We start from the raw sequence: 257849 nt of genomic DNA, 5'->3' as shown, positions 1-257849 counted from the left end.
GGGAGGTAGAGAGATGGATGAGGGGAGGAAAATAACAGGGGGAGTGAGAGAGAGCGAGGGGGGAGTAAGAGAGGGCCAAATAGAGACATATGTAGGGAGGGTAACATGATAAAAGGAGAATGTCAAACATTTTTGTTAGATTTGTTCTACCATTTCAAGGCTTTCTCAACCCTCTACTCCCTCTCATACCTCTAAAGTTCACTCCCAATACACTCTGATACAATCTACACCCACTCACTTCTCTCAACTTTCTTTCAACCCTGTGAATTATATGTTCTCATATCTCGTACCATCCACCATTTTGCACCACCCTATCCTCACGTCGCCCACTCATAGTAGAAGTCGCCTGCAGGCACAGATCTAGGATCAATTTACCTTTCCCTAATCCCATTTGGTGCAATAACACAAAACTGACCATAGTTCAGTGTCTAAGGCAATCATACTCCTCTAGCACTTCAATCTTCCATCTTAGCGCCCGGTGCCATCAGTCTATTGGGGGATTTGTGCAAAAAAGACAAGTTACGTGAGTGTGGATCTCAAGTTACGACAGCCCACGTAGTTTAACCCAGGATATCCTAGGCCATTACAGGCAAATCCAGTCCTGCCCTGGTCTGAAATGCTATCTGGGCTGAGCTGAGTGGTTCTGGGATTTGAGCGGCTCCAGGTCCAATTAGGAGGGTCTGCAGCATCTGGACCCATAGAGCTGGAGTCACAATTTACACTGTCTACACCCCAGGCCCATACTACTATAGTCTAGAGCTGGAGTCACAATTTACACTGTCTACACCCCAGGCCCATACTACTATAGTCTAGAGCTGGAGTCACAATTTACACTGTCTACACCCCAGGCCCATACTACTATAGTCTAGAGCTGGAGTCACAACTAGGGTTGCAAAATTCTGGGAACTTTCAATACATTTGCTGGCTTTCCAGAAATCCTGGTTGGAGGGTTCCGAATTTCTTGCTTATTCCCTGATTTCGGGATTCCTCCAACCGGGACTTCAGGAAAACCAGGGAATTTATTGAAAGTTCCCAGAATTTTGCAACCCCTAGTCACAACTTACAGTACACCCCAGGCCCACACTACTATAGTCTAGAGCAGGGTTTCCGTTAGGAACATTTGGTGCCGGACAACGTGACCTGCAAGATTTTTATGTACCAGACATTTTAGATATTTACCGGACATCCATATGCATTGGGTACGTAACGCATTAGGACGTCCACCCACGGTGCTCAATATCACATTTAGATTATTGTAATTCTGTGACACTCTGGCTCTATGGACTTTTATTTTAGAGCCAGGGTTGTATTTCTTTTGGTGGTGTTGGGTATGGGTGAGTTTCATTTGTTTGTGTTTTGGTAATTGGTCAATGACTCCCAATCGGAGGTAACGAGTGTCAGCTGTCGGCTCGTTATCTCTGATTGGGAGCCATATATATACTGTTGTGTTTCACTGTTGGTTTGTGGGTTTTTGTTCTATGTTCAGTCGATGTACTGAGGACGTTACGGATCGTGTTTTGTTTTGTCGTTATTTCAACATTAAAGTCATCATGTTCACTCCCAACGCTGCGCTTTGGTCCTACTTTATTGGCGATCGTGACAGAAAAACCCACCACAACGAGACCAAGCAGCAGTTGGAATACGAGTGGTGCAGCCAGAAGAGCGAAGGTTGGGGAGAGGACTATGGAGGCCTGGTCCACCGAGAGGAGAGACCCCCAGAAAATTTTTAGGGGGGCTCACGGCGTCGGGGCAGAAGGTGTACGGCCTGGAGGAGTGCAAGAGGTTGGCAGAGATGGCCGCCAGTTTAAGGGGGCCACTGGTTACGAAGGGGATGGAAAGTGTGGAGGCACGGCGAGAGGTACTGGGGGTGTTTCCAGTCCGGTCCGGCCCGTTCCTGATCCCGTGTAGGGCCAGGGGTGTGTGTCCCCAGTGCGGTTCTGTCTGTTCCTGCGCCCCGCACCAAGTCTGTGGTGCGTTTCGCCAGCCCAGCCCGGCCTGTCCCTGCTCAACGCACCGAGCCTACGGGGTGCGTCGTCAGCCCTGTCCAGCCAGAGCCGTCCGCCAGACAGGATCAGCCAGAGCCTTCCGCCAGCCATGAGCAGCCAGATCCTTCCGCCAGCCATGAGCAGCCAGATCCTTCCGCCAGCCATGAGCAGCCAGATCCTTCCGCCAGCCATGAGCAGCCAGATCCGTCAGCCAGCCATGAGCAGCCAGATCCGTCAGCCATCCATGAGCAGCCAGATCCGTCAGCCAGCCATGAGCCGTCCAGCCAGGATCCGCCAGAGCCGTCCAGCCAGGATCCGCCAGAGCCGTCCAGCCAGGATCCGCCAGAGCCGTCCAGCCCGGATCCGCCAGCCAGCCAGGATCCGCCAGAGCCAGCCAGCCAGGATCCGCCATTCAGTCCGGTGCTGCCCCTTAGCCCGGTGCTGCCCCTTAGCCCGGTGCTGCCCCTTAGCCCGGTGCTGCCCCTTAGCCCGGTGCTGCCCCTTAGCCCGGTGCTGCCCCTTAGCCCGGTGCTGCCCCTTAGTCCGGTGCTGCCCCTGAGTCCGGTGATGCCACTTAGTCCAGTGCCGCCCATTAACCCAGTGGGGTGTAGTTGGGGGTGGTAATGTGGAGGAGGCTAGGGGAAGCGGGTGGTGACTAAGGTGGGATGGGGGAGCACGACCAGGGGCAGAACCGCCACCGTGGACAGACGCCCACCCAGACCCTCCCCTAGACTGTATGCTGGTACGCACGGAGTTCGCACCTTTAGGGGGTACTGTGACACTCTGGCTCTATGGACTTTTATTTTAGAGCCAGGGTTGTATTTCTTTTGGTGGTGTTGGGTATGGGTGAGTTTCATTTGTTTGTGTTTTGGTAATTGGTCAATGACTCCCAATCGGAGGTAACGAGTGTCAGCTGTCGGCTCGTTATCTCTGATTGGGAGCCAATATATACTGTTGTGTTTCACTGTTGGTTTGTGGGTTTTTGTTCTATGTTCAGTCGATGTACTGAGGACGTTACGGATCGTGTTTTGTTTTGTCGTTATTTCAACATTAAAGTCATCATGTTCACTCCCAACGCTGCGCTTTGGTCCTACTTTATTGGCGATCGTGACAAATTCATCTTAACAGAATAGAAATTAGCGTTTTATTGAAAAGCAAAACATTGCCTGTTGCATCTTCATCCCTGCTATAAATCATAAATGAATATCATAAAAAAAAGAAAAAAACATTTAGCCTAGAAGAACAAGTCGCCTACACAACTTCAAAATATAATATTTGTATAATACAATTTGCGAACGACCTATCCTATAGGCTATTTGTATGAACATTTTAATTAATAAATAACAAAACACAGCTGTTTTCAAATACTATCGAGGCCTCTCTAATTTAATTTAGCTTAGGCATGAACATTTTAATTAGGCCTAATAAATAGCAAAACATGGCTGTCTACGAACACCAGGGCCGGCCGGTCATGGCTAGAAGGGATCCAGTTTTTGTCAAATTAACGTCAGATTTGACTTTTCGTAGCAGGTTAGGAAAACTTATGCAGCAGATTAGGAGAATTAACGTAGCAGGTAAGGAGAATTAGGTTAAGGTTATGAAAAGGGTTAGAGTTAGCTAAAATGCAAAAAAATCTACTTTTGATGTTAATTTAACAAATTTGCTTTAAAATGTCAACATTTTCTCTACGCCCCTTGGCAAAATGTGCAGAATTGCAGGAAATTAACTTAAAAACATTTTTTTTATTTTTGCTGTCACAAGGGGGGCCGCTAAAATGTTTTGCATGCAAAGTTGTTCTTGCCTAGGGCGGCAGCAGAACTACTAGGACCGGACCTGACAAACACAATAATTTGCCTTTAATTTGCTTGCGTTTGCGGCGGACCTTGGCCTGCTTAAAGTGAGCCGCTGCTGTTGGGAAGTCAAAACTGTCCAACTCCTTGGAGCAGCTTGATGCACATCAGCCTCGTTACTTTGTCCTCAAGAAGGTACGATCTTGAGGACGTCTTCACTCTGTTTTGGAGAAAGAATCCCCTCCCTGCGGGCACACTGGAAACGGGGATGATCAACACAATCTTCGCCAATTTTGGGGTACACTTAGCTGAAGTCCCTTATGAGGACCTCGCGTCTTTTGCGTGAGTAAAAATAGAAACACAAATACACTGACAGTAATGTCCTGTCACACCAGCCTTCGCTTTGGCTCCCCCTCCTGTCCAGCTCAGGTGTTCGGCATCGCCGGCCTTCTAGCTGCTGCCGAACCTGCTGCTGGCAAACGCCCTTCACTCATCAACCCCGGACTTGTCTCGTCATCATTACGCACACCTGGTTCCAATCCCCACTCTATCACTGTATACAGTGGGGGGGAAAAGTATTTAGTCAGCCACCAATTGTGCAAGTTCTCCCACTTAAAAAGATGAGAGAGGCCTGTAATTTTCAACATAGGTACACGTCAACTATGACAGACAAATTGAGGAAAAAAAATCCAGAAAATCACATTGTAGGATTTTTAATGAATTTATTTGCAAATTATGGTGGAAAATAAGTATTTGGTCACCTACAAACAAGCAAGATTTCTGGCTCTCACAGACCTGTAACTTCTTCTTTAAGAGGCTCCTCTGTCCTCCACCCGTTACCTGTATTAATGGCACCTGTTTGAACTTGTTATTAGTATAAAAGACACCTGTCCACAACCTCAAATAGTCACACTCCAAACTCCACTATGGCCAAGACCAAAGAGCTGTCAAAGGACACCAGAAACAAAATTGTAGACCTGCACCAGGCTGGGAAGACTGAATCTGCAATAGGTAAGCAGCTTGGTTTGAAGAAATCAACTGTGGGAGCAATTATTAGGAAATGGAAGACATACAAGACCACTGATAATCTCCCTCGATCTGGGGCTCCACGCAAGATCTCACCCCGTGGGGTCAAAATGATCACAAGAACGGTGAGCAAAAATCCCAGAACTACACGGGGGGACCTAGTGAATGACCTGCAGAGAGCTGGGACCAAAGTAACAAAGTCTACCATCAGTAACACACTACGCCGCCAGGGACTCAAATCCTGCAGTGCCAGACGTGTCCCCCTGCTTAAGCCAGTACATGTCCAGGCCCGTCTGAAGTTTGCTAGAGTGCATTTGGATGATCCAGAAGAGGATTGGGAGAATGTCATATGGTCAGATGAAACCAAAATAGAACTTTTTGGTAAAAACTCAACTCGTCGTGTTTGGAGGACAAAGAATGCTGAGTTGCATCCAAAGAACACCATACCTACTGTGAAGCATGGGGGTGGAAACATCATGCTTTGGGGCTGTTTTTCTGCAAAGGGACCAGGTCGACTGATCCGTGTAAAGGAAAGAATGAATGGGGCCATGTATCGTGAGATTTTGAGTGAAAACCTCCTTCCATCAGCAAGGGCATTGAAGATGAAACGTGGCTGGGTCTTTCAGCATGACAATGATCCCAAACACACCGCCCGAGCAACAAAGGAGTGGCTTCGTAAGAAGCATTTCAAGGTCCTGGAGAGGCCTAGCCAGTCTCCAGATCTCAACCCCCATAGAAAATCTTTGGAGGGGGAGTTGAAAGTCCGTGTTGTAGCGACAGCCCCAAAACATCACTGCTCTAGAGGAGATCTGCATGGAGGAATGGGCCAAAATACCAGCAACAGTGTGTGAAAACCTTGTGAAGACTTACAGAAAACATTTGACCTGTGTCATTGCCAACAAAGGGTATATAACAAAGTATTGAGAAACTTTTGTTATTGACCAAATACTTATTTTCCACCATAATTTGCAAATAAATTCATTAAAAATCCTACAATGTGATTTTCTGGAGAAAAAAATGCTCATTTTGTCTGTCATAGTTGACGTGTACCTATGATGAAAATTACAGGCCTCTCTCTTTTTAAGTGGGAGAACTTGCACAATTGGTGGCTGACTAAATACTTTTTTCCCCCACTGTATATACTCCCTCTGTCATTTGTCTTTGTTGGTCATTGTATAGGTTGCTTGTTTTCCTGAGAGGACTCGCGCCTACTATTTCCTGAGTACTTTATATTTTGCACTGTGGGTTTCGTCCTGCTTTAAGCTATGGCGCTTTAATAAATTCAGTAGTTCTAAACCTGCGACTGCCTCCTGCCTACTCCTCTCTACACTTGTGACATGTCCAAGCAGCTTGAGGATTTATCAGTCTATGAAGGATATTTGCCTTTGAAGTTGGAGCACATCGACTGTTATTTCCATCAATTAATAAAAAGCATTTTTTTGCAATGGATTTATTTTTATTTTTATGTTTAGACAATTCGGCCGTCAACAATTTTATTTATCGGCTTTTCATTTTTTTGGCGGTCAAAAGCCGGCATTTACCGGCTAACGGAAAACCTTGCCTAGTGCTAGAGTCACAATTTATCATTCACCCCATTAGAGCTGGAGCAGAGTTGCAAAACTACCGGTAATTTACAAAAGTTACCAGAATGTTCTGTAATTTTGGTTAGTAGCAGATCTATGGCAATCTATGGTAACTTTGGTAATTTATACTTAAATAACTTTTAAGAAGTGTTCATATATCGTATTCATTTTTTATATCTGTGTCCATATTATCCATGTGTTTCTAGTAGATAGACCAGATGGTTCACGAGAAAATAGCCTAATTAATGAAAAAAGCATGTAATCAACAATGGCAGTAGTTTCAATTAACTGCAACTTTTCCAACTATTGACTTTTTTCCCCCACAACAGCCACAAGGTTGGCACAAAAACATTTACAACAAAGACATATTGACATATTAAAGATAAATAAAAGTGTGTCAAAAATATTGAGGATATTTCATGCTGAAAGCCTCATATTAAACACCAATGGTATTCACTACATTGATGGGAAATATTTAGAATTATGTTTTACAGCTTTGTCATTAAAATGTATTTATTTTTATCATCTGATTTTATTATTTTATATATTTTAAATGTGTTAAGGGCAGAGATAGTTACAGACACCTGTGATAATCCGAAGTGATGAAAATTCGATTAAATTCTTGAAAGTTACTAAAATGCTGGTAGTTCACTGGTAGACGTTCAAAGTTATCAGTAATATCCCCTCCTTTTGTAACACTAAGCTGGGGTCAAAACATACACTACACCCCAGGCCCACACTACTACAACTAGCCACAATTTATCATTCAACCCACTAAAGTTGGAGTCAAAAATTAGGCTACAGTGCACCCCACACTACACTGCTCCACACTACACTACTCCACACTACACTGCCCCACACTACACTGCCCCACACTACACCCCACCACACTGCCCCACAATACATCCCACTACACCACCCCACACTAAACCCCACTACACCGCCCCACACTAAACCCCACTACACTGCCCCACACTACACTGCCCCACACTACACCCCACTACACTGCCCCACACTACACCCCACTACACCGCCCCACACTACACCCCACTACACCGCCCCACACTACACCACACTAAACTGCCCCACACTACACCACACTACACCCCACTACACTGCCCCACACTACACCCCACTACACTACACCCCACTAGACCGGCCCACACTACACCCCACTACACTGCACCACACTACACCCCACTACACTACCCCACACTACACCCCACTACACCGCCCCACACTACACTGCCCCACACTACACTGCCCCACACTACACTGCCCCACACTACACTGCCCCACACTACACCCCACCACACTGCCCCACAATACATCCCACTACACCACCCCACACTAAACCCCACTACACCGCCCCACACTACACCGCGCCACACTACACCCCACTACACTGCCCCACACTACACCCCACTACACTACACCCCACTAGACCAGCCCACACTACACCCCACTACACTGCACCACACTACACCCCACTACACTGCCCCACACTACACCACATTACACCGCCCCACACTACACCCCACTACACCGCCCCACACTACACCACACTACACTGCCCCACACTACACCCCACTACACCACCCCACACTACACCCCGCTACACTGCCCCACACTACACCCCACTACACCACACTACACCCCGCTACACTGCCCCACACTACACCCCACTACACCGCTCCACACTACACTGCCCCACACTACACCCCACTACACTGCCCCACACTACACCACACTACACCACACTACACCACCCCACACTACACCCCACTACACTGCCCCACACTACACCCTACTACACCGCCCCACACTACACTGCCCCACACTACACTGCCCCACACTACACCCCACACTACACCACACTACACCGCCCCACACTACACCCCACTACACCGCCCCACACTACACCCTACTACACCGCCCCACACTACACTGCCCCACACTACACCCCACACTACACCCCACACTACACCACACAACACCGCCCCACACTACACCCCACTACACTGCCCCACACTACACCCCACTACAACGCCCCACACTACACCCCACTACACCGCCCCACACTACACCCTACTACACCGCCCCACACTACACTGCCCCACACTACACTGCCCCACACTACACCACACAACACCGCCCCACACTACACCCCACTACACTGCCCCACACTACACCCCACTACACCGCCCCACACTACACCCCACTACACTTCCCCACACTACACCCCACTACACCACACTACACCACCCCACACTACACCACACTACACTGCCCCACACTACACCACACAACACCGCCCCACACTACACCCCACTACACTTCCCCACACTACACCCCACTACACCACACTACACCACCCCACACTACACCACACTACACTGCCCCACACTACACCACACAACACCGCCCCACACTACACCACACTACACTGCCCCACACTACACCACACTACACTGCCCCACACTACACCCCACTACAACGCCCCACACTACACCACACAACACCGCCCCACACTACACCACACTACACCGCCCCACACTACACCCCACTACACCGCCCCACACTACACCCCGCTACACTGCCCCACACTACACCCCACTACACCACACTACACCCCGCTACACTGCCCCACACTACACCCCACTACACCGCTCCACACTACACTGCCCCACACTACACCCCACTACACTGCCCCACACTACACCACACTACACTGCCCCACACTACACCCCACTACACCACCCCACACTACACCCCACTACACTGCCCCTCACTACACCCTACTACACCGCCCCACACTACACTGCCCCACACTACACTGCCCCACACTACACCCCACACTACACCACACTACACCGCCCCACACTACACCCCACTACACCGCCCCACACTACACCCCACTACAACGCCCCACACTACACCCCACTACACCGCCCCACACTACACCCCGCTACACTGCCCCACACTACACCCCACTACACCGCTCCACACTACACTGCCCCACACTACACCCCACTACACTGCCCCACACTACACCACACTACACTGCCCCACACTACACCCCACTACACCACCCCACACTACACCCCACTACACTGCCCCTCACTACACCCTACTACACCACCCCACACTACACTGCCCCACACTACACTGCCCCACACTACACCCCACACTACACCACACTACACCGCCCCACACTACACCCCACTACACCGCCCCACACTACACCCCACTACACTGCCCCACACTACACCACACTACACTGCCCCACACTACACCCCACCACCCCACACTACACCCCACTACACTGCCCCACACTACACCCCACCACCCCACACTACACCACACTACACTGCCCCACACTACACCCCACTACACCGCCCCACACTACACCACACAACACCGCCCCACACTACACCACACTACACTGCCCCACACTACACCACACTACACTGCCCCACACTACACCCCACTACAACGCCCCACACTACACCACACAACACCGCCCCACACTACACCCCACTACACTGCCCCACACTACACCCCACCACCCCACACTACACCCCACTACACTGCCCCACACTACACCCCACCACCCCACACTACACCACACTACACTGCCCCACACTACACCCCACTACACCGCCCCACACTACACCACACTACACCGCCCCACACTACACCACACTACACTGCCCCACACTACACCCCACTACACTGCCCCACACTACACCCCACTACACTGCCCCACACTACACCCCAATACACTGCCCCACACTACACCCCACTAAACCTCCCCACACTACACCCCACTACACCGCCCCACACTACACCCCACTAGGAATAGTAGTCACTACAACTACAGCCCACTTGAGTTAAAGCTGCTGTAAAAACGTACATTACACCCCTCTAGGAATAGAGTTACAACTCATTACACCCCTCTAGGAATAGAGTTACAACACATTACACCCCTCTAGGAATAGAGTTACAACTCATTACACCCCTCTAGGAATAAAGTTACAACTCATTACACCCCTCTAGGAATAGAGTTACAACTCATTACACCCCTCTAGGAATAGAGTTACAACTCATTACACCCCTCTAGGAATAGAGTTACAACTCATTACACCCCTCTAGGAATAGAGTTACAACTCATTACACCCCTCTAGGAATAGAGTTACAACTCATTACACCCCTCTAGGAATAGAGTTACAACACATTACACCCCTCTAGGAATAGAGTCACAACTCATTACACCCCTCTAGGAATAGAGTTACAACTCATTACACCCCTCTAGGAATAGAGTTACAACTCATTACACCCCTCTAGGAATAGAGTTACAACTCATTACACCCCTCTAGGAATAGAGTTACAACTCATTACACCCCTCTAGGAATAGAGTTACAACTACACTAGAGTCACAACTCACCCTTCTACACTCCACTAGAAATGGAGTTGTAACTCAAACTACACCCAATAGGAATAGAGTTAACGTCAGTCGCAACTTTTTCCATTAGCGTTGGACATCTTACACAGCCCAGACCACAGCCTTATTGTTAGCGGTAGAGGGTCCAACTATATCAATCCCTCCTGGATACAGTTATTCTGACAGATGAGTCCTTACCAAAACAATGATGATGATAATGATCAATACACATGGTACAATCCACCCAAAGATCACAATAGAACACATTGATACTCATCACACTGACAGTAATATACAGTAGAGAAACACACATCTCCCAACAGGAAAACAAGGCCAGATCGTAACAAAGAGATATTCCAGTGTATGACCCACTGTAACTCACCACGACCCCACCTGAGCATGGCTCCATAGACTATGGGCTTGATCTCACAGGAATGAGAACCAATAACAGCACATCACACACTATATCCCTGGCTCAGACCCACACAGACACACAAAATAACAAATACACACACATACATGCAAATGGATGCATACACATACATACACACTAACGAAATCACACACACAGAAGCACGCAAATACAGTGGGGAAAAAAAGTATTTAGTCAGCCACCAATTGTGCAAGTTCTCCCACTTAAAAAGATGAGAGATGCCTGTAATTTTCATCATAGGTACACGTCAACTATGACAGACAAATTGAGGGAAAAAAATCCAGAAAATCACATTGTAGGATTTTTTATGAATTTATTTGCAAATTATGGTGGAAAATAAATATTTGGTCACCTACAAACAAGCAAGATTTCTGGCTCTCACAGACCTGTAACTTCTTCTTTAAGAGGCTCCTCTGTCCTCCACTCGTTACCTGTATTAATGGCACCTGTTTGAACTTGTTATCAGTATAAAAGACACCTGTCCACAACCTCAAACAGTCACACTCCAAACTCCACTATGGCCAAGACCAAAGAGCTGTCAAAGGACACCAGAAACAAAATTGTAGACCTGCACCAGGCTGGGAAGACTGAATCTGCAATAGGTAAGCAGCTTGGTTTGAAGAAATCAACTGTGGGAGCAATTATTAGGAAATGGAAGACATACAAGACCACTGATAATCTCCCTCGATCTGGGGCTCCACGCAAGATCTCACCCCGTGGGGTCAAAATGATCACAAGAACGGTGAGCAAAAATCCCAGAACCACACGGGGGGACCTAGTGAATGACCTGCAGAGAGCTGGGACCAAAGTAACAAAGCCTACCATCAGTAACACACTACGCCGCCAGGGACTCAAATCCTGCAGTGCAAGACGTGTCCCCCTGCTTAAGCCAGTACATGTCCAGGCCCGTCTGAAGTGCATTTGGATGATCCAGAAGAGGATTGGGAGAATGTCATATGGTCAGATGAAACCAAAATATAACTTTTGGGTAAAAACTCAACTCGTCATGTTTGGAGGACAAAGAATGCTGAGTTGCATCCAAAGAACACCATACCTACTGTGAAGCATGGGGGTGGAAACATCATGCTTTGGGGCTGTTTTTCTGCAAAGGGACCAGGACGACTGATCCGTGTAAAGGAAAGAATGAATGGGGCCATGTATCGTGAAATTTTGAGTGAAAACCTCCTTCCATCAGCAAGGGCATTGAAGATGAAATGTGGCTGAGTCTTTCAGCATGACAATGATCCCAAACACACCGCCCGGGCAACGAAGGAGTGGCTTCGTAAGAAGCATTTCAAGGTCCTGGAGTGGCCTAGCCAGTCTCCAGATCTCAACCCCATAGAAAATCTTTGGAGGGAGTTGAAAGTCCGTGTTGCCCAGCGACAGCCTCAAAACATCACTGCTCTAGAGGAGATCTGCATGGAGGAATGGGCCAAAATACCAGAAACAGTGTGTGAAAACCTTGTGAAGACTTACAGAAAACGTTTGACCTGTGTCATTGCCAACAAAGGGTATATAACAAAGTATTGAGAAACTTTTGTTATTGACCAAATACTTATTTTCCACCATCATTTGCAAATAAATTCATTAAAAATCCTACAATGTGATTTTCTGGATTATTTTTTCTCATTTTGCCTGTCATAGTTGACGTGTACCTATGATGAAAATTACAGGCCTCTCTCATCTTTTTAAGTGGGAGAACTTGCACAATTGGTGGCTGACTAAATACTTTTTTCCCCCACTGTACATGCACACACACACACACCCACCCACACACACACACACACACACACACACACACACATACACACACACACACACACACACACACACACACACACACACACACACACACACACACACACACACACACACACACACACACACAGTGAGCCCCAGCACAGTGAGAGAGAGAAAGACCAATAAAAGCTCAGGAAATGAACAGTCCCTGAGGCAGAGAGGGGCACAGTAGTCCTGACATTCTGTGTATGTGTGTGTATGTGTGTGTGTGTGTGTGTGTGTGTGTGTGTGTGTGTGTGTGGGAGGTAGGTGAAAGCGTATATTACATTTTTTGCAATTTGAGACTTTAGTATTTTGAGTCCGGCAGGGTGCTGAACTTTATTTTCAGATAGTTTGTTAATGCTCCGTCGTTCCAAACATGTGTAATATGTTCTCAGTTCTAAAGAGTTTAAGAGTTTACTTCAGGGCACTTGTGTCATAGTGTATGAGCGTACATTAGCAAATGTGTGATTCGTTCAGGGTTTTGTCACAGTGAGGAAGTGACACAGCTGCTAAGGTCATTAGGAGACACCGAGTGAGGGGGTCGTTGTCATGACGCCCACAAGAATAATAGAGTAGGGTGCTCAACAATGTTCCTTCTAAACTGTGTGTGGGCTCGTCGGAGCCCCGAGCCTACCGCGCAGCTCTCCCAGGACTGCAGCTCAGAAGAAATATCAGCCCACAGAGAGAAGCACGAGATTGAACTTCACTCAACTTTCTAGAGCAGTGGTCACCAACCGGTCGATCGCAATCGACTGGTCGATCTCCAAGGCATTTCTAGTCGATCGCCAAACATTTCTGTAAAAAAATTAATGATAAAGCCTTGTGTTCCTTTTCTTTTCTTTTTTTTCGTCTCAGGCTGTTGGTGGTAGGTGCAGCCAATTCAGCTGCCCTGCGTGCTGGGTAGGCCAACTTTTGAACCATTTCATGTGTCTGAAGGTACAAACTATGCCTTCCTGGCGGGCCCGGAGAGCAAATCAAGTGCACTATAGGCCTACCGCTGGCCAATTGGATGGCTCAGATTACCGTGTCTGCAGTAACGTAGCAGGCATAAAAGAAAGCTACAGCAAAGTTGATACTGTGTGATTTTAAAATGTTTAAAACCATGACTAGAGAGAGACTGTCAACGAATACAGCATAGAGCTGCTGTTTTTATGAGTGAGTTCATGTTTAAGTTCTAACTCAGCACTGTCAACACTTTGTATTCAACACTTTTATAAGACATAAAATGCACGTTCTTCCTATTTCCACTCAGCGCTACAACAAGCACTGCAGCAGTAATGAATGAGTAGGAAAGTGTATCTATATGTCACGACTTCCTCCGAGGCTGCCTCCCCTCCTTGTTCGGGCAGGCTTCGGCGTTCGTTGTCACCGGCCTACTAGCCACTGCCGCTCCATATACCATCATTCCATGTGTCTTGTCTTGTCAATTACACACACCTGGTTCATTTCCCCTCATTAGTCTGTGTATAAGTGTTCCCTCTGCCCCCTTGTCCTTGTGGGTGATTGTTTTATGTGAGTTGAGTGTAGCTCGTACCTTGTCTTGCCAGGGTAGATTGTTCCCATGTGCCTGTATTTTGTTGTCGCTATCCAGCGCAACTGTGTACGACGGAATAAACTCTGTATTCAGTGATTTACCCTCCTGCGCTTGACTCCTTCTAATCACACTCATCACAGAATCACCCACCTGCTATGGAGTCAGCAGGAGAGGAGCGCATGCCTGGAGTCGTGGCACGGGTCCAGGAGCATTCCACGATGCTGGCCAGCTTGGGGGAAGCGATGGATCTCGAGACCAGCTGGCCAACCAGATCCAGCCGAAGGAGAGTTACAACTCAACGAAGGAGGAGCTGCGTTGGAGCACTACGGGGAGTTCGCTTGCCTCTTTCAGGCTGTCTTCGATCACCTGCCCGAAGGTCGAGAGGCGGGCGAGCGGCTGGTCCACCTGAGGCAGGGGACGAGGACCGCGCAGGACTTCGCTTTGGAGTTTCGGACTCTTGCAGCGGGGTCCGGGTGGAATGAGCGGGCCCTGATCAACCATTTCCGGTGCCATCTGCGGGAGGACGCCCGACGGGAGCTAGCCTGCCGGGCTACCATGTTGTCCTTCCCGCATCTGGTGGACATGGCCATCCGTTTGGACAACCTGCTGGCAGCCAGAGGACGTCCTGGATGGGGTCTGCCCGTTCCCACCCCGGGCCGACTCGGATCCCGAGCTGATGGAGCTGGGTGGAGCCGCCGTCCGAGAGAGCGGAGGACGACAGCGACAGTGTCACTCGGGTGGCACGAAGGGACAGTACACCACACGTGGTCGTCAACGCTCTTTTAGGTCTGGAGGCGGCAGGCAGGGCACTCTCGCATCACCTCAGGTATCGAACACCCACACTCGTTCAGAGCCCTCTGCTGCACACTGTACCCTACCCATCTACTTTCCCGATCACATGGTAGTTCCCCAGTGTAAGGCGCTAGTTGATTCAGGCGCAGCTAGGAACTTTATGGACAGGGCATTCTCACGCCGTCTAGGCATTTCATTGGTTCCCCTATCCATTCCACTCCCCATCAGAGCACTTGATAGTCGAGGGTCCGGGTTTGTTCAGGAAGTTACTGCACAAGTCACCATGATTACCCAGGAGACTCATTGTGAGCAGATCACTTTTTTTTATTGAGTCCCCTGCTTTCCCTGTGGTCGCAGATGGTTCTCACGGGGTGGTCGTGAGAGTGTCAGGGTAGGTGTCTAGGTGTTTCCGTTGGTGCAACCACGGTGGAAAGTCCAGACAGTACCTCCACCGTGCACATTCCCCCTTAATACCTCGATTTGGCGCACACGTTCTCAAAAACGCAGGCTACCAAGTTACCACCTCATTGGGCGGGGGATTGCGCAAAAAACCTCCGGGTAGACGCTGTACCTCCCAGGAGTCATGTGTACCCCCTGTCGCAGGCTGAAACGGAGGCTATGGAAACATACATCACCGAGTCCCTGCGCCAGGGTATATACGTCCCTCCACTTCACCCGCCTCCTCGAGTTTCTTCTTTGTGAAGAAGAAAGACGGCGGTCTGTGCCCTTGCATTGATTATCGACCACTGAACAAGGAGATGATAAGATTTAGTTATCTTCTCCCCCTCATTCCTTCAGTGATTGAGTCAATGTATGGGGCGCGCTTCTTCACCAAATTAGATCTCAGGAGTGCGTACAACCTTGTGCGTATCCGAGAGGGGGATGAGTGGAAGACAGCATTCAGCACAACCACGGGGCATTATGAATACCTGGTGATGCCCTACGGTTTGATGAATGCTCCATCCGTCTTCCAGTCCTTTGTGAACGAGGTGTTTCGGGACATGCTTGGTCGCGGTGTAGTGGTCTACATCGATGACATCCTGGTGTATTCCGCTACACTTGCCGAGCATATGTCCCTGGTTCACAAAGTGCTGGCCTGACTGTTGGAAAATGACCTTTATGCCAAGGCAGAGAAGTGTATGTTTTTCCAGCAGTCCGTCTCCTTCCTCGGATACCGCATTACCACCGCAGGTGTGGAGATGGAGGGAGATCGCATTTCAGCCGTGCGTAATTGGCCGACTCCAACCACGGTTAAGGAGGTGAAGCGCTTCCTTGGCTTCGCCAACTACTATCGGAGGTTTATCCGGGGCTTTGGCAAGGTTACATCCCTGTTGAAGGGTGGGCCATCCCAGCTCCGCTGGTCTGCTGAGGCTGACCTGGCCTTCAGCAAACTGCGGGGTCTGTTCAACTCAGCCCCGGTACTGGCCCACCCCGATCCATCACTACCGTTCGTAGTGGAGGTGGATGCATCCGAGGTAGGGATAGGCGCTGTCCTGTCGCAACGGTCGGGCACACCACCCAAGCTCCGCCCCTGTGCCTTCTTCTCTAAGAAGCTCAGCCCGGCAGAGCAGAAGTACGACGTTGGCTGTTGGCTGTTGTCCGAGCCTTGACCATGTGGAGACATTGGCTCGAAGGGGCGAAACACCCTTTTCTCGTCTGGACGGACCACCGTAACCTGGAGTACATCCGGGCAGTGAGGAGGCTGAATCCTCGCCAGGCCAGGTGGGCCCTATTCTTCACCCGGTTCGATTTTACACTGTCATACATCCCGGGTACGAAGAACGTGAAGGCAGACGCATTGTCACAGCTGTATGACACTGAGGAGAGGCCCAGAGACAACACCCCCATACTCCCGGCTTCCTGCATTGTGGCGCCGGTAGTATGGCCGATGGATGCGGATATAGAGCAGGCATTACGCACAGATCCATCTCCACCTCAGTGTCCAGCTGGGCTGCGGTACGTGCCTGCTCTTATCCGTGATCGTCTGATCGGGCGGCAGGGCGGCAGGTAGCTTAGTGGTTAAGAGCGTAGTGCCAGTAACCGAAAGGTCGCTGGTTCTAATCCCCGAGCCGACTAGGTGAAAAATCTGTCAATGTGCCCTTGAGCAAGGCACTTAACCCTAATTGCTCCTGTAGGTCACTCTGGATAAGAGCGTTTGCTAAAGGACTAAAAATGTAAATGTAAAAATGTCAAATCTACTGGGCACACTCGTCACCCTCCTCTGGTCACCCAGGTATCGGTTGTACAGTGCGCTGCCTGACCGGAAAGTTCTGGTGGCCTACCTTGGCTAAGGATATGAGGGTGTATTTCTCCTCCTGCTCGGTGTGCGCCTAGAGTAAGGCACCTAGGCACCTCCCAGCGGGTAAGTTACAACCTTTACCAGTTCCACAACGACCATGGTCTCACCTAATTGTTGATTTCCTGACTGATCTTCCCCTCTACCAAGGTAACACCACCATCCTGGTCGTTGTGGACCGCTTTTCCAAGGCCTGCTGCCTCCTTCCTCTGCCCGGTCTCCCCACGGCTCTGCAAACTGCGGAGGCCCTGTTTACACACGTCTACCGGCACTACGGGGTACCAGAGGATATAGTGTCTGACCGAGGTCCCCAGTTCACATCCAAGGTCTGGAAGGCGTTCATGGAACGTCTGGGGGTCTCTGTCAGCCTGACCTCTGGGTTCCACCCCGAGTCTAATGGGCAGGTGGAACGGGTAAATCAGGATGTGGGTGGGTTCCTGCGATCCTACTGCCAGGACCGGCCGGGGGAGTGGTCAGTGTTCTTGCCATGGGCAGAGTATGCCCAGAACTCTCTCCGCCACTCCTCTACTAACCTAACGCCATTCCAATGTGTTTTAGGTTACCAACCGGTTCTGGCACCGTGGCACCAGAGCCAGACCGAGGCTCCTGGGGTGGATGACTGGTTTCGGTGCGCGGAGGAGACGTGGGACGCTGCCCACGTTCACCTCCAATGCGCCGTGCGTCGTCAGAAGGCCAACGCTGACCGCAACCGCAGTGAGGCCCCGGTCTTCGTCCCGGGGGATCGGGTCTGGCTCTCAACCCGGAATCTGCCCCTCCGCCTGCCCTGCCGGAAGCTGAGCCCGCAGTTTGTGGGGCCGTTCAAAGTCCTGAGGAGAATCAATGAGGTCACCTAAAGGTTATTACTTCCCCCTGATTACCGTATTAACCCCTCGTTTCATGTGTCTCTCCTCAGGCCAGTGGTGGCTGGTCCGCTCCAGGAGTCTGAGGTGCGGGAGGTCCCTCCACCTCCTCTGGACATCGAGGGGGCCCCGGCGTACTCTGTCTATTCCATCCTGGATTCGAGGTGTCGGGTGGCGGGCCTTCAGTACCTCGTGGAGTGGGAGGGGTACGGTCCAGAGGAACGGTGCTGGGTCCCTGTGAGGGATATCCTCGATCCCTCCCTGTTGCGGTATTTCCACCGTCGCCATCCGGCTCGCCCTGCTCCGCGTCCTCCTGGCCGTCCCCGAGGCCGGGGTCGGCGTGCTGCTGGAGCTGCGTGTCAAGGGGGGGTACTGTCACGACTTCCGCCGAGGCTGCCTCCCCTCCTTGTTCGGGCAGGCTTCGGCGTTCGTCGTCACCGGCTTACTAGCCACTGCCGCTCCATATATCATCATTCCATTTGTCTTGTCTTGTCAATTACACACACCTGGTTCATATCCCCTCATTAGTCCATGTATAAGTGTTCCCTCTGCCCCTTTGTCCTTGTGGGTGATTGTTTTATGTGAGTTGAGTGTAGCTCGGTGGAGCTACTTGTACCTTGTATTGCCGGGGTAGATTATTCCCCTGTGCCTGTATTTTGTTGGAGCTACCCGTACCTTGTATTGCCGGGGTAGATTGTTCCCTGTGCCTGTATTTTGTTGTCGCTATCCAGCGCAACTGTGTACGACGGAATAAACTCTGTATTCAGTGATTTACCCTCCTGCGCCTGACTCCATCAGATGCAGGCACCATCAGCCCAGTAAAATAAAAATAAAAAGCAAATTATTTAAATGTATGCTCACTCAGCTGTGCCTCACAAGTAATACAACAACAGATCTATTACCGGTGTGATCAAATAGTCTACCTCAAATTTGGTAGGCCTACATTATGATCAAATAGCCACAGTAGCCTACTTGGCCACTGTTAAAACTGTAACTTAAAGCGGGTACAGCTAAGTGTTCACAGTAAACGTGTGCTGGAAGTTGCACAGAATTTTCACAACGTTCAAATTTGCGCTCAGCAGACCTGAAATTTAGCTCAGTGCCTAATTTTTTTTGAGGGAACATTAGGAGCACCTCACACTCACCCAAAACACAGCTGCAGACACAGGACATTTACATTTACATTTTAGTCATTTTGTCACGATCGTCTGGGGAAGCGGACCAATACGCAGCGCGTTGAGTGAACATGATGACTTTATTTAATCAAGCAACCACGAAAACAAATAAACGAATGACGATAGTGAAGTCCACAGTGACAAATGACTGTACATGGAACAAAAACCCACAATTCCCACAGGAAAACAATCAGAATAAATATGGCTCCCAATCAGAGATAACGAGCCGACAGCTGACACTCGTTACCTCCGATTGGGAGTCATTGACCAAACCTAGAAAAGAACCCCACAGAACTGCAAACAAGAAATACACCCAAAACCCAACATAACCAAACCAAACCCCAACAAAACAAATACACCCTGGCTCAAATATAAAAGTCCCGGAGCCAGAGTGTCACAGTACCCCCCCCCTAAAGGTGCGAACTCCGGGCGCACCAGCATACACTCTATGGGAGGGTCTGGGTGGGCGTCTGTCCACGGTGGCGGCTCTGGCCCTGGTCGTGGTCCCCACCCCACCTTAGTCACTATCCGCTTCCGTAGCCTCCTCCATATGACCCCCCCCAACTAAACCCCACTGGATTAAGGGGCGGCACCGGATTAACGGGCAGCACCGGACTAAGGGGCAGCACCGGACTAAGGGGCACTACCGGACTAAGGGGCAGCACCAGGATAAGGGGCAGCACCGGGCTAAGGGACAGCACCGGACTCAATGGCGGATCCTGGCTGGCTGGCTCTGGCGGATCCTGGCTGGGCGGCTCTGGCGGATCCTGGCTGGACGGCTCATGGCAGGCTGAAGGATCTGGCTGCTCATGGCTGGCTGACGGATCTGGCTGCTCATGGCTGGCTGACGGATCTGGCTGCTCATGGCTGGCCGACGGATCTGGCTGCTCATGGCTGGCCGACGGATCTGGCTGCTCATGGCTGGCCGACGGATCTGGCTGCTCATGGCTGGCCGACGGATCTGGCTGCTCATGGCTGGCCGACGGATCTGGCTGCTCATGGCTGGCCGACAAATCTGGCTGCTCATGGCTGGCCGACGGATCTGGCTGCTCATGGCTGGCCGACGGATCTGGCTGCTCATGGCTGGCCGACGGATCTGGCTGCTCATGGCTGGCTGAAGGATCTGGCTGCTCATGGCTGGCTGAAGGCTCTGGCTGATCCTGTCTGGCAGAAGGCTCTGGCTGATCCTGTCTGGCGGAAGGCTCTGGCTGATCCTGTCTGGCGAAAGGCTCTGGCTGATCCTGTCTGGCGGAAGGCTCTGGCTGATCCTGTCTGGCGGAAGGCTCTGGCTGATCCTGTCTGGCGGAAGGCTCTAGCGGCTCCTGTCTGGCGGAAGGCTCTGGCTGATCCTGTCTGGCGGAAGGCTCTGGCTGATCCTGTCTGGCGGAAGGCTCTAGCGGCTCGGTCTGGCGGACGGCTCTGAAGGCTCATGGCAGACGGGCGGCTTATGCAGCGCTTGGCAGACGGACAGTTCAGACGGCGTTGGGCAGACAGGCAGTTCAGGCGCCGTTGGGCAGACGGGCAGTTCAAGCGCCGTTGGGCAGACGGGCAGTTCAGGCGCCGTTGGGCAGACGGGCAGTTCAGGCGCCGTTGGGCAGACGGGCAGTTCAGGCCCCGTTGGGCAGACGGCAGACTCTGGCCGTCGGAGGCGCACCGTAGGCCTGGTGCGTGGTGCCGGAACTGGAGGTACCGGGCTGAGGACACGCATCTCAGGGCTAGTGCGGGGAGAAGCAACAGGGCATGCTGGACCCTGGGAACGCACATAAGGCCTAGTGCGTGGTGCCGGAACTGGTGGTCCCGGGCTGAGGACACGCATCTCAGGGCTAGTGCGGGGAGCAGCAACAGGACGCACAGGACTCTGGGGACACACAGGAGGCTTGTTGCGTGGTGTAGGCACTGGTGGTACTGGACTGGAGCGGGGAGGTGGCGCCGGAAATACCGGACCGTGCAGGCGTACTGGCTCCCTTGAGCACTGAGCCTGCCCAACCTTACCTGGTTGTATACTCCCCGTCGCCCGACCAGTACGGGTAGGAGGAATAACCCGCACCGGGCTATGTAGGCGAACCGGGGACACCATGCGTAAGGCTGGTGCCATGTAAGCCGGCCCGAGGAGACGCACTGGTGGCCTGATGCGTTGGGCCGGCTTCATGACATCCGGCTCAATGCTCAATCTAGCCCGGCCGATACGTGGAGCTGGGATGTACCGAACCGGGCTATGCCTGCGTACAGGAGACACCATGCGCTCTACTGCGTAACACGGTGTCTGCCCGTACTCTCGCTCTCCACGGTCAGTCCAGGGAGTAGGCGCAGGTCTCCTACCTGACTTCGCCACACTCCTTTTAGCCCCCCAAGAAATGTTTGGGTAGTACCCACGGGCTTCCAGCCTCGACTCCGTGCTGCCTCCTCATACCACCTCCTCTCGGCTTTAGCTGCCTCCAGCTCTTCACGAGGGCGGCGATATTCTCCCGGTTGTGCCCAAGGACCCTTTCCATCCAGTATCTCCTCCCATGTCCATGAATCCTTGATAGGCGTCCATAAATCCTGTTGCCGCTTGACACGCTGCTTGGTCCTTTTATGGTGGGTTTTTCTGTCACGATCGTCTGGGGAAGCGGACCAATACGCAGCGCGTTGAGTGAACATGATGACTTTATTTAATCAAGCAACCACGAAAACAAATAAACGAATGACGATAGTGAAGTCCACAGTGACAAATGACTGTACATGGAACAAAAACCCACAATTCCCACAGGAAAACAATCAGAATAAATATGGCTCCCAATCAGAGATAACGAGCCGACAGCTGACACTCGTTACCTCCGATTGGGAGTCATTGACCAAACCTAGAAAAGAACCCCACAGAACTGCAAACAAGAAATACACCCAAAACCCAACATAACCAAACCAAACCCCAACAAAACAAATACACCCTGGCTCAAATATAAAAGTCCCGGAGCCAGAGTGTCACACATTTAGCAGACGCTCTTATCCAGAGCGACTTACAGTTAGTGAATACATATTTTTTTTATACTGGCCCCCTGTGGGAATCGAACCCACAACCCTGGCGTTGCAAACGCAATGCTCTATCAACTGAGCTACATCCCTGCCGGCCATTCCCTCCCCTACCCTGGACGACGCTGGGCCAATTGTGCGCCGCCCATGAGTCTCCCGGTCGCGGCCGGCTGCGACAGAGCCTGGATTCGAACCAGGATCTAGTGGCACAGTTAGCACTACTCACATTCAACGCTCACGCAAACCCGTTTTATTCTGTATTTCATTCATTTATAGTGTTTATTTGATAGGATCCATACACAATGATTAACATTGATATAATGAGATGTAGTAGTGCTGTAGTTAGCTAATATATTTCATTCATAATTAATGGGTACCTACTACCTATACACCTTAGGGCAGGGTTGCCCAACCCTGTTCCTGGAGAGCTACCCTCCTGTTACTAACCTGATTCATCTTATCAACCTGCTAATTATTAGAATCAGGTGTGCTAGATTAGGGTTGGAGCAAAAACCTACAGGACGGTAGCTCTCCAGGAACAGGGTTGGGCAGTCCTGCCTTAGTGTCACGGATTCAGCCGAGGCTGCTGCTCCTCCTTGCTCGGGCAGGCTTCGGCGTTCGTCGTCCCCGGAGTACTAGCTGCTGCCGATCGATGTTTCGGTGTTTGTCTTGTTTGGTCTTTATTGTTTACACCTGTTTCCCATTATGTTGGATTGTATTCCCTATATTACCCCCTGTCTCTCATTGGTTATTTTGTGTGTGATTGTTCTTTGTCATTTCGGCAGTTGCTTTGTGTTACGGATCTTTGTGTTTTCCTCCCTGTTTGGAGGTTTGTTGTTTTTGTACGGTTTTACTGTGTTCAGTAAAGTACGTTGCCAGCCGCTCTGTGTCCTGCGTTTGACTTCGCTGACCGCATACACGTCGCGTGACACTTAGGTTATACACTCTGAATGCATACCCATCCAAAACACAGACTAAACACAATACAAACAGTCCACTTTCCCACTATTTTCCCTATCTTCTCCCTCCCTCTCTATCACACAGACTAAACACAATACAAACAGTCCACTTTCCCACTATTTTCCCGAACTTCTCCCTACCTCTCTATCACTCTAATAACAGCATTCATAACAATCTACATGACAATCTGTGTCTTGGTCTGTAATAAGGCTCGGTGGTTAGGGCGGCTGTGGTTGGGGGGTGGGGCTAGTAGGGATCCTTGAGACGTGCATACCCCCCATTGAAGTTGACATTTAAAGTGGTTAAGGTAAGGGTTAAGGTTAGGGTTAGGTAAGGTTTATGGTTAAGGTTAGGGTAAGGGTAGGGGTTCGGTTTAGGGTTTAGAGTAGGGACCTCCCAAGGACACTGGATAGCAACAGCCTAGCTGAAGGGAAGCGTTGCATGCTGGGACAGCAGGCTGCTGAGAGAGGGGCATTCTGGGAGGTGGTCTCCTGCAGGCAGGGCCTCTGGGGGCTGCAGTATGGTTAATGGGCCTTTCATGGCCGGGCTACAAAGCCTTTTGTCCAGGTCTAATTCAGCCTGCCTAGCACAGAGAGAAGAGCACAGGAGAGGAGAGGGGAGGGGGAGGGGGAAGGAGGGGTTGGATGAGAGTTTGTTTGGGACCCTCTCCCTCTATTTCTCTGCTCCTGGTGGTCACTGAGGAGTCAAGAGCAGAAACAGCAGTAGTAGCAACAACAACAAGACTCAAACACTGGCCAAGCACACCGAATTCTGGCCAACCACGCTGCAGCATTGGAAAACACCATCAAATACTGTTTATGACTCTCAAAAACATGTAAAACTGTGTTTTTTTGTGTGTATGCGTGTGCATGCATGTGTACAGTACATCCATGCGTGCTGGGGGAGTATCCTTACTTTATGAGTGAGCATGTCTGATTATGGGCACTGTTTAGTGTATTAGTCGAACGAACAATGTGTGATCATTTCGCCTATAATATCATCAGTTATGCATACCAATAGCATTTGGATATTAACTAGTAGGAGAGGGGGGGTGCATAAAGGATATGCTGGACCAACCGCACACTGGCACTAACACACACACACACACACACACACACACACACACACACACCACCCAAACACACCACACACACACTTCACACACTTTCACCTGAACAAGAGCAACAGGTGTCACAAACCAGCACGGCTTTGTATGCCAATGACACCCCTGCTGTGTTGCAATAACCGCTCAGGTACATGGTGGGAGTTCCACCATTCAGCCAGGGGACAAGGTTACCAGATTCCCACCAACCCCCCCACCAACTGGCCCATATCAAACCCTTGTGATCTTAGTCAGAATATTCAGTTACTAATGAACTGGACAGGAATGGATCCGTTTGGCCCCCTCATTTCAAAGTGTGCTGATTGAAGTGAAGTAGAGAATTCCAGAGGCGAGGGAGCGGGGTTCTTTGCTGTGATCACTGTGGTATGAGACAGAGAGAGTGAGAGAGTAGTGCGATGCCTCTGACTGGTCTGCCTCCCGCACACAACACTCCACAGCTGCGCTAGAGAGAGAGGCCTGCGGGCTTCAATGGACTGGGGTCAATAAAAACTCTTTGGGGACAACGCATACCAAATCAGGGGAACACACCAGTCTAGGGGAGGAGGGGGAGGGGGCGTTATTTTCTCCCCACACCATATTTAACTTTTGGGAACTTGTTTTTTTTAGCTCATGTACTTCTCTTATTAAACTCATTTACGCACAGGTACATACATGAGTTGTAACAACACTTTATCATCACGCACGGCGGTGAGATCCACGGTGCGGTGAAACTAGAGTGTTTCTTGGGGGAAACTAAACGGCTTTACCAAACATTGGGATTTTGGAGCGAGTCCCTATTGTTCAAATCCCACCCCCTTCTTGGGAAGTGGGAGGACCCGAAAAGGCGTCGCAAAAGAGAGAATTGTTTGCAAGCTCAGTCATCCAAAAACGGCCTTTCAATGTGAGGACTTGGGGAGCCGAAGAAAATGTCGGTGGCATCGCAGTAAATTACTAAAGCAGAAGCACTTTAGAGGGAAAAGAAAAAGTGTTTTTTCCTCGGAAATTTACTGAAGTAAAAAGCAGCGAAGGAGATCAAGTGGTGTCCGAGGAGTGAATTCCAAATAAAGCACGTTTTGGTAAGTTTTTATCTCTACTAATGATCCATGGTTTGCACTACTACGCGAAGTATTAACACAGGCGTTACAAGTTAACAATATACTTGTATTCATGGTATAACGGGTGCCCTCGAGGAATCATATTTTACGTACGTATGTGTGATAACATAATTGGTGTAAGTTTAGTGTTTTCCATGTTATGTTGATGCGGGTATCTTACTAACTTTGTGTACAACAATTGTTTTGTTTACACGTCCTTTTTTGGGGTTATTTAACTACCTTTCAGGTCAAATCAATAGAAACAAAGACTGCGCGTAATATTTGGGATATGGAACTAAACGGTCATGAAAAATACGCATTTTGAAATGTTATTTTAGAAAGGTTGTAAAATATAGTTTTGGGACTCATTGAGGATGGTGGTAACTTTTGGCTGGGCTATCATTTCTGCATTCATTTTTGGGAATTGCGTCCTTTTTTGCATAAGTCGTTTCTCTAACTTTTCAACTTTGTGTTTGAATACGTTTTTTATTATGTTCGTGATAGAAATATATATGATTTGTGATTCAAGTTCTCATTTTAAGACCAATAGTTTGTCGATTTTTGCAGGCCTCAGCCTGTAGTCGTTCCCATAGAGGAGAGTAACAGAAAACAGACACGGCAAGCACTGCCAAATTCCCTCCCCATATTATTGGTTCCATGCCTACATATTATTTATTTGCCAGATTCACCATAAAATGGCCTGAACAGATTTTGTTTCTCATGACGCAAGCTTTAACACCACTAATTGCGTGCTTTTAAAAATAACCCACTCCCCTCATCATTAAACCAAACGTCCACTGTGCAAGAATCACCTTATTACAATAAATTGACAGCTGGTCAACTCTTCTGAACCATCAATGTGGTGGAATGCCTGAATGTATTTTAGCTGCAAGCTGTCAGGGGCGTCTCATCCCACTGGGCACATATGTCAGTTCAACATCAATTCTTTTATTTACATTTGGTTGAGTTTTCAACTAATGTGAAATAAACAAAAAATTTCACCATGACATTGGATTTAGGTTAAATTTGAGTGTAAAGTTCTTAAGTAAAAATACTTTAAAGTACTACTTAAGTAGTGTTTTGGGTTATCTGTACTTTACTATTTATATTTTGGAAAACTTTTACTTCACTACATTCCTAAAGAAAATGATGTACTTTTTACTCCATACATTTTCCCTGACACCCAAAAGTACTTGCTACATTTTGAATGCTTAGCAGGACAGGAAAATGGTCCAGTTCACGCGCTTATCAAGAGAACGTCCCTGGTCATCCCTACTGCATCTGATCTGGCGGACTCACTAAACACAAATGCATCTTTTATAAATGATATCTGAGTGTTGGAGTGTGCCCCTGGCTATCCGTACATTTTTTAAAACAAGAAAATGGTGCCGTCTGCTTTGCTTAATATAAGGAATTCGAAATGATTTATACTTTTGATACTTAAGTATATTTAGAACCAAATACTTTTAGACTTTTACTCAAGTAGTATTTTACTGGGTGACTTCCACTTTTACTTGAGTAATTTTCTATTAAGGTTATCTATACATTTACTCAAGTATGACAATTGGGTACTTTTCCACCACTGTAAATAAATACAGAATTCCCTTATGGTGATGACGTTTTGCAAATCAATCAGTTTTCCACGTTGATTCAACGTCATCACATTGAATTATTTTGTTGAAATGACATGGAAACAACGTTGATTCAACCAGTTTTTGCCAAGTGGGATATCATCCCTTTGCTGAGGAATGATTTAATGAGAAAAAAATATATAATCCAGTAGCGCTAATGAGCTCGTGGCGAGTCCTCGCATGGGTGTCATTCTCACTGGGGGGCACGGAAGGGCCGTAGGGGCTCTGGTTTCATACCTCCAGGTGTCGTTTTGTTGTTTGGATTACATTTAGCCTGACTCACTCGCATAGAAAGAACACCACAATTAAACTGACAAGACACCATGTCAGTTGGAGAGAAGAGATTCTTTCAGCTCAATCCATGATGTTAGTTAGATTAAAGGTCTATCGCTTCAATTAAACTGAATAATTGAATTGGTTTACCAAGAGGCTATGTATGTTTGGCGTTGGTTCCTGTGCCTCTGTCTGAATATAAGGAACATCTTGTTTGGTAGCTATGGTGTGGTATAGTTTGTTGTTGATCATCGGCGGTCGGGTGGATCAAAGCTATTCTCTAATTGATTCCAGTCTGCCTGGGATTCTTTCCTTTCCAAGTCTTCTGGCCTTATTTGGTGGCAGTTAATGTGCAGCCATTAGCTATGCGCTGATGAACGCACACATTTTACCGTTCCATTTCCATGCCAGCCCAACATTAACCACTCGTTGGTAACAACAGGGTTAAAGACAAGGGTTGGTCCATATGCCTATTTTGGAAAGATAACATCAGGCCTTGAAGTACTGTGAGTTGTTAAAAACAAATGACCGGTCCTTTATTGTTGTTGCCTTAGTAGGGTTATTACGTTTGACATTGTTTTGCTCCACTCTCAGTAGGTACAGTGTCTTGCAAAAGTATTCATCCCCCTTGGCGTTTTTCCTATTTTGTTGCATTACAACCTGTAATTTAAATTGATTTTTATTTGGATTTCATGTACTGGACATACACGAAATAGTCCAAATTGGTAAAGTGAAATGAAAAAAATAACTTTTCAAAAAAATCAATAACGGAAAAGTGGTGCGTGCATATGTATTCACATCTCTTTGCTATGAAGCCCCTAATTAAGATCTGGTGCAACCAATTACCTTCAGAAGTCACATAATTAGTTAAATAAAGTCCACCTGTGTGCAATCTACGGTGAGGGAAAAAGTATTTGATCCCCTGCTGATTTTGTACGTTTGCCCACTGACAAAGAAATTATCAGTCTATAATTGTAATGGTAGGTTTATTTGAACAGTGAGCGACAGAATAACAACAACAAAATCCAGAAAAACGCATGTCAAAAATGTTATAAATTGATTTGCATTTTAATGAGGGAAATAAGTATTTGACCCCCTCTCAATCAGAAAGATGTCTGGCTCCCAGGTGTCTTTTATACAGGTAACGAGCTGAGATTAGGAGCACACTCTTAAAGGGAGTGCTCCTAATCTCAGTTTGTTACCTGTATAAAAGACACCTGTCCACAGAAGCAATCAATCAATCAGATTCCAAACTCTCCACCATGGCCAAGACCAAAGAGCTCTCCAAGGATGTCATGGACAAGATTGTAGACCTACACAAGGCTGTAATGGGCTACAAGACCATAGCCAAGCAGCTTGGTGAGAAGGTGACAACAGTTGGTGCGATTATTCGCAAATGGAAGAAACACAAAATAACTGTCAATCTCCCTCGGCCTGGGGCTCCATGCAAGATCTCACCTTGTGGAGTTGCAATGATCATGAGAACGGTGAGGAATCAGCCCAGAACTACACAGGAGGATCATGTCAATGATCTCAAGGCAGCTGGGACCATAGTCACCAAGAAAACAATTGGTAACACACTACGCCGTGAAGGACTGAAATCTTGCAGCGCCCGTAAGGTCCCCCTGCTCAAGAAAGCACAAATACATGCCCGTCTGAAGTTTGCCAATGAACATCTGAATGATTCAGAGGAGAACTGGGTGAAAGTGTTGTGGTCAGATGAGACCAAAATCGAGCTCTTTGGCATCAACTCAACTCGCTGTGTTTGGAGGAGGAATGCTGCCTATGACCCCAAGAACACCATCCCCACCGTCAAACATGGAGTTGGAAACATTATGCTTTGGGGGTGTTTTTCTGCTAAGGGGATAGGACAACTTCACCGCATCAAAGGCACGATGGACGGGGCCATGTACCGTCAAATCTTGGGTGAGAACCTCCTTCCCTCAGCCAGGGCATTGAAAATGGGTCGTGGATGGGTATTCCAGCATGACAATTAACCAAAACACATGGCCAAGGCAACAAAGGAGTGGCTCAAAAAGAAGCACATTAAGGTCCTGGAGTGGCCTAGCCAGTCACCAGACCTTAATCCCATAGAAAATCTGTGGAAGGAGCTGAAGGTTCGAGTTGCCAAACGTCAGCCTCGAAACCTTAATGACTTGGAGAAGATCTGCAAAGAGGAGTGGGACAGAATCCCTCCTGAGATGTGTGCAAACCTGGTGGCCAACTACAAGAAACATCTGACCTCTGTGATTGACAACAAGGGTTTTTACATTTACATTTTTGTCATTTAGCAGACGCTCTTCTCCAGAGCGACTTACAGTTAGCGCATACATTATTTTATCGAACCCACAACCCTGGCGTTGCAAACGCCATGCTCTACCAACTGAGCTACATCCCCTGCCGGCCATTCCCTCCCCTACCCTGGACGACGCTGGGCCAATTGTGCGCCGCCCCATGGGTCTCCCGGTCACGGCCGGCTACGACAGAGCCTGGATGTTTTGCCACCAAGTACTAAGTCATGTTTTGCAGAGGGGTCAAATACTTATTACCCTCATTAAAAATGCAAATCAATTTATAACAGTTTTGACATGCGTTTTTCTGGATTTTTTTGTTGTTATTTTGTCTCTCACTGTTCAAATAAACCTACCATTAAAATTATAGACTGATAATTTCTTTGTCAGTGGGCAAACGTTCAAAATCAGCAGGGGATCAAATACTTTTTTTCCTCACTGTAAGTGTGACATGATCTGTCACATGATCTCAGGATATATACACTTGTTCTGAAAGGCCCCAGAGCCTGCGGCACCATGGAGTGCAGATCAGGGTTGGGTTATAAAAAAATATCCATAACTTTGAACATCCCACGGAGCACCATTAAATCCATTATTAAAAAATTGAAAGAATATGGCACCACAACAAACTTGCCAAGAGAGGGCCGCCCACCAAAACTCACGGACCAGGCAAGGAGGGCATTAATCAGTGAGGCAACAAAGAGACCAAAGATAACCCTGAAGGAGCTGCAAAGCTCCACAGTGGAGATGGGAGTATCTGTCCATAGGACCACTTTAAGCTGTACACTCCACAGAGCTGGGCTTTACGGAAGAGTGGCCAGAAAAAGGCCATTGCTTAAAGAAAAACAAGCAAACACGTTTGGTGTTCGCCAAAATTAATGTGGGAGACTCCCCAAACATATGGAAGAAGGTACTCTGGTCAGATTAGACTAACATTGAGCTTTTTGGCCATGAAGGAAAACGCTAGGTCTGGCGCAACCCCAACACCTCTCATCACCCTGAGAACACCATCCCCACAGTGAAGCATAGTGGTGGCAGCATCATGCTGTGGGGATGTTTTTCATCGACAGGGACTGGGGAAACTGGTCAGAATTGATGGTGCTAAATACAGGGAAATACTTGAGGGAAACCTGTTCGTCTTCCAGAGATTTGAGACTGGGACGGAGGTTCACCTTCCAGCAGTACAATGACCCTAAGCATACTGCTAAAGCAAGACTCGAGTGGTTTAAGGGGAAACATTTAAATGTCTTGGAATGGCCTAGTCAAAGCCCAGACCTCAATCCAATTGAGAATCTGTGGTATGACTTAAAGATTGCTGTACACCAGCGGAACCCATCCAACTTGAAGGAGCTGGAGCAGTTTTGCCTTGAAGAATGGGCAAAAATCCCAGTGGCTAGATGTGCCAAGCTTATAGAGAGACTTGCAGCTGTAATTGCTGCAAAAGTTGGCTCTACAAAGTATTGACTTTGGGGGGGGTGAATAGTTATGCACGCTCAAGTTTTCTGTTTTTTTGTCTTGTTTGTTTCACACACACAAATAATTTGCATCTTCAAAGTGGTAGGCATGTTGTGTAAATCAAATGATACAAGCCCCCCCAAAATCCATTTTAATTCCAGGTTGAAGGCAACAAAATAGGAAAAATGCCAAGGGGGTGAATACTTTCGCAAGCCAATGTATGGCTTCACCTGTCCATGGGAAGCTTTGCTAGGATAGATCTCGCCCTGCCTGGATATGTCTTCTTAGATAGGTCTGGTTCTGGCTATAATAACTTTGGGTAAGGTAGCTCTTGGACTGGCTATGAGTCCATGGTTAGTGCTTACTCTGAGTAGGTTCTGGTTGCTTTGTCTTGAGTAGGTTCTGGTTGCTGTGTCTTGTTCTGCTTCTGATGCCATAGATATAGATTGGATAGTTTTTGTTCTGGCTATGACTCTGGGTGGGTAGTTCTTCAGTTCTTATTCTGAATGTGGGACTTTTTAAGTTCTGACTGTGCAAAGGTTTATTGTTTTCTTAGAGGGTGTAACATTTCTGTTAATTGGCAAGAAGAGACAACCTCCTGAGTGTTTGCTTTCATCTGTGCTACAGCGGGTACACTCATGCAGTCATAGCAGCCTGCAGGCAGCTATCTGCGGGCCTGACTCTGTGTGTGTGTGTGTGTGTGTGTGTGTGTGTGTAGAGAGGTTCTCCAATCAGGATGATGTCTTTACACAGGAATGTGCAGCTTGTCACTCTCGTCTTGAAAATCTCCCTCTCAGGATGACCTGCATGTTCCACTGAAGTCGGATCACAGTGTAGGACAGGATGTGTATAACTTATAGCGTGGACTGTGTGTGTGAAAGAGAGAGACTTTAGGCCAGGGATGGGCAACTTTGATGGGGGTGGGGGCCACAAAAAAATCATAACTCATCAATGAGGGGCCGCAGTGGCTTGTGGGTCTGCGTACTCACATCCATACCCACAAATGCAGTCAGAGCCGGCCCCACCTAAGTTAAACATTTTAGGTTTAGAGTTCATTTCATGCAATTCTACACGTTGCCATAGGGTGGAGAGCAATTTTAGCAATTTTTTATATGGTATCTGAGTGAGACTGACAAACAAAATCAATGGGGGGCCCCCGGTCGGTAATTCGACCATGATTACTACAAGTTTAGATATCTGTCCGCTAGACTCATTTACCAATCTAAATTTTTTGGACTGTCAGTGACTGACATAACAACATAAAAACTGCTAATGCACAACTGAGTTTTCGAAATTGCACCTTGTGTTTTCTACTATTCTATCTCTCAACAGTAAGTTGAGACCCCGACTGAGTTCCAGAAAGAAAATTGACCAGTTGCACATCCCTGCTGTGCTAGAGTGTGTGTACCTGTCATTACATGGAGTCTTTCCATATTAGGTGGTTATACTAGTGTTGTAGTGTAATAGAGTGCTTTATACACAAACACATAGCCAACTATGAAGGTTTGGTTGCTGTAGCTTAGTTGAACATTCTCCCAGAGCTCATACCTGTTGCTCTGTAGTTTTCCATACAGGGCGTTCTGGCTGTGTAGTTGACATATTGTGCTTTAGGGTTGTAGGGTCAGGTTGCTCATGTCCTGAAGGTTTTAGGTGTCCAGTCTGGAGCAGCAGGTGGCCAGGGTGCAGTACCCTCCCCTGGGGCTCCGAGCTGCCCTGCCTCCCCAGCCAGACCTTGCATACCTCACTAGCCTTCCACAGCCTCTCCCACACAGGACAAAAGGGGAGAGGGGATGTGGGAGAGGGGGAGGGTGGGTTGGAGAAAGGAGGTGGAGGAGAGAGGAATGGAGGTGGGAGGGATGGAGAAAATAGTTGTGGAGGAGGGACGGGTGGAAGCGTTAAAGAGAAAGGGAAGGGAGGACAGATATAAAGGAGAGCGGTAGCCACGGAGGAGTGAAAAGTCAGCATAGTTTGAAAGGTGTAGATGGTGTATAGGTATTTTTCCATAGCATGTATTGTGGAATATAAGACAGCAAACATAATCATTATATACAATTATGGGTTTAAAGGAGTTTGCTATATACAGTGGCTAGCCAAAGTATTCACCACTTGGCATTTTTCCTATTTTGTTGCCTTACAACAATTTTTTGGGGGTTTGTATCATTTGATTTACACATCATGCTAAACAAACAAGAAATAAGACAAAAACACCAAACTTGAGCATGCATAACTATTCACCCCCCCCCCCCTCAAAGTCAATACTTTGTAGAGCCACCTTTTGCAGCAATTACAGCTGCAAGTCTCTTGGGGTATGTCTCTATAAGCTTGGCACATCTAGCCACTGGGATTTTTGCCCATCATTCAATTCTGACCAGTTTCCCAGTCCCTGCCGATGAAAAACATCCCCACAGCATGATGCTGCCACCACCATGCTTCACTGTGGGGATGGTGTTCTCGGGGTGATGAGAGGTGTTGGGTTTGCGCCAGACATAGCGTTTTCCTTGATGGCCAAAAAGCTCAATTTTAGTCTCATCTGACCAGAGTACCTTCTTCTATATGTTTGGGGAGTCTCCCACATGGCTTTTGGCGAACACCAAACGTGTTTGCTTATTTATTTATTTAAGCAAGGGCTTTTTTCTGGCCACTCTTCTGTAAAGCCCAGCTCTGTGGAGTGTACAGCTTAAAGTGGTCCTATGGACAGATACTCCCATCTCCACTGTGGAGCTTTGCAGCTCCTTCAGGGTTATCTTTGGTCTCTTTGTTGCCTCTGATTAATGCCCTCCTTGCCTGGTCTGTGAGTTTTGGTGGGCGGCCCTCTCTTGGCAGGTTTGTTGTGGTGCCATATTCTTAAAAAAAAAAAAAAAATGGATTTAATGGTGCTCTGTGGGATGTTCAAAGTTTCGGATATTTTTTTATAACCCAACCCTGATCTGTACTTCTCCACAACTTTGTCCCTGACCTGTTTGGAGAGCTCCTTGGTCTTCATGGTGCCGCTTGCTTGGTGGTGCTGCTTGCTTAGTGGTGTTGCAGACTCTGGGGCCTTTTAGAACAGGTGTGTGTATATATACTGAGATCATATGACACTTAGACTGCACACAGGTGGACTTTATTTAACTAATTATGTGACTTCTGAAGGTAATTGGTTGCACCAGATCTTATTTAGGGGCTTCATAGCAAAGGGGGTGATACATATGCACGCACCACTTTTCCGTTATTATTTTTTTTAATTTCACTTCACCAATTTGGGCTATTTTGTGTATGTCCATTACATGAAATCCAAATAAAAATCAATTTTAAATTACAGGTTGTAATGCAACAGAGTAGGAAAAACGCCAAGGGGGATGAATACTTTTGCAAGAAGGCACTGTAATCCTATAATAATCCTCAAATATGTACTTATGTTATTGTTTAAGAAACTGTTGAAATCATGCCACCAATATAGTTCACGCCTCGAGATTAGTGTCAGAAAGGAGGGGAAACCAAAGCAGAATTGGGCGTGAACGAGAGTAAACGGGATAAAGAGATAATATTGGCGAACTGCTAGAGGATGTTGGTCATTAACATAAAGAGAAGGGACTATGAATGTTATGCAATCATGTAACTGTATAAAAAGAGATCTCCGAGTCTGGGACCGGCAGTTGCTCAGCGGACCAGCTCGGCTTGTTACTTTGTAATAAAGTCTCTTCTGAACTCACAAGCTCCAGTGTCTGAGAGATATCTTTGAGAAGTAGTTCCACGACAGGTGTAGATTTTGGCTCTGTATCTCTACTATCTGCCTAACACTTGATGACATTATATCATCATCCCATGGATGTTCTGGATCGATGTGATTTTGGCCTTTTTTAGAGGTGTTGAATGAATCTCACTGCTATTTTAAAGTCTCTTACTTGAAACCTGTCACAGTGATAATACAGTACATACTACATACTGCTGTTTTGTATTGCCGACTGCATAGTATCCACCAGTAGCTTGCCACCCTGAGTCAGTTGACTAGTTTCACACAGTAGGTAGAAGTCACCTGTATGTTTGAGTTGACACACACTCTGCTGTTTGTGAGAGACTGGCATAGTGTTGTTAGATCATTGATGAACTCCAGATACTAGTAAGGAAGCAGTGTGTGCTAAGTAGCTATTTGTACACCCTCTCAAAGACCATTCACACAGGAACACCACCTAGCACAGCAGCACACTGACAACAACCTCTCACATACAGTACTACCCTCTCTCTGTTTCTGTCTGTTTGTCTCTCTCTCTCTTCCCCCCTTCGCTCTTTCTCTCTCGCTTTCTTTCTCTCTCTCTCTCCCCCTCGCTCTTTCTCTTACTCTCTCTCTCTCTCTCACTCACTCACACACACTGTTGAACAGTTTGTGAGAACAGAACCCCACAGAGCCATCAATTTATTTTGGTTCCCAATTATTTATTCTCCCTCCATTCTTGCACGTCATCTTGTGCCAATGTGTTATGACTAAGTTATAACTGAATGATCCATCACTCTCTGGGACAGTTCTTGGAATGTTACTGTTGTTTACGACATACAGTGGAATGTCTGCTCTAGGGAGGGATCAACCAATGTCTTACTCTTCAGTACGCGCAAAGTTGTTTTTCATTGGTTATTATTGGCATTTCTGGTTGTTTCTGTGGCTAGGAGTCACTTTTCTCTGTCCAGTAATCGAAAAGGGAGTAACTGATTATAAAAAAAAACTGTACCTGTAATCAGTTACGTTACCAGCAAAAATATTGTAATCTGATTACAGATGCTTTTGAAAAACTAGATTACTTTTTGGATTACATTTAAATTCAGAAAGGATGTTTGTGAAAAAATACATTATGACACCTTTCTGTTTTCTCAATGACATTCAATTCAGCATTGAAAAAAGGAGCAAGTTTAAGTTTGTTCCACCTGAGCGAGTCTGACCACAAGTCAGAGACCACTATGATGACACCAAATGATGACCACCAATCAGAGACCACTATGATGACACACCAAATGATGACCACCAATCAGAGACTACTATGATGACACCAAATGCTTTTGATGGATCCTTTTTGTCTTCTTCTAATGCCTTTTTAAGGGGAAAGTAATCAGATTGCATTCATGAGTTTGGGTAATCCAAAAGTTACGTTACTGATTACAATTTTGGACAGGTAACTGTAACGAATTATATTTAGAAAGTAACCTACCCAACCCTGCCAGTAGAATTTCAGGGTCCGGGGTTGTTGAGTTTGTTCTCTGATTCAAAAGACATGCACTTTGTCACGCAACGATTTTTCAGTTAGGATCAGGTAGAAAGGTGATGATGATTAGATTTTTCAGTTAGGATCAGGAAGAGAGGTGATGTTTATGGGTCCTACTACCATCATAGGCTAAGGTGGTCAAACAAATCTATTTCTCTTGACTACATGTCATCATTATTCCCAGAGATGTGGAAACCTATCTATTAACTGGATGGATGGAGCCTGGCGACTTTCCCTGGTCTGGGATAATACCACTAGTCTATTTCTGTTGCTTCATGCATAAATCAGAAGAACTGGTCTGAGAACAGCAGCACAGTAGTTTAGTGGTGTTATCTTGTCCTGCTGTGACAGCGAGCTGTACAGTTATTGCAGTGCAGATTACCCCACCTTCTGCCTGTGTTAGTTTGTATATTGCTATTGGCACAGGTCTGTGTATTGTCTGTCTGCACATGTGCAGTCCTGCGTTTTGGCCTGCTTCTCTTTTATTCCAGAATGACATCAATATGGTTTGAGTGACGGGACACATGGAACTCCTCTGGCCGTGCTATAACGTCTGTCAGAGTGTCTCGCACACACAGCTGTAATCCAGCTTGTGACACTCAAAGATCCCTTTGAAATGAGCCCCCTTCAGATGTTCCTGTGGCAGTTAGGGCCCAAGGCAACACATATATTATATACACACACACACAAACACACACACGGTAACACAAACCTGAACTTTATTATTACGTAATAAGCATTTGACTAGTTCTCTATTGCATATGACCCCGATCTCTCTCTTTTCTCTATGCCATAGCCCTATATTTTCTCCCTCCCTCATTCCTCTCTGATTTTCAATTTTCTCCCATTTTTCCCAAGGCTGTTTCTTATATCTCCATTCTATCTCCTCTGTACTAAATGTCCCCTTGTTGTCCCCCACGTTGAAATCAGGGAAGGGACTGTGGATCTGTCTCCGTCCGTTAATACGTTAGTTCTTACATTAGTCACACGCGATATCTCAGATAGCACTGGCCCGATTTTGACAAAACTTGGTTGAATGATGCTGCTAAATTTGGTACGCATGTTGCAAACACTGTCAAGATTTAACATATGCAGGAACATTCATATCGACTTCACGGTAGTGCTATAACGGGCACATGTTTATATCTCTTGATCTATTTGACTCAGTGATGACATTTGCACAGATGCTCAGGGATATGAGTCTAGCTAACCTAGGCTATACAGTGGGGAGAACAAGTATTTGATACACTGCCGATTTTGCAGGTTTTCCTACTTACAAAGCATGTAGAGGTCTGTAATTTTTATCATAGGTACACGTCAACTGTGAGTGACGGAATCTAAAACAAAAATCCAGAAAATCACATTATGATTTTTAAGTAATTAATTTGCATTTTATTGCATGACATAAGTATTTGATCACCTACCAACCAGTAAGAATTCCGGCTCTCACAGACCTGTTAGTTTTTCTTTAAGAAGCTCTCCTGTTCTCTACTCATTACCTGTATTAACTGCACCTGTTTGAACTCGTTACCTGTATAAAAGACACCTGTCCACACACTCAATCAAACAGACTCCAACCTCTCCACAATGGCCAAGACCAGAGAGCTGTGTAAGGACATCAGGGATAAAATTGTAGACCTGCACAAGGCTGGGATGGGCTACAGGACAATAGGCAAGCAGCTTGGTGAGAAGGCAACAACTCTTGGCGCAATTATTAGAAAATGGAAGAAGTTCAAGATGACGGTCAATCACCCTCGGTCTGGGGCTCCATGCAAGATCTCACCTCGTGGGGCATCAATGAACATGAGGAAGGTGAGGGATCAGCTCAGAACTACACGGCAGGACCTGGTCAATGACCTGAAGAGAGCTGGGACCACAGTCTCAAAGAAAACCATAAGTAACACACTACGCCGTCATGGATTAAAATCCTGCAGCACACACAAGGTCCCCCTGCTCAAGCCAGCGCATGTCCAGGCCCGTCTGAAGTTTGCCAATGACCATCTGGATGATCCAGAGGAGGAATGGGAGAAGGTCATGTGGTCTGATGAGACAAAAATATAGCTTTTTGGTCTAAACTCCACTCGCCGTGTTTGGAGGAAGAAGAAGGATGAGTACAACCCCAAGAACACCATCCCAACCGTGAAGCATGGAGGTGGAAACATCATTCTTTGGGGATGCTTTTCTGCAAAGGGGACAGGACGACTGCACCGTATTGAGGGGAGGATGTATCGCGAGATCTTGGCCAACAACCTCCTTCCCTCAGTAAGAGCATTGAAGATGGGTCGTTGCTGGGTCTTCCAGCATGACAACGACCCGAAACACACAGCCAGGGCAACTAAGGAGTGGCTCCGTAAGAAGCATCTCAAGGTCCTGGCGTGGCCTAGCCAGTCTCCAGACCTGAACCCAATAGAAAATCTTTGGAGGGAGCTGAAAGTCTGTATTGCCCAGCGACAGCCCCGAAACCTGAAGGATCTGGAGAAGGTCTGTATGGAGGAGTGGGCCAAAATCCCTGCTGCAGTGTGTGCAAACCTGGTCAAGACCTACAGGAAACGTATGATCTCTGTAATTGCAAACAAAGGTTTCTGTACCAAATATTATGTTCTGCTTTTCTGATGTATCAAATACTTATGTCATGCAATAAAATGCAAATTAATTACATAAAAATCATACAATGTGATTTTCTGGATTTTTGTTTTAGATTCCGTCTCTCACAGTTGAAGTGTACCTATGATAAAAATTACAGACCTCTACATGCTTTGTAAGTAGGAAAACCTGCAAAATCGGCAGTGTATCAAATACTTGTTCTCCCCACTGTATCTCAGACACCACTGGCCCGATGTTGACGAAACTTTGGTGACTGATGAGTCTTGCCATAGAAATTACACTGATTGACCCAAGAGGGGCACTGGATCGTTCAAGGGGGACGCAATGTTTAATGTTGCCTTGTTCTATATGTATCTCTCAATGTCTGTCTTTCTCTGTCCTCCCTCCCTCCTTTCCTCCCCTAGAGACAGCAGCATAGGAGGAGGCAGGATGGGCTGGGCTGAGCTCTCCTGGTTCCTGCTGAGTAATAGGGAGACATTTCTCTTGATTTATAATTGGTTCTATTCACTCTGATGTATGAGCTGCCAAAGGAGCTAGGGGCCCCTTCCACTCCCCTCCTCCCTTTCTCTTTCCCCTCCCTCATCTCTCTTTCCCCTCCCTCCCTCCCTCCCTCCCTCCAATGCAGCCCTGGAAGAACTCACAGGGAGTAGGTTGTATGTGCAAATGTACATGGGTGTATGCACATGTGTGTTTTATCACTCTTTTGTTGCTGCGAATTTTCCTGCACAGCAGGAAATACAAACTTGTAGTGTATTTAAGTTTTATAAAGGTTTCTAAAGTTTGTCATTTCCACTTTGACATTTCAGACTTGACTTGCCCTAATGAAAAATGTATCAACCCCTACAAAAATGTATATTAATTATAATCCACATAATAATTCAAATGTTCTGTGGATGCAGGATTATTTTCCTGCTGTAGCAAACTGGCTCAAATTTAAGATCCTACATCTGTATGTATAATCCATTAGTGATGGGGGAAAAAATCGATACAGTTACATGTCGGGATATTTCTTTTAATGATATTGTATCATTTTGACTATTGCAATATTATGGTGAGCAATTTGTTATGGTGAGCAATATGTTTGAAACAACATCAAATCACAATAAAATCACAGTATCGAATCGCAATACATATAGAATCGTGAGAATCGCAATACACATTGTATTGGCACCTAAGTATGTTGATAACATCGTATCGTGAGGTCCCTGGCAATTCCCAGCCCTATAATCCATATACCGTGCATTCAGAAAGTATTCAGACCCCTTCCCCTTTTCCACATTTTGTTACGTTACAGCCTTATTCTAAAATTTAGTAAATGAACATTTCCCCTCATCAATCTACACACAATAACTCATAATGAGAAATCAAAAGCATGTTTTTAGAAATGTTTGCAAGTGTATTAAAAATAAGTATTCAGACCCTTTGCTATGAGACTCGAAATTGAGCTCAGGTGCATCCTGTTTCCGTTGATCATCCTTGAGATGTTTCTACAACTTGATTGGAGTCCTCCTGTGGTAAATGCAATTGATTGGACATGATTTGAAAAGGCACACACCTGTCTATATAAGGTCCAACAGATGACAGTGCATGTCAGAGCAAAAACTAATCCATGAGGTCGAAAGAATTGTCCGTAGAGCTCCGAGACAGGATTGTGAAGGGCACAGATCTGGGGAAGGGTACCAAAAAATGTCTGCAGCATTGAAGGTTCCCAAGAACACAGTGGCCTCCATCGTTATGAAATGGAAGAAGTTTGGAACCACCAAGACTCTTCCTAGAGCTGGCCGCCCGGCCAATCTGAGCAATCGGGGGAGAAGGGCCTTGGTCAGGGAGGTGACCAAGAACCCGATGGTCACTCTGACAGAGCTCCAGAGTTCTTCTGTGGAGATGGGAGAACCTTTCAGAAGGACAACCATCTGTGCAGCACTCCACCAATCAGGCCTTTATGGTAGAGTGGCCAGACGGAAGCCACTCCTCAGTAAAAAGCACGACAGCGCCATCCCTACGGTGAAGCATGGTGGTGGCAGCATCATGCTGTGTGGTTGTTTTTCAGCGGCAGGGACTGGGAGACTAGTCAGGATTGAGGGAAAGATGAACGGAGCAAGGTACAGAGAGATCCTTGATGAAAACCTGCTCCAGAGCGCTCAGGACCTCAGACTGGGGCGAAGGTTCACCTTCCAACAGGACAACTGCCCTAAGCACACAGCCAAGACAACACAGGAGTGGCTTCGGGACAAGTCTCTGAATGTCAGTACACAGCCCGGACTTGAACCCGATCTAACATCTCTGGAGAGACCTGAAAATAGCTGTGCAGCGACGCTCCCAACCCAACAGGACAGAGCTTGAGATGATCTGCAAAGAAGAATGGGAGAAACTCCCCAAATACAGGTGTGCCAAGCTTGTAGCGTCATACCCAAGACTCGAGGTTGTAATCGCTGCCAAATGTGCTTCAACAAATTACTGAGTAAAGGGTCTGAATACTTATGTAAATGTGATATTTCCGTTTTTAATTTAGTATAAATTTGAAACAGATTATAACCTGTTTTTGCTTTGTCATTAAGGTTGTAACGTAACAAAATGTGGAAAAAGTGAAGGGGTCTGTATACTTTTCCGAATGCACTGTACATGGTTGTACATATGTAGGATCTTTATTTGATCCAATTTCCTACAGCAGGAAAATAATTATGCAGGAACAGGAAATGTGAATTGTTGTTGTTATTATTTATTATTATTATGTGGATTGTAAATAATGGACATTTTTTGTAGGGGTTGATAGATTTTTCTTTAGGGTGAATAAAGTCTGACATTTTAAAGTGGAAATTACAAACTTTAGAAGCCTTTTTAAACCTTGAAAACACTAAGTTTGCATTTCCTGCTGTGCAGGAAAATTCTCAGCAACAAAAGAGTGACCAAATTAAGATCCAACATTTGTATGTTTGTTAGGTTAATTTTTTGAGTATTGGATTGGTCTTGTTTTTTACAGTCTATAAGGAAACATTTCATTTTTGGAGTTAGCTTGCTTCAGGGGTTTTCATTTTTGGATGCCTCTGTGAGAATACTTTTACTATGTGACGACGCCAGTCTGGGGGTATGTGTGTGCACTGTAAAAAAAAAAAAAAAAAGATATGTTTATTCAACATACATTTGTAAGGCTGCCATAGCATTGTGAGTTTGCTTAACAAACATTTTGTTGAGCAAACTCACAACAAAAAGTTTGTGAATCAACATGCAATGCAGATGTAGAAGCACATATTAAAGGCTCTTCATGCTTATGAAGTTAACTACAGTGTTCTATTTGGACGCTGTTTAAGTTGTTTTTGTCCTTTTGCATGTGGTATGACAAAAGCACTAACATCTAGTTTATAGCTCATTATTATCATAGATACACACACCTGTAAACACACAAGCTGCAACACACACACTTTGATTCCTTCACTACTTAAATCTGTGATAGCAAAATACTTTGAATATTTTATTTTTTTGAATGATTCTTAAAGAATATAACTTATAAATACCTAATGAGCTTAGTTCGACTGTCATACCCCATCAGGACTAAAATATAAACTTGGTTTACTCGATTGTTTGTAAAATAAATATGTAATTGTAAACAAACACTGTATAACCTCAAAACATGGTAAAATGTATAATTTTGATAAAATGGAAGGTCAGTCCTTACATCCATAGCTGTGTCTATGATTTGAGTGGTTACATTTCTCCACCTCCATCTTTTTACCAAAACAGTGGCAGGGTATTACTTCATTGTTGTTTGAACAGCAGATTGCCCCTTTAACATATCGGCCTAGTAAAGTCTTTATGAAGACATTCATCCTCTCATCCCAACCTGTTGCATGCTTATTAACTATGTGTGTCTGTAGAGGAAGTCATGCCCAGGGGGGTAGTGGGTAGGGCTCAGTCAGGTGGTGCTAGTTCCCATGGCCCGGGAGGACACACAGGCAGACATCCATCCAGCGTCCGTCAGGGGCAGGAAGGAATGTGGGCGTGGCGGTATGTGTTAGTTAGCCATGGCATTATGAATGCTGCCGGAGCACCATAATTAGCGTTGGCTAGTTAATTCTGCCTCGTTATATAAAATATGCAAATGCAGTGGTGCCTAATTGATTAGAGCCCCCTCCGGGCCTGGCTTGATCTCACTCGTTAATCCCCGAGATGGCCTGGTGCTCGTTAGCGTGGATGGGGTGGATGGGCTGTGTGGTGGGGGTAGCTCACTAATACTTTGAAGGGTGTGGGGGGGTCCCTACCTCGTTGGATTATGCTTTTGATGTGTAATTTCTGCGGCATTGGCGCGGTTGATGTCTGGAGATGTTGAGATGGGATTTGTGGGTGCTCAGCTCAGAGAGAGTGGTATGAATGGTGCGTGGCAGGCTGGGTTCCACCTGCTGGAGCGGGATCATCTGCCAACCTCAGACCTCACCAGGGGCATGTTCAGGAGGGCACAACGTTCTGATGGAAATGCCTTGTAAAGAGCAGCTAACATATTAATTCCCTAATCTACATGACATAGACTTGTGTGTGTCCTATGTACCTAATACCTATCTGAACGTTTTATAACATTGTACCACATGGAACACGACCCAGAACTCTCCAGAATGTTGGGGCAACAACCCTGAGAGAACTCTCCAGAACATTCTGTTAATGTTTGAAGTCAGAGAACCCATGTACTGGACTAGCCAATGAGAGGGCCAGGACTGTGCGTGTGTTCAGAACTGCATGCACTAGGTATAGCCCTAGCCATAGCACGGGGACCTGGGAGTAACTGTTTCCTGTTGAATGTAGCTATGGTTGTTTAGGTACAGTGTATGCTGTTAAAGCTACAGTCTGGGATGAAAACCAAAAGCAAAATGGCAGGCCCGCCACTTGTTTTGGTAAACAGCTGAGGGAATGGGCTAAGTAATTCATCTCAAATTCTTTACTACTATGGATCCATTTTCCACTTGAGAGCAGAGCTGTAGCGGGTGATGTAGTCTCGTCTTGTCTTCTCCACCCAGCCTGACCAAAGGGCCAGCAACCAGATTGACTGAGAGAGGGGAAAATATGTTGGACACATTCAAACAACGCTGTCACACGCGCTCACACACTCGCACACCCTCTCATTGACAAGACCCTCTATCCTCCTGCTCGCCTGCCAGTTGACATCCCCTCTATTAATTTGGACCCTGTTCTGCTTTCTCAGTCAACCCCTCTCCAGCCCCTTCACCCCCCCCAACCCTCACCCATCTAAGAGATTGAACCACACCACCACCCCACTCACCTCTCCACACTACTATCAAACCTCTTGGTCATTGATCCCCCTCACAGACACACACACACACACTTCTCCTCTCCTCCATTGAGCGGCCCCCATCATCAGCTCTTCCTGGGGCCCTTCAGAGTAGCATCTCCCCTTTCTCTCTGGGGGTCTGCGGGGTCTTTGTCCACACACCGGCCCACTGCTTCACAATGACTCTCCACTCTATTAAGGTGCGTTCTGCCTGTTAGTGTCGCCAGGGGCAACCGGCCTCCCGCATGGCAGCTATGCAGCACGGCATTGTGGGCCGGCAGGCCCGAGCGGAGCAGTTGAACCCAGTACTCCTCACACTTGACACCGCATGTGTTTATCTAAAGGGGGGCCATTGTGATGTTTGGATGGGGGGGTAGTAAAGGACGAAAAATGGTGGGTAGAAAGAGCGGGATAGAGGAGGAGGGGGGTGATACATATTCAACAGTTCAGCTCCTCAGAAGGAGTTGCCTACCCTACCCCCCTCTCCTCTCCCTCTCTCCCCCACCCCTCCTATGTCCTCTCTCCCACCCCTCCTATGTCCTCTCTCTCCATGCCAGAAAGCAGATGGAATGTGAGTGCTCAGGGAGGAGGTTCCAGCCTTGTTTCATCCAATTAGCAGGCTTGTCAAATGAATTTATCCTGGGAGGCAGGGGGACAATAGGGGGGAACTAAGGAACCCTGCCTGCACCAGCGTCACAATGAGGCTTTATCAACTTACTCCTAATACCTCTCACCATGTCATACTACTAAACCACATACATCAACATCCAAGACTCATACATACTGTTTGCCATCTCCCCATCTCATACAAGAGCAAACAACATACTCATACGCCCATACTCAGTCGTACACATACACACGCATACCGATACACACACATTATAGACCAGCCCAACCACACACACATACTCACAACTCATGGGTATAGACACACACACAAACTACTGCAGCATAGCCACAGGAAGTAGTGGTGCTGAGGGTGCTGCAGCACCTCCTGATAAAGCATTTTATTTTATTACATTTTTTTAAATAAATAAAATAGTAATTCTACAACATTTTTGATCTAGGCCTTTATTACTCCTGTATGAGTGGAGAAAAATACTCTGTGTGTCTCTGTCCTTAATCAGAGGAGCTGTCTCTCTGTGTGTCTCTGGTCTTCATCAACCTCCCTCTGCTCTGTGTGTGTGAGACTTTCTCTCTCGCTGTCTCTGCTGGAATGGATGGATGGAAAAAGTTGTGTTGAGGCCAGCTTGTCATCACGAGGCAGGGTATCTGCTAAGCAAATCCAGTCTGATTAATGGATCTAGAAGAGACAGAGCCAGAGAGGAGGCTGCGTTTAGGGAGGCTTGATGTGGGAGAGGTTCTCATGAAATAAGAAGAGTGTTTGTAAAGCCATGATAAAGCATGTGAAACAGTAGTGTGTGTGTGTGTGTGTGTGTGTGTGTTAGTTTTGTTAGTCTGTAGTGGACATGTTGTTGCTGTGTGTGTCTTTCTACTTCCTATTTTGTCTGTGTGTTTTTGAGGATTCGTAGCTCTCCCCCGTTGGGACCCACAGGTGGTTGGTTCACTAGATGAGACGGGTGTGTCTCTTTCCGTCCTGTGTGTGTGTGTGTGTGTGTGTGTGTGTGTGTGTGCGCGCGCGCATGGCAGCTGCTCTTCTCTCCTGAAGTCAACAGTCTTAGCCGTGTGCTGGCTCTTCTAGGTTAGTAGTAACAGTGGTTGGTGGTACCTAGAACCACTACTATTTTAGTCCCACTTTGCTATTTATCCCACTTCACTATTTATCCCATAGCTAGTATACACTGTATTTGTTTCCAGTTACTGTGTAGCCTAGCTATGTCCATCAGTTACTGTGTAGCCTAGCTATGTCCATCAGTTACTGTGTAGCCTAGCTATGTCCATCAGTTACTGTGTAGCCTAGCTATGTCCATCAGTTACTGTGTAGCCTAGCTATGTCCATCAGTTACTGTGTAGCCTAGCTATATCCATCAGTTACTGTGTAGCCTAGCTATATCCATCAGTTACTGTGTAGCCTAGCTATGTCCATCAGTTACTGTGTAGCCTAGCTACAGTGAGGGAAAAAAGAATTTGATCCCCTGCTGATTTTGTATGTTTGCCCACTGACAAAGACATGATCAGTCTATAATTTTAATGGTAGGTTTATTTGAACAGTGAGAGACAGAATAACAACAAAAAAATCCATCTGACCACAACACTTTCACCCAGTTCTCCTCTGAATCATTCAGATGTTCATTGGCAAACTTCAGACGGCCCTGTATATGTGTGTTCTTGAGCAGGGGGACCTTGCGGGCGCTGCAGGATTTCAGTCCTTCACGGCGTAGTGTGTTACCAATTGTTTTCTTGGTGACTATGGTCCCAGCTGCCTTGAGATCATTGACAACATCCTCCCGTGTAGTTCTGGGCTGATTCCTCACTGTTCTCATGATCATTGCAACTCCACGAGGTGAGATCTTGCATGGAGCCCCAGGCCGAGGGGGATTGACAGTTATTTTGTGTTTCTTCCATTTGCGAATAATTGCACCAACTGTTGTCACCTTCTCACCAAGCTGCTTGGTGATGGTCTTGTAGCCCATTCCAGCCTTGTGTAGGTCTACAATCTTGTCCCTGACATCCTTGGAGAGCTCTTTGGTCTTGGCCATGGTGGAGAGTTTGGAATCTGATTGATTGATTGCTTCTGTGGACATTTATACAGGTAACAAACTGAGATTAGGAGCACTCCCTTTAAGAGTGTGCTCCTAATCTCAGCTCGTTACCTGTATAAAATACACCTGGGAGCCAGAAATCTTTCTGAGAGGGGGTGAAATACTTATTTCCCTCATTAAAATGCAAATCAATTTATAACATTTTTGACATGCGTTTTTCTGTTTTTTTGTTGTTGTTATTCTGTCTCTCACTGTTCAAATAAACCTACCATTAAAATTATAGACTAATCATTTATTTGTCAGTGGGCAAACGTACAAAATCAGCAGGGGATCAAATACTTTTTTCCCTCACTGTATGTCCATCAGTTACTGTGTAGCCTAGCTATGTCCATCAGTTACTGTGTAGCCTAGCTATGTCCATCAGTTACTGTGTAGCCTAGCTATGTCCATCAGTTACTGTGTAGCCTAGCTATGTCCATCAGTTACTGTGTAGCCTAGCTATGTCCATCAGTTACTGTGTAGCCTAGCTATATCCATCAGTTACTGTGTAGCCTAGCTATATCCATCAGTTACTGTGTAGCCTAGCTATGTCCATCAGTTACTGTGTAGCCTAGCTATGTCCATCAGTTACTGTGTAGCCTAGCTATATCCATCAGTTACTGTGTAGCCTAGCTATGTCCATCAGTTACTGTGTAGCCTAGCTATGTCCATCAGTTACTGTGTAGCCTAGCTATATCCATCAGTTACTGTGTAGCCTAGCTATGTCCATCTGGTTATGATCTTAGTCTTAGTTAGCCAGAGCCAGTTTTAGTTGTCTTGACCCGGCGTGTGCGTGTGTGTGTTTGGTAGGAAGCTCTTGATGTGTCCAGACTTGGTGTTAAAGTACATGTTCCAGTATGTTCCAGACAGAGCTTGTGATCCATCCAGCCCATTTAGATGGAAGAGAGGAGGGAAAGAAGGCCAGGGGCTTCTGGGTAGAGAGAGAAGGGTAAGAGATGTATCGAGAATGGAAGAGTTGGTTTGTATATGAGAAAGGTTCCAACATTTAGTAATAGTGAAGAACTATAGCTGATTTTTTGCTTAGAACCCTGTGCCCACCAACCACTCTCTCTCCTCTGTTCAGCTCTGCCCCTGCGTGTGAGTGCGCTACTCTTGGAGGGAGAGAGAGTTCTCCCCATACCCCCCAATTCTGGGAGCTGTGTGGACCACCCTCCTCATCCTGACGGGAAGTTGTTAGTTTAACCTGACAGGGAAGAATTTGGGAAACTTGGCAGAGAGCCACGAGGGAGAGAGAAAAGCTACCCGCTCTGCATTAACTGTTAATAACCTGACCATTACCGGACCCCCTCGCTCTTTTTTCTCTCTTGCCTTATTTCTCCCTTACACACAATCTACACTCTCATATCCATATGCGCTCATACACAGACAGACACACACACTTCTGCGCTACTAGTATTTCCCCCTTCCTCTCCTCCCTGTAGTCAGTTGTTCTTTGTGCTGGGTGGTGAATACAGGCCCTGTGTCCTGGACCTCTCCCTGGACCTCTACCTGTATCAGTTACACCTGAATTGGGGGAGAGTCACAGAATGATGAAGGGAGAGGCTGATGGGTGCGGGAGGACAGGGATGGGGGCTGATGGAAAATAAAGGGTTTGTTTGTGTCTGGGCTGGAGTTGTGTTTCTGAGGGCTGGGCCTCTGCTGTGAGCAGGACCCTCACCTGGTCTCTACCTTTCAGTGGGGTGTTTGTATGTGTCTGAGTGTTTTTCCAATGTGTGTGTGTGTACATTTCCGCTGTGTGTGTGGTGCATGTATATGTAACTGTATGTGGAGGTTTGTTTATGACGTTGCCATGGGATTTGTCAGTGGTATCATAGTTAGTGGTTGTTGGTTTAGTGACAAAGTGTGTGCGTGTGTGTGTGTGGGGGAATGAGTGGATTCACATTGTTTGTTATGAGTGTCATGAATCTGTATGACATCTGACCCTCTCTCTCTCTCTCTCTCTCTATCAGGGAGTAGTGTATGGAAGATGTCTGGAACATTAGACTGGACTCCGTGGATGAAAAAGCGACGGGCACGAGTGCTGTGTGCTCTGGGTGCAGTGCTACTGTGCTGCCTACAGGGCGGCGCCACTGGAAATGGTGCCACTGGTGAGTAGAGCACTGGTCATGTCACAGCATCCCAACAGTGAACCAGGAATTGTCATAGAGATACTAACATGTATGAGACAACAGGGATCTATCCCAATTAATGTCTTATTAATGATGGGAGGTTTACGCCAAGTTGTTTTGCACAAATCAGAAGTAAGAATTCAATCCAATGTAGGTAGAAGGAGAATAAGCTATCTTCACAGTTTGTTTGTGTCTTAAATATGTGTATGGCAGTGTGACTTAACACTCCCTCTCTCTCCATCTCTCTCCTATCCCTCCCTCTCTCTCCTATCCCTCCCTCTCTCCCATCCATCCCTTCCTCTCTCCTATCCCTCCCTCTCTCTCCCATCCCTCCCTCTCTCTCCCATCCCTCCCTCTCTCCCATCCCTCCCTCTCTCTCCCATCCCTCCCTCTCTCTCCCATCCCTCCCTCTCTCTCCCATCCCTCCCTCTCTCTCCCCATCCCTCCCTCTCTCTCCCATCCTCCCTCTCTCTCCCATCCTCCCTCTCTCTCCCATCCCTCCCTCTCTCTCCCATCCCTCCCTCTCTCCTATCCCTCCCTCTCTCCCATATCCCTCCCTCTCTCCTATGCCTCCCTCTCTCCCATCCCTCCCTCTCTCTCCCATCCCTCCCTCTCTCTCCCATCCCTCCCTCTCTCTCCCATCCCTCCCTCTCTCTCCCATCCCTCCCTCTCTCTCATCCCTCCCTCTCTCTCCCATCCCTCCCTCTCTCCCATCCCTCCCTCTCTCTCCCATCCCTCCCTCTCTCTCCCATCCCTCCCTCTCTCTCCCATCCCTCCCTCTCTCTCTCCTATCCCTCCCTCTCTCTCTCCTATCCCTCCCTCTCTCTCTCCTATCCCTCCCTCTCTCTCTCCTATCCCTCCCTCTCTCCCATCCATCCCTTCCTCTCTCCCATCCCTCTCCTCTCCCAGATGAAGTGCCAGTGTTCACAGAGGAGCCTCTGTCGGTGGTGCAGAAGTTAGGTGGTAGCGTGACCCTGAGGTGCAGTGCCCGACCCCCCTCGGCCAACATCAGCTGGCGGTTGAACGGGCGCGAGCTGGTTCCTGGGGCTGATGGGGACCTGGGGGTGGTACTGGAACCTGGCACGCTGCTCATCCCAGCCCTCACCAACCTCACTCTGGGCAGGTACCAGTGTGTGGCCAGCACCAAAGCAGGGGGCCTGGCCAGTGTGCCCGCCAACGTCACCGCTGCCAGTGAGTAGCTGTTTATGCATTTCTGGTTTATTTGAATAGCGACATAAACAATAACACATTGAATAAACAATAATCTGATCCCTAGGTTGCGCCACTGTGTGAATAATTGTACACATTTTCAACACCCGTTCATGGATGGGTACACACACATTACACTTGAGTCTGGTAGTGTTCTGTAAATGTTTCTTTCTTCTTCATTTTAGGCCTTTTGGAAAAACACAGCATCAATTTCAATTATCACACTGAGCATATAATGTATCATACAAACTATCAGTCATAATAAAACAGACTGTTTAGGAAAGAACATTGTGTTGCAAAGTGTGTAACTGTAGGTTAGCCAGCAGGCCCTTTGTAAGGGCAGAGAAGGGGGATGTAGTGTCATCTGACTCCATAGTATGGAGAAGTGATTCATAATGGTGTGTAGCTGTGTAGTGTAGTGCTTGGTCATCTAGTGGTGTGTGTAGTGTAGTGCTTGGTCATCTAGTGGTGTGTGTAGTGTAGTGCTTGGTCATCTAGTGGTGTGTGTAGTGTAGTGCTTGGTCATCTAGTGGTGTGTAGTGTAGTGTAGTGCTTGGTCATCTAGTGGTGTGTAGTGTAGTGCTTGGTCATCTAGTGGTGTGTAGTGTAGTGCTTGGTCATCTAGTGGTGTGTAGTGTAGTGCTTGGTCATCTAGTGGTGTGTAGTGTAGTGCTTGGTCATCTAGTGTAGTGTAGTGTAGTGCTTGGTCATCTAGTGGTGTGTAGTGTAGTACTTGGTCATCTAGTGGTGTGTGTAGTGTAGTGCTTGGTCATCTAGTGGTGTGTAGTGTAGTGCTTGGTCATCTAGTGTAGTGTAGTGTAGTGTAGTGCTTGGTCATCTAGTGGTGTGTAGTGTAGTACTTGGTCATCTAGTGGTGTGTGTAGTGTAGTGCTTGGTCATCTAGTGGTGTGTGTAGTGTAGTGCTTGGTCATCTAGTGGAGTGTAGTGTAGTGCTTGGTCATCTAGTGGTGTGTGTAGTGTAGTGCTTGGTCATCTAGTGGTGTGTGTAGTGTAGTGCTTGGTCATCTAGTGGTGTGTGTAGTGTAGTGCTTGGTCATCTAGTGGTGTGTGTAGTGTAGTGCTTGGTCATCTAGTGGTGTGTGTAGTGTAGTGCTTGGTCATCTAGTGGTGTGTGTAGTGTAGTGCTTGGTCATCTAGTGGTGTGTGTAGTGTAGTGCTTGGTCATCTAGTGGTGTGTGTAGTGTAGTGCTTGGTCATCTAGTGGTGTGTGTAGTGTAGTGCTTGGTCATCTAGTGGTGTGTGTAGTGTAGTGTAGTGCTTGGTCATCTAGTGGTGTGTGTAGTGTAGTGTAGTGCTTGGTCATCTAGTGGTGTGTGTAGTGTAGTGTAGTGCTTGGTCATCTAGTGGTGTGTGTAGTGTAGTGTAGTGCTTGGTCATCTAGTGGTGTGTGTAGTGTAGTGTAGTGCTTGGTCATCTAGTGGTGTGTGTAGTGTAGTGTAGTGCTTGGTCATCTAGTGGTGTGTGTAGTGTAGTGTAGTGCTTGGTCATCTAGTGGTGTGTGTAGTGTAGTGTAGTGCTTGGTCATCTAGTGGTGTGTGTAGTGTAGTGCTTGGTCATCTAGTGGTGTGTGTAGTGTAGTGCTTGGTCATCTAGTGGTGTGTAGTGTAGTGCTTGGTCATCTAGTGGTGTGTAGTGTAGTGCTTGGTCATCTAGTGGTGTGTAGTGTAGTGCTTGGTCATCTAGTGGTGTGTGTAGTGTAGTGCTTGGTCATCTAGTGGTGTGTAGTGTAGTGCTTGGTCATCTAGTGGTGTGTAGTGTAGTGCTTGGTCATCTAGTGGTGTGTAGCGGCGCACAATTGGCCCAGCGTTGTCCAGGGTAGGGGAGGGAATGGCCGGCAGGGATGTAGCTCAGTTGATAGAGCATGGCGTTTGCAACGCCAGGGTTGTGGGTTTGATTCCCACGGGGGGCCAGTATAAAAAAAAAAAAATGTATTCACTAACTGTAAGTCGCTCTGGATAAGATCGTCTGCTAAATGACTAAAATGTAAATGTAGTGTAGTGCTTGGTCATCTAGTGGTGTGTAGTGTAGTGCTTGGTCATCTAGTGTAGTGTAGTGTAGTGTAGTGCTTGGTCATCTAGTGTAGTGTAGTGTAGTGTAGTGCTTGGTCATCTAGTGGTGTGTAGTGTAGTGCTTGGTCATCTAGTGGTGTGTAGTGTAGTGCTTGGTCATCTAGTGGTGTGTAGTGTAGTGCTTGGTCATCTAGTGGTGTGTAGTGTAGTGCTTGGTCATCTAGTGGTGTGTAGTGCTTGGTCATCTAGTGGTGTGTAGTGTAGTGCTTGGTCATCTAGTGGTGTGTAGTGTAGTGCTTGGTCATCTAGTGGTGTGTAGTGTAGTGCTTGGTCATCTAGTGGTGTGTGTGTAGTGTAGTGCTTGGTCATCTAGTGGTGTGTAGTGTAGTGCTTGGTCATCTAGTGGTGTGTAGTGTAGTGCTTGGTCATCTAGTGGTGTGTAGTGTAGTGCTTGGTCATCTAGTGGTGTGTAGTGTAGTGCTTGGTCATCTAGTGGTGTGTGTAGTGTAGTGCTTGGTCATCTAGTGGTGTGTGTAGTGTAGTGCTTGGTCATCTAGTGGTGTGTGTAGTGTAGTGCTTGGTCATCTAGTGTAGTGTAGTGCTTGGTCATCTAGTGTAGTGTAGTGCTTGGTCATCTAGTGGTGTGTAGTGTAGTGCTTGATCATCTAGTGGTGTGTATTGTAGTGCTTGGTCATCTAGTGTAGTGTAGTGTAGTGTAGTGCTTGGTCATCTAGTGGTGTGTAGTGTAGTGCTTGGTCATCTAGTGGTGTGTAGTGTAGTGCTTGGTCATCTAGTGGTGTGTAGTAGTGTAATGTTGTGGTACTATAATGGTAGAAAAGTGGTAGTGTCTGTGAGGGGACTGAGAGGGGGTCTGCATGGAGGAGTGTAATGCGACCCTGAAGCCAGGTGGTGGGGCCAGGCCAGGGGAGGGAAGGGGACCCTGGGGTCGCTGTGAATGGGGCCTCCTCCCTGTCTCTCAACTCTTCTCCCCAGCTCCCCACGACTCCACGACTCCACCACCCCACCAAGGGGCCAGGGTTCCGGTCTAGAGGCACGGTTTCGACTGCTCCTACAGTCTTGCTTTGGTACTGCAGTTTAACTGATGCCCGGCCCAGAAAGACCATTTCCATAGACGGCCACATAGAGAAGTCCGATTTTTAAATTCTTAACAAGACACTTTAGTCATCACCTTTGTGCACAAAACATCCATTGAATTATTCAAATAATTGTTGCTGACACCGCCGAAGATATGAACATTTTATATTAATCCAATGTCTGCCATGTTTTTGGATGACGTGATGACGTCGTCGCTGCACATGTGAAGTTGGGCCGTGTAAACCGGAAGCAACCCAGATATAGACGGTCCATGAATCGCCGTATGCGAACGTGTGTAGATTACGTTGAAAACAAAGGTCGGACATCTTGGACACAGTCTCTAGGTCTTTTATTCCTCAGTGCTCCCCACCTCCCCTCTCCCCACCACACCACATTCCTCTGACTGGTGAGTTATGGCTCTGTAATTTGGAGAGGGGGCTGCTTTTTTGTGAGGGGGAAAATAATGGTGTGTGTGAGAGAGAGATTGAGAGACTGACAAGAATATAGAAAGGGTAACAATAAGAGAGAGAGAGGGAGATGCTTTGTTGTGTGAGGGTGTGTGTTAGGCCTGTGTTTGTAACTTTGTGTGATGTTTTGTGAGGATGTGAGGTTGTCTCTGGTGTTTTGTAAGTGGGTGTCGTGTTTTGTGAGTGTGACTGTGTGTGTAGTGTTTTTAGAGTGTGTGTGTGTAGTGTTTTTAGAGTGTGTGTAGTGTTTTTAGTGTGTGTAGTGTTTTTAGAGTGTGTGTGAGCTGTGTTGAGAAACAGGAGGTGTTTTTAGGCCAGTTGAGACAGGATCCCCTCACAAGATGAGACATGATGTCACAGTCTCCAGTCTCCCCCTCTCGACCTCACTCACCCCTACTCACATTCTCTCTCTCTTCATCCTCTCATTCTCTTTCCCCCCTCTTTCTGTCACTCACTTCTCACTTTCCCTCGTTCCCTCTGTTATTTTCTCTTTTGTCTTTCTCATTCCTGCTGTCTCAGTGTGTGTCTCAGTGTGTGTCTCAGTGTGTGTCTCAGTGTGTGTCTCAGTGTGTGTCTCAGTGTGTGTCTCAGTGTGTGTGTCTCAGTGTGTGTGTCTCAGTGTGTGTGTCTCAGTGTGTGTGTCTCAGTGTGTGTGTCTCAGTGTGTGTGTCTCAGTGTGTGTGTCTCAGTGTGTGTGTCTCAGTGTGTGTGTCTCAGTGTGTGTGTCTCAGTGTGTGTGTGTGTGTGTGTGTGTGTGTGTGAATGTGCTAAGTTGTGTGTTTGACTATGTATTTGTGTGTGTGGGACTTCATGCTTAAACTTCCTCCGTGCAACATTGATGAATGTGTATAGTGTGAGTCACAACGAAATATGTTAATGTGGAGCCAGACAGACAGACGCTGTCTTTTTTTGTGTATGTGCACACTGTGTGTGTATGCACTGTTCGAGTGTGTGTGTGTATGCACTGTTCGAGTGTGTATATTACCGCATATGTGTAGGAAGGAAAACTCATGGCTCCATCCTTGCGGTCCATAGCTCTTATCCTCCTGATGTTTGCCCCGTCTGATTCTGAAGAATCTTTCTGAGCTCTCTCCCACTGGGACCAAGCTGTTTTCACATTATTTAAAACTCCCTGCTTGAATTCCTTTGTAGACAACCAACCGCCCGCTTACAGACAGACAGACGGAGAGGCCCCCAGAACACACAGCCATGCTGTGTTGTCTTAGGTCTCTCTTTATGTAGTGTTGTGGTGTCTCTCTATATGTAGTGTTGTGGTCTCTCTCTTTATGTAGTGTCTCTTTATGTAGTGTTGTAGTGTCTCTATGTAGTGTTGTAGTGTCTCTTTATGTAGTGTTGTGGTGTCTCTCTATATGTAGTGTTGTGGTGTCTCTCTATATGTATTGTTGTGGTGTCTCTCTATATGTAGTGTTGTGGTGTCTCTCTATGTGTAGTGTTGTGGTGTCTCTATGTGTAGTGTTGTGGTGTCTCTTTATGTAGTGTTGTAGTGTCTCTTTATGTAGTGTTGTAGTGTCTCTTTATGTAGTGTTGTGGTGTCTCTCTCTATGTAGTGTTGTGGTGTCTCTATATGTATTGTTGTGGTGTCTCTATATGTATTGTTGTGGTGTCTCTCTGTAGTGTTGCGGTGTCTCTCTATATGCAGTGTTGCGGTGTCTCTCTATATGTAGTGTTGCGGTGTCTCTCTATATGTAGTGTTGCGGTGTCTCTCTTTATGTAGCGTTGTGGTGTCTCTTTATGTAGTGTTGTAGTGTCTCTTTATGTAGTGTTGTAGTGTCTCTTTATGTAGTGTTGTGGTGTCTCTCTATGTAGTGTTGTGGTGTCTCTATATGTAGTGTTGTGGTGTCTCTATATGTATTGTTGTGGTGTCTCTCTGTAGTGTTGTGGTGTCTCTATATGCAGTGTTGCGGTGTCTCTCTATATGTAGTGTTGTGGTCTCTCTCTATGTAGTGTTGTGGTCTCTCTCTATATGTAGTGTTGTGGTCTCTCTTTATGTAGTGTTGTGGTGTTTTGTCCTACTTTTATTTATTTTTCAGTTAAATCAAGGTTAAATAAAATAAAACATCTACACACACACACACACACACACACACACACACACACGGTAAAGTACTTGCTCACAAATACACACATTGGTAAAAACATGCATACATAAACTGTCTGTAACAGTAACACAGTGTTCCTACTGCCCCCCTACCTCTGTACATAAAGATGAAGTATGCAGAGTCTGTCTTAAAGTATTTAAACCGGCATTGCCAAGCGGTCCTGGAGCAGTCCAGCGCCGCTTTATAAATACCATCAATCCTGCTAGACCAGCATCCCACTCACACAGGGACAGCAGTACACATGCACGCGCAAGCGGGAACACACACAATCTTGCATACATATACAGGAGGAGTACAGACACATGAACACACCCAAACAGGATCCCATACAAACAGACACACATGCATGTGAACACACTTAACCCAAACAAACATACATACATGTGAACACACTTAACCCAAACACACATGCATGTGAACACACTTAACCCAAACAAACACACATACATGTGAACACACTTAACCCAAACAAACACACTTAACCCAAACAAATGACTGTGCTGTCACTGCACTCACACACATTCTCTCTGACACTGAGCACCAACACACCTTAGGGTCACGCAACAACACACGTTATTCCTATATAGTAGTTCTACTGGTATTCCTATATAGTTGTTCTACAGTTATTCCTATATAGTATTTCTACTGGTATTCCTATATAGTATTTCTACTGGTATTCCTATATAGTATTTCTACTGGTATTCCTATATAGTATTTCTACTGGTATTCCTATATAGTATTTCTACTGGTATTCCTATATAGTATTTCTACTGGTATTCCTATATAGTTGTTCTACAGTTATTCCTATATAGTTGTTCTACTGGTATTCCTATATAGTATTTCTACTGGTATTCCTATACTCTGTCACTTACACATTCTGTCTGTTTCTCTTTCTTTGTCTTTTTTTTCTTTCAGCCACTCACCTGAGGCACATAGGGGGCTTTTCAGTGGAAGAATGCAAGGGTAGAGGTGTGGGGAGGAGGGGGTTTAAGGTGTAGTTGGAGGAATTTGGGAGAGGTGGGGGGAGTAGCTGTAAAAACAGGGCCTGATTGATTTAGCAAATGGAGCATCACACAGTGTCTCTTCCAGACACACACGCACACACACACACACACACACACACACACTACCCAGCATGACATGTCTTGTGTTTCTCATCTCTCTTGGAATAGGGGTTGGAAGGGGGTCGGATGGAGGTGGGGGGGGGGGCACCTGTCAAGGCCAACCCCTGTAGCTCCCCTCTCCCATTAACACTTCCCCAGACAGCCCACACTGCCTGCACGGGGAATAGATCAGATATGAAAAAACATCCCACACTGTCTGTCACCCACAGTAAAGGTGTATGCTCAGCATCTATAGTGAATCACTATTGCGTTAGTACATGCCTTAACTGTGGCCTTAACTAAACTCTGTTCATATACTTAGAAGTGTATATAACAGTATCTGGTTGTCTAGTCAGTTAACTGTGTGTGAGTGCCTTGGTTATGTCTGTTTTGCCAAAGAGTCGAGCAGTCCTAGAATAACAACCAGCCGTGCACCTCTGAAAATAATGGAGTGCCGCCATCTTTGTGAAACAGAATAAATCAACAGAGAGTGGTAGACATTTAATTAGGTTAGGGAGTTGTATTTTTGTTTAATTTCACTGCTGGACTCCCTGCCTCTAGCATACACTACAGCTCTGATCATTTGTTATGTTGAATGTTCCCCCTTTCCCCCCTCCTTCTTTCGGGTTCTCTCTTTATCTCTCTCACTCCCTTTTAAACGTTCTTTCTCTACCTCATTTGTCTGTCTCTCTCTCTCTACCCCTCTCGCTCTCTCTACTCCCCCTCGCTCTCTGCTACACCCTCACTCTCTCTGCTCCCCGCTCGCTCTCTCTACTCCCCCTCTCTCTCTCTGCTCTCTCCCCCTCTCTCTCTCTGCTCCCTTCCCCTCTCTCTCTCTGCTCCTTCCCCTCTCTCTCTCTGCTCCTTCCCCCTCTCTCTCTGCTCTCCCCCTCTCTCTCTCTGCTCCCTCCCCTCTCTCTCTCTGCTCCCTCCCCCTCTCTCTCTGCTCCCTCCCTCTCTCTCTGCTCCCCTCTCTCTCCGCTCCCCTCTCTCTCTCTCTGCTCCCCCCTCTCTCTCTCTCCCCCTCTCTCTCTCTGCTCCTCCCCCTCTCTCTCTCTGCTCCCTCCCCCTCTCTCTCTGCTCCCTCCCCCTCTCTCTCTCTGCTCCCTCCCCCTCTCTCTCTGCTCCCTCCCCCTCTCTCTCTGCTCCCTCCCCCTCTCTCTCTCTCCCCCTCTCTCTCTCTGCTCCCCCCTCTCTCTCTACTCCCCCTCTCTCTCTCTACTCCCCCTCTCTCTCTCTCCCCTCTCTCTCTCTCCCCTCTCTCTCTACTCCCCTCTCTCTTCTCCCCCCTCTCTTCTCCCCTCTCTCTCACTACTCCCCCTCTCTCTCTACTCCCTCTCTCTCTCTCTGCTCCCTCCCCCTCTCTCTCCTCCCCCTCTCTCTTACTCCCCCTCTCTCTACTCCCTCTCTCACTACTCCCCCCTCTCTCTCTCTACTCCCCCCCTCTATCTACTCCCTCTCGCTCTCTCTACTCCCCCTCTCTCTCTACTCCCCCCCTCTATCTCTACTCCCCCTCTCTCTCTCTACTCCCTCTCGCTCTCTCTCACCCCCCTCCTCTCTCCCCAAAACTTCAATGCCCTTCACTCTACTCCCCCACTCAGTGTTCTAAAGTCTAGCAATGCTATTTCCTCCCAATCCAAGCTGGTTGTTCTTTCCCTGAAACTCTAGAAGCAGGCCACCTCTCACCTCTAAACCCTGGTCCAGCCCCTGCGGCCCCCTCGGAGGGGGGTCAGGGGTCAGCCCAGTGTCTGTTCTGTGCAGACTGTGTGTCTGCATGACAGAGTGGGAGCACATGGCCCTCCAGTAATCCCTCTCCAGTTTCCCACAGTAACCAACCACTAACCAGGCAGGCCCTCAGTCTCTGTCCCACAGTAACCAACCACTAACCAGGCAGGCCCTCAGTCTCTGTCCCACAGTAACCAACCACTAACCAGGCAGGCCCTCAGTCTCTGTCCCACAGTCGGCCCTCTGCTCTGCTCTGACACACTGCTCTATTCATTGAAAGAGAATTAATCAAACGGTCTAGAATGGTAAAGCCCAATTTGACCGCCGGACTGGTCATTCTGTTTTGGAATATTGCCTTGAATTGGAATGCCAATTTTTACTAGTTCCCAACTTTCCATTCTGTAGTTCTTGTGTTGTCATACTGTTCCATATTTATGGACTACAGACTGAAGAGCTTACACAGGCTGGTTGGGTTGAGGAAGCAAATGTGTGTGTATATTGCGCAATTTGTGTTTATAGGAGAGCTTCTGTTGGTCTGTGGTGCTCTGACATGGCTAGAGCTGCTCAATGGCGGGAGTGTTTTGGTCCATGTTTATGTGTATCTGTGTGTGTTAATGTCTTTCCTGACCTCCTCCTTCCTCTCTCTCTGTGTACCTCAGAGCTGCGAGACTTTGAGCAAGACAACCAGCAGGACATTGAGGTGGATGAGGGGAACACGGCTGTGATCCAGTGTCACCTCCCTGAGAGCCAGCCCAAGGCCCAGGTCCGCTACAGTGTCAAACAGGAGTGGCTCGAGACCTCCAAAGGTATGGATCTATCATTCTGTTACAGGCCTATTCTCTCTACCTCTCTATTTTGCATTCTATCCCTCTCTCTTTCTCTCTCTGTCCTTCTCATTAGTAATTTCTCTCTCTCTCTCTCTCGCTCTTTTACTATCTCTTTCCATGAATTACTGGAATGCTGTATCTATCCTGCTATCTGGCCCATCATAAAACTGCAGATAAGGCAGCGCTATCTGGGGAATGTTGAAACATGGGAATACTCTTGTTTGTTTTGCAACCATTTATTTATTGAGTTCTTTGAGAAAAAAGGCCCACTCCTCTGTGGCTGGTATATAGATGGCTAGGAGCTGTAGGTAGGGCTGCGTGGCATATCAGAGAGAGGGAAATGATAACCACATTGAGGAGAGTTCACTGGCTGGCTCTCAGTAAAACTCCAGGGCTCCACCATGTGGCTGGTGCTGATAGTGCACTCTGCTGTTGAAAGAGACTGTTGTAGGCTAAATGCTTAAGCCTGCTCAGGTTACTCAAGTTCCTATTTTTCCCAAAAAACTGATTTGGGACTTTAAAACTATTTATATTATATATATGTCCATGCCCAAGAATAACAACCACATAATTGTCTCTCGGATCACTTGTAATGGCCAGTGCCAACCCAGCCTTAATGATTAAAGCCACCCCCCGTCTGTCTGTGTCAACAGGGAACTACCTGATCATGCCATCAGGGAACCTGCAGATAGCCAACGCCACTCTGGACGACGAGGGGCCTTACAAGTGTGCTGCCTACAACCCTGTCACACAGGAGGTCAAGACTTCCACCTCCACTGACCGCCTGCGCATACGCCGTGAGTCATCATGACCAAACACTGACCGACCACGACTAAACACTCATCATGACCAAACACTGACCGACCACGACTAAACACTCATCATGACCAAACACTGACCGACCACGACTAAACACTCATCATGACCAAACACTGACCGACCACGACTAAACACTCATCATGACCAAACACTGACCGACCACGACTAAACACTCATCATGACCAAACACTGACCGACCACGACTAAACACTCATCATGACCAAACACTGACCGACCACGACTAAACACTCATGACCAAACACTGACCGACCACGACTAAACACTCATCATGACCAAACACTGACCGACCACGACTAAACACTCATCATGACCAAACACTGACCGACCACGACTAAACACTCATCATGACCAAACACTGACCGACCACGACTAAACACTCATCATGACCAAACACTGACCGACCACGACTAAACACTCATCATGAACATGATACAGCACACACACTTACCTCTGTACATTTCTAATTGACTAAGTCATTTTGATCATTGCTGTAGGACGACCACAATCCTCAGATTTGTCTGAAGGTCCCCGGTACCTGTTTACAAATATGATGGAAGTGTGTATAGGGATAGTTTAGTGCCTAAAATAAGGGGATCGTTTTTTTACTATCTGTTGTTCCATGTAGTGAATCTGTTAATCAATGCGTTTCTTTTGGCTAATAGCAGTAATGCCAAATTAAATGTTTCATCCAATAATAAAAATAAATAATAAATGTGATACCTTAAGGGGTCTTAAAATTCGAATGATCCTTGGTGTGACCATCTTAAAACAATTCCATATGTTATCTTAGAACCCCCCCAGACATATTGAGTTATTTTATTAGCTATTTTGATTTGTTTCTAAGATTATAACAAGGCCAGTGAGACGCTTCATTGAAAAACAATCCATTGCATAACACAGTTCCCCCCTCGCTCCCTCCTTCCATCTCTCTCTAGGTTCGACGTCGGAGGCGGCCCGTATCATCTACCCCCCAGTGTCTCGCACCATCATGGTCACTAAGGGACAGCGTCTGGTCCTGGAGTGTGTGGCCAGCGGCATCCCCACCCCGCAGGTCACATGGGCCAAGGACGGTCAGGACCTGCGTTTCCATAACAACACGCGCTTCCTGCTCAGCAACCTGCTGATTGACGCGGCGGGCGAGGGCGACTCAGGGACGTACATGTGTCACGCTGACAATGGCATCGGATCAGAGAGCACCGCTACTGTGCTGTACGACGTGCAGGTGTTCGGTGAGTAGTGCCAACCTGTGTGTGAAGAAGAAGAACAAATATATCCCCCAACTTTGGTCCTCACTTATGGGTTCAGTAGGATGATACTAGGATGGGTTCAGTAGGATGAGATGGGTTCAGTAGGATGAGATGGGTTCAGTAGGATGAGATGGGTTCAGTAGGATGATATGGGTTCAGTAGGATGATATGGGTTCAGTAGGATGATACTGGGTTCAGTAGGATGATATGGGTTCAGTAGGATGATATGGGTTCAGTAGGATGATACTAAGATGGTTCAGTAGGATGATATAGGTTCAGTATGATGATATGGGTTCAGTAGAATGATACTAGGATGGGTTCAGTAGGATGATATGGGTTCAGTAGGATGATACTAGGATGGGTTCAGTAGGATGATATGGGTTCAGTAGGATGATATGGGTTCAGTAGGATGATACTAAGATGGTTCAGTAGGATGATATGGGTTCAGTAGGATGATATGGGTTCAGTAGGATGATATGGGTTCAGTAGGATGATACTAAGATGGTTCAGTAGGATGATATGGGTTCAGTAGGATGATATGGGTTCAGTAGGATGATATGGGTTCAGTAGGATGATACTAGGATGGGTTCAGTAGGATGATATGGGTTCAGTAGGATATGGGTTCAGTAGGATGATACTAAGATGGTTCAGTAGGATGATACTAAGATGGTTCAGTAGGATGATATGGGTTCAGTAGGATGATACTAAGATGGTTCAGTAGGATGATATGGGTTCAGTATGATGATACTAGGATGGGTTCAGTAGGATGATATGGGTTCAGTAGGATGATACTAAGATGGTTCAGTAGGATGATATGGGTTCAGTAGAATGATATGGGTTCAGTAGAATGATATGGGTTCAGTAGGATGATACTAGGATGGGTTCAGTAGGATGATATGGGTTCAGTAGGATGATACTAGGATGGGTTCAGTAGGATGATACTAGGATGGGTTCAGTAGGATGATATGGGTTCAGTAGGATGATACTAGGATGGATTCAGTAGGATGATATGGGTTCAGTAGGATGATACTAAGATGGTTCAGTAGGATGATATGGGTTCAGTAGGATGATATGGGTTCAGTGGATGATACTAGGATGGGTTCAGTAGGATGATACTAGGATGGGTTCAGTAGGATGCTTCTAGGATGGGTTCAGTAGGATGTTTCTAGGATGGGTTCAGTAGGATGATATGGGTTCAGTAGGATGATATGGGTTCAGTGGATGATACTAGGATGGGTTCAGTAGGATGATACTAGGATGGGTTCAGTAGGATGATACTAGGATGGGTTCAGTAGGATGATACTAGGATGGGTTCAGTAGGATGATACTAGGATGGGTTCAGTAGGATGCTTCTAGGATGGGTTCAGTAGGATGTTTCTAGGATGGGTTCAGTAGGATGATATGGGTTCAGTAGGATGATATGGGTTCAGTAGGATGATATGGGTTCAGTGGATGATACTAGGATGGGTTCAGTAGGATGATACTAGGATGGGTTCAGTAGGATGATACTAGGATGGGTTCAGTAGGATGATACTAGGATGGGTTCAGTAGGATGATACTAGGATGGGTTCAGTAGGATGCTTCTAGGATGGGTTCAGTAGGATGATATGGGTTCAGTAGGATGATATGGGTTCAGTAGGATGATATGGGTTCAGTAGGATGATATTAGGATGGGGTGTTATGTATGCATGTATGTTTTTGTTCTTCTAAAACAGTGGTTTTCAAACCTCTCCTCTGGGACCGCCAGACATTTCACAATTTTGTTGTAACTCTGAACTAGCTCACCTGATTCACCTATTCAAGGGCTTGATGATTAGTTGAGAAGTTGAATCATGTGTGCTAGCTCTGGAATAGATCACATACATGGAACGGCTGGGGTCCCCGAGGAGAGGTTTGAGAAACACTGTGCTAACACTCCTGTATGATAGGTACACATATTAAGAGTTCTGAAAGGATTTGAAACGTATGGAGTCGCTCCATTTTAGGGGATTTTCGTGAGGAGAGTTTTGTCTGCGTCATGGACTTGATGATTAGACTAACTCACATTTGGTGGAGCGAGAGAATAGTGGGCGCTGTGTGTGTGGCAGAGCCCTGTTGGGATATATATATATATATATATAAAGGGTTATTTAAGAGTGTGTGTGGCAGAGCCCTGTTGGTGTTTATATATATATATATATATATATATATATATATATATATATAAAGGGTTATTTAAGAGTGTGTGTGGAGACAGCTCTTATAGCAGGACTGGGTTATGGATGACTGGGTTATGGATGACTGGGTTATGGATGACTGTTTTTACAGTGATTCAGTGTGTGTTGTGGGCCCGTCTCTCAGCAGCAGGCCCTAATTAAAGTGTGTGCTGCTGTAGCATTAATGAGCTCTTCACGACCAGCCAACCATCAACTGAATGGCCCGGCCTGTCTCTACACGGCACAGACACACACACACACACACACACACACACACACATGCTGGCACGCACACCCATATAGACATACTTAATCAAGCTCCCTCCCACTCAACCAACCATCACTCACAACCAGCCATTACTCACAACCAACCATCACTCACAACCAGCCATTACTCAAGCTTATATGCTAGACATGACCTTAGTGTACTCGCTCACTGACACACACACAGACTAACTCTCTCTCTCTCTCTATCCCCCCCTCCCTCTCCATTGTCTCTCTGCAGAGCCTCCCCAGGTGACCATGGAGCTCCAGCAGCAGGAGGTGTGGTGGGGGGAGAGTGTGGGCTTCAGCTGCCAGGCCAGAGGTAAACCCTCCCCCTCTGTGGTATGGCTCCACAACGCCTGCCCCCTGGCCTCGTCACCACGCCACCGCCTGTCTGCCCGCGTGCTGCGTGTCATCAATGTGGGCCCGCAGGACGACGGCTTGTACCAGTGCATGGCTGAGAACGGTGTAGGCAGCTCGCAGGCCGCCGCCAGGCTGGTCACCTTGCCAACCGGTGTTCCGTCACGGTCAGGGAAGCTGCCCTCGATCCTGCGTCCACTGAGCCCAGACAAGGTGCTGCGGGAGCAGGCCCCAGTAAAGCCATGGGCCACGGGTAGCGTGCTGACCCTGGACTGCTCTGAGCTGACTGGGCAGATCTCTGTGGCAGAGGCCCCTGTCATCCTCAGCCAGCCCAGGACCGTCAAGGCCGACTTCTATGATCTGACCTGGAAACCTCGCCACGATGGAGGGGCTCCTGTGGTGGAGTACATTGTCAAGTACAGAAAGGTACAGGCTAGTTAACTCATGGACACAGACATTTATTATACACACAATGTTACGCTCATTCAGTGTAGATTAATATTTGTCGACAACTAAAGACACGACACATTCTCACATCATCTTCACACACTAACTGATGCCTCCTCTCTCTCTCTCTCTCACTCACACTCACACACACACACACATACACACACACACACACACACACACACACACACACAGATAGAGGACCCTCCAGGTGAGTGGACAAGCAGCAGTATATCTGGGTCTCTCCACAAGCTGACCCTGGCCAAGCTTCAGCCAGCCAGTCTGTACGAGGTGGAGATGTCTGCTAAGAACTGTGCTGGCCTGGGACAACCTGCCATGATGACCTTCAGGACAGGCAAAGGTACATTTATGAATCAATCTATTAATGTATTAATATATTCATCACCACTGTATTTGTGTCTTTTTGCAAACTCTTGTTTTTCTGTGCCAACAGGTCGTAGGGGTCCAGGAGGTCAGAACGAGCTCCCTAAAACTCCTCCAGTACCATCACCTCGCCTCTCTCGTAAGTCCCCGTCCCCCTCTCCGACTGTCACTCTAACTAACCAGTGTGGTTGTTACCTAGATGGAGCACAGTTAGATCTCTTTATAACATCCTAACAGAGCCTTTATAAAACTGTTTGACTAACTGTTAACCCCCCCCACACACACTTTTCTACTCTGTACTAACATGTGACCTGTCTTGATCTCTCTTTCACGTTTAACACTCAAGGATGAGCTCACAGTAAGTCTTTGTAAGTTTGTTACTGTACCTGCTTGTGTCTGCTTATGTTTGGGCTTTTGTGTTTTTGACAGTGAGTCTGTCCTTGTGTGCCTTAATATGGAACAATATTAGATTTGATGTCCGTTTAACCCCTATCACTTTTCCACAGCTCCTGAGGCCCCTGATAAGCCCACCATCTCCATGGCGACTGAGACATCGGCGTACGTGACATGGATCCCGCGCGGTAACCGTGGTTTCCCCATCCAGTCGTTCAGGGTGGAGTTTAAGAAGCTGAAGGGGAAGGGAGGAGGGGAGTGGGAGGAGGCTGTCACTAACATCCCCCCCCAACGACTGTCTGTGGAGATCACTGGCCTGGAGAAAGGTGAGCTTCATCACCATCATCATCGTCGTTCCCATCATAATGTTATTCCTCATTATGACAAATGGCGTCATCATCATTAGCATGACTCTCATTATCATCGACATTACACTATCAGTCATCATCATAATCATACCTATTTTAATAATGACTGTAATCAACATGGTGACCAGATGGCAACCATTAGTGTGGATGGAGAAAGAGAGAGGCACTGTAACTGGTGTTTGGTTAGTTTAACCCGTGTGTGCTTTCTGTTTCCCTGTAGGAATGTCCTATAAGTTTCGTGTGTTGGCGGTAAATGTGATCGGCGCCAGCCCACCCAGTGCCCCCTCTAAGGCCTACACGGTGGTGGGTGGCGGCAGGCCCAACGAACGCCCTGTAGACGGACCCTACATCACTTATAATGAAGCCATCAACGAGACCACCATCATTCTCAAATGGACGGTGAGTGGAACAGTGTGTGTGTGTGTGTGTTATCTTGATATAAGTATGGCTATAACGCTTGTTACTGTTGTTTTGCTAATATTAAACGTTTCATATTCTTTCTCTCCACAGTACACTGCTGTCAACAACACACCGATCTATGGTTTCTACATCTTCTACCGTCCGACAGACAGTGACAACGACAGTGACTATAAGAAGGACGTGGTGGAAGGTGACCGCTACTGGCACTCTATCACTGACCTGCAGCCTGAGACGGCCTACGACATCAAGATGCAGTGCTTCAACGAGGGAGGAGAGAGCGAGTTTGGCAACGTGGTCATCTTAGAAACTAAAGGTAAGCACATCTCATAGTCATCTCGGTCACACGCTTACATTTACATTTTAGTCATTTAGCAGAAGCTCTTATCCAGAGCGACTTACAGTTAGTGCATTCATCTTAAGACAGCCAGATGGGACAACCACATATCACAGGCATAGAAATTTAAAAAAAATCTCAATAACGAAGCTGTCAGTAGTCAGAGCTAGAAGGGGGGGGGGGTCAAGTGCAAGTGCTGGTAAAGTTTTTTTAATTTTTATTTTATTTTGGGGGTCGAGGTGAGGAGGAGGAACACTATAATACGCTTGTTAAAAAGCACCATACATGGCCTAGGGTGGTCCAGCGGTGGTCCAGCGGTCTAAGCCGTTGCCTCCAGAACACGGATACTGCTGCAGCCAGAGGAGGCTGGTGGGAGGAGCTGTAGGAGAACGGGCTCATTGTAATGACTGGAATGGTATAAATGGAACGGTATCAAACATATGGAAACCACGTTTGACTCCGTTCCATTCCAGCCATTACAATGAGCCTGTCCTCCTACAGCTCCTCCCACCAGCCTCCTCTGGTTGTGCATGGGTTTGAGTCCAGCTCACTGCAATTTCAGAAACTCTAACTTTTCTCTCTTGCTATCCTATCCAATAAACAACAAAAGTATAATTTTTCATATAATTCATTTGATAGCCTGACTGTAATAAATGTTTTTATATCAAGTAAACAAACCCCTCTCTCCCCCCCAGCTCGTCTGAACCAGCGGCCCTCTCCGTCGGAGACGTCGTCCCAGAGACCAGAGCACCCCGGGGGGCCTGTGCCCCGACCCAGCGACCTCCCCTACCTAATAGTGGGCGTGGTCCTGGGGGCCCTCGTCTTCATCATTGTAGCCTTCATCCCCTTCTGCCTGTGGAGAGCCTGGGCCAAACAGAGTTAGTAGTGATGAGGATGATGATGATGATGATGATGATGATGATGATGGTAGTAGTTGTTGGATCAATTACGATTTCGGGCTGGATTCAATCCGTATCGCCGATGTATTGCGGAAGATCAGCATTAAAATGTAAAGGTAATTTCCGATTGAGCCGACATATGCAGCGTTTACCGTGAATGTAGTCTCCGCGACCGCGGGAACTTTGCCTTTAATTGTCAATGGAGCTATAAAGCGGGTCTTCAGCGCAACGGATTGAAAAGAGCCCTTAGTCATCACAATTGGTGTGATGAACAGTTGTCCATCTGAATTGATCAATCAGTAATTTTGAATTGACTAGTAATTCATAATTCCCTTAATTCTTCCCACATATCCACATTTGTGTTGTGTGTCAGTCTTGTCCATATCTTACAACAGTGATTGTGTTTTCTTCTATCCAGAGCAAACGTCAGACCTGTGTTTCCCAGCCGTGGCGCACCCTGTCTCCTCATGCCAGTATACCATGGTGCCCCTGCAGGGCCTGGCTCTGGTTGGCCACTGCCCGCTGGACCCCCACTTGCCCCCACCGCACGCCGTCTACCCCCCAAACGGAGAGTACACGCCCAATGGAAAACACCATTACCCCACACACCGCCTGCCAAGACTACACCAGGTGAATTCCATCAACATTGGGAAGCTTGTCAAGGTCATGTCTTGTGCATCAGCCCAATAAATCTCTGTTGGGAGCGTATTAGCTTTGGGCACCTTATTCATTGTTTTTCATGTGTAACAGAAGTATAACCGATGTCTCTTGTTCCTATTGCAGGAGGATGTGGAGTGTGATATGGAGTGTAACACGCTGCAGCCACAGACCATGTCAAACGGACACGTCCCAGTCTACTACTACTCTAACAGGTAGGTACAGTACTGTTCTCACATATCCTCAATTTCAGTCAGTCATCCAGACAGTTATTCAGTCCATCTCTGTGTGTGGGTATTACGTGTGTGTATATAAGTGTTCTCACCCAAACATTTCTCTCTCTCAGTGAGCCTGGAAACGGAGAGGACTGCTGTCTGCCCGATGACTCCACCCTCCAACTCCTCAACACCTCAGAACAGCCAGTCATCACTCAGGACCTGACGGGGAACGCCCATTTCTACAATGGGGACATCAATCTAGGTACGTGTCCGTTCTCACAAAACTTTAACATTATGAAAACTTATGCATTCACCTCACACTTCAGCTATGAATGTGTGTATGCCCACTGCAGATGTCAAATAACTTTAAATAACCACGTATTTTCTTCCCCTCTGTCTGTGTAGACCTCCTACCCTGCTCTCCCTCTCCTCTGCTATCACTGGAGGAGGAGAACTCCACGGCGACAACATCAACAGCTACAACGCCAGAATCCCAAGATGCACTTCCACTCCAGAGTGAAACACCGCCGGGAGAAAAAGGGACATCAGACGCTTGAAAAACTCTCTCAGAAAAACATAAAACAAAAAAGTATTTATTTTTGTATCACAGATATTTATATATTTATGCGTTTGTACATAAATGTTGTTTTATGCTGTATATAAGGATATGTTCATATTGAAAAATACTCTTATCTGTATGTCCTGTCGCTAAAAACAGGACAAACTGAGTTTCTGTTATGTTGTAATCCTGCTCTGTGTTAAGACAGATCTGTGATTGTATATTCATGTCTGCATACCTTGAGGAAGGAGGGGGAGTATCTGAGATGTGATTCCAATCCTGGTGCTGATTTAAGTCTGTCAGCGCATTCTGATTGATTTAAGTCTGTCAGCGCATTCTGTTGAAGGTTTCATCTGACTGCCGTTTCAGTTTCTCTGACTAGGCACCAGCAGCACATCTACCTGTCTGCTTTAGGCCATTCCCTGTAGAACTCCTATGTTCCCCTTATTTACGACTCAAACAGACATCTGGTTATTATACTATCCTGATAGCCGCATGTCAGCAAAAAAAAGAAAAGACCAATGGACAGGGTTGTGCTGCTCAGTAGAGATGAATGGAGAGCAAGCATTTGGAGGGGACACTACCTGAATATGTTCAATGATAATGCATTTTGGACACCCCCCTCATGTATCAATTGGTTTTGATGTTGTGTTGTATATACTCCCTCTTCTATTCTGTTCAGTGTTGTCATAATGGTGCGATTTAAGGTACAAGGGTCCGCCGTTTCGTATAGAAATAACAAATATTATGCATTTTTCATCATTTAAAAGTATTAACAAATGTATGCAACTTAAAATTATTCTGCCTTCAGTAGTTTAGAGTACAAAGAGATATATTGTATAGTTATTTATTTTTAGGAGCCTGAATTTATTTTTATTTTTTTATCACTGAATGGGAAAGATTCTGGAAGTTTTGTTACCTAGTCACACATAAGCTGATTAAAATTTTAGACTGAAATAACTTCTGAAATGACAGTCTGTTTACTGTTTCTGCTGGTCACTATTCCAAAGGACTGTGCCTTGTGAGGGGATCTTTGACGGGTGCATCAGTATTAGCCTTCCCCGGGTGCATCAGTATTAGCCTTCCCCGTGAGGCATCTGAGATCAAAATGAAGGAGTTCCTGAATCTGTAACCCATCTTTGTGTGTAGCCGTTGTCATGGTTACACAGGCTGGAGCACTATTGCATGTAAATAAAGCTTATAATGAAATCACCTTTGTTTTTGTGTTTAATCTTTAACCCTGTTAAATGGTTTGTAGGGAATTGAAATATAGCAGGTGTAATCAAAGATTCTTGCAAGCAGCCATTTCAGATAGCTTGCCTTGATTTGTCCCTCACTCAACTGAAGGCACATACAGTACCGTGACAAAGGGAAACTAGTGATATCTGGAGGACATCCTGTTTCTGAAACAAACCCAAGTTTTACAATAAATTAAGAAACGTTAATAAATCAACTTTATTTATTTACAGATACATACATATTATACTAACAATTCTCATAAGAAACGTATGTACAAAATAGCTCTAATCAAATTGGTTCTGTACAGCCACCATGATTTTAAGTTACTACATTTAGAATTGTGTAATGTCACAGTCAATTAAAGTACAAAACTCTTCATAGCATGTTACAAGCAGATACAGCGCCTTGCAAAAGTATTCATCCCCCTTGCCGTTTTTCCTATTTTGTTGCATTACAACCTGTAATTTAAATGAATTTTGTATTTGTATTTCATGTAATGGACATACACAAAATAGTCCAAATTGGTGAAGTGAAATCAAAAAAATTAATAACGGAAAAGTGGTGCGTGCATATGTATTCACCCCCTTTGCTATGAAGCCCCTAAATAAGATCTGGTGCAACCAATTACCTTCAGAAGTCACATAATTAGTTAAATAAAGTCCACCTGTGTGCAATCTAAGTGTCACATGATCTCAGTATATATACACCTGTTCTGAAAGGCCCCAGAGTCTGCAACACCACCAAGCAAGCAGCACTATGAAGACCAAGGAGCTCTTCAAACAGGTCAGGGACAAAGTTGTGGAGAAGAACAGATCATGGTGGGGTTATAAAAAAATATCAGAAACTTTGAACATCCCACGGAGCACCATTAAATCCAAATGGAAAGAATATGGCACCAGAACAAACCTGCCAAGAGAGGGCCGCCCACCAAAACTCGCGGACCAGGCAAGGAGGGCTTTAATCAGAGGCAACAAAGAGACCAAAGATAACCCTGAAGGAGCTGCAATGCTCCACAGCGGAGATTGGAGTATCTGTCCATAGGACCACTTTAAAACGTACACTCCACAGAGCTGGGCTTTATGGAAGAGTGGCCAGAAAAAAGCCATTGCTTAAAGAAACAAATAAGCAAACACGTTTGGTGTTCGCCAAAAGCCACATATATGGCCAAACATATAGAAGAAGGTACTCTGGTCAGATGAGACTAAAATCAAGCTTTCAAGCTGGCCATCAAGGAAACCCAACACCTCATCACCCCGAGAACACCATCCCCACAGTGAAGCATGGTGGTGGCAGCATCTTGCTGTGGGGATGTTTTTCCATCGGCAGGGACTGGGAAACTGGTCAGAATTGAAGGAATGATGGATGGCGCTAAATACAGGGAAATTCTTGAGGGAAACCTGTTTCAGTCTTCCAGAGATTTGAGACTGGGACGGAGGTTCACCTTCCAGCAGGACAATGACCCTAAGCATACTGCTGAAGCAACACTCATGGTTTAAGGGGAAACATTTAAATGTCTTGGAATGGCCTAGTTAAAGCACAGACCTCAATCCAACTGAGAGTCTGTGGTAAGACTTAAAGATTGCTGTACACCAGCGGAACCCATCCAACTTGAAGGAGCTGGAGAAGTGGGGGGTGAATAGTTATGCATGCTCAAGTTCTGTTTTTTTGTCTTATTTCTTGTTTATTTCACAAGAAATAATATTTTGCATCTTCAAAGTGGTAGGCATGTTGTGTAAATCAAATGATACAAACCCCCCCAAAAAATCCATTTTAATTCCAGGTTGTAAGGCAACAAAATAGGAAAAATGCCAGGAGGGGTGAATACTTTCGCAAGCCACTGTACATCGTCATGTCGGACCTATTTGCAAACCATATGGTTTAGAAGCTTTATTTCCCCCATCGTAGATGTATAGGAATGTTCAGTGAAATGCTATGACTTTAGTAACTAGGGCATCCGATGCCATGTTAGGGTATCAATAGAACTGCCAGGCAGTCAAAATAGAACACTCTTGAACGTGAGAGTAGGTTCACTAACCATAAATAATAACATGATACCAACCAAGTCAGCTGACAAACAGAACAGATCAGCAGCCCTTCCAACCGCTTCAATCCACACAGAAGAGTTGAACTCCTGTCAATTCAATTGGCCATGACATTTCTCCACGTAATTCAACTGAACACATTTCTCACTGAAATTGAATGGAAACAGAACATTCGGCACCTTAAGTCCCCTCACCTACACGGCAGAGCTCCCATCATGCCCCAGGATATGGCTGATGTTGTGGGCGGGGCGATTGGGCTGTTTGCCCGAGTCTGCAGAGGAAGTGTTGGAGAGGGACAGCAGGGGGGACATGGGCATGGCAGAACCATCAGGCTGCATCGCTGTGGCGATCTCCGGGAACAGCGAGGTGAGGCTGAAGTTGGACAGGTGTGGGGTGATGCCAGAGGAGTTGCTGATGGGCATAGGGGGCATGTCTGAGAGTAGGGGGAAGCTGGCCTGGGCGAACCCTACAGGGCGCGGGGGGGACAGGATGGACCCGAAGCGGTTGTTGAGTGGGGCAGAGCTGCTCTTGTCGGTGCCGGGGCTGGTGAACATCTGGTTGGAGAAGTACTGGAGGGGTATGTCACTGGGGTGGGCGGCGGGGGGGTAGGAGGGGTAGAAGGAGGGTAAGGTGTTCTGGGGCTCTACAGGTAGCAGGGCCGAGGGGCGGGAGGAGTTGGGCTGGCTGACAGGAGGGATGAAGGTAGAGTTGGCGTTGATAGGAGGGGGGTTCATTCCTCCCTCCGGGATGAAGGGGAAGCCAAAGTTCTGGGCCAGGTGTTGGTCAGGCACAAGGTTGTTGTCCCCGGCGACCTGGGCACTGTCTGCCATAAAGCGGACAATACTGCTGCGCCGCGCCTCACCCCCTGACTGTGGTCGACCCAGCAGGTGGATGTCAGGCTCAAACGGGTTCCCAGGTCTTAGGCTGCCTGACCGTGGTCGCTCCCCAGGCCTCAGCTTCCCGCTCTGGGCCTCCTGGGTGATGTGGCGGGAGCGCTGGCTGACTGCGGTGAGGGGTCTGGAGGGGGCAGAGGTGCGGCCTGGCTCTGAGCTGCTGTGGGGGGTAGGAGGGTGGGGGAGGCCTGCCCGTACCCCTGGGTGGGCGCCCATGTTCCCACTACCCTGAGGGATGTGGCCCTTGTTGCCCTCCCCAAGCCTCATAGCTGGGGCCTTCTGTGTGGGAGGAACACTGGGGCTGGATGCTTTAGCCTGCATGTCCCCTGCAGAGCTGCCAGGCACACAGCCGTACTCCATACTGACCGGAGGACAGCACTGGACTGCCCTCTGGTGGTTGGTCTGCTCCAGGAGACTCTGCATGAAGCTCTGTTGACACCCCTCCTGGTCCCGGGGAAGCCCTGGAGCACCAATCTGCACCCCCTGTGACCCAGAATGGAGTCCACTGTACCCTCCACGGGGTCGCCCATCCCCTGGAGGCCCCGGTCCCATCCGGAAACCCCCCTGAGGGCCTCTCTGAGAGGAGAGACCTGATTTAGGTGTCATGTCCCCGCCACGGGACACCTGGACCTCGAAGCCCCCCAGTTGATGCCCCCCTCCAGCACCGCTCAGCGTTTTAAACGGAGGACACTCAGAGACCCTCTGGATGTCTGCAGAACCAGGGTGGTCTGGGGGCAGCCTGCTCTGAGGGTTATGTGCGATGTTGCCCTTCACTCTGGATGTGTCCAGGTAGCCCCGTTGGCCTGGTTGCTCCTGTGTAGTACCGCGGGTGGCCTGGAGATGGAGCCCCATGCGCTGCTGTTGCTGCTGCTCACCACTGGAGGAGCTCTTCCCAATGAGGGCCTCTGCTGAGTAGCTGGAGACTCGGTGGCGTTCCTGGCGCGAGGGGGCACAGCCCAGGTCAGAGGGCCGGGAGGCAGGGTTGCTGGGCTGGGAGGTCAGCTGCTGCTCCAGGTTCCTAGAGCTCATCAGCCTCTGCATGGTACTGTGGTCCTGACCAGACTGAAGGGAGGGGATAGGAGATAATAAATTATTTGATATTATAAACAGGGTGATTGGAGCCCTGAATGCCAATTGGCTGACAGCCGTGGTACATCAGAGGCCCAAGCCAGCCAACAGCCAGGAGTCTCAGCCTACAACCCAGCTCTAATTACGTTGGTAACCAGTTTATAATAGCAATAAAGCACCTCGGTGGTTTGTGATATATGGCCAATATACCACAGCTAAGGGCTGTATCCAGGCACTCCGCGTTGCGTCGTGCGACACAGCCCTTAGCCGTGGTATATTGGCCATATACCACACCTCCTGGTGCCTTATTGCTTCATTATAAACTAGGTGGTTCGAGCCCTGAATGCTGATTGGCTGAAAGTCGTGGCATCTCAGACATTATAAACAGGCTAGTTTGGGTCCTGGATGCTGATCGGCTGAAAGCCGTGGTATATCAGATCGTATACCATGGGTATGACGGATATTTATTTTTACTGCTCTAATTACGTTGGTAACCAGTCTATAATAGCAATAAGGCACTTCGGGATGTGTGGTAAAATTGCCAATATACCACGGCTAAGGGCTGTTCTTAGGAACAACGCAACGCAATTGGCCATATACCACACCCCCGGGCCTTATTGCTTAAATATACCACGGGTATGACGCAAAAATACTTGTTTTCCGTTTTTTAAATGTTTGTAACCAGTTTATAATAGCAATAAGGCACCTCAGGGGTTTGTGGTATATGGCCAATATATCATGCCTAAGGGCTGTTCTTACGCACGACACAACGCAGAGTGCCTGGATACAGCCCTTAGCCGTGGTATATTGGCCATATACCACACCTCCTCAGGCTTTATTGCTTAAATATACCACACCCCCTCTGGCCTTATCATTCAAGACAGCCTCAGTAGTTCCTGTACCTTGAGGTGCTCCTGCTGGGCCAGGTGGCTGCTGTGGTGAGCTCTGGGTCCTGCTGGTCCTGGCTGGGCCTCACAGCTCTTCTCCTGGTGCCGCGACCCAAAGTGCTGTTGCTGTTGTTGCTGCTGCTGGATCTGTTGCTGCTGGAGGTGCTGGTGTCTGGAGTGGGAACTCTGCTGTTGAGGGTGTTGTTGTTGATGATGTTGCTGTGACTGGGCTTGTTGGTGTTGCTGTTGTGTTTGCTGTTGGTGCTGTTGTTGATGAGACTGTTGATGTTGTGACTGTTGTTGGTGCTGCTGCTGTTGGTGTGTTTGCTGTTGGTGCTGTTGTTGAGACTGTTGTTGGTGTTGTTGTTGGTGTGATTGTTGTGACTGTTGATGATGCTGCTGCTGCTGCTGAACGCCAGTCTTCTCCAGGTGGTGTTTCTGTTGCAGGCCCACAGGAGGGCCGCCATGACCCCCTCCAACCAGCCCCCTCTTCTTCTGGACGTGCTGCTCCTGCTGCAGCGACCTCTGGTGGAGGCTGTGGAGCTGTGCAGGGTCAGGCTGAGTCAGGTGGTGCTGGAGCTGGTACAGGTGGTGCCTCTGGTGCTCCTGTTGTTGCTGCTGCTGCTGCTTCAGGTAGGGGTTCCCCCCTAGGTGTTGGCCCAGCTGGGGTGCACCATGCTGGGGGTGGCCCTGTGGCAGGTGGAGCACACCTGGTTGGTTGTGTTCCTGTGCGGGCATCTGGGGGGTGCAGTGGCTCTCGGTGGGTCTGAGCACCGTACTCATGAAGGTATTGCCTGAGAACAGGGTGCCAACTCCTTCAGGGTTGATCCTGGTCATGATGGATGAGGCGGTAGGGGGAAGCTGGGGTACCATCATCTGGCTGTGGTCCAGGGGTTTGACCTCCATGCAGCCCACGTTGGAGGCCGATGGGCAGGCCTTGTGTCGCTTGTTACTGCTGGACAGCATCACATCGTCCTGGGCTGGCCGCTTAGACACGTCCTTGATGTGTCGTGGCTCACCCACCCCCACCTGGGGCCTCATCAGGGCACTCTTCAGGGGGGTGTATTCATTCAGCTGGACTGAGCCCGAGCAGGGTGGAAGGCCAGGGGTGGAGGGCTGGGAGACATGGGCTGAGTTCCCCGCAGGGGATGGGACTGAGCCCTGCTGCCCAGCCAGATTGGGGGAGCCTGGGTAGGCCTGCTGCTGACGGGAGCTGGGCCGGATCAGGTTGTTGACACTAAGGGTTCCAGCAGTACCAGACTGGGCCTGGTTCTGGGTTTGGGACTGGGGTTGAGAGTGGGACTGGGAGTAGGAAATGTTCTGTGGATGTCTGGCTCCGCTGGGTCCCTCTCCAGCCTGGCCCCTAACAGACACCTGTGACGGGGGTTTAGCCACTGGTGTCTCAATCTGCTTGGTGAGCTTCGTCTGTTGTCCAGCACCCCTCTCTTTGCTGTTGGAGGCTTGATGGGACTTGGGGTTGGGTTCCCATGCAGGCGTTGGGGTGTTTGTGGAGCCGGTGGGGTTTTCCACGGTGCAGCCCCCCACCCTCCTCCCAGGACTGTCCTGCTCCAACATAGCCAGGATATCAGCCTGCTCTGTGGTAAAAGTAAACGGTCCAAAATGACTCTGCGAGGAACTGACACTGTGGCCAGTGGGAAGCATGGACGCCACAGAGAAGCCCCTTCCGCCACCAGAAATGGGCGAGTCAGTCTGTCTGTTGGGAGCCTGAGACTGATCCAGGGCCTCGTGGTCTAGTGTGTAGACCTGCTGTGGGAGAGTGGAGTCCTTTCTAGAGGGAGCAGCATCACTCGTCACGCTCCCTATCGCTGCGCTGGGGTGGGCCTCTCCCTGAGGCTCCTTCTCCCTGCCTGACACCGCTGTCACCCTCAGCTCAGCAGGATGGGATGGTTTGGGGGTGGAAGTGGGCATGATCATTTGCTGGGTCGATGGTCTGTTACAGGTGACCCGCTTCCTGTATTCTGATGGCATGGTCATGGGGACTGTTACAGAGGGTGAGGAGAAAGAAAGGGCACCGGAGCAGGGGGTTGGAGTGGAGGGGACCGAGGGAAAAGCCACGGGCTGGGACTGGGGCTGGGTTGTAGGCTGAGACTCCTGGCTGTTGGCTGGCTTGGTCTGACCCGGTGATGATGAAGTGAGCTGAGCAGACTGGAGAGAAACCACTGGTCTACTTTCTATTGAGCTTACAGTGCTGACTGAGGGTCGACATGCTGCTGAAGACGTCACACCCGTAGATGGAGATCTAGTCTCTGTGGAACAAGCACTGGTCACCGTAGATCTGCTCTGTCTAGAACTGCCATTGATGGCAGCTGATCTAGTTTGCACAGTGTTGACAGTAGTAGTGACAGCCTGTCTGTTCTGTGTGACTGTAGGTCTAAGGTGAGTGGAGCTGTCACTAGGGGCGACAGCAGGTTGTTTACACTGAGAAGAAACAATAGCACTGACTGTAGGCTTATCTGCTGCACACGTGACATTGGTGACTGTAGATAGACTCACAACACTAGTGATAATGAGTTGACTCTGTGTGGAGCTGATACCGACTGTTGATGTACACGGAGTGACACTAGTGGCATTTGCCACAGAGGTTCTACTCTGTGTGGTGCATGCACTGGAGACAGTTGGCCCACTCTGTGTAGCAGCATTGACACTACCATCTTTAGGTGTGGACTGTGGAGAGCCGACACTACTCACAGGTCTGCTCTGTGTGGAAGCCTCACTACTAGTAACCGTTGGTGTGTTAGCTGTGATGCTGACAGGGCCAGGCTTTGGCTGTATTGTCCCAGCAGCAGAGGATGGGATTCCCTGAGCCACAGTGGCCTCTTGTTCCTGACTGTCCCCTGTTACAGCCACTGGCTTGGCTGCGATGGTGACAGTACGACTAGGCCGTCCCTGTTTAGGCTCCTTCTTCCTAACCAACTTAGTCCTCTTGGTGGTGGCCCTCTTAGCTCTGGGCATTGAGGCTGTGCCAGGCTGTCTCCGCAAGGCCTTCCCTGTACCCACCGCCAGACCTAGTCTGGGTGGAGTCACACTGGGGATCTGGATCTGCCTGACAGGGGAACTGTGTGGAGCTGCTGAAACCGTGACAGAAGATGGCTGTTGTGGCACTATAGAGTTGGATGGAAGGGTCAGCTGGACGTTACTCTGGGTGGAGATGCACGGCGGCATGCCTTGTGAGATGCTCTTGTTGAGACTGCTGAGGGCTCCCAGGGTGTGCAGAGCCACGTTGGTGGTGGGCTCCTCAACGGTGGTGGGCTGGATCAGCTGGAGACTGCTCTGGCCACCTTGAGAGCCATACTTGTCCGAGGTCTTCATGGGCTGCAGGGAAAACACCTGACCATTCACAGTGATGGTCTGAGGGGTCGGGGGAACCGGGGGGGCCTGGGTTTGAGGGACTGGACGGGGTAGAATGTGGACCAACTGTTTACCCCCGAATATCTGTTGCCCAGTGGTGGAAGTTGTGCAGCTGGTTGCGACAATCTGATTGGGCACAACAGGTGCTGTAGTGGGCACCATGCCAACCTGAGGGTTCTGAGGAGGCGCAGGTGGAGGCTGATTGGAGGCCTGGATGATGACGATGTGCTGGCAAGGCGTCTGATTGGTTAAGTCCTCCCTGACAACCGACTGGGCTGAGCAGGGATTGGTCTGCTGTAGGATGACAACATTCGGGTTGTTAGTGTTCTGAGGAGCCGTTACCCCAGAAACCGTTGTCCCTGCAGGGTTTACTTGCAATACCTGCATGGTCTGGAGGAGGGGCATCACAGCTGTCTGGGGGTGGGGCTGGGGTTGATTCATGAGGGCAGTCTGTGGATGGGGGAGGACTGTTGCCTGTTGTAGTACAGCAGGTTGAGGTTGTGACATCATAGCTGAGTGGGCTACCACAGCAGGCTGGGGCATTATGGCTGACTGAGGGAGGATGGCACCTTGGGGCTTGAGGGCCATGACTGCCTGGGGCTGGTGCTGGGCCAGGATAGCTGGCTGTGGCTGGGGTGTCCTCTGGATGGAGGGCTGGGCTTGGATATGGGCAGTGATGGGTGCCTGGGGCTGTATGGGTACCTGTGTCCTCATTTGAATACGAATGGGTTGAACTGATGGTTTAGTGCCCATGGGGCATACAGACACTTGTTGGACACTCTGCTGCCCAGTGGCGCTAGTCTCCTGGGTGGAGAGAGACTGGCAGACAGGTTGCACTGTGTTCCCAGCCAGCTGTAGGGTAGTCCAGGTGGTCTGTGTGCTCCCTGCTGCACTGGCCCTGAGGAGGGTTGAGCTGCTGGGGATAGTCGTATAGCTCAGAGTCCTGCTGGCAGTGTTCTGTGTGGTTATAACCTGGGGAAGGGCTGTAAGGCCGGGGACAGGCTGGATAGGGAGTTGGGTGGCCAGACTGGCTCCAACGGTGAGACTAGGGGCTGGGGTGGCAGGCTGGGGCAAGGCGGTGGTGACCGTCGGGAGAGGGCAGAGACCCTGGAGGGTGAAGTAGGACACAGAGGGGGGTAGTTTGGGAGCTGACGGTACCTCTGCTACACACTGTTCCACCAGCCTGATGCCAGGTGTAGCCACTGTAGGGGTAAGGCTTGCCCCAGGGAGGAGCGGAGGGGCAGAGGAAGGGACGCTGACGTGCTGAAGAACTCTGTTCACCCTTACCCCTGCTGTGATGTCACAAGATGACTGAACAATCACAGCCTCAGCATGTTGCTTCCCCAGATCGGAGACTGGACTAGGTTCCTTTCCTGCTGGGCGTATCACGTTCCCACTGGAGTAGACAATAATTCTTTTGGGGAGCTGGTGAGTGGGCGTTACTTTGGCAACCTTTGCACAGCGCAACTTGCCCTTCCAGTGGACGGTGGGGTCGTCCAGGAAGTTGATGTCGTGGGCTTTTAGCAGCTCGATGTAATGGCCGCTCTCCTTCCGCAGCTCGTCCATCTGATGCCGCAGCCGCCGGATCTCCTCAGCTGCAGGGATAGGAGACAACAAGGATTAGTGGTTATCAACACAGGACTCTCAAACATAAACACAGACAGACAAGACTGACAGACACGTACACACAAACACTGTAAAATGCAAGCAAACAAATAGGAAAACACACTAAAAGGAATTAAATACTTCTGCACTGTCAAAACATACTTGTAAATGTCACAAAAACACCATCTCACCTTGTATTAGGTCTCCTCCCTCGAGAAGCATGGCGTCATTTTGTTTCTGCAGCTCAGTTATGTAACGGTAGGCCTGGTCCAGGATCATGTTCTTACTCTAAAGACAGACAGGGAGGATTTCAGAATGTAGACAAACAAGTCAAAACAGACAGCAGGATATCGACAGGAGCATCAAAGACAAGACCAACTAATAGCCTCAGACCAAAGGATAAATACCACACCTTCAAAAACAAACCAAGCCTGTAAGTTCTATGGTTCGATCCAAAAACACACTAAGGTATGTGTGTGTGTGACTGTGTGTGTTTATGGATTAGGCCTACCTGCTTCAGTGCCTGGGAACAGGGTAGAAGATCCCCAATACGGTTAATTCCAGCGTTGATCTTCTCTTTTCGCTGTCTCTCAACTAAAGGACGAAAACAAAACCTTAGCGACTCACTCCCACGAAATGCTGCGAAATTACAGAAAAACACTAAAACATCTCACCTGCATTGTGAGATTCCTTGTTTTTCTTCTTCCTACAAGAGAAAATTGATAAAGAGGTTAGTCAATGTTGTGTGTCTGAAAACTATATCCATATCAATGCAGAAGAATACATGCGTTTCTGTGGTAAAGCGCTGACAGTAGGTACTCCAAGGGATCCTTCCCATAGACATAACAATGGTCAGATGAATCAGTGATTTGTCCTTACCGTGGTTTATGGCCAGGAGTCTGGTTTTCTGTCATCTCTGGCATCCTGGCCTACTCTACTGCCTGTTTAATAGGCACTGGTCACCACGCTCGCAGGCCAAACATTAAATCCCTTCCCTGGCCGACCTGCAACCCAAACACAGACTGTCATAAGAGACCAATGAGTGAGGAGGTATGATGACTAGACAATAGAAAAAACATTGTTGATTACAAATACGTAACAGATCATAAATGACAAGGCTGTTCAGCAACAACAGATCTTCCAAATTCAAGTAGCCTCATGTTTATCGTAACTAATCTGTGACGTCAGACTTTAGCCACACACACAGCTTTGTCACTAAACACATTTATATTGTTGTTATTCTGTGTATAATCACTGTATCCACGAACTAGCTGTGTTTATTCTGAATAACACTGTGCTGCCTCTATTCATCACAATAATATGGGACGAGATGCGCAGACCTTTGCCAAGTTACATGTAAACAATGAGCTTAGTCCAACACTGTGTGAATCGGTTATCCCAGTTTGTTAGCTGAAATTAATTAATATTATTTGACAAATTGTTCTGAATTAAATATATTGGTGGCAATAGATAGCGTTCTAATATTGGAAAACAAGCGAAATGTTGGCAAAAAATGAGTTGACCCACAAACATCCCCATTTTGAACCTATACTTTCTAGCTAAGTAGCTAACTAGTTACGTAGTAGGGGGCAGAGAACTACGTAGCTAGCTCGTTAGCACTGCTATCCTGGTGTTGGAGAAGTTTCGCAGAAGATAAGCCCTCTTTTGGAAGTGTGGATTTAAACGACAATGACATAAAACACAGCTTCACACTCACATGTACAGCACATGATGGTATAACCATATTGTGCTAGCTAAACAAACTGCCACTCAGCCAGCTAGATATGTTAGCTCACTAGCCATCTAGCTAGCCTAGCACTGTAGCTAGGGGGTACATGTCAAGCTTGCTAGCTGGACTGGCTGAACAAAACAATGCAATCAAAAGACCGCCTGGAAAAGTTGGGAAATTAATGTGAAATTAATAAGCTAGCAAATTACCTGTAGCTTCCCCATTATGGGACTTCGTTCCTGTCAAAACTTTGGTTTTCCCTGGCAATAAACTCCTCTCACAACCTAACCCAAATGCAAGAGGTAAGGAGAAAGGGGCGTAAGTAAACAGAAACGACCGATCAGAATCAAGAGATTCGAGCTAGGATCCAATCAAAATGGTTACTGGGACGTAGTCGTGAAATGTGATTTGAATGATTGACGGATCAAGCTGTACACAAATTTAGCAGTCAGATATGATATTGTGTAATATTGTATTTTTCATACCCCGTCATGTCGTTCGTATGTATATATTGTTTTACTTCCTGCTATTGAGTAAATTGCCCCTCAGGGATAATAAGCAGTCTATGCCGAGTCTCCTCTACTTCTAGTTCTCTGCTCCTGCATTGTGAACTATGAAGGATATACATCGACACATTGCTGTTTTCACTGATCCATATCAGAGTCGGATTTACATAATGAAATAGAAATAATGAACCCACAATGCAAATAGTATTTATTTTATTCAGAGGTTAAAAAGTCTTACAATATAGAGCTCCAGAAAATATCATTTTCAAAAGGAGAAAACAAAACATGCTTTTCCTAGTGGAGAGGGCAGTACTCTCCCAGCATGCAGTGGGGAAGGTTTCTCCTGGGCTTCTGGTTCTGTTGTGAGGGGCCCTACAGACAGAGGAAACTCACAAACCAACACGCAACCTTCCCACAATGTTAAACAGATGGTCATGAGTGAAGCGCACAAAAAGGTTACAGATACAGCATGTGGAGAGATCTAGTTGGCTGGGTTCCTACTAAAAGGGCCAATAAAGGTTAGCCTCAGTACCAGACAGTACTCAGGCTAACTATAAACTGCCAATCTAAACAGAAGCATCCACAATGATCTCACTCATGCACTCCACCCAGGAAGAGAACTCCATCTTAGCCAGTCAATTGAACTGCTCTAGTCCTTAAAACAGAGACCTGCCTCCTGTTCCTGAATTGCCAAGTACTCAAGCAACCCCTGCTGGACATCTTGTTCATTGTCACATCTTTGTACTTTGACAAAAACGTAAACATTCACATCATAAGAAACCAGTTCTTTCCTGTGATCTCATACACCTTTGCCCATCTCACACCCTGATCTCTCTGAAGGTTTCCTGGACTCTCACAGCATATGTGGCAAGCCCAGGAGAAGCCCTGAGCCAATCAGCATCAATATAAAAAAATTAAAAAAAGAGCTGAAGAAAATAAAAATATCTAAAGGGGGGATTAAATAGATGGGTTGAGAAACAAAACCATTCAGAAACAAAGAGTGGAATCCACTCCCCCAAATCTCCGCACAACTTGAAACCGTTCATCTTTCCTCATGCCCACTCGGTGGAGCGCTCCTTTCCCCCTCTGGACTGGCATCAGAGCTTTGACGTCAATAGGGGGCATTGCATCACAGCGCAAGGCTCACACTTTGCATATTGCCAGAAGAAGAAACAGTAAGTCTCATCCACCAGTAAAAACTCTTCCCAGAAGTCCCTGGGCTCAGGTGGCGAGGGGATGGAGTTCAGTGTTCCAAATGTGTCACCATGACGACTCGAAGCATCACTCCATGGTTGCCAGTTGGGGACTTCCTTTGTCAACGATAGTCTCTTACTGTAAAAGATTTTCCCTATTCAGTTCTATCGGTTTTTTTGTCCAAACAGCAAAGATATGTCCCCTTACCTTTATAACCGCATTTAAAACAACTCAAACAGTATGATTTGCAAACACAGACACCCCCCACCATGTCTAAACTGTCTTAAGTCAGCAGCTTTTCGGAGCACTTTTGGATTCTGAATCCTTTGTTTTCAAATTTGTAAATGAAGAAAAATAGTTAAAATAAAATAAAATGCAGAATGTGTTTGTTTTGTTGCAAAATAAAAACGCAGCCATGTTTTGTTTTTTAAACTTTGAATTTGTTTTCTCTCTTTTTAACATCCTTTGAAGAAAGTGGTGAATGTGTCGACCCATGGGCATCTGTCACAGTTCCATTTTTGGGGGAGGCGGGGCACCACCATGCTTTTTCCGGAGGCTGCAGCCTCTACTCTGCCTTCTGCAGCTCTCCCCCAGGGGGCGCACATGGGCTGCGCAGGCTCTTCTGAAGCACGTGGGCGTCTGCCGGCTCTATCCTCTTGTAGTAGTTCTTTTTCGTCTCAATGATCTCAAAGCCAAACTTCTGGTAGAAGTCGATTGCCGACTCGTTGCTGATCTGCACATGACTGTCAGGTAAAAGAAGGAAGCGTGTGAATTAGAGGTGAGGGATGAAGGGATGTGTGGTGTGACATTTTACTTATTTTTTTTTTTTTTTTTTTTATTACATTTTTTGTCATTTAGCAGGCGCTCTTCTCCAGAGCGACTTACAGTTAGTGAGTGCATACATTTTTCATACTGAACACTGAGGGTGCATCTCAAAAGGTGGCCTCCTCTCCTTGATCTGCACTGATGTGAAAACATAGGAATGGTGAGAGCTAAGCAATATGGTGTATGCCCATACCAGGCATTTTCTTTGTCCATTTCTTTCACATCAATGCAGAGGAGGGACACGACACAAGGAGAGAAAGCCATTAAGAATACTGAGATTATAGACTTACAGGTAAATGTTGTCGAAGGTGCCGTCCTTGTCGCAGATGTTTAACACATGGTTTAGCATCTTCGTTCCTGGTCACAATACAAGACAGAAGATAAGGAGTTGGACAATATACAATACACACAGGTGATCATGAACTAATACTGTGTAAACAGTATAAGAGGATACAAGGAAATATGGCATGACTCTGGCTATTGCTGGTGTATGAAACCAATAAAAGATTGAGCCATACCTATGCCCAATCTGCGGTAGGGTGCCAGGCAGCCCAGTGTCATGATGTACAGTCTCTTCTGGTTCTGAGAGTGGTCCACTCTGCAGCACACTGCCCCCACCGCAATGTCATTGAAGTATGCTGCAAACACAGCGGTCAGAGGTCAGGTGTATTGCATCAGTGCCATGCAGCAGTTTTTCCTCATACTACACCATTAGTTCACTATCAAAACAAGTGCGTCAATATCAGACAACATCTGACTATGTGGTTGGGAAAGCCTGTCTCGTCTTACCTAGCTTGGCGAGCTCTCCCACTTCGAGCACGTCCTTGTAGAATTTGTCGTTGTAGCTGACGGGGAAGATGACCTGGTTGAGGCGTTTCAACTGTTTAATGTTGTGGGGCGTAACATCCCCCAGCTCGATCCGGCTACTGGAACAAGAGCAGAACGGTCAACCAGCTGGGCACATAGTTTGTTTTCGTGTCTTGACTGTTTGCCTCCAATTGACCTCCCCCGGGGAGCGCACAGAGGTATTTATAGGGCGGCTCCTTATGTTAAAACCTCTATGCTGACACAACAGCTGCTGCTCACGTGTTCGCCAGCAGTCAGACAGGCAGAATAGAGTGGCAGCAGAGACCAGGCAACATCGCAGATATTCAAACCGAAGACATCTGCTCTGTGAATTAAAAAACCTGAGACACCACGTCATGAGACCCCATTGGACTTTGCAGACAAGATGGTGTCATGTTAGGGGAACTTGTTAAGCAGTAAGCAAACATCAACCTGAAAAATTGTGGTTTGATTATGCATCAACATGGAATCTACACATCAGTCTTATTTGGTCCACTGATGCCTTTCCCCTGTTGACACTTTACAATGGAGCTAGAAATGCCCCAAGTAGTTAGCTACATACAGTAGTAAACGTTTGCTACATTGTGTAATTCCGCCATAGAGATCCTATTCAATTTCTAATTCTATGTATTCCACTTATACTAGCTAGCTGTGTGTTACTTACATGAGTAACAGATGCAGAATCTATAGTGTTTCCAAAGCATCAATGAGGGAACTGATATTTTGTCAACTTGGCAGATAATTGCATAAGATGACCAAAGCACGTTGTTTTATGGTTGATGCTCACGCCCATACCAGTACAGTTGAATCATTGGGTTATTGAATCATTTAGCTAGGTTGCCTAATAAGTTAGCTAGCGAACAAACGTTGCGCTGCTTCACAGAAACCAGTGATACTAGTTAAACATAATTGAAAAAAACTACTGACAAACGTCAGCATTATGTTAACGTTGGGTAGTGTGACCACAGATAGAAGGAGCCTTGGTGGAGTGACAGTTCTAATTTGTTCCATGTTGAAGTTAGCTAGCTAGCGTTAGCTACCTAGCCGCGTGGATAACTAGTTAAGTAAAGTAGCTAGCTAATTAGTTAGTTGAACAAGCTTGGAGTTGAGTGGCGTAAAGTAGCCTAGTAGTAATTACATATAGCTAGCGTCAAAGTAGGACATCAAATTCACCTAAGGTTAGCTAATTAGCTACACGAACTAACAGGCACGTTACGAACTTGTCCGACTTTTGTTCAAACAAGGTTCAATTGATGGGGAATGCACGCACTACTAGCCACAAATAGCAGGTTAACGATGCTATTTGCTAACTAGCTAGCCAATGACAAACGGTGGCTAGTAACGAGACGAAAATTACTGTATTGCCATCGTTGGCAGACTATTTAACCCCTAACCGCGCAAAGGGCTTAGCTAGCAGTAGCATTGCAACCACCTCCCCCCCATAAAAAAAAAAGAGACAAGAAAAAACTTTACTCGTGATAACACAGACATGTCTCTAAATGGCGTTACTCACCCTTTCATTGTAAACGACTGTTATTCCTTAAATTCGATGTGACTGAAGTTCTGAGTAGTTTACGGTTCGGTTGGGGGAATTTTGACAGAGTTACGGTTGCCTCCCGTTGTACCCTCCACATGTATGTTGCTAGCTGTTAGCTTAGCTACCGCACTCCTCCACGGCAGACTGTCAACTCTGACCCCGCATGCGCAGAACGTCAATGTAGCTACATTATTATTTTTAATCCAGTTATTTTTGTTAGTCAGGTTGATTAAATGACAAAAAATATTACTGTTTTTATTATAAACCAAGTTCTGTGTTTGAAATATTTAAACATTTCGGGATGTTTGTTCTTGAAGTATGGATTGACCTTTGACATTTTTGTTAGATTTTTGAATGTCATTTTTGCATACGTTTTTTATTATTCAATTTCTGATAATTTGTGGCACAACTTTGATATTTAATTTCAATTCATAGTATTGCTGTAAACTATCGTCATGCAAATCTCCAGTGTAATCCATATTTTTTACACGCAACAGGAACATGCTATGGTTCTACCGCCATTTTGGCTCAAACGCAAAGGTATTTTCTCGAAAAAGACAACATAATTCTACTGTTTGTTTTTCTGCCCTCCGTCTATTGTGGAGCCTTCCATATTTTCTTGATCCGAGCCTCATGCGTAGAACATGTCTAATTGCTGAATAAACTGCTATGATGCTGCTCATCAACTGTTCTGTTCTATTGTTGGTGGGGTTTTTTAAATGTCAAGCTATAGACGAATATCAAGAGAAAGTATTTTGTATTTCCCTCTATAGTCTTTGACAACGCAGTGGGATTGAGCCACAATGGAAGCAGTTGCAGTGGTTGTGAGTCTCGCCACAGAGTTTCTGCGCTTTGCAAAGCTCTGCGTGAATGAAGTCAGCTGATCATTGCTATCGCATGATCGCCACTCATCTTCCCTAGGCAGAGGATAAAGACGTTGGCCCGTTTCATTTCTGAAGGTAACTATCATTTTATTGTCATCATATCAGATTAAATGCAATGTCTATATTATGTAATTGTTCATCATTTTGATGAATTTTCGAAATGCATCAAAATTTGCAGAGCCAGCGATTTTGACAGATGACCTATGCTTTAAATCGCCAACAATGTAGCCAACGATGGCTATCCATGAAACTGCGTAATTATCCATGTTATTTCACTTAGTCTGATGTTGTTTATCATTTGAATTTATTAATTGGAAAATACATTAAAAATAATTTATGGTCGTGGTGTTTCATTCAAGTATAGGACTATTTGAATGAACAATATGACAAATAACATGGATTAGCTGCAGCTGCGGTCAATTAATATATAAAACATGTTTGCATTATTGGGTTGATTTCGATCACCATCATAAAATAAATTGCAAATCTGGCAGGGTAGCTTCTCAAATGTCAGGTGTTATTCCGCAAAAATACGTAAAAATCGTGCCGCAGCAGGTAATGGATTTGTCTCTCATTTGATCAATGGATAATTGTTTTACTTGCTACAATGTAACGTGTTGTTATTTTCTGTGACATGGACAGGGATAGACGAGTCAGGTAAGAAAATGAAAGGCCCCACCACATCCTTACTTGGATGTTGAATTTCTCATCAGAAGTGTCTGCTCATAGGATAGGACCTCTTTGGGTGAATCTCAATAGTCTAATGTGGGTTCACATCCTCTCCTCCTCTTAATCTGCTGCACCTTTCTGAGAAGTGAGGGTAGGTTAAAGCAATAATGTGGAATCCCACCGAGGGATTTTCTTCCACCTGTCTATTGCTATAGATTAGTGCAGTGTCAAATCAAATCAAATCAAATTTTATTGGCCACATGCGCCGAATACAACAGGTGCAGACATTACAGTGAAATGCTTACTTACAGCCCTTAACCAACAGTGCATTTATCAAAGGAAGGAGACGAGACAAGGAAGGGAAAGGAAGCCTCAGGACTATTTGAGAATGAGATCCACCCTTTGTGTCTTCTATCTTGACAACAAAGAAAGAACAGAAGAGTTCAAAAGAACAGCTAGTTAAAAAGCTGATGGTTGTCCCCAAGTGTTGATTCAGGACCAGTTTTAGTTGCAGCTCTTTGGGTCAATATTAGGACTGACAACAGAGAACTTGATCCTAGACTTGCCCTTTGGGGCATTTTCTCCTTGCGGGACAACAGTGAGCATAGAGCTTGTATCACTGCTTCCACTTCCAGCCCGAAATGTAACCCAGAAACTTTTAACCTTTATATAGGCCTATTAGTTATTTTATGGGCTACTTCAACTCCCAGCCCCTAGGATCTCAGCCTGTAGGTGGTTGTTGGTAAATATGTAAATCCATTTTGACAACTAGGGATGCACTGACTGAGTAGATTAGCACTGTTTTGTAACATTTTTAAAACTCAAACAGGAAATTCAGTATGAGCTTTTGGGTTTGCAGGATTATGCAACAACTTGGAACCACCACTCGCTCTAGTTGCATTATGAGACGGATTATGCTTAAGGAGACAATTTTATTAGGCTAATGGTGCTTTGTGTTTGATTACTGGTTACACTCACAGGACAGACATTCCTTACTACGGATCATTTACATTGTAACACTGCAGCGCTCAGTGATGGGAGTGTATCCTCGATTAAAAGGATTCCATACGTCATGATGTGGCTGAGTCCATAGAACCTGGAAGCATGTCTGGGTTTTACACTCTGACTACTTTCCCTACCCCTGGCCTTGACATTTTTTTCCCCCATAAAGGTTGGGACTTTAGGGAGATTAAGCTGATCCTAGATCTGTTTCAAAGGGAAACTTCTGCCTGCATCGTACCAGAGATTTCTTAGCTTGGTAGGTGGCTGCTATAAGACCAGACAAGTACACTTCTGTGTCAAGGGATTAAAGTTCACTCATCTAGCTCTTCAAAGACTGGACTCTGAGTGTGTGAATCAGTGTGTCTAGCATATCATACAAACTACCAAGACACACACATTGAGTGGACTTCCCAATCTTACCCCACACTAGGATTTTCCACTTCCTCAAATGGCCCTATATAACTCAGCCAGTCATGCACCACAGTCATGTGACGCCTCATGCATATATTCCTAGTCTCTATGCCAAAATCACAATGGAAGTGATTGAATGGTGAATTATTAATTTCAGTCTAAGTGTGTGTCTTTGCCTGTGTATGTCAGTGTTTTTCGGCCTGTTTTACAAGGCAAGTTTTAATCCATAGGGAATTTAACAATCAAGTTAAGATCAAGAGATAAAGAGAAGATGGTCTCATATCTGAAGAATGCATTTAAATGCTTACTAAGTCTGTCCTGTCCACTGGTGTGGACTGTGGAGGTCATCCTGAGCCATCATTAGTTCTGTATCCTGTAGCTACAGACTAGACCTGTTGGGGGGGGCTATTTCTACACAGATAAGATGACCAGTCTAGCATGGAGGAAAATACCCTATCTGTGGTAAGGACAAAAGGGCACTGAAGCAGGGATGGTGTGTATGTCTCTACAGAGAGTGAGTGATGGGGGTTGTTAAACCTCCGCAGTATAGATGCAGGAGTACTATTGCTGAGGGAGTATCATGAAGTGTCAGCCCCCCGTGTTAGAGCACCTGCAGACTTCTGCCTGGATGGATGAGATTAAGTCACGACAGATTGTGTGTGAGTAAAACAAAGAAAGGGAAGCATAGGCTATTATGCAGCGTTTGAGAGAGAAGCATAGCCTTCACATAAGGTGTAAAAGAGCGAGCGGGACGTAGAGAGAAGAGCACAGACATACATTGATGCGTGCCAGGGATCTCCCCTTTAATGTTAGCGTGCTGCGTCATACCCTGTGAGAATCAACCAGGCCTGAAGTACAGAGGGAGAGGAGAGGGGAGGTGTGTGTCCTGCTTCTCACTTTTGATGCTGGTAAGTCGTGCGTCTTGATGTTGATGTCTCTGGGATATCATCATGGTTACAGATCGGGTAAGGGGTGCCATTGCCATGGTAACAGAACAGACAGACTGGGATGTGTGTGTGTGCAGACCATTTCTGATAGTGTGCTATATATGCAAGTCTCTCACAATTGCAGCAAGCTTAATTTTAAGCCTATGTGTGGTAGGGAATTTGTCTGTGTGAAACCATATGGTTTAGTTATGGTCCTACTCTAGTAGTGTGTATTCTTACAGGCTTTGGATTTCGAGGTTGGTTCTATTTAGGTGTGGACGAGCACTGATTGGAATCATCCTCGTTGGTCAGGATGTGTTGCACCTGTCGCCTCGTTAGTCATGGGTTGCAAGTGGCGCAGCGGTCTAAGGCACTGCATCTCAGTGCTTGAGGCGTCACTACAGACCCCCTGGTTCGATTCCAGGCTGTATCACAACCGGCCGTGATTGGGAGTCCCATAGGGCGGCGCACAATTGGCCCAGCGTCGTCCGTGTTTGGCCGGTGTAGGCCGTCATTGTAAATAAGAATTTGTTCTTAACTGACTTGCCTAGTTAAATAAAGGTAAAAAATAGCGGCACCTCTGCTGGCACAGGTGATATTTAAGAGCTGCAGAGCCAACGCTCCAGTTGGCATGAGAGATGTTGGAAGAGCTAGACCTCTTTAAGGTTGTGAATACAAAGCCTTTTATTTTGTGTCTCCCTGTTTGGTTTGGTCCATGTTTATTTCCACTCCCTAACCAAGTTGGTGTGGGTGTTCTTTTCTTTTAGTTGCTGGTAGTGATGAGGAAACAAAGCTTCCTGAAGCATTGAGGGTTTTCCAGCCAATTGAGCCTGAAATGGTTCCAATTGTTTTTTCACCATTTTATCCATTGTGGATTTTAGAAACACTTCAAATAAGGGCTGTGTTTTGATAATTGTATAAATTTCTCTCGGACAAGGTGACTTATCAATATATTTGGTTTTATTTACACTCAGATTTGAAAATGTTATTGGCATCGAAGTAGACCTCATGCAAGACTACAAATCCCTGCAAGCTCCTGCACGTCATCTCTAGCTGACACCTTTGCTGTGAGCTAGCTAGCTGCTAGCTAACTTGAGCCAAAACAAAAGATGTATTGAACATTTACTGTTCCATATTTTATTGAACTAATATTTGTCCTATTTATGCGTTTGGTCTTATTGTACAGAATATGATCCTAGTAGCCATCAGATTTATTGGTATACAGTCAAACAAAACACTGCAGAATCTTGGACATTTTCTCTTACAAGCCAGAATGTTGAATACAATTACATTTGCAGTTGCTCTACTGGTTGTCTGTGCGATTGGCAGTGGTGGAAAGTACTTAAGTAAAAACACTTTAAAGTACTACTTAAGTCGTTTTTTGGGGTATCTGTACTTTACTTTACTATTTATATTTTTGACAACTTTTACTTCACTACATTCCTAAAGAAAATAATGTACTTTTTACTCCGTACATTTTCCCTGACACCCAAAAGTACTTTTTTAAAACAAGCCTTAGAAAGTTGGTTGCAATTTCAGTTTAATCCACCAGAAAAGACAGAACAAATAATCCAAATATTATGGTTAAACTCAAATATACTATTTGCTAAAAAAATATATTTTGGATTTATTTTTAATTTTTAATCTTTGTAAATGATATCAAAAATAGGACTGGTGGAGTTGTCACACATGCAGCTAACAAAAATATATGGAAATGTCTGCTCTATCCAAAATTACAACCAACTAATTGCAGCATTACCACAAAAATGGAAGAGGCAAGTGGAAGGGGGAAAAAGTAAGGAACTTGTCTGTCAGCCCTGCATTAAAGACCAAAATTGGTTAAAGAAAATTGTGATGAATAAAAAAGAATACCAGTTTAATTTAAGGACCAACAAATCGACAGCTGTGCCATAAATATTGCAAAATAGTTGGGAAGAGATTTTATATGTACCGATTCCATGGCACATGGTTTATGAACTGATACGCAAAATGACGCCGGATTAAAACGTTTTCCATTTAAATTATTATATAAAATTCTTGCAACCAATAGAATGTTATATACAGTGGGGAAAAAAAGTATTTAGTCAGCCACCAATTGTGCAAGTTCTCCCACTTAAAAAGATGAGAGGCCTGTAATTTTCATCATAGGTACACGTCAACTATGACAGACAAATTGAGAATTTTTTTTCCAGAAAATCACATAGTAGGATTTTTAATGAATTTATTTGCAAATTATGGTGGAAAATAAGTATTTGGTCATCTACAAACAAGCAAGATTTCTGGCTCTCACAGACCTGTAACTTCTTCTTTAAGAGGCTCCTCTGTCCTCCACTTTGTTACCTGTATTAATGGCACCTGTTTGAACTTGTTATCAGTATAAAAGACACCTGTCCACAACCTCAAACAGTCACACTCCAAACTCCACTATGGCCAAGACCAAAGAGCTGTCAAAGGACACCAGAAACAAAATTGTAGACCTGCACCAGGCTGGGAAGACTGAATCTGCAATAGGTAAGCAGCTTGGTTTGAAGAAATCAACTGTGGGAGCAATTATTAGGAAATGGAAGACATACAAGACCACTGATAATCTCTCTCGATCTGGGGCTCCACGCAAGATCTCACCCTGTGGGGTCAAAATGATCACAAGAACGGTGAGCAAAAATCCCAGAACCACATGGGGGGACCTAGTGAATGACCTGCAGAGAGCTGGGACCAAAGTAACAAAGCCTACCATCAGTAACACACTACGCCGCCAGGGACTCAAATCCTGCAGTGCCAGACGTGTCCCCCTGCTTAAGCCAGTACATGTCCAGGCCCGTCTGAAGTTTGCTAGAGTGCATTTGAATGATCCAGAAGAGGATTGGGAGAATGTCATATGGTCAGATGAAACCAAAATATAACTTTTGGTAAAAACTCAACTTCGTCGTGTTTGGAGGACAAAGAATGCTGAGTTGCATCCAAAGAACACCATACCTACTGTGAAGCATGGGGGTGGAAACATCATGCTTTGGGGCTGTTTTTCTGCAAAGGGACCAGGACGACTGATCCGTGTAAAGGAAAGAATGAATGGGGCCATATATCGTGAGATTTTGAGTGAAAACCTCCTTCCATCAGCAAGGGCATTGAAGATGAAACGTGGCTGGGTCTTTCAGCATGACAATGATCCCAAACACACCGCCCGGGCAACGAAGGAGTGGCTTCGTAAGAAGCATTTCAAGGTCCTGGAGTGGCCTAGCCAGTCTCCAGATCTCAACCCCATAGAAAATCTTTGGAGGGAGTTGAAAGTCCGTGTTGCCCAGCGACAGCCCCAAAACATCACTGCTCTAGAGGAGATCTGCATGGAGGAATGGGCCAAAATACCAGCAACAGTGTGTGAAAACCTTGTGAAGACTTACAGAAAACGTTTGACCTGTGTCATTGCCAACAAAGGGTATATAACAAAGTATTGAGAAACTTTTGTTATTGACAAAATACTTATTTTCCACCATAATTTGCAAATAAATTCATAAAAAATCCTACAATGTGATTGTCTGGATATTTTTTTCTCATTTTGTCTGTCATAGTTGACGTGTACCTATGATGAAAATTACAGGCCTCTCATCTTTTTAAGTGGGAGAACTTGCACAATTGGTGGCTGACTAAATACTTTTTTCCCCCACTGTGTATATTATATATATATATATATATATGTCAGGGTGATACAACCGTCCCAGCTCTGCAGATTTAGCTGCGAAGAGACAATCATATGTTTTGGTACTGTCCATTTGTAGCTTTTTTTGGACTCAGGTCCAGGAATGGCTGAAGAATTGCAATATTTACCTGGAGCTAACTCTGCAAATAACACTGCTGGGTGATTTGAAAAGTCAGTCAATCGATAAATAATATAATAATACTTTTAGCAAAAACAATTATCTTTAATTTACAATCTGTAGAAACTATGAGAATAGAATGGTTCAGAACTTTTGTGAAACAGCACAGTTGAAAAATATATGGCAAATGGATGGTGTTAAGAGATAGATGGTAGGGGTTGAGTGGAGCTGAAGGGTGGGACTAAAAACAACAAGATAACTAATGTAAAATACATTGGGGAAAAAAAGTATTTAGTCAGCCACCAATTGTGCAAGTTCTCCCACTTAAAAAGTTGAGAGGCCTGTAATTTTCATCATAGGTACCCGTCAACTATGACAGACAAAATGAGAAAACAAAATCCAGAAAATCACATTGTAGGATTTTTAATGAATGTATTTGCAAATTATGGTGGAAAATAAGTATTTGGTCAATAACAAAAGTTTCTCAGTACTTTGTTATATACCCTTTGTTGGCAATGACACAGGTCAAACATTTTCTGTAAGTCTTCACAAGGTTTTCACACACTGTTGCTGGTATTTTGGCCCATTCCTCCATGCAGATCTCCTCTAGAGCAGTGATGTTTTGGGGCTGTCACTGGGCAACACAGACTTTCAACTCCCTCCAAAGATTTTCTATGGGGTTGAGATCTGGAGACTGGCTAGGCCACTCCAGGACCTTGAAATGCTTCTTACGAAGCCACTCCTTCGTTGCCCGGCGGTGTGTTTGGGATCATTGTCATGCTGAAAGACCCAGCCACGTTTCATCTTCAGTGCCCTTGCTGATGGAAGGAGGTTTTCACTCAAAATCTCACGATACATGGCCCCATTCATTCTTTCCTTTACACGGATCAGTCGTCCTGGTCCCTTTGCAGAAAAACAGCCCCAAAGCATGATGTTTCCACCCCCATGCTTCACAGTAGGTATGGTGTTCTTTGGATGCAACTCAGCATTCAGGTAGCTTAGTGGTTAAGAGCGGCAGGTAGCTTAGTGGTTAAGAGCGTTGTGCCAGTAACCGAAAGGTCACTGGTTCTAATCCCCGAGCCAACTAGGTGAAAAATCTGTCGATGTGCCCTTGAGCAAGGCACTTAACCCTAATTGCTCCTGTAAGTCGCTCTGGATAAGAGCGTCTGCTAAATGACCCCCCAATTTGTCCTCCAAACACGACGAGTTGAGTTTTTACCAAAAAGTTATATTTTGGTTTCATCTGACCATATGACATTCTCCCAATCCTCTTCTGGATCATCCAAATGCACTCTAGCAAACTTCAGACAGGGCCTGGACATGTACTGGCTTAAGCAGGGGGACACGTCTGGCACTGCAGGATTTGAGTCCCTGGCGTAGTGTGTTACTGATGGTAGGCTTTGTTACTTTGGTCCCAGCTCTCTGCAGGTCATTCACTAGGTCCCCCCGTGTGGTTCTGGGATTTTTGCTCACCGTTCTTGTGATCATTTTGACCCCACGGGGTGAGATCTTGCGTGGAGCCCCAGATCGAGGGAGATTATCAGTGGTCTTGTATGTCTTCCATTTCCTAATAATTGCTCCCACAGTTGATTTCTTCAAACCAAGCTGCTTACCTATTGCAGATTCAGTCTTCCCAGCCTGGTGCAGGTCTACATTTTTGTTTCTGGTGTCCTTTGACAGCTATTTGGTCTTGGCCATAGTGGAGTTTGGAGTGTGACTGTTTGAGGTTGTGGACAGGTGTCTTTTATACTGATAACAAGTTCAAACAGGTGCCATTAATACAGGTAACGAGTGGAGGACAGAGGAGCCTCTTAAAGAAGAAGTTACAGGTCTGTGAGAGCCAGAAATCTTGCTTGTTTGTAGGTGACCAAATACTTATTTTCCACCATAATTTGCAAATAAATTCATTAAAAATCCTACTATGTGATTTTCTGGATTTTTTTTCCTCAATTTGTCTGTCATAGTTGATGTGTACCTATGATGAAAATTACAGACCTCTCTCATCTTTTTAAGTGGGAGAACTTGCACAATTGGTGGCTGACTAAATACTTTTTTCCCCCACTGTATACTGTGTCTGTAAAATGGATATAGGTTCAGAACTTTTGTCAAACAGCACAGTTAAAATATATGGCAAATAGAAATCAGACTGGATGCTCTTCAGAGATAGATGGAAGGGTTTGAGGGTAGCTGAAGGATGGGATTAAAAACAAACGAGAACTATTGTAAAATACATTGTGTCCGTAAAATGTATTTAGTATGTATAAGCTGGAAGTAGAAGCCTAAGCCAGTACATGTCCAGGCCCGTCTGAAGTTTGCTAGAGTGCATTTGGATGATCCAGAAGAGGATTGGGAGAATGTCATATGGTCAGTCAAAAGTTTGGACACACCTACTCATTCAAGGGTTTTTCTTAATTTTTACAATTTTTTACATTGTAGAATAATACTGAAGACATCAAAACTATGAAATAACACATGTGGAATTACGTAGTAACCAAAAAAGTGTTAAACAAATCAAAATAGATTTTATATTTTAGATTCTTCAAATAGCCACCCTTTGCCTTGATGACAGCTTTGCACACTCTTGGCATTCTCTCAACCAGCTTTATGGGGTAGTCACCTGGAATGCATTTCAATTAACAGGTGTGCCTTCTTAAAAGTTAATTTGTGGAATTTCTTTCCTTCTTAATGCATTTGGGGGGGATACAGAAGATAGCCCTATTTGGTAAAAGACCAAGTCGATATTATGTTAAGAACAGCTCAAATAATCAAAGAGAAACGACAGTCCATCATTACTTTAAGACATGAAGGTCAGTCAATACGGAAAACGTCAAGAACTTTGAAAGTTTCTTCAAGTGCAGTCGCAAAAACCATCAAGCGCTATGATGAAACTGGCTCACATGAGGACCGTCACAGGAATGGAAGACCCAGAGTTACCTCTGCTGCAGAGGATAAGTTCATTAGAGTTACCAGCCTCAGAAATTGCAGCCTAAATAAATGCTTCACAGAGTTCAAGTCACAGACACATCTCTGCTGAGACCAATTCATTCTGAAGGAGAAATGTCTGTCTCTCTGCTGAGACCAATTCATTCTGAAGGAGAAACGCCTGTCTCTCTGCTGAGACCAATTCATTCTGAAGGAGAAACGCCACTTACCCTTCCTCCCATCCATCAGGACACTAGTATTTATTTCTCTCTCTCTCCTCTCTCTCTCTCTCTCCTCTCTACCTCTCTCTCTCCTTCTCTCTCTCTCCTCTCTACCTCTCTCTCTCTCTCTCCCTCTCCCTCCTCTCTACCTCTCTCTCTCTCCTTCTCTCTCTCTCCTCTCTACCTCTCTCTCTCTCTCCCTCTCCCTCCTCTCTACCTCTCTCTCTCTCCTCTCTACCACTCTCTCTCCTCTCTACCACTCTCTCTCCTTCTCTCTCTCTCCTCTCTCTCTCTCTCTCTCTCTCTCTCTCTCTCTCTACCTCTCTCTCTCCTTCTCTCTCTCTCTCTCTCTCTCTCTCTCTCTCTCTCTCTCCCTCCTCTCTACCTCTCTCTCTCTCCTCTCTACCACTCTCTCTCCTTCTCTTTCTCTCTCTCCGTTTCTCTCTCTCCCCCTCCATCAACTGTTCAGAGGGGGCTGTGTGAATCAGGCCTTCATGGTCGAATTGCTGCAAAGAAACCACTACTAAAGAAAACCAATAAGAAGAAGAGACCTGCTTGGGCCAAGAAACACGAGAAATGGACATTAGACCGGTGGAAATGTGTCCTTTGGTCTGGAGTCCAAATTGGAGATTTTTGGTTCCAACCGCCGTGTCTTTGTGAGACGCGGTGTGGGTGAACGGATGATCTCTGCATGTGTAGTTCCCACCATAAAGCATGGAGGAGGAGGTGTTAAGGTGTGGGGGTGCTTTGCTGGTAACACTATCTGTGATTTATTTAGAATTCAAGGCACACTTAACCAGCATGACTACCACAGCATTCTGCAGCGGTATGCCATCCCATCTGGTTTGGGCTTAGTGGGACTATCATTTGCTTTTCAACACGACAATGACCCAACACCTCCAGGCTGAGTAAGGGCTATTTTACCAAGAAGGAGCGTGATGGAGTGCTGCATCAGGTGACCTGGCCTCCACAATCCCCCAACCTCAACCCAATTGAGATGGTTTGGGATGAGTCGGACGGCAGAGTGAAGGAAAAGCAGCCAACAAGTGCTCAGCATATGTTGGAACTCCTTCAAGAGTGTTGGAAAAGCATTCCAGGTGAAGCTGGTTGAGAGAATGCTAAGAGTGTGCAAAGCTGTCATTTACATTTACATTTTAGTCATTTAGCAGACGCTCTTATCCAGAGCAACTTGTTAGTGAGTGCATACATTTTTCATACTGGCCCCCCGTGGGAAACGAACCCACAACCCTGGCGTTGCAAGCGCCATGCTCTACCAAATGAGCCACAGAAGGCAGATCAATGCAAAGGGTGGCTGTTTGAAGAATCTCAAATATAAAAAATATTTTGATTTGTTTAACACTTTTTTGGTTACTACGTGATTCCGTATGTGTTATTTCATAGTTTTGATATCTTCACTATTATTCTACAATGTAGAAAATAGTTAAAGAAAAACCCTTGAATGAGTAGGTGTGTCTAAACTTTTGACTGGTACTGTATATAATATATATACAGTGCCTTGCAAAAGTATTCATCCCCCTTAGCGTTTTTCCTATTTTGTTGCATTACAACCTGTAATTTAAATGGATTTTTATTTCGAATTCATGTAATGGACATACACAAAATAGTCCAAATTGGTGAAGTGAAAAAAATAAAATAACTTGTTTCAAAAAAGTATAAAAAATAAATAATGGAAAAGTGGTGCGTGCATATGTATTCACCCCCTTTGCTATGAAGCCCCTAAATAAGATCTGGTGCGACCAAACCTTCAGAAGTCACAAAATTAGCTAAATAATGTCCTCCTGTGTGCAATCTAAGTGTCACATGATCTGTCACATGATCTCAGTATATATATACACCTGTTCTGAAAGGCCCCAGAGTCTGCAACACCACTATGCAAGGGGCACCACCAAGCAAGCGGCACCATGAAGACCAAGGAGCTCTCCAAACAGGTCAGGGACAAAGTTGTGGAGAAGTACAGATCAGGGTTGGGTTACATTTTTTTATCAGAAACGTCTGTCCATAGGACCAGTTTAAGCCATACACTCCACAGAGCTGGGCTTTACGGAAGAGTGGCCAGAAAAAGCCATTGCTTAAAGAAAAAAATAAGCGAACACATTTGGTGTTCACCAAAAGGCATGTGGGAGACTCCCCAAACATATGGAAGAAGATACTCTGGTCAGATGAGACTAAAACTGAGCTTTTTGGCCATCAAGGAAAACGTTATGTCTGGCGCAAGCCCAACACCTCTCATCACCCCGAGAACACCATCCCCACAGTGAAGCATGGTGGTGGCAGCATCATGCTGTGGGGATGTTTTTCATCGGCAGGGACTGGGAAACTGGTCAGAATTGAAGGAATGATGGATGGTGCTAAATACAGGGAAATTCTTGAGGGAAACCTGTTTCAGTCTTCCAGAGATTTGAGACTGGGACGGAGGTTCACCTTCCAGCAGGAAAATGACCCTAAGCATACTGCTAAAGCAACACTCGAGTGGTTTAACGGGAAACATTTAAATGTCTTGGAATGGCCTAGTCAAAGCCCAGACCTCAATCCAATTCAGAATCTGTGTTATGACTTAAAGATTGCTGTACACCAGCGGAACCCATCCAACTTGAATGAGCTGGAGTTGTTTACCCTTGAAGAATGGGCAAAAATCCCAGTGGCTCGATGTGCCAAGCTTATAGAGACATACCCCAAGAGACCTGCAGCTGTAATTGCTGCAAAAGGTGGCTCTACAAAGTATTGACTTTGGGGGGGGGGTGAATAGTTATGCACGCTCAAGTTTTCTGTTTTTTCTGTCTTATTTCTTGTTTGTTTCACAGTAAAAAATATTTTGCATCTTCAAAGTGGTAGGCATGTTGTGAAATCAAATGATACAAACCCCCCCAAAATCCATTTAAATTCCCGGTTGTAAGGCAACAAAATAGGAAAAATGCCAAGGGGGGTGAATACTTTCGCAAGCCACTGTATATATACACTACCAGTCAAAAGTTTGGACATCCCCACATTTCGTGACTAGATGGATGGATGAATGGATAGTGAGTTGGATGAGAATCCCATTGACCTTCTAATGACTGAGTCAGTAGTGTCCCAGCCAGGACTCTAACCCACTATGGTCTGGACTGGGATGCAGTCAGCCATAAAAACACAAATCAATACACTTGTACAGTGAGGGAAAAAAGTATTTGATCCCCTTCTGATTTTGTACGTTTGCCCACTGACAAAGAAATGATCAGTCTATAATTTTCATGGTAGGTTTTTTAAGTAATTAATTTGCATTTTATTGCATGACATAAGTATATGATACATCAGAAAAGCAGAACTTAATATTTGGTACAGAAACCTTTGTTTGCAATTACAGAGATCATACGTTTCCTGTAGGTCTTGACCAGGTTTGCACACACTGCAGCAGGGATTTTGGCCCACTCCTCCATACAGACCTTCTCCAGATCCTTCAGGTTTCGGGGCTGTCGCTGGGCAATACAGACTTTCAGCTCCCTCCAAAGATTTTATATTGTGTTCAGGTCTGGAGACTGGCTAGGCCACTCCAGGACCTTGAGATGCTTCTTACGGAGCCACTCCTTAGTTGCCCTGGCTGTGTGTTTCGGGTCGTTGTCATGCTGGAAGACCCAGCCATGACCCATCTTCAATGCTCTTACTGAGGGAAGGAGGTTGTTGGCCAAGATCTCGCGATACATGGCCCCATCCATCCTCCCCTCAATACGGTGCAGTCGTCCTGTCCCCTTTGCAGAAAAGCATCCCCAAAGAATGATGTTTCCACCTCCATGCTTCACGGTTGGGATGGTGTTCTTGGGGTTGTACTCATCCTTCTTCTTCCTCCAAACACGGCGAGTGGAGTTCAGACCAAAAAGCTCTATTTTTGTCTCATCAGACCACATGACCTTCTCCCATTCCTCCTCTGGATCATCCAGATGGTCATTGGCAAACTTCAGACGGGTCTGGACATGCGCTGGCTTGAGCAGGGGGACCTTGCGTGCACTGCAGGATTTTAATCCATGACGGCATAGTGTGTTACTAATGGTTTTCTTTGAGACTGTGGTCCCAGCTCTCTTCAGGTCATTGACCAGGTCCTGCCGTGTAGTTCTGGGCTGATCCCTCACCTTCCTTATGATCATTGATGCCCCACAAGGCGAGATCTTGCATGGAGCCCCAGACCGAGGGTGATTGACCGTCATCTTGAACTTCTTCCATTTTCTAATAATTGCGCCAATAGTTGTTGCCTTCTCACCAAGCTGCTTGCCTATTGTCCTGTAGCCCATCCCAGCCTTGTGCAGGTCTACAATTTTATCCCTGATGTCCTTACACAGCTCTCTGGTCTTGGCCATTGTGGAGAGGTTGGAGTCTGTTTGATTGAGTGTGTGGACAGGTGTCTTTTATACAGGTAACGAGTTCAAACAGGTGCAGTTAATACAGGTAATGAGTGGAGTACAGGAGGGCTTCTTAAAGAAAAACTAACAGGTTTGTGAGAGCTGGAATTCTTACTGGTTGGTAGGTGATCAAATACTTATGTCATGCAATAAAATGAAAATTAATTACTTAAAAATCATACAATGTGATTTTCTGGATTTTTGTTTTAAATTCCGTCTCTCACAGTTGAAGTGTACCTATGATAAAAATTACAGACCTCTACATGCTTTGTAAGTAGGAAAACCTGCAAAATCGGCAGTGTATCAAATACTTGTTCTCCCCACTGTACATGCCCGTCTGAAGTTTGCCAATGAACATCTGAATGATTCAGAGGAGAACTGGGTGAACGTGTTGTGGTCAGATGAGACCAAAATGGAGCTCTTTGGCATCAACTCAACTCGCCGTGTTTGGAGGAGGAGGAATGCTGCCTATGACCCCAAGAACACCATCCCCACCGTCAAACATGGAGGTGGAAACATTATGCTTTGGGGGTGTTTTTCTGCTAATGACACAGGACAACTTCACCGCATCAAAGGGACGATGGACGGGGCCATGTACTGTCAAATCTTGGGTGAGAACCTCCTTCCCTCAGCCAGGGCATTGAAAATGGGTTGTGGATGGGTATTCCAGCATGACAATGACCCAAAACACACGGCCAAGGCAACAAAGGAGTGGCTCAAGAAGAAGCACATTAAGGTCCTGGAGTGGCCTAGCCAGTCTCTAGACCTTAATCCCATAGAAAATCTGTGGAGGGAACTGAAGGTTCGAGTTGCAAAACGTCAGCCTCGAAACCTTAATGACTTGGAGAAGATCTGCAAAGAGGAGTGGGACAAAATCCCTCCTGAGATGTGTGCAAACCTGGTGGCCAACTACAAGAAACGTCTGACCTCTGTGATTGCCAACAAGGGTTTTGCCACCAATTACTAAGTCATGTTTTGCAGAGGGGTGAAATACTTATTTCGCTCATTAAAATGCAAATCAATTTATAACATTTTTGACATGCGTTTTTCTGGATATCTTTGTTGTTATTCTGTCTCTCACTGTTCAAATAAACCTACCATTAAAATTATAGACTGATCATTTCTTTGTCAGTGGGCAAACGTACAAAATCAGCAGGGGATCAAATACTTTTTTTCCCTCACTGTATATAAATTTTTACATTTTAGTCATTTAGCAGACGCACTTGTATATACAGAGAACCATTCTAAAAGTAGCACTAGCACTGTGGCGTTTGTTGTTCGAAATAACCAGAAGCAGTCTTCAACTGTGCACGATTCTTCCCAGATTAAAGTAACTGGGAGAGACTCTCTGTTTTTTCTTCTCTCTCTCTCTCCCTTTATCACTCTCATTCACACACTCACTCCATTATTCTTTCTCTCCCACAGATCTAGCCTGTCAGGATGGACCTGTCTAAGCTGCCTAAGATCTGTGATGAAGAGAAGGAGAGCGAGTTTGGATACGTCCATGGTGTATCCGGCCCAGGTCACTATCACTCACATTCATCTGTCACCAGTACCTCTGTTTAGCCTTCAAATGCTTTTAGCTGAAGAAGAGCCCCATCTATACGTCTTGTAGTAGGCTAGGCTGTTTCCACCAATATTGCTTACACTAATCTGGTGTTAAGTTTGGACTAGACATCACATCCATCCCTCTTGCATGTGTCTGGTGTTTGCCTGCTGTGTGACCTCTGACCTGTGTTGTCCCCTGGCTGTGCTGTAGTGGTGACAGCCACTGCCATGGCGGGAGCAGCCATGTATGAGCTGGTCAGAGTGGGCCACAGTGAGCTGGTGGGAGAGATCATCAGGCTGGAGGGAGACATGGCCACCATCCAGGTCTACGAGGAGACATGTATCCTAACGGGTTATATTGCACTGTTACTGCACTTGACTGTGGCTGCATCCCAAATGGCACCCTATTCCCTTTACGGTGCACTACTTTTGACCAGAGCCCTATGGACCCTGGTCAAAAGAAGTGCACTGTAAAGGGAATAGGGTGCCATTTGGGATGCAAGCTTTACTGTACCTGACTGTCTATATACTCCCTTCAGATAGTTGTGTGTGTGTGTACACACCTACTGTATCTTTACATGATCACCTGTGTGTTCATTACTGAACATATTTCTACGGTACATACACACAGGCCGTGGTCGGATACCCATACCAGCGTACTACATAGTTCAACTGCATACTATGTGCTCCTCATCACATACTATTTAGCACGTACCGTTTAGTAAAAAGTATGCCACGGCCGCAACGCAGTAGCTGCTTCTGATTGGCTGAGTAGGTGGGGCGGGGCCGAATGCAAATTTAACAGACATGCATTGCCTTAACCAGCCTGATAATAGCTCATTTCCAACTTGATTAATTTCTCTAAACTCTGAATAGAGTAGGAATGGAGTTATAGGCCTACTCAGGCTGGTTATGGGCAGACTATCACATTCAACCTATACTGTAGCCCATTTATCCTATTAAAAAAGGACTGAAGACAGAAACCGATCATTTGGTTCCATTTCAACATATTTATTAGTGAAACCAAAGTGCTGTAACATAAATTCAATGAAATAGCCTAGTACACACACCAACACTTTTCAAATGTTCAAATCAAAAGGCTATTGCACAGAAAAACGTTGACAGTCAGGTGCATGGCAAATTCAGAACCGCTGGACAGCAACATAATAAACTAAAGCACTGATCATTGAGAACGAGATCAGAATGACTGCTAAGGCTTGATCCATTCATTAAATAATGAAATTAGGTAGCCTAGCCTACAAAACTAAAACAATCCATATCTTCAAATCAAAAGGCCTGATTAACATGACATCATTATTGCAGCCACATCCCGAGTCCCCAGTGCCAACACATTCAGAAATCAAAAGGTTTAGTATTTAGTTTAAAAGCTCTGACAAAGGCTAAGAGAACAAGAAACACTTTTCAATGAGAGAACAGAAATCCACACTTTTTTTTTTATAAGACTTCTGTTTTCAAAGATGTAGCCTACGATCCAATACTTGTGATCATTTTAAGGAGAACAAAAACTACTTAGCCTACATTTGAACACCCCCGCAGAAGCTTCGCTATTAGTCATCTTCCCAATTAACTAGCCTAATTTTGTTGTTTGGCTACTTGAAGAGAACTAGGGCCTATCACTCGCAGCTCACATCTTCCAATGCGTTGTGGAAACGTATGCATCTAATTCTACTAGATGAAAAGCCGAAATGAGTAGAACATCCTGCCATTTTAAACCATACTCAATTTTCTAAATGTCGCATTCTATTAAACATTCTATTTTCACAGACTGAGAATGCACTCAGTCTCATACACTAGCCGTAGCAGTCTCTTGATATCACTCAACATGAGAAGACTGCCATCTACTGAAACACACACACGGTGAGTGTGTTCCTGAGCGTTGTCACAGCGGGCGTGTCTGTTGGGGACCCAGTGCTGCGGACAGGGAAGCCTCTGTCTGTGGAGCTGGGCCCAGGCATCATGGGCTCCATCTTTGATGGTATCCAGCGCCCCCTAAAGGACATCAACGACCTAACACAGAGCATCTACATCCCCCGTGGAGTGAACATCGGAGCCCTCAACCGAGACCTCAAATGGGAGTTCTCCCCCGTCAAGAGCTTACGGGTGAGTGTGTGTCCTACTACTTTATGTCAATGTTTTAATAAAAGTGTTGAGTGGTTTACTAAGTGTGCTACTGAATACACAGTTTGAAGTGACCCTAGAGCAGGGTTTCCCAAACTCAGTCCTGGTACCACAACCAGTGGTCAACGAGTTTGGGAAACCCTGCCCTAGAGCACATACTGAACTGAACAACAAAAACGTGGACTTTTTTCAGCATTAACCCCTCATCGTCGCTCTCTCCTTAGGTGGGCAGTCACATCACAGGGGGTGATATCTACGGGATGGTGTTTGAGAACTCCCTTATCAAGCACAAGATCATGCTGCCTCCGAGGAACAGAGGAACCGTCACCTATGTGGCTCCCCCCGGAAACTATGACGTCTCGGTTAGTTCCACCTCCCTAGTCTCAATCCATAGTAATGCATGTGTGGTAATTTATGTATTTGGACTGAGGGTTTGGGGTGTGTGTGTGTGTGTGTTTCAGGACGTGGTGTTGGAGCTGGAGTTTGAGGGGATGAAGGAGAAGTTCACCATGGTCCAGGTCTGGCCAGTGCGACAGATTCGCCCGGTCACAGAGAAGTTACCCGCCAATCACCCACTGCTGACCGGACAGAGAGTACTGGACGCCCTCTTCCCGTGAGTCCTCTCTCTCTTACCCCACCTTTCCCTCTCTCACCTTCATCCTTCTCTCCATCTCTGCTTCAGGGAAACTCTCAGAATGTCCTTTATCTATCTGTCTTTGCTATTCTGCTACAAAGAAACTCAATTACAACTTCTTATCTGTTTCTGCCAATATACTCAACCTTTGCTTCCATCTCCCTGCCCCTGGTCTGTTCTGCCTGTGTCTACCTGTCTGTCTCTGTGTCCAGGTGTGTCCAGGGAGGAACCACAGCCATCCCCGGAGCCTTTGGCTGTGGTAAAACTGTCATCTCCCAGTCCCTGTCCAAGTACTCCAACAGTGACGTCATCGTCTACGTAGGCTGCGGGGAGCGCGGGAACGAGATGTCAGAAGTATTGCGAGATTTCCCTGAGGTTGGTGGTGTTATGTCATTGGATTATCACGATCATCACTATTACCATTAGCCTGTTTCTAATTGGAGGTAAGGATGATTGACAGTGTGTCTGTCCAATAGCTGACCATGGAGGTGGATGGGAAGACTGAGAGCATCATGAAGAGAACAGCGCTGGTGGCCAACACCTCCAACATGCCTGTGGCTGCCAGAGAGGCCTCTATCTACACCGGTAAGAACCAATCACAGGGCCCAGAACACATCACGGCACACCTCCCAGCCAATGGCAGGCCTGAGACCACAACATGGAGCACACCCCCTAACCAATAACCTACTTCTCCGTGTGCCTGTAGGGATCACACTTTCTGAGTACTTCAGGGACATGGGCTACAACGTGAGCATGATGGCTGACTCAACCTCTCGATGGGCCGAGGCTCTCAGGGAGATTTCTGGTCGACTGGCTGAGATGCCCGCTGGTGAGTGGCTGCTGGTAGCACCCAAAATACAAAATAGTTGCCTTTTTTAAAGCAATGTATAGGACAGCTTCTAAGGCTAGTGGGGTGAACTAGGTCTAAATCAGCTCGTCATAAAGTAAACACATTTTGTGTATGTCCACAGACAGTGGTTATCCTGCCTACCTGGGTGCCCGTCTGGCGTCATTCTACGAGCGTGCCGGCAGGGTGAAGTGTCTGGGCAACCCAGAGAGAGAGGGCAGCGTCAGCATCGTGGGGGCGTGAGTACAGTTAACCTGCCAACACAGTCTAGCCACGCTGGAATAGATAGAAGTGGAGTTCTTCTTCTAACGTTATAACCACATGTGACTGGTGTTCTGTTCCCTTTCCTCAGTGTGTCTCCCCCTGGTGGTGACTTCTCTGATCCTGTGACATCGGCTACCCTGGGTATCGTGCAGGTATGGATACAGCCTGTTTCTATCTGGCTCTGATAGACCACACTCATACATATGGAGCAAAGAAATACAGATCAGCTTTAGGGATTATCAATGATCAATCCTTATCTTCATCCTCTTCTTCTCTACCTGCCTCCTTCATCGTTTCTCCCACCCTCTCCCTCTCTCTGCCCCCCTAACTCTTTCCCTCCCTCTCTCTCTCAGGTGTTCTGGGGTCTGGATAAGAAGCTGGCCCAGAGGAAGCACTTTCCGTCAGTCAACTGGCTGATCAGCTACAGTAAGTACACGCGGGCGTTGGACGAGTACTACGACAAGCACTTCCCTGAGTTCGTCCCGCTGCGCACCAAGGCCAAGGAGATCCTGCAAGAGGAGGAGGACCTGGCTGAGATCGTACAGCTGGTCGGCAAGGTGAGAGGGAACGAAGGGGAGGGTGAAGAATGAGAAGGCAGGGATAACCAATGGCTGCCAGTCTACCCATTATGCCATCATTGTTCTATTCATTCTTATTTCTATGGGGATAACATTGGACTTCATCTCTATAGTTGTAAAGTATTTTATCTCTCAGAGTAGGTGAAAGAAACATGGAGGATGCCTATGAGTTTCCAGCTGCCCATCGTTTTGAGATCTGTGTAAATGAAGCGAGGATGGAACTTAATATTGTCCTTGTTGTCTTGGTGACAGGCCTCGCTGGCCGAAACTGATAAGATCACCCTGGAGGTGGCCAAGCTCCTCAAGGATGACTTCCTGCAACAGAACGGTTACACCCCCTACGACAGGTAAAACACAGTGTCACCGTCTGACCTACTCAAATATTTCCGGCAAATACTGAAAGACTGTAACTCCCTGCCCTCTAAACTCCCTGCAGGTTCTGTCCCTTCTATAAGACGGTGGGCATCCTGTCCAACATCATAGCGTTCTACGACATGGCGCGGCACGCAGTGGAGACCACGGCTCAGAGCGACAACAAGATCACCTGGTCAATGATCAGAGAACACCTGGGAGAGATCCTCTACAAACTCAGCTCCATGAAGTTCAAGGTACAGCAGCAGTCTGACTGTTTCTCCATCTTTGTGTGTGTGTGTGTGTGTGTGCGCCCGCCCGCGTGTGTTCCTTGTCTTTCTTTCTACTTGTTTTATTTTCTCTCCTTGTACGTGTCTGTTTTTCCCTGTATCTCTCTGTGTCTTTCTATGTTGTCTCCATCTGAGTTTCTCTTACCATTTGTCTGTATTACGGCCTCTTTGGGGTGTTGTCTCTGTTTCTCAGCCTCTGTGTTACTCTATATGTCTGGTCTGTTATAGGACCCAGCCTCTGTGTTACTCTGTATATCTGGTCTGTTATAGGATCCAGTGAAGGAGGGTGAGGCCAAGATCAAGGCTGACTACGCCCAGCTGCTGGAGGACATGCAGAATTCCTTCCGCAGTCTGGAGGACTGAGCCTTCCCCCCCCTGACCTTTCACCCCTGACCCCTTACCTCTGACCCCAGGGGCAGTGCATGTCTCTGGGTCACCCCCTCTCTCTCTGCAACAACCTCCACTGCAACCTCACATTCCACTGCCTTGTGTTTACACCCAACCTCCTCTGTGTGAATGTGTATGGGCAAAAAGAGAACGAAATGTACTGTGTTCTTGTATTATGATCTGCCCCAACACCTTAATGTGTGTATGTTTACATGTCTGTGTGTGAGACGTCTCATCTCAGTCTTAAACCCTGCACTGCCCCTCCCTCCCCGTTTGTTTTGGACATGGTCTCTGGCCCTAGCTGTGCACCTGACGACATCAGTTGATGTAATTATAATTCATTACCCCCTCTATCTGTACAGAAGATTAACATGAAATACCTAAGCAGAGTGACTATTTATTGCAGGCGTGTGACGTGGACATCGCCTGGGCTGGTTGGTTGTTGTTTTTCTTATGATAGTGATTTACGCGTAGTAGTCTTGTACGTGTGTAAGAGATGTGCTCTCTTGTCCTCTCCTTTCCATTGCTCATGGGACAAGTGTTTGAGTCCCAAATAATAAAATGTTGAAAACGAAATAAAGCAACAAAACAAAATGGTGAATGTGGTGACTGTGTGTATTTCAGTAATGTCAGTGTTCTCTGCATGTTCTGTATGTGTAATCAAGATATTGCTACTAGTGTATAATTTGTGTGTACCGTACCAACAATAGTAGTAGTGAACACACAGATGATCATGTAAATAAGTGTATACACATATGCAGTCGTGTACAGTTGAAGTCGGAAGTTTACATACACCTTAGCTAAATACATTTAAACTCAGTTTTTCACAATTCATGACATTTAGTCCTAGTAAAAATTCCCTGTTATAGGTCAGTTAGGATCACCACTATTTTAAGAATGTGAAATGTCAGAATAATAGTAGAGAGAATGATTTATTTCAGCTTTTATTTATTTCATCACATTCCCAGTGGGTCAGAAGTATACATACACTCAATTAGTATTTGGTAGCATTGCCTTTAAATTGTTTAACTTGGGTCAAACGTTTCAGGTAGCCTTCCACAAGCTTCCCACAATAGGTTTGGGGAATTTTGGCCCATTCCTCCTGACAGAGCTGGTGTAACTGAGTCAGGTTTGTAGGCCTCCTTGTTCGCACACGCTTTATCAGTTCTTCCCACAAATGTTCTATAGGATTGAGGTCAGAGCTTTGCGATGGCCACTCCAATACCTTGACTTTGTTGTCCTTAAGCCATTTTGCCACAACTTTGGAAGTATGCTTGGGGTCATTGTCCCTTTGCAAGACTAATTTGTGACCAAGCTTTAACTTCCTGACTGATGTCTTGAGATGTTGCTTCAATATATCCACATAATTTTCCTTCCTCATGATGCCATCTGTTTTGTGAAGTGCACCAGTCCCTCCTGCAGCAAAGCACCCCCACAGCATGATGCTACCACCCCTGTGCTTCACGGTTGGGATGGTGCTCTTCGGCTTGCAAGCCCCACCTTTTTCCTCCAAACATAACAATGGTCATTATGGCCAAACAGTTATATATTTGTTTCATCAGACCAGAGGACATTTCTCCAAAAAGTACGATCTTTGTCCCCATGTGTAGTTGCAAACCGTAGTCTGGGATTTTATGGCAGTTTTGGAGCAGTGGCTTCTTCCTTGCTGAGCGGCCTTTCAGGTTATGTCGATATAGGACTCGTTTTACTGTGGATATAGATACTTTTGTACCTGTCTCCTCCAGCATCTTCACTAGGTCCTTTGCTGTTGTTCTGAGATTGATTTGCACTTTTCGCACCAAAGTACGTTAATCTCTAGGAGACAGAACACATCTCCTTCCTGAGTGGTATGACGGCTGCGTGGTCCCATGGTGTTCATACTTGCGTACTATTGTTTGTACAGATGAACGTGGTACCTTCAGGCGTTTGGCAATTGCTCCCAAGGATGAACCAGACTTGTGGAGGTCTACAAAAAAATGTCTGAGGTCTTGGCTGATTTCTTTTGATTTTCCCATGATGTCAAGTAAAGAGGCACTTGGGTTTGAAGGTAGGCCTTGAAATACATCCACAGGTACACCTCCAATAGACTCAAATGATGTCAATTAGCCTATCAGAAGCTTCTAAAGCCATGACATCATTTTCTGGAATTTTCCAAGCTGTTTAAAGTCACAGTCAACTTAGTGTATGTAAACTTCTGACCCACTGGAATTGTGATACAGTGAAATAATCTGTCTGTAAACAATTGTTGGAAAAATTACTTGTCAGGCACAAAGTAGATGTCCTAACCGACTTGCCAAAACTATAGTTTGTTAACAAGAAATTTGTGGAATGGTTGAAAAACGTTTTAATGACTCCAACCTAAGTGTATGTAAACTTCCGACTTCAACTGTAAGTCATGTATGTGCGTGTGTGTGTTAGTGTAAGAGTGACATTATGTTTCTGGTGCTGCTGGTTAAACTAGTATTGCTAGGTGTCTCTGATCCCTGTGTGGAATCTGTGGCACCCCACCCTTTAGTTCTGCCTATGATTGTCCTTAGTGGAAGAAGAGGTCAGTTTGTCAGAAGACAGTAGTCACACCCTGTATCAATATCCTCTTCTCTATTGGAAAACTACAGACATGCATTCCTCTCCCTGACTAGTTATAGTGACTGAAATAATTTTGTAATGTAGATAGATAGTTTTGATAGTTGCTGGGCTGTGATTTTTTTCTGTGCATGATGAGCCCTCAAAGTTTTTTTTTTTTTTTTTGAGTTCATAACATTACCAGAAAATGGTCCCTTAAAAAAATAAATAAAAATACATTGAAATCTTTTGAGGGCTCATCATGCAGGCGGTTGAAGGCTCAGCCTTGGGTTGGAGAGATACAATAAATCATTCTCATAATTGATTGCCTATAAAACAATATATAAAAGCTTGATATATTGCATCCCCACGCCTGCCAATTAACATTATTTGATATGGGAATAGAGAGAACTGTGATTTGGTAAAGCACCTCCAGAACAAGTTCTGTGAGGGTGGAACAGAACAGAGAATTATGGATCTTTTTAGAACCATTAGACAGCCATCAGTATGCAAATGTTAATGGGCAAAGCACGACGATGGTGACATCTCCTTCATTGTATTTTCCCTTATGGGCTGGGTTAGGTGATACCTGTTGCCAGGTGTACGGATTTGTAGCACATTGGCTATATGACGCCACTGCCATTTATTTTAGGGAACCTAGATGTACACATTACTAAAGGAAATGACTGATTTAGTTTTGCATTAATGAGATCTGAGGGGGGTCAAACGGAGCCGGTGGTGACATGTTTACAGGAATCCGCGACTTCACAAACCTTCATCCCAAACTCACATACGACTCGGTGCAGAAGATAAATATCTTGTGTCGTTTCCAGGTAGGTTATGAACGTGCACCGTCTTTTAACTGCTTATTACTAATTTAGTATCCCCCAAGAGATCCGACATGGTGGATGATGAAGACGCAGGGTAAATCCATTTGAATTCAATCACTTTTTGAGAGCACCCCTTTAGATTTGAACGAAACTTTACATATATATTTGCCCATTGTATAATTCCTCAGAATGGGACTTTTTGGACCTGAATGCGAAAACATTCAGAGAGATTTACAAGATATTATGGTGCATTAAATTACTGCGGTCAAGTGAGCGAGCATACACTCGCAAAACGCGGTCAAGCCATCTGCTCTTCAGTTTCCGAGGGTGCTAGTGTGAGGCTGCAGTACCCTAAAGGCGTCAGCATGCTTCAGTTTGGCTGGCTAGGCGAATTTGAACCGAACGAGTGTGCTTGGATACTCCCTTAAAAGAACCTCGCTTGGAAAACGAGAAAAAAGCTGCAATAGTACTGTTTGTCCATTGTCCGGGTGGTGCTGTTCAGGAAATGTTAAATTATCAAAGAAAGATGTGTTTACAGACAACATACAAACACAGTACACACAGCAAGATCTAAGTGAGTTTGATATGTTTTTTTTTTGTAGATCATTTATCCAGTGTGATGACCATTGCTTGCCTTACTATACCCATATTATGCCAATTTAAAATATGGATTAATATAATACAAGTTTAAGTAAAATTGGATGGTAAACATTTTCTCACGTCTGCCACTAGTACATCACAAATCCATTGTCATTAAAAATTGCAATGCATAACATGCCCATATTATGCCAGCTACAGCATAGGAAAAGCACTAGTTTTCTGTATATTACAGTGAACTTTGAGCTAATATAATTCAATTAAATAGTAGATCACTAATCCATTGTCATTAACATTGCAAAGCATAACAATTAATTGTGTTCAAATTGAATTATATGGGTTAGGAGATAGACCTGCATAAGATGTCATTTCCATCCATATACTTCTTAGCATTGTCTGCAAAGTGTAACCCTCTTCAGGAGAGACCAGCCATGAACAGACCCCTTTATAGCAGCAAGATGTCCAGTCCAGTAGTCATTCTATAATGACTGCTGGAGGTGACCTTCTAAAGCTACCAGGTAACATGATAACACATCTCTTCTATCCAGTCAGCGGAACAGTGGGTCTGATGGACCAGGTGTCCCGGTCAGGGGTGAGCAGTGATGCCACAGATGAGAGCCTCCATGGGGGAGTACAGGTGGAGCTCTGAGGAACATGAGGTAAGATCCAGAGAGCCCTTCGCTTTACCTGTCCATGACTATCATGCACTGACCCCTACATAGTATAACATGCCATGAAGTCTGCCTATTCGCCCACCCATACAAACATAAACCCAGCATGAGGATGATGTAGCTTTAATTAGGAATTATTGATGCTATGGTTTTTAGAGATATGATTTAATGTATACTAACTTCAAACTGCACTTGCACTGTAGCACTTTTGTACTTTGTATAGTTTTATTTAATGATCTCGAGGATGATTTTCTCCTGATGGTGTTTGTCTGTTTTAATGTGGTGAAGCCAGACACATTTCCACATTGTGTGGACAATAACGTTTCCTGCCCTCTAGTGGAGAAGACGTTCCATTACATTCTGACCATTCTGCCATCTATTATGCTGACATCACTTCATCACATTTAGCTTTTGTCGCGATGTACTAGTGACAGTGTACAAAGCTCATGGGCCGATACTGTTTTTCACTGTTTTTCAGCTACATTAGTGTTCAGTTCTTGGTCTTCTCTGTATTTAATGAATAGCGAGAGCATATTGACCAACTGTCACTTTAATATATAATATGTATATACACACTGACTGTACAAAACATTAGGAACTCTTTCCATGACAGACTGACCAGGTGAATCCAGGTGAAAGCTATGACCACTTATTGATGTAATTTGTTAAATCCGTTTCAATCAGTGTAGATGAAGGGAGGAGATAGGTTAAAGAAGGAGTTTCAAGCCTTGAGACATGGATTGTATGCGTGTGTGCCATTCAGAGGGTGAATGGGCAAGACAAAATATTTAAGTGCCTGGTAGTAGGTGCCAGGCGCACCAGTTTGAGTGTGTCAAGAACTGCAACGCTGCTGGGTTTTTCACGCTCAACAGTTTCCCCTGTGTATCAAGAATGGTCCACCACCCAAAGGACATCCAGCCAACTTGACACAACTGTGGGAGGCATTGGAGTCAACATGGGCCAGCATCCCTTTGGAACACTTTTGACACCTTGTAGAGTCCATGCCCCGACAAATTGAGTCTGTTCTGAGAGAAAAAGGGGAAGCAACTCAATATTAGGAAGGTGTTTCTAATGTTTTGTACACTCAATCTGCCTTCAGAAAGTATTCAAACCCCTTGACTTTTTCCACATTTTGTTGTGTTACAGCCTGAATTTAAAATGGATTCAATTGAAATGTTGTGTCACTGGCCTACACACAATATCCCATAATGTCAAAGTGGTAATTTTTTTGTTTTTTTTGTTTTACAAATTAATAAAAAATGAAAACTGAAATGTCTTGAGTCAATAAGTATATTCAACCACTATGTTATGGCAAGCCTAAATAAGTTCAGGAGTAATAATATGCTTAGCAAGTCACATAATAAGTTGCATAGACTCACTCTGTGTATGATAAGTGTTTAACATGATTTCTGAATGACAACCTCATCTCTGTAGGCCAAATATACAATTATATGTAAGGTCCCTCAGTCAAGCAGTGAATTTCAAACACAGATGAAACCACAAAGACCAGGGAGGTTTTCCAGTGGCTAGCAAAGAATGACACATATTGGTAGATGGGATAAAAACATATATACAGTACCAGTCAAAAGTTTGGACACACCTACTCATTCCAGGGTTTTTCTTTATTTTTACTATTTTCTACATTGTGGTAAATTCAATTGATTGGACATGATTTAGAAAGGCACACACCTGTCTATATAAGGTCCCACAGTTAACAGTGCATGTCAGAGCAAAAACCAAGCCATGAGGTCGAAGGAATTGTCCGTAGAGCTCCGAGACAGGATTGTGTCGAGCAACAGATCTGGGGAAGGGTACCAAAACATTTCTGCAGCATTGAAGGTCCCCAAGAACAGAGTGGCCTCCATCATTCCTAAATGGAAGAAGTTTGGAACCACCAAGACTCTTCCTAGAGCTGGCCGCCTGGCCAAACTGAGCAATCAGGGGAGAAGGGCCTTGGTCAGTGAGGTGACCAAGAACCCGATGGTCACTCTGACAGAGCTCTAGAGTTCCTCTGTGGAGATGGGAGAACCTTCCAGAAGGACAACCATCTCTGCAACACTCCACCAATTAGGCCTTTATGGTAGAGTGGCCAGATGGAAGCCACTCCTCAGTAAAAGGCACATGACAGCCTGCTTGGAGTTTGCCAAAAGGCATCTAAAGACTCTCAGACAATGAGAAACAAGATGCTCTGGTCTGATGTAACCAAGATTGAACTCTTTGGCCTGAATGCCAAGCGTCACATCTGGAGGAAACCTGGCACCATCCCTACGTTGAAGCATGGTGGTGGCAGCATCATGCTGTGGGGATGTTTTTCAGCGGCAGGGATTGGGAGACTAGTCAGGATCGAGGAAAATATTAACGGCGCAAAGTACAGAGAGATCCTTGATGAAAACCTGCTCCAGAGCGCTCAGGACCTCAGACTGGGGTGAAAGTTCACCTTCCAACAGGACAACGACCCTAAGCACACAGCCAAGACAAAGCAGGAGTGGCTTCGGGACAAGTCTCTGAATGTCCTTGAGTGGCCCAGTCAGAGCCCAGACATGAACCCGATCTAACATTTCTGGAGAGACCTGAAAATAGCTGTGCAGCAATGCTCCCCATCTTAACCTGACAGAGCTTGAGAGGATCTGCAGAGAAGAATGCGAGAAACTCCCCAAATATGGTTGTGCCAAGCTTGTAGCGTCATACCCAAGAAGACTCGATGCTGTAATCGCTGCCAAAGGTGCTTCAACAAAGTACTGAGTAAAGGGTCTGAGTACTTATGTAAATGGGATATTTTTATATTTTATATTTAATAAATTAGCAAACATTTCTAGATACCTGTTTTTGCTTTGTCATCATGGGGTATTGTGTGTAGACTGATGAGTAAAAAAAACTGTTTAATCAATTTTAGAGTTAGGCTGTAACGTAACAAAATGTGGAAAAAGTCAAGGGGTCTGAATACCTTCCGAAGGCACTGTATATATGAAAAATAACTGAATGCAGCAGTTTCAGCCAGCATTACCTCTGTACTATAGTAATTACTATTCAAATGAGCTTTGTGATTATAATGTTATCTCTGCGGCCTGTCAATCAGATGTCCGACCGTCAGGGCCAGTGTCTGGTCGCCCCCCAAGCCCTGCCGGCCCCCACCTACAAACAGAGGGTTGAGGAGTTCAAGAAGCTGTTCAGAGAACTGCCTGAGTCAGAGAAACTCATCGTGGGTGAGTTACGTGTGTGTGAGAGAGTGAGAAATGGAGAAAGAGGGAGAGAGATGGGAGAGAGGCCCCATCCAGAAACGGACCCTATATTATCATAATCTCTCAAAAACAAAACATATCGGCACCTCTCTCACCTGCAACTTCCCTCAGCAGACTTCCTTTATACAGTTTACCTGCATATACCAGCACACCTGTACTATACTTACTTGTGTCAAGGTGCGTCCCGTGTCTTTTCCCAGACTATACCTGTGCCCTCCAGAGAGACATCCTACTGCAGGGACGCATCTACCTTTCGGAGAACTGGCTCTGTTTCTATAGCAACGTGTTTTGGGGGACAAAGGTGAGCTCACACATGGGGGAGAGAGGGAAATGGGGAGAGACAGAAAATATAAATAAAATATAGGAGTTTTCTGTTTAGGGGATTAATTAATCAGATCATGATATGCTGTAAATATGTGTATGTATTGCATTATTCTGGTCGTGTTAAATGTGTTCAATGTTCTCTGTGGTTGTAGACGGTCATATACTTTATTTAGAGAGTTGGGCCAATGCGGTTTCTCTCTGAACGTTCCGAGAGCGCCACTTTCTCCTCAATAGCCGTTGCTAAGTGATAATTAACGCTTCCGCATTGTGCTGTTTATTGCTGATAGTTTTCAATACTTATGAAGATGTCCAGTGAAAGCAGATATGCAATTTGTTGACTTGGATACACATTATCCCGAATCCTAATCAATAAAAATGTCTGTTAAATACGCTGCTCTGTTTTGCTTGTTAACAGCGGGTCATTTCATAGGGAACTTTTCGGAGGACCTCTTCTATTGTTCCATCACCAACATGTAGAGAATAAAGGCGCTAACATGGCAGAACTCTCTTAATATATGGCTCTGGTCGTAGCCTTGAATCTGGAAGTCATCACTGTGCTCTGTGGTCGTAGATAGCCTTGAATCTGACAGCACGGCTGATCCCCAATGCCATTCAGATCTGCACAGACTCAGAGAAGGTACAGGACAGTCACTCAAACACCACCTGGGTTCTGTTCAATATCCCTGGACAGTTGCACTAACGCCCTGGACCAGAGCTAAGAGACCCTGTCCTTTTCATGGTTTAACCCCTCAAGCACATTTTTTTGCTCAAGAGTAGGCCTACAGCTGCAGCACTGACAAAATAACATGTTCCTCATCCCTTCTGTCTATCCTAAATGCAAACCAATGGATGGTTACCACTGCAATAATATTAACTCAAGCGTCTGTCGCTCTCTTCCCTACAGTTGTTCTTCACTTCCTTCTCAGCCAGAGAGAAGAGTTACCAGGGAGTGTTCCGGATGTGGCAGAACACTCTGATGGACAAGGTGAGGCACAGTTCAGCGACTTCATAACCTCACCTCACTCACTGGGGCTGACTTCATAACCTCACCTCACTCACTGGGGCTGACTTCATAACCTCAACTCACTCACTGGGGCTGACTTCATAACCTCACCTCACTCACTGGGGCTGACTTCATAACCTCACCTCACTCACTGGGGCTGACTTCATAACCTCACTTCACTCACTGGGGCTGACTTCATAACCTCACCTCACTCACTGGGGCTGACTTCATAACCTCACCTCACTCACTGGGGCTGACTTCATAACCTCACCTCACTCACTGGGGCTGACTTCATAACCTCACCTCACTCACTGGGGCTGACTTCATAACCTCACCTCACTCACTGGGGCTGACTTCATAACCTCACCTCACTCACTGGGGCTGCATCCCGAATGGCACCCTATTGCCTATAAAGTGCACAACTTTTTTATTTGGTTATGTTTTATTGAACCTTTATTTCAGTTAAGAACAAATTCTTATTTACAATGATGGCCTACCAAAAGGCAAAAGGCCTCCTGCGGGGACGGGGACTGGGATTAAACAATGGCATTTCTATGACAAGGATATTTATATGAACAGTAGGAGTTATGCTAAGCACAGATCTAGGATAATCTTCCCCTCACGCAATCCTACCCTTGCTAATAAGGAAATCATAGGACGATAATATGGTAATAAGCAAAACTGGGGAGATTGGGAGGTTCTCAATTGGTTTGCTCAACTCTTCCGTCCTCCCCTCCTGACTATCCTTCACTTGTGCATCATCATACAAAGGATGTTTACAGGGGTAGAGTACCTAATGAAATGTGTAAGGTAGTAAAAAGACGTAGCTAGTTGTGACATTTTCTAGATAAAAGGATAAGTAGCATATTGTTTTTAAATATGTGTATGCTTTTCTCCTCCGAGTAAACAACTGATTCAAAGGGGTTGTGGCGGATCTCAAAACTCTTCCGAGAAGGACTCTGGTAGAATACTCCTGTGCTTCCTCGGCGGGAGGAGGCTATCAAGGAGGCGAGGACACTCCTCCATTCGCCTACTAACTAATTGACACTCTCCTCGACCACTTATCGGTTTCCGGGTCACGGAGGAGAGAGGACGGTATTTTGCCCACATTAGAATATCTCATCGAATGGCTCTGGGAGAATCTCTATTGTATACTCCTCGCCTCCTTCTCAAAACCCATTGGATGGAAAAGCCAGAGGTCCCATACCCACTAACCTTCTCCTCCAATGGGTGTTGAGGAGACGTGTAGAGAGGACCCGAGGAGGATGCAATTGAGATTCTCCCATTGATCCAGTTACATGGACACCAACTACTAGATAACCCCTCACCATGGATACTACCTGGTTATCATAGCTCTAGTCTGTCATTTCATGCAACCTATCCGGATTCCTATGTAGTTTGCAAGGCTTCTGTGACTTTACCCTGGCTGACTGCTCTAATCAGTCCTGAGTAAACACCATGCTCCTTTGACTGGCCCCATGTCATTCAGTTCTTATGCTGTATACAAGGGGAAGTGGCAGGCTGAATATTCATAATGTTATTTTTTTTATTTTTTTTTGGGGGGGTGGATCAGCTTAATATTGCAGATAGATTGTATCTTCTATCAATGTAATTGTCTGCATCACTTCCAATCCCCCATGTTTTTTATATATATACTCCCCTTTATTACTTTTCAACCCCGCCATCCTTTCCCTACTTGGAGTAAATTAGTGAACAACAATGCCCAGGCCTCTACTTCCGGTCTATACTTACTATCTACACCTTACATTTACATTTTAGTCATTTAGCAGACGCTCTTCCGGTCGCGGCCGGCTGCGACAGAGCCTGCATTCGAACCAGGATCTCTAGTGGCACAGTTAGCACTGCGATGCAGTGCCTTAGACCACTGCGCCACTCAGGAGTAGACCTTATGGACAGAGTACATTTTACAATAATTCTATTATATATATGTTTTCTTTCTTATAATGTACTGGCTCTTTTGATAGCAAAGTTGAGATAAAAACATACAAGGACCTAGAATGAATGCAACTTATTGTGGCAACTAGTGCAATATGGAAGACTGGACCAAGGGAATTAAGCTGTCAAAACAACCCCACAATAACACTGGTGTGGCTCGGGAGTAAGCGAGTGAAGGTAAAGTTCAATGACCCCTCAAGGTGTGGCTAGGTGGGTTAATTTGCATAAGACACAGACGCTGCCCCCGAGAAAGCGCTGTCGTTTCATTATCTCGCCATTCTTCAGGGGAACAGATCTGATTTCCGTTGCCGCTGAACGTTCACGAGCTTGGCATCTAATATAGCTTTTATCGAAGCTACCTATCTTTCTATCAATGGGCAGAGCGCTCTTGTTCCTATTGTAGGGCTAAGCGCCTAACTTCCTGATTGCTTTGTGACGGTGCACAGGTTATAGTTCAGTCCAGCTACCAGACAGGTATACATAACAACTGTTGGGAAAGATCGAAATAGCTACAAAGTGTTGGTGTAACCAAAGTAAGTAAAATAACTTTTAAATTGCCTTTTGTGATGATATAAATTATGATTAGCTGTGCGCAGTTTGGATTAGGCAAAAGAAACCGTGGTTCCATATGGCCGCTTTCTTGACTAGATTCTGTTGCATGGGAAATATATATATTTTTGACTCATAAGTGGTCAACTATTGAACAATCTCGCAAAAGATTTTTTAAGTAATCTACATTTCCTTATTACGCATCATGGTGTCCATAAACATGCTATTTTGTAGGTATTTATCAATAGCTACAGGGTACAATTTTCACTATGAGCAAGGTAGCAGCCATCTTTTTGTCAGTTCTTTATAAAATTGTTATTTTTTAAATTGGCTGGTCATAATTTAATTCCAATCAAAGGTTGTAGTCTACAATGCGTGTGTTTTTTTTTTTTTCAATCTCTTGTGACATCAGTGTGGTTGAGTAAGGAGCAGGTTAGGGCTGTTCTGTTGAATTTAAACTAGGACACTGGAGGTAGTGTGAGATTCATACACCGGTGGAAGATGGTTATCTTGTTACAGGAAGCCAGACAGAGGAATTCATCCTTATAACTTTTATTTTGATTGAACTTTCGCACGTTATAGCCTACAAGTAGCTGATTGGGGGTGACACTACCAGGAAAGCAGTTGCTTTTCCGTGATAACAGAACTCTATTCAAGTGCCACTGTTTGCCGTGTACCATCTTCCGCTCTCTCTCCTAGCCACTGACTAGTTTGGCGCTGTGGCAGATGGTCAAGCAACACTATGGTAATGACCTGGGCCTGAGTCATGAAGAGATGGAAAGTCTACAGACATCAGCCGAATCAACCACGCAGACACACACCAGGTGAGGAGGACCACACACACCTGGATCTCTCTCTCTCTGTCTCTGTCTGTCTGCACAATGAACAACATACACTCACCTACATCTCTGTCTGACACATTTCTTCAACCTGTTTACCCACCTGGTCTGTGGCAGCCTGACCATGATGCCTGGTGGAGAGGACTCTGGGAGGCTGGAGAGGCCATCTACTCTGCGCCTCCAGCCAGGGGATCGGGGCTCCTTTGAGCTCACCACGCCCCAGGGAGAGGACCTACCCTCACCCCTCAGACAGAGCTCTGTCAACTCAGGGAACACAGTACGACACCTCTTTGAAGTCACATAGATCACGTCATTACACTCTTTTTGTTTATAAAGCCCTGCTCCACAAACTTCCGACTTATCTAACATCACTGTTAACATTTAAAATGACAAGTCATCAAACCCGTTCACAGGGTTGGTTAACTCTGTAGACTCCTTTGGTGTCTAGAGAATTAGGTAAATCAGCCTTTAATTTCCTTGCACCTTACGTGCGGAATGATCTACAATACAGTTTAAAATGGGAGGAATTGGTGCCTCTAGGGCATTTCAGACAGTTGTTAGGGGACCTTTTTACTGAAGAATGTGTCTGTTTTTATGATTGTTTTGCTTTTTGTGTATTTTATTGTGTATATGAATGTGTAGTTGCATGTGTTTATTGTATATTTATGTGTATTGTGGTGCTATACAGGCCTCATCTGGAAAAGAGACCTCTGTCTCAGCATTGACTCCCTGTCAAAATAAAGGTTCAAGAAAAATTCTCACACAAGGCTTGGATGATATCAAGTGATCGCCTTAGAGTCATATTGTCTCCACATATTCTCTTCATTGTCTAATGAGTATTGCAAGTGAATGACCAGTACATTGATGGCATTTATAGCAAGGCTTCCATAGCCAGGGAAGAGTGACATTGCCATTGTGTGTGTCCTACAGGATGATGCTTGCAGCACCTCGTCTCGGCACACTCCTGACCCGTCCCTGGACCGCTCTGCCCCGGAGCGGGTCTCCAAGCGCTCTGAGCTCTCTCTGGACCTCAACTCTAAGTTGGACCGCTTCTCTGAACAGAGCGGCTCGGAGAGTGCAGAGGAAGGTGAGAATTACCACCCACTGTGTGTGTGTGTGTTCATTGGTTCTACCCAAAAGGCATGTGCGTGGTAGTACTATTGACCCTCAAATGTGTTTGTTAAATGCATGCTACTTTAGTGTTTGTTTGTTTTGATGCTAGTGACGCCATCTTAAATGTGTTTGTAGAGGCATTCCTCTGATATTCTGCTACCCCCCCTGTAGAGGAGAGGGGGTGTGTGTCCCAGCAGCATGGCAGGCTCTATGTGAACAGGGTCTTCAACATCAGTGCAGAAAATATGTTTGAGCTGCTCTTTACCGAATCCCACTTCATACGAAGATTCATGAACGCCAGGAAGATCACCAGTGAGTCATCTCCCCATCCACCCTGTTATAAGCCACAGTCCTATCCTCTGATTTAAGACGGACTAGTCCTTCAAGCTATTTTTTTTAATGCGACTGTCCAAGCGTTGTTCTAATGTCTTTGTGCGTGTGTGAAATATTTGAGGCCTTCCCATCTCGTTGCTTAACTGTGGTACCAAATGAAGTAGTAGAAATGTGTTTTGTGTTCACCTACGTGTGATTGTCGTCAGATGCCATCCTCGCCCCGTGGCAGAGTGACGCGTCAGGCTCCATGAAGAGGAGTCTCAACTACACCATCACCATCACAAACCCTCTGGTGGGCAAGTTCTCCACCGCCACAGAGAACCAGGTGAGCCTAGGTCTGCACGGCGTGTGGAGTGTTTTTAGTAGTGCAGGTGTGTGGAAAGTGTTTTGAGGTAGTGTTTTCTCCAGAGTGTGTGTAACTCCTCTGTTGTCCTGTCAGATCCTGTACAAGGAGTCCAGGGAAGGTCAGTATTACCTCGTCGACTCTGAGGTCTACACACACGACGTTCCGTACCATGACTACTTCTACACTCAGAACCGCTACTGTATCATCCGCCATTCCAAACGCAAATGTCGACTCAGGTGAGCAGCAGAGACAACACAGCCTTTCGACATAATTATCTGCTCGGTTTACTTTAGGGTAAAGACTTTCAGGGTATTGGGGTTGAGCTTCTCGTTGCGCTCATGGTCTCTTTGTTCAGTCCAAATGTGCCTTTACATGTTTTTTGTGTGTCAAAGACCAATCAATATCCCCTAGGAAAGGTACATTCACTTCCAACTATTGTGGGCCAATGTATTGTTGATTCCCTTCTCCCTGATAGCTATTGGTCAGTCTGAAGCCGAAGATCAGCAGTGCTGTCTGTGTACAGCCCTCCAGGACATATCTTCCAGCTTTATTGGAGTTATTCCTCTAGGGGCATAAAGCCTCCTATTCTCATATCCTAGGTCTGTGACTTCATAGCACTTATTTGCTGTGCCCAGTGGTTGACTGACTTCTTTTAATAAATACTAAATGTTTGGTACTTCAGAGTTTGTGGTTACTAATTACCCATTACATAATTTGAATATAGATCATTTGATTACTATTCAATTACAACTGAAGAGTTGATGTGTTCAGGGTGTACACTGATGTGAAGTATAAGAAGCAGCCGTGGGGGCTGGTCAAGTCCTTCATCACCAAGAACTCTTGGAGTGGCCTGGAAGACTACTTCAGACACCTGGGTAGGCAGTAGGCTGCTGCAGCCCTGGAGATCTATTTATCTCTCTCTCTCTCTCTCCACTCCCATCTTTCAGAATATCAGTCTGTCTTGTCCCCTCTTTCTCTGTAGTTGTTCAAGTCTCTCCTTGTTTGAGTGTACCTTCCTCTGAGAGCCCGTCTTCCTGCCTCTTCACTTCTCTATCTCCAATGAGTCTCTCTGCATGTGAGTGTTGGGTTAGCCATAATAGGCACCTGCTCTCTATGTATGTTGCTGCTTCACTGGTTTGTGTCCAGCTCCCTCTCTCCTATAGTGTATAACGACCAGTCTCCCTCCCCTTCCTCTCACCATCCCCCTATCCTCTGCTCTTCTCTTAGTCACCCTCTCCAGTCTCGTCAGATTACATTAGATCTGAATCAAAGCCCTGCACTCACACTGACAGTCCAACTCTCCTCATGAGATGTCGATTAGAACCCCCCGTCCCCACAGACTGCACGGCAGTCCTCTCTACATAACCCCTACCACTTCTAGTCATCTATTGACCCTGTCTTCCAAGCCATTTGACCCGACTTTTCCTTTGACCCTATGTCATCACAGAATCGGAGCTGATGGAAGAGGAGGTGGAGCTGAACCAGGGAGGCGGAGACCCCGGTAAGATGATGGGCGGGTTGCGTCATTGGCGGAGGAGGACGTTCAGTCGGACACTACATGATCACCTGAAGCCCAGCAAGCAGTACGAGCCCGACCTAGACACTCACAGAGAGGGCAACACGGGTACATACATGTTCTGTTATTTAACCCTTAACAACCATCTTCTGACACACAGATAACATTACACGTACTATATGAGTGCATGGCACAAACACTCAATCAGTCAAATGACCTACAATATACACAGTCATCTGTCTTCCATTCAAGCTGTGTCTCCTGTAATGACTGTACCCCTCTCTCCCCGGTTGTATGTCAGATCCCATAGAAATGAATGGTCCACATCGGTGGAACATCTCTACCATCGTAGCTGGGATGAGCGTCATGTAAGTCAACACCACCAGTCAACACTCAAAGGGTGTAGCTGTAAATCATGCACTTTTTCTATTGTCTGTCTGTGTTTGAGTACTTTCTTCTATGAGTACATTCTGCTTCATGAGCTCAAACAGTACTTAGGTGCAGTATATTAGCCAGTTGTTTGTTGAACTTTGTCAGGTAATCAGAAACCTCATTGCCTCTCTCTGTCTGTCTGTCTGTCTGTGTCTGTGTCTCTGTGTGTGTGTGTGTTCCCAGTCTGCTGATCCTAACAGTGCTGAACCTGGGGTTGTTCTTTAAGCTGTGGGCCATGGAGGACGTGGCCACCCGCATGTATCTGAGCACCAAGCAACGCCTCCGGGAGAGGACCGAGCGCAGGTAAGCTGCTGCACACTGGGCGAAGGCCTGCACTTACTTTTCACATTACATTTGAGTCATTTAGCAGACACTCTTATTCAGAGCGACTTAGTGTATTCATCTTAAGATAGCTAGGTGAGACAACCACATATCACAGTCGTAGTAAGTAAATGTTTCCTCAATAAAGAAGTTATCAGACAGGTTAGTGCTAGTAGAAAAAGTCAAATGCTAGACAATCTATAACCTAACCTTAACCAAACACCTAACCCTAACAATTTTAACCAATTAAAAAACAAATCCAGTATATCGGTTTGCACGTCAGCCACGCCCCCTTAGCATTCATCCAAGTCAGGAAAACTATTTGTGATAGTGATTACTATTTCCTGGAGTAATCACTGATCTGACAGGATTGGGTTGTTGTGGAATTCTCTCTCTCTCTCTCTCGTCATGCTGACTATGTCCGTCTCCTCAGTTTTGCCCCTGACTTCTTCCCTGGACCGGCCCCGCAATACAGGACCAGAGAGGAGACTTTGCTGCTGAAAGCAGTACTGCAGGACTCCATCAACCTACTGGAGCAGGTCAGTCAGACGACCAGCTATGTTTGTGTTACAGGCTCCCAAATTACACCTGCAGGTGTTTCTGTGTGTCTGTACAGACAATGACAATTTCTTTCCTCTCCTCTTTTCCCCACAGCTCCGCAGATCTCTGTCGCTGCTTCAGCAGAAATTTGTAACCAACAGAACAGCAATCCTGCAGTGACGCTGTCACACCTGGGGATCTCACTGCGCCCTATGATCCCTGGGGTTGTAAAGGCTACAGGGACGCGCCTCTGAGGACCCTCTCTCGTAACCAGGGGCATTGCTATAGGGACGACCCACGCACAGACTTGTTACTAAGCGCAACAACGGTATTAAAGTCCCAGGGCCTTTAATAGTGTGGTACCAGGTAGATGGATGTTTTTATAGCTCAACTGTTGGCACTGCGGAGGAAGAAAATTGTTCACTGCGTACCCCTTCCATTGCCAAGCCAATCACAGCAGATGTGAGCCAATGGTGTGATGAGTGCAGCAGATGAGCGCCAATGTTTTGATATAAATAAATGTCAATGTAAGGAGTCCATTAAATATTTTAACTTTTTGCACAGTGCTTTGTGTACTTTTTATGGTTTCTAGATTCATTTTGAATATATTTTTTTCAATTCGAAAGCTTTCTGAATGTAATTTAATAATCTATTTGGATGGCCATGGGTTTCTGCTCTTGTGAAAATGTGAATAATTATGCAGTAAAAAAAAAAGCTTTTATTTTATTTTAGCCTTGGATGGTTTGGTTTTGCAGCTGGTTTGTAGATGTACAGCAGACCTCAATATCAGGGTTGTGTTCAGAAGGGTGCAATGTTCTGAACGCTGCAGATATAAATGCCTTTTATAAAGCTGTCATGAAACCTTATTCTACATGAGTTTGTTATACATAATATATTTCTATCTGAACGTTCTGTAACGTTGCACCCCACTGAACGCGCCCCAGGTGAACTTTCTCAGGAGAATTTGGTTAGAGCCAAAACATCCCGATGTAATAATACTGATTACATTTAGTTAATCCTGATAGCTGTCCCATGTAGGCTAGACTAGAGGGTTAGTGGCTGTTCTGTAATTAATATTCCATCCACATGACACACACCCATTCAAAAAGCCACAGCACTAAAATGCTGCACTGCTTTTGTGTACGTCCACTATAAGAATGTGTTGTTAACTTTGTTTGAATTATGACTGTAAATGACCATTTACAATGACAAATGTTAATTTGTGTGTGTGTGGGGCGGTACAGCTTCAGACTGTATGTAACACCCACCCTTATTGTTTTATAATAGCACAGGAATCTTCCTACCGTTGTTACATGGCATCACTATGAACCATTGGCTGTGAATAGTTTACACACACATCGTGTACTCACACACACTGTATAATTTGTTTTCCAAACTAACCATTTATGAAGTTGGATTATGTTGGCTATTTTGTACATTTGTTAGACAAAGATGTAATGTATTGTTGCTTTGAATAAAGAAACAATTTCCTGCCACATGTTATTCTTGTCGATGTAGGGTGGGGGGCAGGTTATGGGTATGGCCAGGCTAAAAGCACTGTAAGTCAGCATAAGACATCTTTCTACTTTTAACATACTGCTCTAATCACATTTGTGAATGTGTGTGAGAGCGAGTGAGATTGAGGTTATGTCACTCTTATCAGCACAAATGCAAGGTGGTAGTAAAACTGTTAGACTTGTAACCAAGATGCTGCATATTTAGTTACAGTAGTTGAGCAAAGTCCTTATGTGTAAGAGCACCCGCTGTCTTTGAAAATGAATAGGCAACATTTCTGTGGCTGTTGAAATATACTGTCAGAAGAGACAACAGTGGTTAAACTTCCAGGGGACCTAATGCAATTTGCTTCATTCAAGATCATACGAAATCCACCATACCTCAACACCTCACTAATGTCACAGAAAGGAGCCTTAGCTCTCCAGTTGATAGGCAATACTTTGCCAACAACTGATCTTTGACCTTTGCTGAAACAATAACTCGGCTTGGGACCGAAATAGCCTTCCCTATAACATTTTACGTTTACATTTTTGTCATTTAGCAGACGCTTTTATCCAGAGCGACTTACAGTAGTGAGTGCATACATTTTCGTACGAAAATATGTCTATGGGTTGAACAGTTAAAATAAGCTTAATGTTTGCTTATTTCATTGAACATGCTAATGTTGATAGACAGTACACTAGTCTTGATGCAGATTGGTAAAAGTTCATCTGAGGGAAAGAAAGGGTTACCCCCTCTATTGACGGCAGAAGTATGAAGGAGAAACTGTCCTTGCAACTCTAGACAGCACAGGCAGGCCTGTTGCCGCCTACTGACTAGACAACCCCAGCGACGGAGGAGGTGTAGGCTATGTTTGGACCTCTGCGCTTCATACATACATACCAGCGGAGAAGAATATCTCTTAAAAAGTAGAATGGAGTGACTATAGCTAGGGTTCCAGCGTTTTCCATGGTAGCCTCTACAGCAGTGACGCGCGTGGTCTGGGATAGGAATGACTAATACATCGGAAGGGGGACGAAATAGCCTACATACCTTGTTTGATTAACAACAGAGTAGGCTAAACTTGCAACAGGACAGTCGGGCAGGTAGGCTACGTGATTTGCATAGCTACATTCAGTTTGGTATTTTTAGACATGTGCGGTTGTGAGCAACGTTGTCCTGAGGCCAGTCTAATTTCCGCGCCAGTTCAGTAGTAGACAGTTTCTAATGTACCCTAGCCTACAGTTTCTGTTTAAGGAAGTAGGTACCTATAGGTAGCCGATATGACTTTTCATCAAACTACATGAATACAGGTGATGTTCTTTTCAATTACACGTTGTCTGTTCTGTTCACGAGGGGGTTAAGTAGAGTCAAATGATAGCCCGCTATTGTTTACACAACGATGGGCTGGCTACTTTGTATCCAGGGGTTTAAGCAGATGGTCTAATTGTCTTTTCCAGGCATAAGCGGTCGCTAAGGACCCCAGCAGCTACTGGTCCCATTTTTTTTCCGGAACTCAGTGCGTAATTCTTTTTGTAAGAATAGTTGAATACAACAGGTGCCATTTCGAAATGCAGCAGCAGTTTTTCTCGTGTTATGTCAGGCAAATATATTTTTTTATTGGTAGTTAGTCTACTCAGCTATTGAAACTTGTAGTAATCATGACTGAATACCGACCGGGCACACAGGGCACGTGCCCAGGGGCCATGACCTCCAGGGGGCTTCCATTGATTTTGTTATTAATTCTCACTCAGATATCATATTAACAAGGCTAGAGCCAGCCCTGCTACTACTACAGAATTCAGCTACATAAGATTGGTAGTAGAAAAAACATAAAGCCTAAATGCATTCACTATTCTCTGTAGGCTAACCCAGAATTAAACCTGTGGGCTTCATTTTCTAGGAAATTGGGAACCTTTTGAGGAAGGAAAGGCCTTTACTACATGGCCATTCCCTTTCCCTGCGAATGCCACAGCATATGTGGTTGATAGGCTACACAGCAGCCTCCTTCATAGACTAGCTGGCAGACAGCCCAATCTGTCTCCCTGCCGTCGAGCCCAAAGGGCGCATTGGAGACACCCGAGAAACGAGCCTCTCCCGCTCAAATCAGTTGGTTCGGATTTCCAATTACAGCCAATACCATATAGAGCTAACAAGGAAGCTCCCTCCTCATCCTCCTCCTCACCTCCCTCATTTGCAAGACATCTCCCACTGGTTTGCACTGAGCAAAATAAATAGTCCCATTTATCTGGTCCCTGGGGAGCCATCGACCTTGCTTCCTGTGATTGAGGAGGTATTGGTGGGCTGGGTTATTGTTATAAAGGACCGGTCACAGTATGTGGAAACCGTTAACCACGAGTCCCTGCCACACATTTACTTCTTATCTATCTGCATCCCAATGAGAATAGGACATACCTACCCACTCTCACTCACCCTTCATCTCTGCAGGAGACTGAACACTTTACAGGCTGACTGGCTGTCCGTCATGAAGAAGCGAGGCGTTGGAGCCGGATGAGCCTCTATGCTGCTGTGAGTTTGTGGACCGTAAGGGGGGGCGGAGCCATGTGGCAGCCTGCTACTGTGACTGTGAGGACCTGGGTGATGCCTGTGACAGGTGAGGGAGTGGCTTACTCATCTATAGCCAGTTACCTTCAGATTCTTCATCCAGTTTGGCATCACATCAGAAAGTAAATGTCTGCTTCTCTCCCTCAGATGGCTGAAGAAAGAGCCCCAGAAGGCAGACTCACTGTCCCGTCTGGTTACCATGGTGACCGACCACCTCCGTGTTCCCTGGTTCTGGGGCGGAGCCCGGCGTGTCCATCTATCGGTGCTGCCCCCGCTGCTCCTACTTCCTGTCCTCCTACACATCACAGCCCTTCACTTCCTGTTGGGCATGGTGGTTCTGAGCGCTCTACTGGTCCTCGTTCTATGGTACTAATACGCCACCCACCGTAAGAAGGGCCGGACCCTGTTCTTCCTCAGCCTGGCCCTGTTCTTCCTGGGCTACATGTAGTACCTCTTCCTCACCGAGGTCTTCTCCAGGGGGGGGGTGTAGGGCTGACCCAGCTGGGTACAGTGACCCTGGGGGTGGCCCTCACTCTGGCCGCACTCGTCCACACCAAGAGAGAGCCCGACTACGTACGGCCGCACACGGCCGACGTCCACAGCACGGTGACCTATCACAGCTCACCTCCGGACAGAGATCCCGCCCACACCGGCCTCAACGGGGTCGGGCAGGAAGTGTTGTTAGCCGATCGGGGGAGTGGGTCGGAGCAGCAGGACCAGGGGGTGGAGCAGAGGGAGAGTGGGCGGAGCAGGAACTGGTGCTCTGTGTGCAGGGTGGTGCGGCCACCCAGGGCGGGACACTGCAGGATCTGTGCCATCTGTGTCCTGAGGCTGGACCACCACTGTGTCTGGTGGGACCCCTTAAAACACCTCAGTCTCTGGAAAGGAGCCTCTTCTCTGTAATTTAGGATACATGCCATGTCTAAGCAGTGTCATGCCAGGCCTAAGAAGCAATGTTTAAGCAATTATCAGTTACATTATCTTGTCTCTGTGTCATCAGCCATAGGCTTGTGTGTCTGAGTCACACTGATCTGTAACGCAAACAATTGTGCAAAAAAACTAACATTTTCAAACACTTGTTCAGACGTGTGTGTTGTGTTTGGAGTAATCAAGGGTTCTAAGTACATCTTACATTGTAGTCATTAAGCAGCAGATGCTTTCATCCAAATTACAAATCCGAGCTGTACTGTGTGTGTGTGTAGTGTAACTCCATGGTCTCAGTACAGTGTATTGTCTGTCTGTGTGTGTCGTGTCCGTCATGTCGCCACTGTGGCAGGATAAACAGCTGTGTGGGCCAGGCCAATCACTGCAGCTTCCTGTTGATCTCGGTGCGCTGTGTGTGTCCCCAACAGAACCTCAACTGCCCAGGCGTCTACAATCAGTACAGGTAACACAGATGCACAGTACACACATAGACACCTACCCCATTCATAGACACTGAGTACTTTAGCACCTACTGACGATAGTATTTTCTGACCGGGGGAGTTTTGTTAGAAGCCCCAACGGTTGCTCTAAACATTAAGACTCATCGCTTGCGGTACTGTTTTGGAAACATATCAGCGAGAAATCATTTTCAAAAAACAAAAGGTAAATTACTTCACACCTTTTATAGGGTTCGGGTTTGTGTTCCCACACAGCCATATCTCCATGTTACAGCGCGTGTTTACAGAGGACAGACGGAAGACATAGCTGCCACTGGTGCTAATCAGCTATCTAGCGTGCTCCGAACACCTGTGTGTAAGCTAACTGGGGAGGAAGTGTAGTTCGTCAACTGGAGGCACGCACAGTGTATGGATCTGTGCAAAACTGCTACAGTAATTGTATATATTTTTATTTGAAAGATTCTTTCTCGCTGACATGAAAGATAAGGGGCATATCAGCATATGTTTCTAAAACTTTTTAGAAAGCAATGATTGTTGACGTTTCTTAACGTTAAAACACAGCGTCGGAATTGTAGTTTACACGGAGCCAAATGTGGGCGAATGTAATGGCTGACAACCCTACATACGGAGAAGGGTTTTCGAGCGCCAACACACACCATGCAGTATATAATGCGCACATACACTATTAGGCATTAGAGGCTAAAATGAGCTTGTGAAATGAGGCGGTGTAGATCAATAGTGTCCTAAAATACCCACTGGCACACAGCCAAATAGCTTCCTGGTCATGCTATAAGGGAACAAGTGGTCATTTAATTGCATCAAAGCAGTCTTTTTTAATTTAATTTAAAAAAAAATTATAAATCTGGGATGTTTAAAGCTGTGATGTTTTGAAATAACCAGGTATTTATAAGGGTAATGTAGGTTAATATAATTTTCTATAAGAGACTTCATCATATCTCCCCCAACCAGGCCTACTCCTTTATAAACTACTGACCCAGATTTACAGAGTATGTGGCCCTGCCGGGTTTATTGTGTAAAAGTGAATGTGTGTGTTTGCTGATAATATGCATTTTGATGTGTGTGTAGGGTTGTTCCATGTCATTTCAACAAGCCATGACACCCACCATCTCAGATTGTCCTGAAATCATTTTTGTAGTTAGAAACATAAGATTAGCATTCCTGCAACATTATTTTGTTGAAATATAATTTGATCTCTGAGAAATTAAGCTAATTGATTGCACCCAAATTGGCAATTCTAATTTATAGGACTCATATTATTCAATGAAAATATTACCTAACATCCAATTTGGACCAAACCTTTTTTTTAAACATGAGTAAGACATGAGGAATCCAAAGATATTGTCAAAAGCCACCCACGGACCCCCCCCATGCCAATTATTAATAATTAATAATAATAAGTAATTTAGCAGACGCTCTTATCCAGAGCGACTTACAGGAGCAATTAGGGTTAAGTGCCTTGCTCAAGGGCACATCGACAGATTTTTCACCTAGTCGGCTCAGGGATTAGAACCAGCGACCTTTCGGTTACTGGCACAACGCTCTTAACCACTAAGCTACCTGCCGCCCAATCCACCCCAACAAGGAAAAAACGATCAGTTCTCTATATCTGACAAGTAGTATGGAGCTGCGGCTCGGAGTATTGTTTCTTCATCCTATGTAATGTATTCTCAGTGAATTTAGTGATGTTTTGTCCCCACTGACCAACTCCATATTAATGCCCATGATTTTGGAATGAGATTTTTGACGAGCAGGGGTCCACATACTTTTGGTAATGTAGTGTATATTAGCATTTTCGCACTTCATATCCAAATCATCTTTAAGTAACATCATGGAGTTACACAATCCATTTTTAGATACTTTAGGATGATTTGTACATGAAGTGTGAAAATGCTAATATAGGTACCATTGACTTGTGGATTTGTACCACACACTGTTCCTTGTCCATAAACTGTTTAACCAAGATGTCATTTTTTTTGGGGGGGGGGGAATAGTTCTGACCACCATGTAGTGGTCAGAACCTGGTAATATCAGGATGTAGGATGGGACATAAACCTAACAACTTCAATAACTAATTTCTCTGAACGGGGAAAAAAACATCACTAAATTCACTGAGAATACATTACATACAGTGAGGGAAAAAAGTATTTGATCCCCTGCTGATTTTGTATGTTTGCCCACTGACAAAGAAATGATCAGTCTATAATTTTAATGGTAGGTTTATTTGAACAGTGAGAGACAGAATAACAACAAAAAAATCCAGAAAAACCAAAAATGTTAAATTGGTCTACAATCTTGTCCCTGACATCCTTTGAGAGCTCTTTGGTCTTGGTCATGGTGGAGAGTTTGGAATCTGATTGATTGATTGCTTCTGTGGACAGGTGTCTTTTATACAGGTAACAAGCTGAGATTAGGAGCACTCCCTTTAAGAGTGTGCTCCTAATCTCAGCTCGTTACCTGTATGAAATACACCTGGGAGCCAGAAATCTTTCTGATTGAGAGGGGGTCAAATACTTATTTCCCTCATTAAAATGCAAATCAATTTATAACATTTTTTGACATGCGTTTTTCTGGATTTTTTTGTTGTTATTCTGTCTCTCACTGTTCAGCAAAATCAGCAGGGGATCAAATACTTTTTTCCCTCACTGTAGGATGAAGAAACAATACTCCGATCCGCAGCTCCATATTACTTGTCAGACATAAATAACTGATACTGTATACTCATTGTTGGGGAGGGGTGTGGGGGGTCCGTGGATGGCTTTTGGGCATTTCTTTGGATTCCTCATGTCTTACTCATTGTTAGAAAATGTTTTGGTCCAAATCGGATGTTACTGTAGGTACTGTATTTATTGAATATTATATGAATCATATACGTTCAAATGGCCAATTTGGGTGCAATCAATTAGCTTTAATTTCTCAAGATCAAATTATATTTCAACAAAATAATGTTGCAGGAATGATAATCTTATCTGTTTCTAACAAACAAAACATTTTCAGAACAATCTGAGATGGTGGGTGTCAATATCCTTTCTTGTGCTTTTTGAGGTGGAACGACCCTGTAGTGTAACTGTATAATATTGTCCACTATTCAGCACTGTAACGAATGGTCTCTTGCTCAGCTTTGTGTGTGTGTGTGGATGTTCAGCCTTCCCTATCCCATTGGCGTTTGCAGATCTGTAGAAACGAGATTGGTGTTATCAATAGGGTGTAAGCTCCCCTTAGCCCATTGTTAACACATCTGTTTCCCAAAAATAAGGGGTGTGGGCTAGTGACTAGGGATTGTTATCAGGAATATACAAGTAATATCCTTCTATTGGTGTCTAAATGGGGCACAATCACACCTTCCCCCTTTCCACTATGTTAGTGTTCTCATGCAAAATGGCTGCCATGCAACACCCATGTCAGTGCTACACATTGGTGGTGGATGGGGTGCATTGCTGCACTATAGTTTACAATTAATTTAAGATCTAATGAATACCGTTCATGTAGTTTTCACTTCAATTATAATTCACTGTTTGCGCATTTGCCCACACCCATAAGCTGTCTTCCAAATGATATTATGAAAGGACAATGTAAATGTTTCTCCAGTCGTCAGGTGGCTGAGCTGAAGGAGAGCTACCAGGAGAAGGACCATGCCTACCATGCCTACCAGCGGGAGCTGGAGCGTGATTACGTACCCCTTGATGAGTTCATCGCTGAGCAGTAGAAAGTAGAGGTACTAGACACTGACTTTAGGTGACTAACAAGGTCCTGCTACAACCACCTGCTCAAATGGTCAGATATGAATTCTGTCAATTTAGACCAATGTGTTCTGTTTCGGATAATTTAGGGCCAAATCTTCCAAGTGTTTGCACCCGTTTTATAATAAGTTTTCTATGGTTTATTTCCTCTGGGAAGTAAAAAACGAGTACCCCTGTAGCTCAGTTGGTAGAGCATGGCGCTTGCAACGCCAGGGTTGTGGGTTCGTTTCCCACGGGGGGCCAGTATGAAAATGTATGCACTCACTAACTGTAAGTCGCTCTGGATAAGAGCGTCTGCTAAATGACTAAAATGTAATGTCAATGTAAAGTGTGTGTGTTCCAGATCAGCGCTGTGTTTCACCTGTGCGTGGTACAGCAGCATAGTGACAGGTGACCTGCTACACCTGCAGCTCATCAACGTCAGCTACAACGTAACAGAGCGAGAGGCACGCACCCCCCTCCGAGACAAGTCCGCCCGCAGCCACTACTGGGGCCTTGTCGTCGACACTGGAGTCTACACATGGTTTCCGTTGGCAACTGGGCGGAGTTTCTGACCATGGGAGAAGGCCTGCACACACCCTCGCCCAGCCTCACTGTCTTGGTGTAGCTGAGCTGCTCAACATCGTCATTGCATCGTTAGAAGTGATTGATCAATTGGACGATCCAGGTAGAAGTTGCCCACAGAAACAGATCTATTTTACCCTCATACCACAGGAGGCTGCTGAGGAGAGGACGGCTCATAATAATGGCTGTAATGGAGCGAATGGCATGAAACGTGGAAACTATGTGTTTGATACCATTCCACTAATTCTGCTCCAGCCATTACCACGAGCCCGTCCTCCCCAATTAAGGTGCCACCAACCTCCTGTGCCTCAAAGAATCCTGACTTGAACTGTTAGGGGGAAGAACACAAAACTGACCTTGGATCAGTGTCTAGGGGTAACTTCACCCTCAGTGATATGGGCAGGAGTTGAATGATGCAGCTGCTGTACTGTCTTTCACCAACAGATAGCAGCATATCTCCACACCTCAGACTCTTCTGACCGCTATCTCCATCTCTCCCCAGTTGTTCCAATTATTTATATATATATGCCATTTTAGCAGATATATATATATATATATACACACTATCTGCATATATACACTAGATGACTGACAGGAGGCGTTGTTTTGAAGCCACTGCACCTCCATCTTGGCACTCCCCCACCATTGTGACAAATATTTTGGAATCTATAGAAATGCATTTACCAAATGTCTACATTAGTTTTTGCAAAGTTTATTCTGTTACAGACACCTTTAATGCATACTTTTAAATTACACTGAACAAAGATATGAAGGCAACATGTAAAGTGTTAGTCCCATGTTTCATGAGCTGAAAATAAAAATCCCCAAAATGTTCCATGCGCACAAAAAGCTTATTTCTCTCAAATTTTGTGCACAAATTTGTTTACATCCATATTAGTGAGCATTTCTCCTTCGCCAATATAATCCATCCACCTGACAGGTGTGGCATATCAAGAAGCTGATTAAACAGCATGATCATTACACAGGTGCACCTTGTGCTGGGGACAATAAAAGGCCACTTTAAAATGTGCTGGCTGCCAAGTGAGTGGGCCCATGGCTTCACTCCTGCCCAGTCAATTGAAATCCATAGATTAGGGCCTAATACATTTATTTCAATTGACTGACTTCCTTACATGTTGCATTTATATTTTAGTTCAGTATATTTTGTGAGCTAAACATAAAAAATTTAAATAAATCCTTAAAGGATAATTTCTTGAAAGTATTAATGATACTGTGACCAAGTACCAAAAAAAATCCTAAATACACTTAATTTTGGCCATGAAACATTTAAATGAAATAATGTAGAATTCCATTCATTTCTATGGAGGACTACTGCTACTGGGGAGTGCCAATATGGCTGACCGGTTGCTTCAAAGTCTCTCATTGGCGAATAAATGGCATCAGCAATCCAGGGTTTATACTGTGTAAATCATTGCTTTCGCCACAGTCCGTGCCATGGTGAAACTTACACCTGTAGATCTGAAATAATTGAATGGTGAAACTTGCTAACCAACCAGAAAAACAAGGTGAAGCAATTCAGGCATTCTTGAAAGTCAGGAAAATCCTTGTCCTGCAAAGAAACATTATTTTTATAGATGGAAAAATAGATTTTGCAAGCAGTAGGCAGTTATAATTAAATGTGGAGTGGAGCTTTATAATTGATGACGTCACGTGCACTGCGTAGGACCTTAAATCATAATGTATTTGAAAAACACCATTTCCATAATTTGTCGCAATAAAGAAAGTTTGACAAAATAAAAATCTACCCCTGTCGAACAAATAAAAATGTTGTCGATCTTTAGAACATTTCTCCTATAATGTATCTGCCGTTTCCATTAGGCTACACCATTTTTGTGTGTCAGGATCATTAGTGTTGTTGCATTAAGTGAATAAAGTAACAAAGTACTGACAGGGAAAAACAACTCTGACACACAAACCACAGTGAGACTCGTTTATGGTGATATGAATAACAGAATACTTTTTATCATTATTATTGATGCCTTCAAGCTTCTGTCAAATTACATCAAGCTGTGACTTCAATAATACACAAAATAAAACAAATTCAATAACCTGAACATCAACTGCAGTTTTAAATGAGTCATTGCTGTTACAAAAGTTTTCCAAACTGTCTTCATTAAAAGTTATATCCAGCTTTCTCTGGTTATTAAGGATAACAAACAGCCTGTGTGTGTGTGCTTGTTCCAGCAGCAACTTAAGCCACATTTTCTGTATATCCTGTATATCCTGTATCGAAGTATTCCGTCTGTCTGCCTGTGTGTGTGTGTGTGTACCGTACGTGTGTGTGTCCTGTGAGTCACAGCAGGGCTTGTTCCCAGGGACAGTTCAGAGGAGAGGAGCGGAAGTCAGGTAGGACCTCTTCCACTGTGCGTTTCAGCTGCTCCCTCCTGGTCTCCCTCTCCTCACGCAGCCATCCTAGATACCGTCTCCAGGCCTGGAAACAGCTCCGCACCGCCCGCCTGGGACAGGGACGGAGAGGAGAGAAACCAAGAGGAACAGACACACACGACAGAGAGAGAACAGAAGGAAGCAGACAGAACAACTTAGAAAGCCCTTACAAGCGGTTATACAGTAACAAAGTGAGGTTGTACATACAGAGCATGTCTACATCTTATACAGCAGGTGTAAGGCTTTGACAGGTGTAAGGCTTTGACAGGTGTAAGGCTTGACGGGTGTAATGCTTTGACAGGTGTAAGTGTACAAAAGGCTGTGAAGTATTTGTAGTTATATCAGTAATGTTAGTTCATCATATCAGAGCTGTAGCTCCGCCTACCGGTGAAGTGGAGCAGAGCATGCTGGGTGATCTCCAGCTCAGAGAAGAAGATCCGCTCGAGAGAAGTCAAGAGAAAGCTCCAGCCATCCATGTGTTTTCCCACCAGTTAGCTTTCATTGTGTAAGCCAAGGCCAGTGTGCTTACTTGTTGATATGTAAGTACATACATCATATCTTTCAGGTGTTTATGTCTGAAGATGCACTCTGCGACGATAATGTAATATTTATGGTTATGCTAATTAGTAGTTTCTACTGCGAGCTAGCTATTGTGGGCTGGCAAGCTCTGTTTTGGTTGTCATATCATTTCGGACATTTAACCCTGTATTTGTAAAGGATAATGTCCCCCAGTGCGTCGGTTAACACCCTGTAATTGTATACGTGTATGGTACATCATCATATGGGTATTACATGGTATTTCACTGTTTAGAGGTATTGAAGTTCATTGTGCAGTTGTAGCCCTGTACTGAAGATTGTGTTATGCTTTGTAGTACACGTGCAGCGGCACCCCTTTGATCACAAATGAGTGCAGTCACAGTCACGTTGTATTGCACTGTATGGTCCTGTATAGCATTAAGTCATCATAGTCATGTTATAGCCATACATATTGTTTATAAGAGCTGTGAATTGGAGATTGTATTCTGTCATTCACTAGTGTATCTTTATTTCTGTCTTTACTTGCAGACCACACACACACACTTTGGTTGAAGCAAGTTGCCAGACCACTAAGTGCCTTAGCCCATCCATACTACATACACTGTGTGGTGCTGTTCCGTGCCTGTGCATCTTCAGCGTCATTAAACCACCTCAACTGGAATCCTACCTATCTGTCATCTGTGCCCTTACCAGCACACGGGAGAGAACACCTAACCTAAAGAATATACAGTCCACCAAGTCCTCACTTACAGTAAGGCTTTGACAGGTGTAAGGCTTTGACAGGTGTAAGGCTTTGACAGGTGTAAGGCTTTGAAATGTGTAATGCTTCTAGGACAGGTGTTATTGGTAAAGGCAGTAAGGCCCAGGTAAACACACCCACCTGTCACTGTGTTCCTGAGCCTGCTGCTCCCGGTCCCACTCCACCATCCTCTTCTGGGTCATGTGCGTGCGCCATAACCGGTTGGCCCGCCCCTCCAGAACCATGCGGTGGTCCTTCAGCTGAGACAGAACGGGTCAAACAGAATGGGTCAGGGCTGGATACAGTACACATCATGGACATACTGTACATCTCATTGAGCAGAATATACAAAAGACTATCCACCTCATCACTATTAAACTGTAATCAGTATTCAAATGTGTTTATGTGTGTTGGAAAAAAGACAGTGACCATTTGTATGAGTTTCTACTTGTGCATGTGAGAGTTTGTTTGTGTGTGTTTGTGTTTGTGTGTGTATTTATGAATGTGTTTGTGTGTGTACGTGTTCATGCCCTAACTCTTTTCCAGTTGCCCAGGCTCCTCCGTAGCAGGATGTGTTGATGCAGTTGTTTGGCAGAGGCCCGTTTCTGAGCCAGGGACTCGCCTGCTACCTGCTGCCAGGACAGGATGCACCGTTTCAGGAGAGACTGCCTGTGATGAGCCCTGGCCAGCTGGAGGGAAATGAAAATAATACTGCGTATATGTCCAATATACCACGTCTAAGGGCTGTTCTTATGCACGACGCAATGCAGAGTGCTAGAACACAGCCCTTAGCTGTGGTATATTGGACATACAGTGGGGGAAAAAAGTATTTAGTCAGACACCAATTGTGCAAGTTCTCCCACTTAAAAAGATGAGAGAGGCTTGTAATTTTCATCATAGGTACACGTCAACTATGACAGACAAATTGAGAATTTTTTTCTCCAGAAAATCACATTGTAGGATTTTTAATGAATTTATTTGCAAATTATGGTGGAAAATAAGTATTTGGTCACCTACAAACAAGCAAGATTTCTGGCTCTCACAGACCTGTAACTTCTTCTTTAAGAGGCTCCTCTGTCCTTCACTCGTTACCTGTATTAATGGCACCTGTTTGAACTTGTTATCAGTATAAAAGACACCTGTCCACAACCTCAAACAGTCACACTCCAAACTCCACTATGGCCAAGACCAAAGAGCTGTCAAAGGACAACAGAAACAAAATTGTAGACCTGCACCAGGCTGGGAAGACTGAATCTGCAATAGGTAAGCAGCTTGGTTTGAAGAAATCAACTGTGGGAGCAATTATTAGGAAATGGAAGACATACAAGACCACTGATAATCTCCCTCGATCTGGGGCTCCACGCAAGATCTCACCCCGTGGGGTCAAAATGATCACAAAAACGGTGAGCAAAAATCCCAGAACCACACGGGGGGACCTAGTAAATGACCTGCAGAGAGCTGGGACCAGTAACACACTACGCCGCCAGGGACTCAAATCCTGCAGTGCCAGACGTGTCCCCCTGCTTAAGCCAGTACATGTCCAGGCCCGTCTGAAGTTTGCTAGAGTGCATTTGGATGATCCAGAGGAGGATTGGGAGAATGTCATATGGTCAGATGAAACCAAAATATAACTTTTTGGTAAAAACTCAACTCGTTGTGTTTGGAGGACAAAGAATGCTGAGTTGCATCCAAAGAACACCATACCTACTGTGAAGCATGGGGGTGGATACATCATGCTTTGGGGCTGTTTTTCTGCAAAGGGACCAGGACGACTGATCCGTGTAAAGGAAAGAATGAATGGGGCCATGTATCGTGAGATTTTGAGTGAAAACCTCCTTCCATCAGCAAGGGCATTGAAGATGAAACGTGGCTGGGTCTTTCAGCATGACAATGATCCCAAACACACCGCCGGGCAACTGAAGGAGTGGCTTCGGAAGAAGCATTTCAAGGTCCTGGAGTGGCCTAGCCAGTCTCCAGATCTCAACCCCATAGAAAATCTTTGGAGGGAGTTGAAAGTCCGTGTTGCCCAGCGACAGCCCCAAAACATCACTGCTCTAGAGGAGATCTGCATGGAGGAATGGGCCAAAATACCAGCAACAGTGTGTGAAAACCTTGTGAAGACTTACAGAAAACGTTTGACCTGTGTCATTGCTAATAAAGGGTATATAACAAAGTATTGAGAAACTTTTGTTATTGACCAAATACTTATTTTCCACCATAATTTGCAAATAAATTCATAAAAAATCCTACAATGTGATTTTCTGGATTTTTTTTCCCTCATTTTGTCTGTCATAGTTGACGTGTACCTATGATGAAATTTACAGGCCTCTCTCATCTTTTTAAGTGGGAGAACTTGCACAATTGGTGGCTGACTAAATACTTTTTTCCCCCACTGTATATCACAAACCCCTGAGGTGCCTTATTGCTATTATAAACTGTTTACCAACGTAATTTGTTTTGTCATACCCGTGGTATACCGTCTGATATACCACGGCTTTCAGCCAAATCAGCATTCAGGGCTCGAACAACCCAGTTTATAATATACATTTGACTCTAGATGCTATAATGCATTCTTTTCTACCTTCATTTCAATGTCATGGTCTTTAAAGAAGTTAGGACTTTGACCACTGGTAAATAAAGAGAATAGAGTTGTTTGGAGTCAAGGTAAACCAATAGCAGAATAGAACATGAGATATTGAACGAGCTGTTCAGCTGCTCAAGGTTGCATACAGTAGATTAGAATATGTTGCTGAGATGTTACACCATCCATCCATCTTCACTTCTACTTCACTTCCCTGTCCATCATTAATCAGACCAATCATTCCTCTCCTCCAACCCCTCTCATCTCACGCTCTCTCTTCCTGTAGCCCTCTCCTCTAGCCTCTCACTTCCTCTCTCCTCCTCTAGCCTCTCTCTCTCTAGCATCGTTCCATCTCTGCCAGTTCAATTTGTCCTGCTGGTTCTCACAGACAGGTGGTCAAGCAGGTGCTCATACCAACAGCATACTGTAAACATCATTACAGCTCTGACGTGATGTCTGGGATTAGAGTGTGTGTCTGTGTTTGTGTGTGCTCGGTTTACGCTTTAGTTACAGAGTGTGTGTATCATATTTCCATTGGGAATTATGAGGGTGTTGGTTGGTATCTGAATAAGCATGACACCTTGTTTGAGGGAAAGAGTATTTTCCTTCTGTCTTTGTATTTGAGTGCAGCTGTGAATACATAAGTGTGTGTTTCTGCTGTGTTTGATTGGCTGTCCTGAGCTGTGTGACTAGGGGAGAGTGTGCGTTGACAGTCTCTCTGCGCAGACTCTGCATGGGGCCAATTGATTGGCCGAGGCTGACGGCGCCGGTGATTACCTGAGTGTTGGCTTGGCTCATGGCAACTATGCGTTTCCATGGCGCCAGGCCTCGCCGTAGTAACAGAGTTCTGTGGTAGTGTTGCTGGGCCTGGGTCTGAAGCTGCTGCTCTCGCTCCAACCCCCTCTGGTTCCCCTCTGGTTCTCCTCCCTCTGAATACACACACACAGTTATAGTCAGACACACAAACACACACACCGTTAGTCAGACACACACACCCACCCCGTCTAAATTAGATCTGGCCACCATGCCTTGACAGTGAGACGTAAGGCGAACATTATCACCCACGGCATTGAACAACCATTGCATCATTGCTTTGAACAGCTGTCATCAAAACACCAGAGAGTCTATTTTGTGAAATTCCAACTGCATTAAACCTTCTGGACAGGAAATAATGGACAATTTGTGTATACGGTATGTATATTACATATTATATTATTATGTTTTGTATTGTATAGGTGTTGATGACATCTATTTTTCTGTACGGCCCCTGTGATGGAAATCTGGGTCCGTAGGTATCCAGCGTCACAGAGTAGGAGGGGTGATCTAGAATCAGCTTCCTCCTGTCCATGTAATCATATTAATTGAACCCAAGTCAGCACTCCTACTCTAAAATGCTTGATACATATGGCCCCTGAAGTCCTAAATATACACTCTTAGTGAACTGGCAGATTTTCTTTCAAATATGAAATGAAGGTTGTCCCCAGTACAGTTTCACTGTAAACATTGCATCACCTCTCTCGTCTCTTCTCCCTTCTCCTTTCAGCTGCTCTATGTTTCTCTTCCTCCTCCTCCCACTGCCTCTCCTCCTCTGCTGCTTTCAACTGGGCCTGAGAAGAGAAGAAAGTTTCTTGATTTAATGCTTTCTAGCACACTATCACACTTCCCCAGACTCACTTCATTCGACTGCACACACTCTCCTATAAACCCAATATACCTCTGCAAACACACTTTCATTGTCCCCAATAACTTCATGCAAACTTGAATAGCCTCTCTAATTCACACCGTCTGAAAACCTATACATATTTTTGAACACCAAACTATTACACATCCCCCACTGGCCTAAACACTCCATTCCTCACCAGTCTCTCCCCCTCCTTCTTTTTCTTCAGCTCCTCCACCTCCCTCCCTCCTGCACTCCGCTCGCTGACGAGCACGTTCCTCCATGGCGGTTGAAGGGGGAGAGGGAGAGAGAAAGAGAAAGGGAAATAAAAAGAAATAAAAACAGGGGTAAAGGCTAGGTACATACATTTTGGTGTTGTTCTGTGCCAAAATAGAATGTTCAAAAGTATTGTGTGTGTGCGTTTGTCAGTATGTGTCTGTGTGTGTGTGTGTGTATCCGCAGGCTCCCTCCACCTTTCTCAAATCCCCTCTTCCTATTCCTCCCACGTAGAGGAAACTTCAGCCAAACAGAGTGTAACTGAGAGAAACTGTATTCCTCCATGTAAGCTACTGTAGCTATGGCTCTATACAGCTATGGCTCTATAGGGGAGAGTGGGGTAAGTTGAGCCATTTTTTACATTCAGCATCACTCTGTCAAGGGAAATATAGTATTCTTTCTAACAAAGACATCTACATATATTTCAGGATGTTGTGTATCCCTGGAAATAATTAGAATTCATGTCAACATTACAGTTTTGAAAACATAGCTTGTCCAAAATAAGTGCTCTCTTGACTAGGGCTGTGGCGGTCACAAAATGTTGTCAGCCGGTGATTGTCAAGCAAATAACTGTCGGTCCCATGGTAATTGACCGTCAATTAACATAAACACATTTAGCATCTCCTGGCTTCCACACATAGCCTACAAGCCACTGATACAGACCTTTGGAACATCTACATTTAAAAAAGTCTAATAAATCCATGTAATATAGCCTACACCTTCACAATAAATCCATTATTTATTTTAGACAGGTATACAGAATAGCATACTGTGAGTTGTCCTTATGTTAGGTCCTGATCTGGCTATGCCAAATGGCTGTGGGCTACACTAGTTCATTTAGCAGACAAGATTTGCTTAGAATTCCATGGCATTATTTTATATTACTTTATAGTATGAAGAATACAACTGAACAAAGCTGAATAAAATAGAAAGGATATTTTCTCCAAACGATTTGAGGGAGTGCGCACATGCGGCTATTCTGTGTTGAGCGGTTAACAAAGAAATAGGTATTCCTATATGCTTAATTTAGAGTTATCAATGTAACTTTAGTTGTTCTACAAACGTTGGGCTATATGTTTTGATTTTTAATACATTGTAAGGCTGCATGATGTGACTCTAATGATGATTTGAAAAAAGTTGCTTGAAAGGCATCAGCTCTTCTATGTTTTTTTGCGCAGGTTGTACACACTTCACGTCTCTCATTCACAATTTGACAAGCACTTGATAATGCCTCGGATTTCATGGCGGCATCCCCTTTATGTGCCCGTAATGCACCCAAAAAAAATCCATGCCTTTTGCGGCCAGTGGCTGTTGTGGCCCTTGGCCCGGAGTGCTGCGTTGTGCCCTTCGCCCCAAGTGTTGCGCGCTCCGAAGCACCTCTCACTCACATGGCTCTCCATCCTGTGATCTGGTCTTTCTCACAGGCTACAAGTGAAGACAGACACATTGGGCACGCAACTGCGCGCGTCCTTATCCAACTCCGAGGTGCATATTGAAGATATCGGAAGAACTGTCCACAATTACTTTTCGTCAGCCAACAAAATGAGTAGGCCTAACGAACAGTAAATGCACTAACTCTCCTCTACAACCTATATGGCTCAACTTACCCTACTCTCCCCTACATCCAACTCAGAAATTAAATTAATTTTCTCCTCTTTTCTTCATACTTCATGACAAGATAGTCCGACCATTGTAAGATCAACCATCTGGAATGGATGTCTATGTGTGGTTTAGCTCACATGGAGGTGAATGTGCTGACTGACCCATGACGGTGGGATGACGACAGGGCTGACGGACGGCTGGTTTCCTCGAGGCCAAGGAGCGGCCATCGTTCCCACCAGAGACACTCCCAGCCCTGGAACACAGAACATCACCCAGAAACACACATCATTAAATATTCACTCTCTAATATAGATCTACTCTATTCCCAACTTCCCAGACTGACCCAACTAGCCCCGCACACAGGGGACATTCTAAGGACTTGTTTTTGTTTAAAGGGAAGGGTACAAGAAGAGGATATCCCAGTAGTGATCAATGAATCAACTTTTAATGAGTGAATCATTCAGCAGACACATTGTCACACCTGGAATAATATGCAGGGAAATACAGTATGCTGGGAGCAGAACACTTTTATTATCATAGTACATTTTAAATTAGCCTGGGTTTTATTCTCAAGCGGAAGTGGTGTATTGCTTTAATTAAACTCATGCTCTATGTATCCTCCACTGATGACTCCTCAAACTTAATTAAGGTGACTATTTTCTAGTAAAAACACTCCTACTTTTTGAGTGTTCTGTAGTATAATATAACCACAACTACCCAAACCCGAGCTTTCACCAGGATAATGGCTTGTCTTCAGACCTGAGCGCTATTTGAAAGCCTCTTACAGCCTCCAAAATGAGAAAATGCTTAGCTGCCTGCTTCAAGTCATGGATGAGTGTCCACAAGTCATGAGCTTTCGTACCAACTTGTGTTCACTGCATACTAAATGTTGAACTACCAATGAAAGTGAGTGCTGATCCCCTTGGGTCCTATGCAGACCTCTGTAACTGAAATCAACCACAATCACGTTATTCTGTCCAAGCGGAAAAGCGCAATTTCTATGCAGTCCCACATGGTATCGATTGGCTTGGGTCTTGAGGTTTGAGTAGACTCCAGAGGACCCTGCGTGAACAAACAGACACACCACACCCCCACACAGGCAGCCTGTGGGCCTCACCTAAGTTCCCATGGTAATGTGAACAGGGGCCTACCTGGGTTCTTTGGGGACAGAGGTCATCCCTCTGGGACCTGGGGCTGCTGGGACAGCAAGCTGAGCGATCTGGGCCTCCTGCTTCAATCCCATCATGCTTTTTCCCTCCTGCAGGCGTGCTATCTGCTCCTGCTGTTCCCGGAGGAGCCTCCTTCGCTCTGCGATGGTCTGCTGCTGGCTGGCATGGTGTCGTATCGCGTAAGTGCTGGCAATTATTGCTGATAAACAAAGGAGTCCGCTCATACTGAACTTGGATCATAAGGTTTATTCTTATCACAAGCTTCAGCATAAGTGACAGATGTCATGACATCCGGAGAGCGACGGCCCGGATTGCAATGGTCGCTCTGCCCTTTCTTTGTCTAGCCCCTACTTATAAACAATGCAAAAAGATGGGTGCTCCCTCTTCTGGCCAATCACCAGTCTCCCCTGGGGCGTCACCCCACAAACGCCACATTTGACCTAACATAAACAACATTCCATTTCTTCATGAAAAACATTTAACAAAGGCATAATCCTAATACACGACAATGGCTCGAACAGCCCTCCAGCAACTCTGCACTACGAGAACGGGGGCAGCACCTACACCGCCGTCCCCACCTCCCTCGCCCACCTCACCCCTCTGCCGTGCTCGCCTCAGCTCACCTATTGACTAGAACAGAACTTTATCATCCATTGTGAAATGTTGCACTTAATTTTTTTAAATAATTGGTAGAAGTAAAGGGTTTCCCCTAATCACTGATATATTTCCACATCTAGGTAGGAGTTTCCCCTAATCACCGATATATATTTCAACTACCTTGGTTGGAACAATGGAACGCAACTAAAAAAAATGGTGGTTCTGTTCAGAACAAAAGATTGGAAAATAATTTAGGTTCCAACCCCTGCTTGATAGAACTAGAGGGTAGACAGAAGTTGCCCTTAACTAATATATAGATTGGAGTTTCCCCTAATCACAGATACAGGGTCATATACAGTATTTCAACTTCTACTTTGATCACTCACCTGCACTCAGTGCTGCGTGACGCTGTGTCACCTGCCAGGCGAGGGTGGGCGGGACCACAGCCCCCAGCTGTCCGTCACCTTGACAGGCAGTAGAGGGGGTGGGGCCAACAGGTCGTGACCACACCTAACCTTTCTGCAGAGACAGTTGAGGGTCACATGAAAATAGGATGAAGCTGATCATCTCGCTAGAAGCTGCTGTGCCATTTCCACCTTTTCTAATTTACCTCTCTCCCTCAAACTCTATTCAACTACCTCTCTCTTTTTGTTAGCCCCTTCCTCGCTTTCGCTCTCTGAGGAGAAAGCTAACCTTGTAGTGTTGTGAATATCTCATCATGCAGGGAACGTTTCTCTCCCCGGACGATAAACTCACAGTGAGAAAAGTACGGGCAAACTCATGCGAGGAGAGGAACTCTGAAACAGAACTTGTTTATTCAGTAAATACTGATAGACTAATATATGACTTTCACCAAATGAATACATAAGCACATTTATTGCCTTGCAGATTAATTTGACCCTTTGCAGAATTAGCTAATGTTTATTTCATGACTACACATCGTTACCACCTTCGGGGCTTCCGTCTCTAATGTGATTATTATTATTATTATTATTATATGCTCCAGCAAATGTATATCCAATGGGCAGACACAACACTGTGTGTGCAAGTATTTATCTGTCATTTGTTGTGTGACCTCCTATGCATCTATGCCTGTGCTCTTCAAGTGTCACTCACCAGTTCTGTGGTCTCTGATTGGTCAAAAGTCTCAGGCGGGGCTGTGATTGGCTCAGGAGCAGGCGTCTCCATCACCTTGAGTTTCCCAGTTGCCGCAGCATTGATCAGTGCGGCCATCTTGCACCGCGTCTCTTCCTGCTGTGCCAACAGCTCCCGCCGTCCTCTCGCCGCCCGGCACCACAACCGCCAATCACTCAGGCATCGCCTTAACATACGCCTCCGGTCACTCTCCATCGCCATCTGGCAGCGTCTACGAGGGATTACAATGATAAGCGCACTATTAGAGACAAACACCTGCTGTGACTGTGATGAGCTTGAGGGCCAGATTTGCTAATTGTCTTCACCAGGTGTTTGCAGGCACCTATTTATTTGGCACGTTTTCTCTGTGTTCATGAGTCAGATTCAGTATTAAAGTGTAGGTAGCATAAACGTAAACACAAGTAACATATTTGCATTAGAATACGCATCAAGGCCTCCCGAGTGGCGCAGCAGTTTAAGGAACTGCATCACAGTGCTAGAGGCGTCACTACAGATCCGGGTTCGATACTGGGCTGTATCACAACCGGCCGTGATCGGGAGTCCCATAGGGCGGCGCACAATTGGCCCAGCATTGCCCGGTTAGGGGAGGGTTTGGCCAAGGGGGCTTTACTTGGCTCATCGCACTCTAGCGACTCCTTGTGGCAGGCCGGCGCCTGCAGGCTGACCTCAGTCGTCAGGTGAACAGTGTTTCCTCCGACACATTGGTGAGGCTGGCTTCTGGGTTAAGCGGGTGGGTGTAAAGAAGCGTGGTTTGGCTGGTCTTGTTTCGGGGGACGCATGACTCGACCTTCGCCTCCCGAGCCTGTTGGGGAATTGCAGCGATGAGACAAGATCGAAAAAGGGGGTAATAAAATAAATACAAATAACAATAACAATAAGAATACACATCAAAAGTCCCAATGCAAAGTTACACCTCACTTTTCTATTTATCAAGTTATTGCATGCCGGAAAAAACTTTTGCGGGCTGTAATATGGCCTATTCCATAAAATGTAAACTCCAACAGAAATAACTTCAAATTAAACCAGGTTGTGTAACCTGTACAAGTGTGAGGTGGAAATGTCTTTCTTGAATATGCCACTCCTGTGAGACACCCTCAGAGAGTGGTGTCACAGCCAGGTGATCAGGGCAGAACGACAGATTATACCTTACCAAGCTACCTTCTTACAAGCAAATACTTTATGAATTTATTGATACAAATCAGCTTCAAGGTTGCTAGCCAACTAACCTGCTAACGTTAGCCCTACTAGCCCGCTAAAGTTACATTAGCATTGCGTGAGTCAGCCAGTTGCTATCAACACCTAGTTTACAGCTACATTAAAGTAAAACAAAGTTTTGGAAATACATTTATCAAATAATGTTACCGGTATATGCAAGTAAGCCAGCCAGCTAAAGATAATTATTTTAGCCTGCTACCTAGCCTAGGCAGCTAACCACCACGGTTGACATAGCTAAGTAGTCAGCCAGAGAACAACTAGTCTAGCACAGGCAGGAACCCACAGAACACAACAACAACAACAAAAAGCCAGCAATATATGAGGTAGAGAGAGCGGAGACTTACCATTTGATGGCTGAGTTAATTACCAATGTCAAAGAATCCAATAGTGATATAGTGAGGTAAATCCACATTGAATTTAGCCAGTTTATCTCCATCACTGCTGACACTCGTGATGTACCGTTAGCCAGTTTATGTCCATCACTGCTGACACTCGTGATGTACCGGTAGGTCGGTAGGAAATAGAGGTGGCAGGCTTCACATTCACGCTCGGCACAGCACCTGGTTTCAGTCAGCCTCATTCCGAATCCTGCCTTCCACTGGTTATACTAAGTACTCCGGGGGGAAATGACCACCGCATACAGTAGACGTGTTCACGGTTCCCATACTCTAATCCGCTCGCTTCAACCAGACAAACCGGTCCCACTTCAAAGCTAGCTTCTCAAATGAGTGGTAACCCCATCCTTGTGGGTATTACTGCACTAACTCGCTCGACTACCACTACCAAACGCATAGGAAAAGAGGAGATCCAGTTTTGCTCATGATTTACATGGTTTCTTCTTCATGGATGTACATAATAGCTCACCCGCGCCAACACTTGGTTTGGAATGTAATTACATGCTAGTATGGCTAGTAGCTAACGTTAGCCAGTTGGAACTAGCTAGGTAGCACAGGTTTTCCATATGACGTTGAGAAATAGTGCATTGTGGGTAGTTCTGAAGATATCCGGAAATACAGTGCATTCGGAAAGTATTCAGACCCCTTGACTTGTTCCATATGTTGATAACGTTAAAGCCTTATTCTAAAAGTGATTAAATTGTTTTTTTCCCCCTCATCAATCTGCACACAATACCCCATAATGACAAAGCAAAAACTGGTTTTTAGAAATGTTAGCAAATGTATTAAAAATAAGAAACTGTAATATCACATTTACATAACTATTCAGACCCTTTACTCAGTACTTGTTAAAGCACCTTTGGCAGCGATTACAGCCTTGAGTCTTCTTGGGTATGACACTTCAAGCTTGGCACACCTGTATTTGGGGAGTTTCTCCCATTCTTCTCTGCAGATCCTCTGAAGCTCTGTCAGGTTGGATGGGGAGCATCGCTGCACAGCTATTTTCAGGTCTCTCCCGGGATGTTTGATCGGGTTCAAGTCCGGGCTCTGGCTGGGCCACTCAAGGACATTTAGAGACTTGTTCCGAAGCCATTCCAGCATTGTCTTGGCTGTGTGCTTAGGGTCGTTGTCCTGTTGGAAGGTGAACCTTCGCCCCAGTCTCAGGTCCTGAGCGCTCTGGAGCAGGTTTTCATCAAGGATCTCACTATACTTTGCTCCGTTCAGCTTTCCCTCGATCCTGACTAGTCTCCCAGTCCCTGCCACTGAAAAACATCCCCACAGCATGATGCCGCCACCACCATGCTTCACCGTAGGGATGATGCCAGGTTTCCTCCAGACGTGACGCTTGTCATGGTGCCAGGTTTCCTCCAGATGTGACGCTTGGCATTCAGGCCAAATAGTTCAATCTTGGTTTCATCAGACCAGAGAATCTTGTTTAATAATAATAATATGCAATTTAGCAGACGCTTTTATCCAAAGCGACTTACAGTCATGCGTGCATACATTTTTTTTTGTGTATGGGTGGTCCCGGGGATCGAACCCACTACCTTGGCGTTACAAGCGCCATGCTCTACCAGCTGAGCTACAGAGGACAGTTTCTCATGGTCTGAGAGTCCATTAGGTGCCTTTTGGCAAACTCCAAGCGGGCTGTCATGTGCTTTTACTGAGGAGTGGCTTCCGTCTGGCAACTCTACCATTAAGGTCTGATTGGTGGAGTGCTGCAGAGATGGTTGTCCTTCTGGAAGGCTCTCTCATCTCCACAGAGGAACTCTGGAGCTCTGTCAGAGTGACCATCGGGTTCTTGGTCACCTCCCTGACCAAGGCCCTTTTCTCCTGATTGCTCAGTTTGGCCGGGCGGCCAGCTCTAGGAAGAGTCTTGGTGATTCCAAACTTCTTCCATTTAAGAATGATGGAGGCCACTGTGTTCTTGGTGACCTTCAATGCTGCAGAAATTTTTTGGTACCTTTCCCCAGATCTGTGGCTCGACACAATCCTGTCTCAGAGCTCTACGGACAATTCCTTCGGCCTCATGGCTTGGTTTTTGCTCTGACATTACATTTTACATTTTAGTCATTTAGCAGACGCTCTTATCCAGAGCGACTTACAGTTAGTGAATGCATACATTTTTTAAAAATATTTTTTTATTTTATTTTTTTCATACTGGCCCCTCGTGGGAAATGAACCCACATCCCTGCCGGCCAAACCCTCCCCTACCTTGGACAACGCTGGACCAATTGTGCGCCGCCCATGGGTCTGGCCGGCAGTTGACACGCACTGTCAACTGTGGGACCTTATATAGACAGGTGTGCACCTTTCCAAATCATGTCCAATCAATTGAATTTACCACAGGTGGACTCCAATCAAGTTGTAGAAACATCTCCAGGATGATCAATGGAAACAGGACTCACCTGAGCTCAATTTCGAGACTAATAGCAAAGGGTCTGAATACTTATATAAGGTATTTCTGTTTTTTATTTGTAATACATTTACAAACATTTCTAACAACCTGTTTTCGCTTTGTCATTCTGGGGTATTGTGTGTAGATTGATGAGTAAACATTTTTTAGGGGTCTGAATACTTTCTGAACGCACTGTAAGTTAATACATTTGTAAAAACACTCAAACATAACTATCTTTGTAGTTATAGGTAACCAGATGGTGACTACAACTAAGTTACTAAGTCTTTGACCACACTACTTTGGTGAGTAAAAATTCATGCGCACCACCTCCAGGCTTGCCACGCCCTCAGCTGTCTCCTCCAATCACAGAGCGCCGCCGCCTTGCCCATCCGCACCCTCCTCTCCAACAGCAGAGTACCAGCCAGAGAAGTGCCTCTGCAGACACTCAAAAATATATACACACACATTTGTTTTACTATTCTTGTGAGGACCAAACAATTGATTTCAATTAAAAAATTATTATATTTTGTCGGGAATTTTGAGAATTCTGAGACTGTCCAATCCTGCTTTATGTCAATCTGGTTTTGTACCTGTTGGTGACGCGCCTCCATGGTAAGACCCGGGTCCCTCCTCTTCCTCCTGTCTCGCTCTTCTCAGTCTAGTGCCAGATCCTGCACTATCCCAGATTCCACCACTTCCCGCTCCATGAGGTCTTGAAGGAAGTTGTTGACCACTGAGCTCTCCTCCTCCTCAGCCAGGTGGGAATACAGGTCTGAGAGAGAGACGGAGGGTGTATGACGTATGGTCCCGATGGACCCACTGACTGTGGTATGATGTATTAACTGAACTTTAGAAAACAAGGTATAGCGAGAGGTGTGAGTTCCACTGTTTGCTAGAGAATGTCAGATGGAAGGTAAGAGTTAAGTGTTGTTGTGTAGGTTAGTGTCTCTGTACCATCAAAGAGTTTAAGTGTTGTTGTGTAGGTTAGTGTCTCTGTACCATCAAAGAGTTTAAGTGTTGTTTTGTAGGTTAGTGTCTCTGTACCATCAAAGAGTTTAAGTGTTGTTTTGTAGGTTAGTGTCTCTGTACCATCAAAGAGTTTAAGTGTTGTTGTGTAGGTTAGTGTCTCTGTACCATCAAAGAGTTTAAGTGTTGTTTTGTAGGTTAGTGTCTCTGTACCATCAAAGAGTTTAAGTGTTGTTGTGTAGGTTAGTGTCTCTGTACCATCAAAGAGTTTAAGTGTTGTTGTGTAGATTAGTGTCTCTGTACCATCAAAGTTACTGTAGTCCAGGGAGACAGGCTGGGCAGGTGCCATGGCTACTGGACTGTTCCTATCAGGGGAGACAATCACATCCTCCTCCATCTCCAGTTCCAGACGCAACTTGCTGTTCATCCAATCACTAAGAAGAGCCTGAGCTACAGGAAACATTTCCATAACACCATTTGTAAAGGCCTGAGATTCTTGTGTGTGAGTAGCCTACCTTCCCCGTATGCTTCGTCATGATCCAGCAGCTGCTCTGTATTTTTTAGTGCCATTGTCTGGCTCCTTATCCCTGAATGGGGCTTCTTCAGGGAAAAAACCTCAGTCACTGCAAAGTCTGAAGCCATTTCCACTGTCTGGGGACACAAAAGTACACGTCATGAATACATATGGCCTTATAGACAGACATAGCACAATAATATCCACTGCACACACACGCAAGCAGACACGCACACACACACAGTCCATCTCTGGTTTCAGGAGGTAAAGTGAGACAAAGTGAAAATAAAGAGCTCTCACCTTCATCCATTGGTCAATATCCCCATTATTGTGCTGCACCTGTTATTGTAGAGAACGAGTGAAGACTCTGATTATTAGGGTTGTATTTATCAGGCAGAGTTTAAAGAGCAGGAGCAAAGAGGGCCTATAAAATGAAAGTGTGGTGCTTTGTCACCTCAGCTTTAGCCATTACTATGCCCAGGCAGGTTCACAGACTGTGAGAGTCGTAAACAGGTGTCTGTAAAACCAAGAGTCCAGCCAATGCCTAATGTCTGAGGATTATCTTTAAATTGAGCTCAGACAGCGCCTAATGTCAGCAGATTATTTCAGATAAATTTCCTATAGCAGTTGAAAAAAGCATTTATCTGTCTAAGTGTCACGGTTTCGGCCGAGGCTGCTCCTTCTCCTTGTTCGGGCAGGCTTCGGCGGTCGTCGTCTCCGGAGTACTAGCTGCCACCGTTCTATGTTTCATGTTCGTATTTGGTTGTGTAAACCGTAGACATCACGTTTTTCGTCTGTTGTTTTTCGAGAGTTCGCACTGCGTGCGCTTTTCTTGTTTTTTCCGCACTGTGTTTGTGCGTAATTGTTCGCGCCGCCCGGTTGGGTTGGCGACTCATTGTTCATGTGTTGGACCTTACTAAAGTCTGTTGAAGTCATCCTGGTTCATGCGCTTGATTCCTTTCACTCATCCACACACAGCACTCTGACACTAAGAGTGCTTCAAGTATCCCTGTGTCACCCTGATCACTACTAGATGATCTCAGACAGGCATTTTAAACTGTAAGGGTTCTTCAGCCTTCTCAAGTCACTGAGACGTATAAATCCACACATTCTGAAGCACCACTTTATTTCTAAAGATAACTTTGAGATCACTTTTATTATGGTTTATCCATCTACAGTAGATTGTTTTAGTTTTTTTTGTAAGGAAGTGTCTGAGCGACGGAGACAGAAAGTATGATACAGAAGAATATATTGAAAAGTTTTGCTTGCAGTCATGCAGAGTTTACTCATGCAGTGAAAGATCTGTCGAGGTAATCAATCAATGATTTGTACACCACTTTTTAGGTGACTGTCATCAATATTTTACTTTACCTCACACCTGTCAAAAGTACACACAATCAATAACACCTTAACTTATTTGCAGTGGGGTTTTTAGTCTTAGTGAATCTTTTCCAGCTAAACATATCAGGGTTATGCGAGTATGCCATTTTTTAAGCCAAGAAATAGCTTGTACTTTTTGCCTGGCTAATACAGAAAACCTAACTTCTATTCCTATATCAAAGTTGTATTAATTACAACTTATAGCACTATACCTCCAGCAAAAAAAGTAGAAGTCTAATTTTGCACTGAAATTGTTTTTTTAAGCTAATACAAAAGTAATGTAGCTAGCTAGCTATTGCTAGTTGTACTGTTGCTGGTGCTGCTACTGCTCAGTGCGCTGAAAATAGAACGAGGTGCATGAGTAATGTAGTTAATTAGCCACGTTCATCAAAAGCACTGGTTGCTTGACAGTGGTATTAGTAAACTACAAGTCCCATTTCAACTTTTTGTCAACAGAAGCGTCTGGTAACTATAGTAACTTTGGACCCTTCCCCAAATGTTAAACATTTGACAGTTGTAAAAAGACGCCAAAGTCAATATTGAATGTGCAAAGTCCACACAACAATATCATAGTCCCACAGAAAGGGTTTGCGCAATCTTCTAAAGTATGCACACACTCTCAGTAATGTTTATTCAACAACAAATGTGATTTTCTAATGAGATCTTTGCAAACGCCCAAAATGATCACGTTTTATAGAAGTGACCGAGGCGCGTGCTGCTCAATAATCCGTGACGTGTAGTTTTCAAGTGCTTTGGTTCCTGGTAAGCGAAAAGAGGCTGAATGTTGAATGAATTGATGTTTTAAAAATCTCAAAACGTAATTTTAACATATTGTCTGTTGCGCTTTGTCTATGACTGCTGAAATCAGGCAAATAGAAACCTTTGTTAGTCTGCCGGATTCTATAAAAAGGCCACTGAATTTAACTAGTGTTAGCAATTGATAACATCCTCAAGCTAGCCGGTTGTTTGTCAATTTTGGCCACAGAAGGTATGGACAAACATTTAAACACGAACGGAACACCTATTTGTTAACTGGTATGTTTAAGAAAAAGGCCCCAGGAGGTGTTGCATATGGCCAATATACCATGGCTAAGTATATTGGCCATATATCACAAACCCCCGAGGTGCCTTATTGCTATTATAAACTGGTTACCAACTTAATTAGAGCAGTACAAATAAATGTTTTGTCATACCCACGGTATGCGGTCTGACATATCACAGCTTTCAGCCAATCAGCATTCAGGGCTTGAACCACCCAGTTTATAAATCAGTTTCTAGTATATGCTATTACATGGTCTTCTGTAAAGAAATGTTGCTTGCGCCACATATTCCATCCAAAGATTCTTTACACTGACAGTGTTTGACAGCGTCAAATCCGTGATGCATTGTGGGTAAATTGGGACTTACTGACTTGATCTACTAGTTATTTATTTATGATGCAAGGTGATTTGTAGTGTGGGGATCTATTTTCTTATAACTAGATGTGATGCCTAGCTTAGAAAGAATACATTAATGATTAAACATAATAGGTTTGTACTGTACTGATAATAGATTGTTTAACATAACAAGCTGTGATTAATGTGGGGAACTGTTATGGGGGTAGGCTGAGACAGACTTGTGATTCACACAGACACACACACAGCCTCTTTGTTAAACCGCTCAAGGACAGACTATGTCTGAGGTTGCTGACTCGAGACAAGTTGTGGAGATAACAACTAATGCCTGGCAACAGTGAAGCGCCAAGGGCCTGTGACCAGCCTGTGCGCCAACGATAGGCTGAGTAAGTCTAAACCACGCTCAGTCTCTACTCTGATAGGCCAGCTTGGAGCAGGAACTATCTCTGTCATAAGTCTCTATGGGGGTGCCACAGGGTTCAATTCTTGGGCCGACTCTTTTCTCTGTGTATATCAATGACGTCGCTCTTGCTGCTGGTGACTCTCAGATCCACCTCTACGCAGACGACACCATTTTGTATACATCTGGCCCTTCATTGGACACTGTGTTAACAAACCTCCAAACGAGCTTCAATTCCATACAACACTCCTTCAGTAGCCTCCAACTGCTCTTAAACACTAGTAAAACTAAATGCATGCTTTTCAATCGAACGCTGCTGGCACCCGCCCACCCGACTAGAATCACTACTCTCGACGGGTCTGACCTAGAGTATGTGGACAACTACAAATATCTAGGTGTCTGGTTAGACTGTAAACTCTCCTTCCAGACTCACATTAAGAATCTCCAATCCAAAGTTAAATCTAGAATCGGTTTCCTATTTCGCAACAAAGCCTCCTTCACTCATGCTGCCAAACATGCCCTCGTAAAACTGACTATCCTACCGATCCTTGACTTCGGCGATGTCATTTACAAAATAGCCTCCAACACTCTACTCAGCAAATTGGATGTAGTCTATCACAGTGCCATCCGTTTTGTCTCCAAAGCCCCATATAATACCCACCACTGTGACCTGTACGCTCTTGTTGGCTGGTCCTCACTACATATTCGTCGCCAAACCCACTGGCTCCAGGCCATCTATAAATCACTGCTAGGCAAATCCCCGCCTTATCTTAGCTCATTGGTCACCATAGCAACACCCACCCGTAGTCTGCGCTCCAGCGGGTATATCTCACTGGTCATCCCCAAAGCCAACACCTCCTTTGGCCGCAATTGTCAGGGCGTGTGTAGGTGTAGTGGAGGAAATCAAATGCAGGACGCCGACTGTAGGTTCCAAAATGCTGTATTACTGGCCCAACACAGGCAACAGGACAACTAAGCCCAACAGCTAAATTACGCACAAGGCGAAAAGGCAAATGCGCACAAACAGGTGCGACAAACGAAGTGGTGCACGAACAAGTGCAACTATGCTCCAGCGCAGTGGAGAAACTATGCTCAACCGAGCAAACACAACACTGACGAGAAACAATCATACACAACACATGACAAACACAACGAGAAACTTATAGGACACTAATTACGTAAAACAGAAACAGGTGTGACACAAACAGACAAAAGCAAACGAACATGAAACATCTATCGGTGGCAGCTAGAATTCCGGAGACGACGAGCGCCGAAGCCTGCCCGAACAAGGAGGAGAGGCAGCCTCGGCCGAAACCGTGACAGTACCCCCCCTTGACGCGCGGCTCCAGACGCGCGCCGACCTCGGCCTCGGGGACGGCCAGGGGGACGCGGGCGCAGGGCGCGTCGGACGCCTCCGATGGAACTCCGTCAGGAGCGACGGGTCCAACACGTCTCTCCTCGGCACCCAGCACCGCTCCTCCGGACCGCACCCTCCCACTCCACTAGATACTGGAGACCCCCATCCGACGTCTCGAATCCAAGATGGATCTCACGGAGTACGCCGGTGCCCCTCGATGTCCAACGGGGCGGAGGAGTCTCCAAGATCTCATCCGCTTGGAGTGGGCCCGCTACCACCGGCCTGAGAAGGGACACATGGAACGAGGGGTTAATACACTTATACTCCACAGGAAGCTGTAATCTATAACAAACCTCGTTCAACCTCCTCAGGACTTTAAATGGCCCTACAAACCGCCGACCCAGTTTCCGACAGGGCAGGCGGAGGGGCAGGTTTCTGGTAGAGAGCCAGACTCGATCACCAGGTGCGTACACCGGTGCCTCACTGCGGTGGAGATCAGCGCTCGCCTTCTGACGTCGGAGGGCCCGCTGCAGGTGGACGTGTGCAGCGTTCCAAGTCTCCTCCGAGCGCCGCGCCCACTCATCCACCGCAGGAGCCTCGATCTGGCTCTGCTGCCAGGGTGCCAGAACTGGCTGGTAACCTAACACACATTGAAATGGGGTTAGGTTCGTGGAGGAATGGCGTAGGGAATTCTGGGCCATCTCGGCCCAGGGAACGTACCTTGACCACTCCTCCGGCCGGTCCTGGCAGTATGTTCTGAGAAACCTACCCACATCCTGGTTTACGCGTTCCACCTGCCCATTGCTCTCCGGGTGGTAGCCCGAGGTGAGGCTCACCGAGACCCCCCAACCGCTCCATAAACGCTCTCCAGACCCTGGAGGTGAATTGGGGACCCCGATCAGCCACAATGTCCTCGGGCACCCCGTAGTGCCGGAACACATGGGTAAACAGTGCCTCGGCAGTTTGCAGGGCCGTAGGGAAGACCCGGCATGGGGAGCAAACGACAGGCCTTAGAGAACCGGTCCACAACGACCAGGATGGTAGTATTCCCTTGGGAGAGAGGAAGGTCAGTTATAAAATCCACCGAGAGGTGGGACCATGGTCGTTGTGGAACGGGCAGGGGCAGTAACTTACCCCTAGGCAGATGTCTAGGCGCCTTACACTGGGCGCACACCGAGCAGGAGGAAACATAAACCCTCACATCCCTGGCCAACGTGGGCCACCAATATTTGGCACTAAGACAGTGCACTGTCCGGGCCGATACCCGGGTGTCCAGAGGAGGGTGACGTGTGAGCCCAATAGATCAATCGATCCCGACACTCGAGCGGAACATACTTCCGACCCTCCGGGCATTGTGGTGGACTAGGGTCGGTGCGTAATGCCCGCTCGAGCTCAGAATCGAGCTCCCACACCACCGGTGCCACTAGACACGACTCCGGCAGTATGGGAGTGGGCTCCACGAACCTCTCCTCCCCGTCATACAGCCGAGACAGCGCATCTGCCTTCCCGTTTTGTGACCCAGGGATGTAGGTGATCTTAAAAGAGAAACGGGTCAAAAACATACTCCATCTAGCCTGCCGAGGGTTCAGCCTCCTCGCTGCCCGGATGTACTCCAGGTTACGGTGGTCCGTCAAAATGAGGAAAGGGTGTTGAGCCCCCTCAAGCCAGTGCCTCCACACCTTAAGGGCCTGTACCACAGCTAACAGCTCCCTGTCCCCTATGTCATAATTTCGCTCCGCCGGGCTGAGCTTCTTGGAATAGAAGGCACAGGGGCGGAGTTTAGGTGGCGCGCCTGACCGTTGTGAAAGCACGGCGCCAATACCGGCCTCAGACGCGTCCACCTCTACCTGAAATGGTAAAGAGGGATCCGGATGCGCCAGCACCGGGGCCGAGGTAAACAGGTCCTTCAGCCTCCCAAACGCCCTGTCCGCCTCGACTGACCACTGCAGACGCACCGGACCCCCCTTCAAGAGAGACGTGATGGGAGCTGCCACTTGCCCAAAACCCCGGATAAACCTCCGGTAGTAATTGCAAACCCCCAAAAACTGCTGCACCTCTTTCACAGTGGTTGGTGTTTGCCAATTACGCACGGCCGACGCTCGGTCTACCTCCATCTTCACCCCTGACGCTGACAACTGATACCCCAAAAAGGAGATCGACTCCTGGAAAAACAGACACTTCTCTGCCTTCACATACAGGTCGTGCTCCACCAGCCTCCGCAACACTCTGCGCACCAGGGCCACATGCTCGACACGGGTAGGTGAGTACACGAGAATGTCATCTATGTACACAACGACTCCCAGTCCCTGCATGTCCCTGAAGATCTCATCCACAAATGACTGGAAAACCGATGGAGCATTCATCAACCCGTATGGCATGACTAGATACTCGTAATGGCCCGAGGTGGTACTAAAGGCTGTTTTCCATTCATCATCCTTCTTGATGCGCACCAAGTTGTACGCGCTCCTGAGATCTAATTTCGTGAAGAAACGCGCCCCATGCAACGACTCAGTCATGGTCGCAATCAGCGGGAGTGGATAACTATACTTCACCGTAATCTGATTGAGACCACGGTAATCGATGCACGGACGCAAACCACCATCCTTCTTCTTCACGAAAAAGAAACTCGAGGACGCGGGGAAGTGGACGGCCGTATGTATCCTTGTCTCAGCGATTCGTCTATGTAAATCTCCATAGCTTTCTTCTCCTCCTGAGACAGAGGATACACATGACTCCGTGGGAGCGCAGCTCCTGCCTGAAGGTTTATCGCACAATCCCCCTGCCTATGGGGTGGCAACCGCGTCGCCCTCGCCTTACTAAACGCGATAGCCAAATCCCCATACTCAGGTGGAATGTGCAATGCGGGCACCTGGTTTGGACTCTCCACCGAGGTAGCCCCCTACGGAAACACCCAAACATCTACCCACACACTGAGCAGACCACTCCATCAGAGCCCTCTCCTGCCACGAAATCACTGGGTTATGGGTACTCAACCAGGGCATGCCCAGCACCACCGGATACGCAGGAGAGTCAATCAGGAACAGCTGAATCATCTCCTGATGATCCCCCTGCGCACACATCCTAAGTGGCGCCGTGACCTCCCTGATCAAGCCCGGTACCCAACGGACGACTATCTAGGGCGTGAACGGGAAAAGGAACATCAACAGGAATGAGGGGAATCCCTAACGCTAAACAAAACTTTTTATCAATAAAATTCCCAGCTGCGCCTGAATCTACCAGCGCCTTATGCTGGGCATGAGGTGCTACCTGTGGAAAACATACAGGCATACAGAAATGGGCAACAGAGAGCTCTGGGTGAGTGGGGCGCCTACTCACCTGGAAGGAATCCCCAGTGCGGGGCCTGTCGTCATCTCCCCTAGGAGGCCATCCCCAGCACCTAGCCGCGGTGTGTCCTCCCGACCACAGTTGGTGCAGTGGATGGACCCCCTAGCCTGCCGACCCCTCCTCTCTCTAGCGCCAGCGCCCCCGAGCTCCATGGGACAAGGCTCGGAGGCGCTGGAGGGTGGAATGGACGGACCCTCCGCAAGACGTCCGCGGGTAGCCAGCAGGTTATCCAGCCTGATGGACATATCCACCAGCTGGTCGAAAGTGAGACTGGTGTCCCTGCACGCCAGCTCCCGACGGACGTCCTCACGTAGGCTGCATCGGTATAGATCGATGAGGGCCCGATCATTCCACCCTGCATCTGCCGCCAGAGTCCGGAATTCGAGCGCGAATTCCTGGGCACTTCTCTTCCCCTGTCGGAGGAAGACCAGACGCTCCCCGCCGCTTTCTCTCGGGGGATGAGTCAAACACCGCCCTAAAGCGGCGGGAGAACTCGGTGTACGTGATGGTCGTGGCGTCGATCTTCCTCCACTCCGCGTTGGCCCACTCCAACGCTTTTCCGGCCAGGCAGGAGATCAGGGCGGACACGCTCTCATGCCCTGAAGGTGCCGGGTGCACGGTGGCCAGGTATAGCTCTACCTGGAGCAGGAATCCTTGACACCCAGCCGCTGTCCCGTCGTAAGCCCTCGGGAGAGATAGTCGGACTCCTCGAGGTTCCGGCGCTGGAATGGCCGGGCTGGCCGATGGTGCTGGCAGGGCGGGCGGTGGTGGAGGCGAACCCCAGCCTCGGAGTGTGGTAATCACCTCCTGCAGGGCGTTCCCCATCTGCAGGAGTTGCTCTTGCTGGTCCCGAACCTGGGCTTCCAGTCTTGTCTGGGCTGCTTCGGCTCCTGCTGATTCCATGACTGGTGTATGATTCTGTCAGGGCGTGTGTAGGTGTAGTGGAGGAAATCAAATGCAGGACGCCGACTGTAGGTTCCAAAATGCTGTATTACTGGCCCAACACAGGCAACAGGACAACTAAGCCCAACAGCTAAATTACGCACAAGGCGAAAAGGCAAATGCGCACAAACAGGTGCGACAAACGAAGTGGTGCACGAACAAGTGCAACTATGCTCCAGCGCAGTGGAGAAACTATGCTCAACCGAGCAAACACAACACTGACGAGAAACAATCATACACAACACATGACAAACACAACGAGAAACTTATAGGACACTAATTACGTAAAACAGAAACAGGTGTGACACAAACAGACAAAAGCAAACGAACATGAAACATCTATCGGTGGCAGCTAGAATTCCGGAGACGACGAGCGCCGAAGCCTGCCCGAACAAGGAGGAGAGGCAGCCTCGGCCGAAACCGTGACAGCAATTCCTTCCAGTTCTCTGCTGCCAATGACTGGAACAAATTGCAAAAATCTCTGAAGCTGGAGACACTTATCTCCCTCACTAACTTTAAGCATCAGTTGTCAGAGCACCTTACCGATCACTGCACCTGTACACAGCCCATCTGAAATTAGCCCGCCCAACTACCTCATCCCTATATTGTTATTTATTTTGCTCATTTGTACCCCAGTATCTCTATTTGCACATCATCTCTTGCACATCTATCATTCCAGTGTTAATACTAATTGTAATTATTTTGCACTATAGCCTATTTTATTGCCTTACCTCCATAACTTGCTAAATTTGCACACACTGTATATTATAAGTATTTCTGTTGTATTTTTGACTTTGTTTTGTTTTACCCCATATGTAACTCTGTGTTGTTGTTTTTATCGCACTGCTTTGCTTTATCTTGGCCAGGTCGCAGTTGTAAATGAGAACTTGTTCTCAACTGGTTTACCTGGTTAAATAAAGGTGAAATAAAAATAATAATAAAAAAATAATTTTGGGTTGGGACAGTTAGTTCTCTGACTGCCCTGCGTGGTTTTTCAGTGGACCCGTATATACGAACATCATATTTACCATTGAAGTGTTTTGCATTAATTATAATACTAGTCTATTTTAGAAGACATGTATTGACCTCTTTATGTTCCAATACCAGATTTGAATTGACGCAACTTAACAATTGGTGACCACCGACGTGATCTGGTAGAGGGACTTCGCTGGGTATTGTCCGGCCCATTGGACATCTCTGTCATTGGACGGTGTGTTTCACAAAGAGTCCGGACTACTAAAAACAGGCACCATATTGTGACATGCAAACCTTTGGTGAATGTGATGTTAAACCATGGTACCATAGAGTATTGTTCTACCGGCAAGGTCCGTAACTGCGGGGGTACGGCTAGGTTCGAAGATACAGGGAATAATTGACTTAGTAATTGCTATCGGCAAGGTCCGTAACTACGAGGGTACGGCTAGGTTCGAAGAATTACACCGGCAAGGACCGTAACTACGAGGGTACGGCTAGGTTCGGGAAATTTTAGATAAATACTAGCGACTGGCAAGGTCCGTAACTGAGAGGGTACGGCTAGGTTCAGCTGAGTAGTTTTTAGATAGGGAGGAGGATAGTAGGCGAGGTTGAATTTGACAATGTAAAGGTAAAGATAATGAATAGTCAATATAACTAAATTGAAATGTATTGAACTGATATAATTAAACTGTAACGTTGGTGTTTGAAATAACATAATACTGGTTTTAAATAATTAAGTTGAAGCAATTTGGTTTATTATTTAATTTAACGTTTGATGACCCTGCAAAATACTGGTTAAATAATTAGACTGAAATAATTTGGTTTATCGTTGAAATATAAATACAGTGGGGAAAAAAAGTATTTAGTCAGCCACCAATTGTGCAAGTTCTCCCACTTAAAAAGATGAGAGAGGCCTGTAATCATCAGGCCTTTCATCATAGGTACACATCAACTATGACAAACAAAATGAGAAAAAAAAATCCAGAAAATCACATTGTAGGATTTTTAATGAATTTATTTGCAAATTATGGTGGAAAATACGTATTTGGTCACCTACAAACAAGCAAGATTTCTGGCTCTCACAGACCTGTAACTTCTTCTTTAAGAGGCTCCTCTGTCCTCCACTCGTTACCTGTATTAATGGCACCTGTTTGAACTTGTTATCAGTATAAAAGACACCTGTCCACAACCTCAAACAGTCACACTCCAAACTCCACTATGACCAAGACCAAAGAGCTGTCAAAGGACACCAGAAACAAAATTGTAGACCTGCACCAGGCTGGGAAGACTGAATCTGCAATAGGTAAGCAGCTTGGTTTGAAGAAATCAACTGTGGGAGCAATTATTAGGAAATGGAAGACATACAAGACCACTGATAATCTCCCTCGATCTGGGGCTCCACGCAAGATCTCACCCCGTGGGGTCAAAATGATCACAAGAACGGTGAGCAAAAATCCCAGAACCACACGGGGGGACCTAGTGAATGACCTGCAGAGAGCTGGGACCAAAGTAACAAAGCCTACCATCAGTAACACACTACGCCGCCAGGGACTCAAAACCTGCAGTGCCAGACGTGTCCCCCTGCTTAAGCCAGTACATGTCCAGGCCCGTCTGAAGTTTGCTAGAGTGCATTTGGATGATCCAGAAGAGGATTGGGAGAATGTCATATGGTCAGATGAAACCAAAATATAACTTTTTGGTAAAAACTCAACTCGTCATGTTTGGAGGACAAAGAATGCTGAGTTGCATCCAAAGAACACCATACCTACTGTGAAGCATGGGGGTGGAAACATCATGCTTTGGGGCAGTTTTTCTGCAAAGGGACCAGGACGACTGATCCGTGTAAAGGAAAGAACGAATGGGGACATGTATCGTGAAATTTTGAGTGAAAACCTCCTTCCATCAGCAAGGGCATTGAAGATGAAACGTGGCTGGGTCTTTCAGCATGACAATGATCCCAAACACACCGCCCGGGCAACGAAGGAGTGGCTTCGTAAGAAGCATTTCAAGGTCCTGGAGTGGCCTAGCCAGTCCCCAGATCTCAACCCCATAGAAAATCTTTGGATGGAGTTGAAAGTCTGTGTTTCCCAGCAACAGCCCCAAAACATCACTGCTCTAGAGGAGATCTGCATGGAGGAATTGGCCAAAATACCAGCAACAGTGTGTGAAAACCTTGTGAAGACTTACAGAAAACGTTTGACCTGTGTCATTGCCAACAAAGGGTATATAACAAAGTATTGAGAAACTTTTGTTATTGACCAAATACTTATTTTCCACCATAATTTGCAAATAAATTCATAAAAAATCCTACAATGTGATTTTCTGGATTTTTTTTCTTCTCATTTTGTCTGTCATAGTTGACGTGTACCTATGATGAAATTTACAGGCCTCTCTCATCTTTTTAAGTGGGAGAACTTGCACAATTGGTGGCTGACTAAATACTTTTTTCCCCTACTGTATGCACCGACTTTAACTAATTAGGTGGGAATAATTTGATTTAAATAAATAGGTAGACGTACTTTAAATAATTAAATAACGGACAAATATTACAAATTAAAACGAAAAACAGACAAAACCTGTTCCTACTGGACACAGGAGGGAGAACCGCGAGGGGAGGGGCTAGAGACAGCGAGAGTATGGCTTTTGGAGAGTCAGGAAAGACTAAGAAGTGATTTGTGTCGATTAAGAATTGGCTAAAAACGCCACGAAGCGATTTTTTTTTTAGATACAGTCTAGAAAGAGAATGCAGTCAGAAATAGAAATTGAGAGCTGAACACGTGTGAAGATAGTTTATTAACCACACCCGTATGTCAGAGGTTTTGTGCCCCACAGGTGAACTAAAGGAGAAGGTGACCCACTCTATCTAACCAGGTGACTGGTGTGCATCCAGTCCCTAAAGAAGAAAAACTGGAAGCAGGCCTGTTGGGAAGGGCCCTATCAGGTTATATTGGTCACTGCCTTTGCCATTAGAATAGCAGAAAGAGCAACCTGGGTCCACGTTACCCACTGCAAAAAGGTAAGAGCACATGCAGAGTTAGAGAGAAGAAATGGACCAATAGGGTCTGGGGATCACCTCTGTTAACGAAGATCTCCTACCCCGACCTATCATCACTATAGTGTGTTCTCAGGGTGTGAGTATGGGGTAGTACCAAGCAGAAAGACTGAGGACAGGAGAGGGTTGGCGGTTTTTGGGAATATGGATAACTTGAGTTGCATTATAGTCTCGGTAATGGTCTTGATATGTCAAGATCCACCACCAATTATGCTATGCCCTTACCATTGTTAAGAAGTAAAGGAGAAGAGAAGCGACCCGACATACTGACCGTCAAGGACGAGTGGCCTACAGAATGGGAGTCAGAGAAGGGCAGACTGTCAGATTCAAAATAAGGGTTAGGGACGTAGCCAATGGGTGGGGTACATGTCAATAAGCAGCTTGGGATTATAAAATCCCATTATATTCGTGTTCGGCCCCCACGGCGGATTGTTCCTAGACTCAAGTGTTTAAACACACTTGGGGATGGGGATATGAGACCGGGTGGGACTGAACATCCAGAAGGGGGGTAAAGAGAAATAAAGACATCACCAATTATCAATTGGAGATAGTAGTAATGTGACAGACTTAAGTTCGGAAGCACAGGAGAGAATTTTGAACCTTACAGCCCCTGTAACCGATGTGTGGTGGGCGTGTGCCAGTAAAGGCAGTGTAAGGCAGAGAATTCCAAAAGGGTGGCTAGATACATGCGCCCTGGTTATACTGGTTGTGTAGTTATTGTAGGTTACTTTTGTATTCGGCGGTGCCGGATGTAGCACGAAGCTAGCTCGCTAACTCACCTCCTGGATTAGCTGGCGAGTTGCTATTAGCAACGGTAGCAACTAAAAACAATATCCTTTTAGCCAGCTACATTCGCTCACAGCGACGCCGTTTTTCAAACAAAGTCAACACAGTAGCCATTGCTAGCTAGCCAACACTACCAGGAGGCTGTGGTAGCTAAATACAATATATTTGTGCTAGCTACCCAACGTTTAATCATTGCTGCGTTATGAAAGGTAAGCTTGGCTTCTTATATGGTGTTGAGTTAAGCTTAAACCATGTATTTAGATTGTAGGTAGGTATTGTAGTTTGGTATTATAGGTAGCTTACTCCGGTAGTTATTGTAGGTTTATTGTAGGTAATTATTGTAGGTAAGGATTTTTATTCGGCGGAGCCCAGGCGAAGCACGAGGCTAGCTTACCCACTACCTGGACCAACAAAGCTAGCTAGCTAGAGGGTAGCTACCGGTAACTTTTAGCAACTGTGGTTAGCTGTTTCCAATGTTATTTCATGCTTGAGAGTACCTGTGATTGAGCCAGCTAGCTGCTACCATTCAGCTGTTTTTCTAACCTCATCCGAGGCATTAACGTTAGGTGGTTGGTAGCTGCTGTACTTAATTACAGCTACTGATAACAGTCTGCTGTAGCTTACAACAATTCTAATTTCTAAAGTGGAAGTTGGGAGAGTTTTATTCGGGTGGTTCAGTGAAACAATTATAGTTTCTGAGGTGGAAGTTGGGGAGAGTTATATATTTATTTATTTTTTTGGTGAGGGAGGCCTGCTCTCTCCTTTCCCCTGATGTTCAGTTCATTTCATCCCGATCTCCTCTGCATTATTGTAGCCATCTGTTGCAGCCTGTCAACTATGCCTCTGCCTATCCCTGTTCTCTCCTCTCCGCACAGGCTACACAAACGCCCCACACCGCGTGGCTGCTGCCTCTCTAACCTGGTGGTCCCTGCACGCACCCCACACCTGGAGTTCCAGGTCTCAGGCAGCCTCTGGAACTGCCGTTCTGCTGCCAACAAAGCTGACTTCATCCCAGCCTATGCTAATCTCCAGTCCCTCGACTTCCTGGCGCTGACGGAAACATGGATTACCACTGAAAACACTGCTACTCCTACTGCTCTCTCCTCATCTGACCATGTGTTCTCGCATACCCCGAGAGCATCTGGTCAGAGGGGTGGTGGCACAGGAATCCTCATCTCTCCCAAGTGGACATTCTCAATTTTTCCCCTAACCCATCTGTCTATCTCCTCATTTGAATTCCATGCTGTCACAGTCACTAGCCCATTTAAGCTTAATATCCTTGTCATCTATCGCCCTCCAGGTTCCCTTGGAGAGTTCATCAATGAGCTTGACGCCTTGATAAGTTCCTTTCCTGAGGATGGCTCACCCCTCACAGTTTTGGGGGATTTCAACCTCCCTATGTCCACATTTGACTCATTTCTCTCTGCCTCCTTCTTTCCACTTCTCTCCTCTTTTGACCTCACCCTCTCACCGTCCCCCCTACTCACAAGGCAGGCAATACGCTTGACCTCATCTTTACTAGATGCTGCTCTTCTACTAATCTCACTGCAACTCCCCTCCATGTCTCCGACCACTACTTTGTTTCCTTTTCTCTCTCGCTCTCCTCCCACACTACTCACTCTGCCCCTACACAGATGGTAATGCGCCGCCGCAACCTTCGCTCTCTCTCTCCCACTACTCTCTCCTCTTCCATCCTATCATCTCTTCCCTCTGCTCAATCCTTCTCCCTCCAATCTCCTGATTCTGCCTCCTCAACCCTCCTCTCCTCCCTTTCTGCATCCTTTGACTCTCTGTGTCCCCTATCCTCCCGGCCGGCTCGGTCCTCCCCCTCCAGCTCCGTGGCTTGATGACTCATTGCGAGCTCACAGAACAGAGCTCCGGGCAGCGGAGCGGAAATGGAAGAAAACTAAACTCCCTGCCGACCTGGCATCTTTTCACTCCCTCCTCTCTACATTTTCTTCATCTGTTTCTGCTGCTAAGGCCACTTTCTACCACTCTAAATTCCAAGCATCTGCCTCTAACCCTAGGAAGCTCTTTGCCACATTTTCCTCCCTCCTGAATCCTCCCCCCGCCCCCCCCTCCTCTCTCTCTGTGGATGACTTCGTCAACCACTTTGAAAAGAAGGTTGACGACATTCGATCCTCGTTTGTTAAGTCTAATGACACTGCTGGTCCTACTCACACTGCCCTACCCTATGCTTTGACTTCTTTCTCCCCTCTCTCTCCAGATAAAATCCTGCGACTTGTGACTGCAGGCCGCCCAACAACCTGCCCGCTTGACCCCATCCCTCCTCTCTTCTCCAGACCATCTCCGGTGACCTTCTCCCCTACCTCACCTCGCTGATCAACTCATCCTTGACCGCTGGCCATGTCCCTTCCGTCTTCAAGAGAGCGAGAGTTGCTCCCCTTCTCAAGAAACCAACACTCGATCCCACTGATGTCAACAACTACAGACCAGTATCCCTTCTTTCTTTTCTTTCCAAAACTATTGAGCGTGCCGTCTTTAGCCAACTCTCTTGCTATCTCTCTCAGAATGACCTTCTTGATCCAAACCAGTCAGGTTTCAGGACTGGTCATTCAACTGAGACTGCTCTTCTCTGTGTCACTGAGGCTCTCCGCACTGCTAAAGCTAACTCTCTCTCCTCTGCTCTTGTCCTTCTAGACCTGTCTGCTGCCTTTGATACTGTGAACCATCAGATCCTCCTCTCCACCCTCTCCGAGCTGGGCATCTCCGGCGCGGCTCACTCCTGGATTGCGTCCTACCTGACCGGTCGCTCCTACCAAGTGGCGTGGCGAGAAGCTGTCTCCGCACCACGTGCTCTCACCACTGGTGTCCCCCAGGGCTCAGTCCTAGGCCCTCTCCTTTTCTCCCTATACACCAAGTCACTTGGCTCTGTCATATCCTCACATGGCCTCTCCTATCATTGCTACGCTGACGATACACAACTAATCTTCTCCTTTCCCCCTTCTGATAACCAGGTGGCGAATCGCATCTCTGCATGTCTGGCAGACATATCAGTATGGATGACGGATCACCACCTCAAGCTGAACCCTGGCAAGACGGAGCTGCTCTTCCTCCCGGGGAAGGACTGCCCGTTCCATGATCTCGCCATCACGGTTGACAACTCCGCTGTGTCCTCCTCCCAGAGTGCGAAGAGCCTAGGCGTGACCCTGGACAACACCCTGTCGTTCTCCGCCAACATCAAGGCGGTGACCCGCTCCTGCAGGTTCATGCTCTACAACATTCGGAGAGTACGACCCTGCCTTACACAGGAAGCGGCACAGGTCCTAATCCAGGCACTTGTCATCTCCCGTCTGGACTACTGCAACTCGCTGTTGGCTGGCCTCCCTGCCTGTGCCATTAAACCCCTACAACTCATCCAGAATGCCGCAGCCCGTCTGGTGTTCAACCTTCCCAAGTTCTCTCACGTCACCCCCTCCTCCGCACACTCCACTGGCTTCCAGTTGAAGCTCGCATCCGCTACAAGACCATGGTGCTTGCCTATGGAGCAGTGAGGGGAACGGCACCTCTGTACCTTCGGGCTCTGATCAGTCCCTACACCCAAACGAGGGCATTGCGTTCATCCACCTCTGGCCTGCTGGCTCCCCTTCCTCTGCGGAAGCATAGTTCCCGCTCAGCCCAGTCAAAACTGTTCGCTGCTCTGGCACCCCAATGGTGGAACAAGCTCCCTCACGACGCCAGGACAGCGGAGTCACTCACCACCTTCCGGAGACATTTGAAACCCCACCTCTTTAAGGAATACCTGGGATAGGATAAAGTAATCCTTCTACACCCCCCCCAAAATTGTAAAGTGGTTATCCCACTGGCTATAGGGTGAGTCGCTCAATGACGTAAATGGCGTCTGCTAAATGACGTAAATGTGCCCTTGAGCAAGGCACTTAACCCTAATTGCTCCTGTAAGTCGCTCTGGATAAGAGCGTCTGCTAAATGACTAGCAGGGCTGTCGGGTGGGTGTGCTGACGGGACTCGGCAGGACAGCACTCCCTTAGGTGTTTGCTGTATGTACACCCGCTGCTGCACCATGCCACAGCTCACCCATGACACTCTGCACAAACTGAACAACCTGCGCTCTTACTCACTCACTCAAACAGCAAGAGAGTATTTAATATACTTGCTTTGTGTGTCCTGCTTTTATGGCAGAACACCAGGAAGCATTGGAGGAGTTCAAGGAGGGACTCAGGAAGTTTGCAGGTTGGCACTGAATATGCCTATTGATAATATGCCTCACTACACATACTGACCTACACTTCTGACTGTGCCATTGCATTAGGAAAGTCAAACATGTACAATGCATTCGTGTTGCTTTAGTGTAGAGGTCTGCGCGGCACTGATTTCTTCATCGCCCTCCCTTCCGCACAGGCAGCTTTTCATACCGCACCCACCCGCTTCCGCTGGCTTCTGTCCGATTCCCACCCGCTCCGCAAGAACTGGGCCCGAACCCAACCGCAGTCCCGCAATGTTATTTTAGGCGGATGTGACGCAGCTCGCTTTCCAGCCATGGTCCCAGCTATTTTACACACGATAGGCAATATCAAAATGTGCAAAAATAACCTAAGAAATAGGTTAAATGACCAGAGATTCTCACGTGGCCCATTATATTAGGCCATCAGTATTACTGGGCTATATCAGCCAATAGGCTAAACTTAGTTTGAAGAGAGCAGAGTTGGAGAGAGAGCGGACACATGCACATTCTCTTGAGTTACGTTTTGCATACCTTTTAGGAGAGGGACGATTTTCAGATGGAGACAAATATGTGACCAATATTTATTTCTAGGCAATGTAGTAAACTATAGCCTAATAATATTTAGGAAGTTGGAAAGATAATGGACAGATCGAAATTTACTGGGGGGAGTGGTCCAAAATAGGGGAGGGTTGTTTTTTTTTGCTTTGGTGAGGGTTGAGTGTGTAAAAAAAAAAATTGGGAACAGGGGAGGGTAGTGTGTTTTTCCCTGGTTTACATTTGTTCTTCTGCTCATATTTTTCCTATAAACAATGGTTTGACTTAATTTGGATATTACCCTAATCAGTGGCGACCCGTCACCTGGTTTGCATGTTATTTTGGCATTAATACGTGTCACATACAGTTGAAGTCGGAGTCATTAAAACTCTTTTTTTCAACCACTCCACAAATTTCTTGTTAACAAACTATAGTTTTGGCAAGTCGGTTAGGACATCTACTTTGTGCATGACACAAGTAATTTTTCCAACAATTGTTTAAAGACAGATTATTTCACTTATAATTCACTGTGTCACAATTCCAGTGGGTCAGAAGCTTACATACGCTAAGTTGACTGTGCCTTTAAACAGCTTGGACAATTCCAGAAAGTGATGGCTTTAGAAGCTTCTAAATTGACATCATTTGAGTCAATTGGAGGTGTACCTGTGGATGTATTTCAAGGCCTACCTTTAAGCTCAGTGCCTCTTTGCTTGACATCATGAGAAAATCTAAAGAAATCAGCCAAGACTTCAGAAAGAAAATTGTAGACCTCCACAAGTCTGGTTCATCCTTGGGAGCAATTTCCAAATGCCTGAAGGTACCACGTTCATCTGTACAAACAATAGTATGCAAGTATAAACACCATGGGACCACGCAGCCGTCATACTGCTCAGGAAGGAGACGCGTTCTGTCTCCTAGAGATGAACGTACTTTGGTGCAAAAAGTGCAAATCAATCCCAGAACAACAGCAAAGGACCTTGTGAAGATGCTGGAGGAAACAGGTACAAAAGTATCTATATCCACAGTTAAACGTGTCCTATATCGACATAACCTGAATGGCTGCTCAGCAAGGAAGAAGCCACTGCTCCAAACCGCCATAAAAAAGCCAGACTGCGGTTTGCAACTACACATGGGGACAAAGATCTTACTTTTTGGGGAAATGTCCTCTGGTCTGATGAAACAAAAATAGAACTGTTTGGCCAAAATGACCATCGTTATGTTTGGAGGAAAAAGGGGGGGCTTGCGAGCCAAAGACCACCATCCCAACCGTGAAGCACGGGGGTGGCAGCATCATGCTGTGGGGGTGCTTTGCTGCCGGAGGGACTGGTGCACTTCACAAAATAGATGGCATCATGAGGAAGGAAAATTATGTGGATATATTGAAGCAACATCTCAAGACATCAGTCAGGAAATTAAAGCTTGGTCGCAAATGGGTCTTCCAAATGGACAATGACCCCAAGCATACTTCCAAAGTTGTGGCAAAATGGCTTAAGGACAACAAAGTCAAGGTATTGGAGTGGCCATCACAAAGCCCTGACCTCAATCCTATAGAAAATGTGTGGGCAGAACTGAAAAAGCGTGTGCGAGCAAGGAGGCCTACAAACCTGACTCAGTTACACCAGCTCTGTCAGGAGGAATGGGCCAAAATTCACCCAACTTATTGTGGGAAGCTTGTGGAAGGCTACCCAAAACGTTTGACCCAAGTTAAACAATTGAAAGGCAATGCTACCAAATACTAATTGAGTGTATGTAAACTTCTGACCCACTGGGAATGTGATGAAAGAAATAAAAGCTGAAATAAATAATTCTCTCTACTATTATTCTGACATTTCACATTCTTAAAATAAAGTGGTGATCCTAACTGACCTAAAACGGGGTATCTTTACTAGGATTAAATGTCAGGAATAGTGAAAAACTTAGTTTAAATGTATTTGGCTAAGGTGTATGTAAACTTCCGGCTTCAACTGTATCAGTTTGCAAAGAATGTAAATAAAAATAAAAATCTTTGAGTTAATAAAGACGCATACAAACATGGTCTCTTTTTTGCTTTCTTGATTAAGGCTGCTCCAAAATGCAGGTGTTTCAGCCAACTCAGTGCTTTCTGTGGTGGTGGGGCAGCCAGCGGAAAATACGGAGCGTAGGGGTTAGTAATGTTCTCTAGTTGCGCCGTGATTGGATCAGTGTTCTGTCAGTCATGGGGGCACTACGTCACCGCAGAATCAACGGGGAGAGCTAGAAAATTCAAGCCCCTTGGGTGCTGCCATAAAGTTACATTAGAAGTGCCCATCCAAGAAGGCTCAAGGTCATTGGCCACAGATAAAATTACGTCAAATGAAGTTATCTACCGTAGCTTTGATTGGACTGATCATGTCTGCATCATACTTTCAAAATCTTAGCTAGCAAGCTAGCATTCATCATCATGAATCAAGTCAACAATCTACTGGCAAATCATTTTCAATCCTTGTCATATGAAGAGAAATTATACATGAAACGTATCGGAGCTCATCGGCCTTTGGACATAAACATTACACAACAAGTTGGAAATCGCAAATTCAACAATGCGTGGTTTGGAAGGAATCAGTGGCTAACTGCAAGCATTGCAAAGCAATCACTAGCCTGCTATTCAGTGGAGTGGGTGTGTGGTCCAAGTCTGGGTTTAAGGGTCTCTTTCCCAAGCTTAAAAGGATAAACATTCAACATTGGCCATGCTGTCACTCCAACATGACTTTCTGCCGCATATGGTGGAAAAATTACAAGATTATGTTTAATACTGTTTTATGCAATAGAATAGGGTTCTTAGAAACTCTCTCTTCTATGTCTGTGTGAACTGAGAGGAGCCTCTGAAGCTGGGCCTGGCAATTGATTTAGGGATGGCTAGGTGATAAAACCAACAGCCACATTCCATTTCATGATTAATGGTGTGTGAGAGGGAGATGTCTCTGGTCTGACTGAGCATGCATTTTCATAGACTGAATTGGTGTTTGTGTAATGTAAGGTACCAGGGAGAGATGGCTCGGGTATGGATAATGTTGATAGGGGGCCAAACCCTGGTTTGCATAAAATGAGAACAGTCTTCATAGCAGATACTGTCTGCTGTGAATTATTCATTTCTTTCATACAAATCCTAACCTTTTGACTCATTCCACACATCTGCTGTTTGTCATGTAGACTGAGAGGGTGTATCTTTACTATAAAATATATTTGTATTGTCTTTATTTCAGAGCTCAAGAGTGTTGGGTCGACCAGCCTCACTTACTACCTTATTAATACGTTTTGAATAAAGTAATATCCTGATTGGTGATTGACCTTGTCTCTCCTCATTACATTTACATTTTAGTACTTTAGCAGACGCTCTTAACCAGAGCGACTTACAGTTAGTGAGTGCATACATAAAAATTAAAAAAATTCATACTGGTCCCCCATGGGAAACAAACCTACAACCCTGGCATTGCAAACGCCATGCTCTACCAACTGATCTACACGGGACTTATTGATTGATTAGAATTTCCATAGCACGCGTTCAAAACAGCTGGAAACTCAGAACTGGGAAATCTCAGACTTCAGTGAGTTCAAGACAACTGGGAACTCAGAAAAAAACGAGTTTCGACTGGGAAAATATGTTTTGAACGGTCATCCAACTCGGAATTCCAAGTCGGGAACTCTGGCCTCTTTCTTGAGCTCTGACCTGAAGATCACTGACGTCATGATTCAACCATGTTTTTTTCAGAGTTCCCAGTTGTCTTGAAAGCACCATAAATCCAGAGAATGCCAGACTTTGATGACAAAGTTAGGTGACAAAATTTGCCCATGAAGGACCGCCACGCCACCTTCCTGTTCAAGTGAGCACATCAAGGTGAATATATTTTTTTCTTGTATGCTGCTGCATAAATTACTTAATATGCCAGGGAGACATGTATACTGTAGCTAAGAAAGTAATACTAAGTGTATGTTGTGTAGTAAGCTGTTAGTAGCCCATGTGCCTCACCCTAATAATTTGGTCCCTTTTCCCCTCATAATTTAGCCTACTGTTCTGACTTGATGGTGCACATGTAGCCTATAGCCTGTTTTAGAGAAATGTCATCATCGAATATTGTAAGAGCTTTCATTGTCTGCTTATATGCCCCCTTTATTTATCCTACGGTTCTGACTTAGTGTACAGGGAGAATACTATAAGAACGGCCCATGTTCTGAATTCTGTCGGTGTACACTACCAGTCAAAAGTTTGGACACCCCTTCTCTTTCAAGGGTTTTTCTTTATTTTTACTATTTTTTACATTGTAGAATAATAGTGAAGACATCAAAACTATGAAATAACACATATGGAATCATGTAGTAACAAAAAAAAGTGTTAAACATTTACATTTTAGTCATTTAGCAGACGCTCTTATCCAGAGCGACTTACAGTTAGTGAGTGCATACATTATAATTTTTTATATTATACTGGCCCCCCATGGGAATCAAACCCACAACCCTGGCGTTGCAAACGCCATGCTCTACCAACTGAGCTACCTACCAGCCATTCCCTCCCCTACCCTGGACGACGCTGAGCCAATTGTGCGCCGCCCCATGGGTCTCCCGGTCGCGGCCGGCTACGACAGAGCCTGGATTCGAACCAGGATCTCCAGTGGCACAGCTAGCACTGCGATGCAGTGCCTTAGACCACTGCGCCACTCGGGAGACCATAAAACAAATCAAATTATGGCAAGAACAGCTCAAATAAGCAAAGAGAAACGACAGTCCATCATTACTTTAAGACATGAAGGTCAGTCAATACGGAACATTTCAAGAACTGGACGTTTCTTCAAGTGCAGTTGCAAAAACCATCAAGTGCTATGATGAAACTGGCTCTCATGAGGACCGGCACAGGAATGGAAGACCCAGAGTTACCTCTGCTGCAGAGGATAAGTTCATTAGAGTTACCAGCCTCAGAAATTGCAGCCCAAATAAATGCTTCACAGAGTTCAAGTCACAGACACATCTCAACATCAACTGTTCAGAGGGGACTGTGTGAATCAGGCCTTCAAGGTCTAATTGCTGCAAAGAAACCACTACTAAAGGACACCAATAATAATAAGAGACCGGCTTGGGCCAAGAAACACGAGCAATGGACATTAGACCAGTGGATATCTGTCCTTTGGTCCTTTGATTTTTGATTCCAACCGGCGTGTCTTTGTGAGATGCGGTGTGGGTGAACGGATGATCTCCGCATGTGTAGTTCCCACCGTAAAGCATGGAGGAGGAGGTGTTATGGTGTGGGGGTGCTTTGCTGGTGACACTGTCTGTGATTTATTTAGAATTCAAGGCACACTTAACCAGCATGGCTACCACAGCATTCTGCAGCGATACGCCATCCCATCTGGTTTGGGCTTAGTGGGACTATCATTTGTTTATCAACAGGACAATGACCCAACACACCTCCAGGCTGTGTAAGGGCTATTTTACCAAGAAGGAGAGTGATGGAGTGCTGCATCAGATGACCTGGCCTCCACAATCCCCCTACCTCAACACAATTGAGATGGTTTGGGATGAGTCGAACGGCAGAGTGAAGGAAAAGCAGCCAACGAGTGCTAAGCATATGTAGGAACTCCCTCAAGATTGTTGGAAAAGCATTCCAGGTGAAGCTGGTTGAGAGAATGCCAAGAGTGTGCAAAGCTGTCATCAAGGCAAAGGGTGGCTATTTGAAGAATGTCAAATATAAAATATATCTTGATTTATTTAACACTTTCTTGGTTACTACATGATTCCATATGTGTTATTTCATAGTTTTGATGTCTTCATTATTATTCTACCATGTAGAAAATAGTAAAAAATAAAGGAAAACCCTTGAATGAGTAGGTGTGTCCAAACTTTTGACTGGTAGTGGAACTACCGCCACTCTCATTGTCGGGGAGTCAGAGAATGCATTCGGCATCATGGCTGCAAGGATGAGGATTATTGATGGACACACAAACTCATTTATTTGTGTGCACTGTGAACCAGTAGATTTAGATTGGATTGAACTACACCACAAGTAGAAGAACGCCTGTAAAGACTGTGGCACACAGCTCTTCTTTATGTTGTCGACACGATGTTCAAATAGAATGCATTGAAACACCTTCTATTGAGATGAAGAAATGCCAACTGAGCTTTTTCAGTACACAAATAAACCTTTATTCTTGCTTCTGAAAGTAAACCACAATGCAAAAGTGTCTGCTATGAACAGACATGTACAGTGGCTTGCGAAAGTATTCCCCCCCCTTGGCATTTTTCCTATTTTGTTGCCTTACAACCTGGAATTAAAATTGATTTATTGGGGGTTTGTATCATTTGATTTACACAACATGCCTACCACTTTGAAGATGCAAAATATGTTTTTTGTGAAACAAACAACAAATAAGACAAAGAAAACAGAAAACTTGAGCATGCATAACTATTTACCCCCCCAAAGTCAATACTTTGTAGAGCCACCTTTTGCAGCAATTACAGCTGCAAGTCTCTTGGGGTATGTCTCTATAAGCTTGGCACATTTAGCCACTGTGATTTTTGCCCATTCTTCAAGGCAAAACTGCTCCAGCTCCTTCAAGTTGGATGGGTTCCGCTGTTGTACAGCAATCTTTAAGTCATACCACAGATTCTCAATTGGATTGAGGTCTGGGCTTTGACTAGGCCATTCCAAGACATTTAAATGTTTCCGCTTAAACCACTCGAGTGTTGCTTTAGCAGTATGCTTAGGGTCATTGTCCTGCTGGAAGGTGAACCTCTGTCCCAGTCTCAAATCTCTGGAAGACTGAAACAGGTTTCCCTGAAGAATTTCCCTGTATTTAGCGCCATCCATCATTCCTTCAATTCTGACCAGTTTCCCAGTCCCTGCCGATGGAAAAACATCCCCACGGCGTGATGCTGCCACCACCATGCTTCACTGTGGGGATGATGTTCTCGGGGTGATGAGAGGTGTTGGGTTTGCGCCAGACATAACGTTTTCCTTGATGGCCAAAAAGCTCAATTTTAGTCTCATCTGACCAGAGTACCTTCTTCCATATGTTTGGGGAGTCTCCCACATGCCTTTTGGCGAACACCAATCGTGTTTGCTTATTTTTTTCTTTAGCAATGGCTTTTTTCTGGCCACTCTTCCGTAAATCCCAGCTCTGTGGAGTGTACGGCTTAAAATGGTCCTATGGACAGATACTCCAATCTCCGCTGTGGAGCTTTGCAGCTCCTTAAGGGTTATCTTTGGTCTCTTTGTTGCCTCTCTGATTAATGTCCTCCTTGCCTGGTCCGTGAGTTTTGGTGGGCGGCCCTATCTTGGCAGGTTTGTTGTGGTGCCATATTCTTTCCATTTTTTAATAATGGATTTGGTGCTCCGTGGGATGTTCAAAGTTTCTGATATTTTTTTATAACCCAACCCTGATGTGTACTTCTCCAAAACTTTGTCCCTGACCTGTTTGGAGAGCTCCTTGGTCTTCATGGTGCCGCTTGCTTGGTGGTGCCCCTTGCTTAGTGGTGTTGCAGACTCTGGGGCCTTTCAGAACAGGTGTATATATACTGAGATCATGAGACAGATCATGTGACACTTAGATGGCACACAGGTGGACTTTATTTAACTAATTATGTAACTTCTGAAGGGAATTGGTTGCACCAGATCTTTTTTATGGGCTTCATAGCAAAGGGGGTGAATACATACAGTGGGGAAAAAAAGTATTTAGTCAGCCACCAATTGTGCAAGTTCTCCCACTTAAAAAGATGAGAGAGGCCTGTAATTTTCATCATAGGTACACATCAACTATGACAGACAAATTGAGAATTTTTTACTCCAGAAAATCACATTGTAGGATTTTTTAATGAATTTATTTGCAAATGATGGTGGAAAATAAGTATTTGGTCACCTACAAAAAAGCAAGATTTCTGTCTCTCACAGACCTGTAACTTCTTCTTTAAGAGGCTCCTCTGTCCTCCACTCGTTACCTGTATTAATGGCACCTGTTTGAACTTGTTATCAGTATAAAAGACACCTGTCCACAACCTCAAACAGTCACACTCCAAACTCCACTATGGCCAAGACCAAAGAGCTGTCAAAGGACACCAGAAACAAAATTGTAGACCTGCACCAGGCTGGGAAGACTGAATCTGCAATAGGTAAGCAGCTTGGTTTGAAGAAATCAAATGTGGGAGCAATTATTAGGAAATGGAAGACATACAAGACCACTGATAATCTCCCTCGATCTGGGGCTCAACGCAAGATCTCACCCTGTGGGGTCAAAATGATCACAAGAACGGTGAGCAAAAATCCCAGAACCACACGGGGGGACCTAGTGAATGACCTGCAGAGAGCTGGGACCAAAGTAACAAAGCCTACCATCAGTAACACACTACGCCGCCAGGGACTCAAATACTGCAGTGCCAGACGTGTCCCCCTGCTTAAGCCAGTACATGTCCAGGCCCATCTGAAGTTTGCTAGAGTGCATTTGGATGATCCAGAAGAGGATTGGGAGAATGTCATATAGTCAGATGAAACCAAAATAGAACTTTTTGGTAAAAACTCAACTCGTCGTGTTTGGAAGACAAAGAATGCTGAGTTGCATCCAAAGAACACCATACCTACTGTGAAGCATGGGGGTGGAAACATCATGCTTTGGGGCTGTTTTTCTGCAAAGGGACCAGGACGACTGATCCGTGTAAAGGAAAGAAAGAATGGGGCCATGTATCGTGAGATTTTGAGTGAAAACCTCCTTCCATCAGCAAGGGCATTGAAGATGAAACGTGGCTGGGTCTTTCAGCATGACAATGATCCCAAACACACCGCCCGGGCAACGAAGGAGTGGCTTTGTAAGAAGCATTTCAAGGTCCTGGAGTGGCCTAGCCAGTCTCCAGATCTCAACCCCATAGAAAATCTTTGGAGGGAGTTGAAAGTCTGTGTTGCCCAGCGACAGCCCCAAAACATCACTGCTCTAGAGGAGATCTGCATGGAGGAATGGGTCAAAATACCAGCAACAGTGTGTGAAAACCTTGTGAAGACTTACAGAAAATGTTTGACCTGTGTCATTGCCAACAAAAGGTATATAACAAAGTATTGAGAAACTTTTGTTATTGACCAAATACTTATTTTCCACCATAATTTGTAAATAAATTCATTAAAAATCCTACAATGTGATTTTCTGGAATTTTATTTCTCATTTTGTCTGTCATAGTTGACGTGTACCTATGATGAAATTTACAGGCCTCTCTCATCTTTTTAAGTGGGAGAACTTGCACAATTGGTGGCTGACTAAATACTTTTTCATTATTAATTCTTTAGAATCTTTTGAAACAAGTTATTTTTTTCATTTCACTTCACCAATTTGGACTATTTTGTGTATGTCCATTACATTAAATCCAAATAAAACTCCATTTAAATTACAGGTTGTAATGCAACAAAATAGGAAAAACACCAATGAGGGATGAATACTTTTGCAAGGCACTGTAAACAGCAAAAGGGTCAAATATAAAGTGTCAAGACTGTAGACAAATATTTATGAGCAATATAAATATTTCGGAACAATAGCAAAACTGTCTTATGAACATACATGTACAGTTGAAGTCGGAAGTTTACATACACCTTAGCCAAATACATTTAAACTCAGTTTTTCACTATTCCTGACATTTAATCCTAGTAAAAATTCCCTGAGTTAGGTCAGTTAGGATCACCACTTTATTTTAAGAATGAGAAATATCAGAATAATAGTAGAGAGAATTATTTATTTCAGCTTTTATTTCTTTCATCACATTCCCAGTGGGTCAGAAGTTTACATACACTCAATTAGTATTTGGTAGCATTGCCATTAAATTGTTTAACTTGGGTCAAATGTTTTGGGTAGCCTTCCACAAGCTACCCACAATAAGTTGGGTGGATTTTGGCCCATTCCTCCTGACAGAGCTGGTGTAACTGAGTCAGGTTTGTAGGCCTCCTTGCTCACACACGCTTTTTCAGTTCTGCCCACACATTTTCTATAGGATTGAGGTCAGGGCCTTGTGATGGCCACTCCAATACCTTGACTTTGTTGTCCTTAAGCCATTTTGCCACAACTTTGGAAGTATGCTTGGGGTCATTGTCCATTTGGAAGAAACATTTGCGACCATGCTTTAACTTCCTGACTGATGTCTTGAGATGTTGCTTCATTATATCAACATAATTTTCCTTCCTCATGATGCCATCTATTTTGTGAAGTGCACCAGTCACTCCTGCAGCAAAGCACCCCCACAGCCGTCCTTCACGGTTGGGATAGTGTTCTTCGGCTTGCAAGAAGCTCCCTTTTTCCTCCAAACATAACGATGGTCATTATGGCCAAACAGTTATATTTTTGTTTCATCAGACCAGAGGACATTTCTCCAAAAAGTACGATCTTTGTCCCCATGTGCAGTTGCAAACCGTAGTCTGGCTTTTTTATGGCGGTTTTGGAGCAGTGGCTTCTTCCTTGCTGAGTGGCCTTTCAGGTTATGTCGATATAGGACTCGTTTTACTGTGGATATAGATACTTTTGTACCTGTTTCCTCCAGCATCTTCACAAGGTCCTTTGCTGTTGTTCTGGGATTGATTTGCACTTTTTGCACCAAAGTACGTTCATCTCTAGGAGACAGAACGCGTCTCCTTCCTGAGCGGTATGATGGCGTACTATTGTTTGTACAGATGAACGTGGTACCTTCAGGCGTTTGGTAATTGCTCCCAAGGATGAGCCAGACGTGGAGGTCTACAATTATTTTCTCTGAGGTCTTGGCTGATTTCTTTTGATTTTCCCATGATGTCAAGCAAAGAGGCACTGAGTTTGAAGGTAGGCCTTGAACTACATCCACAGGTACACCTCCAATTGACTCAAATGATGTCAATTAGCCTATCAGAAGCTTCTAAAGCCATGATATCATTTTCTGGAATATTCCAAGCTGTTTAAAGGCACAGTCAACTTAGTGTATGTAAACTTCTGACCCACTGGAATTGTGATACAGTGAATTATAAGTGAAATAATCTGTCTGTAAACAATTGTTGGAAAAATTACTTGTGTCATGCACAAAATAGATGTCCTAACCGACTTGCCAAAACTATAGTTTGTTAACAAGAAATTTGTGGAGTGGTTGAAAAACGAGTTTTAATGACTCCAACCTAAGTGTATGTAAACTTCCGACTTCAACTGTAAATAACAAAAGTAAATAATAACAACAGTGTCTGTGGAATAAAATGAAAGTGTCTAGTGTCTGACTCCTGAGATGTCTGAACAACAACACAACAAGTTGTTCATTTCACTGTTGTCTGAGTGCACAAACTCATTCAGCTGGTGATCGAATTCCTCCCAGAGTTTTGGCGAGAGTTCATCATCAGCTATAGGTGCCAGGACCCTGTGGAGAGGAAATTAGGAGTTTCTGGAGAGCAGTGTGCATGGTGAGGAGAGGAGGAGAAGAGAACAGAAGAGAGGAAAGGGGATGTTGTCACGATCGTCGTTAAGAGAGGAGGACCAAGGCGCAGCGTGATGAACGAACATGTTTATTTATCATTAGCGATAAACACGGACAGTAAACAAAAAACGACTCGTAACGTCCTAGGTAACATAGACCAACACGGAACAAGAACCCACAAACACAAAGGGAAAAACAGACAGTTTAAATATGGCTCCCAATCAGAGACAACCAGCCAAAAGCTGACACTCGTTGCCTCTGATTGGGAGTCACTCAGGCCAACATAGAAATAAACAAACTAGAACTCCCAACATAGAAATACACCACATAGAAAGAACACACCCTGGCTCAACATATAGAGTCCCAGAGCCAGGGTGTTACAGTACTCCCCTAAAGGCGCGGACTGCGACCGCGCCTCAACTAGGAGCAAAACAGGGGAGGGCTGGGTGGGCATTCCTCCTCGGCGGCGGTTCTGGCTCCGGCCTTGCCCACCACCCTCCAATAAACCCCCCCCATAGCACCCCTGGTCCGGTCTGGCCCCGCTGGCTGGAGCTGAACTGGACGTAGCAGGAGCGGTTAGCTTCAGCTCCGTAGTGGAGCAGTTGACCGGTACCTTACCAGGCACCGGTGACCCAGGCACGGGTTGTGCTGGACTGACGACGCGCACCCCTGGCTTGGTGCGTGGAGCCGAACGGGCCGGACCGGGCTGACGACTCGCACCCCTGGCTTGGTGCGTGAGTAGGAACGGGCCGGACCGGGCTGACGATGCGCACCCCTGGCTTGGTGCGTGGAGTAGGAACAGGCCGGACCGGGCTGGCGACGCACACCGTAGGCTTGGTGCGAGGAGCAGGGACAGGCCGGACCCGGGCTGGCGACGCACACCGTAGGCTTGGTGCGTGGAGCAGGGACAGGCCGGACCGGGCTGGCGACGCACACCGTAGGCTTGGTGCGTGGAGCAGGGACAGGCCGGACCGGGCTGGCGACGCACACCGTAGGCTTGGTGCGAGGAGCAGGGACAGGCCGGACCGGGCTGGCGACGCACACCGTAGGCTTGGTGCGTGGAGCAGGGACAGGCCGGACCAGGCTGGCGACACACACCGTAGGCTTGGTGCGAGGAGCAGGGACAGGCCGGACCGGGCTGGCGACGCACACCGTAGGCTTGGTGCGTGGAGCAGGGACAGGCCGGACCGGGCTGGCGACGCACACCGTAGGCTTGGTGCGTGGAGCAGGGACAGGCCAGACCGGGCTGGCGACGCGCACCGTACATTTGGTGCGAGGGGCCGTAACAGGCCGGACCGTACTGGGGACACACACCACTGGCTCTACCCCGGGATCTGGAACGGGCCGGACCGGACTGGTAACACACCCCAGTACCTCTCGCCGTGCCTCTAAACCTTCTTTCCCTACTTTGACCAGTGGCCCCCGTAACCTGGTGGCCTTCTGAATACGCCCCTTTTCTGCCTCCGTCAGCCCCGTCGTCCATGCCCTGTGCCCCCCCCTAAAAATGTTTTGGGGTTGCCTCTCGTCCGTCCGACGATGACGCTGCTGACGCCGCTGCTCCTCTCTCGCCAGGGCCTTAATCCTAGCCCATGGCCCTTTGCCCCCGAGCATGTCCTCCCAGGACCACGATTTGCCCACCTGGGCCATCGCCAACCTCTCCATCTCCTTTCCCGGCGCTTCCTCCCATGTCCAGTCTGCCTGCTCCTGGACACGCTGCTTGGTCCTTGTATGGGTGGGTTCTTCTGTCACGATCGTCGTTAAGAGAGGAGGACCAAGGCGCAGCGTGATGAACGAACATGTTTATTTATCATTAGCGATAAACACGGACAGTAAACAAAAACAACAAACGACTCGTAACGTCCTAGGTAACATAGACCAACACGGAACAAGAACCCACAAACACAAAGGGAAAAACAGACAGTTTAAATATGGCTCCCAATCAGAGACAACCAGCCAAAAGCTGACACTCGTTGCCTCTGATTGGGAGTCACTCAGGCCAACATAGAAATAAACAAACTAGAACTCCCAACATAGAAATACACCACATAGAAAGAACACACCCTGGCTCAGCATATAGAGTCCCAGAGCCAGGGTGTTACAGATGTGAATAAAGTCTGAAATGATTTGTATTTATTTACCTCTGGGACAAGCTGGTAGCTCGGTGCATGACGTTTTCCAGATCTTGAGATTTTTCTTCAATCATTTGCAATGCCTTTGTGAGTGATGTGTCAAGGGCTGAGTCTGCAGCTCTTTTCTCCCTTCTTCTCACACCCCTGCTACTACTGCTGCTGCTCTGTGGCATCGCTGAGGAGCAAGCCAGTGGAGTAGGTCTTGGAGGTGGGCCCAGGATAGGTTTTCTCAGGTCCTGCATGGAGATTGTTTCTAATTCTGCACTGCAACTCAGTGTGGGAGATGGGCTGGGGGCCGATCACCAGTCAGTACTGTGGGGGCAGCGGTAGTGCTTGGGGCCAGTGAACAGGCAGTGCTGGGGCGCAGAGAACAAACCAGGTGCTGTCTCCATTCACTGGTGTTTATGCCTAGAAAATAAAAAAGTAGAGGGATATTTAGTACACATATCCAAAACATTAATGAACATCAAATGTCATTAATCAAGACTCCAATAGACTATATAATGTTGCAAATGTTTGAGCAGAGTTGAGTAACGTTACCTGGCCTAGCTACTCAACTCTGATCCAACATTTTAACTAGCTGGACCTTGCTACCAAACCAAGAAGGATTACTTTATCCTATCCCATGTATTCCTTAAAGAGGTGGGGTTTCAAGTGTCTCCGGAAGGTGGTGAGTGACTCCGCTGTCCTGGCGTCGTGAGGGAGCTTGTTCCACCATTGGGGTGCCAGAGCAGCGAACAGTTTTGACTGGGCTGAGCGGGAACTGTGCTTCCGCAGAGGTAGGGGGGCCAGCAGGCCAGAGGTGGATGAACGCAATGCCCTCGTTTGGGTGTAGGGACTGATCAGAGCCTGAAGGTACGGAGGTGCCGTTCCCCTCACAGCTCCGTAGGCAAGCACCATGGTCTTGTAGCAGATGCGAGCTTCAACTGGAAGCCAGTGGAGTGTGCGGAGGAGCGGGGTGACGTGAGAGAACTTGGGAAGGTTGAACACCAGACGGGCTGCGGCATTCTGGATGAGTTGTAGGGGTTTAATGGCACAGGCAGGGAGCCCAGCCAACAGCGAGTTGCAGTAATCCAGACGGGAGATGACAAGTGCCTGGATTAGGCCCTGTGCCGCTTCCTGTGTAAGGCAGGGTCGTACTCTCCGAATGTTGTAGAACATGAACCTACAGGATCGGGTCACCGCCTTGATGTTAGCGGAGAACGACAGGGTGTTGTCCAGGGTCACGCCAAGGCTCTTCGCACTCTGGGAGGAGGACACAACGGAGTTGTCAACCGTGATGGCGAGATCATGGAACGGGCAGTCCTTCCCCAGGAGGAAGAGCAGCTCCGTCTTGCCGAGGTTCAGCTTGAAGTGGTGATCCGTCATCCACACTGATATGTCTGCCAGACATGCAGAGATGCGATTCGCCACCTGGTTATCAGAAGGGGGAAAGGAGAAGATTAGTTGTGTGTCGTCTGCGTAGCAATGATAGGAGAGGCCATGTGAGGATATGACAGAGCCAAGTGACTTGGTGTATAGCGAGAATAGGAGAGGGCCTAGAACTGAGCCCTGGGAGACACCAGTGGTGAGAGCACGTGGTGCGGAGACAGATTCTCGCCACGCCACTTGGTAGGAGCGACCGGTCAGGTAGGACGCAATCCAAGAGAGAGCCGCGCTGGAGATGCCCAACTCGGAGAGGGTGGAGAGGAGGATATGATGGTTCACAGTATCAAAGGCAGCAGACCGGTCTAGAAGGACAAGAGCAGAGGAGAGAGAGTTAGCTTTAGCAGTGCGGAGAGCCTCCGTGACACAGAGAAAAGCAGTCTCAGTTGAATGACCAGTCTTGAAACCTGACTGGTTTGGATCAAGAAGGTCATTCTGAGAGAGATAGCAAGAGAGTTGGCTAAAGACGGCACGCTCAAGAGTTTTGGAGAGAAAAGAAAGAAGGGATACTGGTCTGTAGTTGTTGACATCAGAGGGATCGAGTGTTGGTTTTTTTGAGAAGGGGTGCAACTCTCGCTCTCTTGAAGACGGAAGGACATAGCCAGCGGTCAAGGATGAGTTGATGAGCGAGGTGAGGTAAGGGAGAAGGTCACCGGAGATGGTCTGGAGAAGAGAGGAGGGGATAGGGTCAAGCGGGCAGGTTGTTGGGCGGCCGGCCGTCACAAGTCGCAAGATTTCATCTGGAGAGAGAGGGGAGAAAGAAGTCAAAGCATAGGGTAGGGCAGTGTGAGCAGGACCAGCAGTGTCATTTGACTTAACAAACGAGGATCGGATGTCGTCAACCTTCTTTTCAAAATGGTTGACGAAGTCATCCACAGAGAGGGAGGGGGGGAGGAGGATTCAGCAGGGAGGAGAAGGTGGCAAAGAGCTTCCTAGGGTTAGAGGCAGATGCTTGGAATATAGAGTGGTAGAAAGTGGCTTTAGCAGCAGAAACAGATGAAGAAAATGTAGAGAGGAGGGAGTGAAAAGATGCCAGGTCCGCAGGGAGTCTAGTTTTCCTCCATTTCCGCTCGGCTGCCCGGAGCCCTGTTCTGTGAGCTCGCAATGAGTCGTCAAGCCCCGGAGCAGGAGGGGAGGACCGAGCCGGCCGGGAGGATAGGGGACATAGAGAGTCAAAGGATGCAGAAAGGGAGGAGAGGAGGGTTGAGGAGGCAGAATCAGGAGATTGGAGCGAGAAGGATTGAGCAGAGGGAAGAGATGATAGGATGAAAGCGGAGAGAGTAGCGGGAGAGAGAGAGCGAAGGTTGCGACGGCGCATTACCATCTGAGTAGGGGCAGAGTGAGTAGTGTTGGAGGAGAGCGAGAGAGAAAAGGATACAAAGTAGTGGTCGGAGACTTGGAGGGGAGTTGCAGTGAGATTAGTAGAAGAACAGCATCTAGTAAAGATGAGGTCAAGCGTATTGCCTGCCTTGTGAGTAGGGGGAGACGGTGAGAGGGTGAGGTCAAAAGAGGAGAGGAGTGGAAAGAAGGAGGCAGAGAGAAATGAGTCAAAGGTAGACGTAGGGAGGTTAAAGTCACCCAGAATTGTGAGGGGTGAGCCATCCTCAGGAAAGGAACTTATCAAGGCGTCAAGCTCATTGATGAACTCTCCAAGGGAACCTGGAGGGCGATAAATGATAAGGATGTTAAGCTTGAATGGGTTAGTGACTGTGACAGCATGGAATTCAAATGAGGAGATAGACAGATGGGTCAGGGGAGAAAGAGAGAATTTCCACTTGGGAGAGATGAGGATTCCTGTGCCACCGCCCCGCTGACCAGATGCTCTCGGGGTATGCGAGAACACATGGTCAGACGAGGAGAGAGCAGTAGGAGTAGCAGTGTTTTCTGTGGTAATCCATGTTTCCGTCAGCGCCAAGAAGTCAAGGGACTGGAGGGTAGCATAGGCTGAGATTAACTCTGCCTTGTTGGCCGCAGAACGGCAGTTCCAGAGGCTGCCGGAGACCTGGAACTCCACGTGGGTCGTGTGTGCAGGGACCACCAGGTTAGAGAGGCAGCAATTATTGATGGTGCTGGCTGCGCCAAGTTGGATCTGAATGCATATTGATGTCCATTACATTTCTGGTTAATTAAAATCTTCCCTGTCATGTTGTACAGCGCCAAATTTTCCTAAAGTAAACTCTGAAATGGCATATTGTTTTTATTAGAATATTTAGAATATTCAAATGAAAATCTGTCACCAATTGGATGGAAACCTAGCTATAGACACCCTTAAGACTCTGGCAAGTGTGCTAGTCCAGTGTCACTTTGATTATCCCTGCACATCATGATTCATCAGCAGCCCCAAACATCTAAAGAATAAGCTACCAGTCAAACATGCTTGTAAGAATTGTACTTAAACTTAGCATTTTCTCGTCTCTATCCCTGTAATGTGTTTGTATCTATGTAATGTGTCTGTATCTATGTAATGTGTCTGTATCTATGTAATGTGTTTGTATCTATGTAATGTGTCTGTATCTATGTAATGTGTCTGTATCTATGTAAAGTGTCTGTATCTATGTAATGTGTCTGTATCTATGTAAAGTGTCTGTATCTATGTAATTGTATATGTATTTATGTAAAAAAGAAGGACTACAATGGAAATAAGTCCCTGACTATTGTGCAATCCACTTAAAAAAATGTGTATATATGTATTTTTTAAACTGACAAATAAAATCAATCAGTCCAAACTGTGCAGCGGCCAATTGATGAATGTAAAGAAACATCTGTTACCAAACACCAAAAAGTTTAATAACATTCAGAGATTGTCGAGCCAAGCCTTCGATTCTGGGTTAGCTTACAAGCTATGGAGGGAAGTATTTTCTGTTTGTCTATTTATTGTGGTGTTGAAAACGCAAACCATGATATTGTTGTGCCCGAAGACGGTATTCTTTGTTTATTGGTTGTGTGGTGCATTGGCACAGAAACCTGTTGGTGTAAAATGTGTTGCATATATTTGATATAATTATAAATATTGAAAATCTGATTTCCCCCTAGCTGATAATTTCTGCAGCTGGCTCTGATCATAGCGTAATGAAACAGGCAGGGAGAGTGAGCTCGTCTGTAGTGGTCGGCGAACCCTTAACTTTTGGCCGGTAGCCCTGCGTGGCATCGACTGTACCACAAAAGCATGCTTAAGTGGCAAAGTCGATATCCACGTTTATAAACACAGGATTGCTCCAGTCATTGTTATTTGTTTATCCTAAACATTATTTTGAGTTAATTCTATGAGGAGGGAGGGTGTTCAATTTATTTTACAGTACAAGGGGAGGGTCATGTGAAAACATTTTAAACTTTGGGGAGGAGGGTGCATTTTTTTAAATGACACGTTGAGTTGGACCATCCCCTCCCCCCCAATAAATTTCGATCTGTCCCTAACTGCCCCGCGCTTCTCTGACAACGCATAGCCTACTCTATTTAATTGAGACCACACACACATCTGCTCTCGCACGCCCAACTAGGAGAGGTATGGCTAATGAACTAGAAGCAGCAAGAATGATGAGAGCGCACTTTCTCTTGAGCTTTGTTTTGCGTATATGATATAGCCTACCTTTTAGGAGCGGGAAGATTTTGCAGGCAGAGACAAATAAATTGGTAATCAATTATTGAAAAGGAAAAGGTGCAACGCTCGCTCACCATGGTTTGCGCGCATTGCGCCTTTTCAATGATTATAAATTTTTTGGATTGCACCTCGACTCACGTTGGTTGAACGCCCTCCACTTCTTTCCATTATAAATATTTAAATCAAATAAAAGTTTATTGGTTGCGTACACAGATTTGCAGGTGCAGCGAAATGCTTGTGTTTCTAGCTCCATCAGTGCAGTAATAATACCTACCAGTAACATAATCCAAAAAATTAAAAGAAATTTCATAAAGAGCAATATATACAATGAATGTATAAAATATTATGAACACCTCCTCTTTCCATGAGAATACTGACCAGGTGAATCCAAGTGAAAGCTATGATCCCTTATTGATGTCACTTGTTAAATCCACTTCAATCAGTGTAGATGAAGGGGAGGAGACAGGTTAAATAATATTATTATATTTTTAAGCCTTGAGACAATTGAGTCGTGGATCATGTATGTGTGCCATTCAGAGGGTGAATGGGTAAGACAAAAGATTGAAGTGCCTTTGAACGGGGTATGGTAGTAGTTGCCAGCCGCACCGGTTTGAGTGTGTCAAGAACTGCAACGGTGCTGGGTTTTTCACACTCAACAGTTTCCCCTGTGTATCAAGAATGGTCCACCACCCAAAGGACATCAAGCCAACTTGACACAAATGTGGGAAGCATTGGAGTCAACATGGGCCAGCATCCCTGTGGAACGCTTTCGACACCTTGTAGAGTCCATGCCCCGACTAATTGAGGCTGTTCTGAGGGGCAAAAGGGTGTGCAACTCAATATTAGGAAGGTGTTTGTGCTTTTCTAATTACCAATTTCTGTGTTCATGCAAGTGACTGATTGAACAAATCCTAAGTATCAGTATCTGCAATTTGGCAGTACACCCAGACCCTTGTTTTGAGAACGAAATATCTCAGTTTCAAGGTTTCAGCTTAGAGAGAAGAAGCCTCATGAGTTATTGGTCTGTCACATGCATGAGTCCATGCCCCGACTAATTGAGGCTGTTCTGAGGGCAAAATGGGGTGCAACTCAATATTAGGAAGATGTTCCTATTGTTTTGTACGCTCAGTGTGTATATTGTGAGATCTGGCCACGGACCTCTACAGTACTTCCGTGGACCCCACTTTGAGAACCCCTTTTATAAAGGATGTATAAAGCGTGATGTAACAGCTCCCTCTGTATGGTGCATTGTCAAAAATGACATTATAACCTCTTATGTCTATTACGACTATACCGTCATATCACAACACCCATTTGTAGTTCTTCCCCTGTGCTCTTTCTCAGCATCGTGATTGTGTGTGTGCTGTAGCTCTGCTTTCTGTTCATCAGGCAGCTGCTTTCTATTTCTCTTTTTCTCTCTCTCTCTCTTCTCTCTCCCACTCTCATCCCAGCTGCTTCACGGCAGTTAAAGTTAGTCTCTAAATTGATCAAAAAACTCTCAGAGGAAAAACTCTGAGGCGGCCTTAAAAATATCTGAATATGTTGCTAATCGTTTTCAGGGGAAGAAAAGTTGCTGCCAGGGATCTGAAGATCAATGCTGCTGAGTTGACTACCCTGCCCATTAACTCTGCATAGACTCTAGCTAGCAGAGTCTAGCCTAATGTCAGGTTTGAGTGCCCCTCTACACCAGTTCCAGTTGCCAGCTTTAACCCTTTTTACACTCTCCCTGTCTGCACCCACACTCCCCTAAATCTAATATGAGTGCTCCTTCATTCCACCCCTCTTACTCCTTCCCTCACCCCTCCCCTTACAGACCCAATTCTTTCTTTGTCTCTCCTTCCCTCTCTCCCCTCTCTCTCTTCTCTCCTCTTTGCAGTCTGTCTCTCTTCTCTCTCTCTCTACTTCTCTCTGTTTATTCCCTGCTTCAGTGTGTCTGTGTGTCTGCAGGTGTCACTCCTCACCTCTCACTCACAGACATATTTAGAATGGGGACCAGGATATAGGATGGCCAATTAGTGGCTCTAATTGGTAGGACACCCTTCACAGTGTGACCCCCCCCCATACAGGTCCTACCTTCAACCCCACTCCCATTATATGTTATTAAACCCACCACACACACTCAACCCTAAGACCCCCTAGTGTGATTTTACTCTGTGGGAGACAGACTCCCCTCCCTCCCTCCCTCTGCGCTTGTTGTGCTCACTCCAGAATCCCCAGGAAACCATGGCAACCCCTGACTTCCCTCCTGGGAGCCATGGCAACCCCACTCCTCTTCCAGCTGCACTGGGAATACTGGCCTGGCGGAGAGTAGACTCAAACTTCCCCCAGAGCTCCCAGTCTCCCCACTGAACTCAGCCCGCTTCCCAGTGCCCCAGCGTTGGGGAGACCTCTGTCCTATTCCCCCTTGCCCTGGAGGTAAGGGAGCCAACTTGGAGCGACGGGGTGGCGAAGGGGCAGTGGAGAGAGAGAGTGGTGCTGTAGGCCATATCAGAGACCCCCAGACGCTCCTTTTGGAGCCATACTGGGATTCCTTAATGAAAAGAGGCTCCATCAGGTCTGTGCTTGGTCAGCCTGCCCCTGGGTTGTGGTGGCACTGGGAGATCCACATCCTCCTATTGGGCACCATGGACTCATTATGGGATGGTAAATTGGGTTTGGCCCTGGAACCTCAAGGCAGAGGGCCAGAGAGAGACGGTTAACTGAAACCTTGGTGAGAGAGATTGAAAGGGAGAGCGAGAGAGCGGGGAAAATGAAGAGTGATTTTGAGAGTGGGGTGGGTTGAGGTGGCTTGGAGGAGGATGGGGGATGATGGAGGATGCAATCTGTTTGTCTGCTGTGTGAACATGCATCTGTTCTGTGTGTGGATGTTCAATGTTGGTATTGATTTTGTTGTTTACACGTGTGTGTGTGTGCGTTCGTGCGTGTTAGAGTGAGAGATGCTGCATCTGTAGTGCTTCAGGGATAACACTGATAGATAAATAATGGCTATTTCTCAGAAAGTTTCAAACTGTCAAGAGGAGTGAAACAAGGTTGTCCACTATCGGCATATCTATTTATTGTGGCCATCGAGATGTTAGCTATTAAAATCAGATCCAATAATAATATCAGAGGATTAGAAATACAGGGCTTAAAAACAAAGGTGTCATTGTACGCAGATGATTCATGTTTTCTTTTAGATCCACAACTAGAATCCCTCCACAGCCTCATAGAGGATCTAGATACATTTTCTAACCTCTCTGGATTAAAACCAAATTATGACAAATGTACTATATTACGTATTGGATCACTAAAAAATACAATTTTTACATTACCATGTAGTTTACCAATAAAATGGTCTGATGGTGATGTGGATATACTCGGAATACATATCCCAAAGGAAATAAATGATCTCACTTCAATAAATTTTAATAGAAAGTTAGCAAAAATAGATAAGATCTTACTACCATGGAAAGGAAAATACCTGTCAATTTGTGGGAAAATCACCCTGATTAATTCTTTAGTATTATCCCAGTTTACCTATTTGCTTATGGTCTTGCCCACGCCTAGCAAACAGTTTTTTTAATTATATGAGAAAAAAATATTCAATTTTATTTGGAACGGCAAGCCAGACAAAATTAAAAGAGCATATTTATATAATGAATATGAATTCGGAGGACAGAAATTATTAAATATTAAAGCATTAGACCTATCACTAAAATCTTCAGTCATCCAAAAGTTATACTTAAATCCGAACTGGTTCTCAAGCAAATTAGTAAGATTGTCTCACCCACTGTTCAAGAAAGGCCTTTTTCCCTTTATTCAGATTACAACCTCTCACTTTCAGTTATTTGAAAAGGAAATAATCTCCCAAATGTCACTATTTCTAAAACAAGCCATAGAAAGTTGGTTGCAATTTCAATTGAATCCTCCAGAAACGACAGAACAAATAATGCAACAAATATTGTGGTTAAATTCAAATATACTAATTGACAAAAAACCTTTATTTTTGACAGAATGTTTAAAAAAGGTATAATCTTCGTAAATGATATCATCGGGTAGGACTGGTGGAGTTATGTCGCACATGCAGCTAACAAAAACATATGGAAATGTCTGCTCTACCCAAAATTACAACCAAATAATTGCAGCCTTACCGCAAAAGTGGAAGAGGAAAGTTGAAGGGGGAGAAAGTAAGGAACTTGTCTGTCGCCCTTGCATTAAAGAACATAATTGGTTAAGGAAAACTGTGATAAATAAAAAAGTATATCAGTTTCACTTAAGGACCAAAGGATTGACAGCAGTCCCATATAGATTGCAAAATAGTTGGGAAGAGATCTTTGACGTACCGATCCCATGGCATAGTGTTTATTAACTGACACGCAAAACGACACCGGATTCAAAAATTAGAATCTTTCAATTTAAATTATTATATAAAATTCTTGCTACCAATAGAATGTTATATATATGGGGGATACAATCTTCCCAGCTCTGCAGATTTTGCTGTGAAGAGATAGAATCATTAGATCATTTGTTTTGGTTCTGTCCATTTGTAGCTTGTTTTTGGACACAGGTCCAGGAATGGCTAAAGGATTGCAATATTTACCTGGAACTAACCTTGCAGATAGCATTACTGGGTGATCTGAAAAGTCATAGTCAATCAATCAATAATATAATAATACTTTTAGCAAAAATGTTTATTTTTAATTCACAATCTGTAGAAGCAATGAGAATAGAAAGGTTCAGAACTTTTGTAAAACATCACAGTATGGTTGAAATATATATGGCAAATAGAAATCCTATATGGATGGTGTTAGAGAGATAGATGGGAGGTATTGAATAGAGTTGAAGGATGGGACTAATAACAAATAACAACAAATAATAACAAAGATAGCTAATAATGTAAGCATACTGTGTCCATAATAAGTATATAGGTTGTATGTTGGGAGCTTTTGGGAAAGAGCACAGTTAGAAAGATATGGCATTTAGAAGCAAACCGGATGGACATCATGAAAATGATCGGAGAGGTTGAGAGTAGAAGAAGTTCAGGAGCAAAAAAATAAATATATATATATATATATATATATATATATATATAGATATAGAATTATTGTAAAATTAACTCTGTCCATAAGGTGTAGATAGTAAGTATAGACCGGAAGTAGAGGCCTGGGCGTTGTTGTTCACTAATTTACTCCAAGTAGGGAAAGGATGGTGGGGTTGAAAAGTAATAAAGGGGAATATATATATAAAAATAAAAAAAACATGGGGGATTGGAAGTGATGCAGACAATTACATTGATAGAAGATACAATCTATCTGCAATATTAAGCTGATCCATCCCCCGAATAAAAAAAAAAAAAAAAAAACCCTGATAGATAAGATAGATGGGTAAGAGTCTGTCAGTTTGTCTAAAAGACTGCATGTTGCCTAATAAGTCAATCAATGTGTATTGATCAACAGTGTAATACGTTTATATCTGTCTGTCTGCCTGTTTGTCTACCTGTCTGTGTATATGTGTTTGTCTGTAGCAGGGTTTTTCATTAGCCAGTAATAGCCGGCTTTTGGCTGAAAAAAAAGAAAAAAAGAAAAGCCAATAAATAAAATTGGGAGAAGAAGAAAAACTCCCATTGCGAAATAATGCTTTTTAGCCTATTCAGTGATGGAAATACATTTGACTGGTCATGCTTATCCGTTTATAGGTTAATTTGCATAATTTAGTGGAATTAAATTGGCGCGTGTGTACACTATATTCGTTAGGTATCTTATTTATCACATGCGTACAGCATACAGGTACAGAGCATTTGAGCAGAAAATCTGTCAGACAACACGAGAGCTGCTGCTACAGCCCCTCAAACAGCAAACATAGGCAATGGAAGGCCGGTTTCATCAGCGCGTCACACACCACTTTGCAATGAGCTGGAGGCAGTATGCATTTTGAAAATAAGACCATATCCGTGGAGGCAATTAGGCCTATTTTATATCAACTTTCTTTCATTGTCCAGTAGCCAAAGGCACAATCCTAGTCATATTGGCAACCCATGCTAGTTGTTGCATATTAGATCTCCCCTCTTTCAAAATTTCTAACGGATATTTTCATCTCTGTCACATGAAACCACTCGCATGTGCGGTGCCCTTTTGACCACGGTGTTTTCCCCCCCCCTAACTACATTATGGAACGAACATTCGCGCGTAGCCTCCTGCCTTGTGTGCATTGCTGCGCTGATAATGTGAAGAAATAATAGTTTATCAACATTTTAAGCTAACTGTTCTGATCTGTTGCATCAGACTCATTGCTTTAGAAAATGGTTTTTATGTAGCCCAGGCCTACTGGTTGGATTTGGGATCTATCGTCCCACAACTATCCCAGAGTGTTTGGAACAGGCTATTAATTTCTTGACAAGCTGACCAATAGAATAGGTCAACTTTTCTACTATGGGGGATAGTATATTGATATAGGCTAGTGATGTTGCTGTTTGTTACTAGTCTTGTTGGCTGAGGAAAAGTAAATGTGGAGAGTTGTTCTAACATCTTCAAAGTGTACATCAGAATTCGGTAAGAAGGACCGCACATCGTTGCATCCTCAACTTGCATGTTCTGTTAATTTGAATTTCCATAATATAATTTTATGTGATTTCTGTCTTCATGAGCAATGTGGGTGGACGCCCTAATCAGGTTCCTCAGCCAATTCATATGGGTCTCAAATGTCCGGTAAATTAAAATGCTGCTGGTCAAATGTCCGGTGGCACATTTTACTAACAGAAACCCTGGTCTGTCTGTTTGTATGTGTGTGTCAGGCTGCTGCAGGGCATGGGGCGGCCAGACGAGGTGCTGGCATGCGTGGAGGTGGAAGTGGACCTGTTTGAGAGCTTCTTCCCCGTCCAGGTGACAGAGTGAGGCTGTGCCCTCTCCTTCCCCTTCAACATCACCACTGATCCAGAGGCCACAGGTACAGGTGTATAGGCACCCCCAACAGGTCAGTGTGTTCCATAAGTGCCAACTGCCAGCCAAATAGCTAACTTCTAACCCTTATGTGGCCGGCTACTAAAATTACTTTAACAAATTGAATGTAGGTCCATTATCATTTCTACAAAGTTTCGATTTGGTTATAGTCATTTTAAAGTATATTGAGTTTGTTCCCGCCTCCCCCCCAAAAAAAGAATGGGGCACAGAATTCCCTGAGGGACACTATAGTGAATAGGTGCTGCGGACGATACTGAACCACCCATGCTCACTGAGAAATGTCTGCCACATACAGTAGATATGACTTGAAACAGTCGAGGGCAATGCCTGAAATTTCCACCCACCTCTCCAGTCGGTCAACAAGGATATTATGATCAATAGTATCATACGTGGCACTGAGGTCCAATAGAACTAGAGTAGAGCATTCACCGGCGTCAGCACCCAACAGAAGAAGTCATTACTGCTTTCAATAAAGCAGTTTCCGTGCCGTGAAGTGAGCGGAAGCCCGACTGGAATTTTTCAAATAAATTGTTCAAACTCAAATAATCCACCAATTTCTTGAAAACAACTTTTTCTAAAATATTGGATAAAAAAGGAAGTTTAGAGAGAGGTCTATTATTACTCAGTGAAGAGGGGTCTAGATTGGGCTTTATTTTTTTGTGTGTGTGAGGGTGTGTGTGTGAGGGTGTTTATGTGGGTTTTGGTGGACGGGGGCTGTAATTCAGCAAATACTGATATTCCTTTGTCGGAAAGGAGAAGAGCGTGAAATTAGAACACAATGGACCATAATTGGTTTAGGATGTATGGTTTTAGGGCATGATCTGACTGCTGTGGATTTTGGAATGTGTGGGTTTAGTGAAAAGATAAGAGTGGTGTAGTGTAATGGCTGGTGTGGCATAAGGGCTTGATTTGATTGGTGCGTATTTTGGCAGTTGTGGAGTCAGATGAGGACAAGACAGAAACTGGATCTGATAATCCCCAAGAAGACCAAACCAAGATGACTCCTTTTGAGATCAACTGGAAAGATGGGAGGTTTGTGTCCATGAGTGTGTCTGTCAGTTGGTATATGTACTGTACACAAGTGCCTCTGTCCCTTGCACTCTACTCAAAGGAACATGGTGTGTGTGCCTGTTTCCTGTGTGTGTGTGTGTGTGTGTGTGTGTGTGTGTGTGTGTGTGTGCACATGTTTGTGTGTGTGTCTGTCTCTCTGTCTGTCTGTCTGTCTGTCTGTCTGTCTGTCTGTCTGTCTGTCTGTCTGTCTGTCTGTGACCCTTGCCCTCTGCTCTCCAGGTACAGAGATTACTTCAGTCCGCTAGTGGAGGGGTGTGGCTGCTACTGCTGCAGGGACCACGAGGTCATGCCTACACCACCTGCTGGTGACCAATGAGCTGCTGGCTGGAGACCTGCTCATGCTCCACAACACGGCTCACTTCTGCGTCTTCTTCTCCGCCCTGAGGGGGGTGCTGGCCAGCGATAGGCTGGACCTCCTCAAGAAGAGAGTACTACAAGGACTAGACAAGGCAGTGAGCAGGGAGGGGGCTGGGGAGAAGGATAGGTAGATTAGTTGGAGAGATAAAGGTAGGGATGGGAGGGGTCTGGGGAGAAGGATAGGTAGATTAGTTGGAGAGATAAAGGTAGGGATGGGAGGGGTCTGGGGAGAAGGATAGGTAGATTAGTTGGAGAGATAAAGGTAGGGATGGGAGGGGTCTGGGGAGAAGGATAGGTAGATTAGTTGGAGAGATAAAGGTAGGGATGGGAGGGGTCTGGGGAGAAGGATAGGTAGATTAGTTGGAGAGATAAAGGTAGGGATGGGAGGGGTCTGGGGAGAAGGATAGGTAGATTAGTTGGAGAGATAAAGGTAGGGATGGGAGGGGTCTGGGGAGAAGGATAGGTAGATTAGTTGGAGAGGTAAAGGGAGGGATTGGAGGGGCACGGGGAGAGGGTGGGATAGGTGGAATGGAGGGGAGAGGAAATAGAAGGGTTATTGGGAATGGGGGAGATGGCATGAAAAGGAGTGAGTGTAGAGGGATCCATGTGAAAGTGTAGGGAGACCTTTCTCTCCTTCCTTCAAGAGGGATCAGTGGGTTTGACAGGTGGCTAGATGAAAGCAACGTTACCATTTAATTCCTCTCACCTACCCAATCATGTCAGATCAGTCATTCATTCCAGGCAGTCAGGATGCATTTTTAGAGAACTCCAAGGGGAAATTGGCTTTGCAGTGGGCGGCAGTCATCCATAAAAACAAACCAGGCATGTCAACAAATCAAAAAGATATGACAGGAGTGGGGGCTGGAGGGGAACCTGAGGTGAGGAGGAGTGAAGATGGAAGGAGAGAGAGGCGGAAAGAGCCAAGGAGGACAGTTGCGTATCGTTTCGACAATGGGAGCCCTCGCCCAGTGAGCCTGCCTGCTGCCACCAAGTCCAGGTCAGCGGATGAATAAGGTCCCCAGGACTCATTAACATAACAGGAAGTGGAGCACGGGCCAGTGGGAAAACAAACAGCCCAAATAGAGTTTGGAAGAAAAATGCAGGAAACCTCCCTGGCCCTGCTTCTCCCTGAAATACATGAACAAGATGACGTGTTGCGCTTTGGTGTGTGGCCTCCGTTGAGCACTACTAACACCTCTGATGCTGTCAGCGCCGTCATCTATTGCTTTATTTATCTGGTTTTCATTTACGTCAACCTCACGTCCCTTTTTTCTGTAATTCATATTTTTCACACTAGATCAAGTATCTGTTGTAAGATGGGATGGGAGTTTCCCCAGTCTAATACATTTTATGAGATGTGCCTGCCGGTTTTATCCATTTATTTTCCGAATGCAAACACACACACACACGTATACATAACAATAACTTGTTAACTGGTATACACCCGTGGAGAATGACTCACTGTTGGGGCATGTCCATGTGGAATACTCTATCTGGTGTGTTATGTATGCATTCATACGTTCCATACTTGCATACCACAGGCGGCTGGTGGCGTCTTAATTGGGAAGGACGGGCTCATAATAATGGCTGGAACAGAATTTATGGAATGGTATCAAACACACGGTATCTATGTGTTTGTTACATTCCATTCCAGCCATTAGAGTGCCTTCAGGAAGTATTCACACCCCTTGACTTTTTCCACATTTTGTCGTCTTACAGCCTGAATTTAAAATGGATGAAATTGAGATTTTTTTTGTCACTGGCCTACACACAATACCCCATAATGTCAAAGTGGAATTATGTTTTTTACAATTTTTTACAAATGAAAAAAATGAAAAGCTGAAATGTTGAGTCAAAAAGTATTCAACCCTTTTGTTATGGCCTAAATAAGTTAAGGAATAAAATGTGCTTAACAAGTCACATAAAAAGTTGCATGGACTTACTCTGTGTGCAATAATAGTGTTTAACATGATTTTTGAATGACTACCTCATCTCTGTACCCCACACATACAATTATCTGTAAGGTCCCTAAGTCGAGCAATGAATTTCAAACACAGATTCTACCACAAAGACCAGGGATGGTTTCCAATGCCTCGCAAAGAAGTGCACCTGTTGGTAGATGGGTAAAAAAAAAAAAGCTGACATTGAATATCCCTTTGAGCATGGTGAAGCTATTAATCACACTTTGGATGGTGTGTCACTACAAAGATACAGGCGTCCTTCCTAACTCAGTTGCCGGAGAGGAAGGAAAACACTCAGGGATTTCACCATGAGGCCAATGGTGACTTTAAAACAATTAGTTTCATGGCTGTGATTGGAGAAAACTGAGGATTGACCAACAACATTGTAATACTAACCTAATTGACAGAGTGAAAAGGAAGCCTGTACAGAATATCCAAAGTGTTATGTTTGGTGCAAATCCTATAGAACACATTATTGTGTACCACTCTCCATATTTTCAAGCATAGTGGTGGCTGCATCATGTTATGGGTATGCTTGTAAAAAAAATCCAAGATGGCGTAGTAGTGCAGTCCTGTTTTTGTCGTGTGTCTGTAAATAGCCTGTAAATACCCTGTTTTTTTTTTATTTTTCGTACATATTTTCCTATCAGACTTTTCATCCTTCTACAAAATATACTTTCCTGCAACCCGCCTCACTCAATGTGGAACGGATTCTATTATTGACTTACCTTTTATCTAGAATCTCCAGTTGAAACTAGCTAGCCAGCTAACTAGCTACTTGCTATTAGCCACAGTTGCTATTTCACCCAGAACATTGGATTTTCTGCCGGAATAATTTAATCACTGGACATTAATCACCGGATCGCAACTAGCTAGCCGCAACCGAATGGATGTTGCTGTTTGGCTAATCACCACTGCCCCCGATGCAAGCACCAGTTAGCCTCGAGCTAGCCTAGAGTCAGACTCATATCCCGGCTATCTACCTCTAGGTCTACCGGACGGGAGTAGCCAGCTATCTACCTCTAGGTCTACCGGACGGGAGTAGCCAGCTAACTAGCTACTTGCTATCAGCTACCGTTAGCGGTTTTTCACCATTGTCCGTGGCCTGCACCACCTACCAGCCAGCTCTAGTCTGGACTATTATTCGGCCAGTCTGCACTGTCTGCACAGCGCGTTATCGACCCAGAACATATCAGTTTTTCTGCCGGAATCACTGAATCACTGGACCTTTAACTCCGGATTCATCGCTACCAGCTAGCTGCTACAAAATGGACGTTGAGGTCTGGCTAATCATCCTGAGCTAGGCCCATCTCCCATCTCCCGGCTATCTACCTCTCTGTCAACCGGACGGGACCACCTAGTGTTGACACGGAGCCCCGCCGATCCAACACGACTGGTCTGCCGACGAAATAGTCTGATGTGGTTTCAACAGGCTTCCCGTTGCGACGACCACGAAGATCCATCTGCCAGCCCCGGCCCGCTAGCACACGCAAACTACAACTGTGCTCCCTGCTAGCTGTGCTGAAGCACCAATTTGAACTGCTCTCGGACTCACATATTGCTGTTCACTGGACCTTATGATCACTCAGCTGCACAGCTGATGCCTGCTGGACTGTTCCTTTACACGGTACCCTGTCCTGTTTATTCTGTTTAGTCTTAGCCCAAACGTTATCGCTATTTCCAGTTGTGTCTTAGCTCTCTCTAATAACACCTGTGACTGCTTTATGCCTCTCTCCCATGTCAATTATGCCTTGCCTATTGCTGTTTGGGTTAGTTCTTATTATACAATTTCACTGTAGAACCCCAAGTCCCTCTCAAACTGCCTCATATAGTTCCTTTGTTCCACCCCCATACACGCCGAGACCGGCTCAATCGATGCCTCCAATGACGCTATCTCTTTCATTGTTACCCAACGCTTAGGGTTACCTGAACTGTACTCATATCCTTCCATATCCTTTTCTGTACATAATGCCCTGAATCTTTTCTACAACGCCGGAGAACTGGGCCCTTTATTCTATGTACCCAACGCACTAGAAGACCAGTTCTTAAAGCCTTTAGTCGTATCCTTATTCTAGTCCTCCTCTGTTCCTCTGGTGATGTAGAGGCTAACCCAGGCCCTGCAGCCCCCAGTATCACTCCTACTCCCCAGGAGCTATCATTTGTTGACTTCTGTAACCGTAAAAGTCTTGGTTTTCTGCACATAAATATCAGAAGCCTCCTTCCTAAATTTGAGTTATTCACTGCGTTAGCACACTCCGCCAACCCTGATGTTCTAGCAGTGTCTGAATCCTGGCTTAGGGAAGGCCACCAGAAATTCTGAATTTCATCCCCAACTGTATAACATTTTCCGTCTAGATAGAACTGCCAAAGGGGGTGGAGTTGCAATCTACTGTAGAGATAGCCTTCAGAGCTCCATCATACTATCCAGGTCTGTGCCCAAACAGTTTGAGCTTCTACTTCTAAAAATCCACCTTTCCAGAAATAAATCTCTCACTGTTGCCGCTTGCTACAGACCCCCCTCAGCCCCCAGCTGTGCCCTGGACACCATATGTGAATTGATTGCCCCCCATCTATCCTCAGAGTTCGTACTGCTTGGTGACCTAAATTGGGATATGCTTAACACCCCGGCCATCCTACAATCTAAACTAGATGCCCTCAATCTCACACAAATTATCAACGAACCTACCAGGTACAACCCTAAATCCGTAAACATGGGTACCCTCATAGATATCATCCTGACTAACTTACCCTCTAAATACACCTCCGCTGTCTTCAACCAGGATCTCAGCGATCACTGCCTTATTGCCTGCGTCCGTAATCGGGTCCGCGGTCAAACGACCACCCCTCATCACTGTCAAACGCTCCCAAAAACACTTCAGCGAGCAGGCCTTCCTAATTGACCTGGCCCAGGTATCCTGGATGGATATAGATCTCATTCCGTCAGTAGAGGATGCCTGGTTGTTCTTTAAAAGTAATTTCCTCTCAATCTAAATAGACATGCCCCATTCAAAAATACAGAACTAAGAACAGATATAGCCCCTGGTTCTCCTCAGACTTGACTGCCCTTGACCAGCACAAAAACATCCTGTGGCGTACTGCATTAGCATCAAATAGCCCCCGCGATATGCAACTTTTCAGGGAAGTTAGGAACCAATATACACAAGCAGTTAGGAAAGCAAAGGCTAACTTTTTCAAACAGAAATTTGCATCCTGTAGCACTAACTCCAAAAAGTTTTGGGACACTGTAAAGTCCATGGAAAATAAGAGCACTTCCTCCCAGCTGCCCACTGCACTGAGGCTAGGAAACACTATCACCACCGATAAATCTACAATAATCGAGAATTTCAACAAGCATTTTGCTACGGCTGGCCATGCTTTCCACCTGGCTACCACTACCCCGGCCATCAGCTCTGCACCCTCCGCTGCAACTTGCCCATGCCCCCCCGCTTCTCCTTCACACAAATCCAGACAGCTGATGTTCTAAAAGAGCTGCAAAATCTGGACCCCCTACAAATCATCTGGGCTAGACAATCTGGACCCTTTCTTTCTAAAACTAGCACCGAAATTGTCGCAACCCCTATTACTAGCCTGTTCAACCTCTCTTTCGTAACGTCTGAGATCCCCAGAGATTGGAAAGCTGCCGCGGTCATCCCCCTCTTCAAAGGGGGTGACACTCTAGATCCAAACTGTTACAGACCCATATCCATCCTGCCCTGCCTTTCAAAAGTTTTTGAAAGCCAAGTCAACAAACAGATCACCGACCATTTCGAATCCCACCGTACCTTCTCCGCTATGCAATCCGGTTTCCGAGCTGGTCATGGGTGCACTTCATCCACGCTCAAGGTCCTAAACGATATTATAACCGCGATCGATAATAGACAGTACTGTGCAGCCGTTTTCATTGACCTGGCCAAGGCTTTCGACTCTGTCAATCACCGCATTCTTATTGGCAGACTAAATAGCCTTGGTTTCTCAAATGACTGCCTCGCCTGGTTCACCAACTACTTCTCAGATAGAGTTCAATGTGTCAAATCGGAGGGCCTGTTGTCTGGACCTATGGCAGTCTCTATGGGGGTGCCACAGGGTTCAATTCTTGGGCCGACTCTTTTCTCTGTGTATATCAATGACGTCACTCTTGCTGCTGGTGACTCTCAGATCCACCTCTACGCAGACGACACCATTTTGTATACATCTGGCCCTTCATTGGACACTGTGTTAACAAACCTCCAAACGAGCTTCAATTCCATACAACACTCCTTCAGTAGCCTCCAACTGCTCTTAAACACTAGTAAAACTAAATGCATGCTCTTCAACCGAACGCTGCTTGCACCCGCCCACCCGACTAGAATCACTACTCTCGACGGGTCTGACCTAGAGTATGTGGACAACTACAAATATCTAGGTGTCTGGTTAGACTGTAAACTCTCCTTCCAGACTCACATTAAGCATCTCCAATCCAAAGTTAAATCTAGAATCGGTTTCCTATTTCGCAACAAAGCCTCCTTCACTCATGCTGCCAAACATGCCCTCGTAAAACTGACTATCCTACCGATCCTTGACTTCGGCGATGTCATTTACAAAATAGCCTCCAACACTCTACTCAGCAAATTGGATGTAGTCTATCACAGTGCCATCCGTTTTGTCTCCAAAGACCAATATAATACCCACCATTGTGACCTGTACGCTCTTGTTGGCTGGTCCTCACTACATATTCGTCGCCAAACCCACTGGCTCCAGGCCATCTATAAATCACTGCTAGGCAAATCCCCGCCTTATCTTAGCTCATTGGTCACCATAGCAACACCCACCCGTAGTCTGCGCTCCAGCGGGTATATCTCACTGGTCATCCCCAAAGCCAACACCTCCTTTGGCCGCAATTCCTTCCAGTTCTCTGCTGCCAATGACTGGAACAAATTGCAAAAATCTCTGAAGCTGGAGACACTTATCTCCCTCACTAACTTTAAGCATCAGTTGTCAGAGCACCTTACCGATCACTGCACCTGTACACAGCCCATCTGAAATTAGCCCACCCAACTACCTCATCCCTATATTGTTATCTATTTTGCTCTTTTGCACCCCAGTATCTCTATTTGCACATCTATCATTCCAGTGTTAATACTAATTGTAATTATTTTGCACTATAGCCTATTTTATTGCCTTACCTCCATAACTTGCTAGATTTGCACACTGTATATTATATGTATTTCTGTTGTATTTTTGACTTTGTTTTGTTTTACCCCATATGTAACTCTGTGTTTGTTTTTATCGCACTGCTATGCTTTATCTTGGCCAGGTCGCAGTTGTAAATGAGAACTTGTTCTCAACTGGTTTACCTGGTTAAATAAAGGTGAAATAAAAAAAATAAAAAATCGTCAGTGGTGGAAAAAGTACTCAATTGTCATACTAGAGTAAAAGTAAAGATACCTTAATAGAAAATGACTCAAGTAAAAGTGAAAGCCACCCAGTAAAATACTACTTGAGTAAAAGTCTAAAAGTATTTGGTTTAAATATACTTAAGTATCAAAAGTAAATGGAATCGCTAAAATGTACTTAAGTATTAAAAGTAAAATTATAAGTCATTTCAACTTCCTTATATTAAGCAAACCAGACGGCACAATTTTTATTTTTATTTTTTATTTACGGATAGCCAGGGGCACACTCCAACACTCAGACATAATTTACAAATGAAGCATGTGTTTAGTGAGTCCGTCAGATCAGAGGCACTAGGGATGACCAGGGATGTTCTCTTGATAAGTGTGTGAATTGGACCATTTTCCTGTCCTGCTAAGCATTCAAAATGTAATGACTACTTTTGGATGTCAGGGAAAATGTATGGAGTAAAAAGTACATTATTTCCTTTAGGAATGTAGTGGAGTAAAAGTATCCAAAAATATAAATAGTAAAGTACAGACACCCCAAAAAACTACTTAAGTAGTACTTTAAAGTATTTTTACTTATGTACTTTACACCACTGGTAATCGTTAAGGACTAAAATCCTAGAGGAAAACCTGGTTCAGTCTGCTTTGGGAGATTGGGAGATTAATTAACCTTTCAGCAGGACAATAACCTAAAACACAAGGCCAAATCTACACTGGAGTTGCTTGCAAGAAGACATGGAATGTTCCTGAGTGGCCGAGTTACAGTTTTGACTTAAATCTACTTGAAAATCTATGGCAAGATTGTACTGTACAATCCTGCTGTGCAAAGCTCTTAGAGACTTACCCAGAAAGACTCACAGCTGTAATCACTGCCGAAGGTGATTCTAATGTATTGACTCAGGGGTGTGAATGCGTACATGTTTGTCAATGAGATTTTTTTTCCCTTTTTTTTTTCACCTTTATTTAAACAGGTAAGCCAGTTGAGAACAAGTTCTCATTTACAACTGCGACCTGGCCAAGATAAAGCAAAGCAGTGCGATAAAAACAACAACACAGAGTTACATATGGGGTAAACAAAACATAAAGTCAAAAATACAACAGAAAATATATATACAGTGTGTGCGAATGTAGTAAGTTATGGAGGTAAGGCAATAAATAGGCCATAGTGCAAAATAGTTACAATTTCGTATTAACACTGGAATGATAGATGTGCAAAAGATGACGTGCAAATAGAGATACTGGGGTGCAAATTAGCAAAATAAATAACAATATGGGGATGAGGTAGTTGGGTGGGCTAATTTCAGAAAGGCTGTGTACAGGTGCAGTGATCGGTAAGCTGCTCTGACAACTGACGCTTAAAGTTAGTGAGGGAGATAAGTCTCCAGCTTCAGAGATTTTTGCAGTTCGTTCCAGTCATTGGCAGCAGAGAACTGGAAGGACTGGCGGCCAAAGGAGGTGTTGGCTTTGGGGATGACCAGTGAGATATACCTGCTGGAGCGCAGACTACGGGTGGGTGTTGCTATGGTGACCAGTGAGCTAAGATGGGGATTTGCCTAGCAGTGATTTATAGATGACCTGGAGCCAGTGGGATTGGCAACGAATATGTAGTGAGGGCCAGCCAACAAGAGCGTACAGGTCACAATGGTGGGTAGTATATGGGGCTTTGGTGACAAAACGGATGGCACTGTGATAGACTACATCCAATTTTCTGAGTAGAGTGTTGGAGGCTATTTTGTAAATGACATCGCCGAAGTCAAGGATCGGTATGATAGTCAGTTTTACGAGGGCATGTTTGGCAGCATGAGTGAAGGAGGCTTTGTTGCAAAATAGGAAGCCGATTCTAGATCTAACTTTTGATTGGAGATGCTTAATGTGAGTCTGGAAGGAGAGTTTACAGTCTAACCAGACACCTAGGTATTTGTAGTTGTCCACATACTCTAGGTCAGACCCGCCGAGAGTAGTGATTCTAGTCGGGTGGGCGGGTGCAAGCAGCGTTCGGTTGAAGAGCATGCATTTAGTTTTACTAGTGTTTAAGAGCAGTTGGAGGCTACGGAAGGAGTGTTGTATGGCGTTGAAGCTCGTTTGGAGGTTTATTAACACAGTGTCCAATGAAGGGCCAGATGTATACAAAATGGTGTCGTCCGCATAGAGGTGGATCCGAGCGTCACCAGCAGCAAGAGCGACATCATTGATTTACACAGAGAATAGAGTCGGCCCGAGAATTGAACCCTGTGGCACCCCCATAGAGACGGCCAGAGGTCCTCCAATTTGACACATTGAACTCTATCTGAGAAGTAGTTGGTGAACCAGGCGAGGCAGTCATTAGAGAAACCAAGGCTATTTAGTCTGCCAATAAGAATGCGGTGGTTGACAGAGTCGAAAGCCTTGGCCAGGTCGATGAAGACGGCTGCGCAGTACTGTCTTTTATCGATCGGGTTTATAATATCGTTTAGGACCTTGAGCGTGGCTGAGGTGCACCCATGACCAGCTCGGAAACCGGATTGCATAGCGGAGAAGGTACGGTGGGATTCGAAATGGTCGGTGATCTGTTTGTTAACTTGGCTTTCAAAACCTGGGCAAGTAGCAGCGGAGGGTGCAGAGCTGGTGGCCGGAGTATAGATAATTCTGTATTTCATTTTCACAACATTTGCAACATTTTCTAAAAACATGTTTTCACTTTCTCATTATGGGGTTTTGTGTGTAGATGGGTGTGAAAAAATATAAATTTAATCCATTTTGAATTCAGGTTCTAACACAACAAAATGTGGAATAAGCCAAGGGGTATGAACACTTTCTGAAGGCACTGTATTATTAGCCTGTCCTCCTCTCACCAGCCTCCTGTGATGCATGCAAATGCGCTGGTGTTGGCTGTGTCGGTTGTTCTGTTCCTCAGAGGTTTGGCTGAGGTTACCTGGAGGTTATAGTGTTCAGCTCCATCGCAGCTCCTGCTGAGAACATAAAGATATGGCAGCCAGTCACCACGGCGGTTTGGGATGGAGAGAATACCAGAGCCTTTTGAAGGATTGTGACTAATTGAATGTGCTGGACTGCGAACGTGCGTATGGATGTGTGTGTGTGTGGGGTGGGTGGATTTATTGTGAGAGCATTGGTGTGTAACAGTGTGTGTGGTGTGCATGTCACTGAATTGTCATGTGAGTGGGTGAGTATTAATGCGGTTGGGCAGATGTTTGAGTTATAGTGTGAATGTGTGTGTGTTCTCAGATGTCTTGTGTAAGGTTTTAGTGTGTGTGTGTGTTTGTGAATGTGTGTGTGTGTGTGCATCGCTATGGGATTGACAGCGGGCAGTGTGATTGAGTGTGATTAATTGCAGGCATTTATTTACATTTAAAAGGGGTTCGTGAGGGACACGCAGCAGGTAGGACCCACAGCTCGTTTGAACTAATTACACCAGCTGAGAGCGACTCCAGCGGATCATTAAAAGTTTCCTCCGCTCTCCACAACTTTCGTTTGTGAGGTCTCACACATCGGTTCTGGACTTCACACGCCAGCCAGATTGCTATCTTCAGTGGCAGCAGCACGCTGCTGAGAAGAATGGACCCTCTTCTTTAACCTCTCTGCCAGCGAATTTCTGCCTGTTTGACAGAGCCAGGGAGGTGGTGTGTAATAAGGATTAAGGCCATGGAGGTTTCAGTTACACAAGGTGGTGTTTTATAGTCAGGCCATTTCAAATTGCAGCCATTACAATGGCTTCTAAGTGCCTATGATGTTGAGCAGAACTGGTGTTGTCAGACTGACGGAGGGAACCCCGTTATACACTGAGGAAGTGCCTGACAGACGGACATAATGTGTGGCTGGCAGACGACAGTTCCCTAGTAGCACTACGCACGACCAAGTCAGCTTGTGTAACTGATGATTTGACACGGTCACATCATGGCCAATCAGGGTTTTCTTAATCTCAGAAAAACCCTATTCACTCAAAATACTGAGTTAAACTGTCAGTTTGCATAACCAGAACTCATTTCACCCAATGAGAACTGAGCAGGACATCTCTAACGTTTCCTAAGTTATCTCCCTGACGACCTGACCCCTTCCATCCCCATGGTAACAACTGACCATTGGCAGTTATCAAATGGCTGTTGAGCTGTAGCCATGACAGTCCAGGGGGTTTTAACTGGCCTGAATGATGGATGAAGAGGTAGGAGAGCCAGGGGCCAGTTGTGATGATTACTCCACTAATAGGGCTCAGAATTCATTTAGCCACGTAGAATGGTCACGAAGCATGGCTCTGAATCCACAGGGACCCTCTGCTGCCCCTCTCTGCCTATGGGATCAGTATACCTCCCCACCGTCAATGTTTGATCACTGGAGCTCTGCCTTTCAGAATTAAAATGGATAAGTGAAGGTTTGAGCACTATGTTGAAATATTAAAGAAAGGTTGTAAGACATTACCACTCAAAGAGCTCTGGGTTAATGCACCCCATGGTCCTTTGCACTTCAAATAGGACTTGATGGTGTCACGGTTTCGGCCGAGACTGCTCCTCCTCCTGGTTCGGGCAGGCTTCGGCGTTCGCCGTCCCCGGAGTACTAGCTGCCACCGTTGAATGTTTCGTGGTGTGATTGCTTTGGTCTGTCTTGTACACCTGTGTCTGTTTGTGTTCTGATTACGTGTCCTATAAGTTCCTATTGTTGTCTGCCTGTCGTTCGGAGCTGCGTGTTGGCGCTCTGTTTGTTTTGTTTAGTGTTTACGCATGTTTGCGTAATTCCCTCGCCTCTGTTTTTGTTCGAGGTCGTGTATTGTTCTTTTTGCACTTTGGACTAGTAAAGTCTGTTGGACGAAGCCTCTGTGTCCTGCGCCTGACTCCTCCACCACATCCACATCGGTTCTTCTGACAGAACAACACACCAATATGGAGTCAGCAGGAGCAGTGGCGGCACCCAAATCGCTGGAAGAACGGATCAGCTATCAGGACACTATGATCCGGCGACTTGGGGCCGCCATGGACGAGGTGTCCAACACTCTGCGCCGGTTGGTTACTGGAGAGGTGCCCACGCCTTCTTACACCATCCCATCACCAACGGCCAGTCCTCCTCTCTCAGCACCGGAACCCAGTGGCATTCGGCTCTCGCTCCCGAGGGCATATGACGGTTCTGCAGCCGGGTGTCAGGGGTTCCTCCTGCAGGTGGAACTCTACCTGGCTACTATACACCCAGCGCCCTCGGGATACGAGAGCGTCTCCGCCCTCATCTCCTGTCTATCCGGCAAGGCGTTGGAGTGGGCCAACGCCGAATGGAGGGGAATAGACGCCGCTACCATCACCTACGCGGAGTTCTCCCGCCGCTTCAGGGCTGTCTTCGATCACCCACCTGAAGGGAAGGCGGCGGGGGAGTGTCTGTTCCACCTCCGACAGGGGAAGAGGAGCGCACAGGAGTTCGCACTGGAGTTCCGGACGCTAGCGGCGGAGGCGGGGTGGAATGAGAGGGCCCTCATCGACCATTACCGGTGTAGCTAACGAGAGGACGTTCGTCGTGAGCTGGCCTGCAGGGACACCAACCTATCATTCGACCAGTTGGTGGACATCTCCATCCGTCTCGACACCCTGCTGGCTACCCGCGGACGTCCCGAGTGGGGGTCATCCATTCCACCCTCCAGCACCTCCGAGCCGATTCCCATGGAGCTCGGGGGTGCTGGCGCTAGAGAGAGGAGGAGAGAGAACCCGAGGGGGGCCACCCCCTGCACCAACTGTGGCCGTGGAGGACACACCGCGGCCAGGTGCTGGGGAGGGTCTCCTGGGAGAGGGGACAACAGGTCACGCACTGGGGAGTCATTTCAGGTGAGTAGGTGCCCCACTTACCCAGAGCTCTCTGTTGGTCACATGAGTATTCCTGTGAGATTTCCACAGGTGGCACCTCATTCCCAGCATAAGGCGCTAGTAGATTCAGGCGCAGCTGGGAATTTTATTGATCGGGCATTTTGTTATAGGTTAGGAATTCCCCTTCGGCCGGTAGAAGCCCCCTTTCCTGTCCACGCCTGAGACAGCCAGGCGTTGGGGTCGGGGCTGATCAGAGAAGTCACAGCACCACTTAAGATGACGACGCAGGGGGGTCATGAGGAGATCATTCAGTTTTATCTGATTGACTCTCCTGCGTACTCCGTGGTGCTGGGGCTTCCCTGGTTAAGCGCCCATGATCCTACCATTGCGTGGCAACAGAGGGCTCTTATGGAGTGGTCTGCCCAGTGTGTAGGGAGATGTCTAGGTGTTTCCTTAGCGGTTTCCTCAAGTTTCTTCTTTGTGAAGAAGTAGGACGGGGGTTTGCGCCCGTGTATTGATTACCGTAGTCTCAATCAGATCACGGTTAAGTATAGTTACCCTCTTCCACTGATTGCGACTATGACGGAATCATTACGCGGAGCGCGGTTCTTCACAAAGTTGGATCTCAGGAGCGCGTACAATCTGGTGCGCATTAGGGAGGGGGATGAATGGAAAACAGCATTTAGCACCACCTCGGGTCATTACGAGTATCTCGTCATGCCATACGGGCTAATGAATGCTCCTTCAGTCTTCCAATCCTTTGTTGACGAGATTTTCCGGGACATGCATGGGCAGGGTGTGGTAGTGTACATCGACGACATCCTAGTGTACTCTTCTACACGAGCCGAGCATGTAGCCCTGGTGCGCCGAGTGTTGAGAAGGCTGTTGGAGCATGACTTATATGTCAAGGCAGAGAAATGCCTGTTCTTCCAGGAGTTCGTCTCCTTTTTGGGTTATCGGTTGTCCGCGTCTGGTGTGGAGATAGAGGTAGATCGTGTGTCGGCCGTGCGTAATTGGCAAACTCCAACCACTGTAAAGGAGGTGCAGCAGTTCTTGGGTTTTGCTAATTACTACCGGAGGTTTATCCGGGGCTTTGGACAGGTTGCAGCTCCCATTACGTCCCTACTAAAGGGGGGTCCGGTTCGTTTGCAGTGGTCAGCTGAGGCGGACAGGGCATTTGTCGAACTGAAGAACCTGTTCACCTCGGCCCCGGTGCTGGCGCATCCGGATCCCTCTTTACCATTCCAAGTTGAGGTAGACGCGTCCGAGACCGGTATTGGGGCAGTCCTGTCACAACGGTCCGGCACGCCACCTAAGCTCCGCCCCTGTGTGTTCTACTCCAAGAAGCTCAGCTCGGCGGAGCACAATTATGACGTTGGGGACAGGGAGCTGTTAGCTGTAGTCCAGGCCCTAAAGGTGTGGAGGCATTGGCTTGAGGGGGCTCAACACCCTTTCCTCATTCTGACTGATCACTGTAACCTGGAGTACATCCGGGCAGCTAGGAGATTGAACCCTCGTCAGGCTAGGTGGAACATGTTCCTGACCCGGTTTGTTTTACATCCCAGGGTCCCAGAACGGTAAGGCAGACGCCCTGTCCCGGCGGTATGACACAGAGGAGAGGTCCATAGAGCCTACTTCCATACTGCCGGAGTCTTGTCTGGTGGCTCCGGTGGTATGGGAGGTCGATACGGAAATCGAGCGGGCACTGCGTACCGACCCTACTCCCCCCGAGTGTCCTGTGGGGCAGACGTACGTTCCGCTCGAGGTTCGTGATCGTCTTATTTATTGGGCTCATACATCACCCTCCTCTGGACATCCAGGTATTGGCCGGACAGTGCACTGCCTTAGCGTGAAATACTGGTGGCCAACGTTAGCTAGGGATGTGAGGGTTTATGTCTCCTCCTGCTCGGTGTGCGCCCAGTGTAAGGCGCCTAGACATTTGCCCAGGGGTAAGTTACATCCCTGCCCGTTCCACAACGACCATGGTCCCACCTCTCGGTGGATTTTGTGACCGACCTACCCCCTTCCCAGGGGAATACCACCATTTTGGTCGTTGTGGATCGGTTTTCCAAGGCCTGTCGTCTCCTCCCAATGCCGGGTCTCCCTACTGCCCTACAAACCGCCGAGGCCCTATTTACCCACGTGTTCCGGCACTATGGGGTCCCCGAGGATATTGTGTCTGACCGAGGTCCCCAGTTCACCTCCAGAGTCTGGGGGGCGTTCATGGAACGCTTGGGGGTCTCGGTGAGCCTTACCTCGGGGTACCACCCAGAGAGCAATGGGCAGGTTGAACGAGTCAACCAGGATGTGGGTAGGTTTCTGAGGTCCTATTGCCGGGACCGGCCGGAGGAGTGGTCTAGGTATATCCCCTGGGCAGAGATGGCCCAGAACTCTCTCCGCCACTCCTCCATCAATTTAACACCTTTCCAGTGTGTTTTAGGGTATCAGCCGGTCCTGGCACCGTGGCACGAGAGCCAGATCGAGGCCCCTGCGGTGGACGAGTGGTTTCGGCGCTCGGAGGAGACGTGGGACGCTGCCCATGTCCATCTGCAGCGGGCCATCCGTCAATAAAAGGCGAGCGCCGATCGCCACCGCAGTGAGGGACCGGTGTACGCACCGGGAGATCGAGTCTGGCTCTCGACTGGAAACCTGCCCCTCCGCCTGCCCTGCCGGGAAGCTGGGTCGGCGGTTTGTGGGGCCCTTCAAAGTCCTGAGAAGATTGAACGAGGTGTGTTACAGGTTACAACTGCCTATTGAGTACAAAAATATTAACCCCTCGTTCCATGTGTCTCTTCTCAGGCCGGTGGTAGCTGGCCCACTCCAAGAAGATGAGATAGGAGAGACCCCTCTGCCCCCTTTGTACATCGAGGGGGCCCCGGCGTACAGGGTCCGGACCATCTTGGACTCGAGGCGCCGGATGAGTGGTCTCCAGTATCTCGTGGAGTGGGAGGGGTACGGTCCGGAGGAACGGTGCTGGGTGCCTAGGAGGGACATCCTCGATCCATCCCTCCTGACTGAGTTCCACCGTGGGCATCCCACGCGCCCGGGTCCGCGTCCTCCTGGCCGTCCCCGAGGCCGGGGTCGGCGCACGGCTGGAGCCGCGCGTCAAGGGGGGGGGGTACTGTCACGGTTTCGGCCGAGACTGCTCCTCCTCCTGGTTCGGGCAGGCTTCGGCGTTCGCCGTCCCCGGAGTACTAGCTGCCACCGTTGAATGTTTCGTGGTGTGATTGCTTTGGTCTGTCTTGTACACCTGTGTCTGTTTGTGTTCTGATTACGTGTCCTATAAGTTCCCTGTTTTGTATTGGTTAGATTGTGTGTTGTTGTCTGCCTGTCGTTCGGAGCTGCGTGTTTGCGCTCTGTTTGTTTTGTTTAGTGTTTACGCATGTTTGCGTAATTCCCTCGCCTCTGTTTTTGTTCGAGGTCGTGTATTGTTCTTTTTGCACTTTGGACTAGTAAAGTCTGTTGGACGAAGCCTCTGTGTCCTGCGCCTGACTCCTCCACCACATCCATATCGGTTCTTCTGACAGATGGGAAATCTCCATTGGCCGACCTGTTCCTTTCTTGCTCCAGACAGCAAGGTGTAGTCTGCCTCTCGCTGGATATGGTAAAAATACTGCTGGAGAAAAGTTATACCAATTCTAGTGCTTAGATTCCCTATAGTGGCGAGGGGCAGGAAAGGGAGTGCTGTACATCTGGCCCTACTCATTGGAATTTAATTGTTTGAATGTAGGCTGTATGTATACCAGTACTATGTTGCTATGGTTACTCGGTCGGGCCCTCGCCTCCCGGCCTTGGCATTCCACGGCCTCAGAGGTCACAGGAAGAAGTATGAAAGGTCAATGTGTCTTCTGTTGCAGGGGCCAATGAAAAGGTCTCGTATTTCGTAATCTTTTTCCTAAGCAGCTCATTCTCATCCAGCAGCTCATGTCTGGGTTGGATGGAGAAGTGATATGATAGGTGGGAAGACCATAAATAGTATTGTGGAGGGAAGTTATGTGCTTTGACAGAGTGATTAAGATGACTTTATCAGTCCAACCGAAATTTGACTTCCACTTTTAACCCAACTCCTCTGGAAGACACACATACATACAGTATACAGGTTTTTTTGAGAGGTGCTGCCACACTGGGCACCCAGTATTGTGTGGGGTTAAGTGCCTTGCTCAAGGGCACAATGGCATCTAGGACTTGATACCAGCAACCCTCTGGTTGCCAGCTCACTTCTCAACAGATTTGTCCAGTTGGACCTGGGATTCGAACTGGCAATCATCCAGTTGCCGGCTCGCGCCTCTAACCGCTAGGCAACCTGCCACCCCTGTAGTGCCTTAGCTACATGAGTTCCACCCTGAGCCACCTGGAGACTCAAAACACGCATTACCCCATTGAGCATCATTAGGCATGATCTATAGGAGCCTAAATGAGCACTCATATCCCCCAAGTTATTCATCACGCGAGCCCTAGAGATCCTATATATAAGTCTAAGACGCAAGCACATTCCTGAGAACCACTTTACTTCTGTTGCACAATGCCTGGTAATTCATGCATGATGAGGGCTTCACACGAGAGTGTCATGTATAGCCTACATATGTTCCAGGACCCACTGTGGGTGTTGTGTGTTTACCCCATAGGCTTGGCAGGCAGGGGGATTAACATGCTGTCTGTGTGATTTGTAATTGTATTTGTATTTATTAGGGATCCCCATTAGCTGCTGCCAAGGCAGCAGCTACTCTTCCTGGGGTCCAAACATATTAAAGCACTTACATTACATATATAAAAAAAGATAAAACAGTACATCATATAACATTATTACACCACTACATATCTACAATACAAAATGTTTAATACCACCATACAACAATATCATAATGTGTGCGTATGCATGTGTCTGTACCTTTGTGTGTGTCTCTTCACAGTCCCCGTTGTTCCATAGGGTGTATTTTTACCTGTTTTTTAAATCTGATTCTACTGCTTGCATCAGTTACCTGATGTGGAATAGAGCTCCATGTAGTCATGGCTCTATGTAGTACTGTGCGCCTCCTATAGTCTGTTCTGGACTTGGGGACTGTGAAGAGTCCTCTGGTGGCATGTCTTGAGGGGTATGCATGGATGTCCGAGCTGTGTGCTAGTATTTTAAACAGACAGCTCGGTACATTCAGCTTGTCAACACCTCATACAAAAACAAGCAGTGATGAAGTCAATCTCTCTTCCACTCTGAGCCATGAGCGATTGACATGCATGTCATTAATGTTAGCTTTCCGTGTACTTTTAAGGGCCAGCCGAGCTGCCCTGTTCTGAGCCAACTGCAATTTTTCCAAGTCCCTCTTTGTGGCACCTGACCTCAGTACTGAAAAGTAGTCTAGGTGCGACAAAACTATGGCCTGTAGGACCTGCCTTGTTGATAGTGTTGTTAAGAAGGCAGAGCAGCGCTTATTTATGGACATACTTCTCCCCATCTTAGCTACTGTTGCATCAATATGTTTTGACATGACAGTTTACAATCCAGGGTTACTCCAAGCAGTTTAGTCACCTCTACTTGCTCAATTTCCACATTATTCATTACAAGATGTAATTGAGGTTTAGGGTTTAGTGAATTATTTGTCCCAAATACAATGCTTTTAGTTTTGGAAATATTTAGGACTAACTTATTCCTTGCTACCCATTCCGAAACTAACTGCAGCTCTTTGTTAAGTGTTGCAGTCATTTCAGTTGCTGTAGTAGCTGACGTGTATAGTGTTGAGTCATCCGCATACACAGACACACTGGCTTTACTCAAGGCCAGTGGCATGTCGTTAGTAAAGATGGAAAAAAGTAAGGGGCCTAAACAGCTACCCTGGGGAATTCCTGATTCTACCTGGATTATGTTTAAGAGTCTTCCATTAAAGAGTACTCTCTGTGATCTGTTATACAAGTAACTCTTTATCCACATTATAGCAGGGGGTGAAAAGCCATAACACATACGTTTTTCCAGCAGCAGACTATGATCGATAATGTAAAAAGCTGCAAGTCTAACAAGACAGCCCCCATAATCATTTTATCATCAATTTCTCTCAGCCAATCATCAGTCATTTGTGTAAGTGCTGTGCTTGTTGAGTGTCCTTCCCTATAAGCGTGCTGAAAGTCTGTTGTCAGTTTGTTTACTGTCAAATAGCATTGTATCTGGTCAAACACCATTTTTCCCAGAAGTTTACTACGGGTTGGTAACAGCCTGATTGGTCAGCTATTTGAGCCAGTAAAGGGGGCTTTACTATTCTTGGGTAGCGGAATGACTTTAGCTTCCCTCCAGACCTGAGGGCACACACTTTCTAGAAGGCTTAAATTTAAGATGTGGTAAATAGGAGTGGCAATATGGTCCGCTATTATCCTCAGTAATTTTACATCCAGATTGTCAGACCCCGGTGGCTTGTCATTGTTGTTAGACAACAATAATTGTTTCACCTCTTCCAAACTGACTTTACGGAATTGAAAAGTACAATTCTTGTCTTTCATAACTTGGTCAGATATACTTGGATGTGTAGTGTCAGCGTTTGTTGCTGGCATGTCATACCCAAGTTTGCTTATCTTGCCAATGAAGAAGTCATTAAAGTAGTTGGCAATATCAGTGGGTTTTGTGATGAATGAGCCATGTGATTCAATGAATGATGGAGCCGAGTTTGCCTTTTTTCCCAGAATGTCATTTAAGGTGCTCCAAAGCTTTTTACTATTATTCTTTATATCATTTATTTTTGTTTCATAGTATAGTATAGTTTTTTTATTTTTATTTATTTTATTCACATGATTTCTTAATTTGCAGTACGTCCCCACAGTGACCCTACGTACATACCCCAACCAGAAGCCATGGATTACAGGCAACTTCCGCACTGAGCTAAAGGCTAGAGCTGCCGCTTTCAAGGAACGGGACTCTAACCCGGACGCTTATAAAAAAATCCCGCTATGCCCTCCGACGAACCATCAAACAGGCAAAGAGTAAATACAGGACTAAGATGGAATCGTACTACACCAGCTCTGACGCTCGTCGGATGTGGCAGGGCTTGAAAACTATTACAGACTACAAAGGGAAGCACAGCCGCGAGCTGCCCAGTAACACAAGCCTACCAGACGAGCTAAATCACTTCTATGCTCGCTTCGAGGCAAGCAACACTGAAGCATGCATGAGAGCACCAGCTGTTCTGGATGACTATGTGATCACGCTCTCCATAGCCGATGTGAGTAAGACTTTTAAGCAGGTCAACATTCACAAGGCCGCCAACATGTTTCAAGCAGACCACCATAGTCCCTGTGCCCGAGGACACTAAGATAACCTGCCTAAATGACTACCGACCCATAGCACTCACGTCTGTAGCCATGAAGTGCCTTGAAAGGCTGGTCATGGCTCACATCAACACCATTATCCCAAAAACCCTAGACCCACTCCAATTTGCATACCGCCCCAACAGATCCACAGATGATGCAATCTCTATTGCACTCCACACTGCCCTTTCCCACCTGGACAAGAGGAACACCTATGTGAGAATACTATTCATTGACTACAGCTCAGCGTTCAACACCATAGTGCCATCACTAAGCTAAGGATCCTGGGACTAAACACCTCCCTCTGCAACTGGATCCTGGATTTCCTGACGGGCCGCCCCCAGTAGGTAAGGGTAGGTAACAGCACATCTGCTCCTCAACACGGGGGCCCCTCAGGGGTGCGTGCTCAGTCCCCTCCTGTACTCCCTGTTCACCCATGACTGCATGGCCATTCACGACTCCAACACCATCATTAAGTCAGGCCTACCACAAAGCAGTGGTAGGCCTGATCACCGACAACGATGAGACAGCCTATAGGGAGGAGGTCAGAGACCTGGCCGTGTGGTGCCAGGATAACAACCTCTCCCTCAACGTGATCAAGAGAAAGGAGATGATTGTGGACTACAGGAAAAAAAGAGGACTGAGCACGCCCCCATTCTCATTGACGGGGCTGTAGTGGAACAGGTTGAGAACTTCAAGTTCCTTGGTGTCCATATCACCAACAAACTATCATGGTCCAAACACACCAAGACAGTCGTGAAGAGGGCACGACAAAGCCTATTCCCCCTCAGGAGACTGAAAAGATTTGGCATGGGTCCTCAGATCCTCAAAAAGTTATACAGCTGCACCATCGAGAGCATCCTAACTGATTGCATCACCACCTGGTATGGCAACTGCTCGGCCTCCGACCGCAAGGCACTACAGAGGGTAGTGCGTATGGCCCAGTACATCACTGGGGCCAAGCTTCCTGCCATCCAGGACCTCTATACCAGGCGGTGTCAGAGGAAGGCCCTCAAAATTGTCAAAGACTCCAGCCACCCTAGTCATAGACTGTTCTCTCTGCTACCGCACGGCAAGCGGTACCGGAGCGCCAAGTCTAGGTCCAAAAGGCTTCTCAACAGCTTCTACCCCCAAGCCATAAGACTCCTGAACAGCTAATCATGGCTACCCGGACAATTTGCATTGCCCCCCCACCCCCACCCCGTCCCCCTTTTTTACTCTGCTGCTACTCTGTTTATTATTTATGCATAGTCACTTTAACTCTACCCACATGTACATATTACCTCAATTACCTCGACTAGCCGGTGCCCCCGCACATTGACTCTGCACCGGTACCCCCCTGTATATAGCCTCCCTACTGTTATTTTATTTTACTGCTGCTCTTTAGTTATTTGCTTAGATTTTTTTTTGCTTAACACTTTTTTTATTTGTTTTACTTTGCATTGTTGGATAAGGGCTTGTAAGTAAGCATTTCACTGTAATGTCTACATGTGGCAAATACATTTTGATTATATTAGGGCAATTTTGAGTTTGGAGCTGAGAAATCACTAGGGGTCATAAAATTGTTTTAGAGCAGAAGTTTCACAATTTTGTTTTTGGGCATTTGATGGGAAGTGCAGAGTTGGATAAGGATGGTGTTTGTGTACTGTAAAGCTTACCATATGCTTCCCAGTTGAAACAGTTTGCGCATATATTCTGACATTTTGAGACGTTTTAGTTTGTTTGGAGCACACACATTTTTTTTGGGCAGAAGTCTACGCCCTTTCGTCGATGATAGGCCAACAGTAGGGATTCTTCAATGAAGTGTTTGTTGTCATTCAATGACAGACTAATATTTTTCATGCAAATTTTTTCACTTGAGAAATACTGCACCAAATATCTTAGTTAGTTGTGAAATTGTAAGACCTCCTCGGCAAAAACGTCAAAATTAATTACAGATTTCTTGGCTATGGCGTCTCAAGAGGGACAAATGGTAATATTGCTATTTTTTTCTAGTTTTTCAAGCAAAAGTCTGTTAAGGGAGTATGCGAGCACAGATGTTCACGTCGCCTAGCCGAATTCTGCTTGGAGCATACTGAACCTATGTATGCGGATGCCTTTAGTCTACTGTTCCATGGTTGAGGAAACAGGGACTGTATTCTACTGTATGTCTGCGTACATCATGTATTTGGGGAAATGTAGCTGGTGTCTAAAACATCAGTAGCCTGCAGCTACTGACAACATACAGTTGAAGTCGGAAGTTTACATACACTTAGGTTGGCGTCATTAAAACTCGTTTTTCAACCACTCCAAAAATTTATTGTAAACAAACTATCGTTTTGGCAAGTCGGTTAGGACATCTACTTTGTGCATGACACAAGTAATTTTTCCAACAATTGTTTACAGACAGATTATTTCACTTATAATTCACTGTATCACAATTCCAGTGGGTCAGAAGTTTACATACACTAAGTTGACTGTGCCTTTAAACAGCTTGGACAATTCCAGAAAATGATGTCATGGCTTTAGAAGCTTCTGATAGGCTAATTGACATCATTTGAGTCAATTGGAGGTGTACCTGTGGATGTATTTCAAGGCCTACCTTCAAACTCTTTGCTTGACATCATGGGAAAATCAAAAGAAATCAGCCAAGACCTCAGAAAATAAATTGTAGACCTCCACAAGTCTGGTTCATTCTTGGGAGCAATTTCCAAATGCCTGAAGGTACCACGTTCATCTGTACAAACAATAGTATGCAAGTATAAACACCATGGGACTACGCAGCCGTCATACCATTCAGGAAAGAGATGCGTTCTCCTAGAGATTAACGTACGTTGATGCGAAAAGTGCAAATCAATCCCAGAACAACAGCAAAGGACCTTGTGAAGATGCTGGAGGAAACAGGTACAAAAGTATCTATATCTACAGTAAAACAAGTCCTATATCGACATAACCTGAAAGGCCGCTCAGCAAGGAAGAAGCCACTGCTCCAAAACCACCATAAAAAAGCCAGACTACGGTTTGCAACTGCTCATGGGGACAAAGATCATACTTTTTGGAGAAATGTCCTCTGGTCTGATGAAACAAAAATATAACTGTTTGGCCATAATGACCATCATTACGTTTGGATGAAAAAGGGGGACTTGCAAGCCGAAGAACCCCATCCTAACCATGAAGCATGGGGGTGGCAGCATCATGCTGTGGGGGTGCTTTGCTGCAGGAGGGACTGGTGCACTTCACAAAATAGATGGCAACATGAGGAAAAAAAATTATATGGATATATTGAAGCAACATCTCAAGACATCAGTCAGGAAGTTAAAGCTTGGTCGTAAATGGGTCTTCCAAATGGACAATGACCCCAAGCATACTTCCAAAGTTGTGGCAAAATGGCTTAAGGACAACAAAGTCAGGGTATTGGAGTGGCCATCACAAAGTCCTGACCTCATTCCTATAAAAAATGTGTGGGCAGAACTGAAAAAGTGTGTGCGAGCAAGGAGGGCTACAAACCTGACTCAGTTACACCAGTTCTGTCAGGAGGAATGGGCCAAAATTCACCCAATTTATTGTGGGAAGCTTGTGGAAGGCTAACCGAAACATTTGACCCAAGTTAAACAATTTAAAGGCAATGCTACTAAATACTAATTGAGTGTATGTAAACTTCTGACCCACTGGGAATGTGATGAAAGAAATAAAAGCTTAAATAAATCATTCTTTCTACTATTATTCTGACATTAAAATAAAGTGGTGATCCTAACTGACCCAAGACAGGACATTTTTACTGGGATTAAATGTCAGGAAATGTGAAAAACTGAGTTTATATGTATTTGGCTAAGGTGTATGTAAACTTCCGACTTCAACTGTAGCTGCAGGCTACTGATGACCGCAAGGCGCTACAGAGGGTAGTGCAAACAGCCCAGTATATCACTGAGAAAGAACTCCCTGCCATCCAGGACCTCTATGCCAGGTGGTGTCAAAGGAAGGCCCAAACATTTTTGAAAACTCCAAGCCATAGACTGTTCTCTCTGCTACCGCACGGCAAGCGGTACCAATGCACCAAGTCTGGTACCAACAGGACCCTGAACAGCTTCTACCACCAAGCCATAAGACTTCTAAACAAGACTGCTAAAAAGCTAATCAAATGGCCACCTGGACTACCAGCATTTACCCTTTTTTGCACTCTCTCTTGCACTGGCTCTATGGACTCACACTGGACTCTACCCACACACTCACACATAGTTACACTGACACCCCAAAACACTAATTTCTACTCCCTATATATAGCCATGTTATTTTCTACTTCCTATATATAGCCATGTTATTTTCTACTCCCTATATATAGCCATGTTATTTTCTACTCCCTGTATATAGCCATGTTATTTTCTACTTCCTATATATAGCCATGTTATTTTCTACTCCCTATATATAGCCATGTTATTTTCTACTCCCTATATATAGCCATGTTATTTTCTACTCCCTATATATAACCATGTTATTTTCTACTCCCTATATATAACCATGTTATTTTCTACTCCCTATATATAACCATGTTATTTTCTACTCCCTATATATAACCATGTTATTTTCTACTCCCTATATATAGCCATGTTATTTTCTACTCCCTATATATAACCATGTTATTTTCTACTTCCAGTATATAGCCATGTTTTTTCTACTTCCAGTATATAGCCATGTTATTTTCTACTTCCTGTATATAGCCATGTTATTTTCTACTCCCTATATATAGCCATGTTATTTTCTACTTCCTATATATAGCCATGTTATTTTCTACTTCCTGTATATAGCCATGTTATTTTCTACTCCCTATATATAGCCATGTTATTTTCTACTTCCTATATATAGCCATGTTATTTTCTACTCCCTGTATGTAGCCAAGTTATTTTCTACTCCCTATATATAACCATGTTATTTTCTACTTCCTATGTATAACCATGTTATTTTATACTTCCTGTATATAGCCATGTTATTTTCTACTCCCTGTATGTAGCCATGTTATTTTCTACTCACTATATATAACCAGGTTATTTTCTACTTCCTATATATAACCATGTTATTTTATACTTCCTGTATATAGCCATGTTATTTTCTACTCCCTATATATAACCATGTTATTTTCTACTCCCTATATATAACCATGTTATTTTCTACTCCCTATATATAACCATGTTATTTTCTACTCCCTATATATAACCATGTTATTTTCTACTCCCTATATATAGCCATGTTATTTTCTACTCCCTATATATAACCATGTTATTTTCTACTTCCAGTATATAGCCATGTTTTTTCTACTTCCAGTATATAGCCATGTTAATTTCTACTTCCTGTATATAGCCATGTTATTTTCTACTCCCTATATATAGCCATGTTATTTTCTACTTCCTATATATAGCCATGTTATTTTCTACTTCCTGTATATAGCCATGTTATTTTCTACTCCCTATATATAGCCATGTTATTTTCTACTTCCTATATATAGCCATGTTATTTTCTACTCCCTGTATGTAGCCATGTTATTTTCTACTCCCTATATATAACCATGTTATTTTCTACTTCCTATGTATAACCATGTTATTTTATACTTCCTGTATATAGCCATGTTATTTTCTACTCCCTATATATAGCCATGTTATTTTCTACTCACTATATATAACCATGTTATTTTCTACTTCCTATATATAACCATGTTATTTTCTACTTCCTGTATATAGCCATGTTATTTTCTACTCCCTATATATAGCCATGTTATTTTCTACTCCCTATATATAGCCATGTTATTTTCACCCCTATATAATCCTGTATATAGCCATGTTATTTTCTACTCCCTATATATAACCATGTTATTTTCTACTTCCTATATATAACCATGTTATTTTATACTTCCTGTATATAGCCATGTTATTTTCTACTCCCTGTATGTAGCCATGTTATTTTCTACTCCCTATATATAACCATGTTATTTTCTACTTCCTATATATAACCATGTTATTTTATACTTCCTGTATATAGCCATGTTATTTTATACTCCCTATATATAGCCATGTTATTTTCTACTCCCTATATATAACCATGTTATTTTCTACTTCCTATATATAGCCATGTTTTTTCAACTTCCAGTATATAGCCATGTTATTTTCTACTTCCTGTATATAGCCATGTTATTTTCTACTCCCTATATATAACCATGTTATTTTCTACTTCCTATATATAACCATGTTATTTTATACTTCCTGTATATAGCCATGTTATTTTCTACTCCCTGTATGTAGCCATGTTATTTTCTACTCCCTATATATAGCCATGTTATTTTCTACTCCCTATATATAGCCATGTTATTTTCTACTCCCTATATATAGCCATGTTTTTCCTACTTCCAGTATATAGCCATGTTATTTTCTACTTCCAGTATATAGCCATGTTATTTTCTACTCCCTATATATAACCATGTTATTTTCTACTTCCTATATATAACCATGTTATTTTCTACTTCCTGTATATAGCCATGTTATTTTCTACTTCCTGTATATAACCATGTTATTTTTACTAATTTTTATTTGTTATTCACTGTGCCAATATTTCTATTTTTTATTTAATTTTGTATCTTATCTTTAACTCTGCATTGTTGGAAAAGGGCACGTAAGTAAGCATTTCACTGTTAGTCTACACCTGTTGTTTACGAAGAATGTGACAAATAAAATGTGATTTGATTTTGATTTGAACATGTAAGATCGAATTGCCTTCAGTCGAGATGACAACCATGAGACTTGCTCTAACAAGTTCTTAGGGCTGAGCTTGATTAATATATCATCATTTCTTACAGAAAGCCAAAGTTGCCGCGGTTTCTTGGAATCATTAAGTAAAACTTCAGATGAACCTGTGATGTCTCCTCTGAGATAATAATTACATTTGATATGGATAGGGATGATAGACTAGTGTCGCTTCACATCTACTTACTGTAGCGAATATGCCATTAGTGCAGCAGAGAAGAGGCCCACAGCCACAGATGATTAATATTTCCTCATGAAATGCCTCAATAGACGTGAGTTTCTGCTCCTCTCCTAGTCTGGTATTCACAAACATGAGCTTTCGTTGGGAGATGAGGAACGATTGAGAGAAAGATGAAGAGAGGAAAGGAAATGGAGGGAATAGGTAAGAGATGTGTACCGAAAATAAACTGGTGCATTGAGTCGAGCAAAGACATCTATGATTCAATTGTGAAAAATTATTATGTACAGGAGCCTTGCTACAGTGGGGAAAAAAAGTATTTAGTCAGCCACCAATTGTGCAAGTTCTCCCACTTAAAAAGATGAGAGAGGCCTGTAATACACGTCAACTATGACAAACAAAATGAGAAAAAAAAATCCAGAAAATCACATTGTAAGATTTTTAATGAATTTATTAGCAAATTATGGTGGAAAATAAGTATTTGGTCACCTACAAACAAGCAAGATTTCTGGCTCTCACAGACCTGTAACTTCTTCTTTAAGAGGCTCCTCTGTCCTCCACTCGTTACCTGTATTAATGGCACCTGTTTGAACTTGTTATCAGTATAAAAGACACCTGTCCACAACCTCAAACAGTCACACTCCAAACTCCACTATGACCAAGACCAAAGAGCTGTCAAAGGACACCAGAAACAAAATTGTAGACCTGCACCAGGCTGGGAAGACTGAATCTGCAATAGGTAAGCAGCTTGGTTTGAAGAAATCAACTGTGGGAGCAATTATTAGGAAATGGAAGACATACAAGACCACTGATAATCTCCCTCGATCTGGGGCTCCACGCAAGATCTCACCCGTGGGGTCAAAATGAACACAAGAACGGTGAGCAAAAATCCCAGAACCACACGGGGGGACCTAGTGAATGACCTGCAGAGAGCTGGGACCAAAGTAACAAAGCCTACCATCAGTAACACACTACGCCGCCAGGGACTCAAATCCTGCAGTGCAAGACGTGTCCCCCTGCTTAAGCCAGTACATGTCCAGGCCCGTCTGAAGTTTGCTAGAGTGCATTTGGATGATCCAGAAGAGGATTGGGAGAATGTCATATGGTCAGATGAAACCAAAATAGAACTTTTTGGTAAAAACTCAACTCGTCGTGTTTGGAGGACAAAGAATGCTGAGTTGCATCCAAAGAACACCATACCTACTGTGAAGCATGGGGGTGGAAACATCATGCTTTGGGGCTGTTTTTCTGCAAAGGGACCAGGACGACTGATCTGTGTAAAGGAAAGAATGAATGGGGCCATGTATCATGAGTTTTTGAGTGAAAACCTCCTTCCATCAGCAAGGGCATTGAAGATGAAACGTGGCTGGGTCTTTCAACATGACAATGATCCCAAACACACCGCCCGGGCAACAAGGAGTGGCTTCGTAAGAAGCATTTCAAGGTCCTGGAGTGGCCTAGCCAGTCTCCAGATCTCAACCCCATAGAACATCTTTGGAGGGAGTTGAAAGTCCGTGTTGCCCAGCGACAGCCCCAAAACATCACTGCTCTAGAGGAGATCTGCATGGAGGAATGGGCCAAAATACCAGCAACAGTGTGTGAAAACCTTGTGAAGACTTACAGAAAACGTTTGACCTGTGTCATTGCCAACAAAGGGTATATAACAAAGTATTGAGAAACTTTTGTTATTGACCAAATACTTATTTTCCACCATAATTTGCAAATAAATTCATTAAAAATCCTACAATGTGATTTTCTGGATTTTTGTTTCTCATTTTGTCTGTCATAGTTGACGTGTACCTATGATGAAAATTACAGGCCTCTCTCATCTTTTTAAGTGGGAGAACTTGCACAATTGGTGGCTGACTAAATACTTTTTTTCCCCACTGTATATTAGAATGTGAACACTCATCGAAAGACTATGGGCAAATCACCTCTCAGAACAATTAAGAGAAACCGCGTGGCTAATCTCAGTGCAAAGGCTCCCGGTGAGAGCAGTAGTCCAATGGAGCTCTTACATTAAAACGAAAAAAAAAGTCCAATAGCATCAAGCACTGATGATGAAACACTTGAACACTAACTGATGCAAGACATTGGAGTTACCATTCAAGTTGAACCAAATGCCATACTGTATGGAAACATTTATGGAACATCTAATGAGATCTACAAATACCTTTTCTGCCTCATAATATGTATTGTAGCCAAGCTAAACACACAAATATGGAAAACCCATTGCCGAATGACAATTGAAAATATTTTGGTTTCCAGCGAGACAGTTTAAACAAATTCGAATGGAACTGAAAAGGCAAAGAACCATCCAAACGAAACATGGAGGGGGTGAACGATGGGAAGTTCTTTACTTTTGATTCCTTAAAATCATTAGTGAAATGTAAATGTAATTACATGTATTGTGTTGATGTTAATCTCCTGTTTTTTAAAACCCTAAATACTTGTGAAAAAACGAAAGAACAAAAACAACAAATCTTCTATTGAATATGAAATAAATATTTTATTAAAGGAAAGCAAAATAAAATTAATAAAAAAGCTACAAAACAAGAGATGATGCAAACAACTGTCTATCTCATGTTTTTTAAAGTGGTGATGGGGGATTAAGGGATGGGGATGGTGGGGTTGTGTGATGAAGATGAATCAGCATATTCCAGTAGATAGCCAACTACTGTATGGAATTCTCTCTAGTTATTTTGAGGAATAATTAAAGAATCTGGACTAAAGCCCCATAATGCTGCTCCATGATGGAAGGTGAGTTTCCATCCTGCCTGTTCATAGTGACTGAAAGGGGCCAGAAACCATTCAGATGGGATCAGGGTTTGGCCAGGGTTTTAGGAGAGATCAAACGCTGAGTCGCTCAGATTGTCAGTCCTTTAGTGTGTTCACAGCTGTGTTGGTTCGGGTGGGGAGGAGTCACATAAGCCATCGCTGGTCTATTAGGGACATTGGACACAGTGGGTTCATCTCTGTACTAAAAAATTACTTCTGTATTCCTGTTCCAATACTATTCAAATTCAACCCAAGCACAGGTGAAACAAACATGGCAGAGACAAACTTGGGAATCTCTCGGATCAGTGTGCACAGATAAAGGTGTCAAGGAGAGGAAGTTACCTTTTTGGAACAAACAGCACCCAGCCTTGCATGCATAGATAGTTTCCAAGGCAAAGGGGATGATGGAATACTTTTACCCCACTTCCCTGTCGGAAATGATTTAAAGGTCTACGATTTAGTCAGCGGCAGTTGACTTTAGCAGAGTTAGTGGCCTGTGATAATGGTCTAATTTCTTGGAGAAGTCCGCTAGTACAGTGCATTCGGAAAGTATTCAGACCCCTTCCCTTTTTCCACATTTTGTTACATTACAGCCTTATTCTAAAATGGATTAAATAAAAAGGTATCATCAATCTACACACAATACCCCATAATGACAAAGCGGGAACAGCCTTTTAGAAATTTTTGCAATTGTATAAAAACTAAATAATAATACCTTATTTACATAAGTATTCTGACCCTTTGCAATGAGACTCAAAATTGAAGCTCAGGTGCATCCTGTTTCCATTGATCATTCTTGAGCTTTTTCTACAACTTCATTGGAGTCCACCTCTGGTACATTCAATTGATTGGACATGATTTGGAAAAGCACACACCTGTCTATATAAGGTCCCACAGCTGACAGTGCATGTCAGAGAAAAAAACCAAGCCATGAGATCAAAGGAATTGTCTGTAGAGCACCGAGACAGGATTGTGTCGAGGCACAGATCTGGGGAAGGGTACCAAAACATTTCTGCAGCATTGAAGATGGAAGAACCTTCCTGAAGGACAACCATCTCTGCAGCACTCCACCAATCAGACCTTAATGGTAGAGTAGCCAGACAGAAGCCACTCCTCAGTAAAAGGCACATGACAGCCCGCTTGGAGTTTGCCAAAAGGCACCTAAAGGACTCTCAGACCATGAGAAACAAGATTCTCTGGTCTGATGAAACCAAGATTGAACTCTTTGGCCTGAATGCCAAGCGTCACGTCTGGAGGAAATCAGGCACCGCTCATCACCTGGCTAATACTATCCCTACGGTGAAGCATGGTGGTGGCAGCATCATGCTGTGGGGATGTTTTTCAGTGGCAGGGACTGGGAGACTAGTCAGGATCGAGGGAAAGATGAACGGAGCAAAGTACGGAGAGATCCTTGATGAAAACCTGCTCCAGAGCGCTTAGGACCTCAGGACTGGGGAGAAGGTTCATCTTCCAACAGGACAATGACCCTAAGCACACAGCTAAGACAATGCAGGAGTGGCTTCGGGACAAGTCTCTAAATGTCCTTGAGTGGCCCAGCCAGAGCCCGGACTTGAAACCAATCGAACATCTCTGGAGAGACCTGAAAATAGCTGTGCAGTGATGCTCCCCATCCAACCTGACAGAGCTTGAGAGGATCTGCAGAGAATAATGGGAGAAACTCCCCAAATACAGGTGTGCCAAGCTTGTAGTTTCATACCCAAGAAGACTCGAGGCTGTAAACGCTGACAAAGGTGCTTCAACAAAGTACTGGGTAAAGGGTCTGAATACTTATGTAAATGTGATATTTCAGTTGTTTTTTTATTATACATTTGCGAACATTTCGAAAAACCTGTTTTTGCTTTGTCATTATGGGGTATTGTGTGTAGATTGAGGGGGGGAGATTTAATCCATTTTAGTATAAGGCTGTAACGTAACAACATTTGGAAAAAGTGAAGGGGTCTGGATACTTTCCGAATGCGCTGTATATGTGATGTACAGTACAGACTGAAGCACGGAACAGAGACACTGGCACAGAGACACTCACTCCATGCCCCAGCTGATTAAATTGCTGTCTGATGGACACTAGCAGGTGAACAAGCACACACACGCAGGTGCGCACACACACACACACACACACACACACACACACACACACACACACACACACACACACACACAAATCTCCAAAGCCCACTGACTCAACACCCTACAGAACATAAAATAGAGTGATGAGGATAGCTGCCATGATCACCCTGTGTGTGTGTGTGTGTGTGTGTTGTACTAGTGCACGTGTCAAACTCAAGGTGAGCCCATTCAATCCGACCTGTGGGTGGTTTGAGTAAAAAAAGTCTAATATACAGTGGGGAAAAAAAGTATTTAGTCAGCCACCAATTGTGCAAGTTCTCCCACTTAAAAAGATGAGAGAGGCCTGTAATTTTCATCATAGGTACACGTCAACTATGATAGACAAATTGAGAAGAAAAAAATCCAGAAAATCACATTGTAGGATTTTTTATGAATTTATTTGCAAATTATGGTGGAAAATAAGTATTTGGTCACCTACAAACAAGCAAGATTTCTGGCTCTCACAGACCTGTAACTTCTTCTTTAAGAGGCTCCTCTGTCCTCCACTCGTTACCTGTATTAATGGCACCTGTTTGAACTTGTTATCAGTATAAAAGACACCTGTCCACAACCTCAAACAGTCACACTCCAAACTCCACTATGGCCAAGACCAAAGAGCTGTCAAAGGACACCAGAAACAAAATTGTAGACCTGCACCAGGCTGGGAAGACTGAATCTGCAATAGGTAAGCAGCTTGGTTTGAAGAAATCAACTGTGGGAGCAATTATTAGGAAATGGAAGACAAACAAGACCACTGATAAACTCCCTCGATCTGGGGCTCCACGCAAGATCTCACCCCGTGGGGTCAAAATGATCACAAGAACGGTGAGCAAAAATCCCAGAACCACACGGGGGGACCTAGTGAATGACCTGCAGAGAGCTGGGACCAAAGTAACAAAGCTTACCATCAGTAACACACTACGCCGCCAGGGACTCAAATCCTGCAGTGCCAGACGTGTCCCCCTGCTTAAGCCAGTACATGTCCAGGCCCGTCTGAAGTTTGCTAGAGTGCATTTGGATGATCCAGAAGAGGATTGGGAGAATGTCATATGGTCAGATGAAACCAAAATATAACTTTTTGGTAAAAACTCAACTCAGTCGTGTTTGGAGGACAAAGAATGCTGAGTTGCATCCAAAGAACACCATACCTACTGTGAAGCATGGGGGTGGAAACATCATGCTTTGGGGCTGTTTTTCTGTAATGGGACCAGGACGACTGATCCGTGTAAAGGAAAGAATGAATGGGGCCATGTATCGTGAGATTTTGAGTGAAAACCTCCTTCCATCAGCAAGGGCATTGAAGATGAAACGTGGCTGGGTCTTTCAGCATGACAATGATCCCAAACACACCGCCCTGGCGACGAAGGAGTGGCTTCATAAGAAGCATTTCAAGGTCCTGGAGTGGCCTAGCCAGTCTCCAGATCTCAACCCCATAGAAAATCTTTGGAGGGAGTTGAAAGTCTGTGTTGCCCAGCGACAGCCCCAAAACATCACTGCTCTAGAGGAGATCTGCATAGAGGAATGGGCCAAAATACCAGCAACAGTGTGTGAAAACCTTGTGAAGACTTACAGAAAACGTTTGACCTGTGTCATTGCCAACAAAGGGTATATAACAAAGTATTGAGAAACTTTTGTTATTGACCAAATACTTATTTTCCACCATAATTTGCAAATAAATTCATTAAAAATCCTACAATGTGATTTTCTGGATTTTTTTCCCTCATTTTGTCTGTCATAGTTGACGTGTACCTATGATGAAAATTACAGGCCTCTCTTATCTTTTTAAGTGGGAGAACTTGCACAATTGGTGGCTGACTAAATATTTTTTTTCCCTACTGTATATGCTGTATATATTTGTGGAAAAAAACAATCTCAATCGACATTGAAATGACTTAAACCAAATCGAAATTATATAGAAATGACAATGGACTTACATAGTCTCTTCACTTTGTCCAGCTGACCAGTCATCAAAACCTATGCAGTCAGGGAAAATGAGTTTGACACCCCTGGACTAGTGTATTGATGCTTGTGCTTTTGAATGATTTGATCTCGTATGTATGTTTATGTATATGAGTGCATCACTATGTGTATTTGAAGATTCTATCTGTGATTCCTCTGCTCATTTCTCTTTCATTGAGTGTCAATTGTTTATGTTTGTGCTCCTCTCTAATGCGTAAAGCCAGATGTGTTGGCCAGGGGATGTGGATGTCAGAAAGACAGACAGAGAGTGAGAGAGTGAGAGAGAGGGGGGTGAGAGTGGGAAAGAGAGGACAGGGAGAGAGGGGGAGAGAGAGGGAGAGAGAGAGAGGGCGAGAGAGAGAGAGAAAAGGAGAGCGAGAGAGAGAGAGGGGAGAGAGGGGGAAAGAGAGGATTGGGAGAGAGGGGGAGAGAGAGGGAGAGAGAGAGAGGGCGAGAGAGAGAGAGAAAAGGAGAGCGAGAGAGAGAGGGAGAGAGAGAGAGAGGGGGGTGAGAGGGGGAAAGAGAGGACGGGGAGAGAGGGGGAGAGAGAGAGGGAAAGAGGGAGGGAGAGAGCTGGAAGGGCAAAGCGACAGCTGGGAGAACGGGGCTCCAGCCTGCAGCTGAGACTAACTACCCCTGAGCATCACATACTGGACTCAAATGCCCTCTGCATGTTTATCCCATACACGCTGTGTGTGTGTGTGTGTGTTTGTGTCTGTGTCTGTGTGTCTCTGTGTGTGTGTGCGCTCCACATGGGTGGTGCATGCGTGGAGAGAGAGGGAGAGAGTATTTGTGTGCGTTGGCATACAAAATTAGCATCATCCAAGCAGTGACTATACACTTCCACGGTCCACCAGTATTCTCAGCCAGTCCGGTTATGCCCTGACTGTAAACCTAGCATATGATTTTACAGAGCTGGATTTTAACCCTGCACTACATCCATCAGATACCCATTATAACTTCCTTCAGCAAGACCCCTCACCTATCACGGCAGCACTACTAGCCTCTGCAGAGTGAGAGAGAGCGAGAGAACGCAAAGGATAAGGAGAGAGAGATAGCAGTTTGAAACAGAACACACAAGAGAACACAGACAGTTTCATCAGTCTCTGTCCCCTGCTTCGGTCAGCGATCAGTATCGTCCAGCAGCATGTCGGTCAGCGATCAGTATCGTCCAGCAGCATGTCGGTCAGCGATCAGTATCGTCCAGCAGCATGTCGGTCAGCGATCAGTATCGTCCAGCAGCATGTCGGTCAGCGATCAGTATCGTCCAGCAGCATGTCGGTCAGCGATCAGTATCGTCCAGCAGCATGTCGGTCAGCGATCAGTATCGTCCAGCAGCATGTCGGTCAGCGATCAGTATCGTCCAGCAGGATGTCGGTCAGCGATCAGTATCGTCCAGCAGGATGTCGGTCAGCGATCAGTATCGTCCAGCAGCATGTCACTAAATGTATTTACTATTGGAAGATCTCACTCTCATTTTCACATGCAGAAGACATACAGCGAATGACCCTCACAGTGACACAACTGTAAATACCAGGCTCTCTCTCACACACACACACAAACACACACACACACACACACACATAATCACTCACTCGTCACATCACGTTCATGCATTATCACAGAGCAATCAATACATGACGTGCATGCACAATCACTGTGCTGAGAGTGAGGAGCACACACACACATACACACACACACACAGACACACACATACATAATTACAAAGTTGAATGGGGCGCAGATGGAAAGGTATTAGAGGTTTGAATCACACATCTGAGGGCTATGAGAGATAAGGTTAAGGATTGGAGAGAGAGAGAGAGACAGAGAGAGAGACAGAGAGAGAGACAGAGAGAGACAGAGAGAGAGACAGAGAGAGAGACAGGTGTTTACACTGTATCTAAATGCTGAAATCCCTTTCCCCATTCGTGGGGAAGAAGCCCAGCCGGCCTATTCCAATGGAAATGATGATGCATGTGAAAATAAAGTGTATATTTAACAAGATATTTTGATGGTTTGGGTCTAATGATAATGTCATTATATTGGGTTCTGAATTCTTTAGGTCCCTTGTATGTGGCACATACACAGAGAACAGACACCACTTGCTCTCTGCTGCTGGTAAATACACTAGCACCAGGGTCCCGTAAGTGACTTTCTAATTGTAGGCACCCAACTCACCCAACTCAATGGTCTCTGATTGGTGGTCATAATTTGGTGTCATCATAGTGGTCTCTGATTGGTGGTCATCATTTGGTGTCATCATAGTGGTCTCTGATTGGTGGTCATCATTTGGTGTCATCATAGTGGTCTCTGATTGGTGGTCATCATTTGGTGTCATCATAGTGGTCTCTGATTGGTGGTCATCATTTGGTATCATCATAGTGGTCTCTGACCTGTGGTCAGACTCGCTCAGGTGTAACAAACTTAAACTTGCGCCTTTTTTCAATGCTGATTTAATGTCATTGAGAAAACAGAAAGGTGTCATAATGTACATATTTTCCCAGGTGTCTTTTATACAGGTAACGAGCTGAGATTAGGAGCACACTCTTAAAGGGAGTGCTCCTAATCACATTATTTTTATTTTTTTCTGGGGGTAGATCAGCTTAATATTGCAGATAGATTGTATCTTCTATCAATGTAATTGTCTGCATCACTTCCAATCCCCCATGTTTTTTATATATATACTCCCCTTTATTACTTTTCAACCCCGCCATCCTTTCCCTACTTGGGGTAAATTAGTGAACAACAATACCCAGGCCTCTACTTCCAGCCTATACTTACTATCTACACCTTATGGACACAGTCAATTTTACAATAATTATATTTTATTTGTTTTTTTTTTGTTTTTGCTCCTGAACTTCTTCTACTCTCAACCTCTCCGATCATTTTCATGACGTCCATCCGGTTTGCTTCTATATGCCATATCTTTCTAACTGTGCTCTTTCCCAAAAGCTCCCAACATACAACCTATATACTTATTATGGACACAGTATGCTTACATTATTAGTTATCTTGTTATTATTTGTTGTTATTTGTTATTAGTCCCATCCTTCAACTCCATTCAATACCTCCCATCTATCTCTTAACACCATCCATACAGTGGGGAAAAAAAGTATTTAGTCAGCCACCAATTGTGCAAGTTCTCCCACTTAAAAAGATGAGAGAGGCCTGTAATTTTCATCATAGGTACACGTCAACTATGACAGACAAATTGAGAAAATTTTTCTCCAGAAAATCACATTGTAGGATTTTTAATGAATTTATTTGCAAATTATGGTGGAAAATAAGTATTTGGTCACCTACAAACAAGCAAGATTTCTGGCTCTCACAGACCTGTAACTTCTTCTTTAAGAGGCTCCTCTGTCCTCCACTCGTTACCTGTATTAATGGCACCTGTTTGAACTTGTTATCAGTATAAAAGACACCTGTCCACAACCTCAAACAGTCACACTCCAAACTCCACTATGGCCAAGACCAAAGAGCTGTCAAAGGACACCAGAAACAAAATTGTAGACCTGCACCAGGCTGGAAAGACTGAATCTGCAATAGGTAAGCAGCTTGGTTTGAAGAAATCAACTGTGGGAGCAATTATTAGGAAATGGAAGACATACAAGACCACTGATAATCTCCCTCGATCTGGGGCTCCACGCAAAATTTCACCCCGTGGGGTCAAAATGATCACAAAAACGGTGAGCAAAAATCCCAGAACCACACGGGGGGACCTAGTGAATGACCTGCAGAGAGCTGGGACCAGTAACACACTACGCCGCCAGGGACTCAAATCCTGCAGTGCCAGACGTGTCCCCCTGCTTAAGCCAGTACATGTCCAGGCCCGTCTGAAGTTTGCTAGAGTGCATTTGGATGATCCAGAGGAGGATTGGGAGAATGTCATATGGTCAGATGAAACCAAAATATAACTTTTTGGTAAAAACTCAACTCGTTGTGTTTGGAGGACAAAGAATGCTGAGTTGCATCCAAAGAACACCATACCTACTGTGAAGCATGGGGGTGGAAACATCATGCTTTGGGGCTGTTTTTCTGCAAAGGGACCAGGACGACTGATCCGTGTAAAGGAAAGAATGAATGGGGCCATGTATCGTGAGATTTTGTGTGAAAACCTCCTTCCATCAGCAAGGGCATTGAAGATGAAACGTGGCTGGGTCTTTCAGCATGACAATGATCCCAAACACACCGCCCGGGCAACGAAGGAGTGGCTTCGTAAGAAGCATTTCAAGGTCCTGGAGTGGCCTAGCCAGTCTCCAGATCTCAACCCCATAGAAAATCTTTGGAGGGGAGTTGAAAGTCCGTGTTGCCCAGCGACAGCCCCAAAACATCACTGCTCTAGAGGAGATCTGCATGGAGGAATGGGCCAAAATACCAGCAACAGTGTGTGAAAACCTTGTGAAGACTTACAGAAAACGTTTGACCTGTGTCATTGCCAACAAAGGGTATATAACAAAGTATTGAGAAACTTTTGTTATTGACCAAATACTTATTTTCCACCATAATTTGCAAATAAATTCATAAAAAATCTTACAATGTGATTTTCTGGAGAAAAAAAATCTCATTTTGTCTGTCATAGTTGACGTGTACCTATGATGAAAATTACAGGCCTCTCTCATCTTTTTAAGTGGGAGAACTTGCACAATTGGTGGCTGACTAAATACTTTTTTCCCCCACTGTTTAGGATTTCTATTTGCCACATATATTTCAACCGTACTGTGATGTTTTACAAAAGTTCTGAACCTTTCTATTCTCATTGCTTCTACAGATTGTGAATTAAAAATAAACATTTTTGCTAAAAGTATTATTATATTATTGATCGATTGACTATGACTTTTCAGATCACCCAGTAATGCTATCTGCAAGGTTAGCTCCAGGTAAATATTGCAATCCTTTAGCCATTCCTGGACCTGTGTCCAAAAACAAGCTACAAATGGACAGAACCAAAACAAATGATCTAATGATTCTGTCTCTTCACAGCAAAATCTGCAGAGCTGGGAAGATTGTATCCCCCATATAAATAACATTCTATTGGTAGCAAGAATTTTATATAATAATTTCAATTGAAAGATTCTAATTTTTGAATCCGGTGTCGTTTTGCGTGTCAGTTCATAAACACTATGCCATGGGATCGGTACGTCAAAAATCTCTTCCCAACTATTTTGCAATCTATATGGGACGGCTGCCAATCCTTTGGTCCTTAAGTGAAACTGATATACTTTTTTATTTATCACAGTTTTCCTTAACCAATTATGTTCTTTAATGCAAGGCCGACAGACAAGTTCCTTACTTTCTCCCCCTTCCACTTTCCTCTTCCACTTTTGCGGTAAGGCTGCAATTATTTGGTTGTAATTTTGGGTAGAGCAGACATTTCCATATGTTTTTGTTAGCTGCATGAGCGACATAACTCCACCAGTCCTACCGATGATATCATTTACGAAGATTATACCTTTTTAAAACGTTCTGTCAAAAAATAATGGTTTTTTGTCAATTAGTATTTGTTCTGTCGTTTCTGGAGGATTAAATTGAAATTGCAACCAACTTTCTATGGCTTGTTTTAGAAATAGTGATATTTGGGAGATTATTTCCTTTTCAAATAACTGAAAATGAGTAGTTGTAATCTGAATAAAGGGAAAAAGGCCTTTCTTGAACATTGGGTGAGACAATCTTACTAATTTGCTTGAGAACCAGTTCGGATTTAAGTATAACTTTTGTATGACTGAAGCTTTTAGTGATAGGTCTAATGCTTTAATATTTAATAATTTCTGTCCTCCGAATTCATATTCATTATATAAATAGGCCCTTTTAAATTTGTCTGGCTTGCCGTTCCAAATAAAATGGAATATTTTTTTCTCATATAATTTAAAAAACTGTTCGCTAGGCGTAGGCAAGACCATAAGCAAATAGGTAAACTGGGATAATACTAAAGAGTTAATCAGGGTGATCTTTCCACAAATTCACAGGTATTTTCCTTTCCATGGTAGTAAGATCTTATCTATTTTTGCTAACTTTCTATTAAAATGTATTGAAGTGAGATCATTTATTTCCTTTGGGATATGTATTCCGAGTATATCCACATCACCATCAGACCATTTTATTGGTAAACTACATGGTAATGTAAAAATTATATTTTTTTGTGATCCAATACGTAATATAGTACATTTGTCATAATTTGGTTGTAATCCAGAGAGGTTAGAAAATGTATCTAAATCCTCTATGAGGCTGTGGAGGGATTCTAGTTGTGGATTTAAAAGAAAACATGAATCATCAGCGTACAATGACACCTTTGTTTTTAAGCCCTGGATTTCTAATCCTCTGATATTATTATATGATCTGATTTTAATAGCTAACATCTCGATGGCCACAATAAATAGATATGCCGATAGTGGACAACCTTGTTTCACTCCTCTTGACAGTTTAAAACTTTCTGAGAAATAGCCATTATTTACTATTTTACACCCAGGGTTACTATACATGATTTTGACCCATTTTATAAGAGATTCTCCAAAATTGAAATGCTCCAGGCATTTATATATAAACCCCAGTCGTACTTTATCAAATGCCTTTTCGACGTCTGCTATGAATAGCTGGCCTGGTTTCCCATATTTTCCATAGTGTTCTATTGTTTCCAATACTTGCCTTATATTATCTCCAATGTATCTTCCATGTAAAAAACCTGTCTGATTAGAATGAATAATATCCAACAATACCTTTTTAATTCTATGCGCTATACATTTTGCTAGAATTTAATCTCAGTTTGTTACCTGTATAAAAGACACCTGTCCACAGAAGCAATCAATCAATCAGATTCCAAACTCTCCACCATGGCCAAGACCAAAGAGCTCTCCAAGGATGTCAGGGACATGATTGTAGACCTACACAAGGCTGGAATGGGCTACAAGACCATCGCCAAGCAGCTTGGTGAGAAGGTGACAACAGTTGGTGCGATTATTCGCAAATGGAAGAAACATAAAATAACTGTCAATCCCCCTCAGCCTGGGGCTCCATGCAAGATCTCATTTTGTGGAGTTGCAATGGTCATGAGAACGGTGAGGAATCAGCCCAGAACTACACGGGAGGATCTTGTCAATGATCTCAAGGCAGCTGGGACCATAGTCACCAAGAAAACAATTGGTAACACACTACGCCGTGAAGGTCTGAAATCCTGCAGCGCCCGCAAGGTCCCCCTGCACAAGAAAGCACACATCTGAATGATTCAGAGGAGAACTGGGTGCTAAGGCAGACGCACTGTCCCGGATGTATGACACAGAGGAGCGGTCCACGGATCCCACTCCCATACATCCGGCTTCTTGACTGGTGGCACCGGTGGTATGGGTGGTTGACGCGGACATCGAGCGGGCGTTACGTACGGAGCCCACCCCCACCCAGTGTCCAGTTGGGTGTCTGTACGATCCGTCTGATGTCCGCGATCAATTGATCTGTTGGGCCCACACGTCACCCTCCTCTGGTCATCCTGGCATCGGTCGGACAGTGCGCTGTCTTAGTGGGAAGTACTGGTGGCCCACTTTAGCTAAAGACGTGAGGGTTTATGTTTCCTCCTGCCCAGAGGGAAATTACAACCCCTACCCGTTCCACAACGGCCGTGGTCACACCTATCAGTGGACTTCGTGACGGATCTTCCTCCGTCACAAGGTAACACCACGATCCTGGTCGTTGTGGATCGGTTTTCTAAGTCCTGCCGTCTCCTTCCTTTGCCCGGTCTCCCTACGGCCCTACAGACTGCGGAGGCCCTGTTTACCCACGTCTTCCGGCACTACGGGGTGCCTGATGATATAGTGTCTGATCGGAGTCCCCAGTTCACATCGAGGGTCTGGAGGGCGTTCATGGAATATCTGGGGGTCTCGGTCAGCCTGACCTCAGGTTTTCACCCCGAGAGTAATGGGCAGGTGGAGAGAGTTAACTAGGATGTGGGTAGGTTTCTGCGGTCCTATTGCCAGGACCGGCCGGGGGAGTGGGCGGCTTTCATCCCCTGAGCAGAGATGGCCCAAAACTCCCTCCGCCACTCCTCCACTAACATGTTTCCGTTTCAGTGTGTACTAGGTTACATCAGAGCCAGATCGAGGCACCTGCGGTGGATGAACGGTTTCGGCGCTCGGAGGATACATGGGGCACTGCCCATGTGCGCCTGCAACGGGCCATCATGCGACAGAAGGCGAGCGCCGACCACCACCGCAGTGAGGCCCCGGTGTATGCACCAGGGGACCGGGTCTGGCTCTCGACCCGAAACCTGCTCCTTCGCCTGCCCTGCTGGAAGCTGGGTCCGCAGTTTGTGGGGCCATTTTAAGTCCTGAGGAGACTGAACGGGGTATGCTATAGGTTACAGCTCCCCCCTGATTACCGTATTAACCCCTCGTTGCATGTGTCTCTCCTCAGGCTGGTGGTGGCAGGTCCACCCCAGCAGTCTGAGGTATGGGAGGTTCCTCCGCCCCCGTCCCGGTGTATACTGTACGAGCCATCATGGACTCAAGGCGTCGGGCGAGGGGCCTTCAGTACCTCGTGGAATGGGAGGGGTACGGTCCGGAGGAGAGATGCTGGGTGCCGGTGGAGGACATCCTGGACCCTTCCTTGATGCAGGAATTTCACCATCTCCACCCGGATCGTCCCCGAGGCCGGTGTCGGTCAAGGGGGGGGGGTACTGTCACGACTTCCGCCGAAGTTGGTACCTCTCCTTGTTCGGGTGGTGTTCGGCGGTCGTCGTCACCGGCTTTCTAGCTGCCACCGGCTTTCTAGCTCTTTTTCCATTTGTTTTGTCTTGATTGTACACACCTGGTTCCCATTACATTATATTATTACCCTATTTAACCCTCTGGTTCCCATATGGTTTTGTGCGTGTTTGTTCTTTGTTTTGTGTCTGAGACTTATTTTTCGAGTAAAGTATGTAGTTTACTCAGTTCTGTATCCTGTGCCTGACTCCGTCCTACCGCTGCACATTGACACTTGACAGTAAGGGGTGTTTGCCATGTCAATACCTTTTCCAAAGCCTCAGTAGCTGCACATAATGGACACAGGCACCGTAGTTCTTATCACAACACTCTCACAGCTGGCCGCATGACATTTCCATGCCGTGATTATCTGTAAGTTACTGTAATGTACCAATTTCACAGCATTTGCACCTGATCCCCAGTGTACTGCCACTTCCACTGCTTTTTTCTGCTGTCCTTTCATCATGTCATTCTGTCATGGCAGCCTTATGATTTTAACGGTGTGATGAGGTGGTGTTGAAGGAGTTAGGTGCAGGAGGGTAAATCACAGAATAACAGGCTTTAATCCGCAAAATACAGGTTTACGCAGAAATGCGTCAAACACACTCCAGGGCACAAAACAGGCGCACTGGAAAATACAAGGCACACGGGAGAATACTCCTGTCGATACAAAATACACGAGCTCCACCGAGCTTCACTAACCTCCACAATAAACAATCACCCACACAGACAAGGAAGCAGAGGGAACACTTATACAATGACTAATGAGGGAATAAGGACCAGGTGTGTGTGATTGAAGACAAGACAAATGGAGTGATGATAAATGGATTGGCAGTAGCTAGTAAGCCGGTGACGCCGAACGCCGAAACCTACCCGAACAAGGAGGGGAGGCAGCCTCGGCGGAAGTCGTGACAAATGGTCTGTCACTGTAAGGATGTTTTCACGGACAGCTGATGCAATTGCATCATTACAATACATACAGTGTAACACACATGCTGTAAACTGGACATTTAAACAGACCATCTCTCTCTCTCTCTCTCTCTCTCTCTCTCTCTCTCTCTCTCTCTCTCTCTCTCTCTCTCTCTCTCTCGCTCTCTCTCGCTCTCTCTCTCTTACACAAACACAAACACACACACACTCATGCACACCCACACACACACACTTCAAACCCTGGTGAAGGGCCTAGTGAATCACCTGTCAGGACTAAGCTGCTAATCAGTGATTCTCAGTATAAAGATGCACATATACAGAGAATAACCATGCGCGTTCACTCTCCACATAAACAAACACACACACACACGAGATGGGCCCCATTATGTCTGGCGAAAACCAAACAGTGCATTCCACAGTAAGAACCTCATACCAACAGTCAATCATGATGGTGCTAGTGTGATGGTTTGGGGATGCTTTTTTTGCCTCAGCAACTGGACGACTTGCCTAAATAGAAGGAAATGAAATCTGCTCTGTATCAGAGAATTCTACAAGAGAATGTCAGGCCATCCGTCTGTAAGCTGAAGCTGAAGCGCAGCTGGGTCATGCAGCAAGACAATAATCCAAGGAAGAATAACCATGCGCGTTCACTCTCCACATAAACAAACACACAAACACACCCCTTTGGTTTCTACGAGGAACTCATAGTAAATGCATTGTCTTCAGTCATCACTCCTCTCTCTATATGTTCATCATGAATTCATGGACCCCCTGTCCCCCGTCCTCCATCCCGCCTTCCACTTCTCCACGTCTTACCGCATGGGGTGAGGTGGGCGAGAGGGGCGAGGGACACAGCAGGGGGGAGGAGATGGGAGATGGAGGGGGAAGGAGGGACATGCATTTCATGGGTTAATGGGGGAAGAGGGTGTTTAATTATTCCACAGTGTTAGAGCATGTAGTGATGTACTGTGCATAGCTAGAGGGCTCCCAGCAGGCTAGCACTGACTGACACTGGATATAACCCCAGTACAGAGCCTAGTCACAGCTCCTCTACTGCACAACAGCACTATGATCACAGCACAGCTCCACAGCAACAGCGCTATGGTTACAATGGCATTGTTAGGAAGAGGGAGCAGCTCCCTCACACTGATCTTTTTTCACTTTTTAAAAGTGTATCTTATTTATTGTAGTGATGCCATTTTGGTCTGCTAAGTGCCAACCTTTGTAACAGATTGACGTTTATTTTCATGAGTCTTATCCTGGAGGCAGAACTGAGCGATTTCCCCTTAAATAGTCCAGCTGCAAAGTCAAAATTGTCTGTATTGTAAAAAATTAATGAAAACAAAAAAGTGCTTTTTGGTCTTAATTTAAGGTTAGGGTTAGGTATTAGGGTTAGCAGTGTGGTTAAGGTTACGGTTAGGAGTGAAATCTGATTTTATGACTGAGGCTGTCCCAGCTAGTGACCACTCTGCAGAGCATCCTCCTGAACAAGATTCATGACGTAAAACGCTAACCTGCACCTTTGTAGGACATGCTGTGACTATGTACACTGTATGTATACAGTATGTGAAGCTGAGTAGTGAGGTTACAAATCCCCATCTGTTACAGTATGTAAGAGAACATAGAAGAACATAAACTATAGTATATACAAAGCCATAAATAGGCATGTAATGGTTCCCAGTCAACTGGTCTGTTCATACCTATTCACAACTGTTCACAATCTACACAGCATCAAAGTACATCTCTGGGACAGTAATCCTCCTCTCACACCAGTGTGACATACTGGACATATGCACATACTTTATATGCAGACACAATTTATGTTAACTAACTGTGTGTGTGTGTGTGTGTGTGTGTGTGTGTGTGTGTGTGTGTGTGTGTGTGTGTGTGTGTGTGTGGGAGTGGATGTCACATTAGTCTTAGCTTTGATCCCTGGTAATTGACTTGTTTAAGGGTGTTTTATTCTCTACCGGCCACAACATGCATACATTAAAACCCTTTCCTGCAGTCAAATGACCGAATCGCCCTCTAGTTGCCTCATGGGTGGAATGTTATTAATATTTTTCATAATTTCATAATTAATCAACCGTATTTATTTTTTTACTCCGAAAATCCGATATTTCTATGTCAAACGGTTTTGCTATATTTCAGTCTTCTGTGATGTACAGTGCTGTGAAAAAGTATTTGCCCCCTTTCTAATTTTCTCTACTTTTGCATATTATTGATACTGAAAACCTAATATTAGATGATGGGAACCTGAGTGAACAAATAACACAACAATTACATACTTATTTCATTTATTTAATAAACAAAGTTATGCAACACCCAATGCACCTGTGTGAAAAAGTAATTGCCCCCTTATACTCAATAACTGGTTGTGCCAACTTTAGCTGCAATTACTTCAACCAAACGCTTCCTGTAGCTGTTGATCAGTCTCTCACGTAGCTGTGGAGGAATTTTGTTCCACTCTTCCATGCAGAACAGCTTTAACTCAGCGACATTTGTGGTTTTTCAAGCATGAACTGTTCGTTTCAAGTCCTGCCGCAACATATAAATTGGCATTATGTCTGGACTTTGACTAGGCCATTCCAAAACTTCAAGTGTGTTGCTTTTTAACTATTTTCATGTAGACTTGATTGTGTATTTTGGATCATTGTCTTGCTGCATGACCCAGCTGCGCTTCAGCTTCAGCTCACAGACGGATGGCCTGACATTCTCTTGTAGAATTCTCTGATACAGAGCAGAATTCATGGTTCCTTCTATTAAGGCAAGTCGTCCAGGTGCTGAGGCAAAAAAAGCATCCCCAAACCATCACACTACCACCGCCATGATTGACTGTTGGTATGAGGTTCTTACTGTGGAATGCACTGTTTGGTTTTCGCCAGACATAATGGGGCCCATCTCGTCCAAAAGTTGACTTAAGTTTGCCAAAAAGCACCTGGAAGATCATCAAGACTCTTGGAAGAATGTTCTATGGACAGTATAACTTTTTGGACGACATGGGTCCCATTATGCCTGGTGAAAACCAAACACTAAATGTATTTCATTTACAGAAGTATTCACACCCCTGAGTCAATCCTTTTTTTGTATTTATTTTTTTACTTTGTAATCTTTCTGGGTAAGTCTCTAAGAGCTTTCCACACCTGTATTGTGCAACATTTGCCCATTATTCTTTTTTTAATTCTTCAAGCTCTGTCAAATTCGTTGTTGATCCTTGCTAGCCAACCATTTTCAGGTCTTGCCATAGATTTTCAAGTAGATTTAAGTCAAAACTGTAACTTGGCCACTCAGGAACATTCACTGTCTTGGTAAGCAACTCCAGTGTAGATTTGGCCTTGTGTTTTAGGTTATTGTCCCGCTGAAAGGTTAATTAATCTCCCAGTGTCTGGTGGAAAGCAGACTGAACCAGGTTTTCTCTAAGATTTTGCCTGTGCTTGGCAAAATGTTGTTTCTTTTTTTTCCTGAAAAACTCCCCAGTCCTTAACGACAAGCATTACTATAACATGATGCAGCCACCACTATGCTTGAAAATATTGAGAGTGGTACTCAGTAATCTGTTGTATTGGATTTTCTCCAAACATAACACGTTGTATTCAGGACGAAAAGTTAATTGCTTTTACCACATTTTTTGCATGATTACTTTTGTGCCTTTTTGCAAACAGGATGTATGTTTTGGAATATTTTTATTATTTTCCCTGTGTCACTTCGGTTAGTATTGTGGAGAAACTACAATGTTCTTTATCCATCCTCAGTTTTCTTCTATCACAGCCATTAAACTCTGTAACTGTTTTAAAGTCACCATTGGCCTCATGGTGAAATCCCTGAGTGTTTTCCTTCCTCTACGGCAACTGAGTTAAGAAAGACGCCTGTATCTTTGTAGTGACTGGGTGTATTGATACACCATCCAAAGTGTAATTAATAGCTTCACCATGCTCAAAGGGATATTCATTGTCTGCTTTGTTTTACCCATCTACCAATAGGTGTTGTCACGATCGTCGACTGAAGACACGGACCAAGGCGCATCGTGATAAGCGTACATTTTATTTGTACTCAACACACGATCAAAACAACAAACCAAACGATACGTGAAGTCCTAGGTTAACACCAAAACAAACCTTACGGAACAAGATCCCACAAATACTAGTGCAACACAGGCTGCCTAAGTATGTCCCCAATCAGAGACAACGAGCTACAGCTGCCTCTGATTGGGAACCACCCTGGCCAACATAGATCTAAACGATCTAGAACGAAAACATAGAAAAACTAAACATAGAAAAATCCACACCCTGGCTCAACCTTTAAGAGTCCCCAGAGCCAGGGCGTGACAGGTGTACTTCTTTGCGAGGCATTGGAAAACCTCCCTGGTCTTTGTGGTTGAATCTGTGTTTGAAATTCATTGCTCAACTGAGGGACTTTACAGATACTTATATGTGTGGGGTACAGAGATGAGGTAGTCATTCAAAAATCATGTTAAACACTATTATTGCACACAGAGTGAGTCCATGCAACTTATTATGTGACTTATTAAGCAAATGTTTACTCCTGAACTTTAGGCTTGTTATTACAAAGGGGTTGAATACTTATTGACTCAGCTTTTCATTTTAAATTAATTTGTAAACATTTCTAAAAACATAATTCCACTTTGACATTATGGGGTATTGTGTGTAGGCCAGTGACAAAAAAATCTTACATTCATTTAAAATTCAGGCTGTAACACAACAAAATGTGGGAAAAGTCAAGGGGTGTGAATACTTTCTGAAGGTACTGTATATACACATGGATTGCATTTAGATTACTGATACACAGTGTTATTTATCTTGTTAACTGGATTCGTCCTGACTGTCGAGATGTCTTGTTTTTTTGTTTTGTGATTATTATTTGTGTACTTGTTTGATAAATTTACTGCATTGTTAGGAGCTGGTAAACATAAGCATTTCGCTGCACCCGCTATAACATCTGCTAAACTGTGTACGCGACCAATAAACTTTGATTTGATTTTTTTGCTATTGCACATCTTGCAGATATCAACATGCATATGTATACACACAAACACATAATGGTCTCATCTTCTCTTTTACATCCATATGCTCTCCCCTCTCTCTCTATGTCTCCTTCGCACACACATGCACGTGCAACACACACACACACTGTCAGTGTGAGGTGTGAGGTGATGACGTGTGGGTTGCGGTAGGTGAGCAGGTGTAGATCTCTCTAAGTGGATTCAGTGTCGCTGGAGTTCCTTCCACTGCCCTGACTGGCTACACTCTCCATCTATCCCCTGCTAGCCATCACTCTCCTCTCTCTCTCTGTCTCTCTGTCTCTCTGTCTCTCTGTCTCTCTCTCTCTCTCTCTCTCTCTGTCTCTCTCTCTCTCTCTCTCTCTGTCTCTCTCTCTCTCTCTCTGTCTCTCTGTCTCTCTCTCTCTCACTCTCTCTCTCACTCTCCTCTCTCTCTCTGTCTCTCTCTCTGCCCTTCCATCTTCTCTCCTTTTCTTTTCTTCATCTCGCTCTCTTCCTTTTGTCTTTTTCCTCTCTTTGTAAATGTATTTAGCACTGTCCTTCTTTCCTCTCTTTTTGTATATTCATCCCTCCATCATCTTCTCTTTCTCCCTCTCTTTCTTCAGCCCTCCATCATCTTCTCTTTCTCCCTCTCTATCTTCAGCCCTCCATCCATCTTCTCTCTATCTTCAGCCCTCCATCATCTTCTCTTTCTCCCTCTCTTCCTTCAGCCCTCCATCATCTTCTCTTTCTCCCTCTCTTTCTTCAGCCCTCCATCCATCTTCTCTCTATCTTCAGCCCTCCATCCATCTTCTCTCTCTCTTTCAGCCCTCCATCCATCTTCTCTCTCTCCATCTTCAGCCCTCCATATATCTTCTCTCTCTCTATCTTCAGCCCTCTATCCATCGTCTCTCTCTATCTTCAGCCCTCCATCCATCTTCTCTCTCTCTATCTTCAGCCCTCCATCCATCTTCTCTCTCGCTATCTTCAGCCCTCCATCCATCGTCTCTCTCTCTATCTTCAGCCCTCCATCCATTTTCTCTCTCTCTATCTTCAGCCCTCCATCCATCGTCTCTCTCTCTATCTTCAGCCCTCCATCCATCTTCTCTCTCTCTATCTTCAGCCCTCCATCCATCTTCTCTCTCTCTATCTTCAGCCCTCCATCATCTTCTCTTTCTCCCTCTCTATCTTCAGCCCTCCATCCATCTTCTCTCTATCTTCAGCCCTCCATCATCTTCTCTTTCTCCCTCTCTTCCTTCAGCCCTCCATCATCTTCTCTTTCTCCTTCTCTTTCTTCAGCCCTCCATCCATCTTCTCTCTATCTTCAGCCCTCCATCGATCTTCTCTCTCTCTTTCAGCCCTCCATCCATCTTCTCTCTCTCTATCTTCAGCCCTCCATATATCTTCTCTCTCTCTATCTTCAGCCCTCCATCCATCTTCTCTCTCTCTATCTTCAGCCCTCCATCCATCTTCTCTCTCTCTATCTTCAGCCCTCCATATATCTTCTCTCTCTCTATTTTCAGCCCTCCATCCATTGTCTCTCTCTCTATTTTCAGCCCTCCATATATCTTCTCTCTCTATCTTCAGCCCTCCATCCATCTTCTCTCTCTCTATCTTCAGCCCTCCATCCATCGTCTCTCTCTCTCTCTACCTTCAGCCCTCCATCCATCTTCTCTCTCTCTATCTTCAGCCCTCCATTTATCTTCTCTCTCTCTATTTTCAGCCCTCCATCCATTGTCTCTCTCTCTCTATCTTCAGCCCTCCATCCATCGTCTCTCTCTCTATTTCAGCCCTCCATCCATCTTCTCTCTCTCTATCTTCAGCCCTCCATCCATCTTCTCTCTCTCTATCTTCAGCCCTCCATCATCTTCTCTTTCTCCCTCTCTATCTTCAGCCCTCCATCTATCTTCTCTCTATCTTCAGCCCTCCATCATCTTCTCTTTCTCCCTCTCTTCCTTCAGCCCTCCATCATCTTCTCTTTCTCCCTCTCTTTCTTCAGCCCTCCATCCATCTTCTCTCTATTTTCAGCCCTCCATCCATCTTCTCTCTCTCTTTCAGCCCTCCATCCATCTTCTCTCTCTCTATCTTCAGCCCTCCATATATCTTCTCTCTCTCTATCTTCAGCCCTCTATCCATCGTCTCTCTCTATCTTCAGCCCTCCATATATCTTCTCTCTCTCTATCTTCAGCCCTCCATCCATCTTCTCTCTCGCTATCTTCAGCCCTCCATCCATCGTCTCTCTCTATCTTCAGCCCTCCATCCATTTTCTCTCTCTCTATCTTCAGCCCTCCATCCATCGTCTCTCTCTCTATCTTCAGCCCTCCATCCATCTTCTCTCTCTCTATCTTCAGCCCTCCATCCATCTTCTCACTCTCTATCTTCAGCCCTCCATCATCTTCTCTTTCTCCCTCTCTATCTTCAGCCCTCCATCCATCTTCTCTCTATCTTCAGCCCTCCATCATCTTCACTTTCTCCCTCTCTTTCTTCAGCCCTCCATCATGTTCTCTTTCTCCCTCTCTTTCTTCAGCCCTCCATCCATCTGCTCTCTAACTTCAGCCCTCCATCCATCTTCTCTCTCTCTTTCAGCCCTCCATCCATCTTCTCTCTCTCTATCTTCAGCCCTCCATATATCTTCTCTCTCTCTATCTTCAGCCCTCCATCCATTGTCTCTCTCTCTATCTTCAGCCCTCCATATATCTTCTCTCTCTCTATCTTCAGCCCTCCATCCATCCTCTCTCTCTCTATCTTCAGCCCTCCATCCATCGTCTCTCTCTCTATCTTCAGCCCTCCATATATCTTCTCTCTCTCTATTTTCAGCCCTCCATCCATTGTCTCTCTCTCTATATTCATCCCTCCATATATCTTCTCTCTCTCTATTTTCAGCCCTCCATCCATTGTCTCTCTCTCTATTTTCAGCCCTCCATATAACTTCTCTCTCTCAATTTTCAGCCCTCCATCCATCTTCTCTCTCTCTATCTTCAGCCCTCCATCCATCGTCTCTCTCTCTCTCTATCTTCAGCCCTCCATCCATCTTCTCTCTCTCTATCTTCAGCCCTCCATATATCTTCTCTCTCTATATTTTCCGCCCTCCATCCATTGTCTCTCTCTCTATCTTCAGCCCTCCATATATCTTCTCTCTCTCTATCTTCAGCCCTCCATCCATCTTCTCTTTCTCTATCTTCAGCCCTCCATCCATCATCTCTCTCTCTATCTTCAGCCCTCCATCCATCTTCTCTCTCTCTATATTCAGCCCTCCATCCATTTTCTCTCTCTCTCTATCTTCAGCCCTCCATCATCTTCTCTTTCTCCCTCTCTATCTTCAGCCCTCCATCCATCTTCTCTCTATTTTCAGCCCTCCATCATCTTCTCTTTCTCCCTCTCTTCCTTCAGCCCTCCATCATCTTCTCTTTCTCCCTCTCTTTCTTCAGCCCTCCATCCATCTTCTCTCTATTTTCAGCCCTCCATCCATCTTCTCTCTCTCTTTCAGCCCTCCATCCATCTTCTCTCTCTCTATCTTCAGCCCTCCATATATCTTCTCTCTCTCTATCTTCAGCCCTCCATCCATCGTCTCTCTCTCTATCTTCAGCCCTCCATATATCTTCTCTCTCTCTATCTTCAGCCCTCCATCCATCTTCTCTCTCTCTATCTTCAGCCCTCCATATATCTTCTCTCTCTCTATCTTCAGCCCTCCATCCATCTTCTCTCTCTATCTTCAGCCCTCCATCCATCGTCTCTCTCTCTATCTTCAGCCCTCCATCCATTGTCTCTCTCTCCAACTTCAGCCCTCCATCCATTTTCTCTCTCTCTATCTTCAGCCCTCCATCCATCTTCTCTCTCTCTATCTTCAGCCCTCCATCCATCTTCTCTCTCTCTATCTTCAGCCCTCCATATATCTTCTCTCTCTCTATTTTCAGCCCTCCATCCATTGTCTCTCTCTCTATTTTCAGCCCTCCATATATCTTCTCTCTCTCTATCTTCAGCCCTCCATCCATCTTCTCTCTCTCTATCTTCAGCCCTCCATCCATCGTCTCTCTCTCTCTCTATCTTCAGCCCTCCATCCATCTTCTCTCTCTCTATCTTCAGCCCTCCATATATCTTCTCTCTCTCTATTTTCAGCCCTCCATCCATTGTCTCTCTCTCTATTTTCAGCCCTCCATCCATTGTCTCTCTCTATATCTTCAGCCCTCCATATATCTTCTCTCTCTCTATCTTCAGCCCTCCATCCATCTTCTCTCTCTCTATCTTCAGCCCTCCATCCATCGTCTCTCTCTCTATCTTCAGCCCTCCATCCATCTTCTCTCTCTCTATCTTCAGCCCTCCATCCATCTTCTCTCTCTCTATCTTCAGCCCTCCATCATCTTCTCTTTCTCCCTCTCAATCTTCAGCCCTCCATCCATCTTCTCTCTATTTTCAGCCCTCCATCATCTTCTCTTTCTCCCTCTCTTCCTTCAGCCCTCCATCATCTTCTCTTTCTCCCTCTCTTTCTTCAGCCCTCCATCCATCTTCTCTCTATCTTCAGCCCTCCATCCATCTTCTCTCTCTCTTTCAGCCCTCCATCCATCTTCTCTCTCTCTATCTTCAGCCCTCCATATATCTTCTCTCTCTCTATCTTCAGCCCTCCATCCATCGTCTCTCTCTCTATCTTCAGCCCTCCATATATCTTCTCTCTCTCTATCTTCAGCCCTCCATCCATCTTCTCTCTCTCTATCTTCAGCCCTCCATATATCTTCTCTCTCTCTATCTTCAGCCCTCCATCCATCTTCTCTCTCTCTATCTTCAGCCCTCCATCCATCTTCTCTCTCTCTATCTTCAGCCCTCCATCCATCTTCTCTCTCTCTATTTTCAGCCCTCCATCCATCTTCTCTCTCTCTATCTTCAGCCATCCATCTTCTCTCTCTCTATCTTCAGCCCTCCATCCATCTTCTCTCTCTATTTTCAGCCCTCCATCCATCTTCTCTCTCTCTATCTTCAGCCCTCCATCCATCGTCTCTCTCTCTATCTTCAGCCCTCCATCCATCTTCTCTCTCTCTATCTTCAGCCCTCCATCCATCTTCTCTCTCTCTATCTTCAGCCCTCCATAATCTTCTCTGTCTCCCTCTCTATCTTCAGCCCTCCATCCATCTTCTCTCTATCTTCAGCCCTCCATCATCTTCTCTTTCTCCCTCTCTTCCTTCAGCCCTCCATCATCTTCTCTTTCTCCCTCTCTTTCTTCAGCCCTCCATCCATCTTCTCTCTATCTTCAGCCCTCCATCCATCTTCTCTCTCTCTTTCAGCCCTCCATCCATCTTCTCTCTCTCTCTATCTTCAGCCCTCCATCATCTTCTCTCTCTCTATCTTCAGCCCTCTATCCATCGTCTCTCTCTCTATCTTCAGCCCTCCATATATCTTCTCTCTCTCTATCTTCAGCCCTCCATCCATCTTCGCTCTCTCCATCTTCAGCCCTCCATCCATCGTCTCTTTTTTTTCTATCTCTCTACGTTTCTGTGGTTTCTCTCAGGGCTCAGCTGAGGTCCAGCTGTGATACTGCCCCAATCTGCCTCTCCACACTACATAAACCGCTCACTATCTCCCTCCGCACACACTGATGTCTCTCTGTGTGTATGAATGTGTGTGTGTGTGTGTGTGTGTGTGTGTGTGTGTGTGTGTGTGTGTGTGTGTGTGTGTGTGTGTGTGTGTGTGTGCGCGTACAGATGACAAGTAGCCCATGAGAAGTGCTTCATTTAGCTTTTATTCACCACGACACAGAGAAGCCTTTTCTCATCCATGACAGCCCCGCCCACCTCACCATTCCCACCCGTGTCCGATTCACTGGCACTACAAAGCCCCGCCCCCTGAGGACACCACTATCAAGGAACAGAGAGCTTCAGATATTTTTCTACCCAGCAGGCATGGCTAAACCAAAGGCTTATCAAAAAATCTAACAGTGGCACAAAGAAACGTTTTCAAAACACCTCCACTGTGATCCAAAGGTGTTGACATCGATTTAAATGACTCCAACAGCAATCCAAACATCTCTCACATCCAGATATAAAAGGACTTTATAGTGATTCAGATGGACGGAGCCTTTAAGCAACACTTGAATGAATTCACAGTGATTCAAATATAAACTGATGATTGTGACACACATGCAGTGGCGGGCAGAACCATATACAGTGGGGGAAAAAAGTATTTAGTCAGCCACCAATTGTGCAAGTTCTCCCACTTTAAACCATGAGAGAGGCCTGTAATTTTCATCATAGGTACACGTCAACTATGACAGACAAATTGAGGTGAAACAATCCAGAAAATCAACATTGTAGGATTTTTAATGAATTTATTTGCAAATTATGGTGGAAAATAAGTATTTGGTCACCTACAAACAAGCAAGATTTCTGGCTCTCACAGACCTGTAACTTCTTCTTTAAGAGGCTCCTCTGTCCTCCACTCGTTACCTGTATTAATGGCACCTGTTTGAACTTGTTATCAGTATAAAAGGCACCTGTCCACAACCTCAAACAGTCACACTCCAAACTCCACTATGGCCAAGACCAAAGAGCTGTCAAAGGACACCAGAAACAAAATTGTAGACCTGCACCAGGCTGGGAAGACTGAATCTGCAATATGTAAGCAGCTTGGTTTGAAGAAATCAACTGTGGGAGCAATTATTAGGAAATGGAAGACATACAAGACCACTGATAATCTCCCTCGATCTGGGGCTCCACGCAAGATCTCACCCCGTGGGGTCAAAATGATCACAAGAACGGTGAGCAAAATCCCAGAACCACACGGGGGACCTAGTGAATGACCTGCAGAGAGCTGGGACCAAAGTAACAAAGCCTACCATCAGTAACACACTACGCCGCCAGGGACTCAAATCCTGCAGTGCCAGACGTGTCCCCCTGCTTAAGCCAGTACATGTCCAGGCCCGTCTGAAGTTTGCTAGAGTGCATTTGGATGATCCAGAAGATGATTGGGAGAATGTCATATGGTCAGATGAAACAAAAATAGAACTTTTTGGTAAAAACTGAACTTGTTGTGTTTGGAGGACAAAGAATGCTGAGTTGCATCCAAAGAACACCATACCTACTGTGAAGCATGGGGGTGGAAACATCATGCTTTGGGGCTGTTTTTCTGTAAAGGGACCAGGACGACTGATCCGTGTAAAGGAAAGAATGAATGGGGCCATGTATCGTGAGATTTTGAGTGAAAACCTCCTTCCATCAGCAAGGGCATTGAAGATGAAACGTGGCTGGGTCTTTCAGCATGACAATGATCCCAAACACACCGCCCCGGGCAACAAAGGAGTGGCTTCGTAAGAAGCATTTCAAGGTCCTGGAGTGGCCTAGCCAGTCTCCAGATCTCAACCCCATAGAAAATCTTTGGAGGGAGTTGAAAGTCCGTGTTGCCCAGCGACAGCCCCAAAACATCACTGCTCTAGAGGAGATCTGCATGGAGGAATGGGCCAAAATACCAGCAACAGTGTGTGAAAACCTTGTGAAGACTTACAGAAAACGTTTGACCTGTGTCATTGCCAACAAAGGGTATATAACAAAGTATTGAGAAACTTTTGTTATTGACCAAATACTTATTTTCCACCATAATTTGCAAATAAATTCATTAAAAATCCTACAATGTGATTTTCTGGAGAAAAAAAATCTCATTTTGTCTGTCATAGTTGACGTGTACCTATGATGAAAATTACAGGCCTCTCTCATCTTTTTAAGTGGGAGAACTTGCACAATTGGTGGCTGACTAAATCCTTTTTTCCCCACTGTAGTCCTCTAAAAACATGGCTCTGGTGGCGGGTGACGTCAGTAGTAATAGCAAGTACTGCTGTCCTGAATACAATAGGCCCAATCACCTCAGTGAACCTTAGAAATGAATTGAACTGTGGAGCCATGACCCTTGCTATAGTACATGTATACATTTACATTTACATTTTCGTCATCTAGCAGACGCTCTTATCCAGAGCGACTTATGATAGCCAGTGGGATAACCACTTTACAATATATATATATATATATTTTTTTTCTCTTTGGGCTGGGGTAAGGGGGGGTAGAAGGATTACTTTATCCTATCCCAGGTATTCCTTAAAGAGGTGGGGTTTCAAATGTCTCCGGAAGGTGGTGAGTGACTCCACTGTCCTGGCGTCGTGAGGGAACTTGTTCCACCATTGGGGTGCCAAAAGCATCGAACAGTTTTGACTGGGCTGAGCGGGAACTGTGCTTCCGCAGAGGTAGGGGGGCCAGCAGGCCAGAGGTGGATGAACGCAATGCCCTTGTTTGGGTGTAGGGACTGATCAGAGCCTGAAGGTACGGAGGTGCCGTTCCCCTCACAGCTCCGTAGGTAAGCACCATGGTCTTGTAGCAGATGCGAGCTTCAACTGGACGCCAGTGGAGTGTGCGGAGGAGCGGGGTGACGTGAGAGAACTTGGGAAGGTTGAACACCAGATGGGCTGCGGCGTTCTGGATGAGTTGTAGGGGTTTAATGGCACAGGCAGGGAGCCCAGCCAACAGCGAGTTGCAGTAATCCAGACGGGAGATGACAAGTGCCTGGATTAGGACCTGTGCCGCTTCCTGTGTAAGGCAGGGTCGTACTCTGCGAATGTTGTAGAGCATGAACCTACAGGATCGGGTCACCGCCTTGATGTTAGCGGAGAACGACAGGGTGTTGTCCAGGGTATACTGTAGCTTTGAGTCATCAGTTGGGACTAGTGTAGGAGACAGAGCTGTGAACTCTAGGGTTGCATCATAAATGGCACCCTATTCAAACTACATCTGGTCAGAATTAGTGCACTATGTAGGAAATAGGATATGATTTGGGACGCATCCTAGATCTGTGCTTGAGCTGTGAGTTGTAGACTCAAATAGTAATACACTGAGGCATGAAAGACTCTGTGCTTTGATTGACACGTGACGTCAGCATTAGTAGCCTGATCATAACACTGTTCCAGGCATCCAACTGAGAAT

The 257849-nt window shown here is 45.5% G+C and overlaps 7 protein-coding genes, 1 long non-coding RNA gene and 2 pseudogenes across 10 annotated transcripts; 6 read left to right on the top strand and 4 right to left on the bottom strand.

The window, feature by feature from the left end:
- The first annotated feature begins 25525 nt into the window (after window positions 1–25525).
- On the top strand, window positions 25526–70829 carry boc (BOC cell adhesion associated, oncogene regulated). Its single transcript, XM_041861740.2, has 17 exons — window positions 25526–25847; window positions 49298–49435; window positions 50366–50647; window positions 59865–60011; window positions 60686–60829; window positions 61808–62101; window positions 64820–65364; window positions 65581–65746; window positions 65840–65908; window positions 66276–66488; window positions 66751–66929; window positions 67041–67263; window positions 67980–68162; window positions 68602–68813; window positions 68967–69055; window positions 69187–69320; window positions 69464–70829. Exons 2-17 carry the CDS (start codon window positions 49315–49317, stop codon window positions 69613–69615), a joined length of 3153 nt encoding a protein of 1050 aa, XP_041717674.2. The 5' UTR covers window positions 25526–25847; window positions 49298–49314; the 3' UTR covers window positions 69616–70829.
- Window positions 70830–72630: 1801 nt separating this feature from the next.
- On the bottom strand, window positions 72631–82745 carry LOC121549470 (basic helix-loop-helix domain-containing protein USF3). Its single transcript, XM_041861268.2, has 7 exons — window positions 82659–82745; window positions 81600–81724; window positions 81395–81426; window positions 81232–81314; window positions 80912–81008; window positions 75762–80710; window positions 72631–74853 (listed from the first exon to the last, which is right to left on the bottom strand). The coding sequence occupies exons 2-7, from the start codon at window positions 81641–81643 to the stop codon at window positions 73093–73095; spliced, it is 6966 nt and encodes a 2321-aa protein (XP_041717202.2). The 5' UTR covers window positions 81644–81724; window positions 82659–82745; the 3' UTR covers window positions 72631–73092.
- A 406-nt stretch (window positions 82746–83151) lies between these two features.
- LOC121549828 (N-alpha-acetyltransferase 50) lies at window positions 83152–87501 on the bottom strand. 2 transcript variants are annotated; one of them, XM_041861737.2, is made up of 5 exons: window positions 87334–87501; window positions 85764–85900; window positions 85493–85612; window positions 85265–85331; window positions 83152–84892 (listed from the first exon to the last, which is right to left on the bottom strand). In XM_041861737.2, exons 1-5 carry the CDS (start codon window positions 87339–87341, stop codon window positions 84715–84717), a joined length of 510 nt encoding a protein of 169 aa, XP_041717671.1. In that variant the 5' UTR covers window positions 87342–87501; the 3' UTR covers window positions 83152–84714. The 2 variants fall into 2 exon arrangements, with proteins under 2 accessions (XP_041717671.1, XP_041717673.1); XM_041861739.2 differs by having other exon boundaries at window positions 85764–85897.
- Window positions 87502–87953: 452 nt separating this feature from the next.
- Window positions 87954–110228, top strand: LOC121549827 (V-type proton ATPase catalytic subunit A). The gene is made up of 15 exons (XM_041861736.2): window positions 87954–88316; window positions 104015–104111; window positions 104349–104477; window positions 106044–106258; window positions 106501–106638; window positions 106738–106889; window positions 107123–107285; window positions 107387–107495; window positions 107617–107739; window positions 107882–107996; window positions 108110–108173; window positions 108375–108578; window positions 108852–108946; window positions 109036–109207; window positions 109511–110228. The coding sequence occupies exons 2-15, from the start codon at window positions 104030–104032 to the stop codon at window positions 109601–109603; spliced, it is 1854 nt and encodes a 617-aa protein (XP_041717670.1). The 5' UTR covers window positions 87954–88316; window positions 104015–104029; the 3' UTR covers window positions 109604–110228.
- Window positions 110229–114218: 3990 nt separating this feature from the next.
- On the top strand, window positions 114219–118862 carry LOC121549469 (protein Aster-B-like). Its single transcript, XM_041861267.2, has 4 exons — window positions 114219–114275; window positions 117364–117490; window positions 117727–117827; window positions 118755–118862. Exons 1-4 carry the CDS (start codon window positions 114219–114221, stop codon window positions 118860–118862), a joined length of 393 nt encoding a protein of 130 aa, XP_041717201.2.
- Window positions 118863–121045: 2183 nt separating this feature from the next.
- On the top strand, window positions 121046–127355 carry LOC121549826 (protein Aster-C-like). 2 transcript variants are annotated; one of them, XM_041861735.2, is made up of 13 exons: window positions 121046–121342; window positions 122058–122182; window positions 122315–122474; window positions 123128–123284; window positions 123482–123622; window positions 123850–123968; window positions 124083–124225; window positions 124761–124864; window positions 125437–125613; window positions 125807–125873; window positions 126121–126240; window positions 126734–126797; window positions 126913–127355. In XM_041861735.2, the coding sequence occupies exons 2-13, from the start codon at window positions 122085–122087 to the stop codon at window positions 126976–126978; spliced, it is 1416 nt and encodes a 471-aa protein (XP_041717669.1). In that variant the 5' UTR covers window positions 121046–121342; window positions 122058–122084; the 3' UTR covers window positions 126979–127355. The 2 variants fall into 2 exon arrangements, with proteins under 2 accessions (XP_041717669.1, XP_041717668.1); XM_041861734.2 differs by having other exon boundaries at window positions 121047–121342; window positions 126692–126797.
- Window positions 127356–130781: 3426 nt separating this feature from the next.
- On the top strand, window positions 130782–137060 carry LOC121549614 (annotated as a pseudogene).
- Window positions 137061–138498: 1438 nt separating this feature from the next.
- LOC121549823 (coiled-coil domain-containing protein 191) lies at window positions 138499–145158 on the bottom strand. The gene is made up of 6 exons (XM_041861733.1): window positions 144684–145158; window positions 144337–144431; window positions 143602–143753; window positions 140780–140932; window positions 140385–140503; window positions 138499–139038 (listed from the first exon to the last, which is right to left on the bottom strand). The coding sequence occupies exons 3-6, from the start codon at window positions 143620–143622 to the stop codon at window positions 138876–138878; spliced, it is 456 nt and encodes a 151-aa protein (XP_041717667.1). The 5' UTR covers window positions 143623–143753; window positions 144337–144431; window positions 144684–145158; the 3' UTR covers window positions 138499–138875.
- Window positions 145159–146249: 1091 nt separating this feature from the next.
- Window positions 146250–155490, bottom strand: LOC121549824. Its single transcript, XR_005996866.1, has 10 exons — window positions 155226–155490; window positions 155072–155110; window positions 154773–154908; window positions 154561–154622; window positions 153882–154063; window positions 153616–153735; window positions 149245–149494; window positions 148515–148647; window positions 147514–147730; window positions 146250–146615 (listed from the first exon to the last, which is right to left on the bottom strand). It is a non-coding gene; the product is annotated as an uncharacterized LOC121549824 (long non-coding RNA).
- A 42823-nt stretch (window positions 155491–198313) lies between these two features.
- On the top strand, window positions 198314–200183 carry LOC121549468 (annotated as a pseudogene).
- Window positions 200184–257849: the final 57666 nt, after the last annotated feature.

The sequence above is a fragment of the Coregonus clupeaformis genome, chromosome 34 (assembly GCF_020615455.1).
Source record: "Coregonus clupeaformis isolate EN_2021a chromosome 34, ASM2061545v1, whole genome shotgun sequence".
Lineage (NCBI taxonomy): Eukaryota > Metazoa > Chordata > Actinopteri > Salmoniformes > Salmonidae > Coregonus > Coregonus clupeaformis.
The sequence above is the reverse complement of the archived record's forward strand: the minus strand, read 5'-3'. Positions and strand labels throughout refer to the sequence as shown.

Coding starts and splice junctions, on each gene's coding strand:
- boc (XM_041861740.2), top strand. CDS start 49,315: ATGTCTGGAACATTAGACTGGACTCCGTGGATGAAAAAGCGACGGGCA. Junction 60,012..60,685: donor GTGGCTCGAGACCTCCAAAG/GTATGGATCTAT, acceptor CTGTGTCAACAG/GGAACTACCTGATCATGCCA. Junction 69,056..69,186: donor GTCTACTACTACTCTAACAG/GTAGGTACAGTA, acceptor TCTCTCTCTCAG/TGAGCCTGGAAACGGAGAGG.
- LOC121549470 (XM_041861268.2), bottom strand. CDS start 81,643: ATGCCAGAGATGACAGAAAACCAGACTCCTGGCCATAAACCACG. Junction 81,427..81,599: donor ACTCCTGGCCATAAACCACG/GTAAGGACAAAT, acceptor TTTCTCTTGTAG/GAAGAAGAAAAACAAGGAAT. Junction 74,854..75,761: donor CCCAGCAGGAGCACCTCAAG/GTACAGGAACTA, acceptor CCCTCCCTTCAG/TCTGGTCAGGACCACAGTAC.
- LOC121549828 (XM_041861737.2), bottom strand. Junction 85,332..85,492: donor CTACCGCAGATTGGGCATAG/GTATGGCTCAAT, acceptor TATTGTGACCAG/GAACGAAGATGCTAAACCAT. Junction 84,893..85,264: donor ACCTTCGACAACATTTACCT/GTAAGTCTATAA, acceptor TTTACCTGACAG/TCATGTGCAGATCAGCAACG.
- LOC121549827 (XM_041861736.2), top strand. CDS start 104,030: ATGGACCTGTCTAAGCTGCCTAAGATCTGTGATGAAGAGAAGGAGAGC. Junction 107,286..107,386: donor TATTGCGAGATTTCCCTGAG/GTTGGTGGTGTT, acceptor TCTGTCCAATAG/CTGACCATGGAGGTGGATGG. Junction 108,579..108,851: donor TCGTACAGCTGGTCGGCAAG/GTGAGAGGGAAC, acceptor TCTTGGTGACAG/GCCTCGCTGGCCGAAACTGA.
- LOC121549469 (XM_041861267.2), top strand. CDS start 114,219: ATGCCACAGATGAGAGCCTCCATGGGGGAGTACAGGTGGAGCTCTGAG. Junction 117,491..117,726: donor GTCAGAGAAACTCATCGTGG/GTGAGTTACGTG, acceptor GTCTTTTCCCAG/ACTATACCTGTGCCCTCCAG. Junction 117,828..118,754: donor ACGTGTTTTGGGGGACAAAG/GTGAGCTCACAC, acceptor TCTTCCCTACAG/TTGTTCTTCACTTCCTTCTC.
- LOC121549826 (XM_041861734.2), top strand. CDS start 122,085: ATGGTCAAGCAACACTATGGTAATGACCTGGGCCTGAGTCATGAAGAG. Junction 122,475..123,127: donor CTGTCAACTCAGGGAACACA/GTACGACACCTC, acceptor TGTGTCCTACAG/GATGATGCTTGCAGCACCTC. Junction 125,614..125,806: donor TCACAGAGAGGGCAACACGG/GTACATACATGT, acceptor GTTGTATGTCAG/ATCCCATAGAAATGAATGGT.
- LOC121549823 (XM_041861733.1), bottom strand. CDS start 143,622: ATGAGCCAAGCCAACACTCAG. Junction 140,504..140,779: donor GCCTGGGCAACTGGAAAAGA/GTTAGGGCATGA, acceptor GTTCTGTCTCAG/CTGAAGGACCACCGCATGGT. Junction 139,039..140,384: donor GCTCAGGAACACAGTGACAG/GTGGGTGTGTTT, acceptor TCCCTGTCCCAG/GCGGGCGGTGCGGAGCTGTT.